General features: G+C 47.6%; 3 protein-coding genes and 1 pseudogene across 49 annotated transcripts; 3 read left to right on the top strand and 1 right to left on the bottom strand.

Moving 5' to 3' along the window:
* The first annotated feature begins 27,154 nt into the window (after nucleotides 1-27,154).
* On the top strand, nucleotides 27,155-32,596 carry CKS2 (CDC28 protein kinase regulatory subunit 2). Its single transcript, NM_001267543.1, has 3 exons — nucleotides 27,155-27,305; nucleotides 31,080-31,207; nucleotides 32,282-32,596. Exons 1-3 carry the CDS (start codon nucleotides 27,247-27,249, stop codon nucleotides 32,332-32,334), a joined length of 240 nt encoding a protein of 79 aa, NP_001254472.1. The 5' UTR covers nucleotides 27,155-27,246; the 3' UTR covers nucleotides 32,335-32,596.
* Nucleotides 32,597-34,401: 1,805 nt separating this feature from the next.
* On the top strand, nucleotides 34,402-83,468 carry SECISBP2 (SECIS binding protein 2). Of its 17 annotated transcripts, none has more exons than XR_013404937.1 (21): nucleotides 34,402-34,512; nucleotides 35,581-35,726; nucleotides 40,753-41,002; nucleotides 41,220-41,361; nucleotides 44,025-44,251; nucleotides 48,512-48,593; nucleotides 50,133-50,341; nucleotides 54,081-54,203; nucleotides 55,515-55,604; nucleotides 57,242-57,374; nucleotides 62,888-63,054; nucleotides 64,086-64,224; nucleotides 65,791-65,944; nucleotides 66,651-66,871; nucleotides 73,723-73,877; nucleotides 74,310-74,502; nucleotides 75,048-75,180; nucleotides 76,123-76,274; nucleotides 76,601-78,511; nucleotides 79,545-79,626; nucleotides 81,692-83,468. XR_013404937.1 is itself a non-coding variant. In XM_028835316.2 (17 exons), the coding sequence occupies exons 3-17, from the start codon at nucleotides 40,775-40,777 to the stop codon at nucleotides 75,149-75,151; spliced, it is 2,367 nt and encodes a 788-aa protein (XP_028691149.2). In that variant the 5' UTR covers nucleotides 34,402-35,069; nucleotides 35,581-35,726; nucleotides 40,753-40,774; the 3' UTR covers nucleotides 75,152-75,979. The 17 variants fall into 17 exon arrangements, 11 of the variants coding, with proteins under 11 accessions (XP_028691149.2, XP_077822450.1, XP_077822451.1 ...); XR_001440186.3 differs by having other exon boundaries at nucleotides 83,133-83,468; XR_013404936.1 differs by lacking the exons at nucleotides 76,601-78,511; nucleotides 79,545-79,626 and having other exon boundaries at nucleotides 76,070-76,274; nucleotides 83,133-83,468.
* On the bottom strand, nucleotides 77,941-212,586 carry SEMA4D (semaphorin 4D). 31 transcript variants are annotated; one of them, XM_077966319.1, is made up of 20 exons: nucleotides 212,422-212,586; nucleotides 170,944-171,009; nucleotides 133,645-133,707; nucleotides 120,708-121,056; nucleotides 118,842-118,987; nucleotides 114,943-115,005; nucleotides 112,393-112,491; nucleotides 109,257-109,350; nucleotides 108,117-108,230; nucleotides 106,964-107,028; nucleotides 104,584-104,759; nucleotides 104,348-104,504; nucleotides 103,111-103,333; nucleotides 102,112-102,227; nucleotides 97,023-97,195; nucleotides 96,906-96,949; nucleotides 92,687-92,905; nucleotides 80,079-80,288; nucleotides 79,766-79,860; nucleotides 77,941-78,779 (listed from the first exon to the last, which is right to left on the bottom strand). In XM_077966319.1, the coding sequence occupies exons 4-20, from the start codon at nucleotides 120,811-120,813 to the stop codon at nucleotides 78,753-78,755; spliced, it is 2,127 nt and encodes a 708-aa protein (XP_077822445.1). In that variant the 5' UTR covers nucleotides 120,814-121,056; nucleotides 133,645-133,707; nucleotides 170,944-171,009; nucleotides 212,422-212,586; the 3' UTR covers nucleotides 77,941-78,752. The 31 variants fall into 31 exon arrangements, with proteins under 31 accessions (XP_077822445.1, XP_077822444.1, XP_028691143.2 ...); XM_077966318.1 differs by having other exon boundaries at nucleotides 79,766-79,863; XM_028835310.2 differs by having other exon boundaries at nucleotides 79,766-79,863; nucleotides 92,687-95,479.
* LOC100427641 (proliferation-associated protein 2G4-like) lies at nucleotides 164,306-165,917 on the top strand (annotated as a pseudogene).
* Nucleotides 212,587-288,358: the final 75,772 nt, after the last annotated feature.

Genomic DNA, 288,358 nt, shown 5'->3' on the forward strand with positions numbered 1-288,358 from the left:
TCAGACGCCCTCTCCCCAGCTAAAGAAATGTTTCTGGGCAAACTGTCATCCTGGTAGCACCCATGAGGAACCCCCTTCTCAATCTCCTGTTCCATGGAAAATTATCTATGAGCCCTGAGGATCTGAAATTCAGTGCACACAAAAATGCCTTCCTCACCTCATCTTGTGAAGAACAAACAACCTGTCTCCCAAGTAAACATCTCATATAAAATAGTACTCAAGTCAGGCCACTCCAAAAACTTCACCTGGCCTCTTGCTTTCACATGGACGTTAAGAGGCTAGGCCTCAAGTTTGTCTTTTCCTTGAGCCTGCTTTTCTCCAACACAGAAGGGGCCACTTGGCAGGTCTGGCAATCCCATGTTCTGAGCTTGGAGCTCTACAAGCTGGACTTGGAGCTGCCTGTGGCTCTGTTATTCCTTACTCCTTGGCCGATACTCTTCATTTTGGTAATATTCTAGTAGGTATTGTTAGAAAGTAAATCTTCACTGAATTCTCAGAAAGAGTAAACCATTAAAGCATAATGAAGTAAATTAACAGTAACTAACGTATTATGTGTAACTACAGCACAGAATAATGCTACGTAAGTTGGAGCAGTGGAGTTTAAAACAAAAATGGACTTGGATTAAAAAGCACTAAGTGCAAATAAAATTTAAAAGAGCAAATACATTTACATATTTGAAATACGTAATTTAAGTATTGTCTTCATAAATAGTTTCTACTTTCTCATTTTACTGGTTGCCAGAATCATGTTTTAGACTAGCTAATTTTCAACTATCTCGGAAGACTACAGCTGGGACCTGAAAAGCGTGAACAAATTTAACTAGAATAAACAGCCAACATTTCCTGGAATAGAAGATGACCCCAGGCTGAATTCGAAGACTTCCCCCCTGTGTCCACGACTCTCAGACAAATGATTTCCCATTGCCACTACCTGGGAATAGGGTATTGCCTTCAAGAGTCACTCCAAGGAGGTTGCCAGTTCTAGAGAAGCTTGAAATATAAGCTCTAACGATACTCTGCTCTGCTGGAAAATTCTAGTCTTACAAATCTCAACAAATCAGCATGCTGGCAGAAATTCAGAGTAAAAGGTATCCGGATAGTGAGAATAAATAACATAAAATTCTTTTACTATAATCCTCATATGAGTCCCTCAAAACCTCAGAGCACACTCACTCTTCTCACTTGGTTTTCTGTGGCTATTTCAGATCAAAAGTAGCACCAGAAGGAAAAGTATAGGTGGGGACAAAGAGGTCCACTTAAGTAATAGACAAATGAATTTGCCAAAGATCAGGCAAAGAAAAATCGTATATATTAATACAATTAGGACCTATTCAGTGCCTTCTATAAACCAAGCATTGTGCAGACCCTGGAAAGAAAAAAATGAACAGGACCTGATCTTGCCCTCATGATATACACAACCTTATATGTTAAGACTAACATATAAATGATTAACTTCAATAATCAATTGTTATTTGGTGCAGGTATTAACCTTGGCCTAACTGGATCAAAAAAGAAATTCGCTGGAGCAGTAGTAGGTAACTCATGAAATTGTTGGTCAATCTGAACAATCAGGCCAAGGGGAGAGAGCCACAGAAACCCAAAATTCTCAGGAACGAGAATTCTTACACTGCTGCCTAAGGTTGCTGTGATTCTAGCTGCCTTCCATCTCTGGGTGTCTCTACTCAAAATTCACTTTCCTGCAAAAAAACCAAGGAGCTGTTCTTATTCTAAGTTGCATTATCACCTCCTGTGGTCCAGGAACAAAGACCCCTGGACTAGCAGCCCAAGAATCTCAAAGGGTGAAGACTGAAGTTGGGAAACCCCTTGCCTTGCCAATATACATCTAGAACCTTCTTTCCATACAAATATTCCCAAGAGGTTTCTAACCAAACATGGTTGTGCATTGCTTGTGAGCCTTCAGATTGAGCACCTCCGTACTCCCCAGTGAAGCACAACCCAACATGACATCTCGCAAGTGCATCCTGAGGTGAGATGTGATGCCAAGTTGGGGGCTACAGACTGAATTATCTTGTTGGCAAACTGGGGACTCCATGATGGTCAGGTGTGACTTATAAATAAATGTCCATGTTTTTTAGTCCAAGATAGCAGAAGAATCTTCCTATAATTGGTCATTGCAACGGTTTGAATGTGTTTCCAGCAAGCCTATGTGTTGGAAACTTACTGCCAATGTAATAGTATTAAGAGGTGGTCCCCCATTTCTTTGAGACGGAGTCTCGCTCTGTCGCCCAGGCAGGAGTGCAGTGGTGCAATCTCAGCTCACTGCAAGCTCCGCCCCCTGGGTTCACGCCATTCTCCTGCCTCAGCTTCCCAAGCAGCTGGGACTACAGGGGTCCACTACCACACCCGCCTATTTGTGTGTGTGTGTGTGTGTGTGTGTGTGTGTGTGTGTGTGTGTATTTTTAGTAGATACAGGGTTTCACCGTGCTAGCCAGGATGGTCTCGATCTCCTGACTTCATAATCCACCCACCTCAGCCTCCCAAAGTGCTGAGATTACAGGCATGAGCCACTGCGCCCAGCCAAGAGGTGGCCCCTTAAGTGGTGATCAGGCCAAGAGGACTCTGCCCTTGTGAATGAGTTAATACCATTATTGTGGGAGTGGGTTCACTATACAAGGGTGAGTTTGGTTCCCACCCCCAACAATTCTTTGGCCACGTGAAGAAGTGTTCTTCTGCAGGATGCTGTGTTCAAGGTGCCATCTTGTAAGCAGAGATCAGGCCCCCATCAGACAGCCTCCAAAATTGTGAGAAATGAATGTCTATTCTTTATGGACTACCCAGTCTTAGGTATTCTGTTCCAGCAGCATAAATGGACTAAACAGTCATCCAGTTTACCTGGAATCTTTCTGTGATATACACAAACCTATTTGATTTTTGTACTCTATTCCTGGCACAGGGCTCCTGAAACCCTGGGAATTTCCTGAGTGAGGGGAGTTTCTGTTGTTACTCATAACAAGTCATCTTCCACTACATATAGTACTACACCTGAGTTTATGTTACTGCAGTGACTCAGGGTGGTTCTAACTAGCCTCTGGTTACTAGGAAGACTAAAGAGGGTGGGAACTCTCAGCCTCTCACCCACTGGCCTCCCACGGATGGAAGGGGCCTGAAAATGGGTTATAAAGCCTCCTAAATGGTAGGCAATGAGTTTCTGGGTCAGTGAACACATGGAGGTGCCAGGAGGGTGGCATGCCTAGAGAGAGCCTGGAAGTTCTGTGCCACCAACTACCCGGCATACCTTGCTCTACGCATCGCTTTCATTTGGCTGTCTCTGAGTTGTAGCCTTTATAATAAACCGGGAAACGTTAAGTAAAATGTCTACCTGAGTTCTGATGAGCAGTTTAAGCAAATTACCAAAACTGAGAAAAGGGTCATGGGAACCCCTAAATCTGCAGTCAGTCAGGCAGAAGTGTGGATAGTCTGAACACCCCACTGTAGCTGGCAACTGAAGTTGGGGGGCAATCTTGTGAGACTGAGGCCTTTACCTGTGGGGCCTGCTGATAGCTGCAGGAATTAGTGACAGAATATAATTGAATTGTTGAACACTGGGTTGGTGTCAGAGAATTGGTGTTGGAAAATACATCAATATTTGGTGTCAGGGGCAAAAAAACAACCACCTTACAATCTTCTACAGTGAGGGACTTCTGGTTAGCATTCAAATTGGGCATCAACATTCTTGGGCTCTGGGCATATTCCAAATGATTTAGTCACATAACTCTGCCCCAGGTCTTCTTGCCACAAACTTTGGTTAAATTTTGGCCCAATTACCAAGTTTGGCCTAATTTTGATCCTTCCAATTACCAGATCACTGACAGGACCAGGATAAAGATCTAAAACAAATAGTTTTCCCCTTGCCTTCTACCTTTTCCCCCTTTTCTTTCTATTTTGCTATTCACCTTCTCTATCCCATGACTTTAGCCAATAATAAAAAGTGATTCTAGGCCAGGCACGGTGGCTCATGCCTGTAATCCTAGCATTTTGGGAGGCCAAGGCAGGCAGATCATGAAGCCAGGAGTTCAAGACGAGCCTGGCCAACATAGTGAAACCCTGTCTCTACTAAAAATACAAAAAATTAGCCGGGTGTGGTAGCACATGCTGAGATCCCACCATTGCAAGACTCCGTCTCAAAAAAAAAAAAAAAAAAAAGAAAAAGAAAGAAAAAAAAGCAATTGTAATCTCAGTGATTCTTCACTAGGTATTAATTGATATCAAACTGGAATGGTGCCAGGCGCAGTGGCTCACGCCTATAATCCCAGCACTTGGGGAGGCCAAGGAGGGCAGCATCACCTGAAGTTGGGAGTTCGAGATCAGCCTTACCAACATGGAAAAATCCCATCTCTACTAAAAATACAAAATTAGCTGGGTATGGTGGCACATGCCTGTAATCCCAGCTACTCGGGAGGCTGAGGCAGGAGAATCGCTTGAACCCAGGAGACAGAGGTTGCGGTGAGCCGAGATTGCACCATTGCACTCCAGCCTGGGCAACAAGAGTGAAGCTCCGTCTCAAAAAAAAAAAAAAAAAAAAAAAACCGGAATGGTAATCAGCATTTATTGCATGCCTGTTGTGTACCGTACTCTGTGAAGCGCTTGATACTCATCACTTCACTTAATTGCCACAACAACTCTGTAAAGTAAGGAAAATTGTCATCCCACATGAACACGTTGAAGGTCCGTAAACTTCCAGAATATGTCAAGGGCCACCGAGCCAGTAAGTGCACTTAAGTCAGCACTTGGGTCCAGATCTGTGGACTTCAAAACCCATGGTCTTAACTCTGCTATGGATGTCCTTGATTGACGAATGGGATTGCTTTCTGGATGTTCATTTTTAAATCGTTAGTTTGGAACTCAAACTGAATTTTTCCCAGGTATTTTGTCATGAATCAGGTTTTCTACAACTCAGTAATAGGGACCTATTATTAGGATGAAAATAATTTCTCAAGGATGCCTATAAATGCATGCCCACATCCCTGCAATAGATCCAACTTGAAAAACACAGACTTAAAGTCTTAGTCTATAAAAATGTCTCATAAGTGCAAATATCACCTATTAAGACTAAGAGGCTAGCCGGGCGTGGTGGCTCACGTCTGTAATCCCAGCATTTTGGGAGGCTGAGGCGGGGAGATCACTTGAGGTCAGGAGTTCAAGATCAGCCTGGCCAACATGGTGAAAACCCGTTTCTACCAAAAATACAAAAAAATTAGTTGGGCATAGTGGCATGCACCTGTAATCCCAGCTATTCAGGAGGCTGAGGCATGAGAATCACTTGAACCCGGGAGGCGAAGGCTGCAGTGAGCCAAGATCTTGCCATTGCACTCCAGCCTGGGTGATAAGAGTGAGACTCTGTCTCAAAAAAATAAATAAATAAAACAAGATTAAGAGACTTTAGTGTTTATAACAGACAAATCTATGTGTATATATTATTTTTTCTTTCTTATTTCTATGTATATATTTTGGATTATCATCAACATGAGCACACAACACTGAAAGAATTCTTTCAGAGCTCTCAAATTCTCAAGAACATATCCATGGACTCTGGGTGTCCAGCGATCCCAGTTTGAGAAATACTGCTAAACATGAGTCTTAATTTGCCAGGATTATCAGTTAGCTTTACTTTCAGCTTCAAATAACAGACATGGAATTACAGAGGCTTGGCCAAATATGTTGAGTTTTCTCATTTGACAGAGCACCCAGAAGTGGTCAGCCAAGACCAATGCATCAGCTCCAGCATGCTGTCTAGGCTGCTCTGTTTGACATGCAACTTCCAGAATTGCAAAATTGTTTTCCACATCTAGACACTGCATCATGATCCAGGCAGAAAGACAGGCAAAGAAAGGCAAAAATGTCTATGCTCAAAAGGCTTTTTCATTCTATTCCAGAAAGAAATTCCTCCCATGGAACATCAGGTCCCTCTTATCCCTCACTGACCAGAGCTCAGACACATGCCTGCTTTTAACTGCAAGAGAGGCTAGGGAGTTGAGTGGTTTAGTTTCCAGCCTCCAAAGTAGAGGAAAGCAAGGAAAACAGCAACCTCACCCATAGAACCCAGTGAGCCCAGGGGTTCTTGTCCACTTCTATGCCGTGCACTCCTTTGGCAGTCTGGTGAAGCCTACGACCCTTTCTCAGACCAGTATTTTAAATATGTAAAATAAAATGCATATTCAAAACAAAACCAATTTTATGAAAATGTAGTTGTATGGCAGCTTGGGCTGCCATAACAAAATGCCATAGAATGGGTGGCTTAAACAACAGAAATTTATTTTCTCATGCTTCTGTAGGCTGGGAATCCAAGATCAAGGTGTTGACAGTTAGTTCCTGGTGAGGCCTCTGGCTTGCAGAAGGCCATCTTCGTGCTGTGTGTTCACATGGCCTTTCTTTAGTGCTTCCTAGTGCAGAGAAGGGGAAGGAGTGGGAAATGGGGAGATCCTTTGCTTAGAAAACTACTAATCCTATTGGATTAAGGTCTCTTATGACCTCATTTAACCTTAATTACCTTTAAAAGTCCTATCTCCAAATACAGTCACATTGGGGTTTAGAACACCAACATATGGATTTGGGAGGATGTGATTCAGTCTATAGCAAAAATTATCAAAATATTTAAAAACCAAGGCTGGGCGCGGTGGCTCACACCTGTAATCCTGGCACTTTGGGAGGCTGAGGTGGGCAGATTGCCTGAGCTCAGGAGTTCCAGACCAGCCTGGGCAACATGGCAAAACCCCATCTCTACTAAAAATACAAAAAATTAGCTAGGCGTAGTGGCACAGCACCTGTAATCCCAGCTACTCAGGAGGCTGAAGCAGGAAAATTGCTTGAACCCAGGAGGCAGAGGTTGCAGTGAGCCGAGATTGCACCACTGCTCTCCAGCCTGGGCGACAAAGCGAGACTTCATCTCAAAAGAAAAGAAAAAAAAAATGTTTTAACCATATGTGTGACATAGTATTATATATGCTTCTTGAACAGATTAAATAACGAGAGCTATCAAAAAGTCTAGTAACTACTATTAATTCTGAAGTAGTGATAAGTGAAAATTATATCTCAGGATGTTTGCAAAAGCTGTAATAATATAACTAATACTACTGCATTTTGTCCCCAACATTCACAATTGAAGAAAATGCTAAACTTCAGTACAGGAAATGTTTTTCCACCCAAAGGTATGAATTCCCTGGATTCTATCCATGAACTCCTTAAGGGATCCTTGCATCACAGGTTAAGGACCCTTGATTTTTGCCCATAAGAATAATGAATAACAAATTCATTAATGAATGAAATAACAAATTCAATAATGAATACAAAACGAACAGTACTATCTAAGTTCTGTGGAGACAAGGCTATTGAATAAAGGGAAAGTGAAGATAATTAAAGGCAATTTTTTTCTTAAATGAAGTTTGTTTTCAGCACTGTCCTTCTTCACTTTCTCAGCTGTCCAAAAGTTTAATACTTCTTCCAGGCATAACTTTCGGATCTCTTCCTGCCTACATCCTATTCTGCCCATCCGATGCCTCCAAGTGTCCCACCATCAAAAATTACCACCTCTTCATTTCCACCGGCAAATCAGAACCTCTTCCCACAGGGCAATATATTTCAGCTGTGGACTACTAGGAAAATAATCTAATTAAATGAAATCATCCCAAGGGGTCAGCTCCTCAACCTAGAATGTTTGCATCCATCTAAAACTTTACTTTGTCACCCAAATAAATCTGTGATTATTAGGACTTTACATGAAATGTTTCCCTTTTGAAGGTGATTGCGTGAGGTTCCATCGCAGGCTGTCAGCACCTCTGCATACAGCCCAGCAGGCTGTGTGCTGCCTACACTATCCACAGAGACTATAATTTGAATGCTGTCCCAGGCGCTGTGTCACACACCAGAGCCAAAGAAGTATACTGCACATTCTCGTGGAGATTTTCAAACTTAAGTGTGTACTTTTAAGTGAATAGAAATCTCTCAGATCCCCAGGGTTAACTTCACATTTTTATGCTGGGTATTTTTATTATGTTACTTACATACAGAAATAGAATTAATCAGGCTTATGTCCTTTAATTAAAAACAATAAAAATTTAATTCAAAACAAACTAAACAAATTAAGTTAAATTACAAAGGATGGATGATGTTTTACTGAAATCAGTCATGACTGCATGAGTATGATAAAGACCCTTAAAGAGAGAGGCTCATTTTGAGGTCAAGATCACTTAAAAACCATGGGCGCTATGATATATTAAATCCTTTACAAGTACACTTCATTCTAACAATTCAAAACCTTCATATGGTGTATTAGTTTAACCCTTGGTTTTCATTTGATGTGTTTTGTTTTGTTTTGTTTTTGTTTTTTGAGGCAGGGTCTCACTCTGTTGCCCAGGGTAGGGGGCAGTGGCATGATCTTGGCTCACTGCTGCCTCGACTTCCCAGGTTCAAGTGATCCTCCCACCTCAGCCTCCTGAGTAGCTGGGATTGTAGTCATGAGCCACCACACTGGCTAATTTTTTTGTATTTTTAGTAGAGACAGGGTTTCACTATGTTGCTCAAGCTAGTCTCAAACTCCTGGGCTTGAGCCATTCACCCACCTCGGCCTCCCACAATACTGGGATTACAGGCATGAGCTACCACACCAGGCTCATTTGACATGTTAAATGTGACTCGTTCATTTCTTTGGCCCATAGCTAAAGGAGTACTAATGGGAACAACAACAAAAAACTTTGTCTCTACAATTAAGAAGTCATACAGATGATGCAGAATTAATTTATTAATGGGCCTTATCACAATTGTAAATACCTACTGTTATTTTTCACATATTTTCTGTGTGAAAAAAAATTCTGGTTGCTTTTATTTATGTAAATGGCATTAAATTATAAATTTCAATCTATTTTTCACTTTTTTGCTTAACACTTTCTAGATCAAATCATTTTGCTCTATAGAGAGACACATAGCTATAGGGTTACATATCTATAGATACATGAACCTTACAAATTTATGTGAATTACTTTCTGGAATATGGAACCACAAGTGGTGTTGTTATGTACTAGGGAATATGCATACTTAATTTCACTAAGCATAGCCAGATTGCTTCCAGAAGGCATGTATCAACTTGTCCTCTACCATGAGGGTTCCTGTACTCCGCTGTCCTCACCAACACTTGATAATACCTGACTTTCTAATTTTTGCCACTCTGATAGCTGTAAAGAAGTTCACAGTTGTCTTAATTTGTCTTTCTCTGATTACAAATGAGGCTTTTTTTTTTTTTTTTTTTTTTTTTAGATGGAGTCTCATTCTGTTGCCCAGGCTGGAGTGCAGTGGCACAGTCTTGGTTCACTGCAACTTCCACCTCCCTGGTTCAAGCTATTCTCCTGGCTCTGCCTCCAGAGTAGCTGAGATTACAGGCACATGCCACCATGTCTAGCTAATTTTTGTACTTTTAGTAGAGACGGGTTTCACCATGTTGGCCAGGCTGGTCTGGAACTCCTGACCTCAGGTGATCCGCCCACTTCGGCCTCCCGAAGTACTGGGATTACATGTGTGAGCCACCGTGCCCGGCCATAAATGACTTCTATATACTATTAGTCTTTCAGATGTTTCCCTTCTATGGATTGCCCATTAAAGTTTTTGCCAAAATGCTGTTGGATTAGCTTTTGCTAAAATTCTGCTATATTTCTATTTTTTCTCTTGTTCGTAAAAATTCTGGGTCAAATTTTGATATTAATTCTGTATTGACTTAAGTTCCTTGTAAGTATCTTTTATCAGGCACCTGACCTCAGGTGTCCCTATTAAACAAAAATGCTTACTTTTCTTGTAGTCAAATTTGATCCTTTTTTTTTTTTTTTTTTTGGCCAAATGGTTACTGACATACATTCTGCCTTTTGCGATCCAAAGGTCACAAAGATATTCTCCAACACTTTCAGCTATTAGCCCTATAATTTTGGTCACATTTTCTACACGTATTGGAATAATTTTCTCAACTATATACTTTCTTCACTGGGTATTTGGAATCATTCTTATCAAATAGCCACTCCCCATACACATGCATCTATTTCTACATTCCTTATTCTGTTGCATTGTTTTATATGTTTTTTCCAGATTTCAGAATCATTTCAAAATTGATTTAGCTATTTGTGGATTTGTGATTTAGCTATTTCTTTATTCCTCTACATAAATTTTAGAATATGTTTTTCAACGTTCTCAAACAACTCTCTGGAATTTTCATTGGGATTGCAATGAATTTGTAGGGAGTATTGACATCTCACAATATTACGCTGGCAGTACCATAAATGAGTTACATTCCTACATTTATACAGATCCTCTTTTGTTGTCTTCATAAAGATCTTGTGCATTCATTGCTAGGTTAAGTCTTAGATACTTTACACCAGTGCTTGCAATTTTTTTCACATGATGGTATACATAGAAAATGATCATATTTGTATGCGGTAACAATGGGCATCGTTGTAATATTTCCAGTCTTAAAGGGGATGTGCCTAAAGTTTCTCCATTAATATGTTTGCTATAGAGTTTTGTATGTAGCTTTTACAAAATAAGAACATTTCCCTCTAGTCTGATAATTTTTATTATAAATCATGGTTCGGCTTCATCAGTTGCTTTTTCTGCGTATATTAACATTATATTTCTTTTTTCTTCTATTAATGCGTGAATTACACTGATAGTTTGGCTCACTGCCATAAATTCATTACCATTGAGTTTTTGAGAAAAATCTTACTTAATAATGATGCCATTTTTAATGCAATGTTGGGTTTAGTTAGTGAAATTCACATATGTGTTTTAAAATCTGCTTTTCTTGTACTATTTCCTCTCTGATTCTGGAGTAAAGGTTATGCTAGCCTCATTTTGTGAGTTGGACTTTTCCCCCTCTTTTTCTAGTATGTAGACCAGCTTGCTTAAAGATCTATCTTACCTAGGTTTTCAAATTAGTATATAGTTCATGTGTTTCCTTCATGGCCTATTCTAATGCCCTTCCAATGCTTCAGAGGTTGGAAAAGTCAAAGCACCTCATGGATTTCATTGCAACTGTGATTTTGGATGTAATTAGGTATTCCTCAATCAGACATACTTCTATGAGACTTGAATTAAGAACAAAGATAAAAGGGGAATGTATCAGTTGTCTATTGTGCATAATAAACTGTCCCCCAAAATTAGCGACTTAAAACAATGATTTATTCCTCCTCAGGATTCCAAGGGGTGGTTGGACAGTTCCTATCCTCATTTTTCTTGGTCACATTAGGTGCTCCATTTCGTGCTGTAGGTGATACAGCAGGAGCACAGTCATCAGGGACAAACACCGCCACTTTAGGGTCCAGCTCCCTTTCTAGCCTCATGCATTTCAAGGAAATCACTTCTCTCCTAACTAAAGCAGACAGAAAGAACAGACAGTAAAACACAGATAAGACAGCTCGGGCACAGAGGGAGGTGGGAGGGAAAGTCTCTTGGGTAACTGCCAAACTTCACCCTCATACAATGGGCCCCAGTAAAACCGTGGGCCTTAATAAGCACATTCCTTTCCCTTCAGGTGCATTAAGATAGGGAAGCTAAAAGCAGTCTCGAGGGATATGCCTGCAGCTGCAGAAAGATGTATGGGAACAGACACACAACTCTCCCTCTCAGATAAGCACAACAAAGAGACACAGAAGCAGTCCATGCCTCTGATAAACTCTCCCACCCTGAATCCTTAAAAACCCTTAGTCTGTCAGAAGTCCCTCCCAGGTTTGAAATAAACCTGTTGACTGTCAAGCCACCCTTCATGTTTCTCTCCTCTTTCTTTCTTACATTTGCTGCCGAAACCCAGGACGGGTGTTGGGGGCAGAGGCTCTCTTGCAACCCAGGAAGCAGTGGGCAATGGCAGCTGATCCTAAGTTAACTCCTGGATCCTAAGGGTCTCTGGCCACCCTCCCCATCTTTTCTCCCACTTCACTTTTCAAGCAATTTGCATGAGGAGGACAACTAACCTGAAGGGAACTGCGAGGCTCAGGCCAGGGCTCTCAAAACCCTCAGGTTTCAGGAATCCACCTCTGACCACTCGCAACAGGTTTTTCACTCCCTAACCCTTGCTCACTCTTCCTCCCTCTTTTCTCTCTCTCTCTCCCTTTCACGTGGCTCCAGTCTGGGAGGCCCTTTGCCAATTCCAACCAGAACATCCAACATCAGACACTAATTCAGCCCACTGGTAAGATCTGCCTTCTCCAGGCTTCCTCCTGGTACCGGAGAAAGTCCGGCCTGCCATCCAGGTCCTCAGAGGACCAATGGGACTAAGATAGAGGAAATCTTGGGGACGCCGAGTTCCTTCTCAGCCTACCTGGTCTCTTTCAGAAAGAGGGTTCTGGGTCTCTGTCTTTTGTCTGGGGACACCTAGAAAAAAACAGACCAACCCTGGCTTCCTTTTACCAGTCCTTTTGGGTGCCAAACAATCTCACATTCCTACATCCTCCCCATTGAATTGTTGTCTTCACAACCTCGCCAAACTTGGTTTATGAGGGACCCTAAAGCCAAAGTGTTTGATTTTCTACTGCAACATGGCTTGGCCCCAATACAGACTAGATAATAACAGCCAATGGCCCAAATATGGCACCTTTAACTTTCAAATTCTCAGGGACCCTAACAACTTTATCACCAGCAACAGCAAATGGCAAGAGGTTCTCCATATTCAGGCTTTCTTCTACTTTAAACCCCACCCCTCCTCCTTCTCCACCTTTTCAAAAACTACCCCAAGAAGTCAAAGCTCCTCTGCCATTCTCCCTCTCCAGGAAGTGGCCAGGGTTAAAGGCACTGCTCGCGTGCATGTCCCCCTCTCCAAGTCTGATTTGTGGCAGATCGAACAGCTTCTGGGATCTTTCCCTAAAAATCCCTCGCATTATCAAACGGAATTCCTGCACATAACCCAATCCTTTAATTTAACTTGGCATAACATTTATATAATTCTAACCTCCCCCCTCACCCTTAATAAAATAGAGTGCTCAGCTTAATTAAAACGGTTATAAAAGCTAAGAATATTCAAAAGGCCTTTACGTTTTTCTCTTCATAAATCTTGTTTTCCTAAAAAAGGTTTGTTTGTTTCTCTCAGTTAAAATTACTTTTCTCCACTCTGTCTTGCCACTCTTGGTGCATGCTTAAAAGACTCTAGAAAAACGTCTGGTGGCCTGGGACTCCCTTGGAAAACAGAAAAGGCACCACAAATCCCATTTTGGGAAAAATCTGTTTTCCTTGTGGAGTCCCTAGAATTAAAGGTGAATAAGTACCTCTCAAAATCCGTCTTTGTGTTCTAGCTACGCTTGTTTAATAAGCCCTGAAAATTGTTTTCCTAGCCCTGCAATTTTTTTTTTTTTTTTTTTTTTTTTTTTTTTTGAGAAGGTCTCGCTGTCTCCCAGGCTAGAGTGCAGTGGCGTGATCTTGGCTCACTGCAACCTCCACCTCCCAGGTTCAAGCAGTTCTCCTGCCTCAGCCTCCCTAGTAGCTGGGACTACCATGCCTGGCTAATTTTTTGTACTTTTAGCAGAGATGGGTTTTCATCATGTTAGCCAGGAAGGTCTCCATCTCCTGACCTCATGATCCACCCGCCTCAGCCTTCCAAAGTGCTGGGATTATGGGCATGAGCCACCGCGCCCCGTGCCTAGCCCTGTTCTTAAATGGCCTCACCTGGAAGTCAATAATCCAATTAGGGAATTAGCAAATGTAAATCTTTTAACTACTGGTTCTTCTGGTTGTCTGTGTGGCTACATATGTGTTATGTTTGCAATATCTATTAAAAAGAGCTCTAATTAATTAATTGGCCTAAGAAAAATGAGCACTTAAATAAAATATTTTTAAGGAAAATGTTAAGCAAAGTAATACTGTGTATATTGCCATTTTACTTTATTCTTCTGTTGAAGCAAAATTATGGGGTTTTATTGTGTGTGCGCTTTTGCTAGATGTCCCAGTTAGCTGTGCTAAGATACACTAGTACTATTTATAGTTTAAGTTTTAATTCTTAGGTATGTTCTCCAGCTCTAACATTGTTTTCCAAAGACACACTAAACTGTATTGCACAGTTCAAAATTTAATTACTTAAGGGATCAATCTGGGCATTGTTCTTGGTCTTAATTTAATAGCAAACATAGGACATGTATATTATCACTATATTAATATTTATTTATTTATTTATTTATTTAGAGATGGAGTCAAGTCTTGCTCTGTCGCCAGCCTGATATGCAGTGGCACCATCTCGGCTCACTGCAACCTCTGCCTCCCAGGTTCAGGTGATTCTCCTGCTTCAGCCTCCCGAGTAGCTGAGACTACAGGCACGTACCACCAAGCCCAGCTAATTTTTCTATCTTCAGTAGAGAAGGGGTTTCACCATGTTGGCCAGGATGGTCTCAATCTCTTGACCTCATGATCCTCCTGCCTCGGCCTCCCAAAGTGCTGGGATTACAGGCATGAGCCACTGTGCCCGGCAACTATATTAATTTTTTAAAGTTTTTATTTGACATTTAAAATCATGCAAACAGATATTCACATTTAATATTTATGGAAACTTAACAATGTCTTTATTAATAATTATAAAATTTCATAAACCATGTTTTTCAAAATAAGTTTATATGAAATCCAGCTTCCCAGAAACACTAATAGTTAAGTATGTCAATGTACTAACTAAATCATTCACTTGTACCCATGGGGAAGATTTTAGTGTTATTGCCCTCCACAGTGGAAAACAAAAAGAAAAAAGAAACATGAAAATCTTTCATTTTTAAAATTAGATTAGGAAATGTTACATAACTTGGCTCTTTAGTAGTGTATACACTAGCATTAGTTTATACACTACTTTTGCCACTGAGGAATTCAAGTTGAAATGTCTCTCAGTTATATAGCTCTGGAATATACCTTCCATTCATAATTTCTGCTCAGATAATTGAATAGTTTGACCTCTAGGTTACTTTCGTTTGTACTATAAAACAAAAGCAAACTACTCCAGTTTAATTTTTTATACTTAGAATATTGTACATTTTCTACATATGAGTCATTCGGATTAGTATCTATGTAGGTTCAGTCAGGTACAACCATGGATTCGAGTTATTATACCATATAACCCTATAAAATACATAGAAGTATTATTACTTTGCCTTTATAAGAACATCCAAGAGTCTGTTTCGATTTATGAATTCAGCATTTAAGCAAAGAGATTTTAGTTCCCAAAGTTGGAAAAAATTAAAAAAACAATGAGGGAAGAAGGAATCAGGCCTTAGTGCCACATATTTTTCTCTTAGGGTTGTAAGGTAGAGCCTCCTTCTTTCCAGAATGCTTTATTATATTTTTACAGACCTGATATTCTTTTCTTTTTTTTTTTTTTTTTTTTTTTTTTTTTGAGAAGGAGTCTCGCTCTGTCGCCCAGGCTGGAGTGCAGTGGCGGATCTCAGCTCACTGCAAGCTCCGCCTCCCGGGTTCACGCCGTTCTCCTGCCTCAGCCTCCTGAGTAGCTGGGACTACAGGCGCCCGCCACCTCGCCCGGCTAGTTTTTTGTATTTTTTAGTAGAGACGGGGTTTCATCGGGTTAGCCAGGATGGTCTCGATCTCCTGACCTTGTGATCTGCCCGTCTCGGCCTCCCAAAGTGCTGGGATTACAGGCTTGAGCCACCGCGCCCGGCTTTTTTTTTTTTTTTTTTTGAGGTAGAGTCTCGCTCTGTCACCAGGCTGGAGTGCAGTGGCGCGATTTCGGCTCACTGCAAGTTCCGCCTCCCGGGTTCGTGCCATTCTCCTGCCTCAGCCTCCTAAGTAGCTGGGACTATAGGCACCTGCCACCACGCCCAGCTAATTTTTGTATTTGTAGTAGAGACGGGGTTTCACCGTGTTGGCCAGGATGGTCTCGATCTCCTGACCTTGTGATCCGCCCACCTCGGCCTCCCAAAGTGCTGAGATTACAGGCGTGAGCCACCGTGCCCCATCTATAGACCTGATTTTCTGGGTTAGAGTATAATTCTTATGCTGAAGCTCTAGCCTAAAAGAGCAAAATAAAGCTGTCGTCATTGTACAAAACATATTTATCACTTTAACAAGATCATAAGGTAACAAAAGTTAGGGTTTAAACCGAGTGATAATACTGTTTCAATCAGCATGTGCCTAAGATAAACCAGAATTGGCAGTTAATTTAGGCATCTAGAAAAATCTCATTTCCCACCAGTAAAAATATTCTGAGCGTCTAGTGCTCCTTAAGAAAATCTGGCAGCTGGGTGTGGTGGCTCACGCCTGTAATCCCAGCACTTTGGTAGGCCGAGGCGGGCAGATCACAAGCCTGGCCAACCTGGTGAAACCCCATCTCTACTAAAGATACAAAAAATTAGCCAGGTGTGGTGGGCGCCTGTAATCCCAGCTACTTGGGAGGCTGAGGCAGGAGAATCACTTGAACTAAGAAGGCAGAGGTTGCAGTGAGCCAAGATCGGCCACTGCACTCCAGCCTGGGTGACAGGGCAAGACTCCATCTCAAAATAAATAAATAAATAAATAAATAAATAAATAAATAAAATAAAATAAAATAAAATATGGCATACTGAATAAATAATGTTCATGTGGGAGCCAGGAGCTGGGTAAGCCTTGCCTTTAAACTACTCTGTGACTATAAAAATAAAGAAAGCACTTTTGGAACTAATAACACTTCACTTGTCAGTATCATAAAAAGTATTGCCCAATGGCTGGTCGCGGTGACTCACGCCTGTAATCCCGGCACTTCAGGAGGACAAGGCAGGTGGATCATGAGGTCAGGAGTTCAAGACCAGCTTGGCTAAGATGGTGAAACCCCGTCTCTACTAAAAGTACAAAAATTAGCCAGGCATGGTGGCGGGCACCTGTAATTCCAGCTACTCAGGAGGCTGAGGCAGGGAATTGCTTGAACCCAGGAGGCAGAGGTTGCAGTGAGGCGAGATCGCCCACTGCACTCCAGCCTAGGCGACAGAGCGAGACTCCGTCTCAAAAAAAAAAAAGAGTATTGCCCAGCTGAACTTTGCTCCCACCAGTTCAATAGTTACTTATTTCTACCTAAGCACTCACCTTCCGATTTTACCCAAGCATTTAGGATTGAGAAAAAATGCATTACATTTGAGAGCTACTTCCCCCAAATTATAAAATAAGTCAGTGCTTTCCGTTTCACATGACAAAAAAAAAAAAAAATTTAAACAGGTTTTACTTTAACGTTAAAAATTGCTAAAAGTTACCATTACAACATGTAATTAAAACTGCTGAACACGGATTTGCATGCAAGGTGTATAAAAACAGTAAAAAGTATTTTTAGTTAAAAATTATAGGAAGACATAAAAATGTACATTTTGCTTATGAATAAAAACAGTCATAAAATTAAATAAAAGTGAACAGTTTAATTTTAAAAACATTGTAAAAATTAATCCTGCAAAGAAAACTCTGTGTGTAAACCTATTAACTAAACTCAAAAGGGTATTTTATGGGTTTTTTCTGTAAATTGAACACTAAAATAAAGGCACACAAGATTTTCTTAAAATGGTCATCCACTATTTAGCAAAACTTGTCAAGGGTTATAAAGGGTATGTAAAAATCTCATTTCATAGTCAAATTGGTTAAAATTAAATAAAGTTATCTATAAAGCTTCATTACAATTAGGGTTAACATTAAAAGCAAACCAATGCAAGGGTAAAATTTAACTTTCTCTCTTAAACAGAATTTTCATGTAATAAAAAAGGCTAAAAAATGGGTTTTGCTTTTCCAGATTGTTAACTCATCATTTTGGCAAAACAAAACAAACAAACAAACAAAAAACAACTTATGGTAATCTAAAATTCTATTTCATAATATCAAGGGTTTTAAATTTTAAACATATTTAACAGCTTTCCCAAAATCAAACTTTAGTCTCAAGGTTGTCTTTCCCAACCCCTAGCTTTTGGGTGCTGTGCAGGACCCCTGAACCATCCGAAAAAGAGGTAAACAGGATTATTTAGCAACATAAGATTGCCAAAATACTGTCTGATAGGTTATATTTTAGGGAATAATACTAACATATGTTCAAAACTGTATATGGTGTCTAAGGTTCTCCTGTCTAAATATGTACTATTAATCACAATTAAAGTTGTTTTGTTGGGTTATTGTAAAATCACAAAAATGACCACATTTCGCTGTCAATTGCATTTCTAACTGTATCCAAACTGGACATCTTGTTATATATAGATAGCTGTTATTTTGTTTTAATTATCTTCAAAACATGGTTTATATTGAAGCTGGGGAATTTTAACAAGTGCTCTCGAATGCAGGTTATTCACAACAACAACAACAACAACACGCATAGAACTCATGAAAAGCTAAAATGTTTATAAATATCAAGCAAAACAAAGGTTAATAAAATGGACTAAACTAATAGAAAGCAAAAACAAATTTTTATCTTTTGCTTAGAACACTGCTAATCTTTATCTTATTTTTCAGAGTCAAGAAAACTTGTCTTAAGCTAGCTGCCGCCTTTAACAACCAAGTATACTCCTGTAAACAGAATGTGAAGCACGTTTGTTTCTCTGCCTAGTTCCTCTAGAATTTGAAAACTAGTTATAAGTATTCTTAAATTACAACAATATAGCTGTTTGTATCAGTGCATTTTATTTTGTAACAGAACACAATTGGAAAACCTGGTTATTTTACCAAGGCTTTGACTGGACTGGTGCACTTTCCTTTAAGGAATCAAACTTGACTTACGAAGCCAAGAAATCCCTTGGAAACTGGCCTCATATTTTGTGTACACAGTCACTGTACAGGGTTTGTGATCTGTGGTAAGTAAAGAATGTCACTTTCTGACAGGCCAGGAACCCCAAGTTATCTTAAAACCTCAAGAGGAGAGGAATTCACCCAACTTACAGGTATTTAATGGTGCAAATCCATGGCTGGGCTTGGCTTTAACAAGTCTTAGCTCAAATTCCTGTTATGAAACAAAGTTCCATCAAAACCGATTTAAAAGGCCTATGTAGCAAATAATTATTCTTGATGCACTGTATACAAATAATAAAGCCAAGTATAATAAAGCAAACCAGTCCTACCATGATTTGTCTTTTAATAAAAATGGGAAACTGAGGAGTGAAAATTATGTTTAGAAAACTATAGCACACTTGTTAAATTCTAGTCTTGCCTAATGTTTTTCGATTTTTATTATCCTCTAGAGTTTAAATTATATCTGTTACAGAAATCAACTCTTGGATACATCGCACTTAAGTCAAAGCCTAAAGAGCTGAGAGAGCAACCTCTAACACCCCTGGAAAACGTCCTATCAATGTAAAAAAATAAATCTTAAGCCAAAAATCATAAAACATAAGTAACTAAGTGAAAATTACTCATCTTACTCAGTCTCATCCTTACCTCACTAAATACTTCTTGTTGTTTCTACCTCTCCTTTTAAGCCAAATATTAAAACTTTTTTAATGGAAATTATACTACTATGCCACCCTTGCAGGAATTGCTTTACTCCCTCTACTATTTGCAGTAGGACTATATACTGTAGCATCCTCAGGGTGGAATATCAGACAGAGAATCTCAATGACTGTAGCATTTTGCTTAATTATTATCCTCATAGCAAGAATAACAGTTACTAATGGAAAATAACACATGGGTCTTTCCAAACATGCACCTCTGCCTGTCATTAGGAAAGAAATGTTACTTCTGTCTCAACCAATTGGGCCTAATAAAAAAAAAACTCTGCTGAAAAGCCTAGGACTGTTTTTACCCTGCCTAATTAACTTTTTTCAAAAAATTTTAACTGACAGAATCACAGCCATTTTGCAGACAACTACCCAAAAACATCTACAGACGGTGTTGCTCCTGCAGTTAATCCAAGACCAAAAAACTCTCTCCCCACACCATCAGCAGGAAGTAGCCAGAAAGAACACATCACCCCTTGTCCTTTTATAACTATAGGGTCTGGAATGACAGAGCAGGAGCACTGTCATATGGGATAAAGACTGCCCCTTTAAGTTCCAACTCCCTTTCTAGCCTCATGCATTTCAAGGAAATCACTTCTCTTCTAACTACAAGCAGCCAGAAAGAACAGACAGTAAAACACAGATAAGACAGCTTGTGCACAGAGGGAGGTGAGGAGAAAGTCTCTTGGGTAACTGCCAAACTTCACCCTCATACGATGGGCACCAGTAAAACAGTGGGCCTTAATAAGCACATTCCTGTTCCCTTCAGGTACAGTAAGATAGGGAAGCTAAAAGCAGTCTCGAGGGATATGCCTGCAGCTGCAGAAATATGTATGGGAACAGACGCACAACTCTCCCTCCCAGATAAGCACAACGAAGAGACACAGAAGCAGTCCAAGCCTCTGATAAACTCTCCCACCCTGAATCCTTAAAAATTCATAGTCTGTAAGAGAGTGCGGCTTCTGACCTAACTTGGTCAAAAGTCTCTCCCAGGTTTGAAGTAAACCTATTGAGTGTCAAGCCACCCTCCGTGTTTCTCTCCTCTTTCTGTAATTCTTACAGTAGGCACATGTTTAGCAGCTGGTGCTACTGATGGTCAAGCAACTTGGTTGTCTTCTATGTGTCTTGCTGATGATCACATTCACAGGCAGCCTTTCAAGACAGGGAAGGTAGAAATTGACATGCCTCTTAAGGACTAGCCTCAGAAGTGGTATAACATCACTTCAGCCACATTCCACTGGCCAAAGCAAGTCAAGACCAGACCAAGAGTGAAGAAATAGACTTCCCCTATCTATGGAAAGAGTAGTCAAGTTGCTTTGCAAAGGAGCATGCATATTAGGATAAGAAGTATTTGTTACAATAATTTCAGTTTACCCCAAGGAGGCATGCAGTACTTGAAGCATCTAATTTTGCTATTGCAGATGGTAACAGAAACAAAGCTACTGTAGCCAATGGTTCTGGTAATGGACTCCTAATCTCTTTCAACTTCCTAAATTTATCAGCAGCTGCAAAGATATCAGCAGACTGCAAAGCCTTAGCATGCACCAAGTTCCCTCTTAGCCTCTCTCTACTAGCCACATTCGTTTCTGAATTGGTAACAATAAACATTATTTACATCTATGCTTTTTTAGACAACAGTAAAACTTTGCTTTATTTTTAATATATTTTGCATTGTTGTAGTGAATTTATTTTTATTCTTTTATCCAATACATTCTCAACAGTAATCCATTTTCTTCTTGGAGCCAGTGAGGCTTTTGAGATTGCCATTGGCAATCTATTCGTGCCGCCTTGTAGGTGATGTGCAATTTCTCCCTGGAAGCTTTTAGAATTTTCCTTTGTCTTTGATCTTCTTAAATTGCACAATAATCTTTCTGTGGTTATATATTTTTTTATCTATACTGTTCAGCACTCTATAAGCCCTTTCAATCTAAAGTATTTTATCTTTCTTTAAAACTAGGGAATTCACAGCCATTATTTGTACAAGTATTTCCTCCCTTCTGTTTATTTTTTCTCTCCCTTTGGGACTCTTCTTTAATGACAGTTGTCACCTCTACTTCTAGCCTCCATGTCTTCTTACTTTATATTTTCCATCTCTTTATTCCTTCCTAATGCTTTCTGGGGCTGGAATTCAACATAATCTTCTAGTTCAATAATTAGCTCTTCATTTATATCCACTGTGCAGTTTACTTATTAAATTTTTTATTTCAACTATTTAGTTTTCAATAACATTTCCATGTGACTTTTCCTTAAGACTGCAGTTACTAAAATCTTTTCAGCTCTTTTATATTTACAACTTATATTCATAGTTGTAAAATAACTTTTAACTAACTACAAAACTAAAAGGCTTTAAAGCATTTGATGAAATACAGTATTTATTTATGATAAAAAATCAGCAAGCTAGGAACAAAAGAATTCTTAAAATGAGAAAGGGCATCTACAATTACAAAGCTGCAGTGACCATCACACTGAGATATTGTTTCTATTAGTCACATGTAGTTCATAGGTACAGAGGTCAAACATCCAAAATAGGTATGACTAGGCTAAAATTATGTCAGCAGGACTGAGTTCCCTCTGGAGACTCTAGGGAAGAAATCTATTTCTTTCTTTTTTCCAGCTTCAAAAAGCCACCTGCTGCACTTGCCTCGTGGTCACATTACTCTGACTTCTGTTTTCATCCCAGCTCCTTCACAGACCCTCCTGTCTCCCTCCTCTAAGGTCCCTTGTGCTAATATTTGACCACTCAGATAATCCAGGATAATCTCCCTATCTTAAAATCCTTAATTTCATCACATTTGTAAAGTCTCTTTTGCTGTGTAAGGTAACATTTACAGATATCAAAGATTAGGACATGAATATTGCTGTGGTTTGAATATGTACCCCAAATTTCACGTGCTGGAAACGTAATCCCCAAATTCATATGTTTATGGTATTTGGAGGTGGGGCCTTTGGGAGGTAATTAAGATTAAAATCATCAGGGTGGGGTTCCCATGATGGCACTGTGGCTTTATAAGAAGAGGAAGAGACACCTGAGCAGGCTGGCCCTTGTCCTCCCTCCATGGGATGCCCTCCACCATGTTATGATGTGGTAGAAGGCCTTCACCAGATGTGGCCCCTCTACCTTTCACTTCGCAGCCTCCAAAATGGTAAGAAATAAACTTCTTTTCTTTGTAAATTACCCAGGCTGTGGTAGTCCTTTATACCAACAAAAAATTGACTAAGACAGACATCTTCGAGGGCCGTTTTCCTGTCTATCACATTCATCCTCCTACATTCACTTCCTACAACTTTCCTTTCCATGACTTTTACACTCTAAGGCAAACCTGTTCTGCATTTTCTGTGTGTACCACACTTCCTCACGCCTTCACAACTGCCAATCCTTCTACTGGAAAAGTGCTTGGCCCTCCTGGTTTTCTACCTGTGGAACTCTAAGAGACAGAACAGAATAGTGGGTAAGAGGCCTAACTCTGGAGTCAGACTGCTTAGGCTCAAATATGAGTCTGTCACTTACTAGAGATTTTTGGTAAATTGTTTGGTTTTGTGTTAACCTAGATCTAAACGCCAGATTGTAACAAACACAAGAAACAGAAAAACCAGGGAAACTGCACCACAAGGAAACAATTACACAGATCCAGAATGTGTAATGTTCCACAGGCAAAAATGACCTGGTTTGATGAACTGATGCTAAAAAAGGTGGCAGGGGTGTGTGCGGGGAGGATGTCTATGTAGGTAGAGGTCAGGGGTTGTTTAAAGAACACTAAAAGGGACAATAACAAAATGTGGCTGGGTGTGGTGGCTCACGCCTGTAATGCCAGCACTTTGGGATGCTGAGGCGCCCAGATCATCTGAGGTTGGGAGTTCGAGACCAGCCTGACCAATATGGAGAAACCCCGCCTCTGCTAAAAATACAAAATTAGCTGGATGTGGTGGTGGGCACCTGTAATCCCAGCTACTCGGGAGGCTTAGGCAAGAGAATTGTTTGAACCCAGGAGGCGGAGGCTGCGGTGAGCAGAGATCGTGCCATTGCACTCTAGCCCGGGCAACAAGAGTGAAACCCCATCTCAAAAAAAAAAAGAGAGAGACAGTAACAAAATGAAAGATGTAGGCCCACGTTTGAAAACAGAGTTAAACAAACTAACTGTAAAAAGCTTTGGTGGGGCAGTCAGGGGAATGTGATTCTAAAACAGCTATAAAAGAGTATTAAGGACCTCTAAGTGTAATAATGACGTGGTTAAGTATTTTTTTAAAAATTTTCCTGAGATGCACACCATAAACACAGAGATACACTGAACAATTTTATTCAGGAGTGAACTGACATATCTGAGATCTCTTCAGTAACATTCTAGGAAAAAAAAAGTTACAGGGGAACAGATGAAACATGATTGGCAAATGGAAATTGCTGAAGCTAAATGACTGGAACAAGTTGAGTATCCCTTACCCAAAGCACTTGGGACCAGAAGTGTTTCAGGGTTTTTTGGAATTTGGAATATTAGCATTTTATTTACCAGTTCAGTATCTCTAATTGGAAAATCTGAAATCTGAAGTGCTCCAATGAGCATATCCTTTGAGCTCCTGTCAGTGTTGTTCAACATTTTGGACTTTTGGAGCATTTCGGATTTTCAGATTAAGGATGCACAACCTGTACGTGGAAGCTGATTCTATTATACCATGTGTTTGAAATTTTCACAATGCAGATGGTCCTTGACTTACAATGGTCCAACTTACAATTTTTTTTGACTTGTCAGGATGTAATCCCATTGTAAATTAAGGAATATCTGTACATTTAGTTAAAAATGTATCTCCTAGGAAGTTTTTTTCCCCCCAGGTTCTGCCAGAAAGTAATTTCCTTGTCCATTTTCCTTAACAGTTTATTCACATTTTTGCCATCATAGTAATTATATATCTAATTACGCTTATGTTATTATACTGTGCCTAAAATTTACTTCTTATTGTGTGCTTATGTGCAAGGGACTCTGCTATGTGCTGGGCACTGCATGGTGAACAAAACAGACATGGACTCTACACTAGCTTCACAGAGAGTTTGTTTTGTTTTGTTTTGTTTTGTTTTGTTTTGAGACGGAGTCTTGCTTTGTCGCCCAGGCTGGAGTGCAGTGGCTCAATCTTAGCTCACTAACAGTGAGTATTTTATAGTGCAGATAGGGAGACAAACATCTCCTAAGCAAACATACAATTGCAACATCGGGAGAGAAGCCAACTGGAGTCGGTGGCAACGGCATAATGGGGAAATTGAGGAACCTTCTCTAGAGAAGGTAATTAAGGAAGGCCTTTCAGAAAATGAAATCCTTAATCTGAGACCTGAAGGATTCCATCACATGTGAACGAATGTTTGTGTCTGCTCCTACTCACCAAATCATGCGTGGAAATTCCAGGCCAGGTGCTGTGGCTCACTCCTGTAATTCTGTTACAGGAAAGGGGTCCCATCCAGATCCCAAGAGAGAATTCTTGGATCTGGTGCAAGAAAGAATTCAGGGTGAGTCCACAGTGCAAACTGAAAGTAAGTTTATTAAGAAAGTAAAGGAATAAAAGGATGGCTACTCCATAGACAGAACAGCTGAGGGCTGCTGGTTGCCCATTTTTATGGTTATTTTTTGATGATAAGCTAAACAAGTGGTGGATTATTCATGCCTCCCCTTTTTAGACCATATAGGGTAACCTCCTGATGTTGCCATGGCATTTGTAAACTGTCATGGCACTGGTGGGAGCATAGCAGTGAGGAGGACCAGAGGTCACTCTCTTCGCCATTTTGGTTTTGGTGCGTTTTGGTTGGCTCCTTTACTGCAACCTGTTTTATCAGCAACGTCTTTATGACCTATATTTTCTGCTGACCTCCCGTTTCATCATGTGCCTTAACTGTCTGGGAATGCAGCCCAGTAAGTTTTAGCCTCAGCTTACCCAGCTCCTGTTTAAGATGGAGTTGCTCTGGTTCACTAGCCTCTGACAATCCCAGCACTTTGGGAGGCCAAGGTGATCAGATAACTTGAGGTTAGGAGTTCGAGACCAGCCTAGCCAAAATAGTGAAAACTCGTTTCTGCTAAAAATACAAAAACTAGCTGGGCGTGGTGGCGGTGGCCTGTAATCCCAGCTGCTCTGGAGCCTGAGGCAGAGTGGCTTGAACCTGGGAGGGGGAGGTTGCAGTGAGCCCAGATTACACCACTGCACTCCAGCTTGAGCAAGAGTGAGACTGTCTCCAGCAAAAAAAAAAGGAAATTGCAAACACCCTCTTCCTCCAAGTCACTGTATTAGTAAATTAGGAGGTGGGGCCTTTGGGAAGTAATCCAGATTAGACGGTCACGAGGATGGGGCCCTCACCATGGAGAATATAAATGTCCTTAGAGGGCCTGTCTCCTCACTTGTTCAGAAACCTGGAGAGGTCCGTGGTCTGCAGCGTGGAAAAGAGTGCCCGGACCTCTCACTTCCAGCCTCTAGTCTGGAGACTTTGTCTAAGTCACCCTGTCTATGTCACTTAGTCACAGCCACCCTGAGCCCACTAGCCTGTATTGCGCTGGAGCATTTCGCATAAAAAGAAATTAATATAAAAATGATACGTGCTCATTGTGGAAAACGTGAAAAAATACCAAAAAGATCACTTTTAATTCTAATGCATAAAAATAACCACAACTTACACGTTTCTCCCAGTTAACTTTTTTATATGAACGAGTGTTTTTAAACTAGGGTCAGTATTAAAAGACCAGAAGTAGTTTAACATTATCTTAAACCCCCTTATCCAGGAATTAGCATTTGTATTCTCGGCCGCTGCAGAACGTTACTTTAATCCCTCAAACTTTCCGTGGCTGGGGTCTGCCCTGGTTTTGAACACTAGGTTAGGCTACAAAAAGCATCCTGGGTCTCTGGCCCATTTCTTTTTAGAGACGGGGTCTAGCTCTGTTGCTCAGGCCTGTCTGGAACTCCTGGGCTTAAGCGAAACTCCACCTGGGCCTCCCGAGTGACTGCGCCGCCACCAAGCCGGCTCCCGCCCTCTCTCTATGCGTGGCTCCGCGGGCTCCATTCTCCACACACTTGTCTGGGGGGCGCCAGGAGCCCCTCACCGGCCAGGCCGCAAACTCAGTAAGTGCACGAGGCTGCGGACCGGTCGGCTGCGCAAAGCAGCCCCGGACACAGCCACGACGCGGCCGCCTGGCGCTCCTCTCACCCAGCCGACCGCGCAGCCGCCCTCCCTCTCACACCGCGGAGCCTTTCTGCCTTTTACTATTTTTCAAAGCGGACCTAGGCTCCTGGCTCGAGCCTGAGGGGATACAAGGCGTCACGAGGGGGGCCATCACAGCGCCAGGTCGACAGCTTCCGCTGAAAGCCCTGTGCCGCTCAAAGCCCCGTGGCCCACGCTTCCGGCCTCGACCGACTAGGTCATCAACAAACCCCGTGATACCTCGCTCCACCCTCAGGTCCTCCGCCCCAACGGTTCCGTGTCCTGGAACTTTCCACGTTCCTGCGCACGCGCTCTGCGACGCTTAACGTCCAGACTCCGCCCTCCTCTGGCCACGCCCCTGCCCGTCAAGGGCGCTCCCGCCCCCGTGCCGTACCTATTCTCCACTTCTTCCCGCGGGCAACTTCGCAACAGATCTCTGATTGGCTGACCCGGGAAGCCGACTTCGTGAAGCGGTGGCGACGATAGGCTGGCAGCCGGCCGACTTCCGCAGAAGGCGATTGGTCGGTACTGCTGTCCAATCGGCGGCGGGCTGTCGGATTCAAATCGGGATCGTTGAGACTGCGGTCGTTAGTCTCTGGCGAGTCGTTGCTTTGGCAGGACGTGGACGTGTCTACTGCTGCTCCCGCTTTTCGCGCTCTCTCGTTTCATTTTCGGCAGTGCGCCAGCAGGATGGCCCACAAGCAGATCTACTACTCGGACAAGTACTTCGACGAACACTACGAATACCGGTGAGCGGCTTTCTCAGACCCCGAGTCGGCTCTCTCAGCTGGGGCCCCCGCGGGCGGGGCGACCAAGGCGTAACAGGGTCGGGGGGTGGGGTACCGGGGTCTGGGGGGCGGAGCCCGAGGGCGAGGGCCGGAGTTTGGGGTCGCGGCCACCTGGTGCCCCGCGTAGTCGGTCATAGTTGGGTGCCTGGCGCGCCCGGCCGATTGGGCCTTTGTTCGGTGTGCGCGGAGGGTGAGGGAAGAGCGGCCACGGGGCCGCATTTAGTGCCCGGGTAGGAACCGGCGCAACTTGGGAGTCCCGGGGTCCTCGGCGACGCGGAGTGACCCTCCGGTCACTTTTTTCCCGGCCGTCGCACGGCCGTTCAGTAACTGGTCTCAGTTCCAGTTGTTTGAACCAGTCCAGGAAAACCCGCCTGGTGCCGTCCTTTTCCGTTCGCAACCGTGCCACACACTTTCCCTGTTTCTGACGGGGTGATGCAACTTTTACTAGTTTGTGGTCTAGAGTGGTAATTTTCATTTGTTAACATACAGGAACACACTTGTCTTCTTGTTTTTAAAGTGAGTGGTATAAGTTTTGGGGGCGACCCACCGAAAATGAGCTTGATGGGAATTCGAAAATGTTTACTGGGGATGGTGATTTGGGCCATTATATATTAGCCGCAGTCATACAATTGAGGGCATTATTAAAGGAGTTTCATTTTAAGGCCGATTAAGAACTTGAGTGGACTTTCGGCCTTATTTTCTGCTAGTCTACACTGGCCAAATTTTGGGCTTCGAGGAACTTTTGCGTTTGAGTCCTGAAGCGATGTACCAGAACGTAGTGTCAGTAAAATCAGACAGATTTTAAATGTCCCTATCCCCCAATTAAACTAGACTGGGGGAAAGCGGGTAGGGACATTTAAAATTTGTTGTCCTCCTTGTGTGCGGGACACTTCATTTAGGGCGTAGCTTCAGAGACCAGTTAACTCCTTTTTCTTACTAGGTAGTGACTAGAACGCTGCGTCCTGGGATACTACCAAGATTTCGGGGAGATAAAGCCCATGCCGTCGTTGCCCAAATTGTGACCTTGTTTTCTGTCTGCTGCCGTTGTAGGTTAGATTTCTACGAATGCTATTTAAGGAAGAAAGAACAAAACCCTGGGCAGTTTCTCTTTTTCTCTCCCTCCCAGCAGCATGGAAGTCTGTTTTCACATGAGGAATACTGAAGATTTCTATGGGTAGTAATAATTGCACCCTTTTGTATTCCTAGCTAGAAAAATACCATGTTTTTCTGGCTGTAGGTGAATTTCAAGTAGATTGTCTTAACTTTATAGTAATAACTGTACAGTTCTAATCGTGTAATATGCTGGCACAGTGTTCAATTATGTGATGCTAATCAAGAGCCATATTGAGGATATCCGATAATGAACACAATGTAAACCGTAATAACCTTACTAAAACCTGGAGAATTATTCTGAAACACATCTGGTGCCAAGTGTTTAGGATAAGGATTTAAGGGTTGGTACAAGTTTCTTTTGGGGCATAATACTGAAAGTAAGTGAAGGTATTTCTCAGACTTCTTTCTGATGGCAGTAGGTCCATTTTTTAGTTTTAATATACTCAAATGATTTGTGTGTGGTAATGAAGAAGGTTTACATATCTGAAGTGATTTATTTTAACCCAGTAAAAATTAGAGCTGGTATTAATTGGCCAAGGCACTAACCTTTATGAAACAGGATAGTAATTTCCACAGATAATTTTAAAGGGGAAACTAGTGATAATATACCGCTAAGGCATGAGTCTAGGGTGGTTTGTATTAATATGTAATGGTGCAGCATGCAATGTAAACTTAAAAGGCTAGTATTTATTTTTCCCAGTGTGCAGTTATCTATATCTTTCTTAGATTTTTCTTAATTGCAAACTTAATTTCCTAGTCCTTTTACGTGAAGGTCTTAATGTTTCTAAGGGCATAACAGTGGGTGCCCCCACCCCCACATCATGGAAGTCTGTTTTCGCAGGAGAAAAACTGGTAATATCTCTGGGCAGGTTTACAAATTAGTAATACTTGCACTATTTTGCTCTTCAACTGAAATAAACGTTAGATTTTGGAAAAATTTTCCTTACGTGTAGTTTGAAAACTCTGTGTGGCAAAATATAGGTAGACTCCTCATATGGGCTTGATATTTTAAACAGTTTTTAAACAGTTTTCCTTTATAAAGAAACCCTGATGGAGGAGAGCCTGTTTCCGCGTTTATGGAGAAGGGTGGTAACTTCTATCTAAATAACTTGTTGGTAGATTTATGTACTCTGTAAATTTGAAAGACAAAAGGTACAAAAGCACTACGTTTCTCTTTGAGAATAATCAACAATATAGAAGATAGAAAGAAGATAACATTATTTGTAGAGCCTTAAAAGTTAGATGTTAAAGCAGCATTTAAAGAATGTGGGTGATAACTGGTAAGAATTACAAAGAGTCACCATATAGTTCACTGGAATTGGTGAAAACTGCAAATTATGGTAGTAAGGTATGACTTCGTGGCCTTAAGGCAATCTAGCAACATAAAAGAATTTTTCTGAGGCTCACTTTGCCCTGCAAGTGAATTGGTACTTAACCAACCACAGACTAAAATTTAAGTTGATGACAGCTGGGTGCTTATAATGGGTTAGGGGTTCAGTTTACTGCGTCTCAGAAAGTGACGAGATTGCACCTCATTCATCCCCATCCAACTGACTCACAGACATACCTTATACTGGTTAAAAATTTGGGTTGGTGGTTATGGATGGTTCAGTATAAAACTTGCTACTACTGGAGATGGTAAATATGGGGCTGAGAATTGTGACTTCTATAAAATCCTTTTTATGGTAATTGAGTAAAAGTTCTTACTCAATTTGGGGAAGGAGATTTGTCTGGCAATCTTTGACAGAATGCTTTGGGATACTCTTAATGATACAGATTTGTTTTTGAGAACTCGTACAGTTGTACATATTGATGGTTTAACTTTGAAGGTTATTCCATGCTTGCATAAGAAACTGAACAATGTAAGTTTTGGATACAGGTCAGTAAGTTAACTGGAAAACTGAGGTTGCACACAATGTGTATGTGCAGTTAGTGGTTTTCTGTTTTTAATTCTGAACACAGTACTTGAAGTATAAGGCAACTTCTGGAGCATACAAGGACTGGTAGTTACTACAAAGCTAGTGTTGGGAAGAGGAAACCCAAATTAACTGTAACTTACATTTTTCCTTACATAAAAGTCTAATAATCTGGGACACGGATAACAGCTCTACAGTCAGGGAGTAGGCTGGGTCCTTACCTCTTGTTGCTTTACCGTTCTCAATTTACTGTTGCTTCTGTGGTCCTAGACTCCTGCTCTGGCTCCCTGAACGTATTAATGTACATTCAACAAGAAGGAGAAAAAGTAGAGTTCAGCATGTTCTTTCCCTTTGAGAAAACTTTTCATAATAAGTTACACATTTTCTTGTATCTTGTTGGCTTATGATTTGGAGGCTGGTTAACCATATGCTCAACTTATATTTTGGGGTTCTATTCCTGAAGAAGATTCAGGCAACTGGTAAGCATTCTCTGGTAAGAGAAAAAGATTAATCCTAAGGAAAATGCCTTCTGCTTTTGGATTGCGCACCCTTAGCTCCCTAATTTGAACATAGGCCATCACATCAGAATTAAAGGTAGTAGAGTGTAATTCTCAATATTAAAGCAACAGAGTTGCTAAAGGGACATGTATAAAGCGACAGTTGTAGAAAAGGCACTGGACTAATACTTGGCTGTATCTTTTAACAGGCATGTTATGTTACCCAGAGAACTTTCCAAACAAGTACCTAAAACTCATCTGATGTCTGAAGAGGAGTGGAGGAGACTTGGTGTCCAACAGAGTCTAGGCTGGGTTCATTACATGATTCATGAGCCAGGTAAGCTTTGCTATATTATAGTAGAGCAGTAATTGTTGAAATATTGGTGGTTATGGCTGTCAAAATTTTAAAAATATCATTGACATCAACTGATATCTCAAAGTAACTCTTCTGATAAGTTGGTTTTTTTAAATGACTTATTTCTTGACTCTGGAGAGAGATCCAATTTTATGGTAAAATAAAATACCACAGGAGTGAAAGTAACACATTATTCTACTTGGAAAATAATGTAAGAACTAAAAAAAGATATTTTAAAATCTGTATCGTTAACAGTATCCCAAAGCATTTTACCATAAATATATCCTAAGTGTTCTTTTCTGTGTGTGAAAATTGATTTAATTTCATTTAATTAAATTCATTTAATTGATTTAATTCACTCTTCAGCCCTCTTAAAGGATAGCTACCACATGAAGTTTAAATGAGGTAATAGCATATGAACTCAAATGTGTTTATGGGTATCTTATGCTATTATGTGGTATTAACAAAAAGTTCAGGTATTAAATAGTAAACTCAAACTTTGTGAGTTTTCTAAACTAAAACAATGGGGGTTAAATTCTATTTTTGGGTTATCAGTAAATCTAACTTACAGCATTTATGTTTTGAACAAAATTTGAAGACATACTATAGAAGCTGAAGTAGGTGGAACTAAAACTATTGTGCTTTCTCCTCTGCTGTTAAAAACATTGCATTGAAAACTCTGAAAGAACTCATCGCTTTCTTGGGATTGAGATACGTAATCCTATTAGAATTCAGTCCAGATAATACAAAAGCAACTGAATAACTTAAGTGTAGATTTCTGTGCCCACCTATTGAAGCAGAATCTGTGGGGATGAGCATTAGTATGAGATCCTGTAGGTGATTTGAAAGAGGTGTTTTTCCCTATTTGGTAATCTTTTTACTTTTAATCTATTTACTATAGACAGTAACTTTGAAGTAAAATTCATTTTAGATACCTCAAACCAGTTAATAGTGGACTCAGTTTATTTTATTCTGGCTTAGTTGAGAATGCTTTTGAATTTCTGATGAGTATATGAAAACCATATTAAAATGATTCAAAACATTTTCTTTCTACAGAACCACATATTCTTCTCTTTAGACGACCTCTTCCAAAAGATCAACAAAAATGAAGTTTATCTGGGGATCATCACATCTTTTCCAAATTTAATGTATATGTGTATATAAGGTAGTATTCAGTGAATACTTGAGAAATGTACAAATCTTTCATCCATACCTGTGCATGAGCTGTATTCTTCACAGCAACAGAGCTCAGTTAAATGCAACTGCAAGTAGGTTACTGTAAGATGTTTAAGATAAAAGTTCTTCCAGTTTTTCTCTTAAGTGCCTGTTTGACTTTACCTGTTACTTTTGTTCAATAAAGTTTGTATGTTGCATTTATCACTTTCAAGTTTTTGAGGTATATTTTCTTAGTTAATTTGTGACTATTGAAATTGATTTCAGTGTTACAGTTTTAGCTCTGAGGAAGTTAACTTACCTTAAAGATCATGTTAAATGAGTTTAAAACAGTGTGGTATGATCTGGATACCATTTAATTCACTTAATTTAGAAATTAAGAACCAGGGATATGTTTAAAGCCAAAGTAGATTTTACCTCTTGAATTCCTAGAGAATTGGCTAGAACAGGAAAGCCCAAATTAATACTATCTGGGCTACTTCACTGTCACTGGCCACTAGTGGTCTTGGGAGAAACCTCTTAACTTTTTTATCCTCATCTACATTTCCAAGGTAGGGATAATGTTTCCTATAAAGTAACACCACATTTTTAAAGGTTCAAAAACACTGTAAAACACCTTTGCCTTTTTAGCTTCTAGGAAAGTGTTTTCGGAGTTAGATGCAGACATAGGCTGTTTAATTAATTGCTATGCTATAGAAACAAATCAGCAGCCAGCATACATCAGGTCCCTTGGTTAAGAAAGGGTGTCTTTACACATGAGCGCAATGAATTTTGAAGGTTGTGATTAGCAGCAACCTAGAATCTACTTCCCCCACCTCACTGCCACCACCACAGGATGTGTCCCAGGTAACAACAGAAATGACAAAATTAAACTTCATTACACTTTCGGGTAGACCCAATAGTGCTGAAAGAAAGGTGACAGCTACCCCTCAACTTCCAGCATAAATTCCTGCTGGACCAGACCCTAAGGTTCACTTCTGCTAGAGGCTGTGTAGTGAACTGAGACCTGGACAGAAATCTAAAAAAACTGGAACTGCACCTGTCTCACTTGCTTGAAATACTTGGTATTCAATGGTAGAGTTAATAAAAGTCTGTGCAAGGGACAGAGGAAACCTACAATTTGCCTCAATCCCCATTATTTTGGCCTATTTTGCTGACATTTTCTGTCCCTTAAACCCACTTGCATTTTCCTCCAAGCCTTTGAGTGAGGGAAGTTCCTCCTCCATCTATTGAAATCCACTGCATTCTTCCCTGTACTTTCGGTCAACCTCCTATCCCTGCTGCACCTTATACATTTCTCACAGTATTTAACGAATTTGCTCTGTGTAGAACTGTTTTTTTCCTTGTGAAAATTATACTATTCTATCTCTTGACCATGTCTTAGCACTTTTTTTAATTTTCCAAAGAAACCAAGCGGCGATTTAAATTATTTTCTGTGGCTACTTACAAACTTAACGTTTCTGGAAATTTAGGATACCAATAGAGTCTTGTCGGCTTTCCAGGTTTGCAGGACCTACAGGGTATGCAATTCCTGTAAGTCACCAATCTTGAGGAAATTTTAGGGAAATGCAGTGGCAGGGATGGGAGTAATGTCGGCCCCCTCAGTTTCCTTATTAGTAAATCTTCCTCCTCTTCAGGTGACTGCTCAAAGGTCACCTCAGCGAGAGGCCTTTCCGGACTAGCCCATCCCGTCCTAACGCCTAGACTCTTGAGGCCCAGGGGACAAGAGTAAATCACGGCCTCTCAGTTTCTAGTCGCTGCTGCCTTGGTGGAGACTATCTCGAATATCCCAGCAATAAAAGGCAGATCTGAGATTCCCTTAAGCTACTGAGTCCCCAGCCCAGAAGACTGGGGGATCCGCATTTCCCGCAAGCTCCCCACAGCCCTCCACATGCAGCCCGCGCAGGTCCAGTGCCGCGGCCGCCGCGTACTTCCGACCGGAAGGAAGGGGAGGCTCTGTCGCTTTTCTGTGACGCACTTCCTGGCGTCGCCTGCGAGGGCGGAAACGCTTTGTCTGTCAGGCCAGCCGACAGCCGGCTGCTGGTCTCCCTAACGCGGCCTCCTCCGCGCCTCGCGCCATGGCGTCGGAGGGGCCGCGGGAGCCCGAAAGCGAGGTAAGGGCCGCCCAGGCCGACGGGAACTCTCTCGGCAGCCTCAGCCTGTCGGCCTGCCTCGCACTGGGGCCTCGGTCGGGCGGTGACTGGGCTGGTCCAACGGGCGTGGGTCGGATGCTGGTGACGGCACGGGAGCGCCCTACCGGGTGGCCACGATCTTCGCGCCCCGCCCAGGGTCCGCCTTGGGGTGGCGGTCAGCGGCCGCAGACCCCGCCCACAGTTAGCGCCGCGTCTACGGTGCGATGTCACCAAGCGCAGTGACTGCGGCCCAGCGCCGCGCTCCTCGCAGTCGGGGCGGGGGGACTCTGGCGAGCTTCCCGCGCTCTTGGGAACGGATAGATTGTTTTAAAGGACCCTGCGTTTTTCTGAACGTCGTTCTCCGGTCTACGTACTCAGCATTGCCACTAGAAGGCGCCCTGGCGATCGCATGCATTATTTTCAGACCCATAAAATTGTCGGTGAAAGTCAATGTCTTACGAAGTAACTAAAAACTAAAGAAAGAAATCTACTGAATTCAAATTTCAAAGGCTCGTGGTGATATTTTCTGGCAAAGCAAGGTTTGATATTTCAATAAAGCAAGACTTAGGGGTTCATGAGTAAAATGCATATATGCTTTTGTGCAACTTTTTCAAGAAAATGTAATGGAAATAAACGTCTGCAGTGTGTTTTGGGTGCTGTAGTTAAACATTCCACGTGTATGTTTGACTGCAGTAGTTGTACTGTGTGCCTTCTACAGTTCTGTTATTTCTAAGTGAATCTCTGGTAAAACACCCTTATTCCAAGATTAAAATTGCAGAAACGTTATCAGGTGTGATCTTAACTATATAACCTGGGTTGAATTTTATTTCCACTTGAACTCTTAATGTTTGTGGACTACTGCCTTTTCTAACAAAAAAAGCATTGGGGAGAAATCGTTAGCAAGCAGGTGCTTGTCTTTACGAGGCAGAAGTGTTTAAACAACATCGGGAACATTTCTGGGGCTATTAGGAACACCTCTTGGGTTTTTTGTTTGTTTACATTTGCTTGATCTCTGAATGTTTGTAGCCAAAACCTCATTTTTTTCCTCAGGGCATCAAGTTATCAGCAGATGTCAAACCATTTGTCCCCAGATTTGCCGGGCTCAATGTGGCATGGTTAGAGTCCTCAGAAGCATGTGTCTTCCCCAGCTCTGCAGCCACATACTATCCGTTTGTTCAGGAACCACCAGTAACCGAGTATGTATCTTTCTAAATGTCTTGCCTGGGACTTGCTTTTTGGATTTAATGGTGATTAGACTTTCAAATACTCGGCAGTTACTGCACTCAAGTTCTGCAGATGGCAGAGAATGCTCTTCAGTCAAGAAGAGTCTGAGCCAGTAGCACAACTTAACTGTAAACTGTGCCAAAAAACAGAAGCTTTAATTCCCCTTTTTTTCCTTCATACTCATTGTTATTTTCGGCAAAGAAGTGATAGAGACTGCATTGCATTTGTTAGTAAGAAATGCAGTTTCAGGCCAGGCGCTGTGACTCACGCCTGTAATCCTAGCACTTTCAGAGGCCGAGGTGGGTGGATTGATCACCTGAGGTCAGGAGTTCAAGACCAGCCTGGCCAATATGGTGAAACCCTGTCTCCACAAAAATACAAAAGTTAACCAGGTGTGGTGGCGGACACCTGTAATGCCAGCTGTGGTGGTGGACCCCTGTAATGCCAGCTATTCGGGAGACTGGGGCAGGAGTATCCCTTGAACGCGGGAGGCGGAGATTGCAGTGGGCCGAGATTGCACCACTACACTCAAACCTTGTAAAAAAAAAAAAAAAAATCCCGTTTCAGGGTTCATTTGTTCATATGGTTTAAAATTATATCATGTATCTAATGGGAGATGAAATGTGGAAGGAAGGGCAAAGGAAGGACCAGATAAACATACTCCTCATTTTTAAGGTTAACGTTTTAAAATCTTGTTCAGGGAAGGGGAGGGGACTAGCAACCATAGTTGCCTCTGTGTGGATAATGTTTTGGAAATTGTTGACTTTTGCTTTCCACCGTTTTACTTTATATCTGTTATATGGAGAGGAATTTTACACATTTCAGGTTTAAGTTCATCTAAATTTGAGTTGAAAGAAGGCTTATATTTTTCCTTACATTTTCTTTTTCATTCTCAAGATTCATTCTCTAGGTATTTACAAAATGGCTTCCTCTTGTAGCTGAATTTAGACAAAAAACATTAATCTTTCACATAATTGTGTAGATTTATTTGTAGACCTATTTTTAAGATTTGCATCAGGTGTAGTTCTAATCTAAGAATCCTTGTGCTTTGTTCTTCTTTGATATGATTCAAACTTGTTTCCTTTTATTTGTGCCTGCATGGTGTGATTGAAAATAGTTTGTACTGTATATAAATTCTAGAATTATATTTGCAAGAATGAGAATTATAATGAATAAGAAAATCATTGAGCTGTCTGGTGTATTTAGGAAATACTGAAAGTTGTGTTTTTTTGACAAAAGTTGAAACACTACCTTTATGTGCTGGAATTTGGTCTTTGGTAGGAATACCCTATTTTTCCACTGCATTTCATCCATTGGAAAGGGGAGTTTGGCGTGGGTCTCACCTGAGTTGTTCCCTACCTTGAGTGTCTCACATAACAAAATACAAAAATATATATCAGTGATAAGAGCTCAAAGCCATCTGCTAGGTGGTATTCCAGTTACTCAAAATAGTTGTGGAAAACATTCACATGGCTGAAGCAACATTTTGGCAGTAACATGAGTGGAGACTAATCAGAGACTCAAGAATGGGCAGTGCTGAATTTAAAAATTAGTTTTCTTGGCCGGGTGTGGTGGCTCACGCCAGTAATCCCAGCGCTTTGGGAGGCTGAGGCGGGTGGATCGCGAGGTCAGGAGTTCAAGACCAGCCTGGCCAAGATGGTGAAACACCATCTCTACTACAAAAATACAAAAATTAGCCAGTTGTGGTGGCAGGCGCCTGTAATCCCAGTTACTCAGAAGGCTGAGGCAGAGAATTGCTTGAACCTGAGAGATGGAGGTTGCAGTGAGCTGAGACTACGCCACTGCACTCCAGCTTGGGAAACAGAGCATGACTCTGTCTCAAAAAAAAAAAAAAAGTTTTCTTAACTCTCTTTTTTTTTTTTTTTTTAGCTTTGATTTATGACCAAGGAAAAGTATTCATGCCTGGCAAGAACACAAGGATAAGGAAGGCATTAAGTTGAAGAGGAAGAGTTAGAAAGGAAAAGAGCCTTTAAAGTGGGGATGAAATAATGAGACTTCACATAGTTGAGAATTGGTTATCTGGGCAATTCTAATATAGATTAAAAATTGCATTGCTATAGTCAAGATTACATGTAAATGTAATCTTGCTGCTGTGACAAAAGGAATAGAAGTTTCTGAAACAACTATTTCCTTTTTTTTTTTTTTTTACTTATTCAACTACATAGCATCCTAAGTCATCTTTGTATGTCCCCTTCCCTCATCTTTCCTTAAAGAAAGTATAGTAACCTTTTCCAGAATCAGTCCTCCAGTACCTTTCACAGTGCACTCAAGGATGCTCATTTATTCGTTTGGAATTAATTATTGGAAGTCTTCCATAGTTTTGAAGTGATGGAGATGAAAATGAACATACCAGACTCTTCCATATTTATGTTATAGGACAAGACAAAGAAATTAGAAGTAGTCTGACAGATAACATTTGCCATGTTTGGAAAATACTGATTATTTACTGATAATCAAATTTGCCTATGCAAACAAGTTTGTTCCAAGTAATGTCCGTTGTCATCGTATATCCTTTGTGACAAGTCCTGTGTAACCCATGTATGAGGATGTGTGCCTTTTGTTTGGGTATTATTGTATACTTTCACTTCTTTCATGGTTACCACAATCCATGAGGTGGCAGGCAGATGTAATGTTATTTTTGCACATGGGAAACTGAAGCTAGAAATGTTTGTTCATACTGATTCAAATAGGTGGCACCAGAACCAGAATTAACATGCTGTTCTCTAAAACTGCTACCGCTGTTGACAAGAGGTAGTTGAGCATTTTCACCATCTGTCAATATACTGTGAAAATTTTAGCACCAAATGATGTTTTTGAGTTAAAGCAGATCAGCTATGAGAAGAACTAGTGGTATACAACATCTGTGGGTGTTGTAAGCAGAAAGATAAGAGGTTCTGACTCAGAATGTGTCTGATGGGTGACATAAGAAGGGTGCAGAGGAGACTGCACCAGGGAAAAAGACAGAGATAGAGCCTTGGAGGGCAGGTGAGAGCCAGGCAAGCAAAGTCCAGGCCAGGGAGCTTTTCAAGTCATGTGATGGTCAAGCCAGACCCAACGGGTGCCTGGAGGAAGAGGCAAGAAGGAGGTACTGGGAGACCTGGAAGCCATTGGTAGGAAAGGGGCAAAGGGCAGTGGAGCCAGAAGACCAGCAGGTATTGCACAGGTACTCAGACATTTTGATTTTAGTGCGGATGGGGCAGCGTAGGACAGTGAATGAGAAACAGGTGTGTTACTGTGGGTTTAGGGTCATCTGGACCACTCCTGGCATCTGGAATTTCCCAGATATGCCATTTGAAGCCACACCAGATGCTGTGAGTTACTGCTTTGATATTCTGTATTTTGTGTTGTTTTCTGCATGTAATTGTGTTTGCACTGGATGGAAATGGAAAATACCAACTTTCCAGAGGAGGAAGGACCGGTGAGGGGACAGAAACCCAGATGACTTATCCAGAATGGAAAACTGGATTGTGATTGAGCTAGGACTCCAACCAAGGTCTGCTGACTCCTGGCTGAAAATTTCCTGGATGGCAGCAGTCGTCAAAACCAATGGACCCTGTCCCTGCTTTTCTTTTTAGCTACATTTCATTTATCTGTTCATGTATCTATTTGTTGGACTTGGGAATAGTCTTTTTCACATTTCTTTTTTCTGTCAACCCATCTTCTTTTATGAAGAACAGATTATCCACCTTCCCTGACACTTGCACCCCACTAGCTTTTCTGAACTACAAGCAAAATACAGCACAGAATTCACAGGAACATGTAGGCAGTGGGATGAGGCTTTGAGCCTCTTTTCTACAAAGAGCTAGTCCTCAGTGCTGTATGTTTGGAGCAGTGCTAGGCCAGTTGTTTTGTGGGACAAAGGTCAGTAAAAAGGGTGTTATTTGATTTTTAATTGGGAATATTTCATGTTAAAGTTACTTACTTGTAAGTAAAAGATCTTAGAAAATCTAAGTTAACATATCATGAAATAGTATACAGTGAGATGAGGTAATCTATGATTAAGTTCTGGATAGAAGTGAAAGCAGTAAACATTATTACATTATAGGTAGAGCCTGTAGTCTTCCTTTCTTATTCAGTATAGTCTCTTACTTGCAGCGCATTCGAAATATGATTTCTAGTAAGCAATGCTTATGCTCATAGCTCCTGACCGCGTAACAGTTTGAAGGTCTTACAGGGTGTGTCATGATTAGGTTTGGATTTTTCTGCCTTTCAGTGTACTGGTACATTTTGGAATAGCTCTGGAAATTAACAGAAACATTTGCTGGAATGAGGAGGTCACTATTTGTATTTTAAATCAGTTAGCATTTTGTCATTGTATCAGCTTTCATGGGGAAAAGGTTGAAACCTGTAGCCTTGTATCAAATTGGCTAAAAATGAAAAATTAGTGTTAAATTATATTTTGGTTTAGTCTAGCAGCTTGGGATAAATTGAGGCAATAGCAGCTTTCAAAGCTGGCATCCATCTTGTTAGTAAGTGTGTAGTTTCCATCCACAGTGCCATGCAGTGTCTCCTTTGCACTCTGGCCCTGACAGTCAGCAAAGCGCAGGATGTCATGGTGGGTTTGGAGCAGGGAAGTGCTGGAGAAAACCATTTGCAGCAGGCCTGATGGAGATATTGCAGGATATTGCGTCCTCCCTCAGCGAGAGAATGGTCTTTTGGGGCATTTTGGCCAGGGTTGCTGGAAGGGCTTTCCCAAATACTTGGTAGCAGCTGAGTGAAAAGCTGTTGGAGCATCTTCTGGCCCTGTTGATGTTTCTTATGGACTTCCAGCTCATTAGTGAAAAAAATAGAGTCAACATCTTTCTTTGTAGGAAAGAAGCACTCAGAGATTTTATTTGGCTTTTAATTAAGGATATTTCAATGCTAGAGTGAATGGTCTCAAAAATATTAAATGTTAAGTTTGAATTAGTTTATTACAGAAAAGCTTCTTGGTTTGCAGTATGAAATCTGCAACTAAAGTTTACACTTTTTACTTAGGCAGAAAATATATACTGAAGACATGGCCTTTGGAGCTTCAACTTTTCCACCTCAGTATTTATCTTCTGAGATAACTCTTCATCCATATGCCTATTCTCCTTATACCCTTGACTCCACACAGAATGTTTACTCAGTGCCTGGCTCCCAGTATCATTATAACCATCCCAGTTGTTACCGAAGTTTTCAAACAGTGAAGCATCAAAATGAGAACGTGTGCCCTCTCCCACAAGAAATGAAAGCTCTGTTTAAGGTGAGTAATGATGTCATTTTGTTGTGTCCTTTAGTTGGTTGCTTTAATGTTTAAAATGTAAAGAAATGGTAAATTTGTACATCGTATTTAAGCACTGTGTATTTTTTTGTATTTAACCTTTCAAAAATTGTTGAATTATGAATACTTAAGATTTTGGTACTTTAAACTTTTTATAGTGGTGGTTTTATTTCATGTTGCTTTTTAATCTTTCCTGCAGAAAAAAACCTATGATGAGAAAAAAACGTATGATCAGCAAAAGTTTGACAGTGAAAGAACTGATGGAACTATGTCATCCGAGATAAAATCAGCTAGAGGTTCACATCATTTGTCCATTTATGCTGAGAATAGTTTGAAATCAGGTAAAAATAACCAACTATGTAGTATAATGCCAGCCTACCGTATGTGCCCCAGAGACATTCCTGCTGTGTGTACAGCTGTTTCTGTGGGCTTGTTCATTATGACTACTCCAAGAAACGAAAACTGGGCCTGACACAGCTTAGGGCGTCCGACTTCCTAAGCAATTCTAGAGGTCTTTCTTCCCAGGGATGGGATTATTATTTGGTACCTGTTGCATTGTGGGATCTTAAGTGCCTATAATTTGTATTATTTGGTATATACATTTTTCTCTTTTCATTGACTTCACTCATAAACCATCTGGTACAAGGGATGTTTTAACTATTAACTGTAATAACTCTGGTCTTATAATTAAATGAGGGGCTTCATGAAGCTGCAGCCTACCTTATCCATTGCATTTCAGGAGAAAGATGGGAAAGAGGTTATGCGTTTTATGCTACCTGCTTCCCTCTAGTTTATTCCAGCAAACTGAAAGATGGAAAGTTACTAGCACAGAAAATTCGTTAGAGTCCCTTTAAATTTGCAATACTCTAAAATGTATATTAAGAAAAATTAAAATGCCCAGCTGCACAGTCAGGTTAAGGTAACTATTTCATCAGCCTTAGCATTACAGTTATGCCTCACTTACTGATGGGGACACATTCTGAGAAGTGTGCCCTTAGGTGATTTCGTCATTGTGGGAGCATTTAGAATGTACTTACACAGACCTAGATGGTATAGCCGACTACCTAGCTAGGCTATATGATACAGCCTATTGTTCCTAGGTTATAAACCTTTATACCATATTCCTGTACTGAATACTGTAGGCAACGGTAACATAGTGGTAAGTATTTGTGTATCAAAATATAGAAAAAGTACAGTAAAAATATAGTTAAAAGATACAAAATATTTTACCTGTATAGGGCACTTACTGTGAATGGAGCTGGCAGAACTGGAAGTTGCTCTGGGTGATTCAGTGAGTGAGTGGTGTGTGAATGTGAAGGCCTAGGGCATTACTGTACACTATTGTAGACTTTCTAAACATTGTACACTTAGGCTACATGAAATTTATGAAAGTATTTTTTTCAGTAATTAATCTTAGCTTATTGTAACTTTTTTACTTTATAAATTTTTAATTTTTTTAACTTTCTGACTCTTGTAATGATACTTACCTTTTGTAATAAAACACAAACATGCAGAAAAACCAAAAATATTTGGCTTGGACAAAAAATTCTTTCTTTACATCCTTATTCTATAATTTTTTTTAAACTTTCTACACTTTTTAATTAAAAACGAAGACATAACCACACACATTAGCCTAGGCCTGTACAGGGTCAGGATCATTTGTATCACCACTGTCTTCCACCTCCACATCTCGTCCCACTGGAAGGTCTTCAGGGACAGTAACATGCATGGAGCTGTCATCTCCTGTGATAACAATGCCTTGTTCTGGAATCCCTCCTGAGGCACCTGCTTGAAGCTGCTTTATACTTAACTTTTTCTTTTGTCATTTTGGGTTTTTTTTGAGACATAGTCTCACTGTGTTACACAGACTGGAGTGCAGTGGCGCTATCTTGGCTCGCTCACTCCAACCTCTGCCTCCCAAGTTCAAGCAATTCTTGTGCCTCAGCCTCCCAAGTAGCTAGGGGGCATGTGCCCCCACACCCAGCTAATTTTTGTATTTTCTTTTATTTTCCTTTTTTTTTTTTTTGAGACGGAGTCTCACTCTGTCGCCCAGGCTCGAGTGCAGTGGCGCAATCTCTGCAAGATCGGCTCACTGCAAGCTCCGCCTCCCGGGCTCACGCCATTCTCCTGACTCAGCCTCCCAAGTAGCTGGGACTACAGGTGCCCGCCATCTCGCCTGGCTAGTTTTTTTGTGGTTTTTTTGGTAGAGACGGGGTTTCACCGTGTTAGCCAGGATGGTCTCGATCTCCTGACCTCGTGATCCCTCCGTCTCGGCCTCCCAAAGTGCTAGGATTACAGGCTTGAGCCACTGCGCCCGGCATGTATTTTCAATAGAGTTGGGGTTTTACCATGTTGGCCAGGCTGGTCTCAAGCTTGTGGCTGCAAGTGATCTGCCTGCCTCAGCCTCCTGAAGTGCTGGGATTAAGGCATGAGCCACCTTGCCCTGGCCAAATTTTTCTTTTGTAAGCAGAGGGAATATATACTCCAAAGATAAAAAGTATAATACATACATAAACAAGTGATATAGTTGTTTATTATCATTATCAAGTATTATGTACTATACATCATCATATGTACTATACTTTTGTATGCCTGTTAGCTCAGTAGGTTTGTTTACACCAGCATCACCACAAACGTGAGTAATGCATTGCACCATGACATTACCAGTAGGCAATAGGAATTTTTCAGCTTCATTACAATCTTGTGGGGCTGTTGTATACGTAATCCATTGTTGACCAGACCATCACTATGTGGCACGTGACTGTACATACTCCTAAAATGTGCAGTGCATTTTGGTTTTTCTGCACAATGGCCCAACCAGAGTGATTGATATTTATAACCTTTATACTTTTACAAAGGAAGGTGAACAACACTGGTAAGAATTACGGTGTTTTGACAACAACCTGTTGCATCGATAGCAATAGTCTTTCTACTCTGCAATTTTTGCTTGAGTACTGGTCATCAAACAGTAACTAAATTTTTATTCTTAATTTTGTAATTACAGATGGTTACCATAAGCGAACAGACAGGAAATCCAGGATCATTGCAAAAAATGTATCTACCTCCAAACCTGAGTTTGAATTTACCACACTGGACTTTCCTGAACTGCAAGGTGCAGAGAACAATATGTCAGAGATACAGAAGCAACCCAAGTGGGGACCTGTCCACTCTTCCTCCACCGACATTTCTCTTCTAAGAGAAGTAGTAAAACCAGCTGCAGTGTTATCAAAGGTGAGGTGAGGGTTTCTCTCTTACTTTTTCTTTTTCCTTGGTACACACTTTTTAAATTGTCTCACTTCAAACATTACACATTAAATCCTGCTGTGGGCTTTGATGTCCATGGAGCTGGGGAGGATGCATTGGGGGAGACCTTTCATTGTGCACTTAGATGACCTTAGTTAGAACAGTTTACAATGAGGCTGTAACATCTAGTGCAGCTATTGTTTTATTTTTGTTTGTTTGTTTGTTTGTTTGTTTTTTTGGAAACGGAGTCTCGCTCTGTCACCAGGCTGGAGTGCAGTGGCGTGATCTCGGCTCACTGCAACCTCCACCTCCCGGGTTCAAGCAGTTCTCCTGCCTCAGCCTCTGGAGTAGCTGGGACTACAGGTGCACGCTTCAGGTGCACGCTGCCACGACCGGCTAATTTTTTTTTTGTATTTTAGTAGAGACGGGGTTTCATCATGTTGCCCAGGCTGGTCTTGAACACCTGAGCTATGGCAGTCTGCCCGCCGTGGCCTCCCAACGTGCTGGGATTACAGGTGTGAGCCACCGTGCCCGGTTGCAGCTAGTGTTCTAAAAGAATCACCTAGTATAGCTTTTTTTTTTTTGCGGGGAGAGAGTCTCACTCTGTCGCCTCGGCTGGAGTGCAGTGGTGCGATCTTGGCTTCTTGGCTCACTACAGTCCCCGCCTTCCAGGTTCAAGCAATTCTCCTGCCTCAGCCTCCTGAGTAGCTGGGACTACAGGTACACGCCACCACATCTAGCTAATTTTTTTGTATTTTTAGGAGGGATGGGGTTTCACCATATTGGTCAGGCTGGTCTCAAACTCCTAACCTCAGGTGATCCACCTGCCTCGGCCTCCCAAAGTGCAGGGATTACACGATTGAGCCACCATGCCCAACCTAGTATACTCCTTTTTATGTGGTAGCTGAAAGGTGTCGTAGTGCCTCAGAAGGAAAAGATTCTAGCAGAGTTTAGCTGCTTTGACAGCCCATTTTCAACACACTATTTCTAGCATTCTGGTAGTACTTTTTCCAATACAGAAAAAAAAGACTTTTAAAAATTGAAATGCATAAAGTCCTCACATAATGTTGTCAATAGGTTCTTGGAAACTGCAACGTTAAATGAAAGGCCGTAGTAGGTCCCCCAGTAACATTTTCTTCACTATCATTTTGATGGTGATGAAAAAAAGCAATTGGTTTTGTTTTATGTTGTTTTGTTTAAAGTCACAGTTTCCAAGAACCTGTCCATGGTGCTAAGTGAGGACTTAACTATAGTAATATTTAAAACTGCGTAGTGTAACTTCTGAATTTTCCAGGCTTTTATCTACATCTTTGTCTTGTTAATGATGCAGCAAATTCAGGAAAACTTATTACAGCAGGTAATTCACTTTGTTACACATTTGATCTCAAAGTTTTAGTCCACCAAGTTGAGGCATTTCTCTCAAATGGATTGATTTGAGACTTCCAGGAAGAAATGGTGTCTAGTTAGTAGTTCCTAAAATGGCTTGTGATGAATTTCCACTGAAGGAGCAGTGGAGTACATGCCAGTACCAAGGCAAGCAGAAAGAAGAAAGATAAAGAAAACAGGTCTCACCTGTTCACTTTACCTCTTGAGTTGAGAAAGGATTTGTTTCCTGCCCTTGGACTTCTGTTAGATGCCTGGACACTAAGGCCTGAAGGCTCAGTGACAGTTGCTGGTAATGTGTAGAAGATATGCCATTGTGTAGCAGTTTGCATGCAGGACCCTCACACTGTTGAACCTCACACTGTTGTAGCATGGTGCTTTACTGTCAAAGAGCTGGGAGAAGTCAGGCCAACTGATGGCTATCTAAAAATCATAGTTCCATCTGACCTGCTCCACGGGCTCCAGGCTGGGTTTGTGCAGTGGCTGAATAGCCACAGGGCTCCTGGTCTTCATCACGTACAGCTCTCATGAGTACCCTACAGAAGTAGTCCAGGATGCTGTGTAAGCCTCAGGGTCGGCTCGTGGAGTGAGCAGGAGTATGACTGGTACTTTATATCAAGGCCACTTGTTACATGTGACTGTTAATGTATTTGAACATACGAAGTAAGATAGAAGATACACATACTGATTGCTCTATTAATAGTCACTTGCACTCTTGAATTACGTTTGGGCTTTTTAAAAATTTATTTTCCTTCTAAAAGAAACTTTTTCCTGATGATATTAGTAATGTCTGTAAGTGACAAAAAATATATATATTTGTCTGAAATTGTACAACCAAAAGAAAAGCATGCTTGACACATAGTCTTTTAAAAATGGTCTATTGTGGGAATTTCCTTCACTGTATGATTATAAATATGTACAGTCTTACATTTGAATTTTTTAAAACTTTGTTGGTATTTTTTCCATGTCATTAAGTATTTTTTAAAAACAGCTGTTGCATTGGATCTCTCATACTGATATGTATAATTTATTTACCATTCTTGAACAGGTAGGCTATTTCTAATTTTTTACTGACCTTGGTGAGCATAAAAGTTATGTTTACTAAAAGAACAGGCTGTGTTTTAATATTATTTTTTATTCCTGGACTCATGTTGTGAATTGGCAAATGGGTAAATTTGTGAAGCATATGAATTTTAAAAATTATTTTAAATCCATTATCTACTTAATGGATTCAACTTTGAATCTTTTAATTTACTTTTACCTCTGATATTAGTCACTTGGAGGAGCCTTTTTAATATACTTGATCCCCCCATACACATAGTGTCATTGTATATCTTATGTTTAATATGTGAGACAACTTTCTGTCTTCATAAAACGGGGCATAGATTGCAGGCTTACATTTGTTGTCAAAAAACAGGGCATACATTGCAGGTTCACATTTGTTATAAAACAGGGCATACATTGCAGGCTTAAATTTGTTATCTTTGTAGACATTTTGATGGACTATTGGACTTCAGTGTGTGGGCCTAGTGAATGATGGCTTTTGCATTTACATGGGATCATTGCAGCTTTAAGAGTTGTGTGGTGCATCTGTGCCAACTTGGAAAGTTTGTCAGTGGTATGGTAAAGTTTTTTTAAAAGTTGCCACAATATTATGTGTGGTGTGATTCCATTATGGGAATTCATATAAAAATATGATACACAAATGTTTATATTATAGGCAAAGAAATAGAAGGATACTAATGAAGCTATAGATGTGGGTGGTGTTTTCCTCTAGGGAGTGAGATTTAGTTGAAGGAAGTAATTTAACTTTTCGCTTTGTGTACTTATATATTTGGAAATTTTAATTAGCATATATTTTGCAGATTTTAAGAATGGCAAGGGAAGCTATATTTTAAAATTAAATGATTACTTGGAATTTGAAATGGAAAATAACTGCTTTGGCTTTTTTAAAAAAATAGATTTTATTTTTGAGAGCAGTTTTAGGTTCACAGCAAAGTTGAAAAGAAAGTACAGCGATTTCCCATATGCCCCTTGCCTGCACACACACACACACACACACAGAGCTTCCTTCATTATCAACATCTTGTGCTAGAGTGATGCATTTGTTACAATTGGTGACCTGCATCGACATCATCATCACCCAAAGCCCATCGTTTGCATTAGGGTTCACAGTTGATGTTGTGTCTTCTAAGAGTTTGGGGGAAATACATAATGATGTGTGTCTACCGTAGTAGTATGGTACAGAGTGGTTTCACTGCCCTAAAAATCTTCTGTGCTCCACCTGTTTATCCTTCCCTCCCCTCAACCCCTGCTAACTACTATCTTTTTATGGTCTCCACAGTTTTGTCTTTTCTAGAATATCATATAGCCGGAATCATGTAGTATGTAGCCCTTTTAGATTGGCTTCTTTCGCTTAGAAATGTGCATTTAAGTTTCTTCCATGTTTTTTCATGGCTTTGATAGTGCATTTCATTTAGGGGTCCATAATAGTTCATCATCTGGATATACCACAGTTTACCCATTCACCTACTTAAGGACATCTTGGCTGCTTCCAAGTTGTGGCAGTTACAAGTAAAGCTGCTATAAACATCCGTGTGCACGTTTTTGTGTGGACATAAGTTTTCACCTCCTTTGGATAATTACCAAGGAGTGTAGTGGCTAGATGATGTGGTAAGAGTATGGTTAGTTTTATAAGAAATTGCTGAACTATTAAATATCTCCCAAAGTGACTATCATTTTTCATTCTTACCAGCAATGAATAAGAATTTCTGTTGTCAAAGTGTTCTGGATTTTGATATGTAGTGTTATCTCCTTGTTTTAATTTGCATTTCTCTGATGACATCTAATGTGTTTGCTTTTTAGGGTGAAATAGTGGTGCAAAATAATAACCCAAATGAATCTGTAACTGCTAATGCTGCTACCAATTCTCCTTCATGTACAAGAGGTAAAAGTGGCTACAAAAATACTAATTTTTTAAATGTCATATATTTTCTAAGTTCATTTTTAACTCTAGTGCAATTGAAATGGTTTTTGTTGTAAAACCTTAAGACAGCTAATGACTTGTGAGTAACCTAACATCAATGTTAGTTTAGAAAGTTAAAGTAAGTAAATGAGATCCCACATCCACACACAAGGAGTATAAAATAAGAGACAGGAATTCTAAATGAAGTATACATCCAATTCAGTGAGAAATTTTATGAACTCAGCAGTGACTACTTCCTTTAGTATTGCCTATTCTCAAAAGTTTTTGAGACCGTTAAAAATTGAGAACCCCAAAGAGCTGTTGTTTATTTGGGTGATACCTGTCAACATTTGCCCTATTCAAAGTTCAAACAAATTTGCTTAAAATAAACAATAAGCATATTGCATTTTAAGATAGCATATTTTTATGAAAACCATTTTTCAAAATTAAAAAGCTGTAGTGCAGAGAGCAGCCTTGCTTTCCACTTGTGCAGCTCTGTCATCTGGCTCTGTAGATTTGCCATGGCATTCACCTGCCTCACAGTCCTGCCTCATACAGCATTTGGAAGACTCCCAGGTGGTCTCATGAGAGAGGGAGAGTAGGGAAGGCAACTAACGCGTTTGTACTCCAGAAGAACGGTTTTGAATCCATAGACACCTGCAGGGGTCATGGGAGCCTCCTGTCACACTGTAAGGACTGCTCATCTGTCCTGTCCTGGCCAAGAAGTAATATACTCAGAGAGAGTTCCAAGTACCCTGCTTTGAAATTTTTACAGTAGCTTGTCCTAACAGACACTTTTACAAAATGATTCCAAATTTATTCATAGGGTGTTTTCTTCTGTGTTCTCATGTTTGATATGTATGTGGTTGAGTGATGGTCTGTACTTCACAGGCTGCTCTGAGGATGTGTAGTTCTGTAGTGAGGAGAACAGTCTTGTCTTACCCTTGGGGGTAGCCACAGGCTGCTGACAGGTGTTCACCTGCCTGTGTCCTGATAGATGTCTTTTTGTTTTGTCTGTATATAGAGTTTCATGGGCACCTAAAGGAGTAGTGTTGCTGTACTTATGCCTCTGTTCTAAAAGAAATAAATTACCAGTTATTGTGATAGCTGAAGTCTAGTGATCTTTGACTTCTGATGTTAAAGGTACACTTCAAGGTTAGTAGGGACAAAATTTGATCTTTAGTTCGTTAATTTTGTGTGCTTGCCACGTGGACATTTATTGTGGATTGTTGTTTTTTGACTAAAACTACTGTTTGTCTACCCATCTCCAACCCCCAGGTTAAAAAACCAGTTTCCAGGAAAATTAACCTTACAAGTTAAAAGGGAAAAAAATGCAGCATGCATGCCCCAAGAAGAAAAACAAGTTTAGTGACTACTATAGTTTCCAAGAGGATGTTTTCAATGATAGCCTGCATTTAATGATGCTCTGAGCAGTTACCTCATGTAATGCATGTTTGAGTAACTAAGGAATTTCTATTTTACTGTTGAGATTGTTCAACAATTTTGGTTATCTTTGAGCAGAGTTATCTTGGACACCAATGGGTTATGTTGTTCGACAGACATTATCTACAGAACTGTCACCAGCCCCTAAAAATGTTACTTCTATGATAAACTTAAAGACCATTGCTTCATCAGCAGATCCTAAAAATGTTAGTATACCATCTTCTGAAGCTTTATCTTCGGATCGTTCCTACAACAAAGAAAAACACATTGTTCATCCTACCCAAAAGGTACGTGTCACTAGAGACAGAAAGTAGGATGGTGGTTGCCAGGGGCTCAGTAGAGTGGGGAATGAGAAATTATGTATTAATGGCTACAGAGTTTCAGTTTTGCAAGAGGAAATGAGTTTCTGAAGATGGATGGTGATAATGGTTGCACAAAGTGTGAGTGTACTTAATGCCATTGAAATGTTCACTTAAAAATAGTTAAGATGGGCTGCGTGCAGTGGTTCAGGCCTGTAATCCCAGCATTTTGGGAGGCCAAGGCAGGCGGATCACGAGGTCAGGAGATTGAGACCATCCTGTTGAACACGGTGAAACCCCGTCTCTACTAAAAAATACAAAAAAATTAGCTGGGCATGGTGGCAAGTGCCTATAGTCCCAGCTACTTGGGAGGCTGAGGCAGGAGAATGGCACGAACCCGGGAGGCGGAGCTTGCAGTGAGCCAAGATCGTGCCACTGCACTGCGGCCTGGGCGACAGAGTGAGACTCCGTCTCAAAAAAAAAAGTAAATAAAGTTAAGATGGTGTGTTTTATGTTATATATAGATACATATATATGGTACTATTTTAAAAAAAGATTAGGGAAAAGGAGATGTGCATCACATTTTGATTACTTTGATTTTCTGTGCTACTGCATAGTCTTTGTTTTTGAGATGGAGTCTCACTCTGTTGCCCAGGCTGGAGTGCAGTGGCATGATCTTGACTCACTGCAACCTCCGCCTCCCAGGCTCAAGCGATTCTCCTGCCTCTGCCTCCTGAATAGCTGAGATTACAGGTGCTTGCCACCATGCCTGGCTCATTTTTGTATTTTTCATAGAGATGGGGCTTCACCATGTTGGCCAGGCTAATCTCACTCCTGACCTCAGGTGATCCGTGAACCTCGACCTCCCAAAGTGCTGGGATTACAGGCATGAGCCACTGTGCCTAGCCAGGATAGTCTTTTTTTTTAATCCCTCCAAATCCTAACTGTAAGTGGGTTTCATTCTATACTGTAGTCACTAGTCTGAGTTTGTCGTACTTGCACGTTGAATAAAGAATAGGTTGTGAGTCAAGGAATACAAGTGATAGCTTTTCTTTATGAGTGAGAATGTACATTTTGGACCTGTCGACTTAAAATGTCTGTCAGCCATTTTGAATTCTTTAAAGAAGAAATGTTGGCATAAGTTTTTGCTCTGGTGTGTAAAGTTTCTGCCTCTTTTTCCCTCAGTCTTTGTTGAATTTAAATGACTTTTACCAGTATAAGAGTACTAGAAGCAAAATAATTGAATTCCACATTTTATGATCATGTGGTACATGTTACTGATTTTTGGTTAGTGGAATTTATTTATTTGTTATATGATAGCATTCAGGATAGATTTTTTTTTCCCTTAAGTAATTTTAGTGCTTTTTTTTTTTTTTTTTTTTTTTTCACTGCAGCTGTGACCTCCCTGGCTCAAGCAATCCTTCCACCTCAGCCTCTCTAACAACTAGGACTATAGGCATGCACCAACATGTCCAGCTAGTATTTGTATTTTTTATAGAGGCAGGGTTTTGCCATGTTTCCCAGGCTGGCCTTGAACTCCTGGGCTCAAGCAGTCCTGCCTCAGCCTCCTAAAGTGCTGAGATTACAGGCATGAGCCACCACACCCAACTTTGTTACATTTTTATTGTTTCCTAGAACTGTTTCTTCAAGAGCCTTTTTTTATTGATCTAGATACAGTTCTTCATTTTCATTGTGTATGGATACATTATTTTGGGTTGAAATGTGGTCTTGTTTAGCATAACGGTTTCCTTTCTTTTTGAGTATGGGGATACTTTTTGATTTCCAAAAATGTAATTAGCCCATTCCACATAAATGGTAGCTGTGTATTTACAGTGGTGACAATTAGAATGAAGGTAGATGTGTGCTTGTTCCTCATTGCTCTGTGCATGTATTTGAGAGAAAGCAGTATATGTAAGGGAGAGACCCTTCCTTTTGTGTACACACTGAACTTGACTCTCTGTGAAGCCTACCGCCTATTTCCATGGCTCCTCTGGGTGGCCAGGCATAAGCTGGACAACAGCCCACTGTCTAATTTTTTTTTTTTTTTTTTTTTTTTTTGAGATGGAGTCTTGCTCTGTCACCCAGGCTGGAGTGCAATGGCATGATCTCGGCTCACTGCAGCCTCTGCCTCCCTGGTTCAAGGGATTCTCCTGTCTTAGCCTCCCAAGTAGCTGGGATTACAGGTGCCCGCCACCATGCCTGGCTAATTTTTGTATTGTTTTAGTAGAGACGGAGTTTCACCATGTTGGTCAGGCTGGCTCGAACTCCTGACCTCAGGTGATCCACCCACCTCAGCCTCCCAAAGTGCTGGCATTACAGGCGTGAGCCACCGCACGTGGCCCCCGACTGTCTAATTCTTTGTTGCAGCTGCCAAGTCACTCTCAGAGCCAGTTTTCCTAATATGCAGTTAGCATTCTAAGAGTTAACAGATTTTGTTTTATTTTCCCAAGATCTTTTTAAAAAATTTTCTTAATTATAGGTCTAAGAAAAGCTTATTTTAGAAAAATTCTAAAAGATAAGAAGAAAATCAGCATCTCCTGTTATCTTCTAACCCAAATAGCTTTGCATTTTACATAGCTGGAGTGATAGTGATCAAAATGGTTTTTTAAGAAACTTTCTGTATTGTGAAATTTTATTACAGAAATGATAAATGTAACACTTCAAGGATCTACTTACGGAAAAGGTCATCTCTCCCATACTTTTGATGCCTACCTTCAGAGAAACCTGCATTAGCAATCTGGCATATGTCCTGCCTCAGGCTCATGAAAATATGAACAAAGAGGGAGGAGTTTCTCTGTTTCGTTTTGTTTTGTTTTGTTTTGTTTTTCTTAAAATGTGATCATTTTATACACATTACCCCTAAACCTGTCTTTTTCACTTAGAAAAATGTCATGGACAGCTCCTGTGGGTCAGTAGATAAACATACTCTCTTAAATAGCTGCTGAGACTTTTACTTCTGAAGTGTAAATTCCCACTGGGTATAGCAGGGCCTAAAACAAAAAGTTCCCTGCCCTTTTAGAGCCTCCATTCTGATGGAGGGAGGCTGACAACATGCAGACAGATGTAGGACACGTCAGAGAGTGATCAGTGCTCTGAAGAGAAAACCATGGAAATTCCAAGGGTAGAAAGCAACGGGTAGATAGAGATGAGGAGCGGCCCCAGCCTAGCCAAATTCTAGTGAAGGGGCTTCAGTGCAAAGGCCCTATGGCCAAAGCACATTTGACCTTGGATAAGGAGAGGCCCGGGGGGTTAGGGGCCTGTAGGAATGATGAGGTCACATTTAGCAGTCCTTGGATGGTCCCAGGTGTTTGTCTGATTTGAAGGTTCCATGGGTGATTCTGCTATGCAGACAGGTGTGATGGCAGATGACGAACCACTGGGCTGTGCTGATGGAAATGGCCTGCCTAGAATTACATGGAGAGCTTAGACTGGGATCAGGAAGGTCATGAACATCATGATCTCCTCAGGCTAAAAATTAGGTTCTGTCCAAATCCACCAGTTTTCAAAAGGAATTGGGCATTACAACTATTTGAACAAACTTTTTTTCCTTCAGAACTATTCTAGTGAATGCTGGCTTTTTAAAAAACAGGGATGAGGAACCTAACTCTGAATAAAATTGCCATGTGATTATAGGACTTGATATCTTAATTTTGCTGATACATAGTATTAAACATTCTATTGACTGCCCTAAAAACTGACGATTTTTGCTTTGATTTTTTTGTTCTAGTCTAAAGCATCACAAGGTAGCGACCTTGAACAAAATGAAGCCTCAAGAAAGAGTAAGAAAAAGAAAGAAAAATCTACATCAAAATATGAAGTCCTGACAGTTCAAGAGCCTCCAAGGATTGAAGTACATTTATATTTATTACTCACATTGTGTGATATAATAAGTGGGTGTTTCTTAAGAGAAACTTGGGTTCATATTGGTTTCCTAGGTGAAAATCTCCAGGGCTTTTTAATGATCATTTTCTTAGTGCTAAAGCAAAGAGTAACCAGCCACTCTTCTCACCTCTTCATTTTGGCTTCCCAGTTTTCTCAGAGCAGCCACTCAGTGAACACCTGAATGAATGAATGGTCTGGAGACAAAACTACTTGTATCAGAGTTGAATAGTTTGTGTGCCATATTACTAATATTTCCCCTCAGTTATCTGCTTTACCTGTTTTTGTTTTTTTAGTTTTTTTTTTTTTTTTCTTGCTTTAGAATGCTGGCTTTTGCAGGGCCTCCTTTTCTATCCAAAAGTCTTATTATAAAGTGCTTCATTATAGAGAGAAATGTAGAATACTGTAGAACCATTGAGGGCCCAAGTCAGGAAGATTTCAGGAACTTCCAAAAGCATGTTTTAATTGTCTCATGATACTCCAAGTATTTCATATACTCTAAGGAGCCAGTCTGGGTTCTGACTTAATTTCTCATGTGCCTGGTTGTTTTCTTTACATTGCTGTACCAGACTCAGGTGGCCTGGCTGCTTGTGCAGGCCGAAGGCTCTCTCAGAGGTGCTGCCCGGGTGCCCAGCTTAGGGTCAAGCCCAGGGCATTCCCACAGACTTGGGGTGGGGGTTCCCAAGGCTCTTAGAACATCATTTAAGAATAGCTGGGTTACATGTTTGAAAACCTACCATGGCAGAGCATTATGGTTTAGGCAAGTGAATAATTTATATTTCTGCCCCATGTTTCCCATCTTTTTCCAAGGCACCTAAAATATTGACAAAATGACATAGGCATTTTTAAGTGATTAAAAAATTGTTTTTTAGCAGGCCTGTTGCCTTTGACTCCACTTATTAGCCTGGGTTCAGCAGAGATAACATGTAAATCTACTGAATCTAGATGGTTTCTCTAATGAAAATCCTTTGAAGAACAGGTAGTTGAATACTCTGATGCCAAGGTGGTCCAAGGTCAGTTCTGTAGACCCCTTGGTGTACCAAGATCATTGGTGGTACTCTCTTTGTTGGGTCTGGGGGTATTAGAACGGTGGCTTTTAAATTTGCTGTATGTTAAATAAAGCAGAAGCTCTTATGTGAGAGTTTTGCAGCTTCTCTTTTTTTTAATCACTTTTAAGAACTTTTGTGGGACCTTACTGAAGAATGAAAATATAAGCAAAGGAAAGGTTGCACTTGGTATGTTTGCATTAACAAAGAGCTAAAGGGGTGTGTGGTTTACTTAGGATGCCGAGGAATTTCCCAACCTGGCAGTTGCATCTGAAAGAAGAGACAGAATAGAGACACCGAAATTTCAATCTAAACAGCAGCCACAGGTAATTTTTAGATTGAAACCACAGTTGCTTTAGGCTTAACTTTTCTGGCTCAACTAAGTGCTTGAGAAAAACTGCTTTCCAGACATCTCTGTATAGAGACAGGTGGTTTTGTTTTGATTCATTCCTTCATGAGAGAACTGCACCCAGCATGTTGAAATAGAATTGCTCCTAAATAACATTTTTTTATTTTATAATGACTATTATTTTATAAGATTGTGGTTTTATAATAAGATTATCAGTAACTGTACTTGCTAGGTCAGAAAGGAGGGGGATCATACTGCCTTACGAAACTTTAAAGGGAAAAAGTTGATTTAGTTTATTGGGGAAACAGAAGAATGTTTTTGCAAGTCAGTAATGTGTGACAGAAGAAAAATAAAGAGAGGCACCACAGTTTTACTCTATGCAGTCAAAACAAGCTAAAGTGGAGGTGATTCTCCTTCCATACTCCACCATCTATCCCACAGATTCATGAGGGAGCTTGTGAGTCATAATTTAGATGGGGAACTTGTGTAGTTGTAGACATTTATTTGCTAGGATATTCATTGTCATTTTGCCTTTTAAAGGGAGACTATTGTTTTCGCATTCATGAAAAATAAAATTCTAAGCCTTTGTGTGAGTTAACTTTCTTTTTTTTTTTGAGACGGAGTCTCGCTCTGTCGCCCAGGCTGGAGTGCAGTGGCCGGATCTCAGCTCACTGCAAGCTCCGCCTCCCGGGTTTACGCCATTCTCCTGCCTCAGCCTCCCGAGTAGCTGGGACTACAGGCACCCGCCAACTCACCCGGCTAGTTTTTTGTATTTTTTAGTAGAGACGGGGTTTCACCGTGTTAGCCAGGATGGTCTCGATCTCCTGACCTCGTGATCCACCCGTCTCGGCCTCCCAAAGTGCTAATTTGCTCATCTTCCTTCCATGCAGTAGGCCTCCTTGCCTGTCCTTTGTTGCACTTGGTACTTTCCCCTGATGGGAGCCCTCAGCCAGTAGGGTTTTTGGTGTCTGGGAAGAGAACACTTGGCAGGAGAGCAAAGCAGAGGCACTAAAGCAAATGGGACACCATGCCTTAGAACGTATCACTGGGCTTCCTTGTACAACTTTTTATATAGTCTCAAAACCCAAATCACAACAGTTTCAAAAATAACACTTGTTTTAAGCATATCAGACTTTGAGCCTGCATTTAATATTATTTGCTGAGTATGATTTGGGCTTATGTAGACTTTGTATCACTATAATTTCATGCCATTTTGTTGGTTTACAGAGGCATTTGGAGAGAGAATGGGCTAATGAGGCAATAGTACTAACCAAGTAGCCTCACACACAGACTTTGTAGCCAAAGACTTTATACAAGTGCTAGTGTCTTGTCTGTAGATGTGTATTGTTGACTACTCACAGTGGAGATACAGATATAGACAGTCATGTAGGTGATTTAATATAAACCCAATGTTCTAAAAGAAGGAAGACATAAACAACCATGGTAATACTGGCAGATAATGTGGGATTGATTGTTTTTCCTTTCATTACTTGAATTTTTGAAAATTCTTGTTTATAGTCTCTATTTCATTTTATCTTTACATCAGTTTTTTGTAAAATGAAAAGCACAGTTTGTATAGTTTTATAAATAAACTTACGAATTTTGAACTTTCAGGATAACTTTAGAAACAATGTAAAGAAGAGCCAGCTTCCAGTGCAGCTGGATTTGGGGGGCATGCTGACAGCCCTGGAGAAGAAGCAGCACTCTCAGCATGCAAAGCAGTCCTCCAGACCAGTGGTAGTCTCAGGTAAGATAGTCTTTCCATCTCAGGCAAGTGGTTGAAGTCTTTTTCAGCTAGATTATTGTGTTAACATTTTCTCTTGTTATCAAAAGTTATTTATAGATAAAACAGTGTGATGCTGAATAAGCATAGATATGGAACTATGGAATAGAATTAAAGAGTCCAGAAATAAATTCGTGTATCTGCAACCAATTGATTTTTCATGAGTATGCCAACTCCATGAAAAGAACAAAGAACAGTGTCTTTAAAATGGTACTAGAACATCTGGATTTCCACATGCTGAAGAATAATCATGCCTCTTACCTCACACCATAGATCCAAATGAACTCAGAACGGATCAGTGAGCTAAATATAAGAGCTAAAACTATAAAACTCTTAAAAGAAAACGGGTAAATGTTTATGACCTTTTATTAGACATTGGATTTTTAGATACGGCACCAAAAAGACGAGCAACAAAAGAAAAATAAACTTTGGACTTCATTAAAATTAAAAATTTTTGCATACCAAAGGACATTATCAAGAAAGTGAAAAGACAACTTACAGAATGGGAGAAAATATTTTCAGATCATATATCTGATAGGTGATTAATATTCAAGTATTTAGGAACTCCAGCTGTATAGCAAACAATCCAATTTAAAAATGGGCAAAGGAGTGAGCTGCGATCGCGCCACCACACTCCAGCCAGGGTGACAGAGCGAGACTCCGTCTCAAAAAAAACAACAACAGCAATAAAAAAAAAAAAAAAAAAAAAAAACGGGCAAAGAACTGGAAAAGGCATTTCTCCAAAAAAGGTACACAAGTGGTCAATAAGTGCATGAAAAGATCCTCAACATCATTAGTCATCAGGGAAATACATATTAATCAAAAGTACAGTGAAATACTACTTCCCACCTAGTGGGATGATTATAATCCAAAAACAGAAAATAGCAAGTGTCGGTGAAGATGTGGAAACATTGGAACCCCGTACACTGACGGTGGGAATGTAAAATGGTGCAGCCACTGTGAAAGACAATCTGGTGGCTTCTTAAAATGCTCAATGCAGTTACTACATGACTCAGCGATTTCACTCCTCAGTGTTTACCCAAAAGGAAATAGTTTTAGACACTTTTACGCTGGGGTTTGTTATGGCATTATTCACAATAACCAAAAGGTAGAAACAGTGCAAATGTTCATTACCACATGACGGTGTAAACAAATGTGGTATACCTACGCAATGTAATATGCAACCTTAAAAAGAATGAATTCTTATACATGATACAACATGAATGAAACCTGAAACATTATACCATATAAAATTAGCCAGACACAGAAACACAACTACTTTGTGATTCCACTTAAAAGAAATATGTGGAATAGGCAAATTCATAACAGCATAGATTAGAGGATACCTGGGGCTGAGGGGAAAAGGAATGGTGAGTCATTATTAACGGGAACAGAGTATTCATTGGAGCATGAAAAAGTCTTGAAAATGGATAATAGTGATGGTTGCACAACATTGTGAATCTAATTTATGCCACTGAATTGTGCACTTAAAAACAGTTAAAATGGTACATTTTATGTCATATATTACCACAGTTAAAACATTTTTAAGTTATTAAAATAAGATGATTTTTAAAAATTGATCAGTTTAAAAGATGAGCTTTCCACTTGATGTGATGACATTGTATAGCTGAAACCTCCTTATCTGTAGAAGTGCCCTGAGTTCCTGAAGATCTTTACCATCTGGGGAAGGAAGCTGCATTCCATGGAAATGGTTTACTGCCTGTGCATGGGGCACCACTGGGAACGGTGTCAAGTAGTGCTGATGGCTGCCTCTTCCTCTGACACATCTTCTCTTAAGAGCCAAGACAGTTAAAATGCACAATATGTCAAAAAGCAACTTGAAAATTTTCAACCATAGGCTTTTAGATATGTTTCTTCCTTTTGAAGTAGTTTATTTCAAAAAACACTCTTTTTTTTTTTTTTTTTTTTTTTTTTTTTTTTTTTTAATCTGTGGATCTTCCTTTTTTTAAAACTTTTATTTTAGGTTCAGGGGTACACATGCAGGTTTGTTATATAGGTAAACTTGTGTCATGGGGATTTGTTGTACAGATTATTTTATCACTCAGGTACTAAGCCTAGTAACCAATAGTTATTTTTTCTGATCTTTTCCCTCCTCCCACCCTCAAGTAGGCCACAGTGTCTGTTGTTCCCCCCATGTGTCCATGTGTTCTCATTTAGCTCCCACTTGTAAGTGAGAACATGTGGTATTTGGTTTTCTGTTCCTGCATTGGTTTGCTAAGGATGATGGCCTCCAGCTCCATCCATGTTCCTACAAAGGATATGATCTCATTCTCTTTTATGACTGCATAGTATTCCATGGTGTATATGTACGACATTTTCTTTATCCAGTTTACCATTGCTGGGCATTTAGGTTGATTTCATGTCTCTGCTATTGTGAATAGTATTGCAGTGAACATTCACGTGCATGTGTCTTTATAGTAGAATGATTTATATTCCTTTGGGTATATACCCAGTAATGGGATTGCTGGGTCAAATGATATTTCTGTTTTTAGATCTGAGGAATCACCACACTGCTTTCCACAGCGGTTGAAGTAATTTACACTCCCAGCAACAGTGTATAAGTGTTTCTTTTTCTCCGCAACCTTGCCAGCATGTTATAGCCATTCGGACTGATGTGAGATGGTATCTCATTGTGGTTTTGATTTGCATTTCTCTAATGATTCAGTGATGTTGAGCTTTATCTCATATGCTTGTTGGCCACGTGTATGTCTCTTGAAAAGTGTCTGTTCATATCCTTTGCCCACTTTTTAATGGGGTTGTTTTTTTCTTGTAAATTTGTTTAAGTTCCTTATAGATGTTGGATGTTAGACCTTTGTCAGATGGATAGATTGCAAAAATTTCTCCCATTCTGTAGGTTGTCTGTTCACTCTGATGATAGTTTGTTTTACAATGCAGAAGCTCTTTAGTTTAATTAGATCCCTTTTGTCAACTTTTGCTTTAGTTGCAATTGCTTTTGATGTCTTTGTCATGAAATCTTTGCCAGTTCCTGTGTCCAGAATGGTATTGCCTGGGTTGTCTTTCAGTGTTTTTATAGTTCCGGCTTTTACATTTGAGTCTTAAATCCATCTTGAGTTGATTTTTGTATACAGTGTAAGAAAGGGATCCAGTTTCAATTTTCTGCATATGGCTAGCCAGTTATCCCAGCACCGTCTATTGAATAGGTAGTCCTTTCCCCATTGCTTGTTTTTGCCAACTTTGTCATTTGTTCCTCGCTTCCTCCTTTACTGCCTTTGGTGTTAAATGTTTTTAGAGTACACTTTTGATTTCTTTGTTGATCTTTTTTAACTTTAGTTTGAAAAACTACTTTCTTAGTGATTGCTATAGGGATTACAATATACATGTTAGTTTATATACTGGAGAAACTTTACTCCAATATGTCTCCATTTTCTTCCTCCCCCTTTATGCTATTGGCATATGGTACATCTAAATAGATTATAAACCAAACACTACAGTGTTGGAACTACTACTTTATACAGCCATATCTTTTAAAGAAGAGAAGGAATAAGGAAAAAAATGTGTATTTCCAAGTTTCATATTTATGATTTTAGGTGTTCTTTATTCCTCTGGATTCAGTTGCCATCTTGTATCCCTTCTGGTAGTATTTCTTCTGGAGGACTTCTTTTAGTATTAGTGACACAAGCCATACTAGCAACAAATTCTCACAGTCTTTGTTTGTCTAGGAATGTCTTTATTTTGCATTCAGTTTTTGGAGGTTAGTTTTGCTGGATGTAGAATTCTTGGTTGACCACCCCATAGCTCATCCCTATAGCGAGTCTTCCCCTGGACTCCGTGTAAAGTCCCTGCTGGCCTGGCCATGTCTGTTGCTTGCCTATACAAAACGGCAGCCTCAGACTGGCCATGCTGCCTTGCCTTCCCCATTTGCTGAAATCACTAATTTAAATGATCACACTCAATTCAGCAAGCCGTTTATGGCACTGACAGGGAAGCTGCTGGTTTTCATAGCCTTGGCACCTGCTGAATGAGCCAAAGCAGAGCAGGGAGAGACTGGGAAATGCCTCAGACAGGAATGTCCAGACTCATACTGTTCTCACCTGAAGGCTAGTCATCTAAGGAGTAAGTACTCTTTGGTTTGTTGGAACCTTTTGGTCACTTTCCAGAGGACTGATATGATTGTGTTTGGCAGTTCTGTTGAACTTCGTGGTTGTTTTTGTGGGAGGGAATGGTTGATCTTCTTCTGTTGTAGGAAGGACCCTCCTCAGGCCTATTGTCAGTGCTTTGTGAAGAATTGCCTGGCAGTGGGGTGCAGGAGGTGTGTGTAGAGCTAGAGAGCTTGTGGCAGGTTTTTCAGGAGCCCAAGTGAGATGCTGAACTTGGTGTCATTGGGGACTGGGTGAGTGAGCACCTTTGAGCCATACAGGGTTTTCCAAGAAGAGCTGAGAAAAAGAATTGAGCCAGTCACATAGTCACATGTATGTTTCAAACACCATGTGGAAACAAGGCTCCAAAGATGCAAGCAGCTGTGGTCACTAAGGCCAGAGCAGCCTGGGAGGCAGGTACAGTTGTCTTGGTTGACCTGTGCAGGTTACGTTCTGTGTTGCAGCAGTGAATCAGACAGGCGAGACTTACTGGGACTGCCTAATTGACGAGCACCAATTATTTTAAAAACGTGTTCCAAAATTAAAGGAGGGCAGGTAAAATACATTTGGAAAAATACTGATGATTGTTGAAGGTGGACATTGGGCACAGGGGTTTGTTTACCATTCTTTTTTCTTTGGCGTATGTTTGGAAATTTTCCAGATCAAAAAGTGAGGATAAAACTATATAGGAATTAACTGTTTACTTGAAATAATTATTGAGATGGGAAATAGAACAGAAAAGGAGAATAAAATTGAACTGTTCAGTAGTAATCACAATAATTTATTGACTATATAGAGGGATTACCAACTGCCCATGATGGGATTTCAGAAAACATGTCTGGAAAACTCAAGAGAATTAACTAGAAATATTACTAGAATCCTATAGTGGCCTTATAAGGTAGCTAGATACAAGATACACATACAGAAACCAATAGGGCCAGCTTCCACAAAGGCAGTGTCAACTAGAAAAGGTGGTGGAGAGGGACGTGTTCACAGTAGCAACAGTGAGTGCAGACCACCTAGAACTGTCCTGAGTCAAAAAATGAGATCCATGTAGTATGAGACTGTACTGAGAAATATGGGAGATCTGATTGCATGGATAGGAAGGTAGGTGTTCCTGAATTACTTGATACTTTTTGGGAATCTCATCCAAAAGACACTAAATTTCATTTGGAATTATTGCCAATGAAAAGAATGTGTAAGAGATTGTTTGACAAAGAAGGGTTGTGGGGACAGGCTGGGGGTGACTTGGCAAGCTCTGTCAGATACCCTGAGGCAGCTTCTGGGCGAGCTGTGGTCCAACAGCTGAGTGGAGCGTCTGGGAGGTGACCTTGAGGCCTTTGTTCCACTGTGTTTCAGTTGGAGCAGTGCCAGTCCTTTCCAAAGAATGTACGTCAGGGGAGAGAGGCCGCCGCGTGAGTCAAATGAAGACCCCACACAATCCCTTGGACTCCAGCGCCCCGCTGATGAAGAAAGGAAAGCAGAGGGAGATCCCCAAGGCCAAGAAGCCAACCTCACTGAAGAAGGTGTGTGGGGTGTTTCAGCCAAAGCGAGGCGCTAAAAAACTTAGTTTCACATTTCCATAGTTATTCTCCCAGCTCTTAGATGTGTAGATTTTACGACTTACATTATTTGAATATGTTGTAGTAAAACATGTTAATGATACTTTTAGCAAATGATCCCTCAGCCTCCCAGCCTGACACGTGAGGGACATGTGATGTGGGAAATGATGTAGCTACCTGAAAAGAAAGGAACATCTTTTATTTTTTTAACTTTACAGTGGACGGATAGAAAACCAGAAATGGGAGGAGCTGCATTTTTCTTCTTCTTCTGATTCCCTTTCATCCTACCCTAGCTGATCTGTCTGATGTTCAGAGTCAGTAAATAATGCACACTTCCTTGCAGACCTTCCAGGAGGACAGTCACAGGCTCCTCCGGTTAATTCCTTTTTTTTTTTTTTTGAGATGGAGTTTTGCTCTTGTCACCCAGGCTGGAGTGCAGTGATGGAGCGATCTCAGCTCACTGCAACCTCCACCTTCCGGGTTCAAGCAACTCTCCTGCCTCAGCCTCCCGAGTAGCTGGGATTACAGGTGCGTGCTATCATGCCTGACTAATTCTTGTATTTTTAGTAGAGATGAGGTCTCACCATGTTGACCAGGCTAGTCTCAAAACTCCTGACCTCAGGTGATCCACCTGCCTTGGCCTCCCAAAGTGCTGGGATTACAGGCATGAGCCATCTCGCCCAGCCTCCCTCCAGTGAATTCTCACAGCAGCCCTGTGGTGTGGGTGCTCAGGCGAGTGCTGAGCTGCAGAATTGTCTTCAGAGCTCAGGGCTCTCCTGTGTGGCTGCTCTGCATACCTCGGGAGGAACATGCCACTCCAAAACCAGCAGGGAGGGTTGGGTCAGCTCCCTGGAGACTGGCGAGCACTTGGCTGCTCTCAGGGCACAAATAGGTACATTGCCAACAGGTTGAACTTAGGCAGTTTAATTTGCAGAAGAGCTTATCTTTTAAGTACAAGTATTTAGGCATTTTAATTGTTTATTTAAATTTTTAAGATTATTTTGAAAGAACGGCAAGAGAGAAAGCAGCAGCGTCTCCAAGAAAATGCTGTGAGTCCAGCTTTTACCAGTGATGACACACAAGATGGAGAGAGTGGTGGTGATGACCAGGTTCCTGAGCAGGCAGAGCCCTCAGGTACCAACTTTTGTTTGTGCCTTAAGAATAATTTAAACAGGAGCAACTATGAAAAGGATGAGCTGTGCTGAGCAAACTCTCCAGGACTTGGCTGACGACTCTTGCTTTTGTGGGGAAAGTGCGTCAGCACTGAGCTTCCAGTTTTACAGGGAAGGGAGGTCCCCATGGTTGGGGGCGTGTTTCTAGTCCCTCTGGTTCTGGGATCTGTGAGGCACAGAGGTGAGGATCCTCCCTTCCCACCAAGTTTGATCTGTGTGATGCTGGATGGTCCTCTAACTTGAAGTGGTCATGAGAATTAACACCGCTAGCTGCACAGCTGCTTACCAGCAGGTATAGGAGACGTAGGGGCATGAACACAATTGTGTGTTTTTAAGTAAACTTCTTACTCAGTTATACGTTCAGAAAAGTGCACAAATCATCAGTGTACAGCTTGAGGACTTTTCACAGTGACCACCGCATTCAGATCAAGAAGCAAAACGGGGCCCAGCAATTGCCTGTGCCCTCTTGTCAGAGGCCTCCCTAGGAGACCGTGCCCCATGGCAGCCCCACCAAGGGCTGTCGATGTGGCTCTGGTGCAGCTGTGTGGTGTGCTGCTCTCTTTGTCCCCTCTCCTTCAGTCTTATTGGCAACATGGAGATGTTTATTTTCATTACTGTGTAAAATTCAGTTGGACTAATGTACAGGGTTGCGGATGGGCATTCAGTCATTTTCCAGTTTGGGTAATTAGAAACAGGGTTGCTGTGGACAGTGTTGTATGTGTCTTAAAGGACACAAGCACTCATTCCCGTGGGGCATTACCTGGGAGTAGAGTTACTTGAGTAGCTCCTGTCCAGTGGGTTTCTGACTGTTCTACCAGTTAAGGCCAGGGGAGGCTGAGAGTTGCAGGTGCTCCCCATCTCCACCAGCCCACAGGGCACTATCTTTTTCAACCTTGCCATTCTTGTGGGTGTGGTATATGTGTTTTCATTCCTTCATTTGGTGATCTGTGGCTGCAATTGCATTTTGATAGTCAGTAGAAGTAACTAGTTGGGGACAGTAGGCTATCACTGCATCAGATCTGGTATGTTTAAACACACACCTCTTGAGTTTGTCAAAGTTTAGATGTTGGAGTTCAGCTCTTTCTAAAGGATTATTTCAAAAAGAAATGGCCTCAAGCATTTGAGAAAAAACTTAAAACTAAAAGCCCGTTTTTTAAAACTTCCTGATAAGAGATTCTTCAGGTTAAATTTCAAAATCAAAAAATAAATTTGGCCACTTAACTGCACACTTAAAAGTGGTTAGAATGGTAACATTAATGTATATTTTACCCTAATAAAAGTGAATGTGTAAGTAAATTGGGGGGAGGCACACCTCCAGGCATGACTGCCTCCACCAGCTTTTCTGGTTTCCCCAGGCATCCTCGTCTGTTTTTGCTGCCTTCTGTAAACCTCTCTGCATGTTGTCTGTGGATGTGGTGGTTGTGTGCAGGGACGGTCTGGTTGCATCAGTGAGACTGTATTGGGCCAGCCCCTCAGTGTGTGCACTGGGCCTCACAGATGTCTTATGATGACTTTTTCCTCCATGAAGGGCCAGAGGGGATGGACGAACCGATCTCCACTCCTGCGATTGAGGGCAAGTCTGAAGAGCCACCAGGCACAGAACTCCAGAGGGACACAGAGGCCTCCCACCTTGCTCCCAATCACGCCACCTTCCCTAAGATCCACAGCCGCAGATTCAGGGAGTGAGTGAGCCCCTGCCTGCCAGGGACTAGGGGAAGATGGAAGTGCTTCGGTTCAGTGTGGCATTGATACCTCCCATAAATCCTTGTTGCTGGACCTCACTGTGCTTTAACCCTCATGGTTGAAAGAAGCCGGGTACCTCGTTGCACACATTCAGGGAGAGCCTAATCGTTGTGTCTGATTCTGCTTCTACTGAGTTTCTTGGGGTGTTAATGATGGAAGAGGGGCCCTCAGTCCAGGTTTGAAGTCGGGGGAATGGATAGTGAAGTGACCACGCATCATCTTTGGGCCCCTTTTCATGGTTTAATCTCTGTATAATTTCTTAGGCGGCAGGATTCCTTTAATCTTGTGTGCTCACTCTGCCTTCTCCCCTGCCCACTTTTCTTCCAGGGTAGTCTCCCAGTATTTATCTTTATGACAGGTTGATGCACAGGGTAGTGGCTGAGATGGGGACCTGTGGCAAACTATGGTGGGGGGTCAGGGAGCAGAGAAATTTGTCCCTTGTAGTTGGGAATGGGGGGAAGATGCCCCAGTATTTACCTTCCATGAAATTAAATTGTCAGTAATTCCACAGTGCTGGTTAGTAGTACTTGTCGAAACGTGACTTCTTGTCTGATGCAGTCTACGTCTCTTCTCCCTGGGGTGGGATGGGAGCAGTGCGGCAGTGTCACAGCCAGTGGCACAATTCCTGATGTCTGTTTCTTTCAGTTACTGCAGCCAGATGCTTAGTAAAGAAGTGGATGCTTGTGTTACCGACCTACTCAAAGAACTGGTCCGTTTCCAAGACCGTATGTACCAGAAAGATCCAGTCAAGGCCAAGACTAAACGTCGACTTGTGTTGGGGTTGAGGGAAGTTCTCAAACACCTGAAGCTCAAAAAACTGAAATGTGTCATTATTTCTCCCAACTGTGAAAAGATACAGTCAAAAGGTAAAGGCACCGTGGGGTCCTGTGACATGTGGGCCCCTGTGTGAGTGCCTGGTGCACCCTCACGGTCGCCGCACACCTGGGTGGCCCATGCCACAGGCCTAGACAACTCGTTTTCTTTGTGGTTTTTGTTTTTATTGAGTAACTGTTTCCCAACTGCATTGACCCTTACTAAGTACCTCTGTAGGGCAGGTGGGTCCTGTGGTCCTGCACACGAGGGGGCCACCCAGCCCACACAGGCCTCTGGCATCAGGGAAAGACATGCCTCTGTTGTGCAGGCCACTACCCTGGGGCTGGGATTGTCACTGGTGACTTGCACCACAGAGATGCTGTGCCTGGCAGCCAGGCAGTACCTACCTAGGGCTTTCGTGTACTTGACATTTAGTTGTTCAGTCTGGGGTTGACTCATCCGTTTGCTTGTTACAGATGTGGCTTTGTCTAAATACTTTGCCATTTTACTTAAACTGGAATGTGTGTTTTTGTTTTGTTGGATGTGATATGCTGGGTCAGGTAACAGTGAACCCTCACCTGTGACATCGCATGTTTACCCCCTGCTTGTGCTCTCTTGGCTCCTGGAGGACTTGCCTGTCTGTGTTGTGTCCTTCTTGAATTGAGCAATAGGAGAACTGATAAGAGCAGAGTGGCATCGCTCATGGACGCCTGTCCTTCATCTCCGTCTAGGCTAGGGAACACTCACAAGCCCCTCCCTGACCCCATTCCTTTCTCCTGCAGTGTCAAATTCAGCTTTATAGAGTCCCACTTTGAGATAATGCATCCACATCCTGGGGCTGAACCCTCAGAGATGATGTTTTCCAGTTACCATTTCATATCTAAAGCCTGGAAGTTTTGTGACGTCTGAGGCCCCTAGCCAGCAGCTCGTCCCTGTCCTAACTCAGTATGGGTCCAGCATCACCAGTGACCAGAATATGACAGAAGGGATCTCAGTGACCCACCCATCTGATTGTGTGCCCAGAGGCCTTTCCTCATTGGAGAGGACAGGCCACATGCTTCCCTGGCTGTTTTTGTCAATGTTGTACATGTCCACAGCTAAAGGTTCAAGTAGTCCTATAGGGTTTTTAAGGGAGAGGCAGGTTTGGGCTCTCTCCCTTTCCTAGCAACTGCACCTATCAGCTCTTAGCCACATTGTGGGATATTTCCTCCATGTCTCCATATAACAGGCTTGTGAGCTACGGCTTCACATGTTTTCAGTTTTAAGTATTTGTCATCTTCCCAATAGAGCAAAAAGGCTTTGCTGTTACTTACCCTAATGTATAGTTTGGGTTATTGTTCTTGTTTTGTGGTGGTTGCTTAATTGTCTATATACTTAGTATTAATGAAACCTCATGCCCTCAGCCAGCTGCCTCAGTCTCCTCTGAGACAGTTGGTTACACCAGGCATTCTGCAGTTCATCTGCTGAAGAAACCTTCATTCCCAGCTCGCTACACCTCATGCAGTTGCCACCCAGGGATACCCTTGGCTCCCACCCTGCTCTTGATAAGGTGTTGTTTATGGACTCCTTCTTGGGCTGCACTCTTGTTTTGTTAGAGTGCATCCTCCAGTGGTTTAGGAGAAAAGGATTCATGGGAGGCATATTTTGAAGCTCTTGTTTGAAATCTGGAGTCTCTGATTCTTGATCCTTTGTGATCATTTTGCACCCCCCGCTCTCTGGAGGTTCACTGGAAGTGCCTTGTTCCTGGGGTTATAGGATGTGAGACAGCTTGCATCCAGTGTCTTTGGCTCTGGGACATGTTGAAGTTTTACTTTGAATCCTCTCTTCCAGTCCCTGCCAGCTCTTCTTGGAACTATGTCAGGGTTGGGACTCCTGGACTGGTGTCCTCACATTATTTGTTTCCTGCTTCTTTTCGTCTCTTTCTTTTGGTTTCATTTTCTGTTAGGATTTCTCAACCATATCTTGTAAACTTTCTGTATAATTTTTTAGTCTGATATTATTTTTATTTTTTGGGAGCTGTTTTTGTCCTCTGAAGATTCCTTTTTTTAATCACATTGCTGCTGCCTCATGGTCGCCTCTCTGGGAATTTTAATGATGTCGAGTTCCTCTCCCTCCAGTGCCTCTGTTTCCTCCAAGTAATTCAGTCTGTTTGTTTTGACCTCTCATGGTGGAGGTTTTCCAGATGTCCTCTGTGTCCTGGTTTTCTGCGCCTAGTTAAGAGCCACTAAATAGCCGACTAGAAATCCGGGTGTGTGGCTGGTGTTCAAGGCTGTGAGCAGTATTGAGGGTGATGATTCTCAAAACTGTAGCCAGCATCAGAATCACCCAGAGAGCTGGGGGAAACACAGATTCCAGAGTTTCTGCTTCAAGAGGTCCAGTGGGCCCAAGAATTTGTACTTCCTGCAAGTTCCCAAGTGCTGCTTCTGTTTCTCCAAGGAGTGCACTGAGAACTTCTGCTGTAGGATGATGTGGTTGGGCTGCTCCCATGTTGGAAGTGCCCCCAGGTGTGTCTGTCTCCCCTAGGGCTGGTCACATCCCCAAGGAAGACTTCTCACTGCCTACCTGGAGGGACAGGTGAACTTCACCCTGTGAACTCATCCTCTCACCACCATTAGATGTGTGATTCGTCATATCCTGCATACCTGTGCTGTGCCTCACCAGAGGGCTGCAGCTGAGGGACTGGACACCGACTTGCCTCTTTGCGAGTGTTCAACCAGCCCTCTTCACCTGTGCCTCACCCTGTGCTGCCTGTTCCCAACCTTTGGGGGATTCTGGGGTCCAGGCTGTTCTAGGCTTTTCTCACTGTTGGCTTAGGTTGGCTAGCCTAGTTGCCCATTTGCATTTCAGCTTCTGAAACTTTTTGCTGTTGTCTCTCACGTTCTCCCGTGGATTTGTGTCTTTAAAAAACAAAAAGGTGGAAATGTATGTACTCAGCCTACAGTCACCCCACTTTCTTGGAAGACGTCATTCCCCTTCTCTGCCTTTGCCAGATCATGGGGCTAGGTTTTTACTTGGTCAGCATCATAAGGATTTGTTGTGTACTTAAAATGCATTCGTTTTGTGGTTCCAACACGTGTTTGCTTTGAGGCATAAGGGACTTGATTGTATATTTTATAAATATTTGCCAGATAAGATAGCCAATGGCTTGCAATCATCTTAAAGATAAAAATTGATGTTATAGCCTTGAATTACGTTGAAGTACTGTATTTGCTCTGAGTGGCATTTTGCCTAATAATTCTGAACTTAAACTTTGAAATGGAAATTATCTGAGCCAAGCATCTTGCTTGACATAGGCTTTCTTGTGGAACTTCAGTAGTTGGCCCTTGCCACGCGTGCTTTCAGCTGACTAATAACAGGTTGGAGGTTGTTTGAGCAAAACAGTCTGGACTTTGCTGCTTGCATTGGGTGTTCCCAAGGCTACCACCAGGCTCAGTGATGTGCCAGGAGGACTCACACGACTCAACATAGAGTGGTACTTTCAGCTGTGACTTACTACAGTGAAAAGGCACAAAGCAAAAGCAGCAAAGAGGCACATGGGGTTAAGTGTGGGTGAAACCAGGCTCCAGCTTCCAAAAGTCACTTTCAGTGACATCACATAGGAGACTGTTACTATCCCAGAAATGAGTTAAGAGCCCGTGGGAAGTGTTGTCTACCAGGGATGTACATTAGAGACTCAGTGCCTAGGGTTCTGTTGGGGACCAGTCACACAGGCATCCTCTGCGTAGCACATACAAAGTTCCGGACTCCAGAAGGAAAGCAGAACCACAGTGTTTGCACACCATGGAGACGCAGTGAGTTACTCTTACCAGTTAGGGTGGTGGGAACCCTCCCAAAATCCAAGTTCACAGACCACAGCCAAGGGCCAACCTGGCAGGCAGTCTTGAGAGGATAGTAGCCAGGCGTGCTCTGTTAGGGTGTCTCTGCACACTGCTCAAATAAATTTTCAGATCCACTCCCAGGAGCTGGGGCGGACACCAGGCAGAGACCCTCCAGTGGAGACATGCGTCTCATGTTAGGGGGACTTCATATGTCTTCCCTGACAAACTGAATATAGATTTCACTGTAAGTATATCTCAGGAACACAAAACACTCCACCCCACCTCTGCCCCATCTCCCCTTTTCCCAGCCCATCCAGAACTGGTCTGTTTCTTCAAAGTTTCTGTCCCAGGCAGCTGCCTCCTCATCACTTTGCAAATGCTTTGGGTAGATCAGGGGCAGGGGGTGGGCAGAATAAGGGCTGTGGGCTTAGAAATTAATCTCCCATCCAACTAGATGCAGAATGAGTTCCCAGTTTCCACAGTATGGTAGGACATGCATTGGAGAAGTTTCTATGTTGAAATGAGAGGATCGATATGTAATTAGGTTCCAGGTGATACTATGCTAATTGTAAACAGTTGTTGTTTCTTACAGTTGCTCTGTAAGGACTGGGTGAGTATCCTGTAGGCCAGGTGCCTGGCCTACAATGCTGTGTGCATTGGTAACTCGAAGGCATATGCTGTGTCTTCCTCCAGAGACCACTGTATTCTCTCCCAGGGCGGTATGGGCATCCTCTCCAGGAGTTTTTATTAGCAGTTTTCTTATGAGGGAGGGTCAGCATCAGGAGCTTGACATTTTCTGTGAATTGTTCTTATTTGTTGCCCATTTGCTTTTGGGATGTTGACCTCTTTTAGATTGATTCATACCTTTTTTAAAGTTAGCCCTTTGGGTAAGAGTTGCAAGTGTTTTTTCTGGTTTGTCAGTTTTGCCACACACACACACAAAAAAGTGGCCATGCAGAGACTTTAGGTGTTATATATTTTGGTATTGAACTTTTTAATTGCATCTAGGTATTGTGTTATTTCTCAGCCTTCCCACTCCAGTGTTTAAAAGGTTTGCTTTTAAAAATCTGTATGTCTCCTGGTTCCTTCATTTGTATATGTTTAGGTAGGATTTATTGTGGTCTGAGATGAACAGGATGGGCCCACCCAGTCCTCTAGCATCTTCTCCCTGACTTACCCGAAATGCTGTTCCCATTAAACTCCGGTTGTTTCTGGCGTCCATTCTGTTCATCTGCATCACCTTGTTTATACTATGGTACCTTTATAGTAAACTTTAATACCTGACCATGTTAGCCTGACATCTTTTTATATTTTTTCCGTATTTTTTATTTCTCAATGAAATCCTGTCTATAGGCCGGGCGCAGTGGCTCAAGCCTGTAATCCCAGTGCTTTGGGAGGCCGAGATGGGCGGATCACGAGGTCAGGAGATCGAGACCATCCTGGCTAACACAGTGAAACCCCGTCTCTACTAAAAAAATACAAAAAACTAGCCAGGCGAGGCAGCGGGCACCTGTAGTCCCAGCTACGCGGGAGGCTGAGGCAGGAGAATGGCGTGAACCCGGGAGGCGGAGCTTGCAGTGAGCTGAGATCCGGCCACTGCACTCCAGCCTGGGCAACAGAGCGAGACTCCGTCTCAAAAAAAAAAAAAAAAAGAAATCCTGTCTATAGTAACTTACAGTGTTTTAAAGCAGGGGTCCCCAACACCTGGGCTGTGGACCAGTATTGTCTGGGGCCTGTTAGGAAGTGGGCAGCACAGCAGGAGGTGAGCATTACTGCCTGAGCTCTGCCTTCTGTCAGAGCAGCAGCAGCATTGGATTCTTATAGAAGCACAAACTCTGTTGTAAACTGCGCATGTGAGGGATCTAGGTTGCGTGCTCCTTATGAGAATCTAATGCCTGATGATCTGAGGTGGAACAGTTTCATCCCAAAACCATCTTCCCCTGTCCCTGGAAAAATTGTCTTCCACGAAACCAGTCCCTGGTGCCAAAAAGGTTGGGGACCACTGTCTTAAAGTATTAGATTAATGTGGAGTTGACATTTCATCATTTTGGATCATTCTATCCAGGATCATAGGTGCCTTTTCATTTGTTGAGATTTTCTGTTGCGGGGGTGGTTTAAGAGACAGGGTCTCACTCTGTTGCCCAGGCTGGAGTGCAGTGGCACGATCATGGCTCATTACAGCCTTGAACTCCTGGGCTCAAGTTACTGAGCTTGCCTCAGCTTCCTGAGTAGGTGGACTATAGGCACATACCACCACATTGGGCACTTTTTTTTTTTTTTTTTTTTAGAGATGGGATCTTACTATGTTGCCCAGGCCAGTATTGTGTTAATAGCGTGTTGAAGTTGCCTGTAAATCTTCTCATGTTTCTTGAAAAATTCATTGCTACTGACTATAATCTTGTGCTGCTGTTGTAAATGGAGTCATCTCTTTGATATATGCCAGCTGGCTGCTGAGTGAGTGTGTATAGAGACTTGTGCCACACCCGCTTCTGTACTTCTCTGCTGTTAGGAGTACTTCTCAGGTGCTGTTGGGTTTTCCAGGTGCATCACCTGCACATGGTACTCATTTCACCTCCTTCCTCTCTCTGATGCACCAGCCTTGGCTGTTCCCTGGCCCAGAAGCAGGGTCAGGGAGTAGAGGGTGGTGAGCCCTCGGGAGCCAGACCTGTGCCTTGACCAGGGGTACAATGTGGGATAAGGAACTTAACCTTTCTGTGCCTCTGGTTCTCCATCTGTCGGTGAGGACACAGCATCTGTCTGCCTTTTGGGATTTGGGGGAGGACACAGGAGCTAATAGGTGTGAAGCAGTTGACGAGTGGTCTGGCATGTGGTAAGTTTCAGTAATACTAATAGTTAACTTTTCCTGTTAAGACAATACCAGCTGTGTATTTTCTTTCCCATTTTTTCCCCATATTTTTGGAGAGTTGATTCTGCAACTTGCTTTCTCTTCATATTTTCAGGGACCTCTGCCTTGGGTATAAAATCATAGATGGGTGTGTTGCTAAGAAAAAGCTCTTGGCAACCAGTATTAATACCACACTCCATGTGACGTGTCTTCCTGTCATTTTTTATTGTCCTTTGACCAGGTGGGCTGGATGACACTTTGCACACAATTATTGATTATGCCTGTGAGCAGAACATTCCCTTTGTGTTTGCTCTCAACCGCAAAGCTCTGGGGCGCAGTTTGAATAAGGCAGTTCCTGTCAGCGTGGTAGGGATCTTCAGCTACGATGGGGCCCAGGTGAGCGCACAGGGCACAGGCCTCTTCAGTCACTGCCCGTGGGAGGAAGTGGGGGCAGGTGGTCAGTGTGGGCTTGCCCACAGAGCAGCTCCAGAACCTCCAGTAGGCTGTCATTGAGGAGAAGCCACCACTTAGGCAGAACCTTCTTGTAAAAAGGTAGCCTTTGTCTCCTTGACAGCATGGGGTGTCTGGTTCTGAATTGAGCTCTGTTCTGGGCTTGTGCTGACATAGTGGCACCTCAGGCAGGCCCAAGAAATCGGCCTAGCCCACTCTTCCCTCTGGGGCAGCATCCCTGGTAGCCATCCATAAGCATAAGGTCCACATGACCCCGTGTCAGCCCTGCTTCTCTGTGGAGGGTGCCATTGCTGAGTTGGAGGGACCCGTGTCCTCTGTCGCTGGGCTGTTACCTGTGTGCTCTCACTTGTGCCCAAGGATCAGTTCCACAAGATGGTTGAGCTGACAATGGCGGCCCGACAGGCGTACAAGACCATGCTGGAGAATGTGCAGCAGGAGCTGGCGGGAGAACCCAGGCCTCAGGCACCTCCCAGCCCGCCCACACAGGGCCCCAGCTGCCCTGCAGAAGATGGCCCCCCAGCCCTGACAGAAAAAGAAGAGCCACACTACAGTGAGTGCTTAAGGGAGAGTCGTGTCAGGTCGAGTGTCCTCTAAGTTATTTATCGACTTTAATTAGAGTCCCCAGGAGAGCAGCTTGATAATGCTGCAAGACCGGCTGAGTAGCAGGGCCCAGTAAGTCCAGCTGAGACTGGCCGTAATAAGGCCAGTCCATTGCCTAAGAGGTATTATCAGACTTTTGCTTGTCAGTGACTGTCTCAGACTTCAAGTCAGATGTCTCTTGACAATGGGTGGCCTTAAGGATAGCTATACCCAAGACAGGCTTGGAAGGCCAAGTAAAGGTTCAGTCCTCTCCTAGCCCACCCACACAAGGCCCCAGCTGCCCTGTAGAAGATGGCCCCCTAGCTTCTGTTCACTAAGGGGCAGCCTGGCCCAGCAGGCTGAGAACAGTGAGTGAACGCCTGCCAGGACACCTCTGAGCACCATGAGCTGCTGGGCAGTGGCCACAGGCTCCCTTGTCCATGCTGCTGGTTTTCTGACAGGAGTCTTCCTACTGGTTGATGCCTCTTCCTCACTCGTGCTGTTTTCTCATTTTAGTTGAAATCTGGAAAAAACATCTGGAAGCATACAGTCCATGTGCCCTGGAGCTAGAGGAATCCTTGGAGGCTTCAACCTCTCAAATGATGAATTTGAATTTATGAGAGTTCTTGCCTGTGTATCTGTATTTTGGGTAAGGAGGGGAGGTCTGAAAAAGACTTTGGGGCTTTTTCTTCTTCTCAGTTTTTCATGACAATGTAATTTGTGTAACTGTTGAATCTGGAAATTGATCAGCATTAAAGGGCACATGAAGCAGTGTCTGCAGGCATTCAGTGCTGCGGAGCCTGTTAAAGGTCACTCAGATGTGATGTGCAGGTGTTAATCTCTTCTAAAAGCCTGGTGACACAGCTCTGGCTTTCCGAGCACACTGTGGATCTGGAAAGTACTGGAAAATGTGATACCTAGAATACTTCGGCTGCTAAGGAAACTTCCTCTCCATTGCAGAATAGCTGAGCCAAGTGAGTGAGTTTGCAGATAGCAGGTGGTGAGCTCCTGCTTGCTGGAGGTGGCCATGGAGGGCCATTCCCGCCTGGCAACAGCACCGTCCTGCAGGGAGCCACTTGGCAGAAGGATGCAGGGCTGCTGGTGTCAGAGCAAGAGGGCTACCGGGCAAGGGCCCTTTCTCAGGGGATGTAGCTTTTTTAAAAGATTTGGTAACACTTGGAGGATTTGCTAAAATGAGCCTCAGAAGGGAAATCGGTTTTCTAACCTGTGACTTTTTGAAATGAATTATTCCTTTCAGTCTTTATTTTTCAAAGAAACAATGTGTATTGAAGTACCTAGATTTGTTTGATAATCAACAAATCTTTCCTTTTTAAATGAACATATTCTGAATGTGGTTTCTGTCTTAGGCCAGGAGGACAGAGTTTACTTTCATATTTTCCCTGTAAGTAAGAGGGCTTATTTATTTTAAATAAAGAGTAATTATTAAATTTTGTTTCAGACTCTGGTGATTTTAGGCTTATCAGTGGTCTCTGTCTTACTTGATCATTCGTATGTCTTAATTTATCCCCTTTGGACAGTCTAGGCCCTGAAATAAAAGGGGGCTGTGTAATGGGGATTCTGCTATCCCCAGCACTCCTAGGTCTGGAAGTAATGATTGTCAAAAGCCTCCAACACTGCACAGACCTGCGGGGGCCAGATCCTGGCTCAGTCCCAACCTGCGCTTGCGTTCTTCTCACCACAGCCAATGGCAGGAAAGAATCTTCACTGCTTTTTGCTTGTCAGGTAAGCAGGGTATTGTTTTGGCTTTGAAGGTGCTCTTAATTGAATTCAGTCATGCCAATATTGTACCTCTGAGAAGTGGCCAGTGATGAGCAAATAAAATTGGAATGAGTCAGAAATGACATGCTACGGGCAGGGCTGGAAATGTGACCAGAGGTTGGTGTATGAAGGCACCGTCCGCCCTGTCATCTGTGGAGCTCACAGTGACCAGTGTGAGCCTTGCTGTTCTTCACACGTTCTGAGCTGTTTAAACATGGGAAGTAGATGTGGTCAGTCAGGCCATCAGTAGTCCGAAAGCAGCGAGTCATCTCCACCCATTTATCTTTCAGGGCAGTCAGCGGGGCCGGCAGGAAAGGAGAGGGCTTTCCTGCTTCCTCCTCCCCTCATCAGTAGGTAGCAAGTCAGTTGTGGTAAGTTTGAAAATAGGAGATTATTTGAGAATGAAAGTTCCAAAATTAATTTGTGGGGAAAAAGACAAAATAGCTATCAGCTGCACTCAACAGCTAGAATTTTAAAATTTGATAAATCAAAAAGTTAAAGATCTCTACAGAGATGAATTCCTCTGCTCAGAGCCCCTTTTTAGAGCTCTCTAGGTCTGTGATGTTTGTTTTGCTAATCTTAAGATAAAAGCAGCTTAAACAGAGTAGGTAGGCTTTTCAACATTTCATGCAGCTGCTGAGAGCTTTCCTTCTGGGACTGACCAAACTCTCACCACGTGGTTGCCCGGTGATGCTGTCATTTTCTTGGCAGTGAAGGACTCCAGCTGAAGCCACTGCTGCAGGTGACTTCAGCTCCCTCAACGTGCAGATGGTGCCGCATGAAGCACACAGCTCTGGGCCAGGGGCGCCAAGTACAGTCATTTAACTGAACAATGTACAACTCTATTTTTACTTTTCCAGCAGAGCAAAGACTCAAAAATTCATCCTCATAACTACATTTCCCAATAGAACACTCCACATTATGAAAACTTTAAGTATGTAATTATTTTGTTAAGAGTGAAAGTGCTCGAAATCCAGACTTTAGGAGAAGATACAGAGAACAGCACCAAGAATGTAAGTCCAAAGCCCATAGCATTTCACTCAGCAGTTTGTAGTGGTTGAAGCCACACCCAAAGCAAGAACCATAGTGAGCTGATGGATATTTTACAGGAAAACTTCAGGTTATGAGTGTGATAGTTCTGGGAGCAAGACTGGCATCCTTGGCTGGATGGGCAAGCACACGCCTCACAGGCGGCTAGGCCTCTTGACTCGCGGTGCGGAGGGGGGACGTGTGGAGACAACCAGGGTGTCTCCAGCGTCTTCAGGACACCTCTGTCGTGATGGATCCTGAAGGAATTAGCAGGCAATGTATGCTGATCCCACACAAAGGCTGTTACAGAACTCGTCCAGCCCCAGAAAGAGGGGATGCAAAACAGGTCATTGTCATACTGCTGGGAAGACACTCAGCATTTGCTAGGATCACCAGAGGGGTGCGGCTTGCTTTTAACAGAGGCTTTGGTTTTATGATAGACATGAAAACTGTCATTCCACAGACAAGAAGAGACGTGTGTATAAGATTAAAGGCTGAGCAGGTTTAGGACAAGTTCACACACACAGTGACAGTCTTCAGAGATATAGCTTTAATAATTAGAGACTTGAAAGCAGGTAGAACAAAACACTCATGACACTCATTCCATTGTCAAGAAATTTAATATGGCACCAGGAGATTTGCATAATTGACCTGTTTGGCTTTCTGCGACAAGCTCGGTGTCCTTTTGCAGAAGCTGAGCATTGACAGGGGACAGAGGCATAAACTGCAGCGCTTGATAAAACAGAGCCCAGTATTCTGAGGTTAGTGAAGAAAACACAAAAGACTTGACAGATGCACTCCCAGATCGCATCTCACAGTCATTCAGGGTTTAAGGCAAGGCATTTTCATGTGGAGTCTCACCTTTTCTTGTCCCAGTCATGCATCTTAGAGTTCCTTGGCTAAGTCTGCAGGTAGGAGAAGCGGTAGGCTTGATTTGCATCAATAAAAGCAGCGATCTGTGCTGGCCATGCTAACCCTGTTGGCTGTTAGGGGGTAGGGGCACTCTGTAAAGGGGAGTCACTGGGACAGTGTAGGATCAGCCTTCAGAGCCTGCTGCCTGACCCTAGAGGAGGAGCCTGCACACATACTGCTGTTTTAGTTCACGAGCAGCTGTTGAAGCCTGTTAGCCATCCTGGTTACTTGCTTGTGCCAGACAGAACTTCCTGTCCCAGGTAAGCACCTAATTTTTTAAGTCTTAGTTCCTGTCACAGGCCCACTTGGGTTCAGGGCTTCTCCACTGCCCCGTCTCTGGGAGGTACGCATCAGGTGGTAGCCAGTGGCTGTGTTCAGAGCGGGTTTGGGCAAGACAGCTCACAGTTGCGGGGGACCAGGCCTTCTCCGGGGGTGGCTGTGGTCAGTGGCAGCAGGGTCTGGTTGGGGTTGAGGTCGGTGTCAGGGACTCCTTCCTGGTGGCTACAAGGTGTCCTTGCTACAGCTTTCCTGAAAGAACAATGTGGTCTTTGAATCCTTGGCGGAACGGATGGGCCTTTCCTGCTCTGCAGCCCAGTCTGTCTCATAGCCCATCCCGGACAGAGCACTCAAGGCCTCAGCCCCCTGTTGTGGTTCCCCTCCTTGGGGTCTAAAGATCCAAATGCCACGAGTGGTTCTCCCATACGTGACGGGAAGACAGAGCAGCAGCGCATTCACTCGACTCCCAGGTTGTGCTGAGAGGGAGGAGGGCTGGAGAGAGGGAGGCTGTGTGTGCTGAAGTACAGAGGATCAGCTATAAATGCCCAGGCTTTGGTGACAACAGTTCGGGGGTCTGCTGGCAGCCACGTAACCCACACACTTTAACGCACTCATTTGAGTGCTGCAGACCCCACCCTGGTTGGTAGCACACATAGTGATGAATCCCTGCCTTTGCCTTCTGTATCAGCTATTTGGGAGCCAGGGCTGGACAACTCTGCCTCCGTGGGGAGACAGGGAGCCTCTAGGGAGCCTCTGCCTGCAACTTCCGTGCCATAGCCAAGTCCCTGCCAGGGTTTAGTTCAGTAAGCCACTCCCCCTGACCCCTCCGGCAGGTGCTGCAGGTGAGGCATCCAGCCAGGAGCTACCTGGAGGGTTCCCCACCTGTCCAGGTTTCCTGCTCTCCTCAAAGTAGTGACTGGCTGAGTGCTCTGTACAGGGGGTGGGGTGGCCGTGGGGGCCCATCTAACAGACAGCTCCCACTGGTGAGCCCCTCCCAATCTTGCCTCCCTTCTTCAGTCTCCTTTAAGGGCTGGGTCCAGATGCCCCTTGATCTGCAGCCTCAGCAACAAGCCATGGGATTCCCCTCGCAGGGTTGCAGGTAAAGGAAACTGCTCTGGGGCTAAGAGGGAGCAAGTGGGGTCCATGCTGAATGGGTCCCTTGAAAGATCCACCGGATGTGGCAGGTGCCCTGTCCCTGGCTCCAGCCCTACTTTCTTTGCCCGGCTGCGGCCACGTACCCACGCCTTCCTCCAGCTCTGCATCATCCGGTCGTGCTCCCCAGCCACAGCCCTCCAGGCGGAAAGCTCTCTGCTCCACTTCTCCTGGTGGGCTACTTCTGGAAGACAAGCAGGGTTCCCAGGCCATAGCTCTGCGGGCCTTTATGGCACCCTTGATGCCCACTGGCCACCTTTCTCAGTGGAAAGCCAATAAATCCCAAACCCAAAATGCCACCGTGCAAGCATGCTTTCCAGCATGTTTTTTTCGACTGCCATTGTAAATAGTGAAAAATCACCTCCTAAAAGGGTTCCAGTGGGCATGGGAATCACTTACCAGGTCTCATCACAGCAACCTGCACCTTCGAAGTCTTGTTCCCTGCTGAGGAGATGACAGAGCAGCGATACTCGGTGCTTTCCCTGATAGCGTCCTGCAGCCAGCTGAGCGCGTGGGCGCTGCCATCGGGCAGTGCATGGGTCTGCACAGGGACACAGGTCTCCAGAGCTCGCCCATTCTTCTCCCAGACAATGCGAATGTCTGCAGGACCTGGGGGCACAGACTGTTTCTACCTCTGAGTCCACATTTAGAACACAAAGAAGCTACCCCACGAGGGGGTAGGGGGGTTACTTCTGTTGTCCCAGCTGGACCTGAAGTGACTTGGGACAACTTCCAGTTCAGTCCCTGGGACTCCCCTGGAGGTGGCTTCCCCATGGCCAGCGGGAGCCTTGGCCTTGGCCCCTGTCCTGTGGACTTTCTGCTCTTTGACCTTAATTACCATTTTTCAAAATACACCTGTGTGGCCTGTGTCCCCTAGGACCCCCTTCCTCACAGCGCTGTGCTGGTTTCCTGCAGAATGCTTCTGGGCTTTGGAACAGCATCCCACCTCACCCTGGCCTTGCTGCCACACACATGTCCTGTGACCACATGGACAGAGACATCCCAAAGGCTCTGCCATCACCAGGGCCACAGCACAGAGAGGCCCAGAGCTTGGCCAGCTGTGTGTGGAGGGGGCTGGGCCAGAGTGGGGACCACGAGGGCCTGTCTTTCCAATTGAAACACTGGAACCTGTGGCAGGCTTGGAGGGGAGCACATGTCACAGGCTGGAGGGCTCAGACCCTGGCGGGGGCGGGGCCAGGCCCTGCAGAATTACACTAGGACCGCCAAGTGCAGCACATCCAGGGTGGGCTTCCAGCCTTGAGCATGGACCCTGGGCCTGACACTGGCCACTTCTACCCCAAACCTCTGTTACTTTTCTTTGGGCTTTTGAGCTTAATTACTTATTGAAAAAAGTAGAGAGGCCAATTACTTCACACATTCTCAGTCTATTGCGCCCTGCCAGAGTGGAGCCTGGCCAGCCTCAGCTTGTCTGTGGGAGACAAGGAGGGTGGGTGAGGCAGGGACGTTCCCCTGTGGCCCAGGCTGCCTTGCCTGGGGAGGCCAGCCTCGTCCCAGGGCAAGAAGGCTACGTGGCCGACCCTGAGGGCTAACCCTAGATTCCGTATTTGTTCCAGGTGGTTGGGGTGGGGTTGTGAAAACCAGAGTGTTGGGGGTGGGGCGGGGGGGTGCCCACAAGCAAGGTCTGGTCATCAGGTCACCTCCCGGCTTTCCTTGCTTGTGAAGTCTGTTGGCCCTCCAGGGGCTGCTGGCCATGTTGGGACAGGCTCAACTCCCTGTCCCTTACTGAAGGAAAAACAAGCACATTCACTTTGATCTGCTTCACACACTGGCTTCCATTCAAATGCAGAAAGGGTTGGGGGGGGGCTGTGCTCCCACTAAGCTCCAGCCCCAGAGGTGCAGACCTTGGAGCTGAGCTGGGATGGTGGGGAGGGCCAGGCCAGGCCCTGGAGGGCAGGTGAGGGGGTGCAGGTGCTCTTCTGTCTCCGAAGCTCCTGCTTACAGTGGGGCAGGGGAGGCCGGCCAGCCTACGCTGCTGCTTCCGTCTCCCACAGGTGCAGCCTGCATCAGGCCAGGCACCCCAGCAGCATGGACCGGGGTGACACCCTCCCACCTCTTGCCTAGCGACCTGGCTCCCTGATCAGCACCTGCCCTTCCTCAAGGGCCACCAAGGCCCCCAAGTGGGCCACGGGCCACCTAGACCAGCGCCGGGCATGGCCTCTGCTTGACCATGACACCTCATAAGAATCGGTCTTTAGAAGTTAGATTTGGCCTAGATGCCCATCAACCTTGGAATGACAAAATGAAGTGTGGCTTCGTGGAGAATGTTCAGCAGTGAAAAGGAAGGAGTTCAGAACACTGAGCAGGAAAAACAAATTCCAGAGCCAAGAGAGTCCAAAGTACCTGCACACACAGAAAAGCTGGCCTTGTTCTCAGGTGTGGGGGAGGGGTGCGTCCAGACACAGGTATTAAATGGTGTGGGAGGACCCACGCTTCCCTCCCTGGGCAGGACAGTGATGGCCAGAGAGCCTTTCATTTCTGTGGCACATGCTGGATTTTTGAAAAGAAGAGATAGCCAGTTTAATGAAGGTGACTTTAGTAATGCATTTTCCCTGCTTTACTGACTGGCATCTGCTCACCTTTGTCCAGTCTCTTGGTCAACAATTCCCCACTGTCCAGGATCATCAGAGAATGCTCCTCCCAAGGACTTGACCAAGCTCAGACTCTTTAGCTGGACAATCCTAGGAATGAGTCCCAAGGCAATGATGGGCCCAGTGAAGCCCTGTTTCTATCAGTGAGGAGTTGGGAAATGTCCAAGAAGGGGGCCGCAAGTCACTCATTCCAAGTGCCATCGAAGAATATTCAGCAACACAGAAAAATACTGTTACGTGAAAGAATAGATATGTGTATATATGTACACACCCGTGTATACATGTGTGAACGCAGATACAGTCTTGACCTAAAAATGGCTGGGATGCTGGTGGTAACTGCCTCTGGATAGTTAAATTTGGGATTGTTTAAATTTTTTCTTTATACTTCCCTGGAGTTTCCAACCTTACAACAAACAAGCATTGCTTTTATAATAATAATTTTTTATAAAAGTGTTATTTTTAAGGAAACATTGCATAAACTCAAGGAAATTTGGAAGGTGCTCCACAACTGTTTTGCCTGGCGGCCCATCTGGCCCTGGCCTGGTAGACAAGCCCTTGTGAACAGGTTTGGTTTTTGTGCATAATTAAGACAAAAAAAAAAATCTTAACACTCTATAATTTGTTTTTTCCCCACTCAAAATGTTTTAGACTCTAACCACAGATAACCCCATATATCTATCTACAAATATAAGTACATATTACATATCTCTATATACATCTAGGTGCCCATCAACAAGATAGATATTCCCTTCCCCACCTGATGGGCATCCAGGCAAAATCTCATTTTAAGAAACAGATTTTTTTGAGCTGTTAAGATCAAGTAACAACACTTTTCTTTGAACAGGGAGTGAAGTGAGTTCCATAAAAGCCCAGTCTCCTCCCTCATGTGACCTGCACCAGGAACCACCCAGGGGACTGGAGTCACTGAGTCACAGGAGCCTCTGGAAGGTTCTCCTGACCAAGCCCTTGAGACTAAGCATCTGGGTGGCCTGAGCTGAATTGGATTCATCACCCAACACCCCATCATGGGACCACTGACAGCAAAACCCTCAAAGTTCCACCCTCTGGGGTGTGAGTAGAAACAGACACCTGTGCTTACCACCGCTAACATGAGGCGTCAGTAAATGCTATTTCAGTATGTGCTTGATCATCATAAGACATTAAAGATGTTAAAGACGTACTTACGTTCAGTGTATTCCTTTTTAAACTATCCAACTCTTTCTGAATGCATGAGAGAGAGGGAAAGTGAGAGTTACCATCAGTGTGCAGGGCCACCCCATCAGCACCGCACCCTCAGCAGGACGGGGCAGCAGCTGCAAACCCAAGTCTGTCCCATGGAGGCCTGCTGGGGAGCTCCTGGAATCCTGGGCCCCCAGTGGGGAGCTGTCCTCCATCTCCCAGCAGGGCCCCCTGAAAACACCACTGGTTTCTTGTTTGGGCCAGTGCTCCAAGCCCCCTAACCATCCAACCCTGTTACCTCAAGAGAGCAGCCAGGCTGGCCTCTGTGGGGTGGGGACAAGAGGCTAGTCTGATGCTGTGAGGCTGCCACCAACCTGGATGTACCTTGGCTCTTCCCAGTGGCTAGCCAGGTGACGCCGGTCGCACTCTCAAAGAAGGGAAGTTGTCGTGGCTTAGAAGGATCTAGGGTAGAGGTCCTGAGGACGGATGCTTCCCCCCGGCCCTGCCTGTCACTGCAACCCAGTACTTTTAGAGAATTAGCTTAAGTTGGAGCCAAATAAACTTTAACTGCTGTGGCAGATGCCGTAGGTAACAATCTTCCTCCTGCAGCTGGGACTGTCGTGAGATGACTGATCACCTTGGTATAAGCAAGGGCCAGGTGTATCCACCAGGGCTGGGTTTATTACAGCTACTCAGGAGTCGGGGGAGGCTGCCGGCGACCTGGGCTCCAGCACTCACCTCAGCCTGTCGCTGGGGCACCTCCCACCTGCTCACCCCCACCCCAAGCCTCTAACAGGGCCAGCTGGTGCCAGGACCACCATGGCTTCAGAGCTTTGTGGATGTGATCACAAAATGTGGAGCTCATTCTACTCTGTGACAAACCAGGTGCCCCCTGAGCAGTGGCCTTGCCCTGAGGAAGGCCTGGAGGGGTGGTGAGGCATCCACCCAATGACTGAGTTGCTCAGGCCCATCCTGACAAGTGCCCCCACTGCCATCCCCTGCAGCACTCCTCTGTGTCCTCCCGCCATCCCCGTGCTTGTGGCCCACTCTGACCTCAGGACTGGCTGCCTCAGGGCCAGCCCATCTCCCAAACTCACATCCAGGTGGCCTTCCTGCAGCTAATGGGGCAGCCGGGCACATCCCCAGAGGGGCCATTCTCTCCACACGGTGCTGGCCGCTGGCCATCATGTCTTTCATGATGGGACTCCTGGCTTGTCCCTGCCCGTTCCTGCTGCCCGGGCCTCACCCTGACTGCCGCTCCCAGCCTCTTTTCCTGAGGATCCCACTGCTTCCCTGGCCCATCTCTGTGCTCTCTCCTTGAGGCAGGGTCTTTTCTAATCCTGGCCCTGGCCCCTCCTTCCTCCCAGACTCTGGGGACCCTTCTGAGGACAAAGACAGTGCAGCTGGGGTATGCCCCGAGGCCCTGTTGGTCATCCTTTCTGTCCTCTGTCGAAGTCAGAGAGTAGCCAGGGGTCCCAAGAGGAGGGAGGAGAGAGTGAGACCCCTGCCACACAGGTAGCAATTCTGACAGCTCCCTTCTCTGAGTCCTCATCTCCCTGACAGTCACCAGGCTCACGCAGCCTAACGTTTCACTCAGGTATGCTCTGATCACTCAGGGCACTGGACCAGCCCCAGTGCTTCTGGAAAGCACCAGTTTATGCCTGCCACTTACTGGCCAAGTCACCTTATCAATGTGGGCAGGAATTCTGAACTTCTCTGCAAAAGCATCTGAGCAAGTACCACTGAGGCACCTGCAGGCATTGCCTGGCTCCATGGGGGCCTGTGGGAAGGCACTACTGAGGCACTGAGGGCATTTCCAGACCCCAGGTAACCAGACAGCTGTGCTGTAAAGGCATGTGGAATTATCACAGATAACAGAAGACGTGGACAGCTTCTGGTGAAGCTGCCTCATCTAACATGCTAAGGACCTCAGATCACAGAGAGTTGATAGCACTGCCTTGTCCTGTCCAGCAAGGGTGGCCCAACACACAAGGTCAACTAATTCCCAAGACGGCCATGGCCTTTCAGGAGAGTCTGAAACAAAGTGAAATGTCACAGAGCAGCTGGAACACACACTTGTGTGCCAACAGGCCACTGTGGCCGCTAGGAACGGGGGCCCTCTCCGGATACCTGGGCCTCTCAGAGAGGCCCAAGGGCACCTGCTGCTGCTGCCCTCTGATCCCAGTGCTTCCAAGGGCTCTGATTTCTAACACTGTAGTTAAAACATAAAAGGCCATCCCAAATCCAAATATCCAAATGCTGCCCAAAGTATGGGGGAACCATTATTAGCTTTGAAAATGACACGGGTCTAAACTTGACATGGAAGATAGTCCTGGCAGCAGTGAAGGCAGGGCCCTGACAGGGTAAAGACTACACTTTGGTTAAAAAATTATATCGATCTATTTCTGTGTGTGCACACTAATGTACAAGTGCATGATTTGTATCTGCATGTATTCACAACCCATCCACCATTCATCTCTATCGATCCTTGTTTGTATGCCAGATGCGCTATGTGCTGGCACACGGGTGGTGGGGTTATTTTTTCACCCATCTGTATTCCCAGTGATCCATGAGGAACTTGGGTTCATCAGTTCAGAGGCGCAGAGCTTGGCCACATGCTAACTTTATTCCCCCAGCTCCGGAACGCTTTCCTCTGCTTGTCAATACACATGCTCCTCCACTTTCCACGGGGTTGCATCCCAGTAAACCCACTGTGAGTTGAAATGATCCTAAGTCAACTGTGTGTGTGTGTGTGTGTGTGTGTGTATGGTTGTGTATGTGTGGACATGATGGTGTGTGTGGTGTGGTGTGGGTAACATGCATGTGTCCGGTGTGTATGTGCTTTGGTGTGTGCAGTATGTGTGGTGGTGTGTGCATGTCAACAGTGGTAGGATTGGTGTTTGTGTGATGTGTGTGATATGCTGTGCTGTGTGTGGTGCATGTGTGAGTGGCTGTGTTTGGTATGGTGTGTATGGGGGTGGCTGTGTTTTAGGTGTAGTGTAGTGTGTGTGTGGTGTGTGTTGGTAGGTGTGCACATGTGCAATGAGTGTGCATGGTCTGTGTGTATGGTGTTTGATGTGTGTGTGGTATGATTTGGTGTATGTGATGTTTTGTGCTGTGCATTTATTGTGTGCATGCACATGGTACGTGTTTGTTGTGTGGTGGACATGATTGTGTTTGTGGTGTGGCGTGCGTGTCTGTTATGTGGTGTGTGTGTTATGGTACATGTATCATGTGTGGTGCATATTGTGATGTATCTGTATGTATGTGGTGTATCTGTGTATGTGTGGTGTGTGGTGTGTGTGGCGTGTATGGTTGGTGTGTGGTGTGTGTGGTATGTAGGTGTGTGGTGTGTGGTTGTGTGTGGTGTGTATGGAGGGGGTACGGTATAGTGTGTGTGATGCTGGTGTGTAGTGTGTGGTTGTGTATGGTGTGTATGGAGGGGGTACGGTGTAGTGTGTGTGATGCTGGTGTATGGTGTGTGGTTGTGTATGTGTGGTGTGTATGGAGGGAGTATGGTGTGTGTGTGATGCTGGTGTGTGGTGTGTGGTTTGTGTGTGTGTGTGGTGTGTATGGGGGGGTATGGTGTAGTATGTGTGATGCTGGTGTGTGGTGTGTGTGTGATATATGTGGCATGTGGTGTGAGGGGGTGTGGTGCTGGTGTGTGGTATGCAGGGTGTGATATGTCTGCTGTGTGGTCTGTGTAGTGTGTGTGGTATGTGTGTCTGGGATGTGTGTGCTGGGAGTACGGTGTGTGGCATGTGTGCAGTATGTGTCATGCTCATGTGTGGTGTGTGTGTCTGGTGTGTGGTATGTGGCTGGCATAGTCTGTGGCTAGTGTGTGTGTGGGGTGTGGTGTGTCTGTGGGGTGTGGTTGTGGGGGGTGTGATGTGTGTGTGGGGTGGGGTGTGTATGAGGGGTGGTATCTGGGGTGGGGTGTGGCATGTGTGGGGCTGTGGTGTGGTGTCTGGGGTGTGGTGTGTCAGATGTTTGTGTGGGGTGTGGCATGTGGGGTGTGTGGTGTGTCTGGGGTGTGGTGTGTATCGGGTGGTGTGTGGTGTGTGGGGTATGGTGTGTATCTGGGGTAGGGTGTGTATCTGGGGTGGGGTGTGGTGTGTGTTGGGGGTATGTGTATGTCTGGGGTGGGGTGTGTGGGGTGTGTCTGGGGTGTGTGGGGTGTGTCTGGGGTGAGTGTGGGGTGTGGTGTGTGTCGGGGGTTTGGCGTGTGTCAGGGGTGTCTGTGTGGTGTGTGTGGGGTGTGGTGTGTGTCTGGGGTGTGGTGTGTGGGGTATGGTGTGTGTGGGGTGTGGTGTGTGTCTAGGGTGTGGTGTGTGGGGTGTGGTGTGTGTGGGGTGTGGTGTGTGTCTAGGGTGTGGTGTGGGGTGGGTGTGTGTGTGTGGGGTGTGGTGTGTGTCAGGGGTGTGGTGTGTGTCGGGGGGTGTGTCTGGGGTGTGGTGTGTGGGGTGGGTGTGTGTGTCTGGGGTGGTGTGTGTGTCTGGGGTGTGTGTTGGGGGTGTGATGTGTGTGTCCCTGCCCGTCCTTCACAGCTGGTAACCAGGGTGACTGACGACAGTAAACGTGCATTGCTAGTTGCATGACAAAGCTTAGACAGTGGTCCATCCCAGGGCCAGTACAGTGCAGGATGGCTGTGCAGCAGCTGTGAATGCTCTCAAGGCCGCTGTCCCTCCCGTGCAACCACGGTGCACACTGAGGCAGTCGGCTGCTCCCAGCTGCTCCAGGCCCTGCCGGTGCACTCAGTCCCCCAGGACTCAGGATCATAGGGCGAGCGGCTCCCAGGGCATGGGCCCCAAGGAAGTGCAGTCCTGACCTGCGACCCCTCTTGTCACTGAGCCCAGGGTACCACGCTTGGGGTGACACCCTGTGCTGTCTCAGCTGGGCACTGCAAAGGCATGACACCCCAGGCGTGTTATAACCTCCCTTCTCAGGACCGTCCCATCCTGTCCCAGGGACAAGGCTGGCCTGTGCCAGGGCCATCAGTGGATCTTTCCGTATCATCTTCCACTGATAATTCCACTTCCCAGAGGCGAGAACTGTGTGGTGAAGGGACGAAATGTGTCCAGGTGGAGAGGGGCACTGGCCGCCAATCTCCCACCCCAGCTCCTGACACGGGCTCACAGGTGTGGCCCTGTCCCTCCCTTGGATGGGCAGCGAGGCCCCTGGGTGCAGGACAGGGTGGGCCTCCACCCCACCACCAGGCCTCAAGCTCTCCCATCCCCAGGACATGCCTCTCCGCCCTACTCTGCCCACATGGCCACATCACCTCCACCGCACCCCACGTTGGGCCCTTGTGCCCTGGCAGCCTCTGCACACACCACGGGCTGTTTTCCTCTGTGCAGACCCACCCTGATCCCCCATGAGGAAGCGCTTTGGCCTCAGAGGGCCCTCACCTCTCCTGGATGGCCGAGTCCCTGGGGTCACTTTCTGAGCACTGGCCAAGAGTGTGTTGGGGCAGGTGGGGACATCTCCTGGGTGACACATGAGTCTCCACCAGCTCTGGGGCAGACTCAGTCCCCAAGTGCGACCCTGACCAACTGACCTTCCATCGGTCAGCCGTCTCTGGGGGGTGAGACGCTCCCCAACACACAGGGTCACCCAGCAGAGCTACAGGCACCAGGACGCAGCATGGTGAACTGAAGATGCCACCAATGTCCTCTAAGCTTCATATTCCAAAGACACTTTGCTGGCCCTTTAATCAGACAGCCCCCAAACCACTGTGACAGCTACCACGAAAACAGCCATTACAGGAAAGAAAAACCCAGCCAAGTTCCAAAGCAGCCCTGCCCTGGGTGGCTGGGAGAGGACACAGGAGGAAGCGGTAGGCCTGTGCCCTGAGTGTACTGTACTGCAACCTCCAGGCCCTGGGCCTCACCTGGAATGGCTCATTCCTGGCCCACAAGGCAGAAAACGGCACTCACTCTCCTCAGGAAAGGATCTCTGGACTTGCAAGCCACACTGTGACCTCTGCCGCAGGAAGCATCCACAGGCCCCAACAGAACCCCGCAGCCTACTCGGGAAATTCACAACCACAGCCCCTCTGAGTTCACGGCATGCCCAGGACGCCCTGGCTTTGGCCCACCCTTGAAAAGGCCGAAGCCACTCTCTCCTAAGCTGGTCCTCCCTGGGGAGGTCTCACAGCCCTCGCAGGCTGTGGCCTCAGTGGAACAAGGGAATGGGAATGTCCCAGATGGGGTCAAATGCCTCTGGAGAGAAAGTAAAGACCATGTGAAAAGGGGGTGGGGTCCATCCTGAGCACTGGGAAAGTACCGCGCTCCTCTCTCAGCTCCCCTACCCTCCACACACTGCTCCTGGCCACGCTGCTGCAAGCCCACGGCTACATTCCCATATCCATCTGTGGCCGCCAGCTTTGTTAGGTCCGGCCATGGGAGGCATTGACAGGAGAAGGAAGGTGGAAGGAGAAACGTTTTTGTGGCTTCTCGTAGGGCCTCCAGCAGTGGTGAAGGCAGTGTGACGGGCAGGGCGAGGCTGCAGATCGCACGGCCACAGCCTCGGTGGCACAGCAAGCGAGACTGAGTAAGTGTTTGACACTTCACTCCTCCTGCCCATGGCTGGTAATGGAAACCTCACCTTCCCACTTTGTTCTCAGCCCTTCTATCACCTTTGTAACCAATTCCCTGTGGTTGAAATACCTGGGTGGTTTCTGTTGCTGTAACAGTGATGTCCCTTCTCCCTGGGCCCCCATCTTTCATTCCCTGCTGACCCCAGGGGCTTGTGTGTCTGCCCGCCTAGCTGCAGGGGGCACACCCGGAGCCTCACATTTAAAATTGTAACAGCAGCCGGGCGTGGTGGCTCACGCCTGTAATCCCAGCACTTTGGGAGGCCGAGGCCGGTGGATCCCCTGAGGTCAGGAGTTAGAGACCAGCCTGGCCAAGATGGTGAAACTCTGTCTCTACTAAAAATACAAAAATTAGCCAGGCATGGTGAGGTGTGCCTGTAGTCCCAGCTACTAGGGGGGCTGAGGCAGGAGGATCGCTTGATCCTGGGAGGTGGAAGTTGCAGTGAGCCAAGATCATGCCACTGCACTCCAGCCTGGGCAGCAGAGCAAGACTCCGCCTCAATGATAAATAAATAAACAAACAAACAAACAACATCTCCTGACCATACGGCCTGCCTACATCTGCTGGCAAAGGAGCCCTGGGTCCACGGCCAGTTCATAGAGACCCATTGCTCGCTTCCCAGCCTCCCCACCAAGGAGGAGCTTCCTGGGTCTGCCTGAAGGACTCCAGTGCTGCCACAGGACACATGCTCCATGGAGACAGGGAGTCCTCCGGGATGCCTGCACCAAGGCAAACCACCTGGCCGAGGAGCACCATTCAGCTGTGAGAGTGGCCACAGGCGGCTGGGCACAGGCTTGGTCCGTGGCACCCAGTGGAGGGGAGGAACCACACCAGCCAGCCCTGCAAAGCTCCGTCTCCACAGCGCTCCACGCTCACTGGCAGCTTCTCCTGTCCAGTGCTGGCTGCCAAGAGACATTCCGGGCTCAGCAGAGATGGGCCACCTGGGGCTCTCAGAGCTTGTTTAACAGGAGAGGGCAGCACCTTAAAACTCTCAGGAGCTACTGACAGTGTGTTTAACATGTTTTAAAAGAGAGCGATTGGGTTTGCTTTTCCTCTTCATTAACTTCATTCCTCCCCGTGGGCAGGCTCTAGCACGCCACTTCCTTTCTTTCTGTATCTACTGATCAGTCAGACGACAACACAGGGGCCACCAGGGTGACCATGCACTGCCTGAAGCACAGGATACATCTCTGAAGTGTGGTTCTGGACATTCTATTATCTTTCAAGAGCAGACATCCCATCCGAATATTTTCCAATCCAGGGCAAATGGCTCCAGTGACCCAGAGGAGTACACTAGACTCTCAGTCTTTTCTGTTTTTATTTTATGATGATGATGATTTTTGAGACAGGGTCTTGCTCTGTGGCCCAGGCTAGAGTGCAGTGGCACCATCATACCTCCCTGTAACCTCAAACTCCCGGGCTCAAACAATCCTCAAGGCACGTGCCACCAAGCCTGGTTGGTTTTTTTCACATTTTTTGGTAGAGATCAGGTCTCGCTATATTGCTCAAGTTGGTGTGAAACTCCTGGCTTCAAGCGATCCTCCTGTCCTGGCTTCCCAGAGCAGGGGGATTATGCCCACCCATCTTTTCTGCTTTTAAAAACCATGAAGCAAGTCATTAAAGCAACTCCCATTCTGGAAGCTCTTAATTTTTAAAAATTTCCAAATACCACATATATCAACCTCCAAATTGTTAGCAGAAACAGAAGCACTCTGGCTCTGGAGGCTGAGGCAGGAGGACGGCTTAAGCCCAGGAGGCAGGGGCTGCAGTGAGCTATGACTGTGTCACTGCACACCAGCCTGGGTGACAGAGGGAGACCCTGTCTCTTAAATATATATATATATATTTTTTTTTTTTTTTAAGGGATAAGCAATCCTATATACCATGGGTTGGGAAACCGGGGTCTTTGGGGCAAATCTGGCCCACCGTGGATTTTTTTTTTTTTTTTTTTTGAGACAGAGTCTAGCTCTGTGCCCCAGGCTGGAGTGCAGTGGCCGGATCTCAGCTCACTGCAAGCTCTGCCTCCCGGGTTCACGCCATTCTCCTGCCTCAGCCTCCTGAGTAGCTGGGACTATAGGCGCCCGCCACCTCGCCCGGCTAGTTTTTTGTATTTTTTAGTAGAGACGGGGTTTCACTGTGTTCGCCAGGATGGTCTCGATCTCCTGACCTCGTGATCCACCCATTTCGGCCTCCCAAAGTGCTGGGATTACAGGCTTGAGCCACCGTGCCTGGCCCCACCGTGGATTTTTATAAATAAAGTTTTATTGGCACACAGCCCTGTCCACTCATTGTGTATTGACTGGCTGCTTTTACAATACAACAGCAGAGCAGAGTGGCTGTGACAGAGCCTGCGGCCCACAAAGCCTAAATATCTAGCCCTTTACGGAAAACACTGGTTGGCCCCTGTATACTAGAAGTGGTTTCACACTGACTGTCTACACTTTCCCTCGGGATGGACCCACAATGAAAGCGTGAAATGGCTCAACCCAAGGGACGCAGCCAGGACAGATAAAGAAGGCAAAGGAACACACGTGGAGGGATGTGGAGGATGCCCCCGCCTGCCCCCCACCTGTGGGAGGAGACAGATGGACAGGGCACAGGGGACAGAGAGGGCCCAACTCACCTGTCGCCTGGCAGAAGAGGTGGAAGGTCCCCAGGGCTTGCACGTGCTGTGCCTGGTCACTCAGGAAGGGCGGCAGCAAGGAGACCTTCGAGCTGCTGTCGGGCCCCGCACCCGAGGCTGGCCAGGGGGTCCAGGGGGAGGAAGGCCTCCTGTCCCCCGCATGGCCCAGACAGGACAGGGAGGAGGAGCCAGGAGGAGGGAGGGGCTTAGGAGACGAGGCTGTGAGACAGAGAGGACAGAAAAGAGAGGGCACTGAGGAAGAAGTCGCCAAGAGCACGTCACAGGCCAGAGAGGGCAAAACACAGCAGGAAACGGACAGAAAAGAGTGAGCCCAGCTGTGCCGCCTGGGCCATGCAGGGGCGGGAGGCTGCACGGCCTCCGCTAAGGAATGTCTTCCCCAAATCAAGGATAGAAGCTTCTCATTTATTTGGGTACTTTCCAAATGTATACAATTCAAAGTAGAAAAATAAAAACAAGGTAAATCTTAGAAAACACAAATGTTTACACCAAAATGGTCAAATCCTATCATGCTGGAAGACGAGACTGTCCACACACGCACACAAACATCCAGAGTTTATTGCTCTTCGCCATGGAAGAAGAAGTCTCTTCCCGATGGGTATTTACAAAGCGGGGAGATGGAGTGTGAAATTCACCAGTGTTGAAGTCGTACCACCCATTCACATCTTCAGGACAGTGGCAGGAACAGCGCCGTGCGCTTGAGGGTGCTGTGGTCGCAGCTCGCGGCCCCGGCCACGGAGGCCCAGTTCTGTTCCAGTGGCGGGCAGCTCAGTGAGGCTGGATGGAAAGTCTGGGCAGGCAGTGGGTATGAAATTGAAGCAAGAAGAGAAAGGAGATGTTCAAGAACCAAAGGCGCCCTTGTGAAGGTTCCATCTGTCTCACAGGAGGTTCTGACCGACAGCTGCGGGCTCCAGATTGTACCGCGCTCCCATCTCAGCTCGGGGCCAGCCTGGCTCCACTCAGCTCACCCAGCCACCTTCCCTTGCTCAAAACCCACCTCACGGACGTGGGAAGGTCCTCCTCTTCAAGAGAGTAAAAGTTAAAAAAAAGAAAAAGTAAAACAAAGTACAGAAAGAAAATCTCTCCAAAAACGACGCTTCCCTCAAGGAATAAAGTTAAAAAAAGAAAAAAGAAAAAGGTGAGTGGGTTCCGGGGAGTGTGCATGTCTACATTTCTAAAAGCAGAAAGAATCCATTTAGCAAAAGGAAGTTTATCCCTGAGAATCTTAAGCAATGTAAGCCATATTTTATGCCAAATATATAACAAAATCTGGAAGATATACATCTTCTTCTAAATATTAAAACATCTGCTTCTGTAATTAAAAAAAAAAAATGACCCAAGACATCAACACAATCAAAGCAAAATCCTAAAAAAATAATTAAGTGGAAGAAAAGGTTCGTGCCAATCTGGACAACAGGCGATAAGTTACCAATCTGATAAACTAAAACGTCATTTCCAATCTGGAATTAAATTATCTTTTAGTGGCTGCTACAGGGAGGGGAAGCTGAAGGGATGCTCTTCTCAGCCAACAGAGGTCCAGCCATGTTTCCCCCACTACAGAAAGGGCTCAGGAACTCTGTGCCGCCCCCGGGCCTTCTTCAAGTACTCCGACTGACTGCAGAACACGAGACCGGGATGCAATGCTTGTCATTTTTCCAAAAGGACAAAGAGAAACCAAGTCACAGGCTCAACCCAAGAGAAAATAGACAAGAGGACTGAGGTTGTCTGCACGATGCGGGCTAACCTACGCAGCACTGCACGAGACTCGGATACTGAACAGGAGAAACACAAAACACTCCAGGCCTGGACACGTCGCAGCCGGGGCGCCGGCGGGGACGCACAGCCGGCCTCAGTCTCCATCTGCATCTGAGTCCGCGAACTTCAGCTCACACTTGACGTCGAAGGGCTTGTCCCTGGCGGAAAGGTCGTCGATCCTCTGTGAGTCCTCCCTGTCCGTGGGGACTTTGCTGGTGATGGTGTCTTGCTCAGTCTCATAGCCAGTGTCCAGGGCTGGCTTGGGGGGCTCCCCATTCTGCTGGGAGAAGCTTCCTGGCTCCACTAACGTCTCCTTCAGGCTCTGCTCACGGTCACAAAAATCTGACTTGGGCTTCTTCTTCCCGATCAGCAGGGCCGAGCGGAATTTCAAGCACTGTCTGGGCAGGTATCCCTTATAGCAGTTGTAGAAAAAGAGGCAGAGGAAGAGAACAAAGAAGAAGAGGAAGAGGGACATGAGGAGGCGGTTATCGCTGGACTTAAGATACATGGTTTTCTCCGAGTGGAGCTGGGGGACCGTGTTGATGACAATCTTTGGTTCACAGGATGTGCTGGTGGGCACAGGCTTGGGAGGAAGGGTGATGGCCCCGGAGGAGGTGGCCTGCACGGCTGGGGTCGGGGGAGAAGACCCTTGGGTGGATGCCACCAACACTTTGGTGGCAATCCTACTACCTTCTGTCTGAACAACTGACAAGGTGGGGGCCACCACGGGCTTTGGAACCACCTTCACTTCCAGGACGTGCTTGGCGACTACTTGGAAGACCGTCTTGTTCTTAACCCTCTCCTCTGACAGGCACTGGTACACCCCACTGTCTCCTTCTGATAAGTTGAAGATGAGCAAGTTTTTTCTGCCCATAAGACCGTACTTGGGGCTCTCAGCCTTCAACACGCCATTCTGGAACTTCCAAAACACCCGGGCCAGGTTGGACTTTTGGGAGCATTTCAGTTCCGCTGTGCCACCGTGCTTGAAAAAATGCTGCCGGTAACTTCCTTTACTTTTATCTGGAACATCAAAATAAACGTGCACAGCGTCAACAATCCCCATTTGCTATTTAACAATTTCTTTAAAATACCCACAAGATGATGCAAGAGTTTCACCCACTGGAGCAACATGGAATCTTCCAGAACAACTAAGGAGATAAAGACATGCGTGACCAAAAAGCAAAGATGAGCCCTGGATGACAGCCGATAGGGACAAAGAAATCAGAGGCAGCTCTGAGCAGCAGAAATCGCATTTCTCACCCGTGTCCCAGAAGAAAACGCGCCAGGCCGGGGAGGCTGAGCAGAGGCCAGTTGTGCGCCTAGTGTCACTCTCTGAATCAGACACGAGATGCTTCTGCTAGTGGCTACAAGGAAGGCTGACCTTTCGGTGTATCTCAGCACTCTCCTCCTGCCTAAACTTTTTTTTTTTTTTTTTTTTTCTTGAAACAGGGTCTGGTTCTGTTGCCCAGGCTGGAGTGCAGTGGTGCAATCACAGCTCACTGCAGCCTCAACCTCCCCAGTTCAAGGGATCTTCCCACCTCAGTCTCCAGAGTAGCTGGGACTACAGGTGTCTACCTCCAGGTCTGGCTAATTTTTGTATTTTTTGTAGAGACAGGGTCTCACCACATTGCCCAGGGTGGTCCTGAACTCATGAGCTCAAGTGATCCTCCTGCTTCAGACTCCCAAAATGCTGGATTCCAGGCGTGAGCCACTGTGCCCGGCCAGCTTTTCTTTTCTTTTTAGAGTCTGGGTCTCACTTAGTCACCCAGGCTGGAGTGCAGTGGCATGATAAGCTCACCGCAGCCTTGAACCCCTGGGCTCAAGCAATCCTCCTGCCTCAGCCTCCCTAGTAGCTGGGACTACAGGCGTGTACCGCCATGCCCAGCTGTCTAAACTTTTCTTAGTCTGATGACAGCTGTCTTGTCAGGGACAGGAGGACACAGAACCGAGGGTCAAGTCTGCCTTTAGCACCCTGGAAGGTGGCTGCTGGGGAAGGGGCGTCCTGGCCTGATGCCACCCCTCCCTCTGGGCGAGGCGCTATTTCAGACATCCACAGGCGGGTGAATCTCAGGTGGGAGCCCCAGGGGAAACACCACCCCAGCCCTTCCACTGCCTGAGGATTAATCACTCACAGGCTCCTTTCTCCCCATTTGTAACAGACTTAGGTTTTGTTTAATGAGCCCCAAGCTAAGCAGAAAGAAAACAGGACCGTTTTGGAAGGAGACTGCTCCCCAGTAAACAGACACACTCTAAGTGGCTTCAAATACTCTTTTGGCAAGAAAAAAAGACAGAGAAGACCACGAGTCTGCTACAGGACACTTGACCTCTGTTCCAAGTGGAGAAAGAAAAACAAAACACACACAAATGCCACAGAACTGAAGCACCGTGAAATGGTTCCAAGACCTCGCCACTCCCACAGGAACCAGGACGTCGAGGAGTCACTCACCCGGGCACACAGAAGCATCGCCGCTCATCTCCTGAATCAAACCCCTGCAAAACAACCGGCAGTGTTACTCACCCGCACACACGGGGACATCCCCCGGCGGCGCGTCCCACCCCGTACCTGCTGGGGCTCTCAGTCTGGTACAGAGCCACACACGTCGCTGTGGGTGGGCTCCAGGCGCAGTAGGGGTCCCGAGCCAGCACACAGTCCTCGCAGGTGCCGTGCTTCCCACAGAAGGCCAGAGGGGCCTGGACCACGCCCGAGTTAGAGCCAGCATAGACGAACCTCCTGCCCTGCGTGTGTGAGACACAGGAGAACTAGCATCAGGCAAGCAGGCACCAGTGTGTGGGAAGCAGCCAGAGTGCACCATCAGGGCACGCTGCAGTAAGGAGGAGAGGTACTCAGAACCAGAGGCGAACAAGGCAGGCCTGCGACCTTCCGGCAGAATACACGCGCTACATCAGGGCTCACTGGGCCTTAGATCCAAATCCCTCTCTCCCCTGTCTGGGCACCCACTGCCCGGGTCCTGCCCTCCAGCAGAGCGCTTCTCTGCATGTGTTTCTCTTAGCCAGTGGAGAGGCTGTTCAGTCCCCACCTCCAGACCGCCTCCACGTAGAGGGGGATGCATGAGCCTGGCACTCCTGGTCATCTTCCCGGCCTCACTACAGGGGAGAAGGGGCTGCAGCCAGAGGCTGAAGCACACCACCTCGAAGCCCAACCTTATCCCTCGAGCCAGAATGTGAGCACCTATGGGCGGGGAGCCTCTTGTGAGGGTCTGGATCCAGCAGGGACCTAACATAACGGGGATGCCAAATGGACGACATGCAAAGGATGAGCAGATCGCGATACATAACATAAAAGAAGGAACAATGCCTTTGCTCTTCACGTGTCTATAAGTAAAAGGGAAGAGCTCCAGAGCAGCCACACCCACAGCAGAGGGCAGGTGAGACTCTCCACCTTCTGGGACACTTGGCTCCCAGGGACATCAGCTTCAGGCCAATCCCATCAGCCCACCTGGCACCAGCAGTGCCCAGCACACAGGCATCCAAGGCTGCTGACTGCTTTTGAATGGAACTCAGCTGGAAGGAGGGTACCCCACACTGCACCCACCTGAAGCTCAGGGGCATGCAACAGACCTGGAGGTGGCCTGTGGAGTGTGCTGTCTAGCCTCTGCCCAGGGCATCTGCCTCAACAGCCTGGGAACACCTTTTGGTTAACAATACAAGATTCTCAAATTTACACACGACTTAGTGGTTTATAGTCAGATGAAACATGACCTTCATCCTCAGAGGATACGCTGGGAGTCAACTTCAGAGTATGGCTGGAAGATCACAGGCCCTGATGCCAACACAGAAGGCCCCAGGCCACACACCCGGCTGTGCGGGCACAGACCTACCAGAGAAAGGGAAAGCTTCCAAGGATGGAAACTGTGACAATACACAGCAGAGGGAACCTGGCCCGGCACCGGCCTTACAGCAGCAGCAGCAGCAGCAGAGACCTGGGCAGATGAGGCCACGTGCGCACCACGTTTGTGGGCAGGATTGAGGATGATATCTCGGATCACAGTTCGGGCACCACGCAGCTTGTGGAGTGGCGGAAACGTTCTCTGGCAGCAAAGCCAAGCTGGGTAACTTCCACGGGACAGCTGGTCCTGCTGGGTCCCGTGGGGGACACCTGCGAGGTGGCGTGGACACCATGCAGTGCAGAGCAGGGTGCCCTGGATGGCCAAGCAGGGCATCGAGGGTGGCTGTGGAGGGTGGGGTGGGCTGTGGGAGCAAGGCCCATCCCAAGGGGATCCAGACCACCTCCTGCACCCTGCAGGAGACTCAGCCCCAACTTCCGCTTCTCCCGGATCGGGCTGGGCTGGAGCCCAAATGAAACTGAGCTGTAAAAACTAAACGATGCCACATGGAGACCAAGGGATGACTGTGGAAGGGAAGAGGGGACAGGGAAGGAGGAACTGGCCATCAGGACAGCCAGCTATAACTGCCGCAGGCAGGACCCACTGGTGGATGTGGATGCCAGTGGGTGGGAGGAGAACAGGGCATTTCTGTAGCCTCCAAGTCTATCCCTGCAAATAAGCATGAATGACTATGGGGGTTTCCCGCATGCCTCCCCAGGGGGTGGGGCTCACTCTCCCCGACCCGTCAGTGTGGACTACATGCCCTGACACACTCGGCATGGAAAAAGATGGTGATGACTTGGACCGAATGACCGAGGTCACCGCGCTGGTGTGAGTCATACAGATGCCACATCCCCAGAAAGCGCCTTCTTTGGTGCTCCCGGTAAAACCACGACCCCAAGATAATCACAAGAAAACACCAGACACGCCACAAAACACTGGACCACTCCTCTCCAGGAGTGCTGAGGTCAGGGAGGCAGGAACAGAGCAGAAGCCGAGGAGATGCAGTGTCCAGTGCAACCCGGGGTACTGAGCCAGGAAGGTGGGGGGTGGAAGGTGAGAGGGTCCAGGGTCTGGGGTTCAGGTAACGCACTGCACCATGACAGCACCTTGGCTCAGATAAATGCACACCGGTTATGTGAGACATCACACATGCGGAGCTGGGTGGGGGCGCTCAAGATCCTTCTGCACAATCATCAAAACTCATGCGTAGATTTAAAATTATTTCAAGACAAAAAATTTTTTAAAGGCAAAGAAAAAAACCTGACCAGGCACCTGGCAGCATGAGTGAGGCACACTGAGAGCAAGGCTGTCCTGTGTACTCCTGCCCGTCGACGCCCCCTGCCTCCCACTTCCCTAGGCCTGAGGACTGTCCCAGTGCAGGCAGCTCTCATGCTCCCATCTCGGTCCCTGCTGCTGTGTGTGCACATCGGACCCTGAGGGCAGGTTGGAGTGATGGTAGACGTGATCAGAGGCAACCAAGCTGTCCAAGTGCCTTCCTTGCCCTCTGCCACACTAGCAGCTCAGCATCCCAAGGAGTCCTGGTGAAAATACAGACACAGCCAACTCAGTGGGCTCAGAGAGGGTCAAGCAAACTGCGTCTGCTATGTGCACCCAAGGAGCGGAAAGCAAGGACTTGAGGTATCCGCACACCCACGTTCACAGCAGCACTGTTCACAGGAGCCAGAAGGTGGGAGCAACTGTGTCCATCAAGGGATGAACGCGTACACAAAATGTGGTCTTCACATACGACAGAGGAGTATGCAGCCTTGGAACACCCTGACCCCTGAGACAGCAGGGAGGAACCTCGAGGACAGTATGTTAAGTGAAATAAGCCAGTCACAAGAGGATAAATACCGTGTGATTCCACTTATATAAGGTACCCAGACAGAAACAGAAAGCAGAATGGCGGCTGCCCAGGGCTGGAGCAGGGGAGAATGAAGAGTTTGTATTTCATGGGTAAAAAGCTTCTGTTTGGGAAAATGAAGAGCGCCGTGCAGACAGACAGTGGTGATGGCTGCAAAACGACGTGAATGTTCTTAATGCCAATGACGTGCACAATGAAAAATGGTTACGACAGCAAGTTTCATCTGATGTGTATTTACCAAAATAAAAAGCAAAACCTCATGCTTGTCATGGGGGAGAGGAGGTGAGGGTGGAGGAACAGCGCATCTCCCTAGCCGTAGGACGGGGGGAGGGCGTGGCACTGGCCGTTTCTCTGTTTGCTGATCACCCTGAGGGAGCCTGATGGGGAGGGGGGCACAGTCTTCTTACCACTGAACAGCCGTTTCCTGCTGCCATGGCCATGGAGCTGGGCCTTGCACCCCCACCTGGAGGCTACTGGGGCCCAAGGAGAAGGCACAGGACCCCACGGCAGGCAGGATGCATTTCTGCCTGTCCAGGCAACTAAGCCACATCCCCACCAATGGACGCTCCTACAGAGAGAGGCGGGTCGGGTGGTCCAGCAGGACCAGCAAGCGCTTCCCCAAACCCACTGGCTCCTCCTCCTGGGTGCGAGGCTCCCTGTGTGGCCGACTGCCCTGGTGTGGCCACGTGACCGAGTCCTGGGAGATGGCAGGTGGGCACTGACCCGTAACCGCCTCTATGCGGCCCTCCTCTCCCTACCCCCTTCTGCCTTTGAGGATCAGTGCCCATGTGCTCTGGAAGCCTCCACCAGCCCAGGTCCCTAAGTGACCCTTGGAACAGCGTGTCATTCTCACAAATGTCCACACCAGGGGCCCAATCTTTATTCTAACGAGAAGTCCACATTTTAGAGACGTTACAGGTGCCTGCCCAGTCTGGCTGAGGCCACTGAACAGCACGATGGCCCCAAAACAGCTTCTGGGTCCCCTCCTTTCAACAATGAGGCTGGGGCGAGGCCCTGGGGGTGGCCCGTGGCTAAAGCATCAACCCTTCAAATCTCCAGGGCCCCCTGTGTGTGCTGGAGACCGAGAGGCTGAACAGATGCCAGAACCCGGTGGCTTCTGACTCCCTCAGGCTACTTCGTTCTCTTTTCCTTTCAGATTTGAGGGAGAACTCTCCATTAGCAGAGGAGGGAAGTCAAAGGGCCCAGGCTCCCAAGCTTTGTGGACACAAGGGAGGGAAGAGGACGGAAGACCTGGAGGGGCGTTTGCAAGTACGCACCTGCTGAGGGTAGGTATCTTACCTGGCCGGACAGGGCCCCCTTCCTCTGCCCGTTGCTCCCGCCTGAGGGAGGAGGGGCCTGACTGGGCCTGGACCCCACAAGGTGGGTGGAGGTCCCGGCAGGAGCCAGGGCCAGAGAGGCAGCCCCCTAAAGGCCTGCGTAGATGCCCACCCAACCCTGCCAAGGGCTGCTTGGGAGTATTGCAGGCCGGACCCGAGAGTCAGCCACAGGTGGACACAGCTTTACAGATGAGACGAACCACTTCCCTTGCGGATTTTCCACGCTGACGAGTCAGCTGTATCACTATCATATCCCACAGATGCAGTCTGCACACCCCCCAAGCTCAGGTCACAAAAAAGTGTCTTCATGGAGCACTGCCCACCTCTCCACAGCCTGTAAACCTGCACCAACAACTCAATGACAGTCCAGCAACTTCGAAGAGAAAGTCCCATCTCCCCAGGTCTGCCTTCCTGCCTCCCCCAATTCAGATCCCACAGCTCACGGAATGGCTTTGTGTCAAAGTCTGAAGGTTGGCTCATCCAGGGCAGACTGACAGAGGGGCCTGCCTAGGAGCCCGACCCCAGCTTGGTAACTCTCCTGTCACCTAGAATCAAAGTCACCGAGCCGGGAAGCCCCCCATCCGGCTGCCTGCATCACTTTACCTTCTTTGAAGACAGCAGCAGGGTCTGGACTGGCTCAAAGTCCTGGAAGAGCTGGGTCTCCTCGATGATGTGAACAGCATGCTCGAGGCTGATGGCTTTGTGCAGAGCTCCCCGGTCTGCAGGGTCAAAGCTACAGGTCAGTGACACTAACCCAGACACAGAAACCAAGGACAGTGACCACAGCGGCAAACTTCACACTCTTCACTCTCAAGTCATTCCCTCCACAAGATACTTAGGAAACAATGATGATTTCACATTAGAAACAAAAAAAGGAAAAGCCTTTGGCAAAATAAACACCTGGAAACCCAAGTGTTACGGGTGATTCTGGTTTTTTGCCAAGGAAAATAAACTGTTCCACTGTTGACCCCAATAATCCTCATCGGCTGGGTGCCACATGAGGCAGCTCCCACGCTCCACCAGCCCTTGGGGTGTCACTGGTAAGGGCCCTAGGCAGGCGGTGAGGGCAGGGGGCATGTGAGGTCGGCTGGGAGGCTCCGAGGGCAGGCCACAATGCACTGCCAGCCACTGTGGCTCCTGGCCCCTGTCCCTGTTCCAGAAGTGCTTATTTCAGAGTCCACATGCCAGGGCACATCTAAAACCTGGCTCCTCAGCCAGGAAGCAGGGACGTGGTCTTCTGCCAGCAGTTAGGAAACGCCAGGCTGACGCCTCCTCCCAGGTGGCTCACACCTGCCCCCTGCACGGGCATTGCCCCAACTCCTCAGCGGCCAGTACTCCTCTGCACCAGCCCAGCCCAGCCGCAGGCCAGGACTTGCATTTTTATTTCTAACAAGTATCCCCAGCAGCCTGGTGGTCCCAGATCTGAAACCCACCTGGTGTGGTGACTTCTCAGAAATCTTTTTACGTTCCCACAAACCTCCCGGGTTACCTCGAAGGAGGCAACAGAACTACTCCCAAAAGAATAATTGGATTTGCCCATTTTCCTACCAAAGGACACAGATGTGCTGTCACTGTCAAGCCTGCCAAGCCCTTGGAACCCACCTGTGCTGACAAACATGACATCATAGACAGTCCCATCCAGGGCCTGGGTCCGGTCCACCACGATCTGGGTGTAGTTCACATCTTTCTTGATTAACCTGGGCCTGTTGTCTATTGGGGTCACCGAGTCATCCATCAAAGGGTGGTCTTTGACGAACTGCAGCGTCTTGTCTGGCAAATTCAAGGAGCTGGTGTAGTTGGCTGCCCGTGCCTCACTGTCGATGCACTGCAGGGAGGAAATCCCCCACTGTTAACGTGCTCGTGCTCCCACCACCCAACGGGTGCTTCCACACAAGCAGCCAACGCAGGCGGGCTGCAAAACCTGGAAACCACACAATGCATTCCTTGAAATGAGGGTAGCAGTGAATAACTACTATGCGGAAAGGTGGCCTCTCCCCAGCCGGCAGAGGACACAGTTATAAAACCCATCTGCGAGAGAGAACTGCACTCACGATACATACTCAGGAAAGGAATTTTCATCTATTTGTAAGTGAAAAACACTGATTGAGCTTTTGAAATTGAAAAACAGAACACTGATTTGCAGCTTTCTCATGAAAAGAATGCTAAACATGGCTAAAACCAGGCCAATCTTAAATGGTATAAGAGCCCAAGGGATTATTTTTTCCTGTTCTAGCTCCCTGATGTGTGTAAATCAAAATTTGTGACCACGAGTGAACACATTTTACTAAGCTATGCACAGAAGGAGCCATGATGGTGTCAGGGACAGCGGCCCTTGGGAGGGAGCTGGTGCTGCAGTGAGCTCTGAGGGCCAGGTCACAGCCCCACAGAGGGCTGCGCACATGTCTGCCACACCCATTTCACCATGTGAGGGAGGGAATCGGCCTGGAAATTCCCAATGTCTACATAAAGTTCACTGTATTTAGGAGAAAAAAATGTTTGACTCCTGTTGACTAGTGGATGGTGCAGAGGCCTTTGCCAAGGAATCACGTGTTTCTCTGTAAGAAACTGAAAATGAAACAGGCCTAATTGTTACGCAACATCAATTGTGCAAAACAGCTGCCCCAGCCTTCTTGTTTGTGCAATAGTGTAGCAACGGCTGTTACATAACACGCAAAAGGGAAGAAGGATGAGCTGTGCTCATCGGCCATCCTAGTCCCGATGCTGAGAGCCTTGGCGTGGCCAAGTACCCAGTCCCTGAGCAGGCCCCACTGTCTGTACCGGATTCCATGCCCTGGGCCTTGAAGGGAAAGCATGGCCCGCCCCCAATGCCCCAGCTCACCGCTCCAGGCCGCGGCTTGGGGACCGGGCCGTTGTAGCGCACCCACTTGGTGTGGGACTGCTCCACCGTGGCGCTCTGCATGTATTTCCCGTGGGAGAAGACCTCCTCGGCTGTGGACAGGTTGTAGGCGCACACTGCCGACAGCCCCACGTTGTTCCTGGGGAGGGGAAAGAGGTGACGGGACCGCCGGCGGGCATCGAGGCAGCAAGGAGGGAGACTCCACCCAGAGCACTTACAGCTGTGGGGTGAAGAGTGCGTAGAACACAGGCACCTTCAGGCCCGGGGACCTGAGCACGAAGACGTCCCGCAGCACATTGAAGACCAAGCTGCTGTCTGGCCGGGAGCAGATGAGTCGGGCTTTCAGGAAGGAGGTCCATTTCTTCTGCAAGGTCCTCAGGCCGCCCTGGTCCCCCTAAAACCCCAACAACAAGACGTGGTGGGCCGAGAGCAGATCCCCTGTGGGCAGGCACTAAGGTGAGAGGTGCACCCCTCCATGGCCCAGCACAGCGCAGCTGTGCCCGACTGAAACAAAGCTCGGACAACAGGGCACAGAGGTCGCAATTATGTGTGTGGCCCGCAGCACCGCATCCAGGTTCCAGCTTGGATCCCAGAATGCTCCCGGGTTAACACACAAAACAAAAAGGACAAAAGCCCTCTCATTGAAAGCTCCTTTGACCGTCCATGCCTACCTGTGCCCAGCACTCAGTCCTGCAACCGCAGAGGTGCTGCCGCGCTCACACACTTCCAACTGCCAAGGCCCCTGGCATTGTGTGACTTTCCTGACCCAGGACCCATCAATGAACACGCTCTGGGTGGGGCAGGTGGCAGCAGCCTCCTTCCAGGGGACAGCCACCGGCCCTGCAGCCTATCTTGGGCAAATGTATGAACCTTCCTCCATTTGAGGGAACAGAGCCTTCACTTCCTTTCTACCCAAAGTATCTGCTAAAGTGCTTTGAGCCTACTAAGTTCTTTATAAACGCTTTTCAGGGATCCAATGACCAAGACACAATTATAAACTACGCACGACTGTGTGTGGTCTGGAGAGAAATACTGAAATCACAAAACCTGAGTGCAGAAGAATATGAGAGAGAAGCAGCCTTACTTATTTTGGACACAGGGAAAATGTTCCCTCTTCATCTCTGCTGTGTGACTACAGGAGCCCAAATTCTCTTTTTGATAAAAGGACTTCATTTTCCTCCTTGATGTTTTAGCAAAGAATAATTTCCAGTGCATTTCTCATCAGGGGTTTCATTTGGCTTTCAGGTCATGGGCAGCAGGTGAAGCGTTCATGTGTGCCTGGGCAGTAGGCAGGAGCTGTGGGGGCTAAGCTCAAACCACCCCAGTCCAGGAGTTCAAACAATCGTGGGGGGAGAAAAGGGATCAGTGGGGACGACGGCAGTGTGCCTACGACTTGCAGAGACTTGTGAGGGGTCAGGGTGGCTGCACTGTGCATCGCTGGATCTGCTCACTGATCCCGCTGCAAACACTCAGTGCTGGGTAATAAGTCAAGGTCAAGGCAAGTCTGATCCTTGGCTTCCCAATGGCAGGGGAGGGCTCGAGTCCCCTGGCCAGTGCTGCTCTGAGGGCATTCTGAGCACTTCACACACCTGCCAAGAGCCCTGGAACTGCAGCACCCTCCCCATCTCAAGGGGCACTGGCTTGCCCCCGACACTCACACTGTTGATAGGATGGTTTCCTGGTCTGCGAGACAGGAGCATGGCAGCCATGGCTGGGGGATAGCTGGAAGATATGGTCAGTGAGCCCTGGCTACAGAAGGCCTGGGCAGGTAGCAAAGCAGGAGGTGGATACTCAGGTGTGTGCATCACCCACCTTCTTCCTTATGCAATGGTTGTTAAGGGAACGGCGTCGAAAGCACTCACTTTTGTGCGCCATAAGCATGAACGGAACCCTGCTTCTCTGATGTCTTTATGGTCATCACTAGATGAGAAAGGGCCATGCAGGAACTGTCTACCCATTTCCACGAGAGATGAATGGCTACCTGCTCTGAGATGAGCACCCGGCCAGGGACATGGTGGCTGTGTCTCATGTGGCTTCCCCCAGCTCCCGAGGCCTGTCAATCCACCTCCCAGAAACTGCCACTGAGCAACCTTGAGATTTCCTAGAATCAAGCCCACAGCTGCTCTCCTGCACGGAGCGCTGTGCCTACAGTGTGTCATTTTAAAGGCAATCCCCCTCTACTTTTTAGATACTGAAAGATTTGTGTTTTGACAAACTTTGACAAACTTCTTAATCTTAAGCCGTCGGTTACTGTTTCACTCTTAGGTAGATTAAGAGACAAATGGTGAAATTCCAACAGACTCTGGTGAATACATTTCACAAAGCCTTGCTTTTTATAAGCTGGGGAGGTTTGAAGAGGGTGCGTTAAAAGACAGAACCCCCTGAGAACAGGAGGCTAATGAGTCACACATGGGGGCCAGCACTCCCTCGGTCCCCATAACCACCAGAAATAAGATCCATTGAGAGCCGCATCTGAGGCCCAAGGGAATAAAGTGCTAGGGAAAGTGACATTTCAGACGAAGGTCAGGAGCCACCCATCATCCAGGCACACTACTGCCATGGCAGGGGCCAAGCGAAGCCAGAGTGCCTGGCACTCACCTTGCACACTCTTGCTATCCGTGGGATCAGCACCCTGAACACAAACTCGTACTCCACAGACACCTCTGTGAAGAAGAAGTAGACCCTGTCATCCTCGCCGTCGGGGCTGTCTGGGCTTTTTCGAATCACGTCGGCAAACACAAAACTAGGCTCTGCAGAGAGAGGACAGTGATTATCCCGGAACACAGAGCTGGGGGCCTGCCTGTACCCGCGAGGTCACGAGGCCAGCCTGCACTGCCTTGGGGGCCTGAGGGCTTGCCTGCAAGGATGTCTGGAGTGTGCACATGCCACAGCCCAAGCAGAAACTCCAGGGTCCGCGGATGATGACAGCACGGAGCCCACAGGGTGCCTTACCCCCACCTCCTCGGCCTCAGAGAGCACCCCCCGGTGGTGGTTCTGCAGCGCATCCCACCCAGGCCCACCCAAAGAACTGAGGCTGGGCCTCCTGACTGGAAGGCAGGGAGCCAGATCGTACCAGCATCCGAGACCTACGTAAGGTATGCATTTGCTGGTTTAAACAACACATGCTTCAAATCAACAAACTCTAACCACCAGATCCTGCCCCACCCCGAGGAAGAGCCGAGTGTCCCTGAATCTTGGGTCTTGGGATCTGCCCTAAGGTCAAGAGGTTCAAAACCCAGGGCTCTACTGGCTGGCATCCACAAGAAAAGGCTCCATGAACAGCCACCAGCTTCTCCCTGCACATTGAAGACGGACATCGGACATGTGCCGCTGGCAGCAACAAGGCACCCAGAGCCCAACCGACCAGGCGCTACAGGCTGGGCCTGGAGGCAGGTCCCACACCAGTGTTGGCACCACACTTTAATATCACTCCAGAAATTACACCATGTCCCCATCTGATTAGTTTGAGTTTGCCATTTACTATCAGATTCTCACTTTTATGACAGTCTCCCAAATCCATTTTTGGGGGGTTGGTGGTGAGCTGTCTTAAGACAGTTAGCAGAGAGAACACCAAACAAGGTGCCCTGGGACTCTGGCCATTTCTGGGCAGTTTGGGAAGTGTCCCCCACAAACACAGGCTGACATAAGCTGAGGGGCCCCCAGGGCTCAGAGACATCAAAAGGAGAGATCAATGGGTGTGTGCTCATGAGGAGACATGCACCTCCCACTACGGTGCACTGCTCCTCCTTACCGTTCAGCCAAGGGATTGCGTATTCCGTCCTCAGAGGACTGTGGGAAGAATTTCGGGAGATGATGGGTTCACTTCCCAAAAAATTATACGACGTCCCTGAATAAAGTTCTCCATCTGCAGGGGCCCAGGAGAAAAGAGGAAAAGGAAACCAACCTCTCAGGCTATGGCACCAGCCCCGGGAAAAACATTCAGTACAGTGTTTTCCTTGATAACCCAATTAAGTGTCCCCCCGGGGAAGGGGAAAGACAGTCTACTCAACTTTTGGGGTGTCCTGTGTCTTCTAGTTATTTCTTTTTCGAGATGAGGTTTTTTTGTTTTGTTTTGTTTTGAGACAGAGTCTCACTCTGTCACCCAAGCTAGAGTGCAGTGGTATGATCTCACGGCCACGTCCGCCTCCCAGTTCAAGTGATTCTCCCGCCTCAGTCTCCCAAGTAGCTTGGACTATAGGCGCGCACCACCACGTCTGGCTAATTTTTATATTTTTTTGGTAGAGATGGGGTTTCACCCTGTTGGCCAGCTGGTCTCGAACTCTTGATCTCAAGTGATCCAAGCGTGAGCCACCGCACCTGGCTTAAGACGAGTTCTTGCTGTTTCCCAGGCTGGTCTCAAACTCCTATCCTCCTGCCTGAGCCTCTCGAGTAGCTAGGACCACAGGCGTGCTCTCACTTTGATGGTAATAATTTTATGCTCCATGTTCAGCTGCATTTTAAGAGTCATGGGGCAGTAAGTAAACATGAGCAAGTAATTCCCGCAGCCAGGAAAATGCTGGCAGATGCAACAGTGGGTGCACACGAGGCTATGACCACTTGCTCAGGGGTGCAAGACCACCGCAGACAGCATGTGGCTCGGTCAAATCCTTACTCTCAAACAGGAGCATTTGCTCAGCATGAGGGGATTATCCAAATGACATGAGCCAGCAATGGATACAAAGTGGCATTTACCATGGAGGCTACTATCCTTGCAAACAATGAATTCAAAAGTTAAAGGGTCTATATAGTCACATGTGCCTTTTGTAAGGATACCTCCCATTTAAACAAAGCCAAGAAAGACAGCACTTCAGAGAAGATTCAAATATCCCGTTTGGTAATTAACATGCCACTGTAATCTTCAGAGTGAAGGGACTGGAGGGGCAGGACTCACCAACCATGACGGATGTGTAGCTGTGCGCTGGGTCAAAGGGACATCTTCCTTTGCCATCTTCGTTTTTCCCCAGAAACTTAAAGGATGTTAAGTTCTACAATTGAATAAAAAGAAAGCACATCATCAGATGGCTGAATTTCTGTAGTAATACTGAGTCTTCGTACCATTTCATTTTACAAATTTGCTATTCTCAGAAGACTAACAGGGCCGAGCAGATGGGTGTGGAGCTACGAGAGTCTTGCCCACCAGGGCCAGGGCTTGTGTTGCTCAGCTCAGGTCTGGACATCAGCACCTTGGTGCCCTTGCTCTGACGCTGTGGCCAAGCTTCTCAAGATCTCAGACCTCAATTTACTCAGCTGCAAAATGGAAATGGCAATGCTGATGGCTCTAGGGCTGGAAAGCCGCCAGGACAAACCAAATACAGGACCTGCTCAGTATGTGATCGGAAGCCCATGAGCAGAATTTTAACATCAGTAAAGATGGCATTCTAAGCAGCTAGGTGACCCAATAAGTAGGAAACAGAAAAACTTAAACGGGCAGAATCCCTACCTCACTCCACCCACCAAAACGCATTCTGGATGGATCAACGATCTGAATACTAAAAACAGAACCACACTGTACTAAAACAAAGCAGTGGCTGGCGTTTCCATCTGGGGGTCATCTCTTTACCCAGCCAGAGTGCCCACAGCCACATGAGGAAAAAAATGCACAGAGCAAACCATAGAGAGAACTGGAAAGTTCCACACAGGGAAATAACACGGCAAGGTTAAATAGGTGACGAACTGGGGGGAATGCCGACAGAATGGCAGATGAGGTGTCTCCATCCCTGAACATGTGAGAAGTGTGGACAAATGAGTGAGAAAGGGCATCCAGGACAAAAACAGGCAAAACCCAGCAAGTGACAGAAGAAACTCATCTGGACAGCGCAGACGAGAGAGGGGCTGAGCCTGCCGGGAACCAGAGAGCACACAGAACACACATGGGGATGCCACTTGGCAGCCAATAGCCCGGGGATGCTGAAGAAGACAGGCAGGGTCCACCGCGGCATGAGGGCACCCAGCACCTCTGCCGCAGGAGGCTGGCTGGAAACATGCTCTCGGAAGCAGAGCGGGAAGGCTCAGACCACGTGGAAGGCCACAGCTGACACCTCTGAAAGGCCGGTTAAAGCAGCATACGGTTCTTCACCTGTTAGGTTAGGGAATGTGAACCCCACTGAATATGACCATTTATCATACCTTGAAAGGAGGTTTGGGGGCTGTTGGGAAAATCTGAACAGGGACTGGAGACAGGATGATACTGGGGAATGATTGAACATTTTCTTAGCTATAATGACAAAACTGGAGTTACATAAGAAAATGTCACTATTCTTACGAGATGCCTGTGAAGGCATTTGGGAGTCACGGGTCATAGTTCAGCAAGAACACATACGTGCACACACAGACACACATGTAGACACAGACATGCACAGGCACACAGACATGTGCACACACACACTCCCAATTGTGCAATCTAGGTTGCCAGGATACACAAGTGATACATCTTTTCTGCAGCTGCGAAAACTTTTATTAAAAATATTAGGAAAAATTGGTGGGGCATGGTGGCTCACAGCTGGAATCCCAGCACTTTGGGAGGCCGAGGCGGTGGATCACCTGAGGTCAGGAGTTCGAGACCAGCCTGACCAACATGGAGAAACCCCATCTCTACTAAAAATACAAATTAGCCAGGCGTGGTGGTGCATGCCTGTAATCCCAGCTACTTGGGAGGCTGAGGCAGGAGAATCCCTTGACCCCGGAGATGGAGGTTGCAGTGAGCCAAGATCGTGCCATTCTACTCCAGCCTGGGCAACAAGAGTGAAACTCTGTCTCAAAAAAAAAAAAAAATTAGGAAAAATTATAGGTCTAAATTTAAACCAAATACAGTATCCTCTAACCTCAACAACTAACCTGTCTATAGAATGTAAGTTTAAATGACAGAACTTTAAGCTTCTGATTGAGTTTAGCCAGAAAAATCCTTTGTTGTGCAAAATGTTTCTGGTCCAACTGCACTTTGGGCACAAAAGCAAATACAAACGACTGTCTTTGAAGACTGAAGGTCTTACCATCCCCAAAGCACCCCCACCCCCATCCGCTTTCGTTGCCAGCATCTGTGGTACAGGCAGCTGGGTAGACCCCGACTACGAATCTCACCCCAGACGTCTGTGTGCAAATACCAGGCTTCCTCATCAAGCCTCTAATGAGGCCATACGTTGTCTTGTCATTTATCTCTGACTCAAGATTGGAAAATATTTTAATTCCAATTAATTTAGGGTTCTAGCAAATGATGCTTTTCACTGTGGCATATTTTACATTTATCAGGACTCATTAAAATCCAGGGACACACAGTAGAAAATGTGCTTCATTTTCCATGTATTCCACTTATTTAAAAGGCTACTTCTCCCTCTCTTTCTGAGGATCATCACATTGCGCATCAGATTATCCGGATAGAAAGGACCCTCACACAGCAGGAGGTGCCGGACACCAGGCTGGGCAGTCAAGGATGTGACCCGGTGAGGGACACAGGCCGGACTTGCTTCTCGAGGAGCTCGGCACACTTGACCGGCTGCCCCTCAGTGGGTGGACCCAGGAGTGGTTCAGTGAGCAAGCTGCACACCACAGTCGACCCGAAGGGTGGCTCCCACAGCCAGAGCACAGGTGCGCCAACCAAGAACACACAAGCCAGGAGAAAGTCCTGACTTTTCCACCTGACCCAGATGCCCAGAGCTACCAGGCTGTCTGTCCTTCCCAGCACGCCCTCCCACCCCATGGCATGTTCAGGCTGTCTGTCCTTCCCAGCACGCCCCTTCATGGCATGCTCTGCACTAGCATCAAGGGCTCCCAGCACCTTGAGCTGCACCCCAGGCCTCGCCCTTGGCCATGGACACCGAAACTTAGAGGAGCCAAGTGGGCTGTGTGCCCCTGACAGCAGCCGTACAAGGCTTTCAGAGGGGCCACAAGCTGCCTCCGTTTTCTGCGGCTGGCTCTGAGGAAATCCTGTTGTTTTTTAGGGTGGAGACAGCTTTATGTCTGCTTTGAGCCCCCTTCTACTTTAACTGTTGACCAGGCTGGCGTGAGCACAGGGAGGTGCCCATCAGCCTTACCAGGTGGTCACAGGCCGGCTGGAATGCGTTGGTCCCACACACGTAAAGGGAAGTGGCGCTGAGCGGCTGCAGCACCCGGATGTAGTTGAGGCACTCTGTCTGCAGGGAAGAGAAATGCACCATTAGCAACCGTCCAGCCCAGACGCCCTCCACTATTCAAACTGCTACCTCGTTCATCTCAGGGGCACAGACCCACATTCACCAACACCAGCTCACACGTGGCCCCAGGCCAACGAGACGTGTGCATTCTCAGCCTTGTCTTGTCATCTAGACCCTCTGCAGCTCCTCTTCACACACTGGCCTGTTCGCGTACAGTGGGAGGTTCACTGAGACCCCAACCCCACCCCTAGGCAAACCTAAAGCTGAAACTGGCCTGAGTAATTGTGTCCCTGCAGTGTCCACAGGCTGTTCAGGTGCCAAGCAGGATTTTGTTTCAGTCCCTAATTGATACTCAGCAAAGATGTGGTGACTAAAAAAAAAAACTCAATGAATGCTTACCGCAAATCTTACTGGGACACCCACTGTTGAGAGCAATATATTTCACTCTTGCTAAGTACATGGGCCACTTGTTCTGTTGCCAGGCCTGGAGCAGTGTCTACCCTACAGAATTTCCTCTTTGTTTCTGGAGACCCCACCCTGCCTCCCACTTGCACAGAACTAGGAACAGTGATGCTAGGTCTACCCAACCCAGGGTCCCAGTCCAGCCCCCAGGGGAGAGGCTAAACTAGGAGAGCCTGGAGCCCGGCTTGGCATCAGAAAGGCCCAAGCAGGAAAACAAAGATATCATTTCAGAACTCACTATTTTAAGCTAAAAGTACTTGCATTACATGTGCTATATAGTCTGAAATTATCCCAGATTAGGAGATCTCTTTTTGCTTGACTGTTTTTTAAAGTGGTTGGAAGTAATTCACTATTCACCCCAACGCACCTGCACACCCCCGGAAACAGGAGCTACACTGCGCTGCCTGCTTTTCCTCTCATTTCCTAAACTAACTTTGGATTTAGAGACAAACACTTCAGTGCAAGTGTTTGGCATTTTGCTAAGAAAGTTTAGCAAAGACTTCCTTGGGTTTTCTTTCTTTTCTTGCCGTTAACTCAGCTTGTCTTGACCGTCACTGGGGAAGACTGCCCAGTGCCCCGTAGGGACATGACGGCTCAGAGGGTGGCGAGGACAACCTAGAGCTGCGGACGGGAACGAGCACTTGGTCCAGGGCTCCCTAAATGAGCACCACACCGAGAGGCCTGAGGGACCAAAGGGCCAGACATGTGCCAAGAATCCAAAAGTCCCAGTGATAGAGAAAGGAGCCAGAGAAAGTCTAGGCAGACAGGGGCAGGTCCCTGGCAAAACCCCACCTGCGAGTCAAAAAGCCTAAAACCTGCGGCCCAGTGAGAACTTCTATCCCTGTTTTCCCGCTCTCTCCTGATTGATTCTTTCTGAATAATGTCTTTTTACAATCAAATGTTGCCTTTTCCAAAACTACCTACAGCCTACCCTGCCCCTCATCCTGTGCCTATAAAGACCCCAGACTCAGCTGGTAAAGAAGAGAAGGTGCTGGACTAGAGAGAGGCGACTTGACTTCAGAGGGATGGCTGGACTTTGGAGAAATGGCTTAACTTTGGAGAAGAGCTGGCCAGAGCTGGCCAGACTTCAGGGAAGATTCTTTGCTCATTCCGTTCCCTCTCCAGCTCCCCTCTCTGCTGACAGCCACTTCCATCGCTAAACAAAATTATCTGACTCCACCATCATTCAAGTGTCCATGCAACCTCCTTCTCCTTGGATGCCAGACAAGAGCTCAGGACCCTGAGTGTGTGTACCCAAAAAAGGCTGTCATACTGGCCCTTCGCCCTCACTGGCAGCCCTCACATGTCCCATGCAATGAGGCAAGGGGCTCACTGAGCTGATAACACGCCACTGTCCATGGAGAGCAGAGAGAAAAGAGCACTGTAACACGCCCTCTGGGGTTGGCGGGGGTCACAGGCACCCCACCCTGGGTGCCACCAGCAGGGCCCACACAAAGTCTGCTCCTGCTGGCACCCAAAACAGCTGGCCAGATCCCACACTCGCTCGCTCACGTGCTCCCTCCTGCAAGAGGTTGAGCACAGCGGGCCGAATAAATGGGGGACCTCTGTCACAAGTCCAATGAAGGGGTTGAGAAAAACTGCATGACTAGCAACTCCTCCAAACCAAGGCCTCTGGGTGCAGGGAAGCAGAACAAAGCCTGAACTGCTCCACCATTCACCAGTGGGCTTCAGAAGTCGTGTTCTGTAGTCAAAGTTTCAGGCTATCTGAATACATTCAATTCATATAAACTTTTAAAAAGTATTTCTCAAAGGCCAGCTACGTTTGGCACCTGATTTGAGAAACCCAGTCCCGATACTCAGGAATAGAGGGATAAGCTCCAAGATGCATCACAACAAAACCAAGCCCAGCAGAACGAACAGAGCCTGGAGAAAAGGCAGGCCTGCACTGCAGGAATCCTGGCATTCAGTAGATTAAACCAACCAAGAAATACTTGAATGGGATTTTTTGTAGCTTGCAAAAGAAATTACCTGTTTTGATTTCCCCTTTTCTGCACATTTTGCTTTTTTGTCTTCTGAGACCTTCCAATACACCTGTTGGGAGAGAGTCTACTTCAGTGCATATTCTTTTAAAGAGATACTAGTATGAAAATGCACAAATTTAAAAGCACATGATAAGAGTTTAGAGCCTAGAGGTTTCTCCTGAGAGGATCAATTCTCAGACTGCAAAGGAAGTTCAGAGAGCAGGGGAGCGGCCTGGGCCCTTCAGAACATCCTCACTGTGATCCTTATCCTGAAACCCGTGGAGTCTGGAAAACCAGCTCCAAAATTTCCATCACTCACCATAAAACAGCAGCAAAAATCAAGCTAGTGAAAGTGGAGAAAATAAAATTGTCAAAAACCTAAACCGTAAGTATTTTCAAACATTAAAGTGCGCTTTTTTTTTTTTTGAGACGGAGTCTAGCTCTGTCGCCCAGGCTGGAGTGCAGTAGCGCAATCTCGGCTCACTGCAAGCTCCGCCTCCCAGGTTCACGCCATTCTCCTGCCTCAGCCTCCCAAGTAGCTGGGACTACAGGTGCCCGCCACCTCGCCCGGCTAATTTTTTGTATTTTTAGTAGAGACGGGGTTTCACCGTGTTAGCCAGGATGGTCTCGATCTCCTGACCTCGTGATCCGCCCGTCTCGGCCTCCCAAAGTGCTGGGATTACAGGCGTGAGCTACCGCGCCCAGCCACAAAGTGGGCTTTTTTCCATCCATTCAAAGTGACTCTACAGATCAGGTGTGGTGGCTCACACCTGTGATCCCAGCACTTTGGGAGGCTGAGGCAGGCGGATTATCTGAGGTCAGGAGTTCGAGACCAGCCTGGCCAACATGGTGAAACTCTGTCTTTACTAAAAATACAAACATTATTTGGGAGTGGTGGCATGCGCCTGTAATCCCAGCTACTCAGGAGGCTGAGGCAGGAGAATCTCTTGAACCCAGGAGGCAAAGGTTGCAGTGAGCCGAGATCGCACCACTGCACTCCAGCCTCATGTGCCTAGGCAACAGAGTGAAACTCCATCTCAAAAAAAAAAAAAAAAAAAAGTGACTCTACAGTCCAGTTAAAAAAAAAAAAAAAAGCCTCAATATTCACTGTATCTGTGGAAAGGGAGAATTATAATTCCTTAAACTTGCATGTCAGCAGCAGGAGGAAGTGATGAACTAACACCACCAGCTCAGCTCAGGCACCGTCTTAGTAAGATCCACGTTCCTACCACCTCTTCTTTCAAACCAGGGACAATTTGTGATCACAAACTGCCAGGGGGTGGGGGTCTTAGCCCCTTGCCCTCCAAAGCCCCCACAGGATAGAAAAACAAAAGGAAAAGAACAGAGGCTTCTATATCTATCCCTGCCTCACCTTCCACAAAATGCCCCATCTCTCTCTGTGATGTTCCATAACGAATGCAAAAGAAACCAGTAACCATACATTTTTCTCCACCAAGAGGCTTGTAGTGGGTGTCAGGACTCAGAGGTTAGGAAGCACACAGGGCTTCTAGGAGGGACAGCATGAGGAGAGGAACCCCACTTTAGGTTTCTAACTAACTCAGTGGCTTCCTGCACAGTACCCAGGCACAGTACACAGTACTAAGGGAGTGTCATTTCATAGCAATGGAAGTCCTGATAGGGGCACACAAAAGCAGAACAGAGTCCCATTTAAAATAGCAACTTCCTTCAGCATTTAAAGTACATATGATTTCATCAACTCGCAGGAAATGCGTAAGGAGAAGGGAACGTACACTTCAACAAACCCTTGATCACGTTTGCAGGGATTTTCACTGATGGGGGTCCCTTTATTTTTTCTTTTAAGTATAAGAGGTCCCGAAGCCTCTTTCCAACCCTGACGGACCACCATGGTGTCATTAACAGAGCAATGGCTGGCTGTCACTGAACACCTGTGGGGCCAGCACAAACACACTGTCCACAATTCCCCCAAGACTGAGTGTGAGTCTGTGTGGTCAGGAAGGCGCTCAGAGGAAGAGAATTTAACAGACACGAAGAGTAAGAGCTGAGTGAGGTGAGACCACCACATCCTTCTGCTCAGAGTGCCTCACAGTGCTAAATACTTTGTTTCTATTTTTTTGAGACAGGGTCTTGCTCTGTTGCCCAGGCTGGACTGCAGTGGCATGATCTCAGCTCACTGCAGCCTCGACCTCCTGGGCTCAAGTGATCCTCCCACTTCAGACTCCCAAGCACCTCAGACTCCCAAGCAGCAGACTCCCAAGATCTGAGCCACTACGCCTGGCTATTTTTTGTAGTTTTTGTAGAGACGGGTTTCGCCGTGTTGCCCAGGCTGGTCTCGAACTCTTGAGCTCAAGTAATCCGTCTACCTCGGCCTCCCTACAGTGTTAGGATTACAAGGGTGAGTCACAGCACCCAGCCAAACACTTGTTTTCAGAGCATAATGCTCAGAGCTCATTTATGTGTCAAACAGAAATTGAGAAATAAGCTAGACCCTGGAGATGAAAACAAAAAGCGATCTGGGCAGAAAATGTCCAACAAGAACCTGGAACAGATTCCAGAGAGCGAGAAAACGACCCCACACCGCGAGGTCTCAGGAGCCAACCCAAACAGGCTGCTGTTGGCCGTGGATGCGACAATTTGAGCGTGCAGCAGAGATTTCACTGCGATGGGTCAAAGCAGAGCAAATATGTTTAAATCTATGACTTCACTGTGACACGAAAAATCAATCAAAAAACTCATTCTTGCCCTTCAGAGGGGAAACCGACTCATTAACTCATTGAAAACTGGTAAACAAAGGCAAAGATTCCAAGCATCGATTCTGCATTTCCCAAAGGAACTGGGACCTCTACGGACCAAAAAAGCTGGTGATGGGCACTTCCCCTTTTGTCCGATTTCCAGCTAGCAAGTGAAGAAAGAGGGTAGCATCAGAATATTGCGTTTTGCAATCTTTGATGAGAAGAGGATCTAGATTTCAATGGTGAAAGGCCCCTGAGACTCAGGAGGAGGAACACCTGCCTCCATGGAGAAGCCCGCCTCTCATGGCCCCGAGTGGGGTGAGCCTGGACCTGAAACCCAGCTGGGGATGTGAAGACAGAGGTGCATGCTATAGATACCGTGAGTGGAGCTGGGTGTGGTGGCACATACTTATATTCCCAGCGACTCAGGAGGCTGAGGCAAGAGGATCACTTGAGCCCAGGAATTTGAGGCCACAGTGAGCTACAATGAAATTTTAAATTCAGTTTGATTTAAAAAAAAAGTTTAAAGACACTGAGGACTCAGGAGCAATGTGAAGGGTGGGACATGGGATGGGCTGTGCAGAGTAGCTTTCTCAGGAAGGAAACCGAGGCTGGCTCCTAGAAGCGGAGACTGAATGGACAGGGTGACCAGCTGCAATGGATTGGGACAGTCTGGTTGCAACCTGATTCAAACTAAACATTCGAACCAACTAAACAAGCATCACCCACAAGAGAGTCGGTGAAATATGAACACTGGCCGAATGGATGATGACGTAAATTTTGGAGAAGCTATTTTTGGTTATTTGCACGACAAGGGGCCCTTTCTGATAAGAGATACCCAGATGAAGAATGTGGTGCCGGGATCTGCCTCAATGCCCCAGGAGGTGGAGGGCACTGTGGGCAGGACTGAACACCTGGCCGTGCATAAGCTGCAGTGGGTCCAGGGTTCATGGAGTAGCTGTCTCTGCTCATAGGTACGTTTGAGATTTCTTCGGAATAAAAAGTTCAAAAACAAAAAAAGCAAAGCGGGTGGTCCCTGGGTGAACTGCTGGTGGACACCCAAACATGGGGCTGCATGGTCACAGCTACAGGACAGAGGCTCCAGGTAAGTCAGCCCCCAGTCCCACGGTGGGGCCAGGAGAGGCTGCCCACTCAAGCCAGGCTGTGTGGACATGCAGGGGAGCCCAGGACGTACCTCATGCTGCTTCTCGGAGATGTTGAGTGCGTTCACAGCGAAGACCGCCTCCCGGGCGCCTATGTACAAGGTGTCCTTGTCCTCGCTCAGCAGCAAGGCTGAGTAGTTGTAGATGTCCGGCTCGTGAAACTGCACCAGGCGCACCTCTGGGATGCAAGGGCAGGGTCAGAGCGGGAGGAAGAAAAGAGCGATGGAATCGTTTTTAAACCTGGGCACATCCTAGGTCCCGGTCTCAGTGACAATGAGCACATCTGGGTGTAGTCATGTCTCGGAGGCCACGTGTTGCTGCAACAGGCACTGCTGCAGTGGAGGCGGCCTCAGTCAACAGCAGACCCACAGTGCAGCCATCAAGTGTGCACACGGGAACCACAGCCCGAGCTCGAGCCCGGAGCTAGTGTGCTCACTTTGAGACTGTGAGTCGGACATCCCTTCCTGCTCCCTCAGATCCCACAGAGTCCCAAACCCTGCTCTGCCAGGTGCTTCCTGTGATGGCTCCCACCCTCTGCCCACCCAACTCTGGTCTACATGCCTTGTCATCCACAGATGAGGTGTACAGGAATACAATGATTTAGGATTTTCTTATTCAGAAAAAGAATGTTTTACTTCAAAATCTTTACAAAATTTCTTTTGGAGAATATATCCATCAACCCACGCAATTCTCAGTGGTCACCACCACCAACTTATAGACAGAGAAACAAGTGACATCTCTTTGCTTATTAGGTTACTGTATCAATAGCAACTTAGGAATATGAAGATTTGAGCAATAGCTGCTTAAGAATAATATACATGTATCGGCATTATTTTTTTTAGGACCTGTTTCTTCAACTGTCCTGACAACAATTTGAGCATTCTGACCTTGGCTTTTTACATATTACCAAGAGTCTGTTTTATTTAAGAGTCAGGTGGGCCAGGTGTGGTGGCGGGCGCCTGTAGCCCCAGAACTTTGGGAGGCCAAGGTGGGAGGATTGCTTGCGTCCAGGAGATCGAGGCTGCAGTAAGCTATGACTGTCCCACTGCACTCTAGCCTAGGCAACAGAGCTAGACCCTGACTTCGAGAAAAAACAAAGAGAGTCAGGTGTTCATGCTTTCTGTTCTAATTTTCCCATGTGGAAGAGAGATGCACACAGGCAGCAGGTCCTCTCTTGGCACAACAGTGGCCTATATTGCTGACAGCTCTTAGCCGCCTGCAAGCAACACCTTAATAAGCTCTCACTCCACTGAGTCAGAAACCCGGGTCCCCAGACACATCCCCCAAGAGAAGAAACAACTAAAACAAAAACTAAACAGCAGCAAAGGAAAGTAGCTGGCATGAGGCTCAGCTGCATATAGGACCAGCGTCCTCATGATGCCCCACTGTTCTCAGGCGCCTGGACAGACACTCAGAGGGGCAGGTCCTTTGGCAGCGCACCGCAAATGTTACCAGGTACGAGGGAGGGAAGCTTCCTGTCAGGGGCCCTCAAATTCAGAAACCAAATCAGGAGGTCTGCACGAGCCCTGCTGAGTATCTACAGTTGTCACAGCCTCTCCCTTAGATCAGCTGCATAGGCCTGTCTGCTCAAAGTTCTTAGAGCAGAAAATCCAACAGATCACATGCCAGCATCCTCAGCCACCTGCCTCAGCATCCCAGAAAATGGAGTCCCTGTCCTGTCCCCAGCCACCCACCTCAGCATCCTGGGCAGTGGGGTCCCCGTCCCATCCCCAGCCACCTGCCTCCACATCCCAGAAAGTGGGGTCCCCATCCCGTCCCCAGCCACTCACCTCAGCATCTCAGGAAGTGGGGTCCCTGTCCCACCCCAGCCTCAGCACCCCAGGCAGTGAGGTTCCCCATCCTATGCCATCAGCACCCCTGCAGGCTTCATCGCTCACCTCTGTGCTCCCAGGTGATCCGGGGTATGGGTGCAAAAGCCATCGCTGTCCCAAACATCACTGCAAGGGCCATGAGCAGCCCCCTAATAGGGATGCACATCCTCATCAGGTAGGGGCGACCCCAGGGGGTTCAGCAGCAAAGGCTCACGGCAGCAGGTGGCCGGGAAAGTGTGCTATTGCAGATGTGGCTCAGCGCCCCAGGACCAGGGCCAGCAGCACAGCCTGGAGTTGGTGAACAGTGCAGTCCCTGAGAATCCACATTTCCCAGTTCTCCAGGAGAGGAGGGGTCGCTCTCACCGCTGCAGTGCGAAAGTCCACTGGATACTTCTTCAGGGCCTCAGAAGAAATGCTGGAAGGACATGAGAAAGAAGAGACAGGACCCGTGGTGAGTGATGACCCACTTCTCACCGCTCTGTAGCCCCTCTGCTTGCCCTGGGTCTGCACCCGGGTACATCTGCTGAGGAACATGGAAGGCGGCGGGGGACAAAGAGGGTCTTAGAAGTGGATAGCCCACATGGACACAGGAAAGTGAAGCCGGGGTCTTCAGGAGTCAGTGCTTCCCGCTCCTCCAGCTCCCAGCCCAGAACGCAGGAGAGACACACGGAGGGGACCTGGTGTGGGGCACCCGGCAGACACACATGGCCGGCTGGCTGCCCAGCTTCCTTCCTGTGTGGTTGCTGTGTCCAGCTGGTAATGAGATGAAAATGAAGGAAGAGAACTCAGGTTTCAGTTTCCCTTAGAGACTCTGCCTTTGTAACGCTCAGTGAGGAAACGGCCAGAAAAACCAGAGGCTGCAGAGAGAGTTGAGATGTACATGTGAGTGCACACGCATGCACACACACAACATATGCATACACATGTGCGCACACACAAGCACGGATGTACACCTGTACAAACACACGCACGTGAGGCCTCACCATGCAGGAGTGTCTGACCTCCTGCCCCAAATGGGGCCCTGCTGGCTCTTCCAGTCTCACTTAAAGAAGTCTGTGCACCACAGAAACGGTGGTGACGCACTCGGATTTGCCCAGGAAGAAGTAGCCCTTAGTAAAAGAACAGGCTTAACGCTGCTTAGTGAAACCGTGGAGCTGGTGGTGGAGGAGGTGTGCATAGGCCTCCTGGCCCCATCTCTCATGTCCCCAACTTTCTCTGATGACTGCATGGCTCCTGTTCTGGTATACCTTTGCTGGTCCCCACAGCCTAACCCGCCACAGGACTGGCCCAAGGGGGTCTAGCACCTTGATCTGGGGCCATCTGCACCCCTGGGTTCACTCTATGAGAAAGTCCTGAGCTGGGCCCAGTGACTGGGCACTTTCACATTACACTTCTGTAAAAAGTTCACTCACAACAGCACCCTGGGACCCCTGAGTCCCTTGCTCCCCCTTCTATCCAGGAGTCCTGTGAGGGTCATGGAACAACCACACCCCTGAGCTCCAGACTCCAGAACCCCACTCCTCCCCACCACCTCTACATGCCACCTTCCACCTCTACATGCCAGCTTCCACCTCTACATGCCACCTTCCACCTCTACATGCCAGCTTCCACCTCTACATGCCACCTTCCACCTCTACATGCCACCTTCCACACCCAGCCAGACACAGCCGAAACGGAACCTCACTCTGCTTCCAGCCAATTCCTGCAGTCCGTGTCCTCACCTAAAAAAAGCACCAGCAGTCAGGGGCCAACCACATCTACCTCTAACCCCATCCCCACCCCCAATCCATAGATGGTGCTGCTGCTCAGCCTCAAACGCATCTGGGGCTTGTTTCCTCCTGTCCATCTCCACCACCATCACTCATCTGAGCAATGCTCACCTCTCATCCTGGCATCTTCAGCAGCCTCCTACTCCCTTACCTCACTTTCGTTCTTGCTTCCGTGGTAGAGATCACTGGCTTCCTGCCCCAGCATCCACGTTCCTACACTCTCACTAACAGAATCCCGAGGTTACTTGGGTTGGCAATGTGCCCAGCTCACTACATCTCCCAGCTTCTCTGGTGATAGTTCTGGTCAAAGAACTGTACGTGAATTTATTAGATGGCAATTCCAGGAAGGAGGGGCACCCGGCAGACACACAGATGCTAGCTGATTCAGCTAGCAATTCCCTCAGTCCTTCCTGCTGCTGCCTGGAACTAGAATGTGATGGCTGGAGCTCTGGCAGCCATGCTATGAACATGAAGATAAAAGTCTCATTCTAAGAACGGCCAAGTGAAACCCACAAGAGCCTGTGTGACCCTGATAACATAATAGAGACTTTGCACTTGCTTTCTGCTGTCCATTTATTAGCAAGTCTGTGCAGACTTGCTAATAAAATTGTTAATCTCTTTAAATGACTTGCTTGCAGATTTTTGTTACCAACAAATACCATTCCAAACTGACACAACCTCCCTCCAATCCACTGCCACAAAGTAGCAGTGGCCAGAGTCATGCTCTTATCATAAATCAGATCAGATCCTTTCCCCATGTGAAATGTTTCAACAGCTTCTCATCACTCAGAACAAGGCCCACATTTTTCATCATAGCCAGCAAGGCCACGGACAACCCTGCTCCACCTCCATCCAACTGCTCCTCATCCACATTCCCTCCACTGCACTGTCCTGGCTACACGTGAACACACAGAGCTCGGCCCGTCTGCAAGGCTGTGCAACAGCTGTCTCTCCTGCCTGTCAACACCACTTAGAACATTTCCAGATGTGTCTGTTCTGAAGGTGCCGGTCTAAATCCCACTGCACAGTCTCATTCATCTAAGAGGCTTTTCCTCTGTATAACTGATCGGTAATTAGCAGTGGCTCCCAAAAGCTGCTCCACTTTGAGCTCCCAAACCAGCTTCTACATAGGCTCCCAAGGAAGAAGACTCAATAAATTATAGGCTCAGCTCTTCTGAATTCCAGGCACATTTGCAGTTCCTTGCTATAATGGTGTCACTTTTTGTTTGCAAACCAGAAGTAGACCTACTTAGCCTACAAAGTTGTTGTGAGAAATATCTGCTAAATGATAATCATATTAATGTATAATTAATCAATTAGCATCCGATAATAATGTTTATTATAGTAATAATGTTATTGCTCTGACAAATACGAATGGAGCTCATGCTACGTCTAGAACAAATCAGTCCTGGCCCCACGGAACCCATGTCCTAGAGTGGGACTGCGTGAAAGCAACCAGCCCAGGGCCTGGCACACGGAAACATCCTATGCCCCTCCAGGGTCCTGCTGCCCTTGCTCTTCTCAGTCTTCATTGCATGCAACGACATGGGAAAGGATGGTAACAGTGGTGACAAGCTGTCCACAGTCCCTCAAGAGAAAAAACTCCCATTAAAAACCATCCACCCCTCCTTTTGGAGCAATGATCCCCTGGCATTTTCAGGATGCTTTCTTTCTCCCATTCCGTGTGACAAACGTCACACAGCCAGTGAGAGCCAGAAGTGACAACGTGGCCAGGCTGCCCCATCCCTTAAAGCAGAAGAGGTGGCACACTCGCACCGTGAGAGACTTCACACTGGCTCCCGCGCCACCGGAGGAGGAGGAGGAGGCAGGCCTGCGGCAGGCAGGGTCTCAGAGAGGGCTCTAGTCATACATGCAGCAAGGACACCAGTGGCCTGGTCCATGTGCTGCAGTCCCAGCCCAGTGAAACCCAATGAACTGACACTGGCTCCTCCAAGTCACACCCAGCCCCAGGTCCCAGCCAATGCCAAGCTGTGCACAGCAAGGATACAGCAGAAGCACCCGCCCTGCTGGCATGTCCCCCAGCTGGGCAAAGCTCCATACACACAAAAGAAACAGCAATGAGCTGCCAGGGGATGGGAGAAGGCGCTCTGAAGACGGATGCGGCGGCTGCAGAGATAAGGCGTGCCAACCACACAGGAAGGCAGCAGCGGGGACAGCCCAGGGGCAGGCGAGTGGGTATACAAACCGCTACATCCAGACAGGGGAATGTTACTCAGCATTAAAAATAAATGAGCCATTAGGCCGTGAAAAGACACAGAGGAACTTTAAAAGCTTATCATTAAAGCCAATCTGGAAAAGTACATACTGCATGATCCTGATCCCAACTATAGGACATTCTGGGAAAGGCAAAACCATGAAGACAGTAAAAAGATCAGTGGTTCCCAGGGGTTGGGGGGAGACAGGGTTTTTAGGGCAGGGAAACTACACTGGCAGGGATATTACCACAGTGGACACATGTCAGTATGCATTTGTCCAAGCCTACAGAACGTACAACACCAACTGGCAATCCTAATGTCCAGGTACAGATGTCGGGTGATAAGGTACCTATGTGGGTTCACTGACTGTAGCAAAGGCACCACTCTGGGGGCGATTCTGAAAGTGAGGGGGCTGTGCATGTGTGGGGAAGGAGCGTATGGGAAATCTCTGTACCACCTTCTCAATGTTTCTATGAACCTAAAACTGATCTAAACAATAAAGTCTATTAAAATCAGTAACAACAAGGAACAGGCCTAGGAGTTCCTTGCCAGTCACAAAAGAAGCCCCTGTTAGGGTTCGTGGCCTGGACGCGTTAAGGAGGTGAGTGTCCAACACCAGACGGCTGGGAGCAGAGACGCAAGGGTCACAGGGCCCAGTTCATTCCACGTCAAATACCAAAGATGCTGGGTCACTACTGGAGAGAGATGGTTTGCATAGGATCTAATTCCTATCTACGTCCCCAACTGCAGTCAGTCCTCTGCGTATCCCAATAAGCACGCTGCGGGCAGGCCAGGCTAAGAGTCCAGAGCCAGGAGATGGGAGAACACAGATTTATCTCAACTCTCTCTGGAAACCCAATGAAATGACTCTAAAAGGATATGAACTTTAAGAATAAAAATGGAGGGAGGAGGTGACTTTGGAATCTATTAATAGGTGAGTAGTAACCAATGGTGTGCTGGCAAGCTGTTAATACTGGCTCTCCACGGGGTGGGCAGTGGGGGTGGGTGGTGGGGTAAGGTGGGGGGTGCCCAGCTTGTAGCACACGCTGATTTCTGTGGTGTAAATGCTGCTTTCGAGCTTCCAGAATGATGCCGCTGAACTGGGGAGAGGTGCACAGCAGCACCCAGCACACAGTACTGCCACCTCAGATACAAGAGACGAGTAACTGCAACCACACAGATAACAGTAGAATGCACACGATATTAGAAAGGAATGAGTTCTGAGTATTTTACCTTTTTAAATATAATTTGTTTCATTTTAAGCCCATATATTTAATTGTTAACAGTGGCTGTTACCACTGTTAAAAATTACCACCAGCCCTGTCACACACCCAGCCCTGTCACACACCCAGCCCTGTCACACACCACCAGTGCCGACTGATTTGAATTTCAGACCACAGTTGAGCCAGGGCCTGGAAGAAGTCACAAAGAAACACAACCTGGAAAATGGAAGCAAGCTTAAAAGTAAAATGTGGTGAAAGAAACGGAAGGCTGGAAAGTAAATTAAAGAGGTTTCCTAGAAGTTACACATGCAGCAGAGATGAAAAAAAGGGGAACAGACAACTGGAGGATCCATTCAGGAGTCCCACACAGAACTGGCAGGAGCTTCGGGAAAAAAAATGAGGAATTATTAAAGCAGTAATAAAAAGAAAATATCTAGAACGGAAGGGCCTGAGCTTTCGGAATGACAGTGCCCAGGAGCACAGTGAATGAAAAGAACCCACCCACACCAGACACATCATCCTGAAATGAGGGTTACATGACGCATCCAGAAAGAAACAGGCCACAAAGAAATTACCTTTGAGCGCCCCACTGGAGGCAGCAAAGCAACGCCTCTGAATCCCAGGGAAGATGACTTCACACCTAGAATTCCCCATCTAGTCAAATTATCAACCAGTATGAGTGCAGTACAGAACATTGCTTCAAACCTACAAGTTCTCAAACGTTTTACTTCCCTCAACTTCTTTCTCAGAAAGCTACTGCAGGATTTGCTCCACCAAAACAAGGGAGCTGCTTCCCAGGTCTTCTTTCTTAGGAAGTGAGTGGAGGAGAGGCAGTCACAGCGGGGAGCTGGGGAGGAGGCAGAGGCTCCAATGGGGTGGGGCAGGAGAAGGCACAGTAGATTACTGATTGCATCTGTGGCTTTGTTCTCAGAAATGCATTTTAAGGCTCTGGCAAAGAGTCTGAAGATGAATTAGAACAGATACACAGATTAGAAAATGAAGTTATTAACCCTAGGGGAAGCAAGAGTGACCCATGAATGGAAATGTAACCGGAGCGTACTTATCGCTGCCCAGGTGCACAGCCCCCATGACAAAAATTACAACTAACTCCACTGGGGGTCTGGGGGAAGAAAGAGAGGGAAGGAGAGGGGACGAGAGTCGGAGAACACAATCCTGTCTTCCAGCATAATACAACATCTAAGATGGAAAAGTCAGGAAATGTAGGCGTATCTAGTTTGAAGGAAAATACCAAAATGACTAAAACAGTTGAAACTCACTGTCTCAGGGCAGCAGGGAAGGGACAAAGGGACAGGACAAGCAAGTGCTGCTTCCTCTCTCAAGTAAAATAAGAACTATTTCACTTTAAAATTACATGCATTAATTACCTTCATAAAATGAATTAACCTTAAAAAGACATCCATGTTCTGGTTCCTCACAGCCTGGGAAAAGCAGCCCAGTGGATCCAGAAGCAGAAGACACGACCCCCTGAAGATAGGCTCCCAAGGACAGGAAGAGTGAGCTGCCTCTGCAGAGCCTGGGTCCCGAGACCAGCCACATTTCGGGGCTCAAACACGTTGTAAAAATAGGATTGTTCACCGCGAAGCAGAAGCGTCGGGCAGTGGCACAGGATTTAATGCAGAATGCCGGCTCCTAATGTGGCCAGCCTCTTCCACTCCACTCCTGCCTGCTTCCTCTGATGCACCCCACCCCTCCCAGGCTGCCTAGCAGCCTTGGCACCTGCTGCTCCCTCTTCCAGACTGTTCTTCCCCCAGGAGCGGCTGGTGGCTGGCTCCATCCCACAGTCACTCTTTGCCTCCCCTGACCCCCACACTCCATCCCCCTCTCGCAGTATTGTTTCATAGCACTTGACCTAAGGACCTGAAAATGCCTCCCTGACTTAGCTGAGGCAGAACAGGAGAAACACAAACATCCCAGTGAGAAGACTTGGGCCAGACCTGGAGAGGACAAAGGTACGGCGCCAAGAGTGGAAAGTCCCAAAAAGCAAAATCCCCAGTGAAGAGAGATTTAAAACAAATCTTTTAATAGTATCCGCAACCAAACCCAGGGATGGCAAAGTCATCCCTGGACGAATGTGGCTGAGAGAAGGTATTCCAGGAGCGTCAGCAGGTGCCCAGGTGGAAGCCAGCGGGTTCTCCTGGGTGGCTTTAAATGGTTACGAAGAACTGTCACGACTGGCGCTGTGTATGTGGTTATTCAAACTGGTTATGTTGAAAAGAAACCTTTTACTTAATTGCTTTTACCTTGGACCAATCCAGACACTGTCATATAGAGCTCAGCAGGGCACGGGCACACCTAGGTAGGCCCTGCCCTGAGAACAATGATTGACCACCAGGCTTCCTGGTATGGATTTGTACCCAGGTCTGCAGTGTACTGATCTCATCAGCAGACACCAGATTCTTAATGGCATAAATCAGACCCTGCTGCTCTTCTCAAACGGCCTTTAAAACAATCCACATGAGTAGCCAAAGGTCAGGACAGAAGGCCCATGCCACACACTGCTCCTCCCAGGGAGGGGGAGGGGCTGCCATTTTCTTTGTGACATTGGAGGGTTTTTTTTCCTTTTTCAACAAGAATGCATTGTTTCATATAATTTTAAAGTTGCTTTAAGCACACACCACACTCACACAGATCTGCCGGCCCCACGAGTTCTTTCAGAACAGTGGCTCCAAAATCATTGATGGGCGTTACATGAAGGACCTCACTCTAAATAGTTAAATTAAAACAAAAGGAAAAAAAGCCCATTTTGCTGGCTTTCTTCACCATTTCTGAGAAGCAAAGGTATCCTGCTGGGAGTGGAGCTGTATGCACGTGCATTTTGCCCTGACAGTGTGAAATTGCTGCCCTTTGCATTCAGGAAGAATGACTTGACACAGGAGCCCATTAGAAAGACAGGGTTATGAAATGTCACTCCCATTACTCACACGTAATTGTGGCTGTTCATGAGGGTGCACAAGCCCACTTTAAATGTCAGCAGAATGAAACTCCGAGGGGGCTCTGAGCCCCACACTCTTGCCTGTCAGTACTTGTCAGAAGGCGGCTCTCCCACCCCCAGGGGCCTTCAAATCAAGGCAGGAGATCACGGCAGAGAAAATGGGAGTACCCAGCAACCACTGTGCGTATATGTCTGTGTGTAGGTACATATATGTGGATGCATGTACATCTGTGTGTATGCATCTGTATATGTGCATGCATTTGCATCTGTATTTCTGTATGTGTGCATGTGAACACGCATTGATATGTGCACCTATCCATGTTTGTATATTTGTACACATCTTTACAGGTGTGCTGTATACATGTGTATGTCTGCATGTCTGCACATGCATGTGTATGCCTGTGTGCATACACATGTGCACCTGCATGCAAACGCATATGCATCTGTGTGTGTGCATGTGCATCTGCTTGGATCTCTGCATGTGCGTACATGTGTATGTCTGTGCATGCATGTGTATGCCTATGTGCATACATAAGTACATCCATGTGTGTGCATGCGCATCTGCTTGGATCTCTGCATGGGTATACATATGTGTATGCATGGGCATCTGTGTGTGTGCATAATGTGTGCACCTGTGCATGTTCGTGTATATATATCCATATATATGTATCTGTGTATGCATATACATGAATGTGTGCACAGCTATATGCGCACATATGTGCATGCATCTGTGTGTGCATCTGTGTATGTGTATGCAGACATGTGTGCATCTGTGTGTGCATGTGTGTATGTGCATCTGTGCATGTGTCACTCTGTTGCAGAACATACATTCTGACCTAGTGTTGCATCTTAGATGTGAATAGTGACTGTTGGCAAGTGTCCTGTAAGGCAGAAACCATGGACCAAAATGCCATCTGGGGACTGTCCAGTCACCCGTGTCTCGGCTCCTTCCTGGGATCAGATGTCTGGCAGCTAGGGCGGATTACAGAAGGGACACCAGTCACTACCACATAGAAGGTGTCAGTGCTTCTGCCAGCAACAGGATGCAACACTGGCATTAAAATGCCCTGGCTGGCATCCCAGGGAAACTGAAAGGGGATCTCTGGTGACAGCTGTGGACTGGCCAATCTAACACAGGCAGTCATTACCTGGACCCCTGACCTCACTGCAAACCACTGCCTGGGGGAGTGTGTTCTCGCTTATTTCTTATCTCAGGGGTTTGCCCAGATGGGGCAGGTAAAGCTTAGAGCCTCTCCAGGCCCTGCAACCAGGACAGTAGAGGACACGCACTCACCACATCTCCCCTCCCAGCTGGCAGCGGGCAGCCAGGTGCTGGGAAACAGAAGACACCACAGCCCTCCCCGGCCATGCCTCGTCAGTGCCTGGCCACCTAACGTCTCCACCCTGGGATGTCCTCTGCCCCCAGAAACCCCTCTCCCACCTCCAGTTGGGATGCTGATGTCACCGCCTTACAAACTGAGGATAAAATGGCCTTGCCCCAACAGGAATCAGGAATGGGTCTCAGGAGCTGTCTAGGTCACAAGCATAATAAACAACTTATTGTTCCAACTTCAGTTTTCCTAGAGTTTAAAACTGATCCCTGGAGACCAGCGCTCCAGCTCTGCAGGGACGTGCGTGGCCCTGGACCTGTGTCGGGCTGGACACACCCAGCAGGGCAGCTGCCAGGACCGGTCCACTTCACCCTCAAGCCACATCCCTGCAGGAGCAAGTAAGGATGTCTCAGACATGCTCTAACCCTCACCCACTTCGCAAACCCCTGGGTGTGGCAGGTACAGAACGGGAAACCCAGGGAGAGAGACAGAGGGCGGTGGGAGTGAGGGACACACAAACCCATCTATCAGAAATGTTGGCAGGGCAAGTGCTGTGAGGATGCACGCAGCGTGGCGGCAGGAACAGGGCCCTTCAAAGGAAGAGTGGAGACCCCTCTAAGCATCAGCCAGCATGGCCGAGATGCAGACTGTCATGCCAGTTGTGTGACATCACTCTACTCTTCAGACTTGGATGCAGACAATATTGTCTTTTCTGGAGGGTCTGTGGTATGTGCATGCATCCTTGGGTCCAAGCAGGTTAGTGCTAGAAAAAATAAGCATCTTCCACTGGCCTTATGTTGACCTGCTGCCACCTCCAGGGGGGCCAACGGTTCCCCTACTGGACACCGGCTCCCAGGGACCACATGGGGTTGTTCTGGGAAGTGGCTGGCCAGGCCCTCAGGGAGGACTGTGCTAACCCTGCAGCCCTAAAGGGATGCCTGATGTCATGTCTTTCAAAGGGGATACTATGGTCTGAATGTCTGGACTACCCTCACATTCAGATGTTGAAATCCTAACCGCCAATGTGATGGCTTCTGGAGAGGGAGCCTTTGGGAGGTGACTGGGCGAGGAGGGCAGAGTCTTCATGAATGGAAGCAGTGCCCCTATAAAAGGAGTCCCAGAGACTCCCTCAGCCCTCAACCATGTGAGAAGACGCTGTCTATGAACCAGGAGGAGGGCCTTCACCAGACACCAAGTCTGCCAGCACCTTGATCTCGGACGTCCCTACCTCCAGAATAGAAATGTCTGTTTTTATGTCACCTCAGCACCAGATACAACCCAGCCGGCAGAGATGCTTCCAGAATGCCAAAGGTCACCATTTACACTGGTAGAGCCTTTGATAGGACACTAAAACTGGTGCTTCCGTCCCCCAGAGCTTGACCTGCAGGGAGGGCAAAATTACATAAAAGACACTATATAGAAAAGTTGTGCTTTAAGTGGACTTTATTTGTATTCTTAATCTTCCCACCTCTTATAAAACTTTTCGAATTTCAAAAATAATTCCAAGGGTGCTTAACTAGACAAAACAAATGTAAATTAAAATAAAATACCCATGTATTGTCCACAAAGCAGACTGAAATTTCGAAGTCTGCTGCTAGCCAGGGCTGGGAAGGTGTGGGGTAAAGGACTTCCGGGTGCAATTCTGAACTATCCAGATGTCTGCACACTCTGATCCCCTGGCAACTCGGGCAGCAAACTATGTGTGCACAGCTGCAGACGTGCAAAGCGATGTGTGGGAGGACCACCCTGCTGTGCTGTGACAGTAAAATGTGCAACCGAAGGGGATGCTCCTCAATGAGGGGCTGGTTAACAGTCAGGCAAGGAAGACACCACCATTACAAAGACTAAAGCTGATCTACACAAACTGCCCGTGAGCACATCACACCAAAGACAGGTGCAGAGCAACAACACATGAGGCACGACCCACCCGTGTCAATAGAGGATGCGTCAGTCTACACACAATACACACACACACACAGCCACGGGCACACATGGACATGCACAAACACCAGATACAGACTCACAAGAACACACCTTCCCACACACAGGGACACACGGATACCAGACACACATGCACACATATGAACGTGGACAGACAGCCAACTGTTAACAGTGTTGCTTGTCAGGAGGAGGAGGAGGAGGAGAACAGCCAGGAACTCAAGTTTTCTTTGTTTTTTAAAAAATGAATCACACTTTTATACTGCTTCTGTAAAAAAATTTAATTCATTAAGAGACTGTTTCATCCATGCTACACTCAAGTCAGTAGGACCAAAAATTGAAACCCACCACATTAGTATGTGGAGCTGTGTATAATGCAATTTTTCACATGCTAATCCATTTCTTGGCTTAGGTGACTATTTCTTGCCATACCTTTGACCCTTTTTTTATTCACATAAAAAATGAGAAGTGGCTTCCTTTCCCCATATATACTTCATGCTTTTTGTGACAGCAAAGTAAAAAATAACAGAAGGAGCCAGTCCTCCTGGGGCTCTCACAATGGAATTCTCTCACTGCTTAATACAGCACAGAGCGGATAAAACTGTCCCTGCTTTCAATTACCTTATAGCTAAAGATTCCAAAATATTTTTTTATGAAGAGACCAACAAAAAGCAAAACTCAAAGACAAATGACTTAAGGGAGGAAAAAGAAACTAGCAAAAAAAATACTTGTAAGACAAGTGCCAACTCCTAATAAATAAAGTGATTTAACAAATGTAAGAAAACAGAGCTCCCACCCCAGTGGACCAGATAAGATATCCAGCCAATAAGCACAGAAAGTGCTGTCTGCCTGGCAGTGTCACTGTGCTCATTAAAGCCGCCCCATCTAACTGGCAAGATGAGCTCTCATCACGGTGCCATGCACAGGAACCATGAAAGTCTACGCTGGCAGCAGGACTCTTTTAAAAGCCAGCAGAATAAAAAACCTTGTGGGGGCCCATTCATGATACTTGAGTAGGATGAAAATGATGAAGGAAAGATGGGGGTTTTACTTTTGTTTTTACAAATTAAGCTGGTTATTTCTCTCTCCTCTGAAACGGAAATTGCATGGCTTGGAATGGACCAAAATTAAGATTAATCACAAAATGGCCCAAATCGGAGGAGGGTGACCTGGAGAGCCCTCTCATTACACCACACCTTACCAGCCACCTCCCTGCACCCTCCAAAAGAAGAAAGTAAGCTTTCTGGTGTGGGCACCAGGGGCCAACGGCCACAGAGCTGCCACAAGCCCAAGACCCAGTGGGAGGAGAGGCCGAGAGAGCAGGGAAGAATACGGGGAGCAGGGACAAGCAGTGGCAGAGCAAGAACAGAGGCAGACCATCACTGCATGTGCCCAGCAGCCACCTCCCCATGCCGGGCCCAAGGGATGGCAGCCAAGTCTGAAGCTTTGCCCCACGGGATATCCAGGGACCAAGGGACCAAGCAACCAATCACCTGCCAGATGCAGCTGAGGCCTCTACACATTACCAACTCTGCTCCACTGAAATTATAGATCATGAATAAAGCGGTTTTACCTGTATCTTACGCCTCTTGAAACTTTCCAGTCGTTTCTAGAAAGAAGTCTTCAGAAATCTTTGCTGTGAAAATAATGGGAAACAAGGCTATTTAAGCCCTTAAATTGTCCATCCACTTAAACTCAGCAACACTCCTAGAAAGGCACTGAAAACAAATTATTGTGAGTTTAAACCTTCTAGACTTCCTTAGATGCAGGATCAGCTTGGCTTGTATGTGCTGGGGAAGACAGGAGGGAGGAGCTGTGAAACCGCCCACCCATGAACAGAGGGGAAGTGCAGCCCAGCCCGTCAGCTGGTGCTGGAGATGAGCCCCAGGACCTGACCAGGTGCACTTTCTTGCAAAATAAGCCATTTCAGTTAGCAGAGTCTGTGAACCAAAAAAGTACGATCTAATTATCTATTAGCTCCAGATATGTATTCTGTAAAATTCATCTTCATGAGGCAAAGAAGGAAAAAGCAGAAACACGTATAGCATAATTACAAGAACCAAAGAGCTGTTCATCTTCCTTTATTTTTGGATGGTTGATTTTCAGCCAAACAGAACGACGTCCACTGTGGTGTGGCAAGGTTCCATAGCATGGCTGTCGCTCCTCTGCAGTGTGGGAGATCAGCCTCAAGACAGCGATCATGGGGCGCAGTAACAGCACCAACAGTTAGATCAAGAGAATCAGAATCGCAAAACCAGAGCCACGTGCAGGACTGCAGACGCTCAGGAGCCGACGCTGATCCCTCCATGATTCTATTAATACAGGAGCCACGTAATTGTTAAACCTCGGAATCAGACTCCAGCATATTCTGTGGTGAGGAGGATTTCTTTTTTGTTTGCCTTGTGCTTTCAGAGCTTATATGATCACGGCTCTTTTTTTGAAGCCAGCTGGGAAGGAGGCGGCTCTCCCTGGAAACGCAGGTGTAAAGCCCCGGTCCCTCCCACCCAGGCCCCTCACTGGACAGCTCCCTCCTCTCCAGACGCCCTGCACACCCCTCCCCCAGGAGCAGAACCTTAGACACGGCCACAACATCCGGTCCCTCAGCCCCTTGGGGCCGACACATCCTCTGAACCCTGAGCAGGCACCTGAGGTTAGCAAATGAACTGCGCGGGAAGTGATCAGAAATGACCACGATTCATCAGGCCCCACCGTAGCAGAGCTTCCAGAGACTGACACTGGGGTCTTCCCTCCAGCAGTGGATGGCTCTTATGGCCAATTTTATAAGCAAAAGTATGTTCACATGAGCAGCTATGAAAATCCTGGGAAAGGCCACATCCACCCAGGATCTGACGCTGACATTTCCTGTTGAAACTCTCGGGGTAGGGCTGGGCATTTGGGCACAAATGCTGGACAAGCAAAGAGGGAAAGCCCACGCTGCTGTGGGCACCTGCAAAGTGCCACATCGCTTGTTCCCACAAGGCTTTCCTGTCACACAGGAGGGAGAGGGGACAGCGGCCACCCGGGGACTGTGCCAAAAAAAAACCAGTTCAAGGCAACAAAGGCAGGGATTCATACAAAAATAAGAGGTTTAGGTAAATAATGTGAATATCAAGGATTTTTAAAACTGAAAAACTGGCTGGGCGCTGTGGCTCACATCTGTAATCCTGACATTTTGGGAGGCCAAGGCAGGTGGATCACTTGAGGTCAGGAGTTCAAGACCAGCTTGACCAACATGGCAAAACCCCATCTCTATTAAAAAAAAAAAAATACAAAAATTAGCCAGGTATGGTGGCAGGTGCCTGTAATCCTAGCTACTTCGGAGGCTGAGGCAGGAGAATCACTTGAACTCAGGAGGTGGAGGTTGGAGTGAGCTGAGATCACGCCATTGCACTCCAGCCTGGGTGACAGAAAAAGACTCCGTCTCAAAAAAAAAAAAACTGAAAAACTCCTATTTTCTAGAAAAGAAATAAGCCTTGTCACTTTAATAAAGACCCAGAACTGCTCATCCTGAGGTTTAAGACATGTATCATATTCGCGGTAATTTTGTGGCATCCAACAACAAATGTCAGCAGGTCTGGCGTCTCATCTCAATCGCCTCCAACAACTCCACCTGAACCCCGGCATCCTCGCGTCCTGCCTCCCAACTGGGGGTTCACATCTAGCCTCCAAAAACAGCTGCCAGCCCCAAGGCTGCTGAGTGGGAACACACTTCCTTTCTTAGTGAACTGCCCAGGCCCCAGCCCCACGTTGCCTTCACCCGACATGACCAGGGTTTGTTTCTTCTTCCTCAGCATGCAACCCCACAGTTATGAGTGACCTGGCTGAAAAAGGCAAAGCCACACTTCTCACGTAATTACTCATCATGCTGTTTTATCTCAGACCTCCCAACTCCTGACAGCACAGGTAAAAAGAATCCAATGGCCTTTTCACCAAAAAGCAATGAAATTAACTAGAAGAGAGAGAAGCATTTCCCTCTCATGGCCTTCACACCCTCTCCTGGTGCACCCCCAATAGTGCAGGAGAGTGTGGGGCTCCAACGCCCAGGCCTTGCGAACAGGTATTTAGTGGTCGTTGGTGGCAGCAGCACAGAGCCACGGGCAGTGCCTTCATCTGGCCTCCATCCTGCAGACACGACCTCGCCTTCTGGGCGTCCTCCCTAAGCAGGGACCTGGTGTTCTTCAGCACACAGAGGAGACAAGTGGGATGAAGCAAGAGCAAGGGCCTCTGCAATCAGAGGAACCTGGGTTCCAGTCCCGGCTTCTCCAAGCTGTGTGTTCCTGGGGGAAGTTACTGAGCCTCTCTGGGCCTCTGTTTCCTCATTCAAAAAGTGGGCACACTAATACTGCCTGCCTCATCTGGTTCTGAGGATCCATGACTAATCATAGTTAATGTTTCCTAGTGCTTTCCTAGGTGAGGTGCCGGATGCTGTTTAAGCACTAGGAGGCATTAACTATCATTCTTACCACCTATGAAATGAAGCTAGTTACACCTGCCTAGCTAAGAAGACTCAGAGAGATATAACAAGCATGGTGCAGCTATTAGCACATCTAACACACCCTACTGCCAGGGACTGTGGGTTCCACCAGCCTCCTCCTGCGCACACGGGGGATCGGGGCTTCCCCAGGTCCACATAGCCTCCTGGGAGCAGAGCTTAGGAACACTGTGACAGGCAGCACTGCTGTGGCTGTGGATGCGGAGGGGGCCGTGAGCCCCTTCTGCTCAATCTCCTCATCCTGGCCCAGAAGCAAGTAAAGAAGTTCCAGGGGCAGAGAGCAATGGGGGACCTTCCACTGAAATTGGCACTCCAGCACACACCCCGATGGCGTGGGCACGCGTATTACAACACGATACCATTACACTCTGCTGAGCAGGGCACCCATGAGAAAGGCTGGCTACAAAGTGCACAGAGAGGGCCTGGAGGACACGTTCCCGCACCCTGCTGGGCAACATCTGCCAAGAAGCTCCATTCAGAACCTCTGACCCAGCAGTTCTCTACCAAGAATTCAGTGTGGATATACCCCCATGTGTGCAAGACGACTGGTACGAGGCCACTCAACAGGTAAACTCCAAAGACACCCAGAAGTCCGTCCGTGTGTGCGCGTCTATGTACATGGGTACACACGGACATAGCACAGAACGTTTTCTATACAAATTACAGCACATTCCAGAGGATGGAATACTATGCAACCGTTAAAAAGAATAAAGCTGCAATTGTATGAAACGGCACCCCAGATCCATTGTTCACTAAAAAGTAAGGTTCCCAAAAATGTGTATAGTGTTTCCACCTGTGCAGGCACATGGTGTGTGACCGTGTGTGTGTGTGTGAATGGGTGTGCACACAGGTTCATCAGAGGGATGACTGAAGAGATCACAATTTAATCAAGAACCTGCTGGCAGGGGATGCCTATGGAAAGAATTTGATCTGCGAAAGGAGTGTGCTTCATTTTTCACTATTTGGATTCTTTAGAACTATTTGAATTATTTCCTTAATCATGTGGTTTTCTAACTAAAATATTTTAAATCTGGTATCAAAAGTAAAATACAGTAATTGTAGAAAATTTGAAAAATTCAAGAAAGGCAAGAGAACACATTCCTGACAATCTCTAAAAAGGTTACACAGGTTATAACACTGGTTAAAGTAAGATTCCAGCTCAGGCATCTTCTGTACTAACTCTACTAAGACGAAGATTTCATCAAAATGGAAATGTTTGAGAACAGCTGACAGACATGACATACATTTCTGGTCTTTTTGGCATTTTGTTGGAATTCCTCATTCTAAGGAACTCTGACTCATTCACTCAACAGTCACTACTGGAGGGTGTGGGGTGAAGGTGTGAGTCAGATAAAGACTGTAGACTCCAAGCCCCTGGTTTCTGACTTGGGGAGGGCAGGCCACAGCAACTGCACAGGACAGTGGGGAAGGGGGTGCCCTGATGGCTCTGTAACACGGGAGGTGGGAGAGGCAGGCTGGCAGCCATGCAAGAGGAGACCTGAAGTTCAAGAGAGGGGCTGGAGCCTACGGGCTGGTGGAGGGAGAGGGCCCGTGCGGATCACGTCCTGGTCCCGTGTGTCTCTGCCCCGAGGACCATGCGAGCGCATCTCTGTGCTGTTTATTACACGGTGCCCTCAGCAGCCTGTCACGGCTGTGCAATATTCCATCATTAAATATCATAATGTGGGACATTCAAATCCTTTTCAATTTTCCACTTACAGTTCAGTTTTCTTTAACCACCAGCAGTGCCTGGCCAAGAACCTTTTCTATCTGGGATGTCCACAGTGATGTTACAGAGGTCGAGGCACCACACAGAGGGCACTGGGAAACAGGCACAGGGAGATTCCATGGTTCCATCATGTCTGTCTGCTGTTCTTGAAAATCTCCATTTTGATGAAATCTCTTAATAAAGTTAGTACAGAAGACACGAGTGCTGGGATCTTACTGTAAGTCATTACAACCTGTATAACCATTTTAGAGACTGTCAGCAATGTGTTCTTCTCCCACCTTTCTTTTCTTTTTTTTTTTTTTTTGAGACGGAGTCTCGCTCTGTTGCCCAGGCTGGAGTGCAGTGGCCGGATCTCAGCTCACTGCAAGCTCCGCCTCCTGGGTTCACGCCATTCTCCTGGCTCAGCCTCCCGAGTAGCTGGGACTACAGGCGCCCGCCACCTCGCCCGGCTAGTTTTTTGTATTTTTTTTTTTTTTAGTAGAGACGGGGTTTCACCGTGTTAGCCAGGATGGTCTCGATCTCCTGACCTCGTGATCCGCCCGTCTCAGCCTCCCAAAGTGCTGGGATTACAGGCTTGAGCCACCGCACCCGGCCTCTCCCACCTTTCTTAAACAGAGGCTCAGGGCATCTACTGATCACACTGACAGCTTTGCTTCCTTTTACTGGGAATTAATCACACATAATTTCCATGATTTATCTTCATTTGACTCGCTTCTAAAGTTCTCAGTTAGTTGAGCTGAAGTCATTTTTGCAAAGTAATATGATCTTTGCTATAAAATACAAGTCACCTAGCTCAAATTTTTTTTTTTTTTTTTTTTGGTTTTTTGTTTTTTGGGACGGAGTTTCACTCTTGTTGCCCAGGCTGGAGTGCAATGGCGTGATCTTGGCTCACTGCAACCTCCACCTCCCGGGTTCAAGCGATTCTCCTGCCTCAGCCTCCCAAGTAGTTGGGATTACAGACATGTACCACTATGCCTGGCTAATTTTGTATTTTTAGTACAGACAGGGTTTCTCCATGTTGGTCAGTCTGGTCTCAAACTCCTGACCTCAGGTGATCCATCCGCCTTGGCCTCTCAAAGTGCTGGGATTACAGGCATGAGCCACTGTGCCCGGCCAGCTCAAACATTTTTTATGCTTCTTTCAAGTCTATTAGAAACCTTAATTGCTTCTTAATTTCTCCCCCAACTATAGAGGAAGCATATTGTGATGGTTACAGCGCCGGCTGTGAGGCCAGCCTGCCTGGTTCAGATTCCCATGCTGCCACATCCCAGCTGTGTGACCTAGAACAGGCCTCTGCCCCTTCCTACCCCTCAGCTACTTCCTCAGCACCTCCCCTCCCTCTGCTACTCCCTCAGTACTTCATCTCTCCAGCTACTCCCTCAGCACCTCCCCTCCCTCAGCTACTCCATCAGCACCTTCCCTTCCTCAGCTACTCCCTCAGCACCTCCACTCCCTCCACTACTCCCTCAGCACCTCCCCTCCCTTAACTACTCCCTCAGCACCCCCTTCCCTCTGCTACTCCCTCAGCACCTCCACTCCCTCAGCATCTGCACTCCCTCAGCTACTTCCTCAGCACCTCCCCTCCCTCCCTATTCCCTCAGTTTGTCTCCTCCCTCAGCTACTCCCTCAGCACCTCCCCATTCTCAGCTACTCCCTCAGTACTTCACCTTCCCCAGCTACTCCCTCAGCAACTCCCCTCCCTCCACTACTTCCTCAGCACTTCCTCCTCCCCCAAGCTACTTCCCTGGGAGAGGAGAGGACACAGCCCTACCACCAGAGATGAGACTGCACAAATGAGGACTTTAAGGCATGGGCGTTAAACACAATGTTACAAACAAGCAACAAAATGGCACTATCCCCACAATGGCAGCCCACACCAAGGTGCGGGGGCAAATAGGTTTTCCTTGACCAATATCAATCCCCATTAAACCATGGTGGTTTAACTCCATGATTTATTCCTAAATTGAAGTTTCTTTCTAAAGTCCACGACCACCACATTAGCTTTTACTACTAACCTCAGTTCAATGAGTCTGAAATGATTTAAATCCAAGACACTTCCATCCCCTTACTCCAAATTCCTTCAAGTCCTTTTTTTTCAGAACCCTGTCCCCTTAATTCCTGAGCATTTCCTTTCTCTGACCAGGACCCTTCTTGAACCCTACTAATTGCCTTCCTCACTGTGTCCTGCCTGGCTTTGGCCCCCCGGGCATCCTTTCTGTCCTCCTCCTACCTCTGCCCAGTGTCTCCCACTTCCCTCACACCCACGGTACACACCACCATCCCTCCTGTGAGGCCTCCATCTGGCTCCCGCTCCCCGGAAGGGAATGACACCACATTCGAAGAGCTCCACCTTCTTAAGGCCCCTGTGCCACCCCGGCCCTTGATCCTCCTACACACAGCTGTCATGCTTATTTCTTACAAGGCAGTTCACATCATACTATTATCTTGCTCCAAAGCCTCCTCTTTCTCCCCAGGGCTTGCAGAGGCAGGTCCCAGCCCCCAATCTAGTATCCCCAAAGGAAGCCCTACAACTTGCTAGGTGTGCATTTTTCCCCTCTTTCTACGGAACATCGAGAATACACCACCTATCTAGACCCAGCCCCCAAATATTCTGATTCAGCAGCTCCCCAGCGAGGCCAGGGTCTGTCCGGTTGTAGAGCAGCCCATGTAACCAGTAGCCAGGACTGAGAACTGTCCTGCATCCACCAGATTTCTTGCCTTTCCCAGTGTTACCCAGGCCTTGCCACCTCCCCCAAGTATGTCCTCAGTCCATCCCTGACACCCACCCACTGAAATCCTGGCTGTCCACTGTGGCTCAGCTCGAAGGCCAGGGCAACCTCGAACCCGCCCTCTGGGAACAGATGCCTCCCCTCAGCAGGTCTTCACTCTCAGGACTCTCAGGGGAAAACGTAAGCAGGAAGAATAACTAACACCCTCCATAAGGCAAGGGTGAGGAAGTGACTGTTCTACTGGGTTCTGCAAGGGTCAGGCTGTGAGTCACCTGGAAGCAGCACACGGCCCTGACAGCTGGGACAGGGCTACTCACATCTCCCATGTTCACAGCTCCCTGGCGGGCTCCTCACTAACCCTCGTATCTGACATCTGACTGAATCCCAGTGTTCAAGAGGCCTGGGCAAGGGCAGCCTACAGGCCTGCTGCCTTGACATCAGGGGCGGGGGTCCTGAAAGCATGACCCTGTGGCCCTACTGGCTGTGCATCCGCCCCTCCCCCAGCGTGCCCCACTGGAGACAGGTTCTACGGCACTGCTGGGAAGAGGAAAAACAGGCTCAGAAAAATGCAACAAGCATCTAGATCCACTGGGAGAGCTGAGACGCCCTCCTGGGTGCCGCAGTGACCCCAGGACCATGACTGGCACGGTGCTTTCCAGCTGTGCTGAGGCTCCGCCTGCCCTGGGCCAACAGCTTCCTCCTCCAGGGACAGCAGGGCAGAGACAGGCCCTCCAGAAACAATGGCTCCTTCTCTGTGCTATCTGCTAGCAGTGAAGGCATCACAAAATCTGCCAGAACCATCTGGAATCCTGAGCTGGTTCAGGTCTCTAGGCAGCCTGCGGAGGTGCCCTGCACTCAGAGGTATCCCTGGTCCTCACCAAGTGTCCACAGGGGGAGCGCATGCTGTTTCTCCAGGGGACTAGACCCCCTCCAGGCCGGATCTTCCTCCCCTGCTGCCCCCAGACTCAGCCCAGCTGCAAAGGTGCCAGAGGCCTGCCCGCTGTGCCACAGTGCAGGCATGGTATGAGTGGATAGGCCCATGCCCGCTGTGCCACAGTGCAGACACGGCATGAGGGGATAGGCCCATGCCCACTGTGCCACAGTGCAGGCACGGCATGAGGGGATAGGCCCATGCCCGCTGTGCCACGGTGCAGGCGCAGCATGAGGGGATAGGCCCAGGAGCCTGGGGACAGGCCCCAGTCCAAGTGGGAATTTCTTTTTTAAGACTCAAAACCACAAAATGCCACTTTCCTTGCTTTCATCTTGAGTGATTCCTTAAATATATACACTCAATTACAAAGTTAGGCCAGCATGACCACAGCTCGTAACCAGAATAGAGTCAACAGGGGACCGAGTCAACAGGGGGCTCTCCCTCACTATCCGGGCCTCCTCCCCATGACATGGCTTTTGCCAGCCTTAGCTCCAGCGTGGCAAACCCACCAGAGAACCCCAAGCTCCAGCCACAGCTCTGCGAAGGCCCCAGCTTTGCCTCACTCCTGGCGGAAAACAAAAGGACGTTCGTCATTTCATCATCTGGGGCTGTCAGTTCCCATCTCAGTACTGACCTTAAACTCTGTCTTACCATCGTGTGCAGACACCAGATGCACGCAGCCTCGACCTGATCCACTAGCCCCCAAAGCCCCTCAGAGGCCATGAGAACCTCCCTCGACCTCAGTATCAGAGGAAGCAACTTCAACTAAGCTCATTATTTTGAGACTCTGCTACTTCTTAACCATATTTGAACCAAACCAACTCACTTCCCATCAACTGCAGACCAAGTGGTCACTGTGGGCAGGTACCAGCGCCACAAAAGTGCTAAAAATAGGCAATGTGACAACCACAACACCCGGCTATGATGGTAAGGAGCAAACACTGCAGGCCACACCTGTGCCCTAAACCTGTCCCCAGTGAGTTTCCTCTTTGCCACTAAGACAATTACTGCCCATGCGGATGGCCAGAATTTCAATAAATCTCTATTTCCAAATCACCAAATGACCCTCTAGCTGAATGTCACGAGCCCAGTACTGGGTCAGAGGTTGATTCACTCTACTCTAATGAATTTTAGTCAATCCCCATGTTCAACTCACTAAATTCTTCCTCCCTTGCAGTGCAAGGGAAATGATATTTCTTCTCCTCTCTTCCAGATGCTTCCAGCCCAAGTGAGGCGGTTCCTCAATCCCCTTCCTGGGGAGTCAGAAATGATACAGTCTAAAATGATACAGTCACTCAGGTCCATCCAACCCCAAATTGCCGTAGACGCTGGAAGAGGGTCAAGTGCATATGGACTAAGGAGGCAGTGTGATCCCCGTGAGGTGCCTGTATCAGAAAACCACAGCCCCTGCCTCCCCGAGACAGCTGGGGCCTGGGGAGTGACCTCTGCTGCCCTCTCAGCGTGAAAGGAGCCCAGGTAGGAATTCCCCACTGAAGTAGTCAAGCAAACCCCCAATTTCAGGATTCACTCTGCAGCCCCCAAATGGGAACAGACCTGACTCACGTTTCACCGCACTGCTAACAGGAACCTGGCCCTATTAACCTGAAACCCCCTCTCCAACCCTGGTCAGCAGCATCTGCAAGTGGAATTTAGTGGGACTGACTTCAAAGTACCCAAGCCTAAGGGTCTATGGCCCCACAAAGCCCCATCCCGGTGTCTGTCCTTCCAGCAAGCAGCCAGTTCCACAGCATGTGGGGGTTCTCATTTTCCCAGCAGTGTGTCACCTTCCGGATGATTCAGAATGTGTGCGACACGGGTCACACGTGGGGAGCAGCTGGTGAGTCATCGTCACTCACTGCCCCACACACAGTCATCTTCCAGGTCTGAGAGTTCCAGGACGGGGGTTACCTGGCCATTGCTCTGTCTCTTGTAGGGCCCAGAAAGGAGATGTGTTTCCCCCAGGGATGCACTCACCACTAGGGTGACCACTGTAGAGGGCCGCCTGCCTAACCCTGAGGGGTGGGCTCCACCCTGCAGGCGTGGGTGGCTTAGGGCTGACCTGAGACGCTGGCTCCAACACCCAGGCCCTTCTCACCTGCATGTGTCACTGAGGGCACGCTGCTGCCATCTGACCACAGCTGACATGTCATGGAGGGATACGGCCCCCACACTGAACGATTTCCTGGGCAGGCTCTTCCCAACCATCTCAGTGGTCACAAGTTGAGGACCACCACTGGCCACCAGCTCCAGCCGGCCCCTGCCATGGCCCATGCAGCTTCTTTCTGGGCCTCACATTTGATGCTGCCCAGCACTGCCCAAACACAGTCCCCGGCCCTGCAGGAGAACCTGAACCGGAGGGACGAGGTCAAGACCCATACAACCTGCCAAGAGCCCAGTGCTACGCCCCAGCCACCAGAGAGGGTGCCAGGCGGGCAGCAGAGGGGAGGCACACATCCTCCATTGCAGCCAGCATGGACCTCAGGGCTACAGATATCCAGTCGCAGGAACTCAGAACCACGAGGAACCGGCCCTTTCATCACAGTCAGGAGGAGAATGAGGCACAGGCATGGAGCCTGCTCAAGGTCACACAGCGTAGGCCAGCTCCCAGCCACTCTGCACATGGCCTGGCCCACCATCTCCAAGACAGCGCTTTTTCCTGCACCAGGGCAATGACCCCCGGCCCCACCTACAGGACCATGCTGCACACGGCCAACCCACCTCCAGGGGCAGGGTGACAGACACCCCCCAGAAGAGCAGAAAACCAGATCCCAGTATGGGCTGGCCATGGGGAAGAACGCAACAAAGCAGCCACTAGGTCCTCGTCTCCACCTTGTCAGCAGCCAGCGCCAGGCTTCTCTAGGGCTCCGCCCCCCGGGTCCCTCAGGGCCCCTGGACCCTGCCAACCACACCACTGCAGGCTCCACATGACTGCTCCAGAGGTCCAGAAGACAGAGAGGATGGACATAGGTCCCTGGGGCGGGGGTCTCCCTTTCCACGCTCACTCCTGGCCTTGGGTCACAGGGCACTAAGCGGTTCGTCCAAGAGTGCAGAGAGTCAAGCATAACCCCCAGCTCCTTCCCCAAATGCAGGTTACCTGGTGGTGGGTCTGGGAGGGCAGCCTGGGCATGGGCACTGGACAGAAGTGGCATGTGGCCTGGCTCTCCTATCCTCCCTGCCCAGTCAGCCCTCCCAGACCCACCGCCAGGCGCTGTACCAGGCCGGCGGCCACCTCGGCTGACTCTGGATGCCAAGAAGCCTCTAATCCTAGCTTCACCCAAAGCAGACGACATCTAGGGGAGCATCGACATCCCCATCAGGGCGAGTGCCTTCTTGAGGCCAGGAAAGGGGGCCGTGAAGACAGTAACTCAGATCACCCAGCGACACCACCAACAGCCGTGGCAGGGGCTGGTGGGGGCGGCAGCTGCTGTCTACTGAGCACACCGCACCCCAGGCAGGTGCCAGCTTCTTACAGGAACCCTTCCCGCTGCTCTAGGAGCCAGGACCCACTGCTGTCACCATCCCTCTTTTGCAGATAAGAAAGCAAGGCTTGGAAACTTCCAGAAGTCATACCAGTGTCAGGGGGCAGGGGGCAGTGTCTGATACTACAGGTATGGAAAGCAAAGTTCCCCACCCTGCATCAGAGGCAAACCCAAGTGGGCCAAAGCAAGTTCCTGAGCACACCTGGGCTGAGCTGTGCTCATTCAAATCGTTTTCTTAACAGAATCTCGAGCTCACCTCAAGCTTGGAGCCTGGTGAACGCTTCATGAAGAGCAGGTTCCTGGGCCCCAGTCGGGTGACAGTGGCTGAGGGACATATCCGACCTCTGGAAGCCCGGGAAGCATGCTGTTCAGAGAAGCGCACGCTGCTACCAGCTCATTCCAGAGCGCATGGTGCAGTAATTTTTTGCCAGCTTTAAAAAGCAGCACAGGAAAGAAATTAAGCAGTTTGCAAACTGAAGTCTACATGGTGGATGAGGAGCGGCCAGTTACGTGCTCAGAAGAATGCAGTTGTGGGTTTCTGTTTGGGGTCAAGCTGTGCCAAATAGTAGCACTCTGAAAATGCACATAACAAGAAAACTCATTACAAACTCTGTAACCCTAAAACCTATACCAAAGCCTCCAAAGCTGCTGCTTAACCCTGACGGGCAGCTCTGTGGGCGGGAGCGGTCACAAGCCTGGCTGAGGAGGGCAGGCCTCGGGCTGGGATGGCAAGTCATGCCCAAAGCATCTGCAAGTGACAGAAAGTTCTGGAACTATTTCACACAGGGAGGGGAATTACTGGCCATTCAGAACATACACCACAACATTTCAGAACTAGAGGAAGTTTTCAGCAATACTCTCCCACTTGCGAGCCAGAAACTTCAAGCATCCGCCCCTGCTCCCCAACAGCCAAAGAGCAAACCCTCCAGACAGCCCCCAACCACATCCACACCGTGACGAGGGGCCTGGACCCCACTTACTGGGTGAGTCAGATGCCCTCCAAGCTTTAGTGGGAGACAACTGACTATGACTCTAGGGGTAGCTACTGTCCAGCTGCAAAACCCACCCAGGGCACGAGCCTGCACGGGGGCAGCAGCTGGGCTGGGAGGACGAACAGCTAACATCTTCCCAGGCAGGGAAGAGGACCAGCCACAGTCACTGGGGAGAGGGAAACTGGCCTCTGATGTCTACAGAGTCTAACAGGGGTATTTCCGGGGCCTCAGCAACCCCACAAGCTCAGAGAGATGCCCTGCCCAGGGATGTTTATCTCCATGGTGCCTTATCAGTAAAAATCTGTCATCCAAATATGCACCATTAGATGGGCCGGGAGTGGTGGCCCAAGCCTGTAATCTCAGAACTTTGGGAGGCTGAGGCAGGCAGATCACCTGAGGTCAGGAGTTCAAGATCAGGATGGCCTACATGGCAAAACCCCATCTCTACTAAAAATACAAAAATTAGCTGGGTGTGGTGGCTCGCACCTGTAATCCCAGTTACTCAAAAGGCTGAGGCAGGAGAATCGCTTGAACCCAGGAGGCAGAGGCTACAGTGAGCCAAGATCATGCCACTGCACTCCAGCCTGGGCGACAGAGCAAAACTCCATCTCAGGGAAAAAAATACCAAAAAACAAATAGGCACCCATCAGAAACAGGTTAAATTAATAATAATATTATAGCATGCTATGCGGCAGTACAATCCACGCAAGTCAATGTTTACTGACAAGTACAGATAAACATTCTATTAAATGCAAAGAGGAGAAGATAAAACAGCACTTAAGTGCGAGCTTACTCATGTAAAAAAACCAGTCATAAAAAGTCACACCCAGGAATGGCCTGGCTGGCACGTTCCATGCTCACTCCCAGGCTGACTCCTAACCCTGGCGACTCCTGCTCCTGCTCCTGCGGGTGAGCCACCCGGGGCACACCCAGGGCTGGCTAGAACACCACCCACAAATGCAGGTAGAGTGACCTGCAGGAGGAGGGACACCAAAATGTCAGAACTAATTCTGGGAGGTGGAATTTTAGGGGCATTTTAAATATCTTCTTGGAACTTTCCTGTATCTTCGAAATTTTTTTACTGGAGGCATTTTTCAGTATTGTTCTCCCAAACAAGAGCAGTTTCCCCAGAATCTCCCTTTTTTTTTTTTTTTTTTTTTTTTTTTGGAGACAGGGTCTCACCCTGTCACTAAGGCTGCAATGCAATGGTGCAATCATAGCTCACTACAGTCTTGAACTCCTGGGCTGAAATGATCCTCCCACCTCAGCCTCCTGAGTAGCGAGGACTACAGGTGTGAGCCATCATGCCCAGCTAATTTTTTATTTTTATTTTTTTGTAGAGATGGGGTCTTGCTACGTAGGCCAGGCTGAACTTGAATTCCTAGGCTCAAGTGGTCCTCCCACCTCGGCCTCCCAAAGCACTGTGATTACAGGTGTGAGCCACCGTACCCAGCAAGATTCTCTCTCTTGATGGTTTCACCTCAGCAAAAAAGAAGGTGGCCCTGAAGCCCCCAGAGCACATTCCAGCCTCCTCAAGGACATGTTCCCAGCCCCTCCCTTGGCCAGACTGGGATCCGTAGAGTCAAGGCCCAATACAAGCTCTAGTTCATCTATGCTGTCCTCATCTCTCTGTGTCCAGACCTCAGTGCACCTTCCCTTCTATACTGCTCTGCCATGACAAGCCCTGACCTGTCCATCTGTTCCCCCAGGAGAGGCGTGTTTACATGGCACAGGAGCCTGGCGGCCCAGCTGCACCCTCTGCGCCCACCCTTACCAACTGTAAAGTCCTGGACTGGCCACTTAGCCCTCTGCCCTTTGGCTTCCATCCATAAGACAGAGTTGGCCACAAAAGGTACTTGGATTATTTATAACACCACTTGGCACAATAAATGTCAACTACTAATATAAGTAGTATTATGTAAATGTACTACCATGGAATGGATTGGGTCATTTTTACTAGACAGTGGCATTGTAACCCTGACTAAGCCTGGAGATCTGAGGACAGGACCCTTGGGAGTTGGGAGCTGAGATCTGAAAATTCAGGATGATCAGGGTGGCCACAGTGAGGTCCTGAAACTGTCTGAGGCAAGTGTGAGGGGCACCCTCCAGCACTCTGTCATAAGAGCAGCAATAAGACCACTGGCTACACGGCTCTTCCTCCTCTAAGTGCCCTGCCTCTATCTCTGGTCACCAGTGCAGCGGGCACACCCTCTGGGGATCTGCGGGCCCTCAATGATAAAAATAGATTTGGTGCTGCAGGCAAATGATACTTAACACCCATGTGAAAATGAGGTTAAAAAGCAAAAACAACCTCCCAACCTCCTCACACCAATCAGGGTGGCCACTACCAAAAAAACCAGAACACAACAAGTGTCGGTGAGGATGTGGAGAAGCTGGAACCCTTGCACTTTGCTGTGGGAATGCAATATAGGGTAGCCACTGTGGGAATCACAATGGTCCCTTAAAACATGAGAATAACCATGTGATCCCAAGATCCCACTCTGTGTATGTACACAAAGAAGTCCCAGAGACATGTGCACACCCGTGTTCACGACAGCACTATTCACCAGGGCCAGAAATCTCTTCTGCAGCCAGTCAGGTCCGGAGAGTGACCCCACATTTATAAGGACAACCTGAAGGGGACCTCTGTTACCACGGTGCGAACACAGAAGCGTCACGGTGTGCACGATGGTTGGGAACATAGCAGAGCTGGCTCTGGGGCTTGCCAAGTGCTGCTGGTGCCTCCTGGGCACAGGGAAAAGCCAGCTCTTCACAGGGACTTCTCACCTCGCTGTCTACAGCAGGCTGGAGCACGGATGTAGCAGTGACCCTCTGAGGCTGCCACGAGTGCCCCATGAGTGCAACTGCAGAGACGGCAGCCTGCAGAAGACCGACTGAGTGCGAGGCCACCAGGGGACTCGCCCACTTCCACGGGGCCAGGCGGCCAGTGGGCCATTGCAGCATGGTCAGCACTGATGGAGTCCTTGATAGTGAGGAGGGGTCTCCAATCGGCGGGGTGGGGTCTCCAGTCAGCAGAGAGGGGCTCCCATGACCTCTGTCTAACCAGCAGTCACTGCAGACTGTGAACACAGCTGGTGCCACATGCTATGGCTTCTGAGCCCACGGTGTGTGTCCTGGACAGGGACTGTGCACAAGCACAGCAGGTCAGATGCATCCGCCTCTTGGCATTTTGCTTAACCCCCTCTGGGAGGGGCCTCCCGCCCCTGCATGTGGCTGAGCACGGGCTTCCACCAAAGCCATCAGGGTCTGCCCAAGTACTGGGTGGACACCATCCAGGGCAGAAGCCCAGAGGGTCACAGGGTCCGGGGGCAACAGGGAGACACAAAGCCCTCTGCTGTCCCACTACACACAAGAGCATGGCCCTAGGTGCAGACTGTCCCGAGGCTAAGACAGTATCTCTCAAAGTCTCTGGATGCTGGTATCAGTGAACCCCAGCAGCTCTGCACTAAGTGCGGGTCACACTGGGCAGCTCCAGCCAGAGCGCCACCACCACTCCCCTCTGGACTGGGTGACATGGACGCTATAATGAGCTACAGAAGCCCCCACGCAGACGTGGGCAGGAATCTGTGCATGACTCACATGTAGCACTTGGCATGCAAGGACTACCCCGCTCTGGGGAGAGACACCGTAACACATGGAGCACACCAGGAGTGCCAATGACGTGGACCACGCCTACCACAGTGTCTCCAGCTGTTCATGTTTTAAGACCAGCCAGACCTTGGCCCGGAGCAGCAGTAATGTGCGACAAGGCCCACCCAGTCTCCCCAGTCACGCGCTGCCAGCCAGTGGGGCCCATCCACCGTCTCCACAATGCATGCTGTCCCCATCCAGCACACGGGTAGGTAGAGGAGGGAGGGGTCTCGGTCTAGGAGCCAGCCAGGCCGCTAGAAACCTCTAGAAGGGAAGACGTCAGCATAATGGCATTGGGCGCCTTCTCAATCTCCACTGAGACCTTTGTCAAAACGGTATGCAGGCCCCCAAATCTACTGCTTTTTTGGGTTTTCACTTTCTTTCGTGAAGCTTCGTGCATGTAAAAATGTTAGTCTGTCTTTTCTCCTGTTAATGCCATTCGTCAGTTTAATTCGCAGGCCCTAGAAACAGAACCTGAGAAAGCAGAGTGAAAGTTTTTCTTCCCCCAACCAGCAGTGTAGCACCTTCTCTCCTCTCTGCTCTCCTGCCTCTCTCTCGTAAGAAACTTTGTGATCACATTTAGGGATCACCCTGGAAAATCCAGGAGAATTTCCCTATCTCAAGGTTCTTAACTGAATCGTATCTGCAAAATCCCTTTACTATGTAAGGAAATGTTCACAGGTTCCAGGCATGAGGGATGCCCCAAGGTATTGGGGCATCATTCATCCTCCTGCAGACCCCTGGCATGTGCAGCCATGAACCTTTGAGTGGAGTCTCCAGGGCCCTGTCAGGGAATGTAAAGGGGAGGCAGGGCAGCTGGGCCAGGCCCTGTCTGAAGAGGCCACTGCACCTCCCAGCCTTCTGCAATGTGGCCTAGTGTGTGCAATAGTTCTTGATTTTTTTCTCCTGAAAGAAGAAACCTTCAAATGCTGTGAGGTAATTAATCCATATATTTTTTTAATACTGGGAAGTTCCAACCAAACACATCTGAGGGCTGAGTTGCTGGTCTAAGAGCTCAGAGTCTACCTGGGCTCCTTGCATGGGGGAAGGGGCTGGCCAAGGCAGGGAGTGCACAGGGGCTACACATCCCCCAGGGCATGTAGAGGACAGAAATCCCCACTAAGAGAGTCATGATAAAGGCAGTCGTAAGGTAATATTAATTTTAAGAATGCTGGTTGAGTAAACATGCAAATGACCATTAACAGGACCTGGAAAATAACCAGAACACCAGTACATTCCATGGGAATCTTGACTTGATGAGTCATTCAGATGCAAATTTTACCCCAATTCTGGAAGGATTACAAGCATCCCCATTCACAGCCCCCATTCCGATGTAAATTCTAGTCCCAGGACTGGCCCTCCAGTTCCCAGCCTTCTGGCTGCTTTGCCCTGTTTCTTTCCTTGAGGCTCCTAAGCAGGAGCTGTGGAGTTTCTGGTTTGTTTCTGGCCCCTCCTCCTTTCCCCCAATCCCAGAGACGGAGACGGCAGACTCCCAGGGCTCTCTGACTTTCACACACCTGGACCATACTAGACACAGTGCTGGGCATGTACTTTGATTTACAGAACCCAGTGACAACAGGCCACCCAGGTCTCTGTGTCAGCAAAGATCCTGAACAGCAGCCACACCCACAGCTTTATGCAGAGCAAGTCCTACAGGCTCCACCTACGCCCCACCCGGCCCCCGACCAGCCTGCTGCCTGCTCCTGGACAACCTGGTCTGGGTGCACCCCTCCCAGGGCCACGCCCACAGGTTGCAGGCCCAGCCTTTCCTTACAGAGGCTGTGCAAAACAGAGAAACTTAGAGATACATGAAATTTAAATAAAGGAAGGGCATAAACACTGCCCAGTGTCCATATCTGCAGTGCTGCGTCCCAACTGGTTGCCCAGGTAAAGAAAGCAGGGATAGCCCCAGGCCAAGAAAGCGCTCCCCGCAACTCCCCCCTCGCCCCCCAACCCCCGCCCCAGAATCACAGCCTCAGCCTTGGCTTCTCAGATGCTCTCTGGCCAGCTACAGATGGACGGAATTCTCAGACAACATCCTGCACTTCTGTTGCCTTCAAAGCACAGAGATGCAAAGCTCTGGGGTGAAGCCTGTAAGGTCCACTCAAGTGTGTTTTTCATCTGGTTGTCCAGAAGGGCAGCAGGTCATTTGGTCCCCTCACATTAGAAACAAGGCCACTTACTCAGCTCATTCTCACTCAACCCCAGTGAGCGGTGAGAAATGGGAACACCAGACCACTTACCAAATGACAAAGAAAACCCAAGCCCCTGCCCCTGCCCGGCTGGCCTCACCTTTCCGGGGGCCATGCTCCTGGTCCCACGCTGGTCAGCATGTCCCCAGCCACCACGGAGGACGGATACTCAGGACACCATCTGGCCCAGCCGCCCCATCCTCACGCAGGGCCTCTGCCCGCCTGGGACGTCTGTCCTCACTGCAGGGGTTTAAAGGGCTCTGTTATTAGTCGGGGCTCAGGCCAGGACTGCTCCAGCCACAACAAGGCGCCCTTCAGCACAGGGACGAGGTCCCGTGGTGAGCCTTCTCCGCAGGTTGTGGAACAAGCCTGTCCCATTCTCTGCCTTTTAAACAGCGGGACTGTTCAGCGATGTGGACCCGATTGTTTTCCTGTGTGGGCTAATTCAGGGGCTCGTGGGGCAGGGACCAGTCCCAGGGCTGAGGAAGGAGGAGAAAGCCTGCCTTAGAGGAGGGTTTGGGGGGTTGTGGCCCAGCACCCAAGCCATGCACACCATTGTCCACCCACGGAGCGGCAGGGCGCCTGGCAAGGGCAAGCTCCTCAGTGCCTGAGGACCCTGCAGGCCTGGCCACTACTGCAGTCATCTGGGGGCTCCATGGCAGGATGGGCGAGCTGCCTAGGGCCACAGGACAATGGGGCCAGAGGGGAAGTCCCAAGGAAGCAGCTGTAGCCCTGGGCAAGTCACTCAGGCCCTCTGAGCTCTCATGTCCAGCCTTGGACTCAGGAATCACGAAGGCAGCTCAGTCAAGAGGTAGCAATGAGGGCAAATTTGGGAGGTGAGCATGCACAGAGCTGCTGGACAGTGCTGCAGCCAGACGGCCTGCTCCCAGCTGGGCAGATGACCCTGAACTGGGAAGCACGTGGCCTCTTCTGTTAGGGGCTGCAAGGCCCTGGCTGCTCTGTCGTCCAGCATGTCCACCCCCATGAGTGGCCTGATACCAGTGGGCATTGCACAGTGCAGTGAAGAGTGGCTCGTGCAGCTCTGGCAGTTTTTATTTTTCTGCAGGCCAGGTTTTCCTCCCACAGCAGCAGGCACCTGTCCTCAGCCTGTAAGGAAGCACGATGCAGTGAGTATTGCCCAATCTTGGTCGCCCACACTTGGTATTGAATAAACAAACAACCACAGGACAAGCAGCAGGGCAGGTGTGAGGCTCGGCCTGAGTCTCCGACACTGCAGGTGCGGCCTCCAGATCCCAGCCTCTGCACCCAACCCCGCCCAGCACCAACCCTAGCAGGCGGCAGCGACAGGCACTCCCACTGCTGCAGTGCGCCCTGAGAGGGGAGGGTGCAGGCCTGGGACATGGCTGGGTTCAGTGACACGGGCACCTGCTCATGTGCGCCAGCAGCAAGGGGCACAGGTTCCCGGTACTGCCTCTGGTCAAGGGGTCCCAGGGAGGGAGGTCTGGCTGATGTGTCCAGGTGCTAAAGGAAGGTAGCAATGGGACTTGAGCGGGCACAGGTGACAGCCACACAAATTAGGTCTCTGAGTCTCAGAGATGAACAAGACAGGGACACCGTATGAAAGATGTGGTGCTCTGCCCTGGCCCGCAGCTCGGGACATAGTCAGGACAGGGATACGCTTGAACCCAGATGCCAAGTCTAAAATTCCTTAAACTGAGCAACTCAGTCCCAAGGATGAGCCATCCAACCTGCTAACACGCACAGTGCCACCCGGCACCAGGCTTTGCGCCCTTCTCACTAGAAGAATTCTAATAACCTATGGGGTAGGGATAGAGGGGCAGGGCCATCTCAGCAAGATGCAGAGAGGAAGCAGAGGACACTGTACCCAGAAGGGCACCCAGCAGCTGTGGAGGGGGCAGCCTCCCTGGGGCCTGAGTGTGGAAGAGGGAAGAGGGAAGCAACAAAAGCGCACTGTAGAGAACAGTCAAGCCAAGCGCCCTCCTTCTCTCCCGGGAGCCTTTCGTGACCATGAACGCAAGCTTTAAGTTTGGAGATGAGAAACTGGAGACCCAGGAAGGGGAAGAGTGAAGGGCTGGGGGTCAGCTGGTGCTGGACTTGTGCTCATGTGGATGCCACACTCAGGCTGGCCTGGAGAGAGCTTTCAGGGTGGAGCACCTTCCATGGCAGCTCATGATGGCTGCATCGCAGAATGGCACAACAACATGAGCAGGATGACATTCATCACAGGCTCCTGGTGACTGCAACTCCGGCTCACGACAGAGCCGGGGTCATGCAATTAGATAAAATATTAATCCAGTACATCATGGGCTGAAAGCTATGCCTGTCAAACCCACATTATGAACTGCTTTATTCTGTCATTCCTGAGACAAAGAACATTTCTAGTATTAGGGATATTTGAGGCAATAAATCAATAAAGAATTCTTTATATTCTTTGACTAGAATCAAATACAATGTATATTTTTACTTTTTCTTTTTTTTTTTTTTTTAAGATGGAGTCTCACTCTGTCGCCCAGGCTGGAATACAACGGCTTGATCTCTGCTCACTGCAACCTCTGCCTCTCGGGTTCCAGCGATCCTCCTGCCTCCGCCTCCTGAGTAGCTGGGATTACAGGTGCCCACCACTACACCCGGCTAATTTTTGTATTTTTATTAGAGACAAGGTTGCACCATGTTGGCCAGGCTGGTCTCGAACTCCCTCACCCTGGGAGCCACCCGGGCTGCAGCACCTCCATCCACACCCACTGGGGACGAGCCCTGGAGTGGTGCTGGCTCCTCTGCCCCACAGACCCAGTTGAGGCTCCCTCCCCGCCCCTGCCAGGAAGCCTTCCTCCCATTCCTCTCCAGCCCCTGCGCCTTCTTCCACCCACATTTTCACCCACCCCGATGGTATAGCTGCATGAGTATGTCAAAATTCCAAATCTGGTCTTGACACGCCTCTGCCAAAAAGCCTTCAACAGCTCTCCGCTGCCTTTTGCTTAAAATCCCAACCCTTTCCCCTCATAATGCCATCTGATCCAGCTCCCACCCACACCCATGTTCCCGTCACCCTGGCCCCCGGGCCCTGCCCTCTGCTTGCCCTCCACACTCAGCCCCCAGGGAGGCTGCATTCTCCACAGCAGCAGGGACCTTCTGGGTAAAGCGTCCCCTGGTCTCCTGGAAAAAAGGGAGGCCGCTTCCTCCTCTGAGCTCCCTGGCACCTCATGCAAGACTTATTCATGTTCCTCTGCAAATATTTCCTAACTACCTGCTACGTGCCAGGCACCGTGCTAAGTGCCAGTAGAGCAAAGTGGGGCTGGCTCCACCCTATGGAACCCATCCAGTGGGCAGGACATCAGTGTCCCACGGCGTGTGCTTACGTGTGTGTGATGACACACTGTGACAAGTCCTGAGCAGAAACACACAGGGTGCCAAGAGCACTACAGGAGACAAGCTGGCCTGGTGAGGAGGCTGAGTTGGACCTGGAGGGTGAGGTGTCAGAACTGCACAAGTACACTTTAACTGGACTACTGCAGCAAATTTCCAGCCAAGCGGGCAAAGCAGCATGCAACTTGACTGATCAGAGCTCCTGAAAGTCGTTTGACCTGCTCACCCAGGGAGTCCTTCTAAGAACAAGCCACTCCCCTGGGCAAGTCGCTCCCTCAGCAAACCACCATCAGGCTGGCTTCATGCCCTCTGCTGTGTCCACAGATCTTAAAGTCTTATTACACACTGTAAACATGTCCCAATCCAAATCAGACCAGCCACCCACACTGAAAGATCTGCCTTAAACCAAACTCCCAGACCTTACGAATACCAACCCCGGCCTCCGCTTCCACACACGTGCAGGACTCGGCCGGGTGGCACTGTTCCTCCCAGCAGCGGGCATTCCACGGCTTTGCGTGGTGGACAGGCCATCAGGGAGGACTCTTCAGGAATTGGGCACCAACAACATTAGCTTCCTAGGCAGACAGAACAGCAGGCAAGACAGAGCCCAGTGTGTCTGGGATCAGAAGGAAAGGGGATGTGGCCGAGGTGATGATGGCAGAGGCAACCCTGAGCTCTGGCTGGAGATGTCTGCACGAGCCAGGTCCCCGTTCCCACATGATGGGCCACCCCCAGATCACTGTGTCGGGATCAGAATGCCCCAGACCACGGGAAGGAAGCAAGGGCAGCCTGGAGGCAGCAGGTAGGGAGGGGACCAATTCCCCACCACCCCACGTGTCCTCCTCAGGGCTCCTGGGACCTGCCTGGAGGCTGTGGCTGCTCTGTCCCTGGGTGTCCTCATTGGAGGCTGTGCCTGCTCTGTCCCTGGGTGTCCTCAGTATCCTCTTTGTCGTTTCAGCCCCTAATACCTATCTAACCACTCTGCATCCAGCTTTCCTGCCTGTGCCCTAACTCCCCTCCTACACTCCCGTCCCACCCCACACTGTTCAACTTCAGCTTCTGATCTAAGTGAAAGGGAAGCCCAGCAACTCCAGGCCCCACCGTGTGGACAGAGGGCTAGAGGCTGGCAAGAGGGGCTCACGGCCATGTCCACCTTTGACAGTCCCTCACTAGGCACCCTTCCCATGGCTGTGTTTAAACACTTCTCTTTCCCATCGGACTGTAAGGCTCTATTATTTAACGTGCGGGAAATCTTGTACAGTTTATAGATGTGTAGACCAGCAATGGCCAGGCTGGTGAGCTCAGCATGCTCCTGATCACCCCTTCCCATCATCAACACCCAGTGAGCTGGGGCTGTTTCCTTCTCTTTCCCCTGGCCCAGGCCACATCTTCAGGCCAGAGACACGGTTTGCTGCCCCATATGGCCTGGGTCAAGTTCACTGGCCAAAGCACCGGGAGGGGCTCAGTGGGTTGGCCCTGGGCACCACGGCTGCCACAAGGATGGTAGAGGCTGCTGGCGCCCCCCCACTCCTCCAGCCCCACTGGCCCACCTGCCAGAAGAGGAGGAAGCCACCTGCTCTTCCCAAGCTTACCAGGTTCCAAGAGTCCTCTGTTAAACGTGGTGGCTTTGCAGGAAGAATACGGACCTCATTTGTCAAAATGCAGTAGAATAGAAAAAACTGTAAGAAAACCATGCAGCAGCAACATCTCAAAAAAGCGAGATGGTCAGCAGCAAGGCGGGGAGGAGGGGCGGCCACCATCTGAAACCATGCATAAAAATAAACCATCTGCCTGGCCGGGGTCCTCTTCCTCTACTTGCTAGAAACACAGAGTTCAAGGTAAAAATGGAAAAGACAGTGAGTTTCACTTCCACAGGCCCCAACAGCTAGCAGAGAATCAGACCTACTCACCCTGGGCTGGCAGGACACATGCATGGGGAGGGGAGGGTTCCTGGGGTTCATAACTACAACCATCCTGGAGAGGGATCAGCACCAGACAGTGTCTGGCATGGCTGCGGCCCTCCCCATCCTTCTCACCATTTCCCAGCGAGGAAACACCAGACTCGGGCAGATGTGAGTCAATGCTGGGGACCCTGATTCACACATGTGCCAGTGTCGTCTGCAAACCCGGGCCCCGGGCCTGGGCTTGGACAAGCCTGTCATCACACAGTCTGAGAGACTCGAAGGGCCTTCACTGGGCTACAGCAATCTCCGATGCCCACCAGGACGGTGCTCAGCAGCACGAGGGCCCCCTGCACCCCTACAGCACACCTGCACAGCCTCTGCCTGACCTGGAACTGAAGCCGCCCAGGAGGAAGGCAGCTCTTTTCCCCAGGAGGTGACTCACAGCCCAGAGCCCAGCCCCATCAGATCCCCTAGGGACTTCTCCACAGCTTCAAGAATAAGACTTCCCGGTCAGTGGCGGGCTTATGACCACCCACACTACCCCCTGGAAGCAGGCCAGGTGCGAAGTGCCCTGGAGAAGAACAGATGCCAGTGCTCAACTGGACACACAGTCCAGCCACAAGTTGTGTGTGGGCTAAACAAGGAGCTTAATCAGGGCCGCCGGGATGCCCATGGGCCCAGTCTCCAGCCACCTTCCCATGGGGCCTGGCTGCCCTGTCCACCTTCTCACTGACCTCGAAGCGGGTGTACCACGGTCCTGTTGTCCCTGCAGAGTGGAGCCTTCAGCTGTCTGACAGAAAATGAGCCCTCCCAGAAAAGCGCGGCGTGGACTCCACCCGCCCATAATAGCCACCCGGGAAGCAGGTCGGGCCAGCAGCCGCCGCCAGAGGAGGATCTGCCCGGGGTAGGCGGGTGGCGGACAGCCCTGGCCCTGCAGCACCTCACCCGCACCCCACCCCATGCCTGTCTCAGAGCTGGTGGCCAGGACCCGGCTGCCTCCTGTCCTGGCTGTAAGTCCTGTATGGGCCAGCACCTGAAACTCTCTCCCCTCCCTCCACAGCATGGGTGGGGCTGAGGTCACCAGTGGGTAACTGCAGGCCCTGACCTCCTGGGCTCCCTGCATGGGTGTGCCCTGCCCTGCTAGAGCTGTGCCATAGAAGACGGGGCATAGAGAGCATTTGGGGACTGTAAGGTGCCAGCTGCCAGAGGTGCCCAGGGTCAGGCAGCCCTGAGCCAGGCACAGACGCCTAAGGTGCAGTAACTGCTCACCCCACTGCATGCCCATGCATCCCCCCACCACAGGCAGAGTCAGGGCACTCATGCCCAAAGGAAATCCAAGCAGTAGGCAGGTCCCTGACACGAAGGGTTCTCTTTTCACTGCTCCCCACATAATAAACCTGCTTTACATTTATTGTCCTGGACACTTTGCCTTTTAGAAATTATACCTACCTACCATAGACATAATTCTGCGTCCACCTGGTGGTCTCTGTTTTCCTGCTTCACCTGGGCCTCCCTCACCACCTTCACGGCTCTTCCCTGGCTGCCCCTCCAGCACAGCTACAGTGTACCCACCCTTATCATGCTCTGCCCAGTAGTCACAAGGAGAAACACAGGCAAACACATACAGGCATACGCAGGAGCGCTCCTGCCATCACGGCTCACAAAGCACGTCATCACACACGGAGCACGCAAGGGGACTCCTCCCAGCTGTCAGCAGGTGCTCTGCAGCCGCTACTGATGGGATGTGGGCATGTGAAGAGACAAGTGGGCCAGCGAGTGGGAAGGAGGATCCCCAGACGGAACCCAGTTTACATGAGGCCCTAACAGACCACAGAGCTGTCGTTCAATTCATTGGTCAAAGGACGGATTATTGACTAATTAGTGCTGGCACACTAGAAGGAAACAAAATTGTCCTCCCCACCCCAAGCATATTATTTCCTGTTAAAAGCATTCTAGACACGTTCAAGAGTTTAATTCGAACACACAAAACAAGAAAACCCCTGCCAGAAAATCCCCAGACAACCCATGTAATCTTCTTAACAAACGCTGGTACCCACGAGCCCTAAGAGAAGAGAGAGACACGTTCGACCATCAAATGAGTTAACCTGGACAGCAAATGATACATTCATAAAAGAAACTGGCACAGAAGAGAATTAGGAATAAATATGTTCCAAGCAGAAGAAAGAAGATCAATATCTATAACAAATCCAGAGCTCCTATCGGTTGGCAAGAGAGGGCTGAACGTCCTGACAGAACAGGGTCACAACACACAACAGGCGATTCACAGAGGATCCAAACGGCCACAGAACATCCAACAAGGACGTGACACTCACCAGGACCTGGGGGGACGCCATCAAGGCCACAAAGCTGTCACTCTGCCCCGAACACTGACAAGTCGGTCTATAGTGTCTCACGCCACCGCCGAGAGAGGGTGCTGGAACAGGGAACTCCCCGCACTCACAGGGAAGGATGAACTGTTGGATCTTTTCAGAAACGGATCTTGCAAGATCTATTACAATGAAGAGACACAGCTCTTCGGACCGTGAGTTGCTGCTCCCTGAAACCCGTGCACTGAATGACAGCTCCAGAGCACGGCCAGGGTATTCATGGAAGCGCTGTTTACATTGCCTGTATGGTTTTCGGGCGGCAGCGCTCACCAGTGACCACAAACTGGACGGCTTACAACAGAAGTGTATTCCCTCACGTTCTGCAGGCCAGAATGCTGAGATCAGTTTCACTGACCAAAATCAGGGTGTCAGCAGGGCCATGCGCTCTCTGGAGGCCCCAGGGGAGACTCCCCGGGTTCTTCCAGCTTCTGGTGGCAGCAGCGTTGCTTGGTTTGTGGTTCCTTGGCTAGTCAGCGTTCTCCAGAGAAGCAGAACCACAGGGAGAGACAGAGATTTATTATGCGCTCGGCTCACGTGATTATGGATCTGTCATCCACAAGCTGGAGACCCTGTGAAGCTTCCGTTCACAGGCAGTCAGGCAGGCGAACTCCCCTCTGACTCAGGGAGCCGGGTCTTTTTGTTCTATGGAGGACTTCGACGGATTGGGTGAGGCCGACTCACTCTAGGAAGGGCCACCTCCTCCCCCACCTTCTACTTTGCACGCCATACCCAGGCCTCAGACGAGTTCCCTACCCATGCTCCCAGCCTCTGTGTCCAACTCAGAGGTCTCTGTAGGCTCAGCTGGGGGCGCCATGCAGGACAAACACTGCACCCCCAGCAGGAGATGAGACGAGACCCTCATGTCCCGGACCCCCTCCCTTCCAGGCCTTGCCACGTGTTCTATCCCTGCGGGTCTGTCCATCCTGCCTCCCGGGCCACGGCTTTCCTTAGTCTACCGATTCTCATGTCAACCTCACCCAGAAATACCCACACAGACACCCAGAATGGCACCTGACAACTTATCTGGGCACCCCGAGGCCCAGCCCAATTGGCAGATAAAATCCACCCCACACCCACCACTACTGTGGCCTCTGGGCCCTCTGTGTCTAATCTCCCTCTGCTGCCTCTGAGAAGAACACTTTTGAGTGTACTTGAGGCCCAGCAGATAATCCAGAATCATCTCCCCACCTCGAGATCCTCAACTTGGTCCCATCTGCAGACTCTAACTCTCTATCTAAAGTCACCCTCTCAGGCTCCAGGGGCTAGAACCTGGCATTTTCGGGGGCCATCATTTGTCCTACCACAAGGGGCGAAACCAAAGAACAAAAACACCCTGAGACTGACTGACTAGCTCTGAACAGGGCCTGCTGCAAGGCTATGACCCCACCCTACTCAACATGGGCTAAAGAAAACAAGACATACCATCTCATCCCCATGATGAACACCACGGGGCCTCTCTCGGGCCACCAAGGAGGGCAGAGAGGGTAGGCTGCCTCCCAGGACTTCTCCAGGGCTCCGAGGCTCCCTGCACAAAGGAGAGCCACTTCCCCTCGGCAGGGGCGTGGGTCATCCTGGACCCTAGCAGCCGCACCTTCTAAAACAAGGCAGCAGCAGCAGGAGACTGAGGCGTGGGAGGGGGGTTGTGCGCCAGGCACGCTGGCGGGGGAGGAAGGTGCCTCCCCTCAGGATGCCCCTTCCACTCCCCATGCCACACTGCACCCAGGCCTCAGGTGGGCTCCCTGCTCACACTACGTCCAGCTCAGAGGACTCGAAGTCTCAGCTGGGCGTGCCCCTGTGGGATAGGTGCTGCCCCCAAAGACTGCAGAGATAAGAGGAGACCCTCAATTCCCCAGATGCCTTCCCTTCCAAGCCCTGCCATGTGTCCTATCCTTTCGAGTCTGTCCATCTCACCTCCCAGGCCCAGACCATCTCTGCCACAGCAGCCGACAGCCAGTCCAAATCCCAACCCTCCCTCGCACGCTGCCTATCTGTCCTTCCAATCTCGACAGAGGCCCCCGAAGGCTGGTCTCTCCTTGTGACCCTTGCAGGCCAGCAGGCAGCAGGAGCAGGTTCAGACACATCCCTACCTGACAGCGAAGGAGTGAGGGCATTCTGAGGGGGCCTGCCCTGGGAGGGCTCCGTGCCCCAGCTCCAGTCAGGACTAACCCCCGGGCTAGTCCTCAGATGTCTCCTCGACTCCAGGCTTAGGTACCCCACAGCCTCCTCCCCACTAATAAGCACCTCAAGCTTCCCGTGTCCCCAAACCATGCTCCTCACCTCCCCAAAGCTGAGACGTCTCCGAGAGAGCCCAGGCAGAAGCCCGAGTGGAGCCTCCATCTTTCCTACGGCTCAGGCCAAACCCCAGGACATTCTGTGCTCCCGACCCACACCATGACCCACCCCAGATCCAAGCTGGCAGCAAGTCCTCCTGGTGCACCTCCAAATAAGCACCAAAGGGAGCCACTCCTCATCGGCACTGCCGCACCATGCCCGCACCAGCACCGCTCTCCCAGACCACCTCACAGCCTCCCAACCGGGTGCCCGGCACCCCCACCATGGCCCATTTTCCTCAGAAGCCAGGGGTCTTCCCCAACCCCCCTCAACCTCCCCAACCCACCACCTCCTCTCCTGCCCCTGTCCTTCCTGATTCTGCCTCTGCCCACTGCCCTCCTCACCCCCACTTCAGTGCTCCCCGTGCATACGGTGCTCCTCCCCAGGCACAGGCATGGCGCCAGCTGTGGCTCCATCAATTAGCCCAACTCCCCTTATAGAGCCTATCTCATCTCTTTCTCTGCTTTATGTATTTATTTATTTGTATTTTATTTAGATGTATTTATTTGCATAGAGTCTTGCTCTGTCACCCAGGCTGGCGTGCAGTGGTGTGATCATAGCTCACTGCAGCCTAGAATTCCTGGGCTTAAGTCATGCTCCCACCTCAGCCTCCTGAGTAGCTGGGACTACAGGTGCATTTCACCATGCCTGGCTAATTTTCTATATTTTTATAGAGATGGGGGTCTCACTATGTTGCCCAGGCTGGTCTCAAACTCCTGGCCGCAAGTGATCCTCCCATCTCGGCCTATCAAAGTGCTGGGATGACAAGAGTAAGCCATTGCCCCTGGCATCTTTTTCTGCTTTATTTTTCCCCCTTATAACTTCAATCATACCTGACCCATTGATCTCCTTTGGGGTCTGTCTGCCCCCATAGTAGACTACTATTTCCTCTGCTGACGCCCCACTGCCCAGGCATATGGGATCCAGGGCAGGAGCTCAGTGACCTGTGGCATGGCAGGCCATGGAGGACCCACCCTCCCCTGGGCGATGTGGGATAGGGACAGGGAGGCAAGGTATGCCTATCCAGACCAGTCAGGCCCCCCCAGCACCAGGAACAGGCTGCTATGGGGGCCACAGTCCGCCTGCACTCTGAGGAGCAGTGATCCACACAATGGCAGCAGAGAAGGCGTAAAACCGCGAGGCCTCTGCACATGGATGAGAACGTGTCAGACGCACCCAGAAAGCTATTCAATGAAAGGGCTTGTTTCACGGACTCCACTGGCGGGCATGACAGCATTGCCCACATGTTCACTCTCTGCAAAGAAAAATGGGCCCTTTTGAGGGATATAAATAGCCTGGCCAGATGTGGGAGTGCCTGAGGGGCTTTTCCCAGGACTCTAGCGTGTGTCCTGCAGCTGCATAAATAGCAGCCCCTCAGTGGGACCCCAGGGGCTGCCAAAGCAAGTGCAGGTCAGGACATGAAAGGGTTACGTGGGGACCCTCCTCCCACGGGAAGGCAGGATGGGGCTCATCACAAGCCATCACTGACCTGCAGGCTGAGCATGCCCGTTGATGCATTCAGGGTACAGCTGGGACACGGAAAATCAGCGGCAAATCCACTGTGTAAGTCTTACCCACAGAAAACAAGGGAGACAGAAGCCCAGACAGCGCGGGGCCTTTTGGGGATGGGTGTGCTCACTGAAAGCACAGGCCAGGGAGCCCTGCAGACGTACAATCTCAGTGGTGAAACCGGGCTATTTGGTAAGGCCCAGCAGGCTATTTTGTAATTGTCTGCATAAATGCAACATAATAGCACTTAAAGCTGGCTAAAAACACTCTCAAAGCCTGATATGGTTGTTACAAGTCACTAGCTCCCAACTACAGGGGCGGGGCCTGGACAGGAGAGGAAGTCAAATCCAAGGGCACCAAAGAACAGTTTAGATCCTACACCTACCAGGCAAGCCACAGGTATAATTTCAGATGTTCCCAGAAGTCACGCTAAAACACTAAGTTTGTGGCTTTTGCTCGCCCTCTCCTGAGGATCGAGGGAGCTCTAACCACAGCCTGCGACTGGGAAGGGAGGCAGAGCAGCGGCTCAGGGGAAACGAGGCTGCAGTGGTGGTGGCAGGAAGATGTCGGGCGAGGACAAGCAGCAGGAGCAAACTATCGCCGAGGACCTGGTCATGACCAGGTAGAAGATGGGGGGCGACATCACCAATAGGGCACTTCGGTCCTTGGTGGAAGCATCTAGCTCAGGTGTGTCAGTGCCTCAGTGAGAAAGGTGGTGCCACCATTACGCAAGAAACAGGGAAAATCTTCAAGAAAGAAAAGGATATGAAGAACCGGTCGCAGTGGCTCATGCCTGTAATCCCAGCACTTTGGGAGGCCGAGATGGGTGGATCACAAGGTCAGGAGATCGAGACCATCCTGGCGAACATGGTGAAACCTCATCTCTACTAAAAATACAAAAAAATTAGCCAGGCGTGGTGGCGGACACCTGTAGTCCCAGCTACTCGGGAGGCTGAGGCAGGAGAATGGCATGAACCCTGGAGGCGGAGCTTGCAGTGAGCCGCAACCGTGCCGCTGCACTCCAGACTGGGAGAGAGAGAGAGACTCCGGCTCAAAAAAAAAAAAAAAAAAAAAAAAAAGGAAAAGGAAGAAATGTATTGCTTTTCCCACCAGCATTTCGGTAAATAACGGTGTATGTCACTTCTCCCCTTTGAAGAGCGGCCAGGATTACATTCTCAAGGAAGGTGACTTGGTAAAAATTGACCTTGGGGTCCATGCAGACGGCTTCACCGCTAATGTAGCTCATACTTTTGTGGTTGACGTAGCTCAGGGGACCCAAATAACAGGAAGGAAAGCAGATGTTATTAAGGCAGCTCACCATTGTGCTGAAGCTGCCCTATGCCTGGTCAAACCTGGAAATCAGAACACACAAGTGACAGAAACCGGGAACAAAGTTGCCCACTCATTTAACTGCACGCCAACAGAAGGTATGCCTGTCACACCAGTTGAAGCAGCATGTCATCGATGGAGAAAAAAACCATTACTCAGAATCCCACAGACCAGCAGAAGAAGGACCGTGAAAAAGCTGAATTTGAGGTACATGAAGTATATGCTGTGGATGTTCTCGTCAGCTCAGGAGAGGGAAAGGCCAAGGATGCAGGACAGAGAACCACTATTTACAAACGAGACCCTTCCAAACAGTATGGACTGAAAATGAAAACCTGACGTGCCTTCTTTGGTGAGGTGGAAAGGCATTTTGATGCTACGCCGTTTACTTTCCGAGCATTTGAAGATGAGAAGAAGGCTCAGATGGGTGTGGTGGAGCGCCCCAAGCATGGACTGCTGCGACCATTTAATGTTCTCTATGAGAAGGAGGGGGAATTTGCTGCCCAGTTTAAATTTACAGTTCTGCTCATGCCCAGTGGCCCCATGCGGATAACCAGTGGTCCCTTCCAGCCTGACCCCCATAAGTCTGAGATGGAGGTCCAGGATGCAGAGCTAAAGACCCTCCTCCAGGGTTCTGCAAGTCAAAAAACCCAGAAAAAGAAAAAAAAAGAAGGCCTCCAAGACTGCAGAGAATGCCAGCACTGGGGAAACATCAGAAGAAAATGAAGCTGGGGACCTAGGTGGGTCCCATCTCCCCAGCTTGCTGCTCCTGCCTCATCCCCTTCCCACCACACCCCAGACTCTGTGAAGTGCAGTTCTTCTCCACCTAGGACCACCAGCAGAGCGGGGGTCTCCCTGTCCCCACCCCAGTTCCCCAGCCCACCCCCTTCCAACAACAACCAGCATCTGACTCTGGTCTTGGGAGGTGAGGCTTCCCAACCACAGAAGACTACTTTAAATGAAAAAAAGAAATTAAATAATAAAATCAGGAGTCAAAATTCATCGTCTTCAAGCCCCTCTTTCTGGCCTTTTCTACTACTCTCTGCTTGGTCAAAGTTTGTGACCCTACAACAGAACAGGGCTAAATTAGCCACCACCACGGAAAACTCGGTTGAATTTTTTTATACTACTCTGACGTCAGCATTTTTCCATCTGTTTGGGGCTTTTTCCTCTCTTTTCCATTCTCCCCAAGTATTTTATCTGGCTTCAAAATTAGAAGGATTATTTTTCAGATTGTTTTTATTCAGTGTGGCCGACTCCTCATCTGATTCAGGCTGTCCAGTCAGGCCCCTCCCATTTTAGGAGCTGGAGCCTTCATTTATGAAGCGATTCTCATCTATAAAATGGATCCTCATTTGTCAATCTTTTTTCTTCCATTTTCACAAAGCTGTAGAGAAATAATTCATCTCCACCTTACCCTTTTCTCTGGAGTGAGTCTCCCCTCGCTCCATCTTACACAAACCTGAGCTGGAAGCTCAACTGGTTTTGTTCCCTGTTTGAAACACTGTGATCTCCCTCCCTTGAAAGAAAAACCGAGAACCAGAGGAGTAGACTGACTGAAGATATGACTCCTGGCTTTCTGAAGCTACGGACTTGGATTGGATTGCTGGGGGTTTGTAGAGAAAGGCGACAAATTTCAGTACCTCTGGCATGCCGTCCCAGGAAACTAGGGCTCCCACTATCCCACTAACTTATGAGGTTTTTAAACACATTGACAATGACATGACATTAAAATAAATCTGGATTTGCTCATTTAAAAAAAGACTAAGTTTGCTTTAGTCATATATTTTATCTAACCCAATACACATCCAAAATACACTCCTTCTGCATGCCATGCACGCAGGTCATGAACAAGGGAGTGCATCTTGCCTTCTGTGTGCAAACTCTCTGTAACTGCTCGAGGTATCTCGGCTCTGATCAGCCACACTTCTGGTGCTCCGTGTCAGGCGTGGTGTCCAGCTAGGATACTGAACAGGGACCCTATGAGGCATAGGGAGGCAGTAACACCCACACAGCCACTGGTAGGAGGAGGTGCTATGGATCTGAGTGTGTTGAGGGTGTGGAAGCTTCTGGTTACTATAAATGAACCCTTTGCCGCTGGCCCCTCCTGTGTGCAGGAGGCAGCTGGATGGTGCTAGTACCCTACATGTCCTGACCTGTTTTTTTGTTTTGTTTTGTTTTCTTTTTTGTTTTTTGAGACGGAGTCTCGCTGTCGCCCAGGCTGGAGTGCAGTGGCGTGATCTCGGCACTACAAGCTCTGCCTCCCGGGTTCATGCCATTCTCCTGCCTCAGCCTCCTGAGTAGCTGGGACTACAGGCACCCGCTACCATGCCCAGCTAATTTTTTGTATTTTTAGTAGAGATGAGGTTTCACCATGTTAGCCATGATGGTCTTGATCTCCCGACCTTGTGATCCGCCAGCCTCAGCCTCCCAAAGTGCTGGAATTACAGGCATGAGCCACTGTGCCCAGTCTTTTCAGTCTGTCGCCCAGGCTGGAGTGCCATGGCGCGATCTCAGCTCACTACAACCTCCGCCTGCTGGTTTCAAGCGATTCTCCTGCCTCAGCCTCCCAAGTGGCTGAGATTACAGACATGAGCCATCATGCCCCGCTAGTAGAGACGGGGGTTTTGCTATGTTGGCCAGATTGGTCTCGAACTCCCGACCCGAGATAATCCACCCGCCTCAGCCTCTCAAAGTGCTGGGATTACAGGCATGAGCCACCACGCCCGGTGTCCTGTCCTGTTAAAGCAGCTTTGGGATGCAGAGCTTGACCATGCTTCCTCTGCAGTGACCTGCTGCACTGTCTCTAGACTGCATGGCTTATCTCCAAAGCTAGGCTTCAGAGAAGAAAGCTCACATCGTTCATCATTAGTCAGAGCAATGCCCAGGACCCTGAGTGCCCATCAGGGATGGGGTCCTGGGCGTTTTCCAGGTAACAGCCTCACAGGGCTGCAGCAGAGGACCTGGGACACCCTCCGGGGCCTCCTGAAACACCCTCCGGGGCCTCCTGAAACATGCAGAAGTAATTACCTCCCCTTTCAGTGTCATTTAATTAAATCTACAGTCTTTCTGCTCTCAGCTCTGTGAGACATGGAACTGTACCTGCTAAAAATAAAGCCCAGCTCCTATGAACAGGGCTCCATCCCAGCGCAGGTGAAGCAGCCCTGCCTCCAAGCAGTGGGGCACACTCAGACCCTAGGGAGGCTGGGCAGCACCCACACAGTGCACTTTATAAAGACTACAGGGTTGTTTGAAATTAAGAAGGAAGAGCTTAAATGCAGGTGGTATCAAAACAACAACCAAACCCAAAGGAATTCACTTTCTGCACTCAACTCCCCATAAGCACATGCAAGTGTAAGAGTTTGGGTCTAAGAAATCACAAGCAAGACATAGCATTGTATCCTGTGGCTCTCTGGCTCCCCCCTACAGATGTCCAAGCCAACCTGTGCTCCCTCCTCTGAGGACGCAGAGCCCTTTGCTGCCTGTTATACCCATGCTTCTGGGGGAAGCTGCTGGAAGCCGATGGCCCCCAGGCTGTGTTCCCAGTCATGTCCAACAGGCCTGCAGTAAGGACCCCAGCACCCCATACCAATCTAAGCCAGGATTTCCGGAACCATCTAGTCCCAGCCCTCGCTGGGTGGACACACAGCCCTGACGGTCAGGTTCCTGTGGAGACTGTCCTCTCTCCAGGACCCAGCATCAGAGGGCCTGGCTCACAATGACACTGGGAACCACAGTGCCTGCTTTGTCCCCACCCAAAGGGCGGCAAAGCTGCTTATATGAGCCACTTCACGCTGGGAAAAGTCCCTTAAAAGTTATTTTTGCTTCCACTTCAACCCAAGTTCTAGAATATATGTCTTTTTTTTTTTTTTGAGACGGAGTCTCGCTCTGTCACCCAGGCTGGAGTGCAGTGGCGTGATCTCGGCTCACTGCAAGCTCCACCTCCCGGGTTCATGCCATTCTCCTGCCTCAGCCTCCCAAGTAGCTGGGACTACAGGTGCCGGCCACCACACCCGGCTAATTTTTTATATTTGTAGTAGAGACGGGGTTTCACCGTGTTAGCCAGGATGGTCTCGATAGGATATATGTCTTAATCTTCAGTATGTCCTTTGCAGATGGTCTTGTGTATGGAGACTATCTATGATGTGAAAGCTGCAGCCAGGAAGATCCCAGGCTGGACAGGACCAGGAGGGCCGAGGCACAGGAGGGCAGGAGTCACAACCTGGCTTTCTAAAGGGGACACAAGGACTTACATGTCCTGCTTCTTACAGCTGAAGTCACATCTGGAAACACCTTCTAACACAGACACGCCTGCATCAACCTTTAATCCACATCTCCAGGAGTGGCCACAGAAGGTGGCGTAGAAGTAGCTGAGGCTCCCCCAGCTTGGTGTGGCTGACGGGGTCAGCCCCCCAAGATTTTCACTTCCTACTCTATTTCCACACCAGATCTAGCAGGAGTGGGCCTTGGGGGCCCTGGACAGGTGGGCCCTCCACCAAATCAAACAGAGCAGCTTCTTCTGATGACCTCTTCTCTTCCGGTTCCATCTGAGCACATAACCAAGCTAGAAACGAGAGACCTGCACAGGTGGCTGCTGAGCCAAAGACGGTCCCTCCTGGGGCTACCGAGGGCACCTCCCACGCCTAGTAAGAGTGTCAAACTGAAGTCGGTGCCCCATGGTGACGGCAGGGTGTGAGGCTGAGGGCGGCATTCTGCACAGGGTGAGCCCCCGGAGCCTACAATCCTGCACAGCACAAGGACATGTTCTGTGCCAGCCCAGGCCACCCTCGGGGTAGCAGAAAGGCACAGCCATGCCACAGCACCCCCAGCCCCGAGGTGACCCAGTGGGGCCCTGGCACAGGACTCCGCCCAGGCGTGTGCCCAGCACAGGTGAGGAAGCCCCGCCCCTCGAGGAAGCTGCCAGGGTGGCTGTGCCTCTTCACATTTACAGAGAAGGAAACTGAACCCATGAAGTGGCGGGCCAGCCTGTGGCCCAGCAGCCCTGCAGGGCGGGCAGCCCCATCCCAACAGTTGGGAGGGGGTGGGGACAGGGCCAGAGAAAATGGGTGGCCTGGGTCATAGCCTACAACCACATCAGTTCATCACGCTGTGCCTCCATGGCCTCATCCATGACAGGGAGGGCCCCAGTGCCCTCTAGAGTTGCCATGACATGTGGACTCGCACCCACATGCTGCCTGTGGCAGGGCCCGTGTGGCCTGGTGCTCTGGAATCTCAGACAACAAGGAGACCCTTCTTCCACTCGGAACATTTGAAGGGCGGGGTGGGAGCAAGGGTGCGGCAGCCCAGGGAGCTGTCCCTGTCCACCTCACCCCAGCCCAAGCCACTGTCTTCCCCAGACCTCCCTGAACATGGGGCATGGGGGGTGTGAGTTAGTGGACAGAAGAGAAGCAACTGCCCACCGGCTCCCAAAGACCCCTAAGGTTGGGTGAAAGACCACCTTCAACAATCCAATATGAACTCCTAGGCGTACCAGTCTTCAGGGGACAGTCTAGGCAGGGGCACCTCCTCAACTGGGGCCCTTCCCTTCCTGCCAGGGAAGCCGGTACTAAGGCTGGGCACTGGGCTCACCACCAAACAAGCCACACCCAGCATCGCCTTGCTCATTGCCTGCCCTGCCCCCACCCACTCTGACTTCCTCTACAGCCGCATCCCCTAAACAGACCCTGACCACTCCAGGCAGAACCACCTGAGCTTCCGGAGACAGACCTTCCTCCTCACTCTCCAGACACCTGCTCGGCAGGTCACACAGTGAACAGGCATCGCTGCTGACTGAGGGCTGGAACACCGGGACTAGACCTTCTGAAGAGCCAATTCCAAACGGAACCATGGCTCTCAGGCAGACGCCATCACTTACCAAACCATCAGCGTCGTCAAACATTTCAGCACACACTTTCTTTCTACTATCTGGTGTTAGCAGAGTCTGAAACAGAGTTAGAAAAGGGTGCATTTTAGCAGGATAAACTACCAGATTCCCTTACAATATACATACACACAATTTCATACCCCAACACTGTGCCAAAAATGTCCCCCAAGGACTGCAAGAGTATCGTCCTAGAGAACCGTCAGTCACAGGGTACAGCTTACCTGGCCAGGTGAGACCAGAGGAGGCATCACAGCTAACGGACAAGGATTAGCAAGAACTGGGAGGGAGCCATCATCTGTACCTTCCTTCACCCTACCCATCTCTCTCCTCCCCTCTGCTCCTGGCCAGGCACCAACTTGGCAGAGAGCCTTTCCTTGGCACAGCACACAATCGCTGAGCGTGAGCTCTAGTGTAGGAGGCAGCCAGGGTGGGCCAAGGCCTTACCCAGAAACCCTGTGACCCCCAGTGAAGGCGTAGTCAAGAAGGACACTGCAGCACAAAGCTCCAAATCAGTCCCTAATTTAAAATCACATATGAAGGCAATCTCAGTGTTAATACTCAATATTCTAACACTTTTTAAGTTTTAAAATTAATTACATACTTAAAAACCAAAATCAGGAGAAGAAGAAGGGGAGGAGAAAGAGGGCAAGGAAGAGAGAGAGAAGAAAAGAAGAATCCAAACAGGAACCAGAATTTGGGAGGGTTTTTCTTTTTGAGACAGTCTTGCTCTGTCTCCAGGCTGGAGTGCAGTGGCGCAATCTCAACTCACTGCAACCTCCGCCTCCCGGGTTCAGCGGTTCTCCTGCCTTAGCCTCCTGAGTAGCTGAGCTTACAGGCGCATGCCACCACACCCAGTTGATTTTTGTATTTTTTTTTAGTAGAGATGGGGTTTCACCATGTTAGCCAGGCTTGAACTCCTGACCTAAAGTGATCCGCCTGCCTCGGCCCAAAGTGCTGGGATTACAGGCGTGAGCCACCACGTCCAGCTGGGAGGGTTTGTTTTTTTTTTAAAACAATCTTAAAAGTAGGGGAAGGCTTACTAATGCGCCTGCATAAAGGAGAAACATGAGTCAACACGCCGAGAAAACGTAAAGGGCTCCTTCCTTCGTCACTGGCCTCCTGAAGCAAGGAGTGAGCGTCGCAAAGTCCCCACCCACAGGGCACAGAGCCGCAAATGGCAAGTGAAGGGACGAGCTGTTCGATGCCATTAACGATGAAAGAAACCAACTGAAGCAGGATGGTCGTTTTCATCTTTCTGATGAGCAGCAACCTACAGAGCTGAGCAACCAGAGCCCGCGATGAGGCGGGGAAACCGGCGCCCGACAGTGGGGTAGCAGACCCAGTGTGACCTGACTGTGACACTCGGGATGCTCCTGAATCACATTCCACTCGGACACAAAGCTATACCGCGAGGGTGCTTCCCGCATCACAGCAAAGCCATGGAAACCTTCAAAGTCCATCAGCAGCCGACCAGAATCAAATAAATGGTCTATCCAAACACTGACATCTATGTACCCATTACAAAGAACAACGAGGTCAGCCGGGCACAGTGGCTCACGCCTGTAATCCCAGCACTTTGGGAGGCCAACATGGGAGGATCGCCTGTGCCCAGCAGTTCAAGACCAGCCTGGACAACACAGTGAGACCCCATCTCTACAAAACATTAAGTTAGCCAGGCATGGTGACATATGCCTGTAGTCCCAACTACACAAGAGGCTGAGGTGGGAGGATTGCTTGAGCCCAGGATGTCAAGCTGCAGTGAGCTATGACTGTGCCACTGTACTCCAGCCTGTGCAACAGAGTGAGGCCCTGTCTCAAAAAAAGCAAATAAACAAAAAAACAGGCCGGGTGCAGTGGTTCATGCCTGTAATCCCAGCCCTTTGGGAGGCCGAGGTGGGCAGATCACTAGGTCAGGAGATTGAGACCATCCTGGCTAACACGGTGAAACCCCATCTCTACTAAAAATACAAAAAAATAGCTGGGCATGGTGGTACACGCCTGTAGTCCCAGCTACTTGGGAGACTGAGGCAGGAGAATCGCTAGAACCCAGGAGCCGGAGGCTGCAGTGAGCTGAGATCGTGCCACTGCACTCCAGCCTGGTCGACAGAGCGAGACTGGGTCTCAAACAAACAAACAAACAAACAAGAAAAAACAAAAAAGAAACCCTGAGGAGGTTACCTTGTGTGGAAAGGGAACTGCCCAAGCCAGAATAAAAAGGCAGGCTGTGGAGGGGCGGCCAGGGCAAGCCCACCACTCCACGGTGGCCTTATGTATGCGTGTGCGTGGCTGCACAGGAAACACGGGCTTTTGGGAGGACAGTCCAGAGAGCAGTAACAGGTTTTTCATGCTGTGCAGTGGCCTAGGGATCCGAAGGCAACTTGGTCCCTACATTTCTGAGTTTCCGTATTACTGCCATTTGTACCCTGCACACTGCAACAGATACGTACCACAGTCACCCACAGAGCATCACCCCTTTTCTTTAGTGGAACCTACAAATTCCACATGGTGCATACACCCTAAGGAAGGCCAACTCATGGCTGGTCACACAGTTCCCTTCCTGGGCCCACTTAAAAGACTGCCTGCCACACACACGCCACACACATGCCACAAACACGCATCACATGCATGCATACAGGCACACAGACACCCATCCATGCAAACACACACCTACCCACACTTACATGCACACACGTATACACCCATCCACACAGGTACACCACACAAACATCCACCCATGTAAGCACACGTGTATATTCACATACAAAATCACACACAAACCTACAGAGACACACATGTGTACACATGCACATATATACATCCAAACATGCACATCCATACACCCTCAGGCACACACACATGCATATACATATATGCACACACATACATGCCACATTCACATACACACACCCCTATATACCTAAACACACACTCATAGACACACATAGATACATATGCCCACATGGATACACACACACAAACACATGCACAAACATATGTACCTACATGCACACTCATATAAAGACATACTACACACACCCACATGTACTCATATACACACCTACCTACACACATGTGCCTGCCCACACATGCACACTCACACACACACTATACGTGGTCCTTATTCTCTTCCCAAGGGAGCTGCAGCCCAGCATCCCCACCCACTCACACACTGGAAAAGAATCACCTCCTTCCTCCTCAGCAGCTCAGAGGCAGGTTCTGAGCCATCGCAGCCTCCTGGAGACCCCATGTGCCTCTGGTCAGTGGTTCTCATACTGCGGCCTGGAGCAGAGCCCCAGGCAAGGATCTGCATGCCAGATCTCTGGGCCCCAGTTGGAGCCCAAGCCTGGTAGTGCTCTGGGGGACCCCAAGAACATGCATTTCTAACAGGCCCTCGGGGATGCTGCTGTAGTCCAGTGAACAGCGTCTGGTCCCTGGGGCATCTTAAGGGAGTCAGGGTTTGGATGTGGCTCATTCATTCCGTCAGTGAATGCTTTTTGCTCCTTTTGTGTGCCAAGCTGCATCAAAAGTCCCTGGCCCTCCTGAGGATGCAAAGAAACAACTGGAGAGCCATTTCAGGGAGTGAGATGCTGATAAGGCAGGAGCACATCAAGGTGAGGAAGAGCCCGCAAGGGTGTTGCGGGGGAGTCTTATTAACACTCCTGAGGGTTTTATCCTCCTGGTGGCATGAGAAGCCCCCCTGCAGACCCAGAGCCTCTTCCCTGCAGCTGTCCCTGCTCAGCCCTGGGTCCCAAAGGGGGCTGACCCTCGTCCTCCCTGCAAGCCTTGGGGGCTGCCCCTGTGTGGCAGGCACCTTCCTTCCTGCATCACCTGGCTCAAATGCCCTACCTAGAAGCAGGGACCAAGGTCCTCAGCTGGTCAGAAAGGCCCACACGCCACAAGACCTAGGCTGAGATTTGAGGGCCCATGTGGCTAACACGAGGGAGCCCAGGCCAGCATCCAGTTACCAAATAACACACTCTATTCTGTGTAAAACTCTGGGTGACAACTGCAACAATGCCATGTGCTCCTAGAAAACAGCAGGAGGTAAGAAATCCCCTGCCCACTGTGCTCCAGAAACAACCACTACAAAAAAAACCCTCCCCACAGGACTGAGCCAAGGCTCACGACACCCCCATCCACCCAGGACAAGGCCAGACACAGAAACCCGCCAATGCCTGCTCTGCGTCTCTCCATGACCAGTGGCACTGTGCGTCCCCTGCCCGCTCCCGATCACTCACAACAAAATGCTCATAACCAAACCTTGCTTCACTCTGTCCTTCTCCAGGCCCCTTGGGCCCCACGGAGCCAGCGCAGCCCTTCCTGAGAAACAGCTGGCCTGAGAAACAGTAACGCATCCTCTGACCCTGCCACCCTCATTCCATATCCCACCTCTGGTTCTTCTAAGCCTCATCTACACCACCCTACAAAGAAAAGCGCTTTGGCCTAAACTTTGAGACACGCATGATCTCATGGTCAGCGTGTGGCCAGGCCCCGGCCCCTACTGTGATAGTCCATTCCCTCCTTTGCATACTCCTAAGAAAGCCTTTTCTTACTAAGTCTGGATTTTTTATTTGACAACTGCTTACTGATTACAAACAACGTGAAACTCCCAAACGTGTCACACACCCGTGCAATGGAGGCACAGGTAAGAGCTTCGATTCTGCCTCCTGTGAGACCGGTACTCACAGGTTTAACTGAGGTTCCGCTGGTTCAGACCAACAGCTCATGAGATAGTTCAGGAATATGTCAGAGATACCCCAGCCTCACATGCACAGCTGGTCCTGGAGGCCGCAGAGCAAGGAAAAAGGGGAGAAGCAACACTAAAGGTGAACCACACCCCTCACAGACATGGGCATCCTACACGCCTGGGAGAACCCATGCCCTCCAGCATGGAACTCAGCACACTGGGCATTCTGTGTAAGCCGCCCTCCTCCTGCAGACAGGCAGGGCTTGGCAGGGCCAGCTGAAAATGACAACCAGCCTCATATGTGGCCACCACACACACCGAGCGGGAGGACGGAGCAGGTGACCTGCTGTCCCATATACCCTGCAGGAGAGAGAGGGCTCCCAGGGCAGACAACCCCACCACCTAATCCTACAGTCACGCTCGGGGACTCTGCTGGGCCCCTCAGCACGCTCATGAAGCCCCAAGGTCTCTCTTTTAAGATTACTGCAAACTGCAACTGAACGCAGGAAAGAAAATGTGTATCTCACTGGAGGTCAGAAAAATGTAGATCAAAGCAAGAAGCCACTCTCCTCCTACAAAATGACCAGAGAAAATAATCACAAGGCTTGAGGTGGTGTGCAAGTGTGAGCCCCTCCCTGCTGTCAATGACTTTTCTAGCAAGCAGCATGCCAGGGATATCAGGAACCTTACAAGGGCACCTCTTAGCTATGGGCAACGAGCAGAAATTGGGACCAGTAATCCCAACAAAATGTTTCACCCCATATACGCTTGACTCTGTGAAACTGAAAAGTCCCCCACAGAGAGGAGCACGTCAATAGGTAAAGCAGCAGTCTGGCTCCAAATTGTATGTGTGCGTCTTTCACATGGATGGCCGCGAGCAAATGGCTACAGTTCTGAGCCCTGACCACTGAGGAGGCAATCGTGACTCATCGCCCTCCCAGGACAGGTGTGGGCACCACAGGAAGGCTGCCAGAATAAACCTCCAAACATTTTTCTTCTATACTAGGAGAGTAGCATATGGATAGAAATCATGGTGTCCTGGACATCCTAAACCCCCAGAGTCCTGGGAAGCCTGAATCCTAGGGCCAATGTGTATTTCTTTCTTTTTTTTTTTTTTGAGACGGAGTCTCGCTCTGCCTCCCAGGCTGGAGTGTAGTGGTGCGATCTCAGCTCACTGCAACCTCCACCTTCTGGGTTCAAGCGATTCTCCTGCCTCAGCCTCCTGAGTAGCTGGGATTACAGGCATGCGCCACTATGCCAGGCTAATTTTTGTATTTTTAGTAGAGACGGGGTTTCACCATGTTGGTCAGGCTGGTCTCGAACTACTGACCTCATGATCCGCCTGCCTCGGTCTCCCAAAGTGCTGGGATTACAGGTGTGAGCCACCGTGGCTGGCCTGATGTGTATTTCTGGAACAACAAATGGGTAATTTTAAGAAGGCTAGGATGAGTTTTACCAACCTGCTTTTCCTAGTGATTCATTAAACACGGTTTGGGTTAAGAAGGGAAATTCTCAGACTCTGCTGAAGTGGGGCTAAAGCCACTCCCTCTCTGCCCGGAGTGGTCTGCACACCCAGAAAGAAATGCCAGAAATCACTTGGCGTGAGTGCGTTGCAAATTCTTGAAACTTGATTTCTCACAGGTATAGATCCTCTGGCTAACTCAGTCCAAAATTTAAATATGGTGCTATTATAATTCACAGTAACTAAGACTATCATCTACACATTAATGTATGGCACGAAAGCCCACAAGGCCAGCTTCCACAGAGAAGCAGGCTCCCAGGGAAGTGGCCACCAGCGCGCTCCCTTTATCACACTGATGTGAGCAGCAGCAGGCAACCGGCTGATAAAATGTGGAAATGTTTTTTCCCTGTGCCATACCCACATAAGGAGAGCCGTGTTTTCTTCACAAAACAGGTGAGGTTGTTTTTGGCAAAATGATGGAATGTTTTCAATTGGAAGGAGTAAAAATTCCCCAATACCAGTCTACAGCAAACAACTCAAAACAACAAGAAGCCAACACCACCTCCTATTTAGAGCTGTTCCAGCCAGAGGCAGTGGCTCATGCCTGTAATCCCAGTATTTTAGGAGGCCAAGGCGGGAGGATCACTTGAAGCCAGGAGTTCAAGACCAGCCAAGGCAACAAAGCGAGTACCTGTCTCTACAAATTAAAAAAAAATTAGCTGGGTGTGGTGGCATGCACGTGTAGTCCCAGCTACTTGGGAGGGTGAGGCAGGTGGATCACATGAGCCTGGGAGTTTGAGGCTGCAGGGAGCTGTGATCATGTCACTGCACTCCAGCTGGGAAAAAGATCAAGGCTGCTGGAAAGAAAGGAGGGGAGGAGAGGGGAGGGCAGGAGAGGAGGGGAGAGAAGAAAGCGAGAGAAAGCGAGAGAAAGGGAGAGAAAGAGAGGGAGGGAGGGAGGGAGGGAGGGAGGGAGGGAAGGAAGGAAGGAAGGAAGGAAGGAAGGAAGGAAGGAAGGAAGGAAGGAAGGAAGGAAGGAAGGAAGGAAGGGAGGGAGAGAGAGAAACAAGGCTTCTAGCACTCTCTTCTCTGCATCCCCATACCCACTTCCAGGTTTCCAACGTCTTGAGTTCAGCCTGGGGAATACCAGACGGGGAAAAACGGCAGACTCATGCTCAATAGAGGAATACTTGCAATTCTAATCTTCCTCCCCAAACCACCTGCTGCTATATTCTTTTCAGAATCTTTGAATAGCTGCTCCCTGCATTTGCAGTAGGAAAGCCACAGTGGAACATGCTTAACGCATCTTATCAACCAAGCCCATTTCTGAGCTAAAAATCTACTTGAGGCTCACATCAGCGATCTTTTCATGATCCATCTGGTCCTCTTTATAGACAGGGGTCCATTCCCTGGTGCTAAATCTGTTCAGCAGGGCTACTTGAGGGCTTTCCATGGTCGAGTCCCAACCTCTCTCTTTCTCATCCAGGTCATGACCAGCCCTTTGTTGCTGCTGCTTTTTCACTTTTGCAGCAGAGGTGGGGACGTACTAAACTAATTAGCGTCAACCCGTCTCCAAAGTGTATTCACAACACGTCTCTCTATGTTGTGTTTAAAGAACCAAATGGTGGGCCGGGCATGGTGGCTCACGCCTGTAATCCCAGCACTTTGGGAGGCCAAGGCAGGCAGATCACGAGGTCAGGAGTTCAAGATCAGCTTGGCCAACATGGTGAAACCCCGTCTCTACTAAAAATACAAAAATTAGCTGGGTGTGGCAGCGGGCACCTGTAATCCCAGCTACTTGGGAGGCTGAGGCAGGAGACTTGCTTGAATCCAGGAGGTGGAGGTTGCGGTGAGCTGAGATGGCGCCACTGCACTCCAGCCTGGGTGACAGAGCAAGACTCCGTCTCAGGAAAAAAAAAAAGAACCAAATGGTACCAAGTAGACCCAAAGGCTTAACTTCAACCCTTGCAGTCATGGGGGCACTTTCTTCACTTTCCACCTTAGACACGTGCTTTTGGGGTTCTATGCGCTTTTCTTAAATTTCAGAATCGGAACACCAGTCAAAAACGGAGAGTGTGACTCACCTTCCCCCACCCTCAAGAAAACTGCCACAAAACCACACTGTTAGCCTATTTCTTCCTCTCTTCTCTCAGATGCACTATGCTCTCAGGGACCAAGGACAGTTTGTTCTAATCATGTTGAAGATGTAAAATAAAAATACTTAATTATAAATTGAATTATTTCACCAAGATGCTACCTGTGAGAAAAAAAGAAAAAAGGAATGACTGGAAATCCTGCCTTCTGATCTGGGTTTCGGATGATTATAAACAGCTGGGGTGGGGCTGAGGCCCTCAGGGGAAAGGCAGACACAGTCGGGGGGCCGAGGAGGGGCAACACATTACAAGTCCAGCAGCAGGGCGCAGCCAGGTTGCCTCTGGCCACCTCTCCTATGCCCAGGATCTGGACAGGAAAAGGAGTTCATCAACAAGGAGAGACCCCTCAGATGTGGGGTGCAACACCCCAGCTAGGAAGGGCAGCAACGGGTCCTCTCCCTGCAAGATCATGGGAACAAAGGAGAGGACAGGGACACTGAGGACAGGGTTCAGAACCCACTGGTCTCCCCAGAGTGAAGCGCCCCCAGGGGAAACTGACAGCAACTCAGTAAGTCTCGGAGGTCAACCATCAGAGAGAGAGGTGAGAACTAGACAAAAACCACATCCTCACTCTTTGGGTCCATTAGGAAATGGCGGGGTTGCAGGAATCCTCAGCCTCCCAGACAGGGCTGGATAAGCCTGAGTTACCACGGGGCAGGGGGGTGGAGGTGCGAAGAGCACCCCCAGGGCGAGGGTCCTGCTCTCTGCTCAGCTCATGGTAACATCTCACAAGTATATGCTGGCTCTAAATTATATTAGCTTGTTTGCTTTATTTGGATGCATCTCTGGTTTTGACACCATGTCCTCTCTATAGCTGTAAACATCTCCCATACTTTACAAAGCACTGAGCACACAGTAATTAACCCCATACTCACTGACCAACCTGTCAGGGGCAAAGAGGGTCAGCCCAGGAATGGGGCACATTTCCACATATCACCCAAGAACCTCTCATGCTGGTTCACAGCCACAGACAAGACTGGGAAGATCCACCCACGGAATGCTCCTCCTTGCCCTCCATGACCAGATTCTCACTTTAAAAAGAGCCCCTAGTCTGGTGCATCCCGTGGAGAACAGACAAGAGGGGCCTAAGTCTCCAGGAACCAGCACCATCCATCCAGTGAGAATGCTGGCAGCTCAGCCCAGGGGTGATGGCTGCTAACGGGTCACTTAAAAAAATGACCATGCATTAAAAACATTGTTAAATCATCACTCACAAGAGAACCAAGGAGGTGTCACAATCCCTTCAGAGGAGAAGTTAAAGAATCACAAAAAGACATGGAGTTGGCTGGGGGAATAGGGATGGATTGGGCCATGATGGATTGATAATTAGGGGGCTTCCTTTTGGGGTGCTGGAAATGTCTTGGAGCTAGAGGTTGCACAACATTGCGAATGTACTGTCATGGAACTATTCACATTCACTTTAATATGATTAACTTTATGTTATGTGAATTTCACCTCAAGAAAAAAATAATACAGAGTAAAAGAATATTGACATGGATTTCCAATGGACACTATACCAGCTTTTTCCATGGGGAGTCAATTGTCTCTCTAGGAGGCTGAACCCATTTGCACATTTAGGGACAAGGACTATTTGCTTTGCCTTCAGATACCTATGACTTACAGAGTTGTATTAAGACAGGTGAGCCCTGGGCGGCCCCAGTACTCCATTCAAAGGCTGCTTATGCCCAAGTCCAAGGTGGAATGAGGAGAAGATGGAATCCACAGGTTTAGGAGGAAACCGGCTTCAGCCGATGGCAAAGGTGATCCTGTGGAATGAGGCGAGTCTGGAGATGGTGTCAGGAGTGACTCCTTCATTTCTTGGAGGCAGCGGGGAAGGTGGGCTCACTGGAGCACTGGGGCTTGAGGAGATGGTCCACTATGTGACAGAGTGAGAATCTGAGGTGGCCAAGGCACCATGGAGGAGCAGGGCCACACAGCGTACACCCCGGGCAGTTTGCAGCCCTGGGCTGGCTATGGGCTTCTGCGGCACAGTGCCGCAGCTGCTGGGACACACACCAAGGGACCAGGCACACGAAACACTCAGTGACACACACAAACATAATTTCCCCTGACTTGTGCAAAAAATAGGGTGATCACTCCGCTCTGAGTTTCCATGCAGTGATATGGACTCCTTTTCAGAAACACCTTTTCTTTCTACCAATCTGGAATTCTTTCTGGGTTCCTCAAACACCTCTAAGAAACCACAACCTCAGAGAGGGGTCTGCCTGGGGACTTTCCCTTCCGGCTTTCCCCAGGCGTCCACACCTACAACACCTGGGACACGCTAACACTCACAGACCAGGTGAACACATGCTTGACTGCTCTCCACATGTACCGAGGGCTGCCCATGACCTCCGTGAGCGACCTTTCCGTCCGGACCATACGTGGTGCATCATCGAGGGAGCACGCGGCCCCTGTGTGCACCAGGTCATGCTCCAGAAGCATCACCCACCCACATGTGCACACTCTCAAGGCACAGCCAACTGCACTTTTCCACTGCAATGAGTACACAGTAATTATTACCCAAACCCAGCACGTGGGAACGTGGTCTGAAGCCTACATGCCCTGTGTTTTGGTGAGTTCTGTCCTTGTGTGCAGCTGGGAGGCAGCTACCAGGTCACAAGCATTCACCTCGGAGTGCACAAGACTATGACCAATACGAGCTCGAAGTCACTGTCAGAGCTTCCTTCGAGGATGCTGCTCCCTCCCCACAGCGGTCTTGTTACTCTATAACTAGAAGGTTCTGAGCCACCAGCTCCAGAAGGCAAGGCCCAAAAAAGGCCCTGTTACCCTTTTACAAGCAACCAGAGCAGAAACGAAAATGTCACCAACTTCCCCGAAAGAAACTGAATTATTCATCTGCAGCATTCACAGCCCCACGTGTGAAGAAACAACAAGGGTTGTCCCCCTGGTTGTTTAGGCTGAAAAGTTTCCATGACTAGATGTGGGCACTCCTGTCCCAGCTCGTGCGTCATGCCTGCCTCCTTCCTGGTGGCCACACAAGGACATGGGTACGTGGCCCTTGCCCTGGTATGACCACGTGCCCACCCTTCTCCTCATGTCCTCACGTCCCCAGCTTCCCGGCTCCTGACACCGCAGAACCTGGATGACCTTGTGAAAACACACACATCTAATGCTCCCCCCGAGGTCCCTATACCACAGCACCCTTAGAGCTCACAGCCATCCGGTTCCTACAGTTCAGCCCCAAAGGAAACTAGGGCCATCAGTTACATAAGAATATATATGGTGGAGGAGTTGATTTCATTCTCCTCCTTTGAGTTACCTGAACTTTTTACAGTAAATGTATTACTTGTTTAATACAGGGGGGGAACCACACCTGGGAGCGCATGATTCTTTTCTTTTTTTTTTTTTTTGAGACAGAATCTCACTCTGTTGCCCAGGCTGGAATGCCGCGGCACCATCTCAGCTCACTGCAACCTCTGCCTCCCAGGTTTAGCAATTCTCCTGCCTCAGCCTCCCGAGTAGCTGGGATTATAGGCGCGCACCACCACGCCCAGCTAAGTTTTGTATTTTTAGTAGAGACAGGATTTCACCATGTTGGTCAGGCTGGTCTCGAACACCTGACCTGTGATCTGCCTGCCTCAGCCTCCCAAATTGCTGGGATTCCAGGCGTGAGTTATTGTGCCCGGCCTCATGATTCTTATAAATTGCTGCAAGGATATGCCCACAGCAGAAGCAGGGAAAGCTGGCAGTAGCACATCCTACAGCCTTGGGCTTGGACAGCAGCCCTCCCAAAGGGCTCTCCCAGGGCTAGTCATTTATGCCTACGTTACACATCCCTGTAGCAGAAAGAGAGCCCACCTGTCCAAAGAGAGTCATTTGCAAGAAGACACCAAGAGACTAGGGTAGTCGTGGTGTCAGGCCTGCTCATCCAAACAACTTTGATCACTGGGAAAACTCAGCGCCGTAGGATGGCTCCAGGGGTTGCAGAGAACCCCACTCCACTCCACCTGCAACAGGTATCTCCAAACCCTCCGCATTTGCAGAAACCTATTTTCTTTTTATTGCTCATAAATCACTTTCTGTTAAACCCCAGCATGACACAGATTTTTTAATTAAGTGAAGCAAAATTAATCTCACTTGAAGAATCACTACAAAACTGTGACTTTTTCCCTCACATAGGAAGATGCTACAATATCTGGGTCAGGAACCGAATTCCCCAAAGTCCATCAATGAAAAAACGTCTACTTTACGACCTAAGATGAAAGCTGACAACAGAGCATTCAGAAGGGCACGCCGTCAACTACCTTCAGTCCCTGACCCACCAAATGAAAAGTGACAGCAAAGCAATCTCTGCTTCAATATCACACTAAAACATACCACTCCATTTGGCCTTATTTTTCCTGGGTTTTTCAAACAGGCTAATTTGTGGCCTTTATTGGAAATAAACAAAACATACATCAATTAGTACCTATTAACCTGCCACTCAGCATAATCACCTCAAACACCCTGGGAAAGTGGTGAAAATCGCATCCCCTCTAAGCAGTGACTGCGGATTTCTTCTCGCTCTGGTATAAGGCTGCCCAGATTCTCCCGGGGTGTAACGCTTGTGGAATGCTGGGGGCAGCAAAGTGAAACTTCTAGAGACACTGAAGTCCCGCAGGTCACTGGAGTAACTCCTATTAACTTACCACTCAGGCACCAAAGGCTACCCCAGGGCTTAAAAGCCTTAATGTCCCTCCGAAGGCACCTCATTTGCTACTCCCCAAGGGGTACCATGTAACCCAAGGTAATCCAGCCCCATGAGAATGTGGTAATACCTAGGACTACAGATTACAGTCCTGATTAGACTGGTTCCACACAGAGGCTGCATTTAAAACACTAGCTCTGAAGTCCTCATATGTTAATACATTCCCAATTCCCAATATCAGGAAAGAAGGAAATGTTCTCACTGCATACCCCACAGACATTAAAAAGGAACACTGCAAACAACTCCGTGCACAAAGAGTCAACAGCTTAGAGGAAATGATCAAATTTCTCCACAACAACAAACCACCAAAGTTCACACAAGATGAAATAGATACCTGAGCAAAACTATAAACAGGAAAGAAACAGAATATGTAGTTAAATACCTTCTGAAAAAGACATCCGAAAAGGCCCAGATAGTTTTACTGGCAAATTCTCCCAAACATGTAAGGAACCTAACAACAATTACATACACTCTCTTCCAGAAAAGAGAGGAGGAAAAAAACATTTCCCAACCTAAATGAGGCCAGCACTACCCTGATAGCAAATCCAGAAAAAGACAGTACAAGAAGATTATAGGACAATACCCTTCATGAACACAGATGCAAAAATCTTCAACCAAATATTAGCAAACTGAATCCAGTAATATGTAAAAATAATGCACCACAGCCCAAGGGAGTTGATTCCAAAACACAAGATTGACTCAGTGTTCAAAAATCAATAAATGCAAGCCACCTATTCACAGAAGAAAAAGCACACAGGCATATCAATTTATATAGAAAACACATTTAAAAAATTCAACATCCATTCATGATAAAAAGCTCTCAGCAAACTAAACCTAGAAGGGAACTCTCTCAGCCTGACAAAGGGCATCTATGGAAAACTCACAGCTAACATCATACTTCATGGTGACAGACAGATGCCTTCACCAAAAGTCGGAAGCAAGGCAAGGATGTGTTCTCACTACTTCTCAACATTGCACCAGAAGTCTTGGCTAAAGAAACGGGAAGAAAAAGAAAGGAAAGGCACACAAATTGAAAAGAATGAAATAAAATGGGCTATTCACAGACAGTATGATTGCCTATGTAGAAAATTCCAAGGATTTCTTTTTGTACAAAAAAAGTTCTTAGAACTAATAAGTGAGGTTAAGCAAAGTCAGAGGGTCCAAGATCAACATAAAACTGGTCATATTTCTAAGGACTCTATCAATATTTGGGAAATTGACAAAGTGAACTGCATCAAAATTAAAATGTTTGGCTCTGTGAAAGATGCTGTTAAAAGAATTAAAAGACAAGCTAAAGATTGAGAGAAAATATTTGCAAATCACATATCTGACAAAGAACTTGTATTTAGAATATATAAAGAAGTCTCAAAACTCAATATCAAGAAAATAAACAACTCAATTAAAATATGAGCAAGACTTCAACAGATACTTCACCAAAGAGGATACACAGATGGCAAATTAGCACATGAAAAGATGTTTTACATCATTAGCCACTAGGAAATGCAATTAAAACCACAATGAGCACATTAAATACACATTAGAATGGCTTAAGAAAAAAACTTAACAATACCAGGTGCTGGTAAGGATACAGAGTGACGTGGTTGGTGAGACTATAATATGGTACTGCCACACTAGAAAAGATTTGGGCAGTTTCTTATAAGGATAAACACACACGGACCATATGACCCAGCAATCCCACTTTTGGACATTTATCAAAAGGAAATGAAACCGTGTGTTCATAGAAAAGCTCATACACGAATGTTTGCAGCAGCTCTGTTAAACAGACAATGGACTTACTGAGGGACCAAAAAAACAAACAAACTACTGATACCTGCATCAGCTTGAATGAGCCTCAAAGGCACTGTGGTGAGTGAAAGAAGCCAATCTCAAAAGGCTGTGTACTGCGTGGCTCCATTATATAACATTCTCGAAAAGGTAAACTATAGGAACAAAGAGTAGCTCAGCAGTTCTAAGTGATTGGGCAGGGGGGCGGGGTGGGGTGTGACTATACAGGGAAGGTACAGGGAGTTTTTTTGGAGGATAGAATTTCTCTGTATTCTAACTGTGGTGGTGGTTACACCATCTGCACATGTCTTAAAACTCACAGAAATGCATACTGAAATAATCATTCTTACTGTGTATTAATTTTAAGAGGCAAAGGAAAAACAAAATAAAATGACTGCACCACTTTGATTGAAATGTCTTTCAAAATACCTTTATTTTTAGCCAAACACAAAAGGACAAACACTGCATGATTCCACTTATAGGAGGTCCCTGGAGTAGTCAGTCACACAGACAGAAAGGGGAATCAGGGCTGGGGGGTTATTATCTAATGGGTACAGAGTTTCCATTTGGGATGATGAAAAACCTCAGGAGATGGAGGGTGGTGATGGCTGCCCAACAATAAGGATGTACTTAATGCCACTAAACTATACCCTTAAACATGGTTAAAATGATCAATTTTATGTTTATTTTACCACAATTTTAAAAACTCATGTTCTTCCACAAGAATAGATCTAGAAAATTGTATTTGTTTAAAAATAAAAGAAGTTCAAAAAGCAAAAAGCTAAAGTCGTTCCCCACCACACTCTCTAGATAACATCACTGTCAATAGCTTGCTGTGCTTCGTGTCAGATGTTCACAATCTTTATCATACACACCAGCTCAGGTGCACACCAGCTCAGGTGCATGCCGGCTCAGGTGCATACAGGCTGAGGTGCACACCGGCTCAGGTGCATACAGGCTCAGGTGCACACCGGCTCAGGTGCATACAGGCTCAGGTGCACGCCGGCTCAGGTGCATGCCGGCTCAGCTGCATACAGGCTGAGGTCCACGCCAGCTCAGGTGCACGCCAGCTCAGGTGCATGCCAGCTCAGCTGCATACAGGCTGAGGTGCACACTGGCTCAGGTGCATACAGGCTGAGGTGCACACCGGCTCAGGTGCATACAGGCTGAGGTGCACACCGGCTCAGGTGCATACAGGCTCAGGTGCACACCGGCTCAGGTGCATACAGGCTCAGGTGCACGCCGGCTCAGGTGCATACAGGCTCAGGTGCACGCCAGCTCGGGTGCACGCCAGCTCAGGTGCATACAGGCTGAGGTGCACGCCAGCTCGGGTGCACGCCAGCTCAGGTGCATACAGGAATAGGGGCTTCTAATTCTGTGATTAAATGTGGAACAGAGGTCCTGGGTCAATTTCTACAATCCTTTTGCCTTAATTTAAGCGAGTCATGCTCTTTGCTTCCCACAAGAGGTAACTGAAAAGTAAGTAAACCACATCCCAAGGGTGAGGGCACTGGTAGGGGGTAAAGAACACAAGATGGCAGCCACCAAGGGGGGGAATAGAAGTCCTTCACAATTTCTGACTGTTGTAAGAGCTCGATGAAGGAGGAGTTCTCCAGAAAGGAGGAGGAGATGGCAAAGTCAGCTGGGATTGAGAAGATGATGGAGACAAGACACTCACAAGATGGACAGGGATGATCACTGGGCATTCAAGAACAATTTATGAAAGCCAAATATAAAGCCTTAAAATAGAACGTGGACCTAAACACTGAGAAACACCCCCTTCTGTAAGATTTGTGACAAAAATTAATCTGAGTGGACTCAGCGGTCCTAACGGCATGGTGGACCCAAGAGCCGAATCAGCGCTAGCAAAACGGCGGAATTCATATAGCAAAGTTGTCCTGCAAGAGCTTCGGGGCCTAATGATGTTGGTGCTTAATGACGTCTACAGAATATATAAAACTCCTCAACTGCATGAAGGACAAACCCCAGGCCTCTCCCCTTTTCCCCCATTCAACTGAAGTTGTCTTCACTTCCCACAGTAGTAAATTTTCTAGATACATCATGTAGACCTCAAAGTACTGGAAAGGGCCGGGCATGGTGACTCACATCTGTAATCCCAGCATTTTGGGAGGCTGAGGTGAGAGGTTTGCTTGAGCCCAAGGGTTTGAGACCAGCCTGAGCAACATAGTGAGACCCCATCGCTATAAATTTTTTTTTTTTTTTTTTTTTTTGAGACGGAGTCTCGCTCTGTCGCCCAAGCTGGAGTGCAGTGGCCGGATCTCAGCTCACTGCAAGCTCCGCCGCCCGAGTTTACACCATTCTCCTGCCTCAGCCTCCTGAGTAGCTGGGACTACAGGCGCCTGCCACCTCGCCCGGCTAGTTTTTTTGTATTTTTTAGTAGAGACGGGGTTTCACCGTGTTAGCCAGGATGGTCTTGATCTCCTGACCTCGTGATCCGCCCATCTCGGCCTCCCAAAGTGCTGGGATTACAGGCTTGAGCCACCGCGCCCGGCCCTATAAAAATTTTTTAAAAAATTAGCCAGGCGTGGTGGCACACGCCTGTGGTCCCAGCTACCCAGGAGGCTGAGGTGGGAGGATCGCTTGAGCCCACAAGGTTGAAGCTGCAGTAAGCCGACCCTGCACTCTGGCCTGGGCCACAGAGCAAGACCCTGTCTCAACAAATAAAGTATTGGAAAGGAAGCGCTCATTCAACTTATCTTAAGATACTGTAAGATATCTGCCACTTTTCCTAAGATATTGTAAATGATACTACATTTTGAAATATATGTTGTGCTATAACAACAACAACAACAAAACATCCTGGTCCTGAGCAAGCAGTACTCCGTTCGGAGCTGACCCGAACATTAAAAAAAGTGAAGGCTGGGTGCAGTGGCTCATGCCTGTAATCCCAGCACTTTAGGAGGCCAAGGCAGGAGGACTGCTTGAGCCCCAGAGTTTGAGACCATCCTAGGCAACACAGCAAGTCCTCATCTAGAGGTCTAGATGAGGTTTTCGTAGACTAAACATTTAAAAATTAGCCAGGCATGGTGGTGCACACCTGTGGTCCCAGCTACTCAGGAGGCTGACATGGGAGGACTGAAGTTCGAGGTTGCAGGGAGTCAGCCTGGGTGACAGAATGAGACCCTGTCTCAAAAACAAACGGCTGGGCACGGTGCCTCACTGTACTGTAATCCCAGTACTTTGGGAGGCCGAGGCAGGTGGATCACCTCAGGTCAGGAGTTCAAGACCAGACTGCCCAACATGGTGAACCCCGTCTCTACTAAAAATACAAAAATTAGCCAGGCATGGTGGCACACGACTGTAATCCCAGCTATTGGGAGGCTGAGGCAGAAGAGTCACTTGAACCTCAGAAGCAGAGGTTGCAGTGAACCGAGACTGTACCACTGCGCTCTAGCCCGGGCAATGCACTCCACCTCAAAAACCAAAACAAAACAAACAAAACAAAAAGAGGAAAGAAGTGAAGGCAGATAGTCAGAGGGCTACAGAGACTCCAGGCTGGTCAATCAGTGACAGAAATTTGAGTCCCCTTTCTCAGGTCCTCCCCAGGCATCCCCCAGAGAAGTGGGACAGAGAGAAGGGGGTACACGCCCAAAGCAGCACTCTGGATCCCCCGAGGGCTGCCTTCACAATCCCCATCCCAGCCCAAAGGAGTTCCAGCCACTCTGCTGATGCGTGGCACCAAGTTCTGGGCTCAAGTCCTCCCACCTCCCCCTTTCATTGCCAAGAAACCTCCCTCCAAAGATGTCCAAATCCAAACTGCCGCTTCTAAACACCTGGCACCAATAAACCCCGAAGATAAACACAGCCTGACTCATTTACCCAGCCCTGTGCATCGCAAGCATCTTAGCCGTAATTAACCTTCGCTTAAACCCTGTGTTTGTGCTTGAGTTTAGAAATCACTAGCATTCGAATCCAAATAAGAACATCACAAAGATTACACTGGACAAATAAAACATAAACAGATCCAAATGCCTCCATGTTCTTAATTACTAGCTATGTTCCTTTGTATACACAGACGAAAGCAGCAACGAAATAGCCTGCGTAAACTGTGTTTACATGAGTTTCTCTCTCTATGACTAGAGCACTAAAACTCACCTTCAGAACCTGACTGCGCTTCAGAACCCGCCGGTGATTTTTGTTTTTTCAGTGTGTACACTTCATTACCATTTTCAAGCCCACCCTGGAAGAGGACAAGGGCTAAAACATGAAATATTAAGCCACCGTCCCCCAAGCCTCTTCTGCCTGACAGACACATGTCCTCAAAGAGAGAAAAGCCAGACGGACTCTTCCCAACCACCACGCTCCTCCTGGCCAAGCCTTTCCGTAGAAGAAGGTCAAGCTGGGGTCAAGACCGGAGACTCTGCTCTCCAGTCTGTGACTGTCGGCCCCTCCAATGGGGGTCCCTGCTGCGGAGGCCCCTGGTGTCCCACCCTGAAAAGTCCCAGAAAGCACTTCTGAGAGCAGCAGCTCTGGTTTTAGAACCTGAGGAGGGTGCCCGGGGCTACAGGCAGGGGTTCCCAGCTGCCCTGCTGGCACCATGTGGTCACCAGACCCTTCTTTCTCCCCAGCTCCGGGCCCACCTCGGAGGAGGCTCTCCTGGGGGAAAGGGTCGCGGTGCAGGATGAGCAAACATGCAGAACCTGCAGCTGCAGGACAGACTAGCACAACCTGGAGGCCATCCTGGGCTGCCAGGAAAGACCTGGCTTTGTGAGAACCAGTGTCACAGAGGCTGGGCAGGAAGCCCCAAGGGCCTGAAAGCGGGCGGGACTGAGACTCATGTCCCCACTACCTGGGAGCCAGAAGGGGCCTGCTGGGTCCCCAGATCCTGGTGGTGTCACCTCTCTGAGCCTCAGCCAGCGAGAAGCAGGGAAGGGACGCACGCTGACCACCAGTCCCAGGAACAAACACCCACTCCTGCCAGCCCAACCACACTAGGACCGGTCCATGGGTCACAGCCTTGGCATGGGCTCAGCTCCCCACTCCCACCACATGGCCAGTGACCTGAGTCCTTCCTACCTCTGTGACCAGCTCCACTCTCTCACGTGTTCACCCATCAATCATTCATTCACTCCAACATTGCACCTGATGGAAAAGGAAGAGAAGAGCCACCTTTACCAGTCCTGGAGCTGGCGCTCCTCTGCGTTCCCCTCCTGACCCATCAGGCAGCTCCCATCCAGTCCAGACCAAGCCTGCCCTGGACCACCAGGCTGTGTTTCTCCTGCCTCACTGTGACTGTTGATGGCAGAATTCACAGGATGGCACACAGGTCTGATAAGAGCACGCCAGGCACACAGGAGGCCAACGTCAGCAGGCTCACAGACAGCGGCAAACAATGATATGACCACGGCTTGCACAAACATTGTTTTTCCCAGAAAAAGAAAATATCAGGGAGGCAGAGCTCTCAGGCTTTCTGCTGATAAATGCCTCTAGCATGTCCAAGCCATGTCACATTTTGACAGGAAAATGAAGTCGTTTTTGGAAGGAAGACAACAGGAATGGTCCCCAGAGGCACCTAAGGTATTACTGATGCTTAAATAGGGGGCCAGTGGTGACCGGAATGAAGCAACCGTCCTAAGAAGCAGAAGGTCGGCTGAGGTGTGAGTGCAGCTTGCACAAGGCCATTAGAATATGAGAAGTGCCAATCTTCGGCCACCTCATGCTGGCCTGGTGATCTCTGGGCAAGAATGACAAGCCCTGCCTGCTCTGGGGCAGGATTCCAGAAGCAGGGCAACACCTTCGTATCATACACCTTGAGCAAGCTCACACACCTTACCTAGGGCCCGCACTGGTTTAGAAAACACAGCCCACCACAGGGCCCACGCACTGGGGACACTGACCAGTGTGATGGCTGACGTCACAGGTCAACTTGGCTGGGCCGCAGTTCCCAGATATCTGGCCAATCATTATTCTTGATACTTCTGTGGAGGCATTATTTTTTAATGAGATCAACATTTAAAGCAGAGGCCTTGAGTAAAGCAAATGACCCTCTGTAATGAGGATGGGCCTTGTCCAATCAGTTGAAGGCATGAATAGCAGAGGCTTCTCATCCAAGGAGAAGAGCAGAAAGTTCTGCCTCCAGACAGCCTTCCAACAAGCTGCAACTCTTCTCTGGGTCTCCAGCCTGCTGTATATTGTAGACTTGTGGCATCTCCACAGTCGGGTGAGGTAATTCTTTGTAATGCCTACACATGTGCGCGCACACACACACACACACACACACATACACGCGCACATACCCATTAGTTTCATTTCTCTGGAGGACCCTGACTGACACAATCAATCAGGGACATGGCAAGGGTATCATGCCAGGCTCCAGATGCCCCCAACCCCCACTTCGGAGCAGAACCTAACTGTGGAAGGAAGCTCCCATGACCACATGGCACCAACAAAAAGTCATGTCTGTGAAGGGTCTGGGCACATACACAGTATCTAGCTGGGACACTGGGCTGACCTGTCCAGGGATAGGAAAGCCAACGTATCTGACCCTAGAGAAACACAGCACACCACTGTACTACCATGTCGAATTCTCCCCAGGCCATTTCACTTTAGACAAGCTGGAGGCATGCAGGAGAGTGGGGTGAGTTTTATCTTCTGGCTAAAAATACAACTAAGACTTCCGTAAAATAAGTTCAGTAAGCCTCCTAATGACAAGACTCCTAAATCCAAGAAACTCTCCCAGAAGGCGGACCTCCAGCGTGCTGTGCACTGCTATTCTGGAACCTATGGGCACACACGTGCAGGCAGGCACTCACACACACACGCATACATGCACAAGGTACATGCACGTACACACACACATGCACACAAATGCCCACACACATTCACACACATACATGCATACACCCCCCCCACACACACATGGCCTACTACAAACACTGCCAATTTCTTTTTCTGGGCTCCACCATTCACAGGGGCCATCACATATCCTGCTAACCAATGCCTTGACAGGAGTAAAGCACATCAAAGAAAACCGTCAAGGGTGTGACCGATGGGAGAGACTTCCACTGAAGGCCCCAGGGACACACGGCACACACAAGGGCACACATGGCTTCGCAGCACACTGCAGAACATACACAGGTATGACACAGTGGTGAGCGAATAAAACAAGGTGCATACCTCTGCGTGGCATGACCGCGGCTTTGGGGAAACGCCCCCTCTATGGATGTGTGTGTACTTATGCATGCACGCATGTGTATGCATCTGAGAATCGCGGAGAAAAAAACTCAGAAAGGCAGGTTGTTAATGGCGTTTACCCAGCACAATGAAAGCGTTCACTCTTTGCTTTCTGTCTTCGTTTTCTGAGCAATAAAAATGCCATTAAAATAATGGAAAAGTTAGTCAGCACATCTTACTTCCTGTTCACACTAAATATCCAACAAGTATTCTTGTAGAAACACTCCTTAAAAGCAAAGGTCCCACCGACAGAGAGAAAAACTTGCATAAAAAAGATAGAAGGCACCTTTCCTGTTTCCCCTCTGAGTCAACATGAAGTTATTTTACAAAGCAGAGAGTTTCCACTGTACTCTTATTTCTATAACTTCCCACAAAGGCTAAAAGCAGCCGTGGTTTCCATTTTCCTGCTGATAAAGCCCTGCTGAAATATATCCTGGAGAAGGTGAAAGCCTGCCAGCCCCGTCCCCGCCCACCAGGGCCACCAGCCCAGCCCGCACAGTATTTCAATTGCCTTCTTGTGTGCTGTAACAGGTTGAAGAGATGCGATTTTGTTTGCAAAAACGGTCTTTCTAGATGTCAGTAAGAATCTCGGGATGAGATCTCCCTGGGTTATCTGAGTGGGCCCTAAATCCAGGGACAAGCGTCCTCATAGATACACTCAGAGGGAAAGACAGACGCAGACACCATGTGATGTTGGAGAAGAGACTGGAGCAATGTGTCACAAGCCAAGGGACACAGGGGCCACACATGAGGGAAGAGGCAGGACGGAGGCCCCCCTAGCACCTCAGAGGAGCGTGGCCCTGCTGAGACCTTGATTTTTACTTCTGACCTCCAGAACTGGGAGAATAAATTTCTGTTGTTGGAAACCACCCAGTGTGTGGTACTTCTTATGGCAGCTACAAGAGATTCATCCCTGTGTGCCCTGTGCTCCTATGAAAAGGGATTATTCCCTTCATGGTTCATTTACAGGGGAAGCAAGAAAGCCCCCAATAGACAGACTACGAAAATGTGTGGGATGAGATGAAATGAATCATCCTCACTGCACCCTTGTTAGGGGTCTTCCCTTTGTTCACACTCCACTCTCCCACCCAAAACCTGAGTCCTCGGCCCCCTCGGCCCCCACCCCACCCCAAAGCCCTTCCTTCCCCCTTCTTGGGCAGCCACCGCTTTTGTTCCTGTCACTGCTGCTGTGTTGCATGTTACCCTGAACTCAGCAGCCTGTAACATGTTACTACACTCTCAATTCTGTGGGTGAGGAGCCTCAGCGGGTCCCAGCCTCAGTCAGCTCATCTCTGCTCCAATGTCCAAGGACACTAAAGCTGACATACCTAATTACCAAGGGCTACAGTCCTTAGAAGGCCTGTCCCCTCACTTATCAGGGTCCTAAGTGGAGGGGACGGAATACCAGGGCTGCCCACTGGAGTTCCCATGGCTGCCCATGGAGCTTGGGCTTCCTCACAGCATGGCTACCACAGGGCCAACTCCTTCCTTGGCATCACAGGGCTCCCAGAGCCAGCATCCTGGTGAACAACGGGGAAGCCACATTGGTGGTCACTCAGCCTCATACCCACCACATTCCACCAATCAAGGCAGTCAGGAGGTAACCCAGATCCACGGCAAGGGGACAGACACCCTGCATCTCAGTGACAGCAATGGCGAGAATTGCCACCATGTTTTAAAAACAACTACAGCTTTTTGCCCAGCTCAGCCACCAGCTGTTTCCAATTTGCTCTGAATTCTAACTCAGTGTTTGTGACTTCAACACTTCAGCCCCGTCCTCATTGGACAGCCTCACCCTCAAGATCCCCTCAAAGCCCCTGTATCCCCTATTGGTACATCCACACACCCTTCTCCTGCTAAAAGTAACACATCCTGTCCATTCTCCTCCAACCCCCAACCTCTCACTGCCATCCCAGAACCTGGGACACACTAGGCAGGCACTGCACGCTCTCCGAGGGGTAGATGGCAGCAGATTAAGTGGACCCTGTGTAGCCAGAGACAGAAACTGTGAAGCTGAGAAACACCATGTTAGGAATGACAGGGACGTGCCCACCTGGCCTGGGTGAGCAGGTGGCGGTGGGGGGGGATGCACAGAGGGCACAGCTGGAGAGACCCCCAAGGGTCCAGCAAGGGAGGCGAGGCCTATCAGCAAGCAGCAGGAGATGGTTCAGGGGCCCCTTCTCAGAGGAGAGGGTTCAGAGCAGGGCTGGAAACAGGGTGCCATGTAGGAAGTCTGAAACAAAATTAAACCACAGGTGCCAGCACAGAGACAAGACCTGCCCCAGGAAGTGGAGCCATAAGAACTGGAGGGCCCCTGGTGTCCTGAAAGGAGAATAAAAAGCTAAAACACAGCCTGTGCACAAGGACATTCAAAGTCTCATTCCTAACAGCCTCAAACTGGAAGCCGAGTGGGCAGCACAGACACCCGTGGCAGATATAAATGTGCCTACACTGTGGCAGACACACACAGGAATATGAGGTGGCAAGGCAAGAGAAGAAGACCCTGGGTGAGCTCAAGCCAAATGTCACAGACAGATGCTGAGTGACACACACAAGGATGTGCTGCAGAATCCAAGGCACACAGAGTTAAGCCAGCCAAGATTAACCTGTGCTGTGATCAGCTGGGGAGTGGTGAGCAGGAGGGCCCAGGGCCCCTGTGCTCTGCTCCTCTTCGCGGGCATCGCACGGCTGGCTCCGTTTGTGAAGATTCAAGGGCTGCACAATGAAGCTAGGTGTGTTTCACAGTAAATTCTGCAAATATCTCACTGCAGAAGGGAGGAGATGGAAAGATGAAAACAGCAAACCGGGCGAGAAGGTTTCGCCGCTGCTGCTTCCTGTCGATGACCTTCCCTTGATTCCAAGAGGGGAAAGGAGGCAGGGAGAGGGGTCACCGCCCAGATGGGTGAGGGGATCCACTGCAAAGCAGTGGGCCATGGGGCCGACCCAGCTGGTCCAAGAAGGCAGCGAAGCCAGTTGAGGACCAACCAGCTCACACCGGTCACAGCACTTGCAACGCCCACCATCCACTGGCTGGCTGTGTCCTGCTGTCCTCCTGGGACACATCCTCAGAGAAGGTGCACCAGCAAGGCCAGCAAGCAGGCCACACCTGGGTCACTCTGATGACCACGAGGCCACAGTCTCAGACCATGGAATCTGCTCTTAATTATCAGCTCTGATCAGACAAGCACTTGGAAGGGTCACAACGCAAAGAACAGCACGGGCCACACTTGTTAGGATTTACACAGGCATCAGCAACAGCTCTGATCCTCAGGGAAGCCTCGCAGACCCAGCAGTGGAAGCCCCGCAAAGCTCAGGATAACTGCACTGTAGCAAATATCTCCTGTGCAGCAGAAGCCGTGCTCTGCCTCCTCCAGCAGCAAGGAGAGGCCCCCAGCCCAGCAGTTTGGGGAGGGTGACACCAGCAGCAATGGACTCCCGGCCTGACACAATTCATGAATAAGGCTGTGCTTGGCAAAGTGTTTTTCCGTCTTTAGTAACTACAACACAAGTGCTGGAAAAGGCTTCAGAGTAGTCCTGACACAAAACGTCTCAGTGGAAGTCTCCGGATGACACCACCACTTACTTAGAGAATGCCACTGTGGCCTGAGCATGGTCTCCTCACTGAGAAAAGAGAAAGGGGAGAGAGCGTGTCTGTGTTCTCAGGGCTCCTTCATTTCCACCGCGAGATGTCTGTGCTAAGCCATCTACCCCTTCTGCAGCTCTAAATGTGCTCATTATTAAATGACACTCTCTTCCAGTTGAAATAAAACCTGTGCCCGCTGGCTGGAGTCACAGAGCGGTTACCTGTAAATAAATGGAGTCTGTATCTCCCCAAAGGCTTGTTTCCAGGTCCTGCAGCGACTGGTGTCTATTTTAAAAATCGCCTTCTCACCACCTCTCTGGTCTTGCCAAGCTGGCAGACGCCAAGCCCTGCTCCAACTGCGCTCTTGTGGAAGGAACTGGAACATGAGGATGGCAGGTCCCTGCACAGAGAGACCTCAGCCCTACAGAACATCCAGGACGTAGCCGCTGATAACAGGCGAGACCAAGGGAGCTGGGCAGCTTCACAGGATTCCACATTTGAAACCCAAGCCACTGCCCTCAGCATTCAAAGACAAGCCAGATATCCAATTCTGCCTGCTCAAGAGCTTTGCTTTGACCCAGTTTTCCTGCCCTGTTGTTCTCGGGCTAGCGGTCCAACACCAGCCCTAAGGCTGTAAGGCATGCCCAGCCCCAGAAATGCGGGGATTAGCCTCACTGAGAGGAAAATCAAGCGGTACAGGAGTACACGGTCAAAGTCAGCCAACGTGAGAAATAAGATAATAATACATAGTGTATGTACACATACTGACTTCATGCTAAAATTTTCACATTTCCATGCAGTCACACATAGGGCCGGATGTCACATGGGGGTCAGTATTTCTCAATCTAGGGGTTGCAAACACAGTTTTTCAACAAATACAATCAAATAAAAATAGCAAGGGGTGTCATAGACAGTTAAGGGTGGCTGTTGTGAGCAAAACTTTTAGTGGCATGTGTGTATCTGTGTGCTCTGTGTATGTGTGTGCGTATGTGTGTGCGTGTGTTTGTGTGTGTGCTGCCTCACAATATAAAACGCATGTGGGTCACTGTCAATGCCTGAAGCCAGCCAGGCATGAGACACCCACACAGCCAGGCTTCCTGACAGTCAGGAAGCTTTTGTATTGTAATAAAAAATGTTTTAGCAATATGGTCCATGCACTGAAACCTCTCTGATGACACTGAATTCCACGTGCATCTCCGTTCAAACAGGGGCAAGAAGGGCTATTACAGGAGTCATCTCATTTAATAGTCCTACAGTCCCCCAACAACCACTGAGGGACAACCCCAGTAAGGAAGGGGGTAGGCCCCACTGAGGCCACGCACAAGGTGGCAGGCACAGAAGGACTTCCAGGCTCCCCCAGGAACTGGAGCCTTGAAGAGGATGCTGCGGTCACCCCGCCCTGCACGCCCACCTGCAGCTGCGCTGTGTCTGGGAGAGGCAAGCAAGGGGCCAGCTGGCTTCACTGCCTGCGTGCCCGTTAGGAGCGGAGCAAGCTGCAAAACACTCACCTGTTCTGGGAACAAAGCACACATGACCAGTCTAGGAAAAGTGTGCAAGGCTCTCAAGACTCCGATGCATATGGGGTGCATGTGCGCTGTATGTGCTGTGGCACGTGCAGCATATGACTGTGTGGTGTTACGTGTGGGGTTTGATGTGTGGTGTGTGTTGTGTGTGTTTTTGTGTGTGTGTGTGGCATGGTATGTGTATGTACCACGTGGTGGGTGTACGTAGTGTGTGTGGTGTGTATGGAGTGGGTGTGTGGGGTGGGGAGGTACGTGTATGGTGTGTGTATACATGGGGGGTATGTGTGTAATATTTGGTATGGGGTGTTCATGGTGTGATGTGTGGTGTATGTATGCAGTGTAAATGTAGTGTGTGTGTGGTGTGGTGTGTGTAGGTAGTGTGGTGTAAGTGTGTGGTACGTGATGTGGTGTATGGATGGATGTGTTGTATGTTTTGTGTGTGTGGTGTGGCAGGTATGTGTGAAGTGTGTGGTATGGGGGGTATGTGGTATGGTGTGTGGATGTATTGTGTGGTGGGTGTGTGTGTAATGTGTGTATACTGGGTATGTGTGGTGTGGGGGGTATGTGTGTAGTGTATGGAATGGGGTGTGTGGTGTGATATGTATGTGTGTGTTGTTTGGTGTGTGTGTACTGGGTGTGTGGTGGGGGGACATATGTGTAGTATGTTGTGTGTGTATGTGTGTGTGTTCTAGAGCTACATTTTTCAACCTTTTCCTTTGTATTTCTCTTTGTGATTTCCATAACAAGTATTGTTGCAGAAAATCAGAAAAATGCAGACAAGCACCAAGGAGAAAACAGAAGGCACATCATCAACTAAACATCTGAGTCGCATTTTGGACAGTCTAGTGTTTTCTAGGCAGTTACAAGTCCTTGCCGTGCCACGTTGGTTCACGAACTGTTCTTAGCACATGATGTATTATGCTGACTTTTCATCCCATTAGGCATATTTTACCCTCGATTTTTAAAGAGTGACCAGTGTGACTATGGCACCTCCTGCCTATTTCACTGTCAGTAGCTGCCCAGGTTATATCTGGATTTTCTATTTAAAAACACTGAGAAATACCCTTTTCAATAAATGCTTCTTAACATTCATGATTCTTTAAATAAACTAAATGTCTAGTTCATTCAGACTCCAATGGCCAAAGGGTACACGCGCCTTTAAAGTCTTTAAAACACTAACTAGGCCAGGCACAGTGGCTCACGTCTGTATTCCTAGCACTTTGGGAGGCCAAGACGGGTGGATCACCTGAGGTCGGGAGTTCGAGACCAGCCTGACCAACATGGAGAAACCCTGTCTGTACTAAAAATACAAAATTAGCCGGGCATGGCGGCGCATGCCTGTAGTCCCAGCTACTCGGGAGGCTGAGGCAGGAGAATCACTTGAACCTGGGAGGGAGAGGTTGCAGTAAGCTGAGATCACGCCATTGCACTCCAGCCTGGGCAACAACAGCGAAACTCCGTCTCCAAACAACAAAAAAAAAACCACTAACCAACTGCCACCTCCTGGTGCTTGCATTAGATGCTGGACCTCAGTACAGAGCACCGAATCACAACTCCTGGCTTCACCACTTCTTGGCTGAGCAGCTTCAAGAATAACATTCTTATTCTCTCTGTTCTCACCTATAAACGAGAGGGAAGAACTGACCCAGTCTTACAGGACTGTGGTCAGAATTCCATGAGACGGACAGAAAGCGTTTGGCATATCATTTATAACAAGGTCACCATGAACATCATCTAGCATTCTTGTCCCATAACTTCTTCCCCTTGTCTCCAATCTTTGTCTTTCCAACTCATCACTCTGAAATGCCAGAGTTACTCCTGAGACACAGATCTGATCGCTTTATTTACTGCTCAAATACCTGCACAATTATGCTGAGTGAAAGAAGCCAGACTCAAAGGCTACAAACTGTATAATTCCTTCTATATGAAATTCTGGAAAAGCCTAGAGGGATGGAAAACAGGTCAGTGGTTGCTAGGTCTGGGGAAAGGAAACTGACTACAAAGGGGCACAAGAGAGAATTTTTGGAGTTATGAAAATTTTCCATTCCTTGATTTAGTGATGGTTATATTTACCGAAACCACATGCATTAACCAAAACTCACAGAATGGTACATTTAACAGGAAAGATTTCACTGTATATAAAATTATAGCTCAATAAATCACACAAATAACCAGAACTGACTCAAACAGAAACAGAAAATCTTCATAGTCCTATGTTAAGGAATTGAACTCATAATTAAAATCTTCTCCATAAAGAAAACCCCAGATAGGCTGGGCACAGTAGCTCACACCTGCAAGCTCAGCACTTTGGAAGGCCAAAGCAGGAAGATGGCTTGAGGTCAGGAGTTCGAGGCCAGCCTGGGAATCATAGTGAGACCCTGTCTCTGCCGAAATTCAGAAAAATTAGCCGGGCATAGTGGTACATGCTTGTAGTCCCAGCTAATCTGGAGGTTGAGGCAGGAGGGTTGTTTGAGCCCAGGAAGTCCAGGCTGCAGTGAGCTATGATTGAGCTATGATTGTACCACTGCACTCCAGCCTGGACAACATAGTAAGACTTGTCTCCAGAAAGAGAAGGGGAGGGGAGGGGAGGGGACAGGCCAAGCCCAATCCTACAAAGACTATTCAAAAATAGTAAGAAGAACCACTTCCCAAATCACTGTGTGGGGCAAACTTTACTTTGATACCAAAACCAAAGATAGTACCAGAAAAGAAAATGATATCCCTCGTGATATAGCCACAAATATCCTTAATAAAATTGCGCAAATCAAATCCAGCAATATATAAAAAGGATACATCATGACCAAGTGGGATTTGTGCCACAAATGCAAGAATAATTTAACATTCAAAAGTTAACCACTGTAATTCACCATATTTACAAACAACAAATGAAAAACCACATGATCATCTCAACAGATACAGAAAAAGTATATGTGGAAATTCAACACCTACTCATGATAAAAGCGCTCAACAAATTAAAAAACTTCCACCGCCTGGTAAAAGGCACTTCATATCTCTACCTGACATCATATTTAACAACAACAACAACAAAAAAAAACTTGAAATTCTCCCTTCCTAAGATTGGGAACAGGCAAGAATGTCCACTTTTACCACTTATAGTAATCATTGTGCTGAAGGTCCTAGAAGTGAAAGAAAAGAAGAAAAAGAAGTAAAAGGCATTCTAACTGGAAAGAAAGAAACTTGTCTTTATTCATAATCATCAGAATTATCTATATGAAAGATCTTGAGGGACTACGAAAAACGCTACTTAAATAGCTACTTAGCAAAGTTCACAGGATAAACAAAAAATATAAAAAAAACAATTGTATTTCTATATATCGCAATTAACAACTGGAAAATAAAATTTTTAAAATCCACGTATAATAATACGAAATACCTATGAGTAAATCTGATAAAACATGTGCAAGACCTGTACACTCAAAACTATAAAACACAGCTAAAAGAAATTAAGGAAGATGAAAATAGAGGGAGATTCCATGCTCACTGGTCAAGAGACCAAATACTGTTAGAATGTTTTTTCCCAAATTGATCTAAGGAGTTAATAAAATTCTAGCCAAAATCCAAGCAGGTTTGCTGTAGGAACTGACAAACTGATCTTAAGTATATAAGAAAATGCAAGGGATCTAGAATCGACACTACAATTCTGAAAATGAAGTAAAATTGTCACACTACCTGACTTCAGGAGTTACTACAGAGACAGTGTGGTACTGGGACCGATGAGGAACAAGCATAATGGAACAGAACAGAATCCAGAAACAAAGGCACACAGATATGGCCAATTACTTTACAAACATGGTACCAACATAATTCACTGGAGAAAGAATAGGCTTGTTGTTGTTTTTTATTTTAAAACAAATAGTGTGAGAACAATTGGATGTCCACATGTAAAACAAGGAACCTCACTCCTTAGCTCTTTCCATTAAAAATTAACCCTAAATGAATCATAGATCTTTGGTGTTTTTGTTTGTGTGTTTGTGTGTGTGTGTGTGTGTGTGTGTGTGTGTGTGTTTGAGATGGAGTCTCACTCTGTCGCCCAGGCTGGAGTGCAGTGGCGCGATCTTGGCTCACTGCAAGCTCCGCCTCCCGGGTTTATGCCATTCTCCTGCCTCAGCCTCCCGAGTAGCTGGGACTACAGGCACCCACCACCACACCTGGCTAATTTTTCGTGTTTTTTTGTATTTTTAGTAGAGATGGGGTTTCAGCGTGTTAGCCAGGACGGTCTCAATCTCCTGACTTCGTGATCCACCCACCTCGGCCTCCCAAAGTGCTAGGATTACAGGCGTGAGCCACCGCGCCTGGCCAGGTCTTTTTTTTTTTTTTTTTTTTTTTTTTTTTGAGAATAGTCTCGCTCTGTCACTCAGGCTGGAGTGCGGTGGCATGATCTCGGCTCACTGCAAATTCCGCCTCCCAGGTTCAAGTAATTCTACTGCCTCAGGCTCCCGAGTAGCTGGGATTACAGATGTGCGTCACAACACCGGCTAATTTTTGTATTTTTTAGTAGAGACGGGGTTTCACCATGTTGGCCAGGCTGGTCTCAAACTCCTGACCTCAGGTGATCCACTCGCCTCGGCCTCCCAAGGTGTTGGGATTACAGGCGTGAGCCACCACACCCAACAGAAATGGATCTCAGATCTAAACATAAAAGTTACAATTACCATATTTTTGGAAGAGAACATAGAAAATCTTTATCACTATGGGTTAGACAAAGATTTCTTAAATAGGGCACAAAAAGCACAAACCATTAAAACAACTTAAAACCAAAAAGTCTGCCCATTGAAAGATATAACTAATAAAAAGGCAAACCATAGATTGAGAGAAAATATTTGCAATACAAGTATCTGACAAAGGCTTTGAGTCGAGAATATGTAAAGAACACTTACAACTCACATACAAGAAGACAACCAATTAAAAAGTGATCAAAGGATCTGAACAGACACTTCACAAAAGAATATACACAAATAGCTAATAAGCACATGAAAAGATGCTCAACTAAAACTGCACGGATACAGCACTACCACATTTCCACTAGAATAGCTACAATTAAAAAGACTGACAACAGCAAGTGTTGGCACGGATGTAAACCAACTGCAACCCTCATACGTTAGCAGTGGGAACGTAAAATGATACAACCACTTTGGAAAGCAGTTTGCCAGATTTTCAATCAAGTTAAACATCTACTTACCATGAAACCCTGTAATTCCACCTATGGGTAATTACGCAGGAGAAATAAAAACATATGTCCACGCTAAGATTTGCCCACGAATGCTCACAGCATTTCTTATATCATTTTTTATTGTGGTAAAATACTCGTAAGATAAAATTTACCATTGTAAAGCGTATAATCCAGTGGCATTTAGTACATTCGCAATGTTACGTAACCATCACCACTATCTAGTTCTATTGGGGTTCAAAAGGAACCCCAATGCATATTAAGTGTCCACTTCCTATTTCCCCACCTCCCAGCCCCTGGCAATCGCTAATGTGTTTTCCGTCTGGAAAGATCTGCCCATTCTGAACATTTCATATCAATGGAATAATACAATATGCAGCTATTAATCTGTGCCTGGCTACCTTCAATTAGAATAATGTTTTTGAGGTTAATTCACATTGTAGCAGTACCAGTGCTTCATTCCTTTTTATGGCTGAATCACGGGCCATGTATGAATATACCACATTTAGCTTACCCATTCATCCACTGCTGGACATTCGGGTTTCCGTCCTTTGGTTACTGGAATAGTGCCACTATGAACAGCCACATATAAGTTTCTGTGTGAGTCCCTGCTTTTAGTTCCTTTAGGTACACACCTAGGAGCAGGAGTGCTAGGTCATATGGTAATTCTGTATTTAACTTTTTGAGGAATCTCCAAACTTTTTTCCAAAACAGCTACGCCATTTTACATTTTTATCCGGAGTGTATGAGGGTTGTAATTTCTCCATAACTTCACCTACGCTTGTTATTTCCCTCCCCACTTTTTTTTTTTTTTTTAATTAAATCTAGTAGGGTGCGAGGTAGTATCTCACTGTGGCTTTGATTCACATTTCCCTAACAACTAATGATGTTAAGCACCTTCTCACATGTTTATTGGCCGTTTGTATATATCACCTGTGCTGACACATTTACCCATGTTTTAACTGGCTGTCTTTGTTGTTGAGCTGTAGCTCGCAGCACTTTGATTCACAATAATCCAGAAGAGGAAACAATTCAAATGTCCACCAACTATTCAGCAATAAAAAGATATGAAGTGCTGGTATGCACAGCAACATGTAAGAATCTCAAAAACATTATGCAGAGTGGGCCGGGCGCGGTGGCTCAAGCCTGTAATCCCAGCACTTTGGGAGGCCGAGACGGGCGGATCACGAGGTCAGGAGATCGAGACCATCCTGGCTAACACGGTGAAACCCCATCTCTACTAAAAAATACAAAAAACTAGCCGGGCGAAGTGGCGGGCGCCTGTGGTCCCAGCTACTCGGGAGGCTGAGGCAGGAGAATGGTGTAAACCCGGGAGGCGGAGCTTGCAGTGAGCTGAGATCCGGCCACTGCACTCCAGCCTGGGCGACAGAGCCAGACTCAGTCTCAAAAAAAAAAAAAAAAAAAAAAAACATTATGCAGAGTGAAAGGAGCTAGACACAAAGAGTATGCAGATGGTCCCCCATTTACAATGGTTTCATTTATGATTTTTCGACTTTACAATGGTGTGAAAGACATTCGAATCCAGTAGAAATGGTACTGCGAGTATCCACACAACCATTCCGCTTTTCACTGTCAGTGCAGCATTCAATAGATTATATTCAACACTTTATTATAAAAAAGGCTTTGTGTTAGATGACTCTACCCAACCGTAGGCTAATAGAAGTGCTCTGTGCACACTGAAGGTGGGCTAGCCTAAGGTACGCTGTTGGGTGGGTCAGGTGTATCAAACACATTTTTGACTTAGGATATCTTCAACTTAATGATGGGTTTATGATTAGGATGTAATCCCATCACAAGTCTAGGAACAACTGTCAAATATATGCTCCCACTTTGAAAGTACTGAAGAAATAAATCCAATCTATAATAATCTAATCTATGCAGATCTGTAATTGCTGGGAAGAGGGGGCTGAGTGAAAAGAGGCAACAGGGGAATTTAGGGGGATTCTTAGGGCCATATAGTCTCTGTGGCAACTACTCACCTCTGCTGCAATAGCAAAAAAGCAGCCACAGACGATTCTGAAATAAATTGGCTCAGCGCCCTTGACCTGCAGGCCTAAGCTTACCAAATCCTGGTCTATATCCTGATTACGGTGTCAGTCACATTGCCAAATACATGTGTCAAAACTCAGTTAACTGTGTATTTGAAGTGAATGTGTTTTGTCATAATTCATGTTAACAAAACTGAGTAAGACAACATTGCCTCTAGTGGGACTCCATGTGGAAAGCACCCCGAGTCTAAGGTGCATCCAACCTGGGAACCACTACTTTCTCCCCCAGGCCTGTCCCACCCACTCCCAAGTGCAGGCCTTCGTCTTAGGGCAGCAGTTCAAAAGCCTCTGGGGAGCCTGTTAAAACAGACGGCTGAAGCTGGCCACTGTGGCTCACGCCTGTAATCCCAGCACTTTGGGAGGCCGAGGAGGGTGGATCACCTGAGCTCAGGAGATGGAGCCATCCTGGCCAACATGGTGAAACGCCGTCTCTACTAAAATACAAAAAATTAGCCGGGGGTGGTGGTGTGTGCCTGTAGTCCCAGCTACTCAGTAGGCTGAGGCAGGGGAATGGCTTGAACCCAGGAGGCAGAGGTTGCAGTGAGCTGAGATCACACCATTGCACTCTAGCCTGGTGACAGAGCAAGACTCTGTCTCAAAAAACAAAAACAAAAAAAACACAGATGGCCGGTCCCACCCCACAGTTCCAGATGCAAGGGAGACTCTGCACTTCCCAGGGGTGCAGTGCTGCTGGTGCAGGGACCACTCTCAGAGAAGCACTCTCCCATTCCTCCAGCGCTCAGTCCACGTGGAACTGAGAGTCCGTGTTGCGGGCAAAATGCAGGCCATCCCTGCCGGGCCTGGAGACAATGCCAGCACTCACTAAGGTGATGAGGAAAATGCTCACAGTCCACCAGTGACAGGACAACCCCATGCATCTGTGGGCCCCGGGCCAAGAGGAGGCCCGACACACACCAAGAGTCAATAGCAGCTCGTGGAGACCCTCCACCGACGGGGCAGCCCCAGACAGCCTCTGTCCCTCCTGCCCACCTCACGGCTTCCTCCTGCTCTGCTCCATCCTTCCCTTCAGGATGCAAACCTTCCAAGCGGGCCTCCCTCAGCCCTATCTGCCCATGATCCCTCTCTACTTCCCCACTTCCCTTCACAGCAGCAAAATTCTTGAAAAAGCTAAGGGCCCTGCTGTCCCAAATTCCCCTCCTTCCTTCTCTCAAGAAACTCATCCCATACTTCAGCCCATCATCCCAGACCATGTGGATAAACCCCAGGTTGTCCTTGGTTCTCACCTTCATGGCCTCCACTGTCACCCTCCCTCTCTCGCAAGCTGCATGTGGCCTCTAGGACGCCCTCGGACCCCTCTGGTTTTCCCCTACCTTGCTGGCCACACCTTCTTGGTTTCTTGTCCCAGGCTCAGTCCTTGGACCTCTTCTCCATCTACCTTGACTCCCCAGTGGTCTCATCCAAACTCCCTTTCAAAATGTCATCTCTATAGCTATAATATATTGCCAAGATTAGGGTCCCGGTTCAGAGCACTCGCCCAAACTCCAGACCCCTTCCTCCACCTTCCTCCTCCCCACCTCCACTGGGACACTTCAGTAGGGCTCCCGCCTGTACTTTCTTGAGAGCCACATCATCCCTCTGAATCCTCACAACTGCTCCCCTGCAGACCCGAGCCTCAGAGAGATGGCAACTCTACCCTTCCAACACCCCATCCAAGACTCCTGGGCCATCCTGGACCCCTCTCTTGCTGCAACAGCCCTCATGGGATCCATCACAGTCCTATTGGCTCCGTCTTCGCAGAACACCTGGAATCAGCCTGCCTCCCACCTGAGGAGGCCACCCAAGCTCCTGCAAGGCCTGCCCCGCACTGCCCTCCTGCCATTGCTCATGTGTGCCTAAGTGTCCCCTCACCACTCCTCACCTCCCCTACATCTAGGGCTCAGCAGGGCACAGGGGCCACCTGATTTTAAATCACAACCACCCTCTCAATAAACCACTGGCCCCTCAAGCGGCTGGACCTGGAACTATCTATCTCCCCTCTCGTTAGCCTCCCATCTCCCTCCACTTGACCATATCCCCCGGCACCCCCAGCCATCACTGACATTCAATACATGTTTTCTGGGGAAGCAGTGAAACTTCATCACAAGGACAAGTGCAAGAGTTGGGAGGGCCCTGAAAGGTAAGCAGTTCCTTCACGTCGAGAACCCAAGACACAGGAGCGTCACCCACCAGGGCCCAAAGGTGCCAGCACTGTGACCCGCCCAGATGGCTCAGCTCCTTGTGGGCCCTCAGAAGGAGGGGGCTATACAGGATAAGAGTGATCCAGATGGGGGAAAAGAATGTGCATCCACCCACTGGGTGGTTCTGTGCAGGCGTGAAGGCAGGCGGCTCCTGGCAGCACAACAATGAATGTGTGCCAAGACCCTCAGCCCTCAAAGATGGCCCAGGGCTCAGAGCCCCACCACAGCCCTGCTGCAGCACCCGGCTGTGCCCTCACAGCACATGGGACACACCAGTCAGGAGCAACAACAAACAAAAGCTCCCAAACTCACAGTGAGAACCAAGTGGGCCAACTGCAGGCCTAACGGGAAACTTTCTGTCCTTCCAAACAAAATCAAAACACACATACAAATCAGAGGGCCCAGCAAACACCCAAATTCTACATCAAGGCAAATTAGGTTCTGGCTGCTCAAGCAACTCTAATTTCTTGCAACAGATCAGGAAAACACAAAAACTGTTACAATTCTAAGCAACTTCTACTTTTTACTTTGTAGACTTCCATGCAGCATCACCACTTACGTTTCTGCTATAGCTTTAGGTTACTTAACATATTCTCTACTAAATGGAAAGAGAAAACAAAGGCATCACGTAAAATGCTGGAACAAGCCCCAGGTCCAGGTTAGCCAGCCGGCAATGGGGACCCCCCTGGCACAGGCTCCAGACCAGACTTGGCCTTCATTTCTGTACTGAGTGTAAGGATGACCCTTCTGTGGCTGGACTGTACTATGATTTAATTGTCAGGGTCTTCATCTTGTCTCCCCCAATGCTGATAGTAGCGTATTGATTTCTATCTTTCATAGCCCACAAAGCACATATTCAGAGGGTCAATAACTATTGATTCATTGATTGCCTCATGGAAGCCAATGTATCTGTTATTAAGATGTGTAGAAACATGAACTTCCACAAATTAACTTCTATTTAAAATGCCGGAGGAAAGTATATGACCTAATGAAGACCACTTTTTAAAAATTCATTTTGTAATTATAAAAATAATTCTTTGTAACAGAAACAAACCACACATAAGTACAAAAAGAAGACAAAGTACAGGTTCCCTCTTCCTCTTCCCTCTCCTCCCCCAACACACACTCACTCACATTCACACACGCTCCACCCTTTGCTAACTGTGAAGTGCTGCTTCCACTCGGGGCTGTGTCCCTAGAGCCTGGGGCAGTGCCTGGCACCAGGCCACACACACCCCATAATGATCTGCTGAATGCCAGGTGTGTGTCCTTCCAGATGGGCTTCCGTGCTGAGTGCCTGCACTTGTGCATGGAGAGGGTACATTCTCTATACTCTACACTAAGGAGTGACGTTTCTACTTAATATATTGGCACATCTTTTAAAGTAAACCTTTGAATGATGCCATCATGAAGTAAAGAATCCAATGGCATGTTTTACAGGGAGGAATTGGAGATCTCCGATTATTATTAACTTTTTATGATGGAGAAATTTCAAAGTGCACGGAAGTAGCCAGAGCAGAACAAAGAACCCAGGCACTCTCATCCAGACCCCAACTGTCCACTCAGACCATCTCGCCCTCCTCATCCCCTCTGCTTCCCCACCTCACACTGATCTGAGGCAGATCCCAAACACCATTTCATCTATGAACACCCAGTATCTATCGCTAAAGGATGAAGATTATTCTAACATAACCACAATGCAGTGATTAAGGAATTCCTTAAAATCATCATTCACTCCACAAACGTCCATGAGACACATCGATAGCCTAATTTTCGAAGGAGTGATTCTTGGATCAAATGCCGATCCAAGTGACAGCTCTGGATCAGGCTTTGATCGAAGCCAGAAATCCTGGGATGCCACTTAGACGTGACCCAGGGCAGGGATGCAGTCATTGCTTTCATGGGCAGCATCTGAAACTTCTGGACCAAATAACAGGACCCTGCCTACCCCCCACTGAGGCTTGCACAGGTGCTGTGGGAAGGTGGCTGTGAGGTTCTGCACCCTCAGACTGTTGTTGATGCCCCAGGGGTAGCAGCAAGGCAGTGGAAAGCTGGGGCCCCTGCTGCGACACCCCCAGGTAAAGGCAAATTCGCTCAGGGAGGGTCACAGAAGCTGGAAAGTGAGCCACAAGCAGCAAAGCAATTTGCTTATCCTAAGGATCGCCTTAATTAGCGTGCCGAAATCACCACCCGGCTTCCAGGGAAGGCCCTGGCACACCCTCTCCACCTGACTGAATCAGCAGCTATCTCCTCCTAATAAATCTCTGCTTTCCCATGTCATCTCCCAACAGCAAAGTCCCCAGCAAACCTCTCCCTGTCGTGTGCAGGGGAGCCTGCTCCTCCCTTGCTCTACAAGCTCAGCTCTTGAGTGACACCCTGAGACGTCCAGGACAGCCCCGGACCCTGAATGGCAATAGTGATAGGGATGGGGATGCAATGGGCAGGGCTGAGGAGCTGCACCTGCCAAGCCCAGGGCGGACCCTGGCCCAGGGAAGAGAGGACCCATCCCAGGTGCCTCTGCCACCTCCCTTCTCACCTTCCAGTTTTCTTCCTGGAATCGTCCAAGTTCAAAGAAGAAATAACTGCCCTGGTTGGGAACAGCAGGCAGCAGCCTTTCTCTCATCAACTAAGCTCAATAGTCAGCCCATGGCACGTTTATTCCTATATTTCCACATGGCAAGTTTCACCCCCATGGGTCCTAGCTCCAACCCCGGAGCTCTGGCTCCAGGGGATCAGGAGGAGAATCTGCAACCAACCTCCTGGACCCAACCATCCCTCTCTCCCCACCAGAAATGGAACCAAGAGAGGCAGAAGCCTGAACAGGCTCAATCCAGAAGCACAGAAGATAGAGAAAATCATTGATCTTTGCAATGCATTATTGATTCTGCTGTTGTGCTGGCAGCCGCGGATGTTCCCTCCCTCCTCAGTCAAAGCCGGCCATTAGCGCGCACTCCCAAGCTTTGGCCTGGACGCACCCGCTTGGTGTGGGGAAAGTGGCTCTAGATAACACCTGCCTCCAGTGGTCCGCATGGAAAGGACTGTCCACAAGTGGATGATGTCACCAAGGACATCTCCCTGGCCCCAGACCCACTGGACAGCTAGTGCAACATGGTCGCTGGTCTTGCACTCCAAACGCTGAGTGCCCAGGACCCCCGGCTCTCAGAGAGGGTCTGTGCAAGGCTGCATTTTCAGCAGACTCTGGGTGTGCTTGTCAGGAGCTGGGCCCCCTCCCATGGAGTGCCTCCCTTGTGCTGTGCTGCAAAACCCTGGGCTAGCATGGCAGCTGGGGCTCGGCTTCCCCACGGTGGCCTTTGCCTGTCTGCACTCTGACATACAGCCACTGAGCTCCTCCGTCTACCAACTCCTGAGCAGCCCACCCTCCTGGGACCCCAGGGCTGCTCCTGGCACCAGTGATGTGTTTTTATTTCTTTGTTTGAGTTGCTGAGTGTACCATGTACACTTTTCTCAGTCTGAAGGTCTGGCCTTCTGGGGGGGGCAGTCTTTGCCCACAGAAACAGGCCAGCGCATCCCTCATCCTCCCACCCCAGCCTCCCTGAAGGGTATGCTGAGCCCGCCTGCTTTCTTCTTCTGGCTGACGACTACCAAGACATGATATACACAGACACCAACTGTCAAAACGACAATCAGGGCATTATCATCTCTACCAGAATCCTGCCCCTGCACTGGCCAGAGCTGCCTGTTTCTGGGACACAGTAAACATTACCAAATAACCTCGCCTGGGCAGCCAGCAGGCAGGCCCCAGGCCTAGGACACGTATGAGGTGACAGGCCACTGGTGTCACTTCACCCCCAGGAAAGGAAACTTCCGTTCAGTGGCGCCTGGTGGATTTGAAAAGACTCAGAGCAGCAGGGTGAGATGCTTGGCCCCAGGCCCCACGTCCAGCTTGGCCTTCGGGGGCCTGGCCACCCACGAGCCTGGGATGTGCTCAACACAGAGTGAGGTTTTCCAAACAAAAGCAAAGCAACTTCATGTGGCAAACGTTCCGGAAAGCAGGACACAGCCCTCAATACCAGGCCTCTTTTGACGCAAACTGCCCACCTACAGACTCCCATTCACCCACGCCCGCACCTATCCCCCAAAATACGAAGCCAGATAAATAAAGAGGACAACCACGAGCTCAATTCTCCTTTACATGTTTTTACTGGCATAACCCCAGTAGAGCCAGCCCCTTGCAGCTCACCAGGCGGCTGCAACAGGTGCAGCCCAAGCTAAGGCTTGTGGTTCTCCTGGGTTGTTCTACAATAATGCAGCCAAAACCCTAAAGGAAACCGAGGCCTGCAGCTGCAGCACTCACTGCCAAGGCGGCGACCTGACCACTGCGGCCCAACCTGCCCCACCTGTCTGAGTGCGCGGCGCCGGGTCCAGTGCACAGGGGCCGCGGCCTCCGCAACCAAAATAGAAGCCCGCGGGGGCCCGGCCGGAGCCCGGGCTGGCCGGAGCGAGGCCTGACCTAGCGGGGCCAGACCGGGCGGGCCGGGGCGCGACGGGGCCTGGCCGAGCGCGCCGCCCCCTCCCTGGCCGGGGTCTGCAGCGCGCCCCCGCTCCCCCGCGCCCAGGGGAGCCACCTGCGCGCAGGGACTGGGGAGCCAACCGGGAAGGGGAGAAGGCCGGGAAGGGATCGCAGAGGGGTTCAGGGGGTCGGAGGGGTTCAGGGAGGGGTCCGGGTAGGTGTCTCCGGGAGGCGTCCCGGGAGGGGCCCCGGGGGGATCCAGGAAGGAGTCCAGGGGTCCGGGGGATTTTAGAAGGGGGCTCCTGCAGGGGTTCGAGGAGGGCCCCGAGGGTCCGGGGAGGAGCCTAGAGGTGTGGAGCAGGGGCTCCGCGGAGGGTCCAGGCCGCCCCCAGCGCACCTGCCCAGCCTCGCGCGCCCTCCCTCCCGCGCCAGCCCAGCCGCTTACCTGGAGCGCGCCTCCTGCTCTCGGCGGCTCCCAGCCGGGCGAGTTCGGGCGCCAGGAATGGCGGCGGCGGCGGCGGCGGCGGCGGGAGGCGGCCGGGCCAGGGAAGGGGCGGCGGGGAGGCCCGGCGGCGGCGACTGTGATGCTGCGGCGCGCGAGGGCGCGGAGGCCGGCGCGGGGACGGAGGGCGCGGGGCGGGCGCGCAGGCCCCTCCTCCGCTCCCCCTCCCTTCCCGCCTCCTCCCCTTTCCCTTCCCCTCCCCCTTCTTCTCTTCCCTCCCCTGGCCCCGCCCCTTTCTTCCTCCTCCCTCCTCCTCGCCCCTGTTCACCTCCCTCCTTCCCCTCCCCCAACCTCTCTTTTCCTCTCTTCTCTTTTTCCTCGTCTTTCTTCACCTTCGTAACACTCTTCCACCTCTCTCCCCTTCTTCCCACTTTTGCTTCCCACTCCTTCCTCCTCACCTCCCATCTCTCTTGCCTCCCCGCCAGGCCCAGAGGGTTATCCCTCAGCCCTGGCTTGGTCTGTGCTGAGTCAAGCACCCTCCCAGAACCAAGAGGTGCCCTGTCACCCTCTTCCTCACCAGCTGTTAATAGACAAGCTTGCCCCTTCTGGGGTCCTGGATGAACCCCACCCTTTCCAGGCCTCCCCCAAATCCCCCAGGTTTTTTTCACCCCCAGACCCTGAGCCAGCTCTTCTGAGAACCTGACCTGCAGTGTGGGTGTGGCACGTGGCACCCAGAACACTTGGCTGCTGACTTTGGGCAAGAATATTTCACACCGGACTGCTCCTATTCCCCAGGAGCAGGGGCTGGCACCACCTGGAGGCTTGGTTTCCCTGAACCCCCATGCTAGCCTTTTGCTAAACGTTCGTTTTCCACTCTAGATGGCAAATGGTCCTCCTGTGAGGTTGCTGGTGAGGCGTGTTTGTGACTAGCCCATGGGTTTGGGGATCTGGGGGCCCTCAGAGATGGTGCTCCTCCATCCAGACCTCCTCCCTCTGCCCCCAGGAGAGGTGACAGGGCTGGCACGGTGACTGGCCAGGCCGGCAGGCCTATTGCGGAACACAGTCCTGAGAAGGGGACTCCGTTCCTAATGGAACCGGCTAGGATTTCCCCTAAATGTGAGGGGTTGGGGAGCCCCTCTCCAGGCCAGGTGATACCTCCCTGGACTACAGACTGCTGTTGAGGGCCAGGGGTCCTGAAGCTGTTTTCCTGCTGAGCACTGCTCTGAGAGCCAGAGTTTACAAATGAAGCCTGTCCCAGGCCCAACAGTCACAGAGTTAAAGACCCAACAGTCACAGAGTTCCCTTCAGGGGCCTCCTGTGGTTCCTGTGGTTCAGTGCCGGAGCTCTGACAACAGGGCTTGGGCCCAGCAAGGACTAAGATGGCAAAGCTGGTGTCAAGCAGGGTGGGGTGCAGCATGCACCCCCTCCTCCCTCTACCGCGTGGCAGCCACCACCCTCCGCTGAAGAGTCAGGGCCTGGAATCTGATAGACTCCCTTGACTCACAGCTCTGCAGTTTCCAAGGTAACCTCAGGCCTCAGCCCTCTGTACCCCGCAACGGTCAGTGTGGTCATCCTGGAAGGTTTGGGGAGCACGGAAAGAGAATGGCAGGTAAAGCCCACTGCACTGTGTGCTCAGGTTCAGTGCTGGTGACTATTACAAGAAAAAACTAGAGGAGAAGTCTTTTCCAAGCTCTTTTCCAATTGTATGGGTCCACGAATCCATGTTCCACATCCCATTTGGATGGAAACATAACGGAAATGGATTAGGACAGAACTGGTTTAACAGCATTCTATGCCCAAGGAGGGATGCACGCTTAGGATCTACACATGCAAGCATTGCACAGATCAGGGGGTGGGGGATTCTGTTTTATTCCTCACTAGTCAGACACACCTAGAATACCATGCCCTTGCTTGGTGTCTAAGGCAGCCAGCAGTATCCCGTGGGAGGGGAGTTGACGCACTGGGAGTCTTCAGCCTAGAAAATCAATGTGTGGAGCGCAAGACAGCAGAACCCCAATATATGCAAAACTGTCCAGGGAAGAAGGATTACTCTGTGGTGTGATGAAGGGCAGCATGAGGACAGATGGGTGGAAATTAGATGAGAAAGTGGATTTCTGCCCATTGTGGGCCCTTTCTGACAGACCTCACTGCGGAGGAGCCGGCTGCCCCGGCAGGAGCGTGCCCTTCAGGGCCAGCGTCTAGACAGGCCTGGGGCCACCTTGGGAACACACTGCAGGGAGGGGACCGGCAGCAGAGGGGTGTGCTTCTCAGCAACTGCTGAATCCTCTCCTGGCTTTTAGACCCACATGCTCAGAATCTGATAGAGGGCAGCCCCGGGCAAAGAAGAGCCTTTGCATGGCTGTCCTGGGACCCACATTTCTGGCATCATGACCTTCCAGAATCCTGTCCTCTCTAGCCTGTTTCCTAATGCATACAGAAGGACGTGAGAGAATTCAATAAAAACTCCGAAAAGCTTTCTACAGTGCCCAGGCGGCAAATGCAAGGGCTTCTTTGCACAGTGCTTATATAAAATTACCCTCAAACATGTTTATTGCATTCATGAAGGAGACAGGACTCTTGGTTGTAAGTGACAGAACTTCAGCTCGTACTATTGGCTCACTTGCATCCAAAGATGCTCTGGGTACCATTAGAACTGGGACTTGGATGCCATTATGAGGTCTTCCTTTTCCCTCCTCTCTGACCCTCTTCCCTGTTCCCTTCTCTCAGCATGATTGCCCATGTCTCCCAAAGTGACCACGCTTGCCTTTTTGTTCTTGTTTTACACTTTGTCATGGAACATTTCAAACATAGACATAAAAGTAGCAGGCCAGGCGCGGTGGCTCACGCTTGTAATCCCAGCACTTTGGGAGGCCGAGGCAGGCGGATCACCTGAGGTCAGGAGTTCGAGACCAGCCTCGCCAACATGGCAAAACCCCATTTCTACTAAAAATACAAAAATTAGCTGGGCATGGTGGCACACACCTGTAATCCCAGCTACTCAGGAGGCTGAGGCAGGAGAATCACTTGAACCCGGGAGGCAGAGGTTGCAGTGAGCCAAGATCATACCACTGCATTCCAGCTTGGGCGACAGAGCAAAACTCAGTCTCAAAAAATAAAAATAAAAGTAGCTAAATGAACTCCAATCTTGCCTTACCTCTGACCCCCCTTACTTTCCGCCTCCAATATTAATTTCAAGCATATCAAAGATCATATTAACCAATGTATTTTCTAGTTTCCCCAGAAATGCCAAGTGTTTGGATACTGAGACCATGCTTTGGAAAGTTTCTCTGCATTTCCCAGCCAGAATGTTGACACCATCTATATGCAGATGGAGCACGGTAACTGGATCGATAATAGTTAAGTCCCATATAAGAAAAAAACTCAAGTATGGCAGCACAAATAATACTCAGCTTCCAACACGGCCCAGGTGGATATAAGGAGAGAGGCTCCTCTGCTTCCACTTTGCAGTGCAGGAGGGAACAGACACGTACTGGGCTGGGAGCCGTTTCCAGATTGCCCAGTGCGAAGCCTTACGCAGTGAAGGAGGTGTCTTCAGAAAGAGCCGGCCTGACACCTCTCACCTGTGGTGGCGGGTGGAGTGTCCAGGCTAAGCTTAGAGAGAGAGTCAGCACAGCAAGTGGAGAAACGGGGTCCTCTGAGGGGCTGTGGGAAGGTTGGGTCTGGGGTCTGCCAGCAGCTTCCAGAAAAGTCTGGGGAGATGTCCTTTGAATGTGACCACACTCTGCAGAGACGTGGGTGAGCCACGCCTCCACTGTTACCATGCAGTGGCTGCTGAGACCATGCTGTGACTCCTACTCCTATCTCTGTCCCTCCCCCCACCCCAGAAAAGGCTGGTGAGAGTGTGGCCTTCCTGGCCAGCCTCTCCAAAATAAAGAGTCCGCACCGGTCTCTGTCAGGCACCCTGATTGTTAGAACAGGTTAATGAAAGAAGCCGAAAGGGATTTTGAAGGCTCTGAGACCCCTAGGCTCCTCCAGCACCCTCCTATGTCTTTATTACCACTGTGACCCCCACAGGACCCACAGAGCTCTTTTTGTTAAAGCCACACTTGGAAATGTGGGGTCACATCGGCAGAAGCATAGAAATGAAGGCCATGCTGAGATGCTGTCATTGCTCTGTGCTTCTGCACAGTGTTCAGCTGTCAAACCACTAAGTGCTAGATAAATCTGGTGAAGGGGTGTAATCCACCCTTGGTGCATACACTCATGGCAGCACTTCCCACATCACTGAACATGCAGCATGGGTTACTAAGCCATCCTTCATCATACTGGGGAGTGTACAGGACGCTAGTGTGCGCCCCAGCTAACTATAGATCTAATCAGTGCTGGTGTCTGCCAGATGAACTTGCCCCAGCAATGCCTTTCTGACCTTTACAGTGACTACTGTCACCAAATGCCAGACCACGGACCTCCCCGCATCCCTGGCTGGATGGCAGACACCCACTTATGTGTCAAGGCTCCGCCCGGCATCATTTCCTCCTACACAAACCCACACACCTCGGGGCAGAGCTAATATCCCCCACCCTGCTCTGCAGCTATAATGTCACCTTACACATCCCTTCCTTGGTGCCTGCACCAGCTTCCATTGTAATTGTTTGTTGATAGTCTTCTTTCTTCTCCGGTCTACATTTTGAACTTACACAGAGTGGTGAAGTCTATAGAACTTCTTTCAGAGTAATGTGTTTAAATGCGTAAAGTCAAGTACAGGATTCAAAAGGAAACGAATTATACCAAAACACAGCTACCAAAATACTTTAAAATGTGATCTACTTGCTTCTTTTTTAATAACATGCTCTAGCAGCAGATCTGATAGCTGTAGTTTCCAAGTCATGATAAGTCAGCCGATATTTTAAGGTCTGTGACAAGCATCGTGTGATGTGAGAATCGCTGTGATTTCTGCTGGGGAGAAGTCCACACATACTGCTGATGTGGCTGTGTTTGTTGCCTGCATGTACACCCGAAGGAAATGCTTCCTTTCAGTTAGAGGTTAGTAGGAAAAAAAAATGTAATTCTTTTCTTATCATCCATTCCATCTGGATGGACCCTTCAAAGTTGATCAGACTAAGAATTACTATTTTAAAGGAAAGATGGTATCTCCAGCATCTTGCATAGTGCTTTATAAAATTGCCATCAAACATGTTTATGGTATTGATGAAGGAGACAGGACTCTTGGTTGTAAATGACAGAAATTCAGCTCATACTATTGGCTCACTTGCATCTAAAGGTGCTCCAGGTACAGTTAGATCCAGGGACTCGGATGCCATTATTAAATCTCTCTCTTCCCTCATCTTTCTGACTCTTTCCTTCTTTCTCTCTGATTGGCCCTAGCTCTGTTTGGGTGTTGGTTTTATCCTCTCCTGTCACAAGGCTCCTGGCCACCAAACTCTAAAATGATGACAAAGACTCTTTCTCTTTATGTTGCAAATCTCATGGAAGGACTTTGATTGGTTCTGTTGGCTCTCATGTCAATCCCATTTACCCAATATTCCAGACAAGGATGAGAAACCACAACCAGTCAGCCCTGGGCCACATGCATATGCCTGCAGCAGATACAGTTCACAGTCTCACAGAACTGCAGGGCACAGATGACTGCTAAGCAAATAGGAACAACATGTGCCCAGGTGTGTTCAAGCCAGAGGGCAAATGAGCAATCACAGAGTGTTTATTTGGATGCACGATTCCCTGCTATGATAAAAATTCAGTAGTTTGGCCAAGACAGAAGTTTATTCGTTTCTTGTATAACATTTTCAGAGATAGACACGTGGACCAGGACTGGTGGGGAGCTTTGCTGTCTCCCATTTGGATGTTACCATCCATCTAGCTGGAAAGAGGAAGAGTACGATCAATAGATTTCATAGGCCAGGACGAGTGTGATCAACAGATTTCAGTGCAATACCAGGAAGTAGCACACATCATTTCTGTCACATACCATTGACCAGCACTTAGTCCTGGGCCCACATGTAGCTGCAAGGGGGAGTTGGAAATATAGCTGCTAGTTGAGTGACTATGTAACCAGCTAAAAGTCTATAATTAATATATTAAGGGACAGAAAAACAGATATTCATGGACAACTGGGTGAGTGCCATACTCACTGTAGTGTGATTAGTGCTATTATACATTTAAGTGGAAAATTGCTTACCTACTAGAATGTCTAAAAATGAAAACAGCAAGTGTTGGCAAGGATGTGGAGCAGCTAGAATTCTCATACATCTTCACTGGGAGTATAAAATAGTATGGCCACTTCCATACACAATACAGAGCAGTACAACTAAAGCTAAATACTCATATGCTTTATAACCCACAATTCCTCTTCTGGATAGAAGGCACAAAATTAAGTGCATATGTTTACCAAAACACATATATAAGAATGCTCATGATAACTTCATTTGTTGTGACTCCAAACTAGAAACAACCCCAGTGTCTATCAGTAGTAGAAAGACAAATAGGCCAGGCACAGTGGCTCACACCTGTAATCCCAGCACTTTGGGAGGCCAAGGCGTGCGGATCACGAGGTCAGGAGATCAAGACCACGGTGAAACCCTGTCTCTACTAAAAATACAAAAATTAGCCGGGCATGGTGGCGGGCGCCTGTAGTCCCAGCTACTCTGGAGGCTGAGGCAGGAGAATGGCATGAACCCGGGAGGCGGAGCTTGCAGCGAGCCGAGATCGCGCCACTGCACTCTAGCCTGGGCAACAGAGCAAGACTCTGTCTCAAAAAAAAAAAAGGCAAAATAAATGGTGGTATAGTCACCCTATGGAATACTGCAAAGTAATGAAAAAGGGAAAGAACTCTATGTAGCAAAATGGGCGAGTATCTTAGACATAATTCTGAAAGAAGTCAGACGTACACAAAAGAGCCCCTACTATACAATTCTGCCCATAAGAAGTTCTAGAGCAGGCAAACATAATAAAGGGATCAATGTCGGAATAGCAGTTACTCTCAGTTAGGTTCTGAATTAGAGAAGGCACAGTGGGAGGCTGAAAGTGTTGAGTATATGGACCTGGATGATGGTTACCTGAGTGTATACATATGTCAAAATTCACTGAGCTCTGCACTTTAATGTTTAGAATTTATCCTCAATAGAAAATTTGAAAATGCAAAGAAGTAAAGGGAAATATCTGTAATTAAAAATGATGTTGTGTTCAGCTTTCAATAGGGCCCCTGCTCCGGCTTGGGAGAGCCATCCCCCACCCTGCTTTCTACACTGTATATCGAACATAGCAAAAGTCCTGGTGGAGGATTCCTGATGGGCAGATGCTGCCTGCAGGCTGAGTTCTGTCCTTGGCAACACCAGAGCTTGAGTTTCCCATAGAAAGATGCAGGGCAGGCCATGCTGTCCTCATTTTACAGAGGAGGAAACAGGGCAGGTCAGTGAAGTTTATTCTTCACCGGCTGTGCCCTTTCTGGGCACGATATTCACCTCGTGTTTGGACTTTCCAATAGAGTCTCTACACACATTTTAATGTGTGTTACAACTTCCAACAGGCAATAAGAGGCTACCACCAATGCTGTGTGCAGACCAGGCAGGGATGCTGAGCAGGTGCAGGAGTAGCCCCTGCCCTAGGGACTGCAGGCCGGCCCCTCAAAAGGGAAAGGGCGCCTCACGCCTGCCTCCCACCCAGTTATTTGTTGTCAGGAAAGGTGCTGTGAACCTGGGCATGGGGGAACTCAATGGTTCTGATTCCCTTTTGATTATTCGGGAATTTGGAGTGTACAAAGAGTTGGATTTTTCAAAGAGAAACATTGAGAGCCTCATTGCTATTCTTATGACCCCATGGTTTTCTCCTTTCTCTGTCTGTGACTGTCAGGTGGCTGACAGCCATCTCCTCGTGGCACTGAGTTTTGCCTATTCTCTGTTCCACGAGCCTCTGCATCTGCCTTCTCCTTTACTCGGGACCCTTCATCCCGTTGGATTGGAGGCACTGACCGGACACAGAGTGTTCTCATGCTGTGTATTTCCCTGGCACAGAGGAGGAAATTGTAGGCTTTGAATGAAGGCACCGCCTGCCGCAAACAACAATAGCCCCACCTGGTTAGCATTCAGTTTGGAAAAGCCATTGTATGGAGTAGCCAAATGGAAAGATTCTGCTCTAAGAACTCTGGAACTTGCCAGCAGAAATTAAAAGTATGTTCAAATCAGGCCGTTGTCCAAGCATAATCAGACGCCCAGACCTGCTGCTTTCCTGACCACGCCCCCAGAGCCAGACAGCCCTCTTCAAGGCCAGCACTTCATGCCTGCCTGGGAAGCACTCAACTGTTACTTTATTCAACAGAGCCAGAATCGTTCGGGAAGAGAGTATGTTTGCAAAGATTGAGTTGTAAGCAAAATAAAGGTAGAATTTCCTATGATTGAGGCAAAATACAAGAGTAAAAATAAGATATTGGAAAAATACTAGGTATTAGTGAAAACCTTAGTTTCAACAGAAAATTGATAAATGTAGACATTTATCAATTTAGGTTACGTATCAAAAGTAGCCACATAAAACAGAAGTAAACGAAAGAAAAGTTGACAACTCTTCTTCCTCCCCCACTTCTGGGACAATCAGTCCTAGTGTTGGATATGCTTTATTCCAGGCCTTGTGCCCCTCAAATACATAAATATGCATGTACTGTCTTAAAAGGCCCAGTAGCAATCACTCAGTCTCTCTCTCTTTCTATCTCTGTTATTTATTTTAAAAGTGTGCATGACTTAAATTTTGTTTTGCAATCTCAGAAATACCCTTCAGTATGCATCTATACAGCTCTACTTCATTCATTTAAACATAATTTAAAACTATTATCAAAGTAACACATGCACAAAATAAAGACAAATCCAACAGTCGAGAAGTACATTAAACATTATTTCGCACCCTATCTCCTATCCCAATCTCAAGAGAAAGCGTTTTTTGATTCTGGTAATTAGCTCTGTAACTCTAAAATAAGGTACTCTGTTTCCTGATTTGTCAGCATTAGATAGTAGCTAACAACTTCTTGGGATGAGAGATGAGGATTTGGCATCCACTTGGCCCCACATCTCCTGGTCCCTTTGTGAACCCAAAATATCTGAGATAGGTCTCAGTCAATTTAGAAAGTTTATTTTGCCAGGCTGGATGTAGTGGCTCACACTTGTAATCCCAGCATTCTGGAAGGCTGGGATCACCTGAGGTCAGGAGTTTGAGACCAGCCTGGCCAACATAGTGAAACCCTGTCTCTAATAAAACTACAAAAATTAGCTGGGCATGGTGGCATGTGCCTGTAGTCCCAGCTACCTGGGAGGCTGAGGCAGGAGAATGACTTGAACTCAGGAGGCGGAGGTTGCAGTGAGCTGAGATTGTGCCACTCTACTCCAGCCTAGTGACAGAGTGAGACTCTGTCTCAAACAAAAAACCAAAAAAAACAAAAACAAAAAAAGGAAGTTTATTTTGCCAAGGTTAAGGACATGCCCATGTGACACAGCCTTAGGAGGTCCTGATAACAGGTGGTTAAGCTACAGCTTGCTTTTATACAGTTTAGGTAGACATAATATGTCAATCGATACATGTAAGCTGTTCATTGGTTCCATCTGGAAGGGTGGGGCAACTTGAAGTGGGAGTGGGGGCTTCCAGGTCATGGGTAGATTTAAACATATTATGACTGGCAATTGGATGAAAAAGTTATTATTAGTAGAAGGGAATGTGTGGGTTAAGATAAGGCGTTGTAGAAACCAGGGTTCTTATTATGCAGATGGAGCCTCCAGGTAGCAGGCTTCAGAAAAAATAGATTGTGAATGTGTCTTAACAGACTTGAGGTCTGTGTTGATGTTAATGCTGGAGGGGTATAATGAGGCATATCCAACCCCCGCTTCCTGTCCTAGCCTGAACCAGTCTTTCGGGTTAGATTTTAGAGTGCCCTGGCAGAGGAGGAAGTTCATTCAGGTGGTTGCAGGGGGAGGGGTCCTTCAAACTTTATTTTTGGTTTACAACTTCTAAATTCTTGAAAATACTAATATAATCATCCCTTGCTATACATGAAGGATAGGTTCCTGGACTCCTGGGTATGCCAAAATCCATGCATACTCACGTCTGGAAGTCGGCCCATAGAACTCACATGTAGGAAAAGTCGGCCCCTCTCTACATTTAGGGTTTTGCATTCAGTGAATAGTGTATTTTCCATCTGTGTTTGGTTGAAAAAATTCTGTGTATAGGTGGGCCCATGCAGTTCAAACTCTTGTTGTTCAAGGGTCATTTGAAGTATTACTAGGTTTCCTGTTTATCTCCTACATATTGTCAAATACTGAGCTTGAGGGTTTATTTTTTCCACTTACTGTAGGTAGTTTTAGGCAGTTTCATTTGACGCCCTGCTGTATTAGTGATCTCCAGAGAACAGAACCAATAGGTGATACGTCTCTATATCAATCTACCTACCTACCTTCCTATAGAGAGATTTATTATAAGGGATTGACTTCAGTAGTTATGGAGGCAGAGAAGTCCCACAGCCTGCTTTCTGCAAGCTGGAGACACAGAAAAGCAAGTGGTGTAATTCATTTGAGTCTGAATGCTTGAGAACCAGGTGACACAATGGAGTAAATCCCAGTCCAAGGGCAAGACAAGGCCAATGCCCCAACACAAGTAGGCAGGTAGGAAGGGGACACTCGTCCCTTCATGCTCTGTTTGGTCTATTCAGGCCCTTAATGGGTTGGAGGAGGCCCAGGCACACTGGGGAGGGGAACTGCATTACTGAGTCCACCAGTTCATGATGCCAGTCTCCTCCGGAAGCACCCTCACAGACACACCGGAGAGAATGTGCAATCTGGGCACCCCAAGGCCCAGTCAAGTGGACACATGGAGTTATCCTCACACCCCATAAGTGAGAGGAGAAACCCATCCGTGTGCATCTTGCCCTTTCTGCTGCTAGTCCACCTCCCTTTTTCCTTCATCCGCCTGTTGTGGCATTCTTTTTTTACATTTTGAATTTTCTGTGTTGTACTCCATATAGGTTGATTTTAAACACAGAACAACCCCAAAGAATATTTACATGTCTATAATTTCACAACTAGCATTCCCTGCAGAATGAAAGATGTGACTGAATCAGGTCCTAGGGAAGGACGTGGCATTCTGAGTCACCGACTTGGTGCCCTTTAAGGAGAACGTTCCCTGTGCCAAGGACAAGCAAACTCTGCTGTTATCATTTATCAGTTCCCCAAAATCACACCACCGCTTAGTTTGCTTCGTCATTGGGCCACAGCTTCGCTATTTTCATGTTTGTTTTTCTGAGACTTCTAATGCATTTTCCTTAGCACACACCTCCATTGTAACACTGAGGTTTCCAGCCTGTTAGGTGGATGCTGTTCATGGCTTGGAACCCCATTTCTTCTTGAAGGTGTGCTTCTCAGTGCTGACTGCCTTCCTGCTCCATTCAGACATGGAGGCAGGACCTTGAGGCCTGTTACCTTCCTGTCCACATCGCAACTTCCTCTTTTGCTTAGATGCCCTGTTCTCTAGATGTACATCTTGCCCTTCCTAGTTGACACTATCATTTTGATGGAGCACATCCCTCACTGGCCCCCAACAAGGTGCATGGTCCAAGTAGGACTCCAGGTTGGCTGCATGCAAAACATGGCTTCCCTCTCTGACAATGCTACTGTTGAGAGACTCATGACCATTCTGATTCTCAGACCTTGGCTAGTGACCTGTTTTTCTCTCTGGAACTTTTGGAATCTTATCTTCATCTCTGATGTTCTAAAGTTTTGTGATATACCTTGGTGTGGGTGGTTTTTCATCCTTGTTTCCTTTCTCTAGGAAAACTTTATGGACTACTTTAATAATTTTCTTTTCTCTGATATTTTTTCTTTCTGTAGCTCCTGATATTCAGACGTTGGTCTTTGTGAATTGATGCTTTAATTTTCTTAACTTTTTTCTTAGCTGCTATCCATCTTTTGTTTTGTTTTAGACAGGGTCTCAGTCTGTTGCCCAGGCTGGAATGCAGTGGTGCAATCACGGCTCACAGCACCCTCGAACTCTCAGGCTCAAGCAATCCTCCCGCCTCAACCTCCCAAGTAGCTGGGACTACAGATGTGCATCACCTTGCCCAGCTGGTTTTTAAATTTTTTGTAGAGATGGGGTCTCGCTATGTTGCCCAGGCTGGTATCAAACTCCTGGACTCAATCCATCCTCTTGTCTTAGCTTCCCAAAGTGTTGGGATTACAGGCGTGAGCTACAGCACCTGGCCATTTTGGTCTTTTTCTTCTACTTTTAGAATCCCATCACTTTCTCTTCTAATTCTATTACCTTTTTAAATTCTGCAATCTGAATTTTAATTTCCAAGAGCTCCTTTTTATTTTAAAAAGGTTACTTTTTGGTAGTATGTTGTTTTCATTTAATGGAAACAATATCTGTTTTCACTGAGGATCTTAATTTTAATTTGGGGGAAATTTTGAATTCTCTTCCATTTCCTCTGCTTCCTTTGAGTTCCTTCTCCTGGGTGGGTCAATGCGTTCATTTCTGTCTTCTGGTGGTGAGGCTTCCCCCATGGTGATCCTGGCTACACACCCAAAAGCAAGTAGGAGCTGCTAATTAGTGATCACTCATCGAGAACTTCACTGCAGAGTGTTTGGGCAGGGACCAGATACTTCTTCGGCACCCGACTTTCTGTATCAATAAACCTTTTCTACTTGGCTGTCCATTTCCCTGGGAAAGAATCCTCCACTCTCCTGTCTAGAGAGGGGTGAGGGAGGGGTGGGGATCTGCCTGGCTGCCTTGTTCTCAGGCTGAATTGAGCATGGGGCTGGAAGGTTTCCTTGTCTACCATGATAGATTTTCATTGCCAGGCCCCTGCCCTCCCCTGCCCCTGGCATCTCTGAAGACAGAAAGTAACGGCTTGTACCTAGCTGCACACAATGGGAAATGGGTGAGGAAGTCCTCCTCATCTCCACCTTCAGAGACCTCCAATTCCTGAGCCTTCCCTGAGTCCTGTACAAGACTGTTTGGGTTCTCAGCTCTTGCCCTGCAGGCTCTTAGCTCTCTGTGGTCTGCTAGGTCAGAACCACGTATCCATCTGCTTTTTAGCTCCCAAAATTGTGTTGACATCTTTCAACTACTGTCATCTTTTCTCCAATTCTCTTGAGTGCTCATTCGCCTCCACACACATATTTCCAAACAGAAATGGTACAACAATTGGATGGTGAATGCCCAGATACCTACCACTAATTCCCCCATTAGCAGGTGGCTACACTTGCTTTATCCCACATCCGTGCACCTGGCGATCCACGCACCCAGCCATTAATCCATCTCATTTTAAAAAATACAGTCCGACTGCAGACATCAGGACACTTCTCCTTTAAGACTTAATACTTTAAATAGCATTGTTCTCTTTATGGCTTCAACTCCTTCCCTGATGTCTGAGGAAACTAGTTGGAATTACATGACATGCTCTTCTGTGCCTGCAGTTATCAAGAGTTTCTTCCTGGTCGGCTGTTCTGCTTCTTTGGCAAGTTCCTCTCTCTCCTTGTGAGTTTTCCCAAGTGTCCAGTAATTCTTGGTTATCTGTTGATGTTTAAGATTAAAGACCTGGGTTGGCTGATTTGGGTGACTGGGTTGGCCTATGCTGTGGTCTGAAAATGTGTCCCCAAATTCTTATGTTGAAATTTTACTGCCAATATTGTGGTGTTGAGAAGTGGATCCTTTACGAGGTGATGAGGTCATGAGGACCGAGCCTGCTTGGATGGGACCAGGGCCCTTCTAAAAGGGCTTGAGGGAGTGGGTTCGCCCTCTTCCATCTCTCTGCCATGTGAGGACAAGCATTCCTCCCTTTTGCCTTTGTGAGGATGCAGCAATGAGGTGCCCTCTGGAAAGCAGAGAACAACCCTCACAGATGCCCAGCCTGCCAGCACCTTGATCTGGGACTTCCCAGCCTCCAGAACTTTGAGAAATAAATTTCTATTCTTTATACATTCCCCGGTCTTAGGTGTTTTATTATGGTGGCAGGAATGGTCCAAGACAGCCTCCCTCGGCCTTTGGGCTTGTAGGTCTGCTCGCCATCGGAAACGGCTCCTACACCTAGGTTTATGAAGGCATGTGGTGCAGGTTGAGGGCTGCGGGTTGGGTGCAGGTATGGGGGTCGGGGGAGATGGCTCTTGGGCTGGGCACCGGCAAACTGTGGAATGGAGCAATTTGGTGGACTGCTATGGAGTCACCTTAGTGAAGCTTCCCCACGTTGTTCAGAGTTAGCGTGGACCATGCTTTTTGGAAGGCAGAAGGGAAACACAGAAACGTTTCTTTTATGCTTTGAAGGTGGGGCCAGGTCCACTAGATGCTGCTGCAGTTCACATGTCTTGGCTGGTCTGCTGTTGCACAGGCTGGGGTGGGCAGTGGCTGGGCCTGTGGCTGCTCCAGAAATAGCCAGATCCCTCCACCCCAAGCTTCTCCTTCCCCTGGGCCAGGTGCATAATTCACTCTGTGATAAGGATGTCCCCTTCTCCCCCAGGACACACGGATCATCATCGAGGTTGGCGGCCCAGAGCTAAGGAGCACGCGCTGCGAACCAGCCCACCTTGGGGACGTGACTTGTCCTTACTCCTCTTTATACCCATGTCCCCTTCCCAACACTGCCCCGGGCTTCTGAGACAGCAGCCTTCCACAGGCTGAGAACTGTGGTGGGCGTCACACCTCGTGGTTCTGCGTCCCCGATGGAACTCGCGCTAGCCCCACACGCCCACTAGAGCAACTGGACCACTTAGGAAGTTTAAAAGTTTTTAAAATGGGGGTACTTGTATTTATGTTCATGATTTCAGTGTATTCTTCTTTAGACATAATATAGATGGTGTCATTGTGTTTATAATTAAATTAAATATACCTAGTACTGTTTAATGACTGGAAGCATTTGCCTGCCAGGTGAAAATGGAGATCTGTTTGTTTAGTTATAATAGTTATCACCCTCCATCATACTCTAAAACTGGGAGTCTTGGGCTCCAAGCTCATACGAGTCAAGAGACTCCTGTACATGGAGACATTCTTCCTCTGTGCATCTCAGCTCCTTCCTCCTCCTGGCTTGGCTCTGTCCAGGCTCAGTCCAGAGCCTGGAGCCATGGTCACTGAAACAAGGTCTTCTTAAGAGTCTGGAAGAGTTTAGGAGGCTTCGGATATCCATTCATTTACAGGTCACCAGGACAATCATCTCACCGCAGACACCTAACGATGTCTAAAGATACGGTGTCCCGATTAAGTGCTTACTGTGGGCCCTACATTGGGTTCAACACTGTATTTAAATATTGAAACTTTTTCATGGTGTGTTGAAAAGAACTGAAAATGAATGCAGCGAACACCAGTCTGAAGGACGGAGATGACCAGCGCAGAGCAGCCTCCTGCAGCCCCCGCCAGCTCAGCCTCCGCTCGCCCTGACAGGTGCCACACAGAGGTGGGTGTTTCTTAGTCTCCTGTGTTGCTGTGTCATCATTGTAACCACACATGTATGTACCGTGAGGCATTTCCCTGCCTCATTTTACAGACTTTAACTTTATGAAAATGGTTAATATGCCTAGCTCAAGGATTTCTTGGGAGCCAGAGGGTTACAAATTAGCACATGACCTCCTAGAAATACAGCACAGCCTTGGAAATAGGTGTTTTCTCTATTTCCTAATTCATTTTCCACACCCTCTTATCGGAGTTTTTTTCCTTCCCATTCTGTGTTCAAACCTCTGCTGACCTATAGCAAATCTCACTGTTTTGACATTGTCTTCTCTGACTGTGTATGGCTTCTTCTAATTATTGCTCATCAAATCTATTTCTCAGCATTATGTCAGAATCAGATGGTTATTTTTTCCATCTGTTGCCACAATCTGTTCAAACCATCACTCTCGGTGAACCTGCAGGAAATTGTATCAGCCAAAAGAGAAATGAATGTGCTTCAGCCAGACTTAATATGGACAGGGTTTTGGTGTGGAATACGATATTTGAAATCTTCTTGAAAATTGCTATTTTCTCTGGCGCCAGCAGTAACACAAAAGCAGTGCTGAGACACGAGCAGGAAACCCTCACAATATTCTTGCCCCGTAATGTAACAATATTTAATAAAGAAGCGCTCCAGGCCCAGCCCTTTCCTCTTCAACTACAAATACTCTCAACTCAGAGGGAAAATTGAAGCCCCTATCTTTTATTTCAAAGGCTCTAAGTGAATTGGAAGGAAAAAGCCCTCTTCTTGAAAGCATTTCACGTGGGCAGAGTGGACTCATTCCATGCTACACTGCTCCTGCGAAGCAGGTAGCTGTGGTTCCTTCTTCATTAAGTAAAGTGGTTGGCAAAGCTCCAGCATCATAGCCATGTGCTAATGGTATTAGGACCGAGGGGCCATTGGCAGCTCAAGGTTGGAGATTGAAGTGGAGTCCAGGAAAAAGGGGGCCTTGACAAAGCCTACTGGTATTTTTTTTTTTTTTTATTAGGGATGCAATGGTGTCTCTATTCACTGCAGCAGACACAGAATGCAGCAAAAGATTGTACTGGGAAAACCCAGTTGAGAGAGAAAGACAGAAACCAGCAGTCGAAATGTATTTTCCAGGAGACACAAAGGGCGAGCCTCCGTTGTGGGACTGCACACTGGCCCCACTCCAGGATGCCCTCACATTGGGGTCAGGTTTTTGTGCCGCCCGCCGCCACAACCTGACTTCAGCCCTGAGGCAGAGAGGATCCCCATGATGCTACCACATGTGGTGCTGGTCCCCTTTGTCAGTATCAACCTGAAGTAATTTATTACTTTGCCTTTCAGAACAGATAACAGATTCACTGTTGGTTTGTAAAAAGCATGCTTTTTTTGTGAACTTATTCATATGTTTTACGCTTTTATTTTCCTTGTGCAATTATCGACTCTCACTTTCATTAAATTGTGTGAAACGGCAGCTAGCCCACGTTACAATCATGTCTCTTGGTTCTCCCTGCCCCTCCCCCTTGGATATCCAAAGGCATCTGCTGTTCCTAAAAGGCTGGATGAATGACAGACCGTGATGAAGGACCGTGGCTGCCCTGTAAATGGCCCACTGCTTGTGCTGCTTGTGACTTACTCTTTCTTTTTGTTTTTGTTTTTAGAGACACTCTGTCACCCAGGCTGCAGTGCAGTGGCATGACCACAGCTCATTACAGCCTCCACCTCCTGGGCTCAGGTGATCCTCCCACCTCAGCCTCCCAAGTAGCTGGGACTACAGGCATACGCCAGTATGCCTGGCTAATTTTTTAATTTTTTTGTAATGATGAGGTCTTGCTATGTTGCCCAGGCTGATCTTGAACTTCTGGGTTCAAGCGCTCTATCTGCCTTGGCCTCCAAAATCACTGGGATTATAGGTGTGAGCCACTGCACCAGGCTCGTGACTTACCCTTTCTAATATCATAATACAAAATCCTTGATCTGGAAAAACATTTCCTCTTCATCCTCAGCGCCGACTGGGTCTGAGAAACCTTGGCGGGAGGCTGCCAGGGAACCTTCTGCCCAGGTGGCTCAGCGCCAGCAGGCCCATGGAGTAGCAATTGGTCTCAATGATAGAACTGGCTTTGGAGCAGCAAATTTTAGGGGCACCAGGAAGGCCTCTTCCCCACCACAGTGTCTGCCACTCCACCGTGAGAATTTCTAATTTCTTTAGGGCTCAGGTCTTCAATAGTGCTGGTACTTCTAAGAGTATCTGAGCTTGAATCTTACTACCACTGTCTTTGGATGTAGGTGGTGGCCAAATGAGAGAAGAAGGATGTTTGGGAACAGAGTAGAGCTGACAGATGTTCTAGGAGCATCAGGGGAGGGGATGGCTGGACAGAGCGAGGTGAGCATCTGGTCTCTTGGTTTCTGGCTTGCATCTCACCAGTCAGTGAGGAAGGAGCAGGAGAGATGGGGCTCTAGGTGGCCTGGCCTAGGGCTCCCAGTCAGCTCTGGGTCTTCATCTCCACCCTCATCCCAGCCCTTGGGCTGCTCTCGGCTTCTCTGGATCAAATGTCCTAAGAGGCTTTGACACTTTCAGGGATGAAAGAGTGGGATGAGGAGAGGAGAGAAAGGCTGTGGTAGTGGAGAAGGGGCCTTGAAAAGGTCCAGGGAGTAAGTCCAGAGCTGACTGCGGGGGTGGGTATGAGCCCTCACCTACAACTGTCTTCCCCACAGGAACCTCGAGCACTGGAAGAAAGAAAGCCCAGTCAGTGAGGCCAAGCCTTGGTTAAGGAATTGTGCCCCTGAGGGTCCACTAGGATGCATGCTTGTTATCTGGGATATATTTTTCTTTCTATTTTTTAAATTTTTAATCCTATTTTTTTCAAGTTTTGTTTATTTCCAATTTTTATTTTAGGTTCGGGGGTACATGCGTGGGTTGGTGACATGGGTAAATTACATGTCATGAGGGTTTGGTGCATGGATTATTTTGCCACCCAGGTCATAAGCAGAGTACCAGATAGGTAGTTTTTCAGTCCTCACCCTCCTTCCACCCTCTACCCTCAAATAGGCCTCAGTGTCTATTGTTCCCTTCTTTGTGTCCATGTGTACTCAATGTTTATCTTCCATTTATTTATTTATTGAGACAGGGTCTGGCTCTGTTGCCCAGGCTGAAATGCAGTGGCACAATCTCGACTTACTGCAACCTCCACCTCCCAGGTTCAAGCCATCCTCCCACTGCAGCTTCCCAAGTTGCTAGAACTACAGGAGCAGGCCATCCAGCCTGGCTAATTTTCATAATTTTTGTAGAGACAGCATTTTTCCATGTTGCCCAGGCTTGTCTTGAACTTCTGAGCTCAAGCGATCTGCCTACCTTGGCCTATGGAAGTGCTGAGATTACAGGTGTGAGCTGATGCGCCTGCCCTTGCTTATAAGCGAGAACATGCGGTATTTGATTTTCTCTTCTTGTGTTAATTTGCTTTGGATGATGGCCTCCGGTTCTATCTATGTTGCTGCAAAAGCCATGATCTCTTTTTTTTGTTTGTTTTAATAGCTGTGTAGTATTATGTGTATGTGTCACATCTGCTTTATCCAGTCTACCACTGATGAGCATCTAGGTTGATTCCACGTCTTTGTTATTGTGAATAGTGCTGCAATGAGCATACAGGTGCATGTGTCTTGCTGGTAAACCATTTATGGCCCTTTAGGTATGCACTCAGTAGTGGAATTGCTGGGTCAAATGATGCTTCTATTGTAGGTTCTTTGAGAATGCTCCAGACTGCTTTCCACAGTGGCTGAACGAATCTACATTCCTGACAGCAATGTGTAAGCCTTTCCTTTTCTCCACAACCTCACCAGTATCTGTTATTTTCTGACTTTTTAATAATAACCATTCTGACTGGTGTGAGATGGTATCTCATTGTGGTTTTGATTTGCATTTTCTTAATGATTAGTGATATTGAGCATCTTTTCATATGCTTATGGGCCACGTATATGTCTTTAAGCCTTTTTTAGCCAGTCTTTTTTTTTTTTTTTAAACAAACAAAAGCGTATGTGTTTCCCAACATCTAACACAAGCAAAGTAGACCATCTCCATGAACAGAAGGTTGGGGGCCTGGAGGTTGTCTCTTTGTCCTGGGCGGGAACAGCAGCCTACACACCTTGCAGGGCTTCTGTCTGTGGCCCTGGTGCCCTTGACACCCCAGCGGAGCTGCAGATGCATCACTATGCTAACAGACTGTGTGCAAGGTGCTGAAGGCTCACTGATGTCCATCAAGGGCCTTTAGCCTCCATGGCTGTGGTCAGGTGCCTAGGAAAGAAGCCTAAAGAGGGGCAGGGAGGGTGGGGGAGGTCAGAGACTGCCTCTGTGCCACCCGGGTAAGGGCGCTGCGCACAGCAAGCCACCTGCCACAGGCTTGGAGGAAGGAGAGATGGACGTATCCTGGATCCTCTGCCTCCCGGATACCAGCCCATGGGATAGTATCTTTTTGCCCTTAACAGCAGAAAATGCTACCTGTTCCTGACAAGCATGTAGTCGATCTTTGCATATCTGCTGCTAGACCTTTGGAAAATGAGTGTGAATCTCAGCTTGAGGAGACTTCAAGAAAACCCGGTGACCCCTGCCAGGAGGGTGACAAATGAGGCCCCAGCACATCTGTCCCTAGTGAGAGGCACAGCCACTCTCCCGCCCCTGATTGTCTGTACATGAGAGTGGGCCTGGAGCTGGGAGATGGCACACCCCAGCACCTGAGTGGGACCTTTCACAGAGAAATCACTTCCTTTTTGTGCTTTGTTGAGTCTTGGAAAATCTTAACCCAAGTCCTTCCTGGGGAGGGGGAAGGAAGGGGGTCCCCAGATTGTCAGATGCACAGAAATAACTGAAAGTCCTTGGCATTAAATGCAGCCTTGAGTCTGGTTTTGGAAGAAATTGGCCTTCTTGGAAACCGTAGCCTCAGGGATGCAGAGAAACTAGGTCAGAACAGGAACGTGGGCAGGGAGTGAGCTTCGTTCCCTTCACCAGACCTGGGAGGGCTCAGCTGTGTGGTCTGCAGCAGGTCAAGAAGCAAACTCTAGAAGGCCCTGCCCTCCTGGACTGAAATCTTCACTTCTCACGAGTGGATGGTCCAGTCCTCATGCAGCCAGGGCATGTCCCAGGAAAGCCCCCAGGGTGGCATGAGAAGCAAAAGGAGGTTTCAGACTGCTTTAACCAGGAGTATGAACCAACAAAGAGTACAGCCAAATGGTATCTGTGACTTCCAAGGCCAGGTCATCAAAGGCTGAGAGCTCCCTCCTGCTGGGCGTGCTGAAGCCCTCATTCTTGGAGATCTGAGCCACCAAATGAGAAGTCTGAGCTGCCTCAGCCCACTATGCCATGGGAAGCCCAGGCTGCAGCAAGAGGCTACATGGAGAGGATCCATTCAGCAACCCTGGGCTACCAGCTGGCAGCCAGCATCAGTGTCCAGCCAGGTAGGTGAGTCACCTGGATTGCTGGCCCAGTCAAGCCTTCTGATGACTCCAGCCCTGCTGATATCTGACTATTACCACATGAAAGACCCCACACAACAACTCACACAGCCGAGTCCTCCCCATATTCTTGACCCTACAATTGTGAGATGTCCTATGATACAATGGTATCATCTTAAGCTACTAGCTTTGGGTGATTTACATTGCATTCATAAGGTTGTGCACATGTTAAGAGGTGTGTGCAGGCTCAAGAAAGACCTAAGAAGGCCCAGAGCTGTTACTTCTGGCTGACCTTGAGGCCCTGTGCCAGCAGGAAGTGAAGGCCAAAGGAGAGTTGTCAATTAACTGGCTGGCTGAGTGTTGAAGGCATGCCAGACACACATACACAGAGCCCCGTGGCAAAGATCAGGGGACATACTGGCTTCAGGCTGCATTAGTCAGGACTTTCCAGAGAAACAGAACCAATAGGATAGATAGGTAGGTAGGTAGGTAGATAGATAGATAGATAGATAGATAGATAGATAGATATTTATAGGATGGATTGTTTCACCCAATTATGGAAGCTAAAAAGTTCCATGATCTACTGTCTGCAAGCTGGAAAACCAGCCATTGGTGTAATCCCACAGCATCATTCAGTCCAAATCCAAAGGCCTGAGAACCCAGGGAGCCAGTGCCGTCAGTCCCACTCCAAGTCTATAGCTCCAAGAACGGGGAGTGCTGATGTTTGCGGGCAGGAAGAGATGGATGTCTCAGTTCATGCAGAGGGAGCAAATTTACGCTTCCTCACTTTTTTCTTCTATCTGGACAAAATTCACCATCAGTGGATTAGATGGTGCCCACACACATTGATGAGGGGTTGTCTTAGTCTGTTTTGTGCTGCTATACAAGAGAATACCTGCAACTGAGTAACTAATAAAGAACAGACATTTACTTCCTATGGTTCTAGAGACTGGGAAGTTCAGGGTCAAGGGATCCATCTCTGATGAGGGTCTTCCTGCTGTGTCATCCCATGTCAGAGCACAGAATGGCAAGAGTGGGCGAGAGAGAGGGAAGGTGGCTACACTCATCCTTTTATCAGGACCTCGCTCCCATGATAACCAAATTAATCCATCCATGAAAACAGAGTCCTCATGGCCTAACCACCCTGTGAAGAGCCCACCTCTCAACACTGTTGCACTGGGGCTTAAATGTCTGACGTATGCTTTTTGGGGGGACACATTTAAACCACAGCAAGGTTGAACTTCTTTACCCAGTCTACTGATTCAAATGCGAATTTCTCCCGGAAATGTTCTCATAGACACACCCAGAAATAATGTTTTACCAGCTTTTTGGGCATCCCTTAGCCTGGTCAAGTTGTACTGAAAATTAACCATCACACAGGCATTCAAGGAAATCTCTGTCCAATTGCTAGCTGACCACTATGCTAATTGAGCAGAAACTTCAGTGACCACACCTGACAAAGAGTGCAGGCTTCACACAATTAGCTCAGAAAAGCTTCTGAACAAATAACAACAACAACAACAAACCCTGGGCAGTGGGGAGAATCTGATTTCCAAAGTTGCCACATTTCATTATTTAAAATGCCAGTTTTCAGCAAAAAGTTAAGAAATATGCAAAGAAACAAGAAAGGATGACTGTTGTCAGACACAGGGAAACAATCAGACAGTAGAAATGGTTCCCGGGGAAGCCCAAGTATTGGCCAAACTTAGTAGACGAATATTTTAGGTCAGCTATTTAAAATATGTTTACTGTAGTCCCAGCACTTTGGGAGGCTGAGTCAGGAGGATTGCTTGAGCCCAGGAGTTCAAGATATGCCTAGGCAACACAGCAAGACCTCATCTCTACAAAATTCTTAAAAATGAGCTGGGCATGGTGTGTGCCTGAAGTCCCAGCTACTCAGAAGGCTGAGGCAGGCCCTGAATTTTGTGATTGCTTGCGCCCAAGACTTCGAGGCTGCAGTGAGCTATGATCACACCACAGCACTCTAGCCTGGGTGACAGAGCAAGACTCTATCTCAAAAAACTAAAAAACAAAATAAAATGCCATATATATATATATATATATATACACACACACACACACACACACACACATATATACACACACACACACACACACATATATATATGTTTAAAGAACCAAAGCAAAGTATAAAATAATGTTTCACTGAATGGAGGCTATCAATAAAGAAACAGAAATTATAAAAAAGAAACTTATAGGCCGAGTGTGGTGGCTCACGCCTGTAATCCCAGCACTTTGGGAGGCCGAGACAGGTGGATCACCTGAGGTCAGGAGTTCGAGACCAGCCTGACCAACCTGGTGAAGCCCTGTCTCTACTAAAATACAAAAGTAGCCAGGCATGGTGGTGCATGCTTGTAATCCCAGCTACTCGGAAGGTTGAGGCAGGAGAATCACTTGAACCTGTGAGGCGGAGGTTGCAGTGTGCTGTAATTGTGCCATCACACTCCAGCCTGGACAACAGAGCAAGACTCCACCTCAAAAAAAAAAAAAAAACTTATAGAAATTCTGGATGTGTTGCTGAGGTGTCCAATATTTTGGCTGAAAGATGTTCCATGATTCTAACTGCTGGGGATAAAAGGAACAACGATCTGGAAAATAACAACGTTTTCAAATAAAAAGTGGCTGAGACCGAGTACAAAATGATGTCTCAGTCTGCAGGGGGTGTGACCCATGGGAGACAGACGGGTGTTTCTCACCCTCCTCTGCCTCCTGCTCAGACTGAATTCAGTATCTTATGTGTGGCAGGCACTCAGTTGTCTTTGTTGAGTCCTGGGGTTGAAGGGGTCGGAGAGAGAGGAGGGGAGTGGCAGGAATAATGGAGACGTTTACAGGGTGGGAGCAGAAAAGAGTGTTTTAGACTTAGTGACTTCTCTGGTGACCTCAGTGCTGTTTCGTGGCAGTGCTTTTCAGGTGCAGGAAGTGGTTTGCCTTTGCCCCAGCTTAGGCACTTCCTCTTTGTAGAAGAATCAGAGGCCTGCAAGAACTACTCGTCCTGCACCTGGAGTAAAACCATATGGCTTGGAAACAAAGTCTGCAGGCTTCGAGCCAGTTAACGGAGTGGCTTCAGAGGCATAGACGTGTGTTCTGTTCATGTCCGGTGTGTGGAGCACACTGATGTGTGCAGGCCTTCCCCAGGGGCTCAGTGTTTAGCGGGACATGGACACAGACACCTCACCACAGGGCCATCTGAGAAGTGCTGTGCAGACCAGCAAGCTTTCATAGGATGGTCACGCAAGAATAAGAAGAAAGTCTGCAGCCTATGGATGATGTGCAATTCTCCCCGATGTCAAAAGAAATCCAAGGCCTGTGAAACCCATAGACTCAGTGAGGAAAACTTTTGACCACCTGCAGTGACTCGAGCTACTTCTCTGAACTGCTGGAGCGCTTAGTGTAGCTAGTCGATCACTCAGGACTTGGCTTGCTTGCTCCTCGTCCTGCTGCTGGCCTCGGGTCCATCCACCTGATCGTCCTCACTCTAGCATGATAGCAGGTGAGGACGTGGAGGTGGTCAGTGACTCAGCAGGATTCTGTTGAGTAGCTCCTGGGTAGATATTCATCAGATCATTTTTCTTTGTTATTAGATTTTTTAAAAAATGTGATAAGGGATGGAGATGCCAGTGGAATAATGGGATAAGGGGTTGGAATGTTGGGGTACAATTAGCTTTACCAGTCTTTTATTCATGCTCTTTCTTTGTCTAATTCCAAAGATAATAGTGACTTGACTTTATTTAGAACTCCAAACACAGACCCTGCCTGAAATAGGAAGCCAGTCTAACATCTGGAATCCTCTGATTATACTCATGGAAGACACTGTCCTTTTCCTACTTAATGGAATTTCCTCATTTCCTTTCTTGCCAAAAGAATCCAATTTTGCATTAAAGTTGCAGGCAAAGAGCCCTAAATCTCAGAGAAACTAGGCTTCCTGCAGTCCCTTTGGTTTAAGCAATTTAACTGTAGCAACCCCCTTTCCTTTGCTACCGACTGTTATGGGGTGGCACAGAACCCTATTCCGCACAGGGAGAGGTAAACAGAAGTCAGATAAAGCCCCCAGGTCTTTTTCTCTATGGCTTCCTTCTGGTTTGGGATGCTCATGTGATGCCTGGAGCTCTTGTAGCTATTTTGTAACTAGGAGGTAAGCAGTGTGTGGCCTAAAGCTCTTGTGCTGAGGGTGAAAACTGAAGGACAGGCCATGCCTGGCTTGCAGGACATCACTGAGCAATGGCACCAGCTCTGATTTTCCATGTCCAGGCCACTTCTGTGACATCCATAAGTGTCACAATTATTTAAGCCCCTCTGAGATGGGCATTCTCATATTTGTTGCCAAAACCATAAAAGTGATTTTGGAAATATTTTTACAAAAATCAGCCTCAGTGATACTTTACACAGACATATTGATTCCTTTTCAACCAACCTAAACCCCTGTTTTCATTCCTTTCACTGATGAGCTCATCTGTCAGCAGAGACAGGAAGGGCAGCTGGAGGGTGTCACCTCCACATAGGTCGCAGACAGACAGATTGGAGGTTGAAAGCCGCCCGTTGGGCTCTGTGGGTTGCGGAGGGAGGTGTGCTGGAAGGAAGGATGTGGGGAAGCAGCTTGTTCTGCCCTCCCCTTCCGGGCTGCATCCTGGGCCGAGGGTCTTCCCGTGTCAGCCAAGAGCAAAGGGTGGGGAGGCTTTTGGACAGTCAGCATCTTGGGTCTCAGAAAGATACCTCCTCCTCTCTGGGGACCCCCACTATTCCTCAGGCTTGCAGGGAGGGTGGGCAGCATGGTGCTTTTAAAACATGTTTGCAAATTCTTTGACAGTCCTCTGGCCAAGAAGTGTAGCCTGTGCTCCCTGTCCTTGAACCTGGATGGGTCTTTGTGTGAGTTCTGAGGCTCAGATAAAAGAGCCCACACTTCTGTGTTCAATGCCCTTGGAACACTTGCTCTAGCAGCCTCCATTTAAAAAGTCAGAATTCAGAGGACTCCAAGTGGAGAAACCACATGGAAAGACCAGAGAGAGAGAGACGGACAGACAGACAGACAGGCAGAGGAGAGAAAGACAGACATACCCAGAGAGAGAGACAGAGAGAGGGAGAAGAGAGAGACAGACAGGAGGAGAGGGAAGAGAGAGACAGACGGGAGGAGAGGGAAGAGAGAGACAGACGGGAGGAGAGGGAAGAGAGAGACAGACGGGAGGAGAGGGAAGAGAGAGACAGACGGGAGGAGAGGGAAGAGAGAGACAGACGGGAGGAGAGGGAAGAGAGAGACAGACGGGAGGAGAGGGAAGAGAGAGACAGCAAAACAGAGACACACACAGAGAGAAAGGAGACACAGTTGTAGAGAGAGATGAGAGAGAGTGGAGAGGGAGAAACAGAGACAGAGACACAGAGAAAGATTGAGAGTTAGAGACAGAGAGATACAAAGTGAGGCAGAGAGAGACAGAAAATGATAGAAAAAGAGACAGAGACAGACACATACAGAGAGAAAAGAGACACACACACACACACACACACACACACACACACAGAGGTGAGAGACAGAGAAAGGAGAGAGAGAGGGAGCTGGCTCAGCTGTCCTGTCCCCACCGCCTGGGGCTGGACCTGTGAGTGAAGAGGTCACTGAGATGGCCCCTGCCCAGCCCCAGTCTTTGCTGCAGCCCCCTGAGAGAACGCCTGGCTGAGCTCCGCCTGATGGGATGGAGACTCTGGCAGGGTCATATTCGTTCTGGGAATGGAAGAGCTCAGGCTGATTGGGTTGCTGATGTCGCCATGGTTACCTGGAGTCACTAGAGGGAGAAAGACAGCCTCATTTGAGTGGGATTCAGGGTCTGGCCATCCAACTCTGACTGCGTGTGTGACATGCACTGCTGCTGTGTGTTTGGCCTTTCCATTTGTGTCCCCAAAATCTCCACTCCAGCTACTGATGTTTTAAGATATTGAAGACTCAAGCAATCACCTTAACATCAGCAAAAGCCTGGGATGCATCCAGGAAGCTAGGCTGTCTTTTTGCTTTGGGGGGAAAACGTTGGAGCCTCCTAAAATTTAGTGCCTTCCCTCCTGAGCCTGGGTTTTGCTGCTGTAGGGAGACTGACAGGAAGGCTAAGGACAGATGGAAGGAGAAAGCCGTGAGAGACAGCGGACAGTGGAGAAGGTGGGGGATGCAGGTGTGAAGACTGGAGGAGGAGCGCTGCTGGAGGCACACAGTCACTTGTGTTTTTGAAAAATGGCTCTCTTCAGAAGGCCTGCTCTTAACACACCTTCCAGGGCACAGGGTGTTGGACAAACAGGCGCCTTCCCATTTGTCCAGGTGGAGGGGTGACTTCAAAGCTTAGGTGTGAATGTCCCTGTGGAAAGTGGGACCATTAAGCCCCAGACAGTGTGATTGTGACTGGTGACTCAAGTTCACAGTGGTTTGGGTTCCCGTGGCCATTTCCTTTAATGACACATTTGCCTTATGAATTGTTATCTGTAATTTCTGAGGAGACAAAAATAAAAGCAGAAGTAGTTGGTTCCAAAGATTTAACCATTTCTTCCATTTCTCAGTGTTCATGACTTCATGAGCCATGAGGCAGAGGAGAGGACATGGAGGAGATGGCAAGACATCAGGTTCCCGGGCTGTGCAGCGGGGAGGGCAAAGCCAGACGCATGGTGAAGGGGACTAGCCGGGCCCGGAGCCCCAGGCGGTGCCTCACCCAGCTGGGGTGGGAAGCACAAGGGCGGGAGATGAGGGCCTGCTTCCAATGCTGCTGGTCTGCCCTGAGTTTCAAAGTGCACGACCCAGGACTGGCTAGCTTCACAGGAGGATTCAACCAAGAAGAAAAACTGGAATTTTGCGATTCCAAAGCCTTCCACGAAACTCCTTGAATATGTTTGTATGGATGTGCTACTTACATTTTATATGACTTTTGACCCAATAATTTCATCTTTCTACACCTAGATGATTCCCCCAGAGACAGCATAAAAGGAAAATAAATCAGAAGGTCCAGTGGAGAGCTTCTACCCTCATTACCAGCTCCAGGGACAGGAATCGGCACCTGGTAAGAGAGAGGGGCAAAGGCATCAACTTTTAATTTTCCACCTTTGAGGAAATCTTTCACCAGTCCCTCACAGCCCCCACTTTTATTTTCCAACTTCTCAGCCTGTTTTCAAGGGCTCCTGAGTGAAACCATTTAGGGCCTTTGCCTCCTCTTTGCTCTGTCTCTGAGGCAGCCTGAGTGGTTTGTTCTCCCAGAGGGGCCCTGGGTCTTCTCAGGCATCTGCCCGGGCCCAGTCACTCTCCTCCAACTGGAATGTTCTGCTCAGCATTTTTTTCTGGTTAAAGCTCAACCTACCACCATGATATTCCTTTTGGGGGGCAATTTGCAATAGGTGTGTCACAATTTTACAGGTGCAGCCCCATTAGCTGAAAACATTTATGAGTCATTTCTATATTTACAGGAGTGCAAGATCCACAAATGTGCCTGCACGTTGTATACAATGATAGACAATAAAGAAGGCCATCTGCATGTCACAAGTTAAATACAGTGTGACCCAGCCACTCTGGGATACATGTAGCTTTAAAGAGAAGTAGGTAAGTATGCCCAGACATGGGAAGATGCCTAAATGAGTAATTGAAGGCTATAGAACAATATCACTGTAAGCTAAGCAACTTGAAACGACCAGCATTTATTGTCTCCCAGTTTCTGTGGGTCAGGAGTCCAGGTACAGCTTAACTGGCCCTTCACAACCAAGGTGTGGGCTGGGGCTGCAGTCACATCTGAGGCTTGACTGAGGAAGGACCTGCTTCCTCACTCACATGATTGTCAGCAACATTCAGTTCCTTGTGTGCTGTGGGACTGAGGGCCTTATTTCCTGCTGGCTATTGGCCAGAGGCTGCCCTCAACTCCTTGTCACAGGGGCCCTCTCCAAGTGGCCACTTGCTTCCTCCAAGGTAACTAGGGAGTATGTCTCCTAAGAAGACTGATGTGATCATCTTATGGAGCATAATCATGTACATCGCATCACCTTTGTCATTTTCTATGGATTAGAAGAGGAAGAGATTATGCAAGGGAGTGCATATTAGGAGGCAGAGATCATGGGAGAGGTGACCATCTTAAAGGTTGTCCATAATGTATCCAGAATATATTTTTAATTAATAAAAGGCAAATGAATCAGGTCATCGAAGAGATGGGTAGCTAACTACCAAAGATTTTACAGCATTGACTTAATGCTGGGAGTGGCTCCCAGCCAGGACCCCATTCCTCAGCACCCATGGACTGTGATCTAGGGAGGACCAAGTGTCTGGTTCTCACCAATGGAACATGAGTGGATGGGGCGAGTGTCACTTCTGGTCCAGAGGATTAAGAAGTGGATGTGACTCCCCACAGTCTCTTTTGCCATCTGCCCATTGAATTGAAGAGAGTCATCATTGAAGATGTGGAGCTGCCTAGTGAGTGGGTCCAGGAATTCCTGCTGGGAAGTGAATCACCCAAACAGGAGCACCCACATGGATGGAGATACGTACAAGAGATAAACTTTTGTTTTGTTTAGCTGTGCAGGCTAGGATTTAGTTATCACAGCAGCTAGTATACCTTCAATAGTATGTATGGCTTAGTATAATCTGGTTCAAAAATCTGCATATGAGTGTATGCAGTTATAGATATATGTTGCCATATGCACTTTTCAATCTCTTAATTGGGTAGTCAGAATTCTTCAATGTGTCTGCATAACAAACTATATCAAAACTTAGAATAATAAATAATAAGCATTTCTGATCTCTCACAGTTGCGGTGGGTCAGGAATTTGAAAGCAATTAGCTGGGTGGTTGGGGCTGCTGTCTCATCTGAAGGTATGAATGGGGCTGGAGGTTCCACCTCCCAAGCAGCTCCTTATACAGCTGGGCAGTTGGTGCTGCTTGTGTGTGGGAGGCATGCAGACCTCTCCGCAGGGCTGCTTGAGCATCCTTATGGCATGGCAGCTGGCTTCCTCCAGAGTGAGCAATCCCAGAGAGATCAAAGCAGAAGACTCAATGTTTTATGAGCTAGCCTTGGAAGTCAGGCACAATCATGTTTGTGATGTCTGTTGATGATACAGGTCAGCCCTATTCAATGCGGGACAGGACTACACAGAACATGAAGAGGGAGAGGCCGGCTACCATAGGGAGGTCACAATAGAAAAACACCTTGATCAGAATCTCAGGGTGGGGCGGGGAAACTGAAAGGTTTAAGCAAAATAAACAAAGTGAAGAACAGGCTCAGCTGCTCTTGACGGGAGTGGCGATGCAGGCTTTTGTCCACTGAGTGAAGTCACACAGGGAGAGGAGCCACAAGGAGGGTTGCAGAGGTCAGCAAGGCTGTGGTGGACATCTGTGGACATGGTGACAGAGTGAGTCTCAGGGCTGCTCAGTGAAGGCCAGAGATGGCACTGCAGAAGCAGGAGCCTAGCACAGAGATGACCAGGACAGCAAGCCTGCTGAGTGATTTGGGAATGATCCTCTCTTTATCTCCAGGGAGCTGGAGCAGAAACCAATGGTGTATTTGTGATGTGGATGGTGGGTCTCACTCTCAGGTATCATGTGGAAGGAGAAAGAGGCTGCTGCTTCTTTAGACTTGCACTCATGTCTGAGTGAGTCCTCCTCTAGGCTTTGGAGATTCAGGTACCTGCTACCTGCTGGGTTCGAGGACCCCCCAAGTGAAGGGTTCATGATCCCTGGGTTGGGAAGTGATGTGCAGGAGAAAACGTCAGCATTTCCATTTTCTCTCTAAAAACCAGAAACCCTGCCCTGTGCTGACACTGAGTGTGCACCTGCTCTCCGGCAGCCCCTGTTTGCTTCCCAAGTCCTGCAACTACTCTTCCCATCACGTAAGGGACAGATAGCTTAATAAGACTCCCGCCAAGAGACTGCAGAATAAAGATTCTATTAATCATTTCTCTGGCAATGGGACAACAGCAGAGCTGGCAGAGCCAACACTGTAGATCTCACTGGAGCCCCATGCACATGACAAGAGCAAGAAACTGTTTGAAAGAGAGCCTGACACCAGCACTGTCAACACAAACCATGCCCTGAATATGCTGCTCATGGAGTGTTAGCTAGTGCAGTATTAAGCCAGCATTTTAAAAAACTTATCTTTTTATTTTAATTGACACATAATAGTTGTATGTATTTATGGGATACAATGTGATATTTCATTACATGTATATATTGTGCAATGATCAAATCAGGGTAATTAGCATAACCATTACAACCTCATTACTTCTTTGTGGTGGGAACATTCACAATGCCTCTCTTCTAGCTATTTGGAGATATACAAGAACTTATTGTTAGCTACAGTCACCCTACTGTGCAGTAGACACCAGAGCTTATTCTTCCTTTTAACTGTATCTCTGTACCCGTTAACCAACATCTCCCCATCTTCCTCTCCCCACTAGCCTTCCTGTCCTCTTGGTAACCACAATTCTACTCTCTACTTCTATGAGCTCAACTTTCTTTTAACTCCCACATATGAGTGAGATCATGTGGTATTTCTTTTCTGTGCCTGGCTTATTTTGCTTTATATAACATCCTCCAGGTTCATCCATGTTGCTGCAAATGACAGGATTTCATTCTTTTTTCATGGCTGAATAGTATCCCATTGTGGATATGTACCACATTTTCTTTATCCTATGTGTCCTTGATGGACACAAGTTTATTTCATCTCTTGGCTATTGCAAATAGTTCAGCCAGCATTTTTAGCAGAACATTTGGAAATAGTCTTTCAGGTTTATCTTATCTTTTAAAAGTTTTGGTGTATATTTTGTAATGTGTATAATACATAAATACAGTAGTTATGTGTATATAGTAAATACACACAGATATATGTATATTGACTTTTTACATTTAACAGTGATGTAGTTCAAAAAATCAGATGCCCTGTTTGGGTGACTATTCTGTCTCAGGTGTTAGGTTGAATGACCAGGTGGATAACTGTCTTATTTCTTGCTGGCCCACTGAGACAACTGCCCTTCATCACCTCCTCCAGAGCACAGGTCAAGGGCAGCTGCAGTCACATAGTGCTTGAGATGCAGCCGGTAAGGCCATTCCTGTATCACTGACCCTGAAAGCCAGCTTTATGCTCTTTTCTGTGCCGAATAGATTGTCCTGGAGAGTTTGTTTTTTATCTGCTAATCTCTATGCTTGGAGGTCTTTGTGGAATGGAAGTTTTCTCATTAGCAGGCAACACAATGAAAAACTTCCTAGTAACAGATCTTAAAAACGTTATCTGGGCCGGGCACAGTGGCTTATGCCTGTAATCCCAACACTTTGGGAGGCTGAGGCAGGCAGATCACCTGAGGTCAGGAGTTCAAGACCAGCATGGCCAGCATACTTGCCAGGTCTGTCCCACAGACCCTGGCCAACCGATGGATGAATGGGGTACTCAGACACAGGTATGCAGTGGAAGAGCAGCTGGGGGACTGCCAGGCTTTAATGGCCAAAGTGCAGCAGCCTCGAGAAGCTGGAGCTGCTTGCTTTTATTAAGTGCAGGCACAATGCTAAAAGCCTGAAGCAATACACAATCTGTGGGTAATTAACATATATTGTTCCTCTTTCAGGGAACTTATGGAACTTATGGCGGATGATCAAAGGTCAGCTCCTGGTCAACAGAAGTAAACAAGCCTGTTTAAGATAAATTCCCCTATACTCCCTTGTACCTACTCCTTGCCCTCTGCCTCAGGGTTAGAGAACAACTGTCTTCAGCTATTCTCCCCTGAAACTATGCAGAGCCTTCTGACCTTTCAGAAGGCCTGCTCCTTTCCCTATAGTTTCTCCCACCACTCTAACCAACCTCCTAAACATGGTGAAACCCTGTCTGCAAAAAAATACAAAAAATTAGCCGGGCATGATGGTGGGTGCCTGTAATCCCAGCTACTCGGGAGGCTAAGACAGGAGAATGGTTTGAACCCAGGAGCAGAGGTTGCAGCGAGCTGAGATTGCGTCATTGCACTCCAGCCTGGGTGACTGAGCAAGACTCCATCTCAAAAAAAAAAAAAAGAAAAAGAAAGAAAAAGAAAAAAACACTTTATCCTGCCAGGAATGGAACTGAACCAGGAATCCATGAAACAAGAAAAGCAACTCTGGGGGTCCCTGGGTGGATCTCTGCTCCTAGCTGGGAGCCATCCTTCCCTCATGCGTCCAGGAGGCTTCTACTTTCAGGGCTTGAAAGACAAAAATGGGTGCACACAGAGCCGGGGGTTCAATCCTGTTTGTCTCTGGGGCCATGCTTTCTGCTGGACATGGTGGGCTTAGGTGTCTGAATGTGCTTGGACCAGACTTGAGTCAGAAGAAAAATCATCCTTCAATTTAGCTATGAGAACAGCACTGTTCCTGAGTGGTGAGAGTCAGCCTGCATCCCTCTGGGGCCTGGAGTCCCTGCAGGCATCGTGAACTGCTTCCATGGTCCCCGCTTGGGGTGCAGCAGGACCTGGTGCCCAGGAGGGGTAGTCATTCATGTGGCAGGCTCACAGCCTCTCTGCTGAGTGCCATCTCTTCCCAGACCTGGCAGATTTTCCATGGTGGTGCAGATGGCCTGAAAATGGCCAGGATTTGGGGCCTCCACATCTCCATGGCTCGGCCCCAATCAGCAACCAGCACGGGCATCCTAGCCTATGAGTGGCCACCTGCTTTCAGTGTGATGGGAGCACACATCAGTTGCAACAGGGTTGCCAGGCTTAGTCAACAAAAATATTGTCCTATGCAATATTGGGGATATAGTTATACTAAAGTTTATTTGCTGTTTATCTGAAATGCAAACTTAACTGGGCCATCTGTATTTTATTCAACAACGCTAATGACAAGGGCTTTGAATCTGAGTTCTCCTATTTAGTGACAGGAGAGCTGCCTGAGCTCTCTGAGTCTTAGTTTTGTAGTCTGTAGAATGGGAAGGACAATGCCACCTCTCTGAGCTATCCATGTGGCAATATGCGAGATGGGAGAGAACCTTTCAGCTGAGTGGCTGGGGTCTTGGCCCACCTGTCTCTTAGGTTGTGCAGGGGAATGCAGCTGCCCAGCTCCATGTGCGAGGAGAACTCCAGTGGAACAAGGATGGCTTGTAATGATGCTCGTGACAAAGGTTGCCATTTATAATTGGAATTCCTGACCAAGGTTTCCATTCAGCACACAACAGTCCCTTCATAAGTGCTGAGTGCAGTCCACACTCTGTCATTGCCACCATCGGCTCTCTGGCTTGAAAGACCCTGGGAGTGCCTGTGAGTCAATAGTTACTGTTTGATGAGAGCTGCTTTATCACTCCCAGGTGGCTCTGTCTCTCACCATACTGCATAGGGATGGAGTCACCATGGTGTTGGGCGGACTATGGCTCCAGGCCCAGCAGTTCACAATGATGGCATGAAGACTTTGATGGTTAAAAGGGGTCAACTTGACTGGATTGAGGAATGCCTGGATGACTGGTGAAGCAGTTTCTGGGTGTGTCTGTAAGTCAGAGGACTGAGAGGAAGACCCCCTCTCAATGTGGATGGGCACCCTCCTGTCAGCTGGGGGTGGACAGGTGGACAAGGCAGGTGGAAGAAGAAGGATGGATATCCAGAACTCTCCCTCTTTCTCTCTCCCTGTCGCCCTTCTCGAGCAGGAGACTTTCTCTTCCTGTCCTTGGACATCAGACTCCAGGTTCTTTGGCCTTTGGACTCTGGGATTTGCATCAGCAGCCTCCCGGTTGCTCTCAGACCTTTGACCTAGGACTGGGGGCTGCACTATTGGCTTCCCTGGTTTTCAGCCTTTCAGACTTGGACTGACTTTCTTCATAACCCAGCCTGTAGATGGTCCAGCGTAGGACTTGGCCTTTGTAACTGTGTGAGCCAATTCTCCCTAATAAACTCCCATATATATATATATATATATATATATATATATATATATATCCTATTGGTTCTGTCCCTCTGGAGAACCCCAACTAATACAAAGCCTTTCTTATAGTCTCCCAGGCATGCTCCTCACTCCTGACATAGGGACATCATCTAGTCTTCACCCCTAGGGAAACTCACCCACGGCTTCATGGCAGGAGGGCACACTGTTTCCCACGAGGCTGGTGGACTCCAGTCCAGCATGGGCATTCTTAGCCCTGTACCCAGTCCTCAACCTGAACAGACACAGGAGACAGCGCTGCACATCAGGAGGCTGGGGGTGCATCCTGGGAGATGCCTTTGGGCCAAATTCCCTGGAACTTTCCAGTTGCCATGGTGACAGTCAAAATCATGGTGATATTTCAGGTGGTTGGCAAGACACAGAATCTGGGACAGCATGCTGCAGGCTGATGTCCCTCTGATTCAGTGTCTGTGGCTTGGTGCTGGGAAGGGTGGGCTTGAGGAGAGGATCATGCAGGGCTAGAGAGGATTCTCCTGGGCCAAGCAGACAGCTTTGCCCGGAACTGTGCCAGTTAAACCTGGCATCTCTCCTGGTGTGTGTAATGCCATGGCAGTGACGCTGCTGAGTGGCAGTTTGTGACATTAGGCAGGAGGTTGATTTATTATGGTTTGTAACAGGTCATCCAGGAACAGCAGCCATTGTTTTAAAGAAAAATCCACATGGCTGATGATGGAGAGAAACGTAAATCGCCTTGGAGGACAGCATGGGCCTTGGGAGTGACCCAGTCCAGTGAGATTCTTACCAGCTGCCACGTGCCCACCTGTGCAATGTGCATTCGGAGCTACTTGTAAGAAATGCTGCTGGGCACAGTGGCTCACGTCTGTAATCCCAGCACTTTGGGAGGCAGAGGTGGTCAGATCACCTGAGGTCAGGAGTTCGAGATCAGCCTGGGCAATACGGTGAAATCCCGTCTCTACTAAAAATACAAAATTAGCTAGGCGTGGTGGCACATGCCTGTAATCCCAGCTACTCAGGAGGCTGAGGCAGGAGAACTGCTTGAACCTGGGAGGCGGAGGATGCAGTGAGCCGAGATCGCACCACTGCACTTCAGCCTGGGCAACAAGAATAAAATTTCCATCTCACCAAAAAAAAAAAAAAAAAAAAGAAATACCTTCTACTAGTTACCTGGGTCCTTATTTTTGATGCCATAGCTAGATTGGCCTCTGTTTTGTAATGTTTACCCATTGTAGTTTAATAATGTTAAAAATAATATTTCTAAACTAGAAAATAAGAAACTCATAGAGGAATATTCAGAATCACTCATGATTTCCATCCAGGTGTCCAACGCCAGGCCCCAGATCTTGCCCCGCTCTACCCTCCACCGCCGGGATGCTAAAGCTGTGTTTTCTGCTCACGTGGGAAGGGGGACCCAGAGTATGTGGGGAGGGGCCAGCAAGGGCAGAGTCTATGAGGGGCTTATGTCTGATTTGAGGTGGGGCTTAGCGAGGATGGGGTCACGGTCTGGGCTGATGGGGCCACGATCTGGGTTGATGGGGTCACGGTCTGGGCTGATGGGGCAGCCAGGTGAAGAGTTGAAGGGAGGGACGCGCAGCCTCCCAGGGGCCAGTCGTCTGTGGAAGTTTTCCATGGAAGGGTTGATGACTCTTTCGGGAAGTTCCTGTCATAAATAATTGAGCTGCTTGCTTGCACCAGAGTCTGCAGAAGGAGCTGTGATGCCAACAGCAGGGGGCGGAGAGCCAGCCCTGCCTGCAGACGAGGGTGTGGAGGTGTCTGTGTGGTGGGGGCTGGATGACTCCGGCTCTCACAGGACATATATGAACACATGGTAACCTAATCACTTTGCATGTGTTAGCTCAGGTCGTAATTTATGGCAGCTGAAATGGACAGCACTAAAAAGGACATGGGAGATGGAAAAACCATTGCCTTTTGCATGTCACACTCCTGCTCACATAGTTCCAGGGTGTATGTGCCTACACGCACATGGAGAGCTGTGTGTGAGACTGTGTGTACGTGTATATAGGGCTGTGTGTGTGTATGTGTAGGGCTGTGTGTGTGCGTGTGTAGGGCTGTGTTTGTGTAGGACTGTGTGTGTGTATGTGTGTAGGGCAGTGTGTGTGTGTGTGTAGGGCAGTGTGTGTGTGTGTGTGCGCGCGTGTGTGTAGAACTGTGTGTGTATGTGTGTAGGCCTATGTGTGTGTATGTAGGGTGGTGTGTGTGTGTGTGTAGGGTTGTGTGCTTGGTGTGTGTTTAGGGCTGTGTGTGTGTGTGTAGGTTTGTGTGTGTGTATGTGTGTAGGGCTGTGTGTGTATGTGTGTAGGGCGGGGTGTGTGTGTGTGTGTAGAGTTGTGTGTGTGTGCATGTGTGTAGGCCTATGTGTTTGGTGTGTGTTTAGGGCTGTGAGTGTACACGTGTGTAAGGCTGTGTGTGTGTGTAGGACCCTGTGCGTGTCTGAGTTTTATTGGGGTTGTGGGTGGAAATAAGTGCAGAATATTTAATCAAGGCAGTGAGCTCTAATTTCCTTTTTAGATGAAAAATTGCAATCTTTACCTTGTCAGGCAAGTGGAAATGTGATAAATGTCCCAGTTTCCGTGCAACTGTTTTTCTGTTGACAGCTGTCAAGTTCCACCTGGCACACTTGGGGCTGCACTGGCATTCTGGCCTTGCCTCACCTTGCCCTCAGGTATAGGATGTGCTCATGGTGCCCCATGGCAGCGAGGAGACACTGCCCTGCTTCGCACCCTGTGAGCCCCTAGGGACCCCTTGTTGTCCCAGCCCTGTGGACACCCACACCTGCCAGGGGATCACAAATGGCCAGCAGGTGAGAAGAGGCACCAATTGTCCCTCAGCTGCCAGAAAAGAAAGTCCTTGAAGCAGGGCACCACCTCCAGGGGCTGAGGATGTCATAAAGTGGTTGACTTTAAAGAACTCAAAGACAGGTGCAGGGTCTTGAGGAGGTCTGAAGTCCCAAGTGGGGCCGAGAGGAAGGGGTAGAGGGTGGGAGATAGCAGGTCTGGGAGATAACGTTGGGGCCCCATGAAGCAGGCCCGACGAGCGTGCAGGAAGGAGAGGGCTCTCAGTTGTGGAGGAATCCACATACAATTTTCAAGACATTATTATTTATCCCATTTGGTGTTACAATTCAGAAGAAGGAATTAAAGAATCGCAAGCAAAATAAAACAAACTACTCAATCATCTGAGTAAAGTCCTCAGTGCATGGTGTGATTTCATCAGAGAGAAGGTGATTTTGAAAGATGGGTTTCAGAGTGAACAAATAGGAAAAGAAAAGGGGATCCTGGCACTGGTGTGAGCTAAGTTGCTTGGGTGCATCTGTAGCAAATGGATTTTAAAATACAGGCATTTAACATAATACTGGACAGTAAGATGTAATGGCATCAAAAGGTATCCGTGGCATAATACTACATGAAAATATGGAAGGTGGAGCCCACATCGCCCCTCACATATGTAGGTGTGTCTACATGCAGAAAAAAGACAGGAAGGAAGTGGGCAAACTTGCTAGAAACGGTTAGATGTGGGAGGCAGGAACACAAAGTGGTCTCCTTTTTTTTCTCTCTGTTCTTTTTCTTTTGGTTTTGCTTCTCTGTGTTTGCCTTTTGCTTTTTTTTTTTTTTACAATGAATATATATATGTAAAACTATGTAAAACAATACATATATACATATGTGTATGTGCATGTTGTAAATAAGGAAAGCAATATAAGAAAAGACGTTTGGGAAATGTCTACTGTATGTTGACTTACGCGTGGTCCAGGGCCGTATCAGTTACCTTATCTAACGTGTTCAACAGTTCTCTGAAAACTGGTAACTATTCTTATCAGTGTGTAGGCCCCAGGCTTAGAGGTTTGAGAGGTCTCTCCCCAGGCTCAGAGGCTGGAGCTGTCTGTCCCCAGGCAACCAGCGTGTAGGTGGCGGGCCTCCTCTCCTGGTCGGGTTTCGTTGGTTTCACTGCCCCTCCACCATGAAGGCAGGGCGTGGCCTGGCAGCCTTTCCGCCCTGGCCCAGGTCAGTGGGGAGAGCTCATCTCAGTTCTGTGATCATTTCTGCGCCCTGGACTGCCTGATTATCCAATTAATCTGGAAGCCGAGTGCCCTGCAGGCTGTGCCTCCCCATGTGGGTTTCAGAAGGCTCATGGAGTCTCTGTGGAGAACATCAGCAAGTGACTAGCAAGACCTTCTATGCAGGAAGGTGACGCTGATGGCCGCTGGGCCTTTGCCTTGGCTCAGTATGCCTGCTGGAAGGGCGTCTGGGGACTGTTCCCGGTGAGGTCCCCAACCAGGAGAAAGCTCTTTAGAGGTGCTGCTATGTCAAGGGCAGGACAGGCTTCTGCAGAGTGCTGAGCCATAATCCAGGCACTCCTGTCTTCAGAGCCCAGGAGAAGCCCAGGTACTTTTGTTGTAAATAAGTGACATTTGATCAAGACCAGAAAGACACATGTCATTGGGTTGTGCCTGGCAACCAAATTCCTCCAGGCTGTTACTCAGGGCCGGCTGTTCTTTATTATGGGATTCATCATGTTGGGGGGCGGGGGGGGGTGGGAAATGCAATTCCTGCTCTCCTAAAAGCACACAGTGTGTTTCCATGCCCTGATGTCATTTATCATCTATGGCAGGAAAAATAACTTGGGCATACCTTTTTACTTGGTCCCTAACATTGCAGTGGCTCATGACCAAGATGAAAACTGGCTCTCAACCTTCATGCTCAGAGCATTCCACATGGACACCTGTTTTTGCCCTTGAACTATGAATTTCATAGTTAGTAGAGGCGTCTCAGAGCCCTCTGGGGAGTGGTCATTAACAGGGATGGGCCATTTGGAACCAAGTGAGACCATCTGGCTAAATTCAGTCAGCACCAAGCACCAAGATGCACAGGACCTTGCGCAGGTAGCTGCAGGGACCTGACAGGAGCAGCCCCTCGCCTGCAGCCATTGTGAGTCCAAGGGAGCTGGGACTCCTCAAGTAACCAGGAGCTACCAGGTTGGGCCCAGGTGGCTGCTGCTGTTGCCTGAGGGCCTTCCTTACCTTCTCCTAGACATGAAGCTCTTCTGAGGCAGAGGTCTTAGATTTTCCTGTCTCATCCCACAAGACACTTTCCTGAGTGTAGTAGGTGTGCAAAAACACCCTCAGCATCCCCGCTGCCTGTACACACTGCCCCTTTTAAAGCAATCCCCCCTCCACAGCCCTGCGAGCCTGTTTGTTGTGCCCAGGCTGCAGGCACGGTAAGTCCGGTCTCTCCTGGCTTAGTGTTATTACGACACATTGATGTAACACTGAGCGTCTGGCAGTAGCCTCCTGAGGAGTAGAGTCACCTGTAAAATAAGGGAAAACTGCCCTGAGACTCACTGGCAAGCCTGGAGCACTGCCCTCCTCATCCCTGGGGTAATGCGCTTTGCAGGCAGAGCTGAGCCTTGGTCTCCTTTCCAGTCTCTTGGCAAATTCCTGAACAATTATCATTTCCAGTTCTCGCATCCTTAAATGGCAACGATGCTATATTTGCCACATGGAGGGCCCAGATGCATGCATGGGCCTACGTCCAGGTGCATACGTGGGCCTGTGTTCAGGTGCATACGTGGGCCTGTGTTCAGGTGCATATGTGGGCCTCTGTCCAGACGCATAGGTGGGCCTATGTCCAGGTGCATACGTGGACCTGTGTCCAGACGCACAGGTGGGCCTATGTCCAGGTGCATACGTGGACCTGTGTCCAGCGGGGCTCCCTCTGTGCACACTCTCCCACTTAGGCTTGCTGGTCCCTTCTACACTCTAAAGGGTAAGTGTGGGGCCCCGAGAAGAGCAGGGCCTGGTGCCAGGGAAAGCTTTAGGGGATAGGGTCCTGTGGAGAGCTGTGGTCAGAGATGGCTGAGTGACTGGGTGGCGACGATTTTAGGCTCGGTTCCACCAACTGGGGTGCTCCCTCGCATGCCTGTTGGGGAGCCCGAGCCTCAGTGTGTGCAGCGGGGGTGATGGGCATGGGGGTGAGGGCTTCCCCAAGCAAGCAGGGAAGGTGCAGGGACCACCCAGTGTCTGCAGGTCACCAGCAGAAGGAGGGGCTCCATAGTCACAAGCCCTTTTTGTTGGCAGGGCCCTGGCTTTCTAAGGTTCTCAGTGCCTCACAGCGGCTGGGGTTGAAGTGTGTTGTCAAGTGAGGCAGATGTTTACCTGGTCGTGAAAGCCAGGTGGGTGGCGCAGGGTGGCTCCTTCCCCTGTCTTGCCTGCCAATGCCAGGCAGCTGCCTGTCCTTGTCACCTATCCCCCTTCCTTCCTTGGCTGCCTCTCCTTGCTCTGGTGGACCACAGGGGTGGGCGTCGGCGTCGGCATGCGGGAGCTGGTGTCGGGGGGACAGAGGCTGGTTAGACAGCGTGCTGGGGCAGAAAAATGAGGAAGTGCTGTGTTGGTCCCCAGTCCTCTTAGCTGCTGGGGTTGAGGTAAGGCCTGAGGTCACTTTAAGGGGCCTCCATTGCCCCCTCAGTAACCAGAAAGGATGATGTCTTAGAAGGAAGGGCAGTGCCACCGCACCACGCCCTGCTCAGAACCTGGGTCACCAGTTTCTCTCCCTCCTCTTTGCTCTGCCATGGTCACTGCAGTGCCTCACCACCACGTTGCCCTTTAGAGTACATGCATGATGCAGCCAGCGTGTGTGCACATGGGCATGTGTGTGTGCCTGCATGTGCTGTGTGCCTGTTTGCGTTTGTGCATGTGTGTATGAGCATGCACACATGTGGGCCTATGTCCATGTGTGCTCACATGTATACATACACATGTGTGCACATGCCTCTGCGTGTGTGTGTGTGTGTGTGTGTGTGTGCATGCATGTCTGTGGGTATATGTGCTTGCATATGTGTGCCTGTGTCTGTTGGGGAAGAGCTTGATTCTCCTTTTTCTGTGAAAACATAAACTTCGTGTCCTCAAGCCTCCCAGGAGACGGATTTCCCAGAGTGGCCCCTTGGCTGACACGTGCGTCTCAAGTATGTCTTGCCAGGCTCCCTCATTTGAGCTGTGAAAATGAGGTTTAAAGGACGGGACCCACATGAGGGCAGTGGCAGCACCCCTGCAGTGTGGGTGCCTGGGAGGGTGTCCTCTGCCCCATCCCTGCCCCTGAGGGCTGCCTTCCCGGGGTCTTCCCTGGGGCTGCCTGATATGCAGACAGCTCTGCTCAAATGCTCCTGGGCGTCCTGCACTCCCTGAGTTGATTTGCTTAGTTTTTTTTTTTTTTTTAAACTAATGTTTATTTTCACCAAGGTAATGGATGCAAAGAGCTGAAAAAGCCAAATGGAACCAGAGACTTGGGAGGAGAACAAGCAGGCCCTGGCCCACTCCTGCAGTTTAACTCCTCCTGAGAATGAGCCTGAAGACACCCTCAGAGTGGCAGAGTGTGGCCCCCGAGCTTAGTGTGGACGGTCTCTGATTCTGTCCCTGGATCAAAGTGTCCCTTCTATGTCTGACTCACCCCCAGCACCATGCTATGATCACACTGTGAGATTCGCCCAGGTGCTCGTGAGCATGGTCCATCCATTCTTATTGCCACATTGGATTCCATTGTGTAATATGCCATGTGCATGATGTAAGTGTCACTTAAATATATCTAGATATGTATAATAATATATTTATGTACTGTACAACACAATGTAATGATGTAGCTGTGTAATATATCATATATTCTATATAATATATAATTTATTCATGCATATATTGTGCATAATTGTATACATGGTTTATATATAATTAATAATATATAATTTACCTAATATGTGATTATATTTAATTATGTATTTCAATGTATCTTATCTATTCTACTGAGGGTGGAATTTGAATTGCTTCAGTTTGTAGCCATTATGCACAGTGGTACTCTGCACAGCCTCACACAAGTCTTTTACAAGAAATTTATTATGAGGAACTGGCTTGCACGATTATGGGGGTTGATAAATCCCACAATCTGTCATCTGCAAGCTGGTGACCCAGGAAAGCTGATGGTATGGTTTGAAGGCCTGAGAGCTGATGGTGTAGGTTCCAGAAGAAATTTCAGAAGAATTTCAGAAGATTCTGAAGGCCTGAGAGCCGGGAGTACTGAAAACAGGAGAAGATCAATGTCCCAGCTCAACCCTCCTCCACCTTTTTGTTCCATTTGGGCTTTCAATGGATTGGATGCCACCCACCCACACTGGGGAGGGTCACTTGCCTTCCTCAGTCCATCAATTTCAATACTCTTCCAGACACCCTCACAAACACACCTGGAAATAATACCTGACCACATATCTGGGCACCCCGAGGTTCGATCAAATGGACCCAGAAAAATACCCATTGCAAGCCAGGCGTGGTGGCTCACACCTGTAATTCCAGCACTTTGGGAGGCCGAGGCAGGTGGATCACGAGGTCAGGAGATCAAGACCATCCTGGCTAACATGGTGAAACCCCGTCTCTACTAAAAATACAAAAAATTAGCTGGGCGCAGTGGCGGGCGCCTGTAGTCCCAGCTACTTGGGAGGCTGAGGCAGGAGAATGGCATGAGCCCAGGAGGCAGAGCTTGCAATGAGCCGAGATAGCGCCACTGCACTCCAGCCTGGGCGACAGAGTGAGACTCCATCTCAAAAAACCAACAAACCAACGAACCAAACAAAAAAACCCATTGCACTATCCAAATATTTTGCCCATTTTTCTGTCAGCACATCTGCCTTTTCTTACTGACTTGCAGGAGTTCTTCACATATTTGAATCCACGTCCTTGGTTGGGTATAGGTAGGTTTTTAGCTTTTCGTCTTGTGTGCTTATTTTAGGGACATTTGGAGAGGGAGCCAATGGTTATCCTACGACTTTTAACTGGAAGTCTATCTTAACATGCTAAGATTTTGAGAGCCCCTCTTCACACCTGCCAACCTTGACACCCCAGAAGGGAGAAACTGTGGCTTCCTTTCTCGGCTAGAGTTGTCTTGCTTCTCTCGCGGAAGGTCATCTTACCCTTTCCCATCTCTCACTGTGCAGGGGGTGGCTGCTGCCTTTGTCCTTGGAGCCCATCTTCCCAGACACCTGAAGACCCCCTGCTTGACAGCAGACCCTGCTGGAGGTGAGCCCTGCCTCCTTCTTACCCGGTGGTGCGAATGTGAGGAGGGACTTCCTGAATGCCCTTACTGTGCCCCAGAGACAAGACTGGCGTCAATTACTCACATACTTAAACAAACAGGTCATTTCAAAGGATCATTGATTTGTGGTCTCATTTCTTTCTATAGAACCCAGCACGCCAATGTTGCTGGGGCCCCTCCCCAAATCCCTGCAACCTGCCTGGGTTCTGCAGCTACAGCAGCTGGGCAGCATCGCATCTCAGCACTGCAGCAGCCTCTTTGCTTTGAGAGCTTTCCTGGTCCCCAGGGACGTCCCATGCAGGCTGGTGTGACAGAGAAGTGCAGGGCAGTTTGCAACCCTGGGCAGGCTGCCTTGTCTCCCACAGGGACAATTCAGTGGAGTGCTCCGTGCAGGTCCTCAGAGTATCTGTGGTGGGACTGAGTCCAATCGCCCACAGTCACCTGCCCGTGAATGCATCCCGGAAGCCGTTCACCTCTCCCTGGCTCAGCCCCCTAATCCCTCACTTGTGCTTCTTGGACCACCTTCCAAAAAGCTACCTGCATCAGGCCTGCTTTTGGAGGAGTGCAGATTAAGACACCGGTTTCATTCCAGGAAGGATTTAAGGAAGTTCACAAAATATGTGTAACACATAATTTTTCATGAGGCAATATGGAGAAAACCACGGACTTGTGTTTTGATATCCTTCTCTCAAATTACAGCTACATACGGCCAACACTTCCCAGATCCGCAAAAAATGTGTGAATGCGTGTGTGTGATAGTGAAGAATTTTTAAAAAATAAGCCGAAAAGCTCTTTCAGTAGTGAAGATGGGGACAGAAGGCTCAGTTGGCCCTGTTTGATGTGTGTGTTTTTTCAGCGTGTCTGACGATGGAGAGAGAAATGGGCACAAATCCATCCCAAGTGAAGAGACAATTCTATTGTTGGTGTAAGCCTTGAGCATCCCAAGAGCAAGACAGTGCTGGCCCATGCTCTGCAATGTGTGTGACAACCACTGTCCCTGCTCTGAAAGCAGAACTGATGGGGGCTGTGAGTTGAGTCAGGTGACAGGCTGGCTGCACTGCCCAGACCTCAACCTGCCCCAGCCTCCCAGGGCACCTGCTAAGGCCAAGCCATTAATACCTGTTTGTTAAAACGGGGCCAGACAGGAGGCAGGTGCACAGGGCATGACAGGCTCCCACCATCGCTGGCCGCCCATCTGAGGCAGCGTTTGCTCCTGTTCACGCGCTGGAAAACACGCTGTGCCTGGAAATCCCTCTGCATGCCTCAGCCAGCCGAAGAGGCGCTGGAGCCCTCAGGCCTTTGCTGTAAGAAATCACTGTGGAGGCGGCACGTCTGCCTGCCTTCCTGTCCTCAGCAACCAAAATGGAACAACACAGAGGATGATCATGCAGTGTGGACAAGTCTGCTTCTCCCCCAACAGACTTCCCTGTGTCAGGACAGATGCCAACATGCGGCCAATGCACTTCTAGGTCGGGTACCTTGGAACGAAAATACAGCTGCCAGACCCTCTGGAGAAGGGGTGGGGGCATGGCCACCCGGGATGGTGAGCCACACGGGACGGTCGTGAGAGAGGCTGGGAGTGCTCATGATCGTCAGGGAGCGGCAACTCCCAGAGCGGAACCGTCAAGTCCCCTGCTCCTCCCATGGTGAGAAGATCGGGCGGTCGAGGAACAAAAACCTATGCATGTATGCACACACACAGACTCCACACCAACTGCAACAGCCGCTCCCCATAGAAATGGGTTGGCAGTGAGCCGGAAGGGCCCATGTTCACTTTTCCTGTGGGCACACTTACTTCTGCATTATTTGAAAGCTTTATCCATAAAGAACAGCTTCTGCCTCTGATAGTGGTGGATGCAGTAATTTAGATCAACCGTCCTACAGAGGAGAACTAGAAAAGCTCACACAATATAAAATACAGTGTGCTGCTCAAGGGCATCAGAAAGTGAACAGGTTGATGAAAATTACCCAGCCAAGGTCTGGAAGAAGGCTGGAACCCAGAAAGCTCATGTAGCGCTTGGATCTGCTTTTCCACTGTGGCCTTGACTCCTGGAGTCAGCAGTAACCAGACCTGGTTAAAGGCTGGTGGGTGCAGAAAAGGAACTCCAAAAGTTCACTAAGTCAAGGGCCCCGTCCACACCTGCAGCCCAGCTCTCCATCGCTTGCACGGCCCAGAACATTGCAGTCCCTGAACTGAACCGAGGCCAGCACAGAGGCACACACAAGTCCCCTCTTCAGGAAAGTGTTATTATCTTCGGCTCTGAGCATGTCTACAAGCAGGTTTTCAAATAATACCCAGTGCACAGTTAAAGATACCCAGGCACAGCAGGCAGGACTGAGGGGAAGATTCTTGGAGGACAGGATGGGAGGGGGCTGCAGAGGAGGCAGCCGGCGGCCTGCCCTTGGACTCAACTGATATCACCAGGAGAACATGCTGTTGGCTGGGCCGTGGCACATGGGGACACTGAGGGCAGTCAGCCACCTGGAGCTCCTCATGGACTGAGAGCTTCTTTCCCCATTTCTGGCCAATCACATGCCTTTTGCTCTCACTGAGGAGAATATGAACAACGGAACTGCTGCAGCCTGTGAACATTTGAAGGCATTTTCAAGACGGAGAAAGCTCAGGTTGCTGCTGAAGGCAGTGCCTGTGTTCCAAAAAAAAACGCTTGGGAGAGTGAGTTGAGTCAGAGACGGTGGCCCCTTGGCATGTGAGCGTAGGGTAACACTTCCTGCTGAAAGCGCCAAGCGTTCTCATGGAGCCTGTGAGGGCGGGCATTCGACGGGGTTTGCCAATCTCCTGAGCCAGTCAGGCTCCCGCACACGGGGACACATTAGCATATTAACCAAGGAGGGAAAAGAGATGGGACCGGGCTCCTCCTCGCCAGTGCAGAAGGGATTGCCACAGCTGCAGGGATAGAGCCCAGGCTGCCCCCAGCCCTGCCCCCTCCCTATCTGCCTCCCTCTCCAGATCCCACAGCTGGAAACACCTGCGCTCTGGTCATAGCTTTAGTGCACCTTAGGAAGCTTGCATGTGAGTCTGTGTCTTGGAGAACACATCCAAAGTACATTTTAAAGGTGATTGTTCAGGTTATGTCCTGTCCCAGTGACATGCAGTCCTGAGAGGCTCCTCAACTGCTTTGCTCACTGATATGCTCAAAAACCCTTGAACGCTACCTGGCTCATAGTGAGGGGTTGAATAAATGAATGAATCAATGAATAAATACATCTGCACCATCAGCCTAGATTTTACGTATTTAGTAACTTACACTTATATGTATTTAAACATATTATTAATTTATATTTACTAATTAAACTCTATTATCTCCTCATAGGGGTGTTTTTCCGCCATAACAGACCCCCAATATTTAAAAACATTAAGATTTGATTTGGAGACTTTCTGACAATGTTACACTAAGTAATTCAACCCAAGTCTTCTGCTGAAGGCAAGTAGAAAGCCCGAAAAGGCATGTTTTAAAGTTTGCTTGAAAGCATCAGAAAGCTAGCCAGGAAGTGAAGAATTCCAAGACTGAGATGCAAAAGAAGACAGAAGTTCAGAGACATGAGCCTGGAACTTGGGTCACTTTTGCTATGGAAATGGCTGAGTGGCCCAGCAATGCATTTGACGTGCTGGAAGAATGTGGGGGGAATTTGGAGTGCCAGAGCCTAGGGGTGCCCATGGTGATCTCCTGTGCTGTGGATTAGAACCCCAAAAGGCTACACTGTTGGAGTAACAGTGAATCAGACGTAAAGACAAAACAAAACAAAAAACCAAAGCCCACTTTGAATAGACTGAGGCCTGGTGTTGAGACATCTGGAGGCTCAGAAACTATCGTTTTGAAAAAAAAAAAGTTAGATAGATTGCTTGGGGGCCAGGAGCCTTACAGAAGTCATGAAAATATTTTAGGCCTCAAAGTATTTCTACAAATAACTTCAAATACAATGTCTGGTAAAGAAATTTAGTCAAACACAGGAGGAGACAAGGTAACATTAATCAGAACAAGCAGAAACAACCCAAAATAGAAATAGACCTGCAGGGGATACAGACATTAGAATTAGTATACGCATCTTCACCTTCAACCAAGGGCTTCGTGTGCCTGTACATGGCATCCTGGAGAGACAGTCCACATAAAGTGATGGTGTGCCACATCACATAAAGTATAAGACGTGAATGTAGTATCATTCCGTCTATCTTAACCCTGCTGTCTCTTGTGCTATTGCAATCACTTACTTTGCGCTGGAAACTTCTGTAGAGGGTTTATTTTTCTTTTTACATTTTCCCCTTCTGCTCCTTATTTATTTTTTTTAAGAGACAGGGTCTTGCTTTGTTACCCAGGCTGGAGTGCAGTGGTGCAATCACAGTGAACGGCGGAGGCAGTTCACTGCAGCCTCAAACTTCTGGCCTTAAGCAGTTCTCTTGCCTTAGCCTCCAGAGTAGCTGGCACCACAGGCACACTCCATTACTCCTGGCTATTTTATTTTATTTTATTTTTGAACTGATGGGGTCTTGTCCTTTTGTCCAAAGTGGTCTCGGACTCCTGGCCTCAAGTGATCTTCCTGCCTCAGTCCCCCAAAGTCCTGAGATTACAGGTGTGACTCACTGCACCCATTCCTCTCCTTTTTCTTTCTTTCTCTCTTTTTAAACCTGTCTTTTCTTTCTTTCTTTGTCTTGCCTCCTTTACTCCTTCTCCCTTCCTAATAGGTCAGTCTACTCTTCTTTCTTTCCTAGGAAACATAACCAGTCATGTCACCACAGTCATTGCTGTCTCAAGATTTTATTGGCCAGAGAAGTTCCCAAGCATTTCCATGAAATATCAGCTTTCAGATTATTTATCCCCAGAGAGATGGTTGCTTACTTATTTTAACTCTTCTCTGGTATATTTCCTGTCTGATTTTCTAAATCACATTTTCGTATTCCTAAATATGATTTTGCCATCTGTATTCACGGAGCACCTCCTTCTTGGGTATCACTTCAGTTATAATCAATGGCCAGTTTCCCTTTCCATGTTTGTATCTTTGTTAAAAAGTATATTTTGAAAAGATCATAATCACTTTATAATTTATAATTATAATCATCTTATAATTTACACATGCCTTCCTTTGCTTGGACTTGACAAGTACATTATGAGATAGGTGTCATTATCTCTATTGTACAGTTGAGAAAGTTGAGGTTTATAGATAGGAAGAGGCTGTGCTCAGGGCTGCCCCGCGGCTCAGTGGTGGCATGGGATGGAAGGCTCTGCACCTCTTGTCTGTCTCTGCTACAGGTCTTTATGGTTGATGAGGAAGAAAAGTCCAAGTTTCAGTGAATCAGACTGATCCCAGGCTATAACTGTAACTGACCCATCCAGAACAAGGCAGTTCCCATCTAGAGCAAGCATTTGCCAAAAAGGCTTGATACTTGTCGATGTTTTGCACAAAAGACTCTCAGGATGTGTAGTTTTAAAGTACGCTTATGGCCACATTCTTTTGTGAAGGTAGCATCAATGTCAGTTGTTTAATAATTGCCTGGGTCAGGGGGCACCGATTTGTAGGGCATGCTGATTTCTATGGAATCAATACTCCCACCGTGGTTGATGCCAGGCTACCATCACTGAACATTCCTGCAGTTGGGAGGAGATGCACAGGAACTGGTTATTGTATAGTGTTTCTATCATGCAGATATATTAGATGTAAATATTGTCAAGGACATAGATGTTAGTAAAATAAATAGGAAGTGACAAGTTTTCAGTATTTATTACCTTTGTTCTTTTGTTCTTTTTTTTTTTTTTTTTAGATAGAGTCTCACTCTGCCTCCCAGGCTGGAGCACAGCGGTGCGATCTCGGCTCACTGCAACCTCCGCCTCCCAGGTTCAAGTGATTCTCCTGCCTCAGCCTCCCGAGTAGCTAGGACTACAGGTGAACGCCACCATGCCTGGCTAATTTTGTATTTATAGTAGAGACGGGGTTTTGCCATCTTGGGCAGGCTGGTCTCAAACTCCTGACCTCAGGGGATCCACCTGCCTCAGCCTCCCAAAGTGCAGGGATTACAGGTGTGAGCCACCACGCCCAGCCCCTTCGTTCTTAATATAACACATTAATTCTAAGTTTACATAATTTAACATTTAATAATGGCTGTGTTTAATAATCAGCTTGTGAGATTCTTAAAAATTCAACAATTGACTCCTGTAAACCAGTATGTGTTTGTTCCAGCACACAGTTGGACGAGTTGCTCAAACTAAGTAGATGCTGAATAAAAGACTATGTTACAAAATCCTATGCCAGTCCAGCTGGTGAAGGTTTGTCATTTGGATAGTTTCTGCTGTAACACAGGAAGTAGAACTACTAAAACAGGCTTGCCCAACTGGGAAATGATGCAGAGTGAATTGTCCAGGAAGGTGCACCCAAGGCGTATGTCCCTGGTCTTGAGTCACTGAGTTTCAGGCAATAAGTGAAACCTCTGTCAGCTCCCGCCTCTGAGACTGTGACCCGTCTCTCTAATTAGAGGAGTGACATTGTGCCCCTGGGAGAACATGGGGAATGAAGATAACAGAAACAGAAATCAGAATTGAAATAGAGATCTTGAAAAAGCCATTTAAGATCCACAATATTGCCATTTCTGTAAATGTTTACTTTGCATGTACTGATTATATTTGTAATAATTATAATGTGTGGAAGTGTTCACCTGCTGTTTAAAGTGTTTAAAACATTCAAGAACAACTGATCTATTAGTCTTGTAATTTTAATGAAATCTTTAGAAGAGTTTTGAGTTGGCAATCAGTGTTTCAACGTAAGGGCATCTGGTTGAATTTCGAATGTTTTTGGTTTACCAGCTATGAGAGTAGTGTGTGATTAGAGCAGCGGTTCTCAGTCTGGCTCGCACAGCAGGACAGCCTGGAGACTCATTAGAAATGCACATTCTCAGGTTCTACCCTAGACCTGCTGAGCGGGAACTCTAGGGGTGGGCCTAGCAAAAGCGTGTGTTTTTTTTTTTTTTTTTTTTTTTTGAGACGGAGTCCCACTCTGTTGCCCAGGCTGGAGTGCCGTGGTGTGATGTTGGCTCACTGCAACCTCTGCCTCCCAGGTTCAAGCAATTCTTCTGCCTCAGCCTCCTGAGTAGCTGGGACTACAGGTGTGTGCCACCATGTCTGGCTAATTTTTTGTATTTTTAGTAGAGATGGGATTTCACCATGTTAGCCAGGAGGGTCTCAATCTCCTGACCTCGTGATCCACCCGCCTCTGCCTCCCAAAGTGCTGGGATTACAGGCGTGAGCCACCGCGTCTGGCCAGCAAATGTGTCTTAATGAACTGCCCCAGAGGTTCCCAAGAGTGCTTATTTGAGAACCAGTGCTCGCTAGGGGGAATCTTAATCACTTAAGGAAATTGAATATTAGACAAAGTTTATATATTATATATATTTTTATATAGATATGCTGATATTTGGCTTTTTCACAACTATCAGCATATCTTTTCCTTCATTTTTTTTTTCCACTGCTTTTATACTTAAAGAGCCTTCCCCACACTGGAATTAGTCACCTATTAGCCATATTTCTCATTTAATCATTTTTTATGGTTTGGCTAATATAAAACTTGGCTTATTTTAGTGTGTGCAATATGAGTCAGCACGTAAGTTGATTTTTTCCCCCAAATACTTAGTCAATATTCCCAACACTTCTTGCTGAATAATCCATTCCTTATTCATTTGTGTATTCTGCTGCTTTTTCCCCAAAATACAGCTTTATTGAGTTTTACTTTACATGCCATAAAATTCACCCACTTTAAGTGTACAATTCAATAAATTTTAGTAAATATATGGGGTTATGCAACCATCACTACAATCCAGTTTTAGAATATTTTCATCACCCCCCAAAACAACTTTGGAGCATTTGCCCTCAATCCTCACTGCTTCCCTGTCCCCCAGACCTGGGCAACCACTGATCTGCTTCTGTCTCTATGGATTTTATCTTTCTGGGCATTTCATATTAATGCAATCACACCATGCATGTTCTTTTGTCTCCAGCTTCTTTCACTGAGCATGTTTTTCAGCTTCAGCTATGGTGCAGCATGTGTTCGGTAGTCTTATTCTTTTTTATTGCTGAACAATGTTCTGTGTTATGGACCAGATTTTATTTATCCATTCATCAGCTGATGGACATTGGATTGTTTCTACCTTTTGGGTATTATGAATAATATTATGAATAATGAAGCCATGAATATTCATGTACAAATATTTGTGTGGATGAATGTTTTTATTTTTTGGGGATAGAGTCCCTGGAGTGAAATTCCTGGCTCATATGGTAAGTTTATATTTAACTTTTCAGAGAAACTACCAAACTGGTTTCCAAAGTGGTTGCACCAATTTGCATTCTCATCAGCAATGTATGATGTCTCTAGTTGCCCTGTATCCTCACCAACACTTGTTATTGTATGTCTTCTTAAAAAAGTTACACATGCTTCTTTTTTATATTTTAAATTGTTACAGATGCCAGTCTTTTTCAGGGTTACACTTTAAAAGGAACTATGATGTCAATTTCTTCTATAGCAAGGGAAATCTAAACAATAATTTCCCTATGTAATGCAATCTTTTTTTTTTTTTCTTTTTTTTTTTTTTGAGATGGAGTTTTGCTCTTGTTGCTCAGGCTGGAGTGCAATGGCACAATCTCGGCTCACTACAACCTCCGTCTCCCAGGTTCAAGTGATTCTCCTGCCTCGGCCTCCTGAGTAGCTGGGATTACAGGCACCTGCCACCAAGCCCAACTAATTTTTTGTATTTTTAATAGATATGGGGTTTCACTATGTTGGTCAGGCTGGTCTCAAACTCTTGATCTCAGGTAATCCACCTGCCTTGGCCTCCCAAAGTGCTGGGATTACAGGCAGAAATGACTGCATATGGCCCATAATGCATTCTTATCTCAAATTCTAGTAACTTTCATGAATGCTTATTTCCCTTAAAATATAAAGGAAAATTAAATATTTATTTTCCATCCCCTGCCCAATGCTTGGAAAATAATTTGAACTCAGAGCCAAGTAAATGTTGGCTTTGTTCTTTGAGCATTGTGGTTGTGTGTGCCATTGGGCTTTTGGAGATGATGAAAGTATCATGGAACCATCAGCTGAGTCCTTGCAACCCCTTGCTCTTGAAGCTCACCAAGTCATTTTGCACATAGCAGGCTGAGCAAGGCTGTTCTCCATGTTAATTTTTCAGGGGGTTCTTCACTGAGTACTTTGCTCTGGGACCTTTATCCCAGCTTTGGAGCTACTTTCAAGGACATCTGACTGTCCCAAACAGTAAACAACTGGACCAGTTCCTAGAAGGCTGGTCTCCATGCAGAGACGTGGGGGTCTGCTGGTTCACCAACCTGGCTATTCCCAGCTCCCACGGGCTCTTCTGCTTCTGCTCAGCACCCTTTGGCCTGCTTGGTCACATCGTCCTTGAAAACACTGGGTTTTTCCACTGTGCAGAATGGAATTTTTTATTTTGTGTTGTTCCTCTCCACTGACTATTTTGCCACCTCACTGGAATAACTAGACATGAAGGAAAAGAACTTCCCTGGTCAGATGACTTTCCCTGTCACTGTGTCTTGCTGAGCTGTGTCTCCAGGACACATGGGTGTCTCATTGTGGTCTGCACAGCGCAGGGTGGAGCAGTCATGAATAGGCATGTTTGACTTTATGAGCTGACGTTTCTTTCGGCAAAGTCATTGCAGAGATCAGGCAGACAGACATAAATGAGGCAAGAGGATTTTAACTGCAGGTGCTGAATCTGAGTTGCTGTGTGAGCACCTTTCTCGAGTGTAATAGGGTGGCCTGGAGAAACAGCACATTCTCCTCCGTGAGCTTCTGCAGAGCCTTTTCTTTTTTAAAAAATACAGCTCACAGGCCAGGCGCAGTGGCTCACGCCTATAATCCCTGCACTTTGGGAAGCTGAGGTGGGCGGACCACTTGAGGCCAGGATTTCGAGACCAGCCTGGCCAACATGGCAAAACCTTGTCTCTACTAAAAGCAGAAAAATTAGCTGATGTGGGGTGGCACATGCCTATAGTCCCAGCTACTCGGAGGCTGAGGCAGAAGAATCACTTGAACCCAGCAGGTGGAGGTTGCAGTGAGCTGAGATCATGGCATTGCCCTCCAGCCTGGGTGACGGAGTGAAATCCTGTCTCCTCACAAAAAATAATAAATAAAAAATACACAGCTTACATATCATTACCATCCATTTCAAAAAACCAATCCACATAAACTATCCAAGTGGATTTTTGAAATAATTAAATATTTATGTATGTATTTTTACTTCTTTCTGTTGTGAAATATGCTACCTATTCAGAAAAGCTCAGAAAACATATGAGTTATGGCTTAATGTTATAAACCAAACCTTCCTATAAACACCGCTCAGTTCAAGAAATGAGTGGCCAGCCTGGAGAACTCTCCTGCTCTCCGGTGCCCCCTGCCTGTCGAGCTCCTCATCACCCTCCAGCTGCTCAGCGGGTCATGGTCACCCCCTCCCACTTCCCTTATCACCCTACCCTCTCAGCAGCATCTCTAAACACTACCGTTTAGTTTTGCCCATTTTGCTTTCTTCATAGTCTCTTTTGATGCATACAGCTTTTCATTTCAATGTCGTATTTATGAGAAATATTTATATCTCCGTATTTTCTTTGATGGTTAGAAAAATTTACATCCAGTTTAAGAAGTCTTTGCTGACCCCAAGGTCTTGAAAACATTTTACATTACTTTCTAAAAGTGCCCCAAAGCTCTAGGGTTTTGCCTTTTACAAATAGATTCTCAGCGTACCTGGAATTGTGGGAGGCAGTGGCCAAGGGTCATGTCTGGTCTCAACGTTTCCACAGGACTCCTTGGAAAGATCCCACCACTTTGTGGGATTACCTTCCTTGGAAATCAGCTATCATGTTTCTGTGATGTCATTCTGAGTGTTCTAGTCTGTTCCATTGGTTGATTTTCTTTTTTATCCTTGAGCCAATATCACATTGGCTTAATTCTTGAGCCTTTATCATAAATCGATGTCCCAGAGTAAGTCCTCCAATCTTGTTGAATGTCCTGGCTCTTTCATTTTCATGTATTTTATTAAAATCAGCTTGTCAAGTTTCTCACACACATACACACACACACACACACACACACACACACACACACACACACTTGAAATTTAACTGGAATCACACTGAATTTATGAATGAACTTCTAGAGAATTGACATGTTTATGACATTGAAGTTTTTCATCCACAGACATGGTATAGGTCTTCGTTTATTTAGGTCTTTTAAAAATTTCTCAGTGTTGTTTTATGTTTTGCTATATAGACTCTTGCACATCTTTCATCAAATTTATTCCCAAGCATTTGATATTTTTGATATAATCATAAATGATATATTTAAAAATAGTTGTCTGTTGCTAGTATGCAGATGTATAACTGATTTCTGAATTTTGATCTTTATCTGGGAAACTTGCTACACATACTTTTTAATTCTAACAATTTTCCCATCGACCCTCTTGGATTTTTGTCCTAGGCAATTGCACTATTCACGTTACTGATAGTTTCATTTCTTCTTTTCCAATCCTTGCACCCTTTATTCCTTTTCTTGCCCTTCTCTGGCTATGGGCTTCTGTACAGTGCTGATCCGCAGTGCCAAGGGTAGCATCCATCTTCCTCCCAATCCCAGAGGAAGGGATTTCAACATTTTATCATTAAATAAACATTTATGGTTACCCTTTATCAGTTAAAGGACTTGTTCTACTTCCACTTTTCCATATTTTCTAAAAAAAAAAAAATGAATATGTACTGAAGAGAATCACAAGGTTCATCAATTTGGGAAGGAGAGCTTTATTTCTCATAAAGGGTTGCATCCTGTAGATCAGCTGTCCTGCAGGCTGGGAAGCACAGCCTTCACGCCGAGAGCAAGCGCTTGGAGGGAGGGAAGAGTGAGTCAGGAATTCATGCTGAACAGGCTGGCTAAGTGTGCATATTCAACATGCTGTGGGAGGAGTTACGAATATTCATGAAAGGTGAAACATACACAGTGGAGCTTCACACCTCTTCACAGGTCACATATTTAAAATGGGCAGTGTTAGCGCCATCCAGGGGTGGAGTTTCAGGTCCTCTGACCTCTAAAGTTGAAATGGAGAACAAAAAACCTTCACTGCGAATTCTCCGTAAATTGACCCAAATTAGTCAAGAGATGGTGGTCAGTTTTCAGGAAGGGATGTTTGTCAGCTGTGTGGAAAGCACAAAAGGAAGAGATCATTTGGTTGAGGCCTCAGGTGATTGGCTAATGATTGTCTGTTTCTCGTTTTCCAGAGCTGGTTTCTGCTTATTCCTTAGGAAATAATTCTGGTTAAAGATTAATAAGGAAAGGGGCATACTGAGGTGGGTCTGACCTCTCATCCCATCATGGCTGGAAACTCAGGTTTTTTTTGTTTGTTTGTTTGTGTGTTTTGAAACGGAGTCTTGCTCTGTCGCCCAGGCTGGAGTGCAGTGGTGTGATCTCGGTTCACTGCAAGCTCCGCCTCCTGGGTTCACGCCATTCTCCTGCCTCAGCCTCCTGAGTAGCTGGGACTACAGGCGCCTGCCGCCATGCCCGGCTAATTTTTTGTATTTTTAGTAGAGACAGGGTTTCACCGTGTTAGCTAGGATGGTCTCGATCTCCTGACCTCGTGATCCGCTCACCTCGGCCTCCCAAAGTGCTGGCATTACAGGCGTGAGCCACCGTGCCCAGCCTGGAAACTCAGTTTTTACACACAAACACACACACACACACACACACACACACATACACAACCCGTTCCCCCCACCCCCCACCCCATGCACACACAGGAAATTTGACTGGAATCACATTGAATTTACAGATCAACTTCTAGATAATTGACATCTTTATAACATTGAAGTTTTTAATCCTGGGGTCCCCTTGGCCAAGAAGGGGTCCATTCACTCAGTTGCGGGACTTAGGATTTTATTTTTATTTCTCAGTGAATAGCTGGAACTTTATCAAATACTTTTCTGCCTTTATTAAAATGATTTTATATAATTAAAAATTCTTTATCTTTTTAATATGACAGCATACTTTGATTTTTCAATATTCAACTAACTTTGCATTCTTGGAATAAGTTCAATTTAGTTATGATCTGTTATCTCTGTTTTATAAATTGCTGGATTCAGATTGCTAATACGTTGTTGGGGATTTTGTGCCTTTATTTGTAAGACAGATCAGCCTGTAATTTTCCTTTCACGTTCTCGTTGGCTTCAGGGATCACAATCATGCAGGCCATATGAGCTGAGTGGGAACTCTTTCCTCTATTACCACTTTCTGGAAGAATTTCTCTCTTAAGGAGTAATCTTTGTGGGAGGGTTTCAAATTATATATTTCATTTCTTTATAAGGTATAGGGCTATTCATATATTCTATTTGTGGTGTGTGTGGGTGAGTTTTGGCAGATTTTGTTTCTCCTAGGACTGTCTTTTTTTTTTTTTTTTTTTTTTTTTTTGAGACAGAATCTTGCTCTGTCGCCCAGTCTGGAGTGCAGTGGCATGATCTCAGCTCACTGCAACCTCCGCCTCTGGGGTTTAAGCAGTTCTCTGCCTCAGCCTCCTGAGTAGCTGGGATTACAGGTACTTGCCACCATGCCCAGCTAATTTTTTTTTTTTTTTGTATTTTTAGTAGAGATGGGGTTTTACCATCTTGGCCAGGCTGGTCTTGAACTCCCGACCTTGTGATCCACCCTCCTCAGCCTCCCAAAGTACTGGGATTACAGGTACGAGCCACTGCGCCCGGCCAGGACTGTGTCTTTTATCTATTACTTCAAATTCATGGGAATAAAACTGTTTGAAAGATCTTTTTTTTTTTAAATCAACTTCTCATAGTTGTGGGCTGGAGGCCACTCTGCCAGGTGGTCTTCTCCGCGGACAGTTCACTGCACAGCTCATTCTGAAAGGCCACCTGGAGGAGCTTCCTGATGATGCGAGCCGGAGAGAGCCTTCTACACCCCGCACCTAATCTCAGAGGGACAGCCTTCCCCTCTGCACTGCTTTACCAGTTACAAGTGAGCTGCAGGTCCTGCTGACATGGAAGGGAAGGAAATGACACAGGTGTGGGCCACTGGGGGTCACCTACCGTGAGTCCAGGGAGCAGTCATGACCCTGCCGCCTCAGGACTTTGCGTCACTGCAACGGGATGTATGTAATCTGTGCGATCTTTTAGGAAATGTATTCTGGAAATGTATTCCCCCGGGTGCTCTTCAACGTGCACTAAAGTCATGGCCATAGTGCAGGTGTTCTCAGCTGGGGTGGTCTGGAAAAGGGGTAGGTAGAGTGGGCAGGGGGTGGGAACAGGCCAGGGTCTGTCCCCTGCCGGATGTGCGAGTTCCTCCTGCAGGGCAAAGGTGACAGGCTGTCCCTCTGAGATGAGGGTGCTGGCTATAGAAGGCTCTCTCTGGCTCGCACCAGAAGGGGCCCCAGCCCTGTCTCTTCTCTCTCCTAGGTTAATAAGCTAATATGCCCAGGTGAGCTGGGAACCTGGACGACGATAGTCAAGGCTTGCTCCCAGATGAGGAGCAGAAATGTCCTTGTCAGCAGGCATTAACCTGCACGCAGATGCACAGCGATGTGTAGCGCTGTTTTCCTCGTTCCCTATTCTGAGGGCTTTTTGAAACATGTAATTACAGTATTTAATAGTAACCCTTAACTCTTTTTCATCTTGAGGATGCCTTCAAACATTAACGGACTAAAGTGGCTTTCTTTGTTCACCTCTACAGGTGTGACAGGGCTGCAGCTGCCCCCAGGGATCCCCCTGCCATCTCCTTCCCTTCCAGGGAGCCCAGGCAGCCTCTGTCTCCTCCTCTGCACTGGCCTGTGCTGCCTTGCAGCCACCCTCTCAGCCCTGTTTCCTTCCTGCAGCCCCTACCCTGCTGTCCACTTCTCCAGACGGCCTCTTCACCCTAGCCTTGGGACCTGCTCACTCTTCCTCCAGCCCTGCACTCCTGCTTGGAGCCCTGGGACACCAGAGAGGCAGGGAGCCCTGTTTCTGCTGTGGGGGGTGAGAGAAAGAAAGAGAGAGAGAAAGAGAGAGAGAGAGAGGACTTCCATTTCTCTTGGGTAAGTCCCTAGGAGTGGACTTGCTCAATCAGAGGTGACTTATGTTTACTTGTACAGGAAATTGCTGGGAAGTCTCTTGAGAGCAGCGACCATTTCCCATTCCTGATAACCATGTGTGGGGGGTCCTACTCCAACCCACTGCAACCTCCCTGACGCCGAGTGCTGTCGCACATTCACACTCCGGCCATTCTTGTGGGTGTGCCGTGGCACCTTCATGTGGCCTGAATCTGTGTGTTCCTGCAGGTGAACCATGCTCAACCTTTCTTCATGTGCTTATTGGCCAAGGGTGTTCATTCCTTTGTGAAGACTCTGTTCACATCTTTTGCTCATTCAAAAAAATTCACTGTTGGTCTTTTTGTTATTGAGTTGTATAACATACACACACACACACACACACACACACACATATATATATACACATATATTTGTTGTTGCTTTTTAACATGGAGTCTCACTTTGTCACCAAGGTTGGACTGCAATGGCACGATCTTGGCTCAGTGCAACCTCCGCCTCCTGGGTTCAAGCGATTCTCCTGCCTCAGCCTCCCGAGTAGCTGGTATTACAGGCACCCGCCACCATGCCTGGCTAATTTTTGTATTTTTCAGTAGAGATGGGGTTTCACCATATTGGTTAGGCTGGTCACAAACTCCCGACCTCAGGTGATCCAGCTGCCTTGGCCTCCCAAAGTGCTGGGCTTACAAGTGTGAGCCACCACACCCGGCCTTTATATATTTTTGATGCCAATTCTTCATTATAGTTAATCCTTATTCTTCGTAGATTCCATATTTCTGAATTCACTTACTTGATAAAATGTACTTGTAATCCCTGAGTCAATAATCTGGATGATTTTGTGGCCATTCGTGGGCACACACAGAGCCCTGAGACATTGGAGTTGTCTGACGTGCACACCCCCAGCCAGGACGGACAGGGCAACTCTCCACCTTCTTGCTGCAGCTCCCACAGGGATGGCGAGTGTCCTTTTTACGGTCCATTTAGTGCCCATTTTTTCATGTTTCTGTGCATTTTGTTGGGGATCTCAGCTGGTAACAGCCCAGGCATGGTGCTGAAGTGTTGTCTGGTGCTCCGAAGTGGAAAAAGGCTGCGCTGTGCCTTATGGAGAAAACCGGTGTGTTAGAGAAGCTTCGTTCAGGTGTGTTGCCTGCGAGTTCAATGTAAAGGAATCAACAGTGCTGATCAAATAAAGTGTCTTGAAATAGAAACACACATCAAACATGGTTATACGTTGATGGGTTGATGACAAGGCTATCACCAGAGGCTCACAGGAACCTTACTTTCCCTAAGAACAGTGGTTCGGTGTTCCCTAAATTGGTGCTGAGGCACTTCACGGGTCGTGACTGCCACCAGTAATGAGAATCAACCCTGAACGGGTTGCACGTGTTCTCCCAATAGGAGGCTTGCCTCCTTGTTTTCTAAATGGTGTATTTTAATACATCATAGTTTTATATTTTCATGAAAGCTAACTTACCAATAGTTTCTCTTGTGGTTTTTGCTTTTTTCTGTGAAGCTGGTCCATGTTCTCTTCTAGAAGATTTATAGCTTTAGTTTTTATTTTGGGTTTGTAATCCATCCCGTACTTCTCTTTGTGTATGTGTAGGCAGGGGATGAATTTTTTTTTCCTACAGATATCTGTTCACATTGAAGCAAATCCAAGACCGTTTATCATTTCCTCTGAACTCAGTACAGTATGTATCACTGTGTTAGTTCAGGATGCTATAAAATACTATAGGCTGGATGGCTGATAGACAACACTAATGTATTTCTCACAGTTCTGGAGGCTGGGAAGTCCAAGATCAAGGCGCCAGCAGGTGTGGTGTCTGGTGAGGGCTGCATCTGGTTTACCACGGTGCCTTCTTGCTGTGTCCTCACATGATGGAGAGTAGAGAGCTAGTGAATTCTCTGGGGCCTCTTTTATAAGGGCACTAATCCTGCTCATGAGGGCTCCACCTTCATGACCCAATCGCCTCCCAGAGGTTCTGCTTCTAATACTATCACATTTCAGGTTAGGGTTTCAACATATGGTTTGGGAAGAGGAGGCACATTCAGTCTTTCGCACTAACGTATGAAAGTGTAAGATTCTATTGAATGCAATGCCTCTTAAAGGCCTGTGATCATAGTCTGCCCTCAGCAGAGGCTTGCTCTTGCCTCTGATGTTAACAGTCAAACGTCCCTCACTACCCAGACTTTTGGGGAAGCTTTGGACCGGCTACATTTTCCAATTCACAGGTAGCTGCTCAGCAGGTTCTCTCCACCTAAGCTGTTATCTCTGACCCCTCCCCTGTCCTTGCAGCAAATCCCACACGAAGTGAACAGCAGATAGTCAAAACATTATTTAATTCACAGCTTCAACTACTCTGAGTTTAGAATGGAGGAAACCCTTCTTTGTTAGTTGTTAATACTCTTATGATATTCATGTTGTTTGAATCAGCCTCTAACCTCATCCATTTATTCAACAAATATGTATTTACCTCCTACTATGTCCCAGGTACTGCACTGGTTTGGGTGTTGTCCAGGACAGATGAGACACCTACTATCCTAGAGCTTCCATTCTTGTTAGGGAAAGACACACTAAGCAATGAAGGATACCCTTCACTGTTTAAACTACAACAATGCTCTCATCATTACAGTGCTTTAAATGATAAGTACAGGAGCCATTAGATTGCTCTACAAAGGGATCTGACCTCATCTGGGAAGGCAGGGAAATCTCTGACCAGTGAATTCTGAATTCTACCAGAGGAGGGGAATCAGCTAGATAAGGTAGGTGTATGGGGGCATAGGGCAGAGGCGGAGCTCCTGGTGCAGGGAGCAGCATGTGTAAAGACCCCAAGGAAGGGACTCTAGGATACCAGGACTGGAGCAATGGGAGGGTGGCATGTGAGAGAACACTGTGCAAGGGGAGGCTGGGGGTGCTGCTGGGCCTCGAGGGCCAGTTCGAGGTCTTGCTTTATGTTTTGGTTCAGCACCGACCGGTAGAACTTGCTGCACAGAGAGAAAACCTGTGTATCTGTAGTGACCAGTGTGGCAGCCCCATGTAACTATAGAGCCCTGGAAATGTGGCTAGTGTGACCAAGAAACTGAATTTTAAATTTTAATTAAATAAAATTTCAATAGCATATGCAACTTGTGACTGCCAAGTTGGGCCTCGTAGCTGTAGGACAATGGCAGGCCACCAAGAATGTAGACCAGGAAGATGATACTATTGGATCTGCATTTGTTACTGGTATTTGTCACTCACTGTGGCTCCATGCGGACGGTGTAAGGACTCGTGGAGACGTTGCCACAGTGGTGCTGGGGGTAAATAACAGCTGCTTGATCTCGGGTGTGCGGAGCCTTTGGAGAGTCGTGGAAAGGTTCAAGAGACCTTTGGGGGTCAGAGTAGTGGTGGCCTCTGACAGCGGGCAGGGAAGGGAGCTGGCAGGACTCCTTCTCAGGCTGCTGACGTGAGAAGGACAAGGTTGGTGGGGTTCCCCGTCCCTTTCAGAGTGGGTGCCCAGTGCTCAGGAAGAACAGGCTGTCTAGATGTGCAGCTGCAGGGCTCCAAGGAAAGGCCTGGGCTGCTGGAATTTCTAAGAAAGTCAGGAGGAATTTCACTTGTGATGCATCAGTATGAAAATACAACGTGAACATGAAAGAAAAAATGCCTGGGCAGGGTGTGGTGGCTCCCATCTGTAATTCCAGCACTTTGGGAGGCTGAGGCAGGAGGATTGCTTGAGTTCAGGAGTGCAAGACCAGCCTGGGCAACATGGCGAAAACCCATCTCTATAAAAAATACAAAAATTAGCTGGTCATGGTGATGTGCACTTGTGGTCCTAGCTACTCGGGAGGCTGAGGTGGGAGGATCACTTGAGTCCCAGAGGTGAAGGTCACAGTGCGCTGAGATTGCACCACTGCACTTGCACTCTGGGCAACAGAGCAAGACCTTGTCTCAAAAAAATAAAATAAAATAAAATAAATGAAATAAAATAGAAAAATGCTCAGTAAAACTCAAACTTTCTTTTTTTTTTTGACTCCTGTTCAAAATTGGCAATGTGCTCAGATAGTTGCAATTGGATGTACGAGTCCTATTAGATGCTCTTAAAAAAGACAAAACCAAAGTGCTTGACTTGCTCACACACGCATTTCCAGGAATAGTCCACGGAAATGTTACATTAGCGTGGTGTTTCTGAAACTCACCCATGCTGTGTGTGCCGGTGATCTGTTTATTTTCAGTGCCGGGTGGTCTTTTGTTTCTAGATGTGTCACAATTTGTTTATCCATTTACAGGTAGGTGGACATTTGGGTCGTTTCATGTTTTTAATGGTTGTAATTAACTGCTTTTAAAAGTGGGCAATATAATTTTAGAAAAATAAAGATGTTTATTATTTTATGAAAAATGTGTGTTATGCTTGTTGTAGTATACATGGAAAATAGAGAAAAGCCTAAAAAGCAAAAAAACTTTATAGCCCCATAACGGTTTTAACCTACTATGATATTTTGCTGCAGTTCTTCCCAAACTGTTCCGTTCATGTGTATGTAAGTATGAATGTATATAAAATTGTCAAGGCCGGGTGCGGTGGCTCACGCCTGTAATCCCAGCACTTTGGGAGGCTGAAGTGGGTGGATCACGAGGTCAAGACACCATCATGGCCAACATGGTGAAACCCTGTCTCTACTAAAAATACAAAAATTAGCTGGGTGTGGTGGCGGGCACCAGTAATCCCAGCTACTCGGGAGGCTGAGGCAGGAGAATTGCTTGAACCTGGGAGGTGGAGGTTGCAGTGAACTGAGATCATGCCACTGCACTCCAGTCTGGGTGACAGAGTGAGACTCTGTCTCAGAAAAAGAAAAAAAATTTGTCAAAATGTGGATCATATTGCAAATGCAATTTTGATTTCTACCTTTTGTTAAAAATACAAAAAGTTTGGGCACTTCTCACGGCACAAAACCAGTCGTTTTGTGCAGATCAGACGGTGTCAAATGCAGATCCGATAGTGTCATCTTCCTGCTCTACCTGCTTCGTGGCTTGCCATTGCCCTAGAGCTATGTGGTCCAATTTGACAGCCACAGATTGTATGTGCTATTGAAATTTCATTCAATTACAATTTCGAATTCAGTTCGCCAGTGACACTCGCCACATTTCCAGGGCTCAGTGATTGCATGGGGCTACCACCCTGGTAGCCAGTATTTTCCCAGCTCTTAGGTGTGTGTGGACGTGTTTTTAGCAGTCACTTTCCTCATCACTGCTTCTCAGTGGTGTTGCTTTTGGTTGCCTGAGGGATTCCTCAGCACCCGTAACCCTCATGGTCCCCAAAGCTTCGTCCTGGGACATCTGGTTTTGTGCTATGGGAAGTGCTGAAATTATAGAATCCAACTCCATCATTCAACTAGCATTTATAGAGACTGCTTGCTCTTATCAGGGATGGAGCTTGACGCAGGGAGTTCAGGGCCCATCTCCAACAGCCCAGCCTGGAACACCCGGGTCCAGAGTTTTGCCTTCCTCCCATCCCAGGCTCCCGGGGCTGCCCACCATGTCGTGGTCATAAGACGGTGGCTCCATCAACCCTCCTTAGAAGGGCTTCCTTGCCCTTGGCTCCCTGACCCCCTCTCTTCCTGATGAAATTCGGGTTCTCCAAGGCCTGTAAGTTGGCCAGCCTCAGATGCTGACGTGCTGTGATAGCTCTTGTTCCTTCCAGCACTGAGCAACCATGGGGAGTTAATGAGCAATTTGCAAAGGGCCCCAGAAGCTGGAGAAAGGCTTTAAAAAAGTCTGGGTATGACTTGGGTGTCATAGTTACATAATTCTTTAAGGCCACAGTGATCAGTTTAAGAAATTGTCTTTTCCACTTCACTGCATTCTGTTTGGTTCCCTAGAGAATAGGTCAGGCTAAAGATTAACCACGTTGTGGTCTGCCCACAATACTTAGATTCCAGATTAACTTACTCATATTTTTCATGGCCTCTTCTGTGACAATTTCTTTCCTCTGTAGTTACTAGCTTAGGGGTTGTCACAATAATCAAAAATTTTAAAAAGCATTAAAATATTAGTTATGAAGCTAAACAGAACAATTAGGGAATCTGTCACCTCGCCAATGAAACCTACCGTTAATAAATGACTGTTTTACATGATTCCTGGGCCGGCTTGCCTTTCTTTTAATGTATGTAATTAGGTTTTTATTTCTCCCAGAGTGAATAGTTTAATTATTAGAAGTATTATATATGTGTGGTCTAACTTGTCTTTTTCTGACATTGTCAGTCCTGATTCAATGTATGTTGGTCACATTGCATCTCAATGACAGAAAGAGATGTTAGGGACGAGTATTGGAGATGACAAGATGTAGCAGTCAGAGTACTAGTGTGATGGGATGTTAGTATCCCAAGGGCAAGACCACCACCCACACTCCAGACCCTCAGCACACCTATGCACGCGTGCACAGACACACCCCCCCACAAGCTTGAATGGGCTGTTCTTATGACATTGTCCCACGGCCTGAGAGCTGGAAAGGGAATAGCTTTTCCACCATGAACAAAACGACTTCACATCAGGCCACTGCCCGTGCCCCTGGGGCTGAAGAACCTGCACGAGATCGGGGACCTGGGTTCGCTGCTTTCTGTTGTCGGTTGAGAAAAATGACGAGAGAAGTCTCAATCATTTTAGGTGGTTTATTTGCCAAAGCTAAGGACACACCTGGGAGACAGGTCTATGCCTTGCTCCAAAGATGACTTTGAGGGCTCCAAATTTAAACGGGAAAGACCAGGATATTGAGAAGCACACAGTTTTCATGTAGGTCATGAATGACTGTTTTTCCCTACCTCAGTGAATCTGCATTTTTACATAAGATGACATTGACAAATGGGGCAGGGGAAAAATGCAGGGAATCTGCATTTTACATAAGATAACATAGACAAAATGGGGCAACGAAACAATCCCATATGCATTTGTGTCTGGTGGGCTGGGGGTGACTGCGTCTGTAATGATAAGCTAGCTATGAATTTACACTGCCATGGTGAAATGTTAACAGCTCACTAGGAATTTCCTTGTGGGCAAAATATGGCGGAGGCAAGGAACTTTTCATCTTGTAGCCATCTTATTTAGGAGCCAAAAGCAGGGAGGGAGGTTTCTGTGGTCCAGGTCCCAGCTTGATCTCTCCCTTTGGCTTAATGAGTTTGGGATCTCAAGATTTAATTTCCTTTCACAATGTTCAGCACTGGAAACGTGCAGGGGACATGGAGGGGCTCAATAAATACTATTAGATTGAAAATCGCCAACATCTGATCTTTTGTTGTGCCCCACACAGTGGTTCGTGTGGTTCACCCTAATTTTTGTTGAACGGGGAATAAGGGAAGGATCTCTGATCTTGGTCAGCGCAGACCCTGCGTGTGTGTCTCTTTCGGCATTTTTGCATCTCTAACATGGAGAACCATCCCAGGACTGCAGAGAACACCCAGGGAAACCACCAGAATGGAGGCGAGGCCACTGGCAAAGTAGCCTCAGTCTGTCTCAGGTGGCCAGGGCTGTGCTGGGTCCCCACAGGACTCTTGTTCTAGGCAGGCACCAGTACGCAGCTCCAAACTGCACTGACTGGGTGATTGATCACGGGGAACCACGGCCTCTGAGAAGTGGGGTGTCTCGGAGGCCTAGGGAAGAGAAAGTGGTAAATACTGACAGCCAGCCATTCACAAGATGGCAAAGGAGAGGGCTTCTCACCCGCCACTTTTGATGCCGTGGCCAGAGGGAGCTCTCGGTGACAGCAGGGACAAGCCTCCGGCTAGCCTCTGGTGGCTGACAGCGGCTCTGTTGGTCTGAGGCCCTGGTTTCTTCCCGCTCATCTATGCTGGTGATGTCACGAAGCTCTTGGTGGTAATTTTCAGCTCCGTGATGTCAGCCCATCGCAGCCGGCCTGGAGCCCACAGAGCCAGCTTTGTTTGGAGACTGGGACAGAGCTACGCACAGGAGGATGAAGCATAGGAGAGGGGAATAAAAATGTTGATTAAAAACAAAAGCCAAAACAAACAATTTTCTAGTTGAGGCCAGAGCCTGGCATATTGGTGTCCCTTTCCACCACCGGCCCCTATTTAGGGTGCGGGTTAGTCCCCGCAGGCTGGAGAGTGGGTGCGCCAGGGTTCTGGGGCGGGACATCTTTCTCTCCACAGCGTCTCCCTTGCCCTGGGACCAAGTGCTTCCCCCTCCTCACACGAGGGCTCCTGACCTACCTTTGGAGGTCCCATACTTCCCATGGCAGGGGTGCTAAAGAGTGTTTTCTTTAGGCCCAGCGCGATGGCTCATGCCTGTAATCCCAGCACTTTGGGAGGCTGAGGCGGGTGGATCACCTGAGGTCAGGAGTTCAAGACCAGCCTGGCCAACGTGGTGAAACCCCATCTCTACTAAAAATACAAAAATTAGCTGAGGGTGTTGGTGGGTGCCTGTAATCTCAGCTACTTGGGAGGCTGAGGCAGGAGAATCACTTGAACCTGGGAGGTGGAGGTTGCAGTGAGCTGAGATCACGCCACTGCATTCCAGCCTGGGCAACAAGAGTGAAACTCTGTCTCAAAAACAAACAACAACAAAAAACAACTCTCAAGACTTTTTTTCTTTAATATTCCCTATAAGAATTATGAAAAATTATGTACTATGTTGTATATTATAAAATTAATAACTAAAAATGTCATCATAAGCTTATAGAGTTACATAGAATGTAATTTCCAGTATGGAGTAAAGTCGACCCTCATCATCTTCCCTTTAAAAAGCCATAGATTATTTTTATTTATTTATTTACTTTTTAAGAGACAGGTCTCACTCTGTTGCCCAGGTTGGAGTGTAGTGGCACAATCACAGCGCAATGTAACTTCAACCTCCTGGGCTCAAGTTAGCCTCCTGCCTTGGCCTCCCAAGGAGTTTTGGGACTACAAGTGCACACCACCAGGCCCTGGCTAATTCAAACTTTTCTTTCTTTTGTAGAGATGAGGGTCTCACTATATTGCCCAGGTTGGTGTCCAACTCCTGGTCTCAAGCAGTCCTCCTGCTTTGGCCTCTCAAAGTGCTGGGATTATAGGCATGAACTACTAGACCTGATCAAAAAAATCCATAAAATTAATAGTCAGAAATTTTACATCATTAAGTCATTTTACATATTTAAAATGTTTACATGTGTACAAATTTTATATATTTATATCATTAATTTCCTTCTTGAACTCATATTTCCATCCTGATTTTCTCACAAAATTGTGTCCTAAATGATGTATTTTTTATGCTTGGAAACTATAGTGGGTTGAATTGTGTCCCACCAAAAGATATGTTCAAGTCCAAGCTCAAGCTTGCAGTGAGCTGAGTTCGCACCACTGCACTCCAGCCTGGGCTACAGAGCGAGACTCCTTCTCAAAAAAACAAAAACAAAAACAAAAAACCAAACAACAACAACAAAAATCTTTACTACTTGTGTTTAAAATTATTTCTCAAAATGTGTAATACATTTTTATTGCTTTGCTCTAATAATTGTACTACCAACTGAATCCAGGAAAAAAATCTGTATTTTTAATTTTGGAAACTACAATCATGAGGAATTTTATTTCAATTTCTATTGAATTATTGCATATGTTCCTATATTAGTTTCTTAGGCTGCCATACCAAATTACCACAAAATTTGTGGTAAATTCTGTTAAAACAACAGAAATTTATCTACTCAAAGTTCTAGAGGCCAGAAGTCTGAAATCAAGATGGCAGCAGGGCCACTTGATTTCACTCCTCTGAAGGCTCCAGGGGAGAACCTTCCCTTGGCTCTTCCAGCCTTCAGTGGCTGAGGCATCCCTTGGCTCATGGCCACATCACTCCACTCCCTGCCTCTGTCTTGATGTGTCTGTCCTCCCTCAGTGTATGCCTTTGTTTCTCAACTCTCCTTCTCCTTTCTCTTATAAGGACACTAGTTATTGGATTCAGGGCTCCCCCTAATCCAGTATGATCTCATCTTGAGAGTCTTAACTTAATTACATCTGCAAAGACTCTATTTATAAATAAGGTCACATTCATAGGTACCAGGTTGGTCATTTCTTCTGCCACTAAGTGTGTAGCCCTTCTAGGGTCCTGGGCTTTATATGATGACTCCAGTCACAATTTTCCAACATCTGTGGACCAAGCCCTTGCTCTGTCCCCACAGGGCCACTAAAACCCAGCCTTCCTTGGAACAGTGAGCTCAGCATCCCTTTACCTTTCCTTGGGCAAGAGAAGTGCCCTGTCCCCAGTTCAGGGTCAGAGCACACAGACCACCCTAACTGAAGGAGTGAGCATGGAACCACAGCTGGCTAGTCTGGTTCTTTCTTAGAAATTTGCATATTGAACTGAGACACACAAAAATGGAGAGGGGTGGGAAGTGAACCCTCCTGTAGAAAGTTCCCAAGAGCTGACTGATGGGACCCTTCTGCTGAGGACCCCAAACTTCTCGAGACCTGTGACATGGTTTGGTTCTGTCCACACCCAAATCTCATCTTGAATTTTAGCTCCCATAATCCCCACGTGTCACGGGAGGGACCTGCTGGGAGTTAATTTAATCATGGGAATGTTTACCCCCATGCTGTTCTCATGATAGTGACTGGTGAGACCTGATGATTTTATAATGGGCTTTGCCCCGTTTTGCTCTGCAGTTCTCCTTGCTGCTGCCTTGTGAAGAAGGACATGTTTGTTTTCCCTTCCACCATGATTGTAAGTTCCCTGAGGCCTCTCCAGCCATGCTGAACTCTGAGTCAACTAAACCTCTTTCCTTTATAAATTATCCAGTCTCAGGGGTGTCTTTACTAGCAGTGTGAAGACAGACTAATATAGCCTGGCTGCCAAGCTTTTCCATTACAATGATCGACTGAATAGCCTTCCAATATTTTTTGTCTTAAGTCCACCAGATTCAGTTTCCCTAGCTTGCAACTAAAGAGCCATACTGACAGGCATTTCTTGCTTGATAGCATTTTCTCGCAGAGGGTGTATGAAGAAAGCAATAACTCTTGAGATGGGTTTTGGTCAGGCCTGACTTTGAGAGGGGCCAGCAGGAGATGGGACTGAAAAAGTATGGATTTCATCACATTTGACAATGCAAAAGGATGCATAGATTGACATATAAACTCAAAAGTAAAAATACATTCTCTTTTATTTTCTAAATAAATTGAACTCTATATGAAAACTGTGTCAAGTGATGAAATCAGTAGTGCAAATCGTTTAGCAAAACATTCTAAGAATGTTTTAGTCATCTGATGTAGTTTTGAAATGATTGGCACAATCTTTGGTTTGCTTCCAGATGTCACTAAATGGGGCCCATGTCTGAACCTTGATTGAATGTACGAAGCTGCACTGAGCCTTCTCATGACCATCGCGTTATCTAGATGAGGCCTTGCTCCTGGATGGTCTTCTGATCTCCACAGCATTGCTCATGAGAGGGAACCTTGCTCAGATTCTGCTGAACCAGCTGCAGCAAATTCAACAGAGCTTAGCTCCTCTAACACTGTTCAGAGAAGACCACCTTAAGTACGTGAAAATTGCTTATTGGTATGAAACATTTACTCAGTTGGCTTAATTTTATTAACTCACATTCAAACCGTCTTTCAGCCAAATTATATGAGTCAGTAACAAGAACTTTTGGTTCAATGTATTCTTGTTGGGCATGATGGTGTGAACCTGTAATCCCAACAACTCTGGAGGTTGAGGCAGGAGGGGCACTTAAGCTCTGGATTTCAAATCCTGTCTCTTAAAAAAAATTCAATGTATTTTCCACTCTTATCATCATACAACACATGAATTTTTGTAAAATGTATTCAGACCACCTAACAGATTTTCTCTCGGAATTGATATTTCCATTTATTTTGTTTCCATTGGAATATCAGAGTCCTTCAGTACTGTGAGAGTCTGCTCTGTTTTCATAAATATTTTCATTTTGTTTTATATGTTCAGTCACTTTTTACCATTCCTCAGATTAATCTATTATTAGCTTTAACAATAGAAACTTTCTTCAAATAAAGCCAAATCTCTAGAAAAGTTTTCATTTTCCAACGTTTAATGACTTCCACTTCACAATTTCTACTGAGGTAAAACTGCAAAACCCAGTGAAGTTCCCAGGCTGTCTGCAGTCACACCCTGGAGCCTAAATAGTTTTCCATTTTCCATTATTTTAATTTCCCTTTTCTACACATATTACTTAATCCTCTCTGAAGTTGATTTGATATTTGGTTGAAAACATAAAGTTTATTGAGACAAGACATAATGTAAGTGAGATGATTTATCATTTTTATTGCAATTTTCAGAGATAAAAAAAATCCTGTGTTGTGGCTGGTAACAAATTAAACCAACCTAGTTTTTTTTTTTTTTACCTTCTGGCTGGAAAGCCATGTTTTCTCTGTAATATTACACCGCACCAGGTAGACAAAACAAAATAACTTTGTATGTAAACATTTCTCATTGAAACCGTGTTTTATGTGCACTGATAGTAAAATATGATACCTTTCAGATATCTTACAGCATCATGAAACAATTAAGTTATTTAAAAAATCTTGGATTTTATATTTTAAGTAAATGATTAAAATTTTTATGCCAAAGAGTTGAAGCTTCATTGGTTATTATTCAACTCTTACTGTCTTGATTTATGTATTTTCACAAAATTGTTTTCTTATTTCAGTGAGATATATATTTTGTAAGAAATTGATTCCATAAACTTCGATTGTAGTGATACTCACATCAACACTATTATTAACATTCTATTAAATGTACTATGGCAGAAAATGCCAAATTATTTTTAACTATGCAGTAAAATTCTTAAGTTGTGATGGTGTCTTCTAAATGTTAGTTTGACTTACTATATGATAAGCATTTTTTCCAAATGCTTTATTGTATGTAGTTGATTCCTAATGTTGTTACACAGTTTCATGCTGATGAAACTTCATTTGAAGCATAAACTTTACAGCTGCCCATTCTGATAAAAAAAAAGTATTTACCACTTTCAATCTTTGGTGATAAAACTTGTGAGTAAAATCTACAGCCAACATTAGGTTACTAACAACAAAGCCATTTGCTTTTCTTGAAATTAGAGGTTTTATCTTTTCATTTTAGGAAAAATAAATTATTTCATTGCAAAGTATTGCAAGTTATTCAAAGTATGAATATGAAGGGCTGGGCTCAGCCTGTAACCCCAGTACTTTGGGAGGCTGACTCTCCAGCTTTTCAGTACCTTGTTCTAAAACCAGACAGCCAAGAATCGGACATTTGAAGAAAGAACATTAACAGAAGGAACAGCGAGAAAACACAAGAGAAAGATAAATTAACAGAAGGGAGAAAAGAAAAAGAATGTAAACATAAAAATGAAATTTTCTGAAAACTATAACATGTATTCCCAAATATAGATATTGTCCCTAATAAATAAAAATGGGGAAAAACAAAAAGTAACATTCTTAGCATGAAAATAGGTCTTGAAAACTAAAAAAAGAAAAAGAACATGGAAACGAAAGTTGTATTGGAAATGATGGAAGAATGGGAAATACCTCCCAGAAGATAGACTTACAAAGAAAATGAGACCTGGGCACCATGGCTCATGCTTGTAATCTCAACACTTTGGGAGGTCAAAGTGGGAGGACTGCTTGAGCCCAGGAGTTCGAGATCAGCCTTGGCAACACAGTGAGACCTTGTCTCTGCATTTGGGAAAAAAAAAATGAAAAAACTGATCCAGGCATGGTGGAGATGGAGTCTGCAGTGAGCTGAGATCATGCCACTGTACTCCAGTCTGGGTGACGGAGCATGACCTTGTCTTAAAGAGAAAAGAAAAAGCAAAAGAAAAGGGAGAGGAAATGGGAAAGAAAGTGAAGAACATTAGATTAACCCAGGAGTTTCGTGATGTGAACAAATTCTACTAATGGAGATCAAAAGAAACAGAGAAGAGGAAATTATCAAAGAAATGCATTTAAAAATTCCTAGAACAGGCCTGCACAGTGGCTCACGCCTGTAATCCCAACACTTTGGGAGGCCGAGGTGGGCGTATCATGAGGTCAAGAGATGGAGATCAGACTGGCCAACATGGTGAAACTGCATCTCTACTAAAAATACAGAAAGTGGCTGGGCGTGGTGGCGTGCACCTGTAATCCCAGCTACTCGGGAGGCTGAGGCAGGAGAATCACTTGAACGCGGGAGGTGGAGCTTGCGGTGAGCCTAGATCGTGCCACTGCACTCCAGCCTGGCAACAGAGCGAAACTCCGTCTCAAAAAACAAAAAACAGAAAAACTCCTAGGACAGAAAGACTTGAGCTTCCAGTTTGAAAAAACTCACTGAGTCCCCTGCAAAATGAAAGGAAAAAGACCCTTGGTAAAACACAAATCCTGAAACGTCAAAACACCGAGATCAAGCCTCACAGTGAGAAAAATGGGACCCAAGCTAAGGACTAATTGTCTTCCCAACAGCAACACGGGAAGCTAGAATGCAGTGAGAATATGACTTCCCGATTCCAGGGAAACAGCATTCCACTTAGACCCTGGACCCTGAAGGGTGAGTGCTCCAGGGGCATGGAAAAATGACATTTTCAGTCATGCGAGTTCCCGAGGCGCGCACTTTGCAGATACCTTTTCTGAGGAAGCTGCTATTGGACGCCCTCCAGCAAAATAAAAAATAAAATAAAATAAGGAAGCGAAGAACCCAAGATCGGGGTCAAAGGCACGCTCCCAACGACCTGGCACCTTGAGGTTACAGGGTCAGCAATCTGAAGAACAAGATTCCGAGGAAGGTCTCTTTCCTAGGAACAAATGCCACTGATGGAATACATGATGGTTTTTGAATGTATTGAAAAGAGATTTATGTTGCTGATGAAGAACTGTTGTAATGAATTTTCAACAGGTGCAGCAAAAATGGATAAAAATGGATACCTTACAGTGAAACAAGTATCTATTTTCTGGAATGAATAGGTTGCTAATTTTAAGAAAAATGAGTGGCTCATTTTTGTTGTTAATGACATAAATGTTGGATTCAAATGTTACTTGAAAGTCATTGTCTTAGTCCATTTTCTGTTGCTTATAACAGAATACCTGAAACTGGGCAATAGATACAGAAAAAGAACTGATTGCTTATATTTATGGAGGCTGAGAAGGATGAAGCTCAAAGGGCCATGTCTGGTGAGAGCCTTCTTGCTGGTGGGGACTCTGTAGAGTCCTGAGGTGGCACAGGACAGCACATGGTGAGGGTGCTGAGTGTGCCAGCTCAGGTCTGTCTTCTTCTTATAACACTACCAGACCCACTCCCATCATAACCCATTAATCCATTAACCTATTACTCCATTAATCCATGAATAGATTAATCCTGCTCTCATGACCCAATTGCCTTTTAAAGCTCCCAGCTCTCTGTCATGCCACATTAGGGACTAAATTTCTTTCTTACTCTTTTTTTGGAGATGGAGTCTCGCTCTGTTGCCCAGCCTGGAGGGCAGTGGTGCAATCTTGGCTCATTGCAATCTCCACTTCCCAGGTTCGAGTGATGCTTGTGCCTCAGGCTCCCGAGTAGCTGGGACTACAGGCACGCACCACCACACTTGGCTAATGTTTGTATTTTTACTAGAGACAGGGTTTCGCCATGTTGGCCAGGATGGTCTCAAACTCTTGACCTCAGGTGATCCACCTGCCTTGGCCTCCCAAAGTGTTGGGATTACAGGTGTGAGCCACCTCACCCAGCCAGGATTCAATTTCAACATGAGTTTTGGAGGAGACAAATATTCAAACCATGTCAGTCATTAAACGTTGAAAGCATTGAATACATATTTTATCCTGATAATGTTCACAGTTCAAATACAAAAAAATTATCATCATCAATGAGACAACATAAAACAACATTATGAGCCAGGTATAATAAAGAATTTGACATATACTCTTGGGGGAAAACTTACAGAACATTATTGGTAATACAAATTTAAAAAATGGAAAATAGCATCGGAACCTGCAACATATTTTGGGGAAAATTTCTGAATTAAGACAGTACAATTTTAGTTATCACCAATGAAATACAGTTTTATAGCAGAAGCATATTGTATTAGCCTGCTCACACTCATAACAAAATCCCACACACCATAACAAAATACCATAGATGGAGTGCCTTAAACAACAGAAATGTATTTTCTCACTTCTGGAGACTGTAAGTTCAAGATCAAGGTGCTGGCCAGGGTTGGTTCCTGGTGAGGGCGCACTTCTTGGGTTGCAGAGGCTGCCTTCTCGCCGTGCCTAGGGGTGGGGGGTAGTCTCTTCATCTTCTTATAAGGGCACTGATCCTGTCATGAGAACCCCACCACTGTGACCTCATCCAACCTTCATCACTCCCGGAGACTCCACTTCCAAATACCATCCCACTAGGGGTGAAGCTTCAACATTAGAATGAAGAGGAAGGCACAATTCAGTCAGTAGCATATATTAATATCTAGTCTTTCAAGAGGAGATAATTCAATGGCTGGAGTTGGGCACTGCCTCTTTGGAAAGCTGAATGTACGCATGCCCTGTGACCTAGCAAGTCTGTGCTCAGACATGTGCACCTGTGCACCAGGAGAGACAAAAAGAATGGTTACATTTGCACTGTTTGTATTGTAAAAAAGTGGATAATGTAAATATCCGTTCATAGAAGAATGAACAATTTAGAATATATGCCTACAACAGAATACTGTAGGTGGTTACACAAATGCATCTAAAAATGGTAATGTTATTTGTAAGAAGACAAGTTGAAAAACAATGCCTTCTGGCTGGGGGCAGTGGCTCACGCCTGTAATCCTAGCACTATGAGAGACTGAAGTGGGCGGAACACCTGAGATCGGGAGTTCAAGACCAGCCTGGCCAACGTGGTGAAACCCCGCCTCTACTAAAAATATAAAAATTAGCTGGATGTGGTGGCGCATGCCTGTAGTAACAGCTACTCTGGAGCCCAAGGCACAAGCATCGCTTGAACCCAGGAGGCAGAGGTTGCAGTGAGCTGCGATTGCGCCACTGCACTCCAGCCTATGTGACACAGCCAGACTCTGTCTCACACACAAAAAAAGATGCATTCCATATGAGCCAAGTATACAAAGTAAAAAAAAAAAAAAAAAAAAAAAAAGCATGCACCACAAAGTATTCTATTATTA

This window comes from Macaca mulatta, chromosome 15 (assembly GCF_049350105.2).
Source record: "Macaca mulatta isolate MMU2019108-1 chromosome 15, T2T-MMU8v2.0, whole genome shotgun sequence".
Taxonomy (NCBI): domain Eukaryota; kingdom Metazoa; phylum Chordata; class Mammalia; order Primates; family Cercopithecidae; genus Macaca; species Macaca mulatta.

Coding starts and splice junctions, on each gene's coding strand:
- SEMA4D (XM_028835309.2), bottom strand. CDS start 120,813: ATGAGGATGTGCATCCCTATTAGGGGGCTGCTCATGGCCCTTGCAGTG. Junction 112,492..114,942: donor AAAAGGGGAAATCAAAACAG/GTAATTTCTTTT, acceptor TCTTCCCTGCAG/ACAGAGTGCCTCAACTACAT. Junction 96,950..97,022: donor CAGACTGAGAGCCCCAGCAG/GTACGGGGTGGG, acceptor GTTGTTTTGCAG/GGGTTTGATTCAGGAGATGA.
- CKS2 (NM_001267543.1), top strand. CDS start 27,247: ATGGCCCACAAGCAGATCTACTACTCGGACAAGTACTTCGACGAACAC. Junction 27,306..31,079: donor GACGAACACTACGAATACCG/GTGAGCGGCTTT, acceptor ATCTTTTAACAG/GCATGTTATGTTACCCAGAG. Junction 31,208..32,281: donor TTACATGATTCATGAGCCAG/GTAAGCTTTGCT, acceptor TTCTTTCTACAG/AACCACATATTCTTCTCTTT.
- SECISBP2 (XM_001090657.4), top strand. CDS start 34,477: ATGGCGTCGGAGGGGCCGCGGGAGCCCGAAAGCGAG. Junction 41,362..44,024: donor TGAGAATAGTTTGAAATCAG/GTAAAAATAACC, acceptor TTGTAATTACAG/ATGGTTACCATAAGCGAACA. Junction 74,503..75,047: donor AAAAGAAGAGCCACACTACA/GTGAGTGCTTAA, acceptor TTCTCATTTTAG/TTGAAATCTGGAAAAAACAT.